Source organism: Podarcis bocagei (assembly GCF_964188305.1).
Source record: "Podarcis bocagei genome assembly, chromosome: 1".
Lineage (NCBI taxonomy): Eukaryota > Metazoa > Chordata > Lepidosauria > Squamata > Lacertidae > Podarcis > Podarcis bocagei.
In genome coordinates, this window is record NC_138125.1 from 14915385 (window position 1) to 15195671 (window position 280287).

The 280287-nt window shown below is 43.3% G+C and overlaps 6 protein-coding genes, 2 long non-coding RNA genes and 1 pseudogene across 29 annotated transcripts; 3 read left to right on the plus strand and 6 right to left on the minus strand.

Annotated features, from left to right (window-relative positions):
- The first annotated feature begins 14681 nt into the window (after window positions 1–14681).
- PPP1R13B (protein phosphatase 1 regulatory subunit 13B) lies at window positions 14682–82344 on the plus strand. 8 transcript variants are annotated; one of them, XM_081191429.1, is made up of 18 exons: window positions 14682–14748; window positions 38711–38858; window positions 40793–40912; window positions 43903–43967; window positions 62229–62330; window positions 63381–63555; window positions 65511–65707; window positions 67066–67230; window positions 67906–68086; window positions 69750–69905; window positions 73112–73278; window positions 73509–74010; window positions 75581–76338; window positions 77395–77532; window positions 77628–77761; window positions 77900–78066; window positions 79593–79792; window positions 81068–82344. In XM_081191429.1, exons 2-18 carry the CDS (start codon window positions 38711–38713, stop codon window positions 81107–81109), a joined length of 3417 nt encoding a protein of 1138 aa, XP_081047555.1. In that variant the 5' UTR covers window positions 14682–14748; the 3' UTR covers window positions 81110–82344. The 8 variants fall into 8 exon arrangements, with proteins under 8 accessions (XP_081047555.1, XP_081047554.1, XP_081047552.1 ...); XM_081191428.1 differs by lacking the exon at window positions 14682–14748 and adding an exon at window positions 14788–15068; XM_081191426.1 differs by lacking the exon at window positions 14682–14748 and adding an exon at window positions 15197–15301.
- A 194-nt stretch (window positions 82345–82538) lies between these two features.
- ZFYVE21 (zinc finger FYVE-type containing 21) lies at window positions 82539–99146 on the minus strand. Of its 2 annotated transcripts, XM_081194513.1 has the most exons (8): window positions 98945–99146; window positions 96374–96424; window positions 94783–94951; window positions 93627–93702; window positions 91721–91812; window positions 88265–88318; window positions 84053–84195; window positions 82539–83267 (listed from the first exon to the last, which is right to left on the minus strand). In XM_081194513.1, the coding sequence occupies exons 1-8, from the start codon at window positions 99074–99076 to the stop codon at window positions 83232–83234; spliced, it is 753 nt and encodes a 250-aa protein (XP_081050639.1). In that variant the 5' UTR covers window positions 99077–99146; the 3' UTR covers window positions 82539–83231. The 2 variants fall into 2 exon arrangements, with proteins under 2 accessions (XP_081050639.1, XP_081050640.1); XM_081194514.1 differs by lacking the exon at window positions 88265–88318 and having other exon boundaries at window positions 98945–99143.
- An 80-nt stretch (window positions 99147–99226) lies between these two features.
- On the plus strand, window positions 99227–115573 carry XRCC3 (X-ray repair cross complementing 3). 5 transcript variants are annotated; one of them, XM_081193837.1, is made up of 9 exons: window positions 99227–99577; window positions 103369–103500; window positions 103601–103695; window positions 104997–105134; window positions 105513–105725; window positions 106796–106950; window positions 111977–112189; window positions 113364–113413; window positions 114179–115573. In XM_081193837.1, exons 3-9 carry the CDS (start codon window positions 103641–103643, stop codon window positions 114420–114422), a joined length of 1068 nt encoding a protein of 355 aa, XP_081049963.1. In that variant the 5' UTR covers window positions 99227–99577; window positions 103369–103500; window positions 103601–103640; the 3' UTR covers window positions 114423–115573. The 5 variants fall into 5 exon arrangements, with proteins under 5 accessions (XP_081049963.1, XP_081049959.1, XP_081049961.1 ...); XM_081193833.1 differs by lacking the exon at window positions 103369–103500; XM_081193835.1 differs by lacking the exons at window positions 99227–99577; window positions 103369–103500 and adding an exon at window positions 102280–102382.
- A 6733-nt stretch (window positions 115574–122306) lies between these two features.
- KLC1 (kinesin light chain 1) lies at window positions 122307–160616 on the minus strand. 7 transcript variants are annotated; one of them, XM_081192488.1, is made up of 15 exons: window positions 146753–147014; window positions 146329–146559; window positions 145890–145968; window positions 144937–145162; window positions 144281–144368; window positions 143300–143401; window positions 142303–142476; window positions 141718–141817; window positions 139442–139491; window positions 139292–139359; window positions 137580–137688; window positions 136225–136359; window positions 130487–130617; window positions 125829–125895; window positions 122307–122913 (listed from the first exon to the last, which is right to left on the minus strand). In XM_081192488.1, the coding sequence occupies exons 1-15, from the start codon at window positions 147011–147013 to the stop codon at window positions 122848–122850; spliced, it is 1887 nt and encodes a 628-aa protein (XP_081048614.1). In that variant the 5' UTR covers window position 147014; the 3' UTR covers window positions 122307–122847. The 7 variants fall into 7 exon arrangements, with proteins under 7 accessions (XP_081048614.1, XP_081048613.1, XP_081048616.1 ...); XM_081192487.1 differs by having other exon boundaries at window positions 122308–122913; window positions 136198–136359; XM_081192485.1 differs by lacking the exon at window positions 122307–122913 and adding an exon at window positions 160389–160616 and having other exon boundaries at window positions 125432–125895; window positions 136198–136359.
- A 16892-nt stretch (window positions 160617–177508) lies between these two features.
- Window positions 177509–192308, minus strand: COA8 (cytochrome c oxidase assembly factor 8). The gene is made up of 4 exons (XM_081194786.1): window positions 191933–192308; window positions 181502–181565; window positions 179058–179148; window positions 177509–177849 (listed from the first exon to the last, which is right to left on the minus strand). The coding sequence occupies exons 1-4, from the start codon at window positions 192092–192094 to the stop codon at window positions 177744–177746; spliced, it is 423 nt and encodes a 140-aa protein (XP_081050912.1). The 5' UTR covers window positions 192095–192308; the 3' UTR covers window positions 177509–177743.
- LOC308587463 lies at window positions 182130–191921 on the minus strand. Its single transcript, XR_014008400.1, has 2 exons — window positions 191697–191921; window positions 182130–182331 (listed from the first exon to the last, which is right to left on the minus strand). It is a non-coding gene; the product is annotated as an uncharacterized lncRNA (long non-coding RNA).
- Window positions 192309–192424: 116 nt separating the features above from the next.
- On the plus strand, window positions 192425–196862 carry BAG5 (BAG cochaperone 5). Of its 3 annotated transcripts, none has more exons than XM_081193386.1 (2): window positions 192425–192592; window positions 195035–196862. In XM_081193386.1, exon 2 carries the CDS (start codon window positions 195063–195065, stop codon window positions 196413–196415), a length of 1353 nt encoding a protein of 450 aa, XP_081049512.1. In that variant the 5' UTR covers window positions 192425–192592; window positions 195035–195062; the 3' UTR covers window positions 196416–196862. The 3 variants fall into 3 exon arrangements, with proteins under 3 accessions (XP_081049512.1, XP_081049511.1, XP_081049513.1); XM_081193385.1 differs by lacking the exon at window positions 192425–192592 and adding an exon at window positions 193979–194154; XM_081193387.1 differs by lacking the exon at window positions 192425–192592 and adding an exon at window positions 194295–194313.
- A 21600-nt stretch (window positions 196863–218462) lies between these two features.
- LOC308582427 (small ribosomal subunit protein eS24 pseudogene) lies at window positions 218463–219005 on the minus strand (annotated as a pseudogene). Its single transcript has one exon. The product of its transcript is annotated as a small ribosomal subunit protein eS24 pseudogene (transcript).
- Window positions 219006–272281: 53276 nt separating this feature from the next.
- LOC308576184 lies at window positions 272282–274285 on the minus strand. Its single transcript, XR_014003134.1, has 2 exons — window positions 273395–274285; window positions 272282–273007 (listed from the first exon to the last, which is right to left on the minus strand). It is a non-coding gene; the product is annotated as an uncharacterized lncRNA (long non-coding RNA).
- Between the last annotated feature and the right edge of the window lie 6002 nt (window positions 274286–280287).

The following is a 280287-nucleotide window of genomic DNA, read 5'->3' on the forward strand; positions in this document are numbered from 1 at the left end:
CCAGAGAGGCTCGCCTGGCGCCATCGTTAGATTTATTTAGGTGCCAGGCAAAAACATTCCTCTTTACCCAGGCTTATGGTTATTAAATAATCTACGGCCTGGGAAAGTGTGGTGGAGAGGGCTGTTATTATGATGACTATTTTATTATTAGGCTGTCTGTCAGTATGCTTGTTATTAGGTTTTTATCACTGATGTTCTGTAATGTGTTTTTAACGTTGTACACCTGGGATCTTTTGATAAAGAGCAGTATATAACAACAACAACAACAACAACAACAACAACAACAACAACAACAACAACAACAACAACTTATTATTTATTATTTATACCCCAGCCACCCTGGGCAGCTTCCATCTAACAAAATATTAAAATACAGTAATCCAAAATTGAAATAAATTGAAATAATAATGATGATGATGATGTGGCCTGGTAAGAATCTTGGAGGCCACATAGGCCTGTAGGGCCACAGACAGCCACCTTGCTTGAAGCTCCCCACTTTTAATTTAATACTAAGTTTATGCCTGGATAGCTCAGTTGGCTAGAGCGTGGTGCTGATAGCGCCAAGGCGGCAGGTTCGATCCCTGTATGGGACAGCTGCAGGAGGCTGGACTACTAAATGATCCTCAGGGTCCCTTCCCACACTACAATTCTCTGATTCTCCATTATTACATAGCCACGGCAGAGGAGGGGAGGGGGAGTATAGGAGCCCGGGAAAGCTAGGAGTTCCCATAATAATAAACCGTCCTTTATTGTGACATCCAAGCATAGCCAACAAGTTCATAAAGCTCCCCGTTCCCACTAGAGAGACTTTACCTGCTATTTGGGAGTTGCTGGCTTAAGGTAACATAACAGTCTAGCAACATTTGAGAGTCCCAGCAGGCCCAAAGTTTGCTCTCGTTCCATGAGCATATTGTCTCAGAACAGATGCTCCTTGTTCCCTGAAACAACATATTCAGCTTGAAAAATGATGCTGAGTGGAGGATTGGTAGAAAACATGGCTTTGGTATTCTGTTAATCATTCCCTTAGGTCTCCACGAGCAATAAAGTTATTATGCACGTTTGGCTTTGCAAACAGGTTTGACCTTCAGCTGTTTGGCACTTAATGGCACCAGGTAAACCTTCACGCGAAAGAAATATATTTAACAAACCTCAGGTTCAAGCATTGTGTAATTATGGTGTGTGGAAGAAAATTAAATTGTTTATTTGCTTTGGTAGTTCCCTCCCCATCCCTTCATTTAGCACTTGAAGTGCTGCTACTGTGGTTGTGTAAGATGCTGAGCCAATGCACATTTTTGGTTTTCCTGGTGAAGTATACAATAAAAACCTCCTGATCTTTCAGCATTTTGTTAAAATGTCTTTGGACTGTTCTAACTGGGAGCGTTCCAATCTGCTGACTTCCCCTCTTCGCTAAAGTCAAGTGGATAAGGTAGTCTTAATTTTCTTTCCTAAGCTTCAGGGAGCATTTTGTGTGGCTGTTAAGAACTCCTCATTCCCTCAGGATGTAAAGCCATTATGTAAACAGATTGTGAAAAGGCTGTCTAATGAGCACTGATGAAGCCCCTCTCCTGTTCAGTGTGCTGTTAACCCCCGCATAGCTTTGGGGATAATCACTCTGCCACACGGCAGCTGGTGTGCTGGGTTACGTGGGGTTCCACTTTGTCACTTGTATTAATGGTTCATTATTATTTTTTGTTCAGTTGTTTAGTCGTGTCCGACTCTTCGTGACCCCATGGACCACAGCACGCCAGGCACTCCTGTCTTCCACTGCCTCCTGCAGTTTGGTCAAACTCATGCTGGTAGCTTCAAGAACACTATCCAACCATCTCATCCTCTGTCGTCCCCTTCTCCTTGTGCCCTCCATCTTTCCCAGCATCAGGGTTTTTTCCAGGGAGTCTTCTCTTCTCATGAGGTGGCCAAAGAATTGGAGTCTCAGCTTCAGGATCTGTCCTTCCAGTGAGCACTCAGGGCTGATTTCCTTAAGAATGGATAGGTTTGATCTTCTTGCAGTCCATGGGACTCTCAAGAGTCTCCTCCAGCACCATAATTCAAAAGCATCAATTCTTCAGCTATCAGCCTTCTTTATGGTCCAGCTCTCACTTCTATACATCACTACTGGGGAAAATGGTTGAATAGTGTTGTTTAATATCAGGGATGGAGAACCTGTGGCTTTCCAAATGAATCCAGCTCTCGCCTGCCCTACCCAGAATGGCCAGTGGTCAGGAGGAATGAGAAAACTTGCAGCCCAAAAACATCTAATCTGCAGGAAGAGATGACCTGGCCCTTTGTAGCATAGCATTGCAAGTATTCGGATAACACCCATAGCTAGATTTCTGCGACCAAACTGTCAAAAGCTGATGTTTCACTGCTGGACTAGTAGTATTTGGAACTGGAAACCACAATCAAGTGGATACAAGATGGTCAGCATAAGCTAAAGTTAGACACAAAGGAGGCAGTGCTCATCCCTAATCATTGGGGTGTGAGTTAATGATGAGTCAGCAATTGCTTTATCAATCCAGGGCTTCCTCTGAATCAGCATGTCATAAGTTTCATTTTCCAATTACAACAGGGCATGGCAACTGTAGAGTGTGGATCTTGTCATTGTTGTTCATCCCCTCGTAATCTTTATGACTATTTTAAGATGTCTCAAAACACAAGGATTTCCTGTCCAGGCCTAGAGCTGGGAGATAAGAGCATCGACAACCTTGTGTTGGTTTTAATCTTTAAAGCTCTTCACAGACTAGGATTAGCATACCTCATACAGTGTCAATATCATTCCTTCTCACTCTCTGAGATTTGATGGGCGAGGAGCCCTGCTCCAGGGCTCTACTGGAGAAGCGGCATCAGCAAGACCCAAGAGGAGGTTGTCCCAAAATTCAGCAATCAATTTTTGGAAGAAGTACACCAGCCCACCTTCCTTTTAACCAGCTCCAAAGCATACATTCTGCACGTAAGAAGCCCCAGCACGATCCTTGGCGCCCCCTATTAAGGGATCATGGCCAAGACAGCTAGGAAAGGTCTCTGCTTATGAGAACTGCTGCCACATAGGCGATCCTAGGCTGACAAGCCAATGATCTAACCTTGTAACTTCATATGTTGATATATGTTCACACCTGGAATGGAGTAGCCTCAGGCAGTTTGCAGAGGTTTCATAGGAAGCTGTCTTATAGGAAGTCATTGGTCCCTATTTCTCAGCACTGTGTACAGCAGAGGTGAGGCATTTTTGACCTTATAGCTGATGCTGAACTATAGCTTCCAGCATCTCCGGACATTGCCATACTTGCTGTGGCTGATGGGAGCTGTAGTTTAGCAATGTCTGGAGAGCCTAAAGTTCCCCAACTGTGGCCTACAGTGACAAGCAGTGGCTTCCCAGGATTTTAAGAAGCCATCTTTCTTAGCCCTACCTGGGATTGAGCAGTGGACTTTTTGTGTGCAAAGCAGATCCTCTGATACTGGGCCCTATATAGCCCTTCCCCTTGCAAATACCTTCTAGGATTTGTATTTCACAGCTGTACAGAAGTTACGGTTTCAAATAATTATTTCCAGTCCTTTCCCCACCTCCAAGCTCCTTTTGCAAGCACAGCCATATGCAAGCACTGCCTTCTGCGCAGTAGAACATGGAAATGTGTTTTTTCCTTTAAAACTCCCAACTCCGCTGATTTAAAGAAAAGCAGAATGGTACGCAATCTCTTTAGCAAGCTTCCAATCAGTCCGGCCCAGCTGTATAATCCGGCAGAAGGAGTTTATCTAAATTAAAGTCAAGTGGTGCTCTCTAAATTACATATTCTTTTAGGCTAACCAGTCATATCCTTCTTGAACACAAGCTGGTACTTTAAGCAGTTGTTCATTTAGGGCCCAGAAGACAAAAATAGAAAACAAGGATAAACACATCTATGGAAAGAGGGCCTATGTGCCAATTTTGATTAAATATTTTTCTCTGTTTGTCTGGTTCCGACAATTACAGGAAGCTGCCTTCTAGTGCAGAAGTGACACACCTGTGGTCTTCAGATGTTGTGGGACTTCCACCAGTCCAGCCATCATTGTCAATAGTTAGGGAGGATGTGGGAGCTGCAGTCCATCAAGGTCCAGAGGATCACAGGTTAGCCACATCTGGCTGAAATGTTTGCTTGAAAACTAGTCCCAGATGAAGTAAAAAATGGATGCCATGTGGTGAAGGTTTCAAAAGACAGGGAGCAGTAAGGAGGGGGGAAAGGATGCAGCCAGGCAACTTAAGAGACAGATTTGGCTTGATGGAGAAGTGCAACAGAGGAACGAATAGACCAAGAAAGGGAGGAGGGGGATTGAAGAGTAGCCAGGCAAATGGAAGCAATAAAAACAGTGACATTTGAAAGCATATAAAATCAAGACCCGCTGTTCTTCTCTGTTCCCTGCTGCACCTTAAAGAATTTTGTGTGGCTCCCAAGCCCTGAATTCCACCTTGCAGAACGAGTTGTGCAGAATGCTTGTTTCTCGACATCCATGCAGTGGAAGATAGTCTTGGTTGGTTGGCTGGCTTTTATTGTCCGTAAGTGCACAGTCCCCTGGATGGAGTCCAATTATTTTATGTGGTGCTTAACTGATTAATTCATCTCTTCTAAAGTGGGATTAGCCTATTTGTATTCCGTGCACCTGCTGAGATTTATATTGAATGAGTACCTTTTTTTCCTAGATTCCTAACTCAGTTAGGCTTGTTTTGGAAAATTCTTTTCAATTGCAACAGTGTTTTTGGCTTGCAGCCTAGGCCTGAAATCTTGCCTCCTTTTAAAATCAGCAAGAGTTTGCCAATTAACCTTAACAGGGGCAAGATTTTGCATTCAGTTTGCAGAGTTTGCTATCTCTCTTATTCACTTGTTAACTATTTTGAGGGTTGTGAGGTGCCTTTTCGCTCCCATTATTTCACATAAAAGGGGAGGAACAAGAGGAAAAAATGTGTTTATGTAACACCCCGTGATAACTCTTTGGCACACAGATCACCTACTACTGCGCATGCTGAACATTTCCAGGCTAAGGATCTTACAAGTCTGTAAATCTAACATAGGCATCCCCTTTGTTCTACGTTCATGCTTTCAACATTGCATGCCCAGGCCTACGCACACAATTGATGGTATTCATAAGAATTACATCCTATCACCAGTTAATCCAGGATGTTTAAAGTAGGGCAGTAGTTATAAGAAAGAGTTGTGGTTGATGCATTGCTCTACGGAAATATATGTTGTAAGGCAGGGGAAAACGGTTGCCCAGATACACTTCAGCATTTTATATTTGCACGCTTTCTCCCAGGAGGACACAATAGACCTGCAGATGTTGAGTCATTATGAACAATATAATAAAATAATAATAATAATAATAATAATAATAATAATAATAATAATAATAATACTGCGCTTCATCCGATGTTCTCAGGGCTGTTTGCAGCATAAAAACACAGAGTAAAACCACAAACAACAGTACTTAAGAAAAACATTAAGAAAAACAGAACAAACCCTTAATAACTCCAGTCCTACCTCATATATCTTCCATATATCCCTCTGGGCTCTTATGGTGAAACACAAGCAACAGCTGAAGATCATTCTCTCTTACCAACTAGTAGCCATCATGCTCTACCTTTACAACTAGTAATGCTTCTGAAGACCAGTTGTCTGAAACTGCAGAAGGGGAAGATGTTCCTGTGTTTTGGTTCCACTTGCAAGCTTCCCATAGGCACCTGGTTGGCCTCTGGACCAGATGGGCCTTTGGCCTGATCCAGCATGGCTCATATTAAGTTCTTATTTTCTCCCTGCCCTGCCAGACAACATGGCTCCTTCATTCTTCCTTCCAGCAGAGACTCATCAAGTAAGACTTAGTAAGCACAAACTTCGGCCAGTTTCTCCCTACCCTTTAGGCATGGTGAGTCCTACCAGCGCTGGCTGGTGCCCATTGGGGCTGGTAGGATGGAAAGCAAGGAGACCATCAGCAGGTGCAGCCAGAGCCAATGACAGGCAAAGCCAACTAATTCTAATTTTCTCCTCCCTGCTGAGTTTTATGAGCAGCAACATGTCCACACCATACATTTAAATGGCTCCCTCCAAAGAACCCTGGGAACTGTAGCTTGTTAAGGGTGCTGGGAATTGTGAGAAGTAAAGTACAGTTCTTGTGATTAAATGGGGAAGCCATACACTTTAAATGACCCATAGCAGAGGAAGTGACGCCCTTGGACTGCTTGTCCAAGATAAACGAGGCAGGTAAGCGAGAGCAAACTGAGGTTGATGAGGACAATGTTCCATTTGTCCAATGGGCCAGCCTCCACCGACTCATTCCACACTTCATCAGAAGTCTGGCTCTGCTCCCTGCTGCCATTCTATGTCAGAATGCATGACCTAACGGCAGTGACACAGAAACTATTATGATACCTGTGGGCGGCACCCATCTCTTTGGGCTTACTCAAGATACAGCTTTTGCAACACACTTTTTAAGGGAGATCCCAAGAACCAGAACTTACCTGTTGCTGGCCCATGGATGAGTCGGGGCGGCGGCAGGGGGGAAGGAGGAGGAATACAGATGTATCAACAATCACTATCCCAGGATAGACAGCATATTGAGGCTGCATATCCCCCCGCCGCCCCCACTGAGGCATCTCTGGTTTCTTCCCGCATTTGGAATGCGAATGACAGACATACTAATAGGTGAAATGCCAAAAGTCTTCTCATCCTTTTTTCTAAGGCACTGCATGAACACTGATTAAATGTGCATTCATCTATTGCTACTTGTGGGCTGCAGTCCGATATGCGTTCACCTGGAAGTAAACCCCACTCAGCTGAACAAAGCCAATTTCTGTGGACAGGATTGTACTTTTTAAAGGATAATGGCATTTAAAACGGTTGAAAACAATGCCTGTTTTAAGACATTGGTGATCTCTTCTACGAAACATGTCATCTCCTTCTGTGCCTTACTTTAAACTTAATTTCTTTTTGGTGCTCTCACTAGAAAGCTATGGGATGGAAAAGAAAACACTTCCTTTTATGAGTTTGTGGGGTGCGAGGCACCCTAAATTCCTGGGTCCGATAACAGTTAGAATTAATCAAGATTTGGGGAGTTGAACTGCAAGCAATGATCTCCCAGATCCAGTGGGGACTCAGGTTGGAAACAGCAAAGGCCAGTTTCCTGATGAGGTTCACCTGATGATGGCTGGTCCTTAATATAATAAAAGATGAGCCATCAGGGCATTCAGTACCAGGGTGACAATTCACAGGGTTAGCAGTGAGAAGGAAGAAGGAGAGGGGCAAGGAGAACTATGTTGGCTGGCTGTGACAGGCTATAACCAAGAGACAGAGAGCATGGCTGATTTCTCTGTTCTGAGAGCCAATCCTGCTGCAACTATAGAAGCCAGAGACCTTCTTGGAAAGACAATGCTCTGAACTCCCTCCATCTAGGCTCAGGTTGTACATATGTATAAATAAACCATACATCATAAAGACACCACAGTTTCTGCTGTTGGCAGTTGCAGACCCAAAATCTGGAACCAGATAAGGTATGTTTTCTTACGAATCAGTAATGCACTTAATTCCATGGGCACTTTAACTTTTCAATAAATCTAAACTTCTGCTTAGCATCCTATCTTATCCTTTCCTAGGCTTTTATTCTAGGTGTACCGGGACCATAACATTTTGGTCAGCACACATAACATATTGGATGGGTTCCAAATAATGACTTTCAGGTGCACCAGGGTTTTGGGTGTGACTAGCTGCTTTTTTTTTACATGTTTCATTTGAGTGGTGATACTCAAACACATATTACATAATATAGTTTCCTGTTTGCAGATTACAAGGTGAGGGGAATTTTCAGCAGACAAACAAACCATAGGGGAAGCTAGGAAGGTGCATTAAAACAGTCAGTCCATTCAACTCAGTTCTGTCCACACCAGGGTCTTCAAAAGTGGTTGATATTGGTCCCCTGGGGGTGAATGAAGACTTAGGGATCAAAAGGGCTTTGGGGGGGAAAGAACTTGGTGAGGTGTTGCTCCTCACCTTTGTTGTTGTTGTTTAGTCGTTTAGTCATGTCCGACTCTTCGTGACCCCATGGACCAGAGCACGCCAGGCACTCCTGTATTCCACTGCCTCCCGCAGTTTGGTCAAACTCATGCTGGTAGCTTCGAGAACACTGTCCAACCATCTCGTCCTCTGTCGTTACCTTCTCCTTGTGCCCTCAATCTTACCCAACACCAGAGTCTTTTCCAGGGAGTCTCCTCTTCTCATGAGGTGGCCAAAGTATTGGAGCCTCAGCTTCAGGATCTGTCCTTCCAGTGAGCACTCAGGGCTGATTTCTTTCAGAATGGATAGGTTTGATCTTCTTGCAGTCCATGGGACTCTCAAGAGTCTCCTCCAGCATCAATTCTTCGGCGATCAGCCTTCTTTATGGTCCAGCTCTCACTTCCATACATCACTACTGGGAAAACCATAGCTTTTACTATACGGACCTTTGTTGGCAAGGTGATGTCTCTGCTTTTTAAGATGCTGTCTAGGTTTGTCATTGGCACCTCACCTAAGGTAGTTCAAATATCTCAAGGGCTGACATGTTACCTTCGCTTGCTTTGGTGGCCGCTGTTCTGAAAACATGAAGCTCCTGAGGCACAACATGTTCACTTCCCATGTGCGAGGAGTGAGGCCCGATGGAGGATTCCCCCTTTGTATCCAGGCCACAGAAGTGAAGGTGAACAATGTAGATTTCAACCCGGAGCTCACAGCGCGGATGGTACCCAAAGTGGAACGAGCAGCTTTGGTAGAGGCAGCAGAGAGTTTGAGTCACCGATCAGATCTGTCCCCTGAGCCCATCCCTGACTTTGAGAGCAATGAGGATTTCCTTCAAAAAGTCCATCATGTGCTGATGGAGGCGGAAGTGGTGGAAGGTGTGCTGAAATGCCCAGATACTGGGTGTGAGTTTCCCATAACTAAAGGGATACATAACATGTTGCTGAGCGAAGAGGAGACATGAGCTGGTTTGTGTCAATGGAGCTTTGAGAAGCAAGCCTTGCGGGTGAGGGGGTGGGGTGGGATATGTTCCTGTGGAAAGCCCAGCACCCTTATTTTTCTGTTGGGGGAAGGAGATGCTCTGAATATAATATTGGGTTGCTTTTTTCGTGCATGTAAATAAATGCAAGTTCCTGGAAAAAAAATATCTCAAGGGCTATCACATGGAAGATGGAGCAAGCTTGTTTTCTGCTCCTCTGGAGGGTAGGACACAAACCAAAGGCTTCAAGTTACAAGAAAGAAGATCCTGAGGAAACATCAGGAAGAACTTTCTGACAGTAAGGGTTGTTTGACAGTGGAATGGACTCCCTTGGGAGGTTGTGGACTCTCCTTCATTGGAGGTTTTGAAGCAGAGGTTGGGTGGCATCTGTCATGGATGCCGTCGGGACGGAGATACAGGTCGATGAAGACAAGAACGAGTCGTCTTAAGAACAGCTTCTTCTCCAGAGCGATCTCGGCCCTGAATGGGAAGCCCGGACTTTGAAAGTCATCTAATCTCCCTTGCTGTATTATATTGTATTGTTTAATTAGTGTTTTTATGGAGCAGTCAAGTAATTTCGTTGTCCCCAAAGGGGGCAATGACAATAAAGATATTCTTATTATTCTTATTCTTAGTTGAGATTTCTGCATTGCAGGGGGGTGGACTAGATGGCTCTTGGGGTGCCTTCCAATTCTGCAATTTTGTGATTCTATGTTGGGAAAAGCTTTACCTCTTAAAACTCCAGCAATGCTAGGAAGTGATTAAAACTGCTGGAAGATACACGCAGCACGAAAATGGGAGCCAGAGCAGTACAATGTTTGTTTCCAGTGCATTCCTTCCTCCAAAGAATCCCGGGAACTGCAGTTTGTGAATTGTGTTGGGAACTGCAGCTCTGAGGGGCAGGGGTGCCAACTTGAATAAAATATGGGGGAGCTGGTAAGTTTGACCCCACAAAACCGATCACAAGACACACTGTTTGAATGGCAATGCCCATCAACTTTGGAGGGACCGGTCTCCTCAGATATTTTATGGAGTCCCTAGGAGTTGGCTCCTATGTTGAGGGGTGAAAACTACAGTTCCTGGGATTCTCTGAGAGAAGCTACTTGCTTTAAATGTATGGTGTGTACGCAGCCTAAGTGTGTCACAGAACCACAGAATTGTAGAGCTGGAAGGGACCCTGAGGATCATCTAGTCCAACCCCCTGAAATATGCAGCTGTCCCGACTGAGCTATCAATCCATTTAAAGTTATCCCGCGGGATGTCTGCTTATTGTCACAGAAAAACATTTCAGATTGGTTATTATTATTTAAAATACGAAATAAATAATAATAATAATAATAATAATAATAATAATAATAATAATAATAATAATAATTTATACCCCACTCATGTTTCCCCAGCCACTGTGGGCGGCTTCCAACAAAATATTAAAAATACTGTACCATAAAACATCAGACATTAAAAACTTCCCTAAAGAAGCCTTGTTTTATTTTCAAATCTTTATTTTTTTATTTTTTGCAATTCAGTGTTTGTGACTCAAAAGCCGCGCCCCCCGTATAAAAAGGATACCGACAACCACTTCCCACCCTCCCCCGTGTTAAAAACCGACCTTAGGTTAACGCCGCGTACTTGATCCCTATAAAAGCTTTCGCTTTGCTTTTTTTATATCGTCCTCCAGGCAGCCTGCGCAGAATTCTCGCCACCTCCCCATAACCTCGCCTTCAGGGAGCGCCGGGCGGAAGGGCTGGCCGGGGGCCCTCCCTGCTGCTTTTCGTAGTGCGGGGAAACGCGGCGACAGGAAACCCGGGGAAAGGGGCGTGGTCTCCGCTCTCAGCATTCCATGCATGCCTCGAGTCAGCGCAAGAGCCTGACACTGCTGGGAGAGCCCTTTGCAAAAATGGCTTTTGTCTGCTGCCCATAGGGAATAAGGCGGCGGTGAGGAGGAAAAGGAAGAACTTCTTTGCTCCAGCAACCCTATTTTTAAACCACCATTCTCTAGCTCGCCAGGAAAAGCAGCAAAAGAGAGAAAGCGCAAGGAAAATGTGTGTGTGTTTTTAAAATATATTTTTAACCACGCTCTATTTCACTAAGAAAAGCAGCAGGAGACAGCCAGCACAAGGGAGATATTTCCCCACCCGCTAAAATATTTTGAGCACTGCCTAGCCATTATAAATAGTAATAATGAGGAGCTGTCAGGATGCCACACCCTGGGAAATGGCTTCGACTTGCCAGCTAAACCAGGTGAGGGTAGCCATTGCAGTGGTGTAGCGTGGGGGGTGCAGGGGGACCGGCCGCACCGGGCGCAACATCTGGGGGTTAGGGTTAGGGGATGCAAATCCACGGGTTAGGGGGCGCAAATCCACGGGTTAGGGGGCGCAAATTACTTGCCTTGCCCCGGGTGCTGACAACCCACGCTACGCCACTGAGCCATTGGGTCTCAACCCCTCAATGAGTGAGGGACTTCCCTGCATGTGAAGATAGGCTTCGGTGGATTAAGTGGATGAGACCAATAGTGGGTCGAGCGGTCAAAAAGGTGCTTTCTGCATGTGCTGTAGATGGAAGCGAGGGGCAGATGAGGCTTGTCAACCTGGGAAGGTAGCCCATCTAGGAGAAGGAAAACTCTGATCCTAAACCTCCTCTGCCTTGCAGGATACCTTGGGGAGAAGAAAAGGCTCAGGAGTAAACTCTACACAAATCCGGAGTGGAGTCCCTAAGACAGTTGGATGGTGCCTTGTACACCTCCTTCCAGTAACTCCTGCAACCCAGCTGTTACGAAAAGTATTTCTCTGCTTTCCTTTGGGCCACACCTGTGAGCACACCCGCCGGGTTCCCCCTAACTTTGGGGGAGCCCAGTGTGTGTGTGTGTGATGTCACACAGTGGGAGAAGACCACCGGAGGGAGGGCCCAATGCAAGTGGGCCTGACAGTTCAGTTTTCCTGTATCTTGGCTTATGAGTGAGCAGCTTTAGTGACCCAAAGTGGTATTGGGGCCAAAAAGTGGTATGCAAATAAACCACGCCATACCATAAGAAGGGCCAAAGGGCTCTATCAACTCCTCTCTCGCTGCTCACATCACAGCAGACGGGTTAAAGAGCCTTTGTTTGTTGCAGCTTGGAAGAAAGCTGACAATACGACAATAATATTGTCTGAGAGGGTCTTCAGATAACGATCTTTTCTGCAGCAAATATGAGGCATTTTCAGGCTTAGATTTGGCCCCTGGACCTCTTCTACTTTGGGGCATGTGTTCTAGTTCATTCTATACACAACCAGAAACAGATTTCTTTCTCCTAAAGAATAAGGTGTAACCTGCAATGTGGGACACAAGAAATCCCCCTCCCTAAACAATGTCTTAAACAATGTCCTTGAGCATTATGAAGGCTCCTCAAAGGTTTCATATGCTGCCAAACTCCCAGCCAGCTTGGGCTCTATCACTCAGCTGCTCATATGCGGTTTCCTGCACCACCACATAATCCACTTCTAAAGTTTAGGCTTTCTATCAACCACTGCCAAAATCAAGGTCTATGAAAATAAGCAAATTATGCTATGCAACGGAAGGAGGAAACCACAGCGGAAACACAGACAAGCCTTTGATATATCAGGGTTGGGAGAAATAAGGAAGAACTGCAGAGGAAGTATGTATCTGATTCTAATTATGTTTATTCAGAATAAAGCCCTGCAGATCTCAATGGGGTTTACTTCCATACAAGAATCCTAAATGAAGTCAAAACAAGAACGAGACCCATTGAACCGAGTGGGTTTTGTGTGTGTGTGTGTGTATGTGGGGCGCGTTTTAGGATTCTAGATGGATCATGAAGCAACTCATTTGCAGGAAGCACAAGAAAAAGCAATCCAAAATAATAAATGTATGTAGATAAATTTTCTCTACCGGATTTCAGGCTTTGACTATCCTTACATGGGCAGATCTGGCCCAATTCAAAAGGCAGAACAGGTGAAGGCAGAACAGAAGGGCAGAGGTGACTGGCCTTCTTTTTTGAGTTGCAAGGGGCTATGATTTATCTAAAACAGGAGGCATTGAGGCGAGTGGTAGGGGTGGGAAAACTTTTCCCTTTCTGGGTAACATGCAGGGGGCAGGGAGGCATGGCCAGAGGCAAAAGTGGCTGCAGCAATATATGTAAACACTACCTTTGTGCAGTGGACTAAATTCTACACACATAACACGCCCTTCTATCCTTGCAGGCAAGCAAGAGGCATGAGAAGAGTTCAAGGACACATTGCAGGCAGGCAAAAACATTCAGGGAGGATGTGAAGCAAGTGAACCTGTGCTGGACCCTGCTTAGGTTTGCGAATGTCCTAGAAGTTTTATTGCAACATCCACAAACAGTGGCGTAGCGTGGGTTGTCAGCACCCGGGGCAAGGCAAGTAATTTGCGCCTCCTAACCCGTGGATTTGCGCCCCCTAACCCGTGGATTTGCGCCCCCTAACCCCCAGATGTTGCGCCCGGCGCCCCCTGCACCCCCACGCTACACCACTGTCCACAAACTGGGGGAGAGGGGAGTAGAAAGATGTCTCTCTACCCACGCAAAGCCACTTAACTAAAACAACACATTCCACCAGGGAAAACAAATGCACCAACTCCCAAAAAATTCAACATGGATAAGAAGGCTACCAATGGCCCCAATGGCTATGCTCTGCCCACCACAGCAATGCTTCCGAACACCAGTTGCCACAAAACACGGGAGATCTGCCCTTGCGCTCCAATCCTGCCTTTCCCCCAGGCGGCTGTTTGGGCCCCTGTGGTGTGCTGGGCTGGATGGGCCCCGCATTGGATTGATTCGATTTATTATACGTGTGCGCCGCTTTTCATCCAAAGCGGATTACCAAGGGTGCAAAATCGATCACATGACGTGACACCATAGCTGTCAACTTTTCCCTTTTCTTGCGAGGAATCCTATTCGGAATAAGGGAATTTCCCTTTAAAAAAGGGAGACGTTGACAGCTATGTGTGACACCCACAGAGAACCTGAATGGCAATGCCCATCGACTTGGGGGAGAGCTCTATTATTAGATGTGGGGTGCGAAGGGGCCTGGGCCCCTAGGAGTTGGCTCCTATGCAATCAACAACAGTAGCAAGACTGAACACTATACAGTGGTACCTCGGATTACGTACTTAATTCGTTCCGGAGGTCTGTACTTAACCTGAAACTGTTCTTAACCTGAAGCACCACTTTAGCTAATGGGGCCTCCCGCTGCCGCTGTGCAATTTCTGTTCTCATCCTGAAGCAAAGTTCTTGACCTGAAGCACTATTTCTGGGTTAGCGGTGTGTGTAACCTGAAGCGTCTGTAACCTGAAGCGTATGTAACCCGAGGTCCCACTGTAGAGTGTCGCAAACACAACACAAATCAGGTAGAATAATTAGCTAATCCCCATAATAATTTCATTCTAGAAAACACTGTTCACAAAGCAGGGCTTCTTCTTCTTACTGCCCAGCTGCCAGCAAGAGGCCCTAACAGGTGAGTGTGCCCGGCGGGGTGGGGCTGGAAAGCGACGGTGAAGAACAAATTGGAGGGGGGGGGACCCCGATCGCTTGCATTTGCTCCCCCGCGCGTCACGTGGAGACCAAATCCAGGCAGGCAGGCGCGCACCCGCCCCGCTCGCATTCCATCCCTCCTCCCTCCTCTCCCCCGCCCGCCGTCCTGCGCCGCGCCGCACCACGGCCAGCCCCGCCCCCTTTTCGCTCCCGCCTCGGCCAATGGGGATCCGCCGCCATTAACCCTTCCCGGGGCGGAGCAGGGCCGGAATTCTGTGTGTGTGGAGACTGAGGGAGGGGGAGGGAAAAAAACCTGAGGAGAAAAAGAGGCGGTGGCAGCAGTGGCGGCGGCAGACGCGGAGGAGGCCGCGGCTTGGATTCCGACGGCGACGGGAAGGGAAGCCGCCGCCGCCGCCGCCGCAACGACTGAGGAGAAAAGGAGCCCCCCGAAGAAGGCTGGCCCTCCGTCCGGCCCGGGTGGGCAGTGCAGCCGGCAGCAGGCCTCGTCCTCGCCTCCCCACCGCCGCGCGCCCGCTTCGCCCCTTTCCCTCAGAGCGGAGTCTCGGCTCGGGCCTCAGCGGCGGCGCCGGAGATGATGCCGGTGAGCGGCGGCGGGGCTGTGAGGGAGGCGGGCGGGCTTCTCTTCCTCTCTCGGGCGGGATAATCCTCCCGTCTGTCTGTCTGTCCCGGCGGAAAGGGCGGCCAAAGGCAGGCGGCTCTCGAGTAAAAAGAAAAAACTACCTCATGTGCTCCCGCCTCCTCGCCTTTCCTTCGATCCCGAGCGGGGAGATCTCAGGAACGGCTCCCTTCCTCCCTCGCCTATCCCAGGAAACGGTACAAAACGCACGCCAGGGAGGGATCCTGTCAACCCCTCTTTTCGCGATCGGAGCCAGGCTGAGAGGAGGATTTAAGCCGTAAAGGGGGAAACGAAAAAGCCTAATCCGTGATGATTATGGCTCGCACTGGGTTGTGGGGCCGGCGCTGTTTAAAATAAGGACAGGAAGGTTGATTTGTGTTTTTTTTGGTCGCCCTTTTGTGGGTTGATTGACGCTGTCATTGTTGTTGATGGAGGAGGAAGGGGGAGCGTAATCCAGGCGAAAGAACTGCGAGGTGTGTTTGCTTCCTGGCCTTATGGGTCGGGCATTGTTTTGTGTCAGCTCCTGCTGCCTCTGAATGGGCACCGCAGAAGCACCTAGAGGTAGCTGGAGGATAGAAGGGAATAAAAAGAGCACGAACAGGCTGCAATCCGATGCGCACTTGTGTGTAAGATCCACTGGGACTCGGAATACCTGCGCCTTAGTTTTCTTCCCCGCTTGCTTTTGAGTAAAGCCCCACCGAATACAGTCGGGTTTGATTATTTCCAAGGAAAGATGCATAAGGCCGGGCTGCGGAGTTCCCTGTTAACCCTTCTTTGCATCACTGCTATTTCTTTATTAAAAATGTGCGATCTGCCCCCCCCCCCGGGATATGCATCTATAGTTGCGGCTTGCGTTTTCCACTGCTCATCTCAGCATCAGTGAATATAGGCTTGCTTTGTTGCTCTGACTTTTATTGCAATGGCAGGATATTTTATTTTAAAATCGTTGTTTCTCCGATGGCCCGCTTTGTTGTAAATTTATTTCGATTCCTTGGTGAAATGCTTCATAATAATATGTGGTTTATTTATAGCTAGCTCTTAATGTTGATTAGTGAATTATTCATTTGTTCGATTCGGAAGATTATTTTGCCTCAATTGCTCCCCAGCGTTTAAAGAAAAGGAAACTTGGAGGAAATCTTCTAAAACGGAAATTCCAAAATAATTCACCCTCCTAAAACTAAATACTGCAGAGATTCCCACCCTTAATCATATGGAAGTGAGATAATGCTTGGATATGAGAAAATAGGAAAGAGTAAGCAATGAATTAGGATTTATTATTATTATTTCTTCATGCTGAGAAGAACACAGGAAGTCGTATCAAGGGGGTTTGTCTGTTGCAGTGGTAATGTGTGGCTTAAAATGCCCCTTTTGTCATACATTGTAAGACAAATACACATTCTCTCCCCTTTGTTGGAAATCTTAAAAAAAATCAGTCTGTTAAAATTGGCAAAAATATAGTCACTGGAATGAATGGATTTACAGAATTTGCTTATGATCTAGGCCTCTGAAGTGGAACACATATACATGCATGTAATCTTACTGACTTTAGCTGCAGTCCATTAAGCAGTTCCTTTGGAAGAGTATCTCCCATGACTTACTCGCCATATTCCAGTATCGGTGTTCTGGGGATTTCATCCCATGAGATGTAAACCACGATAGTGTGTGTAGTTCTTCTAGTATGCTCATGTAATAGCCTTTGTCAAGGCTGTAGCTTATGAATTTAAGATGATTGTATATGTTGTTAGGAGGGAGCTGTAAAACAGGCACAGTCAGTTTTACAGGCATAGCATGCAACCTGAAACATGGCTTGCATTTTCTGTCTCTGGATTGTATGTATTTTAATGCATAACTCTTAAAACAGTGTTTCCGTTATTATTTTGCTTTTTGTTTTAAGCTAGTGATTCATTAGTGCCTATATTTTGTATTCATTTTATTCTTATATTAAATATTCTTTTTTTGTCATATGAGACTGCAGTAACAGCAATGACTTTTGAATGTTACTTCATGTACCTTTCAGAAACATTTTAGTAGCAATGATCCCTCTGTAAATCTGATACAATTACTTCATACAATTACTGCATTTCCAGTTACATTTTGTTCAATCTAAGTACAGTACTAGATACCACCCTGGGGTCCTTTGGGAGGAAGAGTGGAATATTAAGTAAATTAAATAAATAAATGAAACAGGATTTGTTTTCCTTTCATGGCATGAAGTAGTAAAGTGATTTTCTTGATTTTTGTTTGATTTTGTATCTGTCATAATGCAGAAGATTATGCATAGAAAGAGTAAAATACTTATAGTGACTCTGAGTCCTGACCTTCAGCACCAGGATGCTCCTGTTCTTGGCTTCAGCATAAATTGCATATATACAGAAGTATGTCCAATTGCCTGATACCTCGCGTTGTGAATGAGGAGCTCAGTACAAGCAGAGTTACTTTGAATTGACCACAGCAGCTTTGAGTTTATGGCAGCTATCCACAAACCACTTAAAATAATTTAATCCTACTCAAGCCACGGTGGCTAAGCTTTATTAAGTGCGTACATTTATGTTCTGTAATAAAAAGGCCAGTATCATTGGGTATTGCAGTTGTTAGGGGTAATACACATATGCACTTAGGAGCCCCCTCAAAGTTGTGTTGTACCACATAGAAATTTGCATTGCTGCATTACTGGGTGGGGTGGGAGGATTAAAGGGTTGAACTGTACCTCCCCTCTCCTACTATTGCATCACAGACCCACAGACTCATTTCAGTGTGGTGGAGCAGCTTTTCCTTTCAAAGCTGGTTTACTACCAGCAGTCTGGCCAGCTGTAGCTTTCTCTAGCTTAGTCTCTCCCACCACCTTCAATCGCAGCATTTTCCCAGTTCCTTGCCCTTACAGACTTTAAGACTGGAGGATTCACATTGAGTGGGACAGGAAACTGGAAGAGTCTGGCAGGAGCAGAACTGTGATGTTTGAGAGCCAATGTGGTGTAATGGTTTGAGTGATGGACTATGATGTAGGAGACCAGGGTTCAAATTCCCACTCAGCCATGAAGCTCACTGGGTGACCTTGGACCAGTCACCATCTCTTAGCCTAACCTACCTCATAGGGCTGTTGTGTGGATGAAATGGAGAGGATGAGAACCATGTACATCACCTTGGGAGCGAAAGCTCACTTGGAAGATAAAGGTGGTATATAAATGTAATAAAAATGTTTAATGAAATGAAAACCTTAACAGGAGCTGTGATGGGTATGAGATTTTCAGAAGCAGGGAGCTCAGTTAAATCAAAAGTCCAATTCTGTCCCAGTCCTTTCTCACCTATGCTGTGACTGTGGCCATGTTGGAAAGCATTGGAGCTCTAAAAAACAATATATGGCTAAACCCAAAGAAATAAATGTAATTTTGTAGAATACTGTTTTGAAGTGATATTGGTAAAATTGATCAGAACTATATTGGTGAGGTCCTTGTAGTTGTGCTTTATTGATTTTTAATTTTTTTTAGCATATGGTAGATGAAATATAATAGTCAATTGCTACTCTAGCAGCATGCCAAGAATGGAATCTAGAAGGTGGAGTTATGCTGATGCAGGGTGGGGTTGTGATCAGTAGACTTGTGGGAGGAACTGAAGAGTCTGCAATTGGAGACACTGCTGAGTAGGGAAGACCTGCCTCTGGGCACAAACACTGGAGTTGTCAGGAGAGGGGCAATATTAGTTTACATCCAGTAGGACTATGAATGCTTTCCATTTGCTTAAATGGAGAAAATAAAGGGTTTGTTCCTATTACAGAAAAACAAAGAACTGGTGTTGGGGAAACCAGCACCTTTGGCACTATTCTCCAAAAGACTCCGCATTGGACATGCACCCACTGGTTATGTTGACAGGCATCCTAATAGAGTAAATAATTGTTTTTTTATGTATGCATATACATGTATTTTTAAAAACACTTCTCTGTGTTTGTCATGCCCCAGCATTACATTTTTGTCATGCTAGATTGTGACAAAGGAGAGCTGTTGGAACTCAGTATAGAATACACAAATCCACAGTGCCTTCCTTCCCCATTCCCTTTTATTATCTCTGTTTTTGCTCATTCCCCTTCACAATCCATCACTCCTCACTCCTCTGTCTCATTGCTTCTCCTCTTATGTGTGGGAAAGACCCTCTAAGGTAGCATCAGCTTATTTTAGGGCAAGATCCTGTATACCTGAAGGAGCATCTCCACCCTCATCATTCAGTCCGGACACTGAGATCCAGCACCGAGGGCCTTCTGGCGGTTCCCTCATTGCGAGAAGTGAGGTTACAGGGAATCAGGCAGAGGGCCTTCTCGGTAGTGGCGCCCGCCCTGTGGAACGCCTGCCCTTCAGATGTGAAGGAAATAAGCAGCTATCCTATCTTTAAAAGACATCTGAAGGCAGCCCTGTTTAGGGAAGTTTTTAATATTTAATGCTGTATTGTTTTTAATACTCTATTGGGAGCCACCCAGAGTGGCTGGGGAAACTCAGTCAGATGGGCAGGGTATAAATAATAAATTATTATTATTATTATTATTATTATTATTATTATTATTATTATTATTATTATTATTATTATTATTATTATTATTATTATTATTATTTAAGATAAGATCCTAAACAATATGGAACCATTGAGTTGGTGCCATGTTGTCCAATATACTGTCTTGAATTTGATATTACAGTATCTTAAATCAAAATAGAATTTTGCAACTGTAGGCAAAACATATCAAGGACTTGATCATGTGATCACTGCAGTAAGTTTGTTTACTACGAGTTGCTAGGGAGCATAAGTGGGCAAGCACTGTTGCATTCATGTCCTGCTTGTGAAGCCTTCCCAAAGGCTTCTGCATGGCTTCTGTGGGAACAGGATGCTGGGCTAGATGAACTAGCAGGACTCTTTTTATGTTCTTGCTATATAACAGTACCTGTTGAATTTCAGAGCACTAAATGTAATTCTTTTGGCCTTTCCAATATAATATGGTGGTGTTCATGAGAAACTTTTGGAAATCGTTTTTTGTTGTTAAAATAAAATTCCTATTGACAGTCTCAGCCATTTTCCCATATGTTGAGTAGAAAGCAGAAGCAATACTATTTTGGATTAAGTTTGCATTTCTATTTTACCCAACTCTTGGGAAACCCTAAAATCTATTATTCTAACCTACTTGGTTCTAGGGGATGTCCTTGAAAACAGTCTTTAGTTTTGAGGTCCAAATTTTAACAAGAATGTTCACAAGCTAGAGAAGATTTGGAAGGCATTAATATAATGGGTTTCAGATTGAATACACACCCGTAATAGAAGGCAGTGAACTGACTTCCTTTTGAACTGAGAGGGTTGGGGGTGGGGGGAGAATTACAAGACTGGTAAAAATAAAAGACACAAACACGTTAGTCAGAAACAGTGCTTTTTGAACTGAGGGGGTTGAGAAAAAGAATTACAAGGTACAAAAATGTTAGAAACAGTGGCATAATATAAGTCTAAACAAATTTGTTGCAGTAAGATAAGTAATATTTCTGAGCTATTACTTTTTCAAAATGACCCCTTTGACTGTAAGAGTGGCAGGACAATAAAGGTACGGTAATTGCTAAGGGAAGGTGTGAATGAGTATTCCTTCAAGAGGCCTGACATATTTTTTATCAGCCATATTCTGTGGATGGTAATTGATTTATGCTTTGGGGCAGTATTGCCTATTAGGCAGTATACTATGTATTTTGCCCTACCAAAACATGGATTCAGGTATCCAAGATTCTGGGGTTGTAATTATGCAAATACCTAGTAAGCCTAAATCTACAGCAGGGTGACACTTTTATTAGGACCAACTAAAATGGCAAAAAATAATGAGCCAGCTTTCAAGTTCTGCAGAGCTCTTTGTCAGACACAATATATTAAACAGTGTGTGTATATGTGTAAGTTGGGAGTGGTATAGTTGCTCCTCAAGTCTGCAATTTATAACTATCTTAAAGAGGATCCAAGGAGGAGTGTTGTAGGCATAATTGGATTAGACTCTGGAGATACAAGACAGCATGTAATGCTTCTATTTTGGGGCTTTCAAATAATTTAACCCTTTTTTGCCATTTGTAGTTGTAGGCGGCAGCTTACTTTTTGAAATTTTTTTTAAAGAAAGGTACTGATTTTTCTGTGGATTTAGAATATTTTATGTATTACTGTTAAGTTTATTTTATACTGTATTATCCTATTTTTTCTGCCTTTGAGAAGCTTTCTAAAAGCTTGGATATTAATTTATTACATAATAAAAATACGAAAGCAAGACAGAGACCTGTATTCATGAGGCAGAGAGTGAGATGGGGCCAGTGAAGATGTAATACCTCAGGTTGCATACGCTTCAGGTTACATACGCTTCAGGTTACAGACTCTGCTAACCCAGAAATATTACCTCAGGTTAAGAACTTTGCTTCAGGATGAGAACAGAAATCATGCTCCAGTGGCGCGGCGGCAGTTTGAGGCCCCATTAGCTAAAGTGGCGCTTCAGGTTAAGAACAGTTTCAGGTTCAGAATGGACCTCCGGAACGAATTAAGTACTTAACCCGAGGTACCACTGTACTACCAACGTCTTAAGCCTTGTTAGTAGATTGGAAGCAGGCTTCCTTCCCAAATACCTGTCCCTTACCAGCTTTAACCACAGTTAAGTGTGGGTCAGCACTGATATTCATGGTAACTAATGCAAACTAGAGTGGAACTAAACATTTCAAGGGCGACACTACATTTCATTTTCTAACCCATGTGCTTGTCTAACCCTGTGCTTGTCACATGAGTATAGTGGTGGGGACACTACCAGGGGGAAATTGGCAGGTCCAAGAGGAGGGGGAGAAAATAGACACTTGCATGTGCATATGAGGCATATTTTTTCACATATGCAGTGGCATTTTAATACATTTTCAGTCTTCTTCTGGGGAAAAAAGAATGGGTTAGCAGCAATGCCTTCCACGAGTCATACATGGAGTTACACAGTCTTAGGAATCTTTTTGTGATATCTTCAGTCATTGAAGCATAACTGTCTGTCTATAAGAAATAAAGGTAAAGTGTTTTGCTTGTGCAACCAGACATACCTTAGTTGCCTATAAATAAATATTTCACGAGCTGTTTCAAAGGTAGCAAGACTAAGCCCAAAGTTTCTTACCTGTCCAGTTAGTTAGGCACTTCAGAATAAAGTAATGGGAGTTACCTATTCAGTTCTACAATTTACTTCATGGTTCTGAAAGAAACATGAATGCACCAATAAAATAAGATGCAGCTCCATTGTGTCCCCATCTCATAAGAGCATAAGGGTAGCTAGATTATTTATTTATTAAAAATTATACCCTTCTTTTCATCACATAAGGGTGAAAAAGAAACTTAAACAATAAAATTATATAATACATTTTTGGAGTAAGAGTGGAAGTGACTAATTAGCTGTCAGAAGGCAAAAGTAGGTGCACAAACTGGAAATGGCTAATGATGGGTGTAATTACAAATGCATGAATCTTTGGCTTAATTAAGGCACCTGTTCATAACATAAATTAGGGATCCCTTCTATCGTGGGTGTATAGCAGGCTTCCTCAAACTCGGCCCTCCAGATGTTTTGAGACTACAGTTTCCATCATCCCTGACCACTGGTCCTGCTAGCTAGGGATCATGGGAGTTGTAGGCCAAAAAACATCTGAAGGGCCGAGTTTGAGGAAGCCTGGTGTAGAGAGCCAATATAGAACTAAACTTGATTATGTCCAGGCTCTGGAGTTAGCATTGTTAGGCAAAGAGCCTTTGATATGAGCTTCAGGGCACTGCACAAAAAGGGGTTGTCCAAACTAGGTAGTTAGACAAGATATCAGTTGGAAAGGAAGCATGATGCAAGATGGAGCCAAATGCAAGAAAGAGTAAGAAGCCAGATAAGAAAGCCTAAATTGTTGTCCAGATAAAGTCCTATCATAATCTGGAAGCATTTATAGCTAGGTGGTCATAAGTCAAATCAATGGACTATCTAAGGGGTGTAGCGATACTGGAGCCTGAAGGGAATAGTACTGCCCCATAGCTTTCCACTGTGCAGGCTTCAGTGGCCAATAATAATGGACATCAGCATGCAAAATCACAAGCTCCTGTTTGATCCCATGACCCCTTTCTGACCATAATTCCCCTTTTACTTGAGCAGAGCACTTGAGACTCATTCACATGTATTTATCCTGAGATGGCAAACCCTTATCTTGCTTCACTCTATAATTTGCTTATAGTATCAATGGATTACACAAGGACTTAAGTGAGTTGACATTGAAGAAGTGATATATAGAAGTTTTTGTCTTTTCTTAGTTTGCATAACTGACGAGGTATGCAACATGACCTCAGGTATGTAACGGTGGATGAAATTCAGGAAGCATATATAGTTGAAAATCTCCTATTCTGGCATGCAACAATTGCTGATTCACCGTAACAATCTTGAGTTAACAATCACTGAAATAACTTCAAGTATTCCTGTTTGTGTAAACAAGCCTTTAGTGATTGTGTCCTATGGTTAATTATCTAAGAATAATAATAAAAGGAGATTCAGAATTTATATGCTGCAGATTTACTGTATGTGAATTACGTACTTAAACGTAGTTTGAGGTGTAGCACCAATATATGAAATATTAGGTTTAAAATATCCTTCTCCATGGTCACCAGACCTCAGTTCTAATTCCATAGACTGTTTCAACCATGAGTGTGATAACTAGCGCTTGGACTCAAACCCAATAACATTTTTCATTTAAAATAAAAAAATTCCTTCCTGTAGCACCTTAAAGACCAACTAAGTTAGTTCTTGGTATAAGCTTTCGTGTGCATGCACACTTCTTCAGATACACTGAAACAGAAGTTGCCAGATCCTTCTATATATAGAGAAGGTGGGGAGGGGTATAACTCAGAAGGGTGGTGGGAATCGGAGATTGGCAGATAGCTGAGATGAGCCTGATGAGCCTGTTGACGACTCTTAACGACTGTAATAGGTCTTACAGGAAAAGGCAAGGGGTGGGAAGGTGAGAAATGGTTTAGTCATGTATAATGAGATAAGAATCCAATGTCTCTGTATAAGCTTTCGTGTGCATGCACACTTCTTCAGATACACTGAAACAGAAGTTGCCAGATCCTTCTATATATATATATATATATATATATATATATATATATATATATATATATATATTTAGTATGATTTGCTGCCATGCTGTGTTGAAGGCACTAGTGTAAGTGTCTTGAGCCATTGCTTAAATAAACCATGAAATCCATCTCAACATGTTTCTCTGAATGACTTAGAAGATTTGCAGCTTCATTTGCTCCTTTATATATCTGCTTTGCCTTTTTATTTTATGGCTATTTTGTAAGTGCAATTTTAGATTCCTTGATGCAGAAAAAGACTATAGTAGGGGATGAAATCTCTGTGGTGAGTGCATGTACATCTTTGTTAAAGAGAACTGTGTGCATACAAAGTATTTGTGCATGTATAATTTACTGGATTGGAAACCATAGGTGCAAATCCTGCACTTATTAACTGTGTAATCTTTTCTATCTATCTATCTATCTATCTATCTATCTATCTATCTAGTCTGAAGTAAGCACCACTGATTTCAGTGTAACTTACTTTTAGGTAAGTATAGTTGTAGTCTTAGACACACATTCTTAGACATATGCAGTCTATCCATACTTCTTTGGTTTGATTCAAGTTCAGAGTCTGATGTGCATTTAAATTAAAATTGCATTCTTGTGCTGGTTTTGTTTTTGTTTTTTTGTTTGCTGCATTGTGTATGACCAGAGTTGGATGAGGGCCAGTATGCTCTAGGCAAAGAAAATTAAAAAAATACTTGGTGGCTGACTTGGGTATTTGGACCACATCTTGTTTGCTACCATTTTGAGCAGAAAGCTGTTGTCATGACTATGTTTGGGGAAAAATTTGGGCTAGCATAAAGCCAGCTACCTTTGGTATATATCATGTGGTTCTACTTTCGGAAGTGAGAGGAAGCATTTTGTGGTTTTGTATCTTTCAGCCATCAACAGATCAATTAGTGTATCTTTCTAGAACTGCTTTCTAAATTTTATATGTTCTTATTTCCAAAACTTAATCTTAGCTGTACATTAACAGAGTAGTCCTATACATGTTTTTCTAGAAGTCCTATTGAATTCATTGGGACTTACTCCCATATAAAATGTGTACAGGATTACATCCTAACTAAATGCCTTTGCATTTCATGTTCCAAAGTGAGGAGAGAGTAGGAAAATAAAACTTTATTGCTTGCATAAAATAAGTAGAACTTGACATGAAGTAAAATGAAAGATGTGCTGTACTAATTATTTAGTCTTGTACTGTTTTTACTTATTTACAGTCTTGTACTGTTTTTATAAGGGTGGCACTGTGGGTTAAACCACAGAGCCTAGGACTTGCTGATCAGAAGGTCAGCGGTTCGAATCCCCGTGACGGGGTGAGCTCCTGTTGCTCGGTCCCAGCTCCTGCCCACCTAGCAGTTTGAAAGCACGTCAAAGTGCAAGTAGATAAATAGGTACCGCTCCGGCGGGAAGGTATACGGCATTTCCGTGTGCTGCTCTGGTTCGCCAGAAGCGGCTTAGTCATGCTGGCCACATGACCCGGAAGCTGTCTGCGGACAAACGCCGGCTCCTCGGCCTATAGAGCGAGATGAGCGCTGCAACCCCAGAGTCGGTCACAACTGGACCTAATGGCCAGGGGTCCCTTTACCTTTACCTTTACTGTTTTTATAGCACCACCCTCAGTGTAGATCTGGTTTTTGAGTGAGATCTATAGACATTGCAAGCCTATCCCACCACAAAAAACCCTACATTAAAGTGCTTCTAAATCGTTACATTTTTCAATCTCCGGCGGGCTAGGGACAAAGGTGAGAGCTGTTTCCTAGTTCTGCTGGATCTCTCAGCGGCGTTTGATACCATCGACCATAGCATCCTTCTGGACCGTCTTGAGGGGCTGGGAGCTGGGGGCACTGTTATACAGTGGTTCCGCTCCTTCCTCCTGGGCCGTGTTCAGAAAGTGGTGGTGGGGGATGAGTGTTCAGACCCCTGGGCTCTCACTTGTGGGGTGCCTCAGGGTTCTGTCCTCTCCCCCATGCTTTTCAACATTTACATGCGACCGCTGGGAGAGATCATCAGGAGGTTTGGGCTGGGTGTTCATCAGTATGCGGATGATACCCAGCTCTACCTCTCTTTTAAATCAGAACCAGTGAAGGCGGTGAAGGTCCTGTGTGAGTGTCTGGACGCGGTTGGAGGATGGATGGCGGCTAACAGATTGAGGTTGAATCCTGACAAGACAGAAGTACTGTTTTTGGGGGACAGGAGGCGGGCAGGTGTGGAGGATTCCCTGGTCCTGAATGGGGTAACTGTGCCCCTGAAGGACCAGGTGCGCAGCCTGGGAGTCATTTTGGACTCACAGCTGTCCATGGAGGCACAGGTCAAATCTGTGTCCAGGGCAGCTGTTTACCAGCTCCATCTGGTACGTAGGCTGAGACCCTATCTGCCTGCGGACTGTCTCGCCAGAGTGGTGCATGCTCTGGTTATCTCCCGCTTGGACTACTGCAATGCACTCTACGTGGGGCTACCTTTGAAGGTGACTCGGAAACTACAACTAATCCAGAATGCGGCAGCTAGACTGGTGACTGGGAGCGGCCGCCGAGACCATATAACACCGGTCTTGAAAGACCTGCATTGGCTCCCAGTACGTTTCCGAGCACAATTCAAAGTGTTGGTGCTGACCTTTAAAGCCCTAAACGGCCTCGGTCCAGTATACCTGAAGGAGCGTCTCCACCCCCATCATTCTGCCCGGACGCTGAGGTCCAGCGCCGAGGGCCTTCTGGCGGTTCCCTCATTGCGAGAAGCAAAGCTACAGGGAACCAGGCAGAGGGCCTTCTCGGTAGTGGCGCCCGCCCTTTGGAACGCCCTTCCAGCAGATGTCAAAGCGATAAACAACTACCTGACTTTCAGGAGACATCTTAAGGCAGCCGTGTTCAGGGAAGTTTTTAACGTGTGATATTTTATTGTATTTTTGGTTTTTATGGAAGCCGCCCAGAGTGGCTGGGGAGGCCCAGCCAGATGGGCGGGGTATAAATAATAAATTATTATTATTATTACTTAAGAAGGAGAAATGGATTTTTTCCCTAATTAGCCCTTGGGGTGAGCTGTTTCACCTATTTCATTTATGGTACTAAATGAATAATAGTATACTAGGCTGGGCAAATGTGGCTATCAGGCTTCGTAACTAATGTTTGCATCAAGGAATGAACTTGATTTTACTTGGTCCACATTTTTCTAAACTAATATCTAACTTTGGCTTAACGTGAACACACACAGCATGCTCAAGAGTCTCCGCTTTCCTCCTACCCACATTCCTGACCATGCTACACCAAGAGAAACAAACTATAAGCCTTAGTTTGTTGTGTTGTCTGAACCTGGACTTGTGGGTTGTTTCTCTCCTAACCACAAATGGTAGTCAATATATATTCTTATCCTTCCTGGTTGTGGTTTGTTTAGGGAAAAACAAACCATGAGTGCACAATACAACAAGGAAGGCCTTGTGGTTTGTTGCAAAGTGAGGACTTGGGCAACATGCACCAGTGTGTTGCTTATTCATGCTAAACCAGAGTTAAAGATTTATGGTTTAATGTGAAATGTGGGCACAGTCTAAATCTCTTGAGCAAAAGTAATCAAAAAAGTAACTGTAATTACTTTTATATTTTGTGTTAAAAAAAACCCTAACATCTTGAAAATCTAGCCAATTAAATATCAAAAGGAATTATGTGCTTTATGTAGTTGTAAGCAACAATTTTCCCTTTCAGCTGATCACTTTCAAGAATTCCAGTTTCCTAATAGTTTAATATTTTTGTGTTTTTTTGGCATATGTGCTGAAGTAAATTGCTGACCATTCTAAAAGTAATTACTTTGCCTATACACAGCATACATGAAGATTGCAGCTGTAAAACAAATTGTTCCTAAGTAGCTACATTGGTCAGAAGGACCATTACATATTATTATTATTATTATTATTATTATTATTATTATTATTATTATTAACAACAACAGACCAATTTCCCATTAATCCTAATCCTATGAAGTAGATTTTTAACAAGGTTTTGCAAATAGACCTCTTGGGGCAAGATATTATTAGATTGTCTTTGCCAAGTGAGTCTTTGGTTATGCTACATTTAAATCTAGGTTTCCCAGTTCTGTCCTCCTCTCTTCTTTAATGCATATTTGTAACTACTTGTTGGGTAGTATAAAGTGCTTGGAATGTACTTTTAGAATCAACAAAGGAGAGGGTCGACAACCTGTGCCAGCAACTTTTAAAATTCTACAGATTATGGATATGACTAGATAAGGAAGTATACTTATTGTGCTCTTTAGGCAACTTTCTATGGTCAAGCTGGCTTGTCTAAATAAATGGTAGATAGTATTTAACTTGATGTGGCAGCTTCTTCTTCTGGGTGATTAGCTCAAGAGGATTACCAGTTGCTGACATGAATTCTGCGATCTGAGGTGCTTTTTCTTCAGTATATAACAGTCCTGTAGTGATGGATCTAAATTTAGGAGCTTCTGTCCATGTTCCATAAAAAGTTTGATGCAGGTCATTTATATGGGGTTGATGTCATGCTAAAAGCAAACTGATACCATTTAATGGGTGCAGATGATGGAGGGGAGGCATTGTTTGAAATTGGAAGTAAGAAAGAGAGCTAATTTGTGCACCAAGTCACAGATTTCCTGACCCTTGTATAAATGCTTACCACTGTTGCTATTCCTTCGTCACTGCAAAAGGTTAGCATGTTTGATCATGGAGATACATTTGCACATGCTGCACAATAATGATTGCTGCTGAAAATAATTACTGCTGTTAATATCTATTGATTTTAATGTATGTATATATAATTGGTAGTGGGAACTGTCTTCTATATGGCAGGTAGTAAACAGACTAAATGCTACATTTCTAAAGAGGGGAAATCTAAGTTTCCCTACTTATGTAATAATCACTTCAAAGTTAGCCCGTCTTTTAAAATGCAACACTGCTTTAACAGAGGCAGCAGTTAGTACAACTACACACTTGATGAAGAGAGCTCCTCATGTAAGGTTACCTAATTAGGTGAAATTCAATCCACCATATCTACTTGCTGTCACAACTGTGCTCTGCCTTGTTTCATTAGGCTTTCTTATCTAGGCACGTCACTACCTCTTGTATTCATATAGCTGCACACCAGACCAGAATATCCATTTAAGTAGATTGTAGCACTGTAGCCTTTGCACAGAAACTGTTTTAGATTCCAGCTTTCACTTTTTAAGTTCATTTTTAAATCTCTTTGTGTGACTTTACACATGAGGAACATTCTAAGAATGATTGTTCAAAGCGTCTTAAACACATCAAAAGAGAACATTTGGCAACTGGGGAGGAGCGGCCTGAAACAGAGAAATGGGAAAATAGGCAAAATAATGAAAAAAAAGGTGAGAGCTTGTTAGCATAACTTATAGCTATATTATTGTGTTCTTGTTTTGTAGCATTCTTTTGTAGCATCCGTCCAATGATGCTGTCTTTGTACATGCACTTGTTTGGAAAGTTGTTTTGCTGGCATGTTTACATTATGTGTGTTTGAATTATTTTAAACAAAAGCAAATTTTAGAATTTGCTTTCAACCCTATTTTCTTGTTCTCCTAGCTTGTGTTATATTCCTAATAATAATATTAATAATAATAATAATAACAACCAGAAGTTTGTGAGAAACAGCTGTCCTGAGCATATATCTGTATATGTTTCTTTCTCCTATTTATAGTACCCTGTAAACAAAAGCATTTTGCTAATGATCAACCGCTTCAGTGAGCAGAACTGGTACTACTATAGGTGCCACATAATACCCGTTCTGCATTTGTAAGAACTCAGTTGCTGAGTGTGGTAGCACCTGTACTTTGGAACTCCCTGCCTATTGAGATCAAGCAGGCACCTTCACTGTACTCTTTTTGACACCTGCTAAAAACATTCTTGTATAGACAACAAGCCTACCAAGATGCTTAGAAAGCTGAGGTAATTTTAATCTGTTTTAGTATTTTAATTCGTGTATGTTTTAAAGAAGGGTTGTGAATTTTTCTCAATTGTTTTATCTTTTTGTAAATCACTTTGAGATTTTTTAATAAGCAAGTGGTGTATGAATGGTACAGGTAGTTCAGCCTTTTGCTACTGATTATAAAAAGATACTGCTGCCATTAGTCACATTATTAATATCTGTGAATAAATGTTTTTTTGGGAAATGCAATTTCCTGGTGCAGGGGATCTTTGTTTTTTGTACTGAAATTGGTGCTTATCTGGAGAATTCATAAGTGACCTGGCAGCTGTCTCCCAATCTTCTGATTTGTTTCATGCTGCTGTACGAATGACTGAGGGGGGGGCATATTTGTAAGTTGGAAAAGCAGTGCACCATGTTGCAGTGAACAAGAGACTGCATAGTTGTGAGATTGGAAAGGTTGGTTTGCGTAGTTTAACCTTGTAGCACTGATTTGGAAGGTCATGCCTTAGGCTGTTTTCATAAGTGACAGTTAGAACAGTTTTTGTATTTGTATTTTTTGGGAATAAAAAAACCTACGTTACCTAGAATACTCTTTCAATGTTAAAATGGCTGCCTTCATTTTTTTAATGCTTTATTAACAATCACAAGCGTTACATTTCAATGGGAAATACACTCTTTACATCACTTGTGAAAACACCCTTAAGGTCATTTCATTGTTTTGTGTAGTTGCTACTCATTTGCTGTGTGTGATTCATTTTACTCTTTTCATAGATTTATATAACTGAATCTTTATATCCCAAGTAGAGAAATGTGCCCCCAAATTGTGTGGGGAGACTTGCTTGGGTTTAACTGGAAAAACGTTATCCTTAGATTAGACTTGGGACTCAAATAAGATTTTAAACTTAGCCCCATTCCAAACAAAGGACCCACTGTGTTTAGGATGGGTCCTTTATCACTTATGGCAGCATACTGGGTGCACGTACTGCAAAAGATACAGTTCTTATTGATCATGACATCCTAGGATCTATGATAACTACATATTGTGTCTAAGATTCTGCACTGGTACCCGGCAACTTTGCAAGGATCAGCAGGATCACATGTTCCATAGATCTTGTGGCTTGGAAACTAATGTGGCAGTACTACTGGGCTAGGGTTGGGGAGGGTTTACTGATTTTGTTTGATACTCTGTTAGATATTTTTGTGTTTTTATATTGTAAATTGCCTTGTAATCCTCAGATGACAGGTGGTATAGAAATTTCAATAAATAAGTAATAAAATAAAATTAAGCCTCCCTGTTGTTTCCTGATAAATTTGGATAGTGAAAGGAAGTGGTGACTGTGTTGCGGAGGGCTGGCACTAAGCCGAGCCTAACTTTAGAGCAGGGGTGCCCAAACTTTTTTCAAAGAGGGCCAGATTTGACGAAGTGAACATGCGTGAGGGCTGGCCAAAGGTGTTGAGCTCTTTTTAGTATTGAAGTTGCTGAGCTTTTTTTTGGATTTTACCCCAGGACATATACTGACACGGGGGCCAGATTAAATCGACTGGAGGGCCGGATTAGGCCCCCGAAACGGACTTAGGACATGCCTGCTTTAGAGGTTGGCTTTTATTTTAGCCTGGGAAAGGGGGCATTCTGCTCCATACTTAGAAACAATGGCTAGTGGAAATGTGTATGGAAATATGACCATAAAATGGACTGGGAAGTGAGCAAGTGGCTTCAGTTTTCCTTCCCCCTCATGCTGCAATCCTACATGTACTGACCTGGGAGTAAGCCTCATTGAATGCAGTGGGATTTACTTTGGAATAGACATACATAGGATCCAGCTATAAGTTCCTCTTCTGTCTCCTTTCCCTCTTCCCTTTAGCTGTAACATGTAACCATGTTAAGTATATAGATTTTACACAGTAGATAGGTAGCCGTGTTGGTCTGCCATAGTCAAAATAAAAAAATTCCTTCCAGTAGCACCTTAAAGACCAACTAAGTTAGTTCTTGGTATGAGCTTTCGTGTGCATGCACACTTCTTCAGATTTTACACATTTCTTTTTATGGGTGCTAGGAATGTAAATAGATCTTTGCCAAAGGTGGCGATTGGTGTAATTAACTTCTGCTGGCACTAAGGTGCTGAAGCTTTCCTAAAGAGGAAGAGTAAAGCAGTACTTAGGTCCAGGATAACTTAGCTAACACTTCTGCCTCCTTCCTAGGATCTGAGGGAGAAACGGCATTTTACGTCTTGCCTGCCATGGAAGCATGCACGAGAGACAGACAGACAGAGAGCCTTCCCAGTGGCCACACCCAGATCCTAGAACATCCTGTGAAATATGGTTGGCCCCATCCCTTGCTGTTTGTTTAAGTCCTTTTTATTCCAATAGACTTTTTGTTGTGTGGGGGACAGTGCATTTTATCATTCAGTTGCTGGTCCTCTTCTTCAATGGATCATAGAATGATTTTTGTGATGGAATTTGCAATGGCAGGATGTAAGTATCGATAAACAGTCCCCCCCCCAAGTTAGATATTGCATGTTCCACAAACTCTAGTCTATTACCTTCCCTTCTCTCAGTTTTCCTGCAATACATAGTTCAGGTGGAGAAGATGAGCAGGCAGACATGCAGAACTGTGGAGAATATATAAATTGTTGTGGACCTTTTATAACTACTTCAAGTATCTTCTATTTTTGTAGCACTGCATTGGCTTCTGAGGCATCTTAATGTGTCCATAGCAACATGTAATTGTATCTTGCTGACAAAATGTTTAATATGTTAGGAATCAGTACATACTCATGAAGACGTGCATAAATTTTAAAATGCACACCACACTAGATCTATAATCATTTATCCATTCTGTCTGCTGTTGGAGGTAGGGAAGTGCCACTCCAGAGAATATAATTCATTGTTCACAGCTATGTAAAACTTAAACTTGCATAAAATAGATAAGTTGTCTATTTAAAATAAAATAAAATACTCCTATCTATAGACATGTTGAAAGGGACTGGTTTGATAGGCCAAGTCAGCCAGGCAGTGTTTCTGTAAGTTGTTAGACTTTGTAGAATAAGTGTAGCAGAGTGGAGGTAGAGATGGGCTTCATAGTCCATATTCTGCAAAGCAACTTAACTGCTGTTATGAGCAGAGGTTGTTAGATAGCTGAATGTTCCTGCCTCCATCACACACATCACCCTGGCATGGTCTTTCTATATAGTGGAGTAGGGTTGTTACTAATTTGTTTCTTGGAATCCTTGCCTGCCTTTTGCACAGGTGAAAACTTTGTTAACCATGAACCTTTATTTTATTTATATATTTAACAAAATAAATTAAGGAAGGGGTTTCAAAACTTTTAAAATTTGGTTATGTCTTGTTTATATTATCATCAAAAAAGTCAATAAAATTTATTACATAATATTCTAAAATGGAGGAGAAAAGTAAAATAAATCCTTTATATTCCAACTAGGAAAATGCCCACCAAATTGGATTTGTTTTGGAATGTATCCATGCAACCAGAATATAGGGTCAAACTCTGGATTCTTACATTTGATGTTGAATCTCCCTACAGTTGGGGCTCTCCACCAGCAAACCTGCACTGCCAGCATCAGCCTTCTAGACTGCAGAAGTCACAGAGTGGGAAGAAGCACCTTGAATATGGTTCAGTTTCATAATGAGGAGCAAGGCTAGTGGGGAGGAGCCTGTTAAAAGAAACCACACACATATCCCAGCTCAGCACCAGTAGGCTAATGAATGCTGTATCCAGTGCCTCATACAGTAAAATCCACACACTCCTTCTATCCTTCATTTTGTGAACAAAATGCAACAATGACCTCCCCCCGCCCAATCTAAATTAGAAAAATTCACCATGGCAATGAGAGCTGGCACAGGAGAGCCCAGGCTCCCTCTCTTGTCCTAGACTCTCAGCTAGCAAGACTTTACCCCAGAGATTGAAGCAAGTGATTTTGTAGGCAACATCAGAAAATCATTTTATTTAAAATGCAGCTATGGTTTTATACAGAGATGGTTTCTGTGATCAGAAATATATAAAGTTACAGTAGCTTTATTGTTCTATAAAAGGAAGTCTGGTTTTCATGTTTTTTTTCCTGGAAACATGAAGTCCATACACAATGTCTCATTTGCAAGCAATCCCGATAACCAGGAAATCTCTTAAAAGTTAACTGTCGAGTTGATTAAGCATTGTTTTTTAAAAGGTTCTTTCAGAATATGCAGGTTCCATTTTGATAGTTTGTTCATAGGGAATTCATTTTTCTGTGGATATTATAAAGAGGCTATTTGGATTGCTATGCACTGAAACATGAAAACCTAATTCTTTCCTATGTGAAGTCAGATAGGAAATAGGGAAATCATGTACTAAAGTTGAAGATAAAACAAAGTTTTTCTTTCCTCAAGTTCTAGAGGAATGCAGTGTTGTGGGTTTGAGGTTTTTTTTCCTTTTTAGATAAAGATGTGTTTTTCTTTGAAAATCTTAATGAAAATGGCAATCCCACTGAAACGTCTGAAGTATTGCTTGGGAACTTGTCTCTGATCCAAAGAAGTTAGTTTGGTATGCCTGAGGGCTTAGACACACCCAGGGGTATTTTTTACTCCCTCCACCCCCAGAGCAGCAAGGCCCCCTCCCCCTCCCTTGCTAGATCAGACTGCTTTTGAAAGGTTTCAGTGTTTGAAAGAAGCTTGTTATGTGACACAAGGAGGCTGATATTCAATAAACATCATCCCAAAGCTGCCTTGGACATGCAGAAGTAGTTCTGTGACTCTCTGGATTTTGGTCACTGTTTCCTTTTTTCTTCTTGGCAACAAAGCAGTTAATTTTCATTTCATTACTACTGGGAGAGTTACAAGAGAGAAGGTTTTCCTTCTGAAGCCAAGGTTTGTGTTCACTCTTTATTATTTGAAGAAAGCATATCATCCCTCAACAGCACTTTCCTTCCTGCTGCTTCTATATTTCCAATAGGCAAAGTTCTACTGGATTGTATTATGTGATACACATTAAAAGATGCAACTTTAACTTGTGCTTGATTACACCTTGTGTAGGTAAGACATGTTTTATTGTGTTAATTAGCTGAGGCCCAGTATAGTGTTGCATATATGAGCTGGAAGTTCAAGTTCAGCCATGAGGTGGCTTGGTAGCCTAAGGCAAGTTTGCTGCCCCACAGTCTCAGAACTCCATCTGTAATAAGGGGATAAAGTTGTTTTACCTTATAGGCTGTTCTAAATATTATTGATGACAGAGTCAATTGTACAGACATTAGTCTCTGCATAATGCAGCCCTTCCAGAACTGTACAGCTTCACATTGCAGGATTGTGTGTGTGCAGAGGATGGGGGATCATGTTTGAATGCTCCCCTTTGTAGCATTGTATTTATATGGTATGCCATCATGTCAAAGAGATGGTAAGGCTGAATGTTGGCTTTTGCCTTCCAGTTGACCCTGAGATGGTGAATGTGAAACAGTTTTGCTTTAAAAAAATGTTACATAACTATGTTATGCCCAGAATTAAAAGGGTCATGTGTGGTGTTCATGTGTGCACCAGGGCTCTTCTGCCAGTCCTTTCCTACTTCAATTCTTTGTACTCCATCAAAATCTGCTCTCAAAGCATTATTTGATATTGAGTGATGTGATACAGCGAAAAGGAAAAGGCCAGCATAGTGTAGTAGTTAGAGTACTGGACGAAGACCTGGGAAACCAGAATTCAAATCCCACTCGGCCATGAAGCTTATGGGTGACCTTGGACCAAGTCACTATCTCTCAGCCTAAAGTATCTCAAAGAGATGTGAGGATAAAATGGAGAGCGATAGAAGTGTGTATGCCACCTTGAGCTAAATAGAGAAAAGGTGTGATTTACATGCATTACAGACAACTCCCTGTTTGCTGGGGGAGAAATAAACTTAAATAAACATAAGACTGTATGGATCCCAGTCTAATATACTGCATGCAATGAATATATATTTGCAACACCTTTAACATGCCTTTTGTTATTATTTTATAAGCATGTCTTCCAAAAACATTTTCTGTAGGTATTGTATACCATGCATAATTTTACTTAAGAAAATAAAAACAATGGACAATTCTGAAGAATCCAAGCAAATGGTTTGGCACAGGATAACACAGTCCTTTTCTCCAGTTGTCCTGTGATCCTACCCCATGTGCCATGGGAACTGCTGTACCAAAGTCTTGTTTGACATTCTAGCATGGTGCAACTGTAGGCTTCTCATGCTCATGCTCATTTAGGAAAAATAAATCTTAGGCTGTGCACACATTACTGTTTATTCTGGCTCCAGTGTGCTCTCACTGCTGTTGTTTGAAGCCATGCGCACATGAAGTGAGCCACAATCCGTATCTATCCTGTAGTTTCTTGAGAAATATTGCTGTTTGATGCATTTCCCCTCAATCCAGCTTTTATCCAATTTGAAAACACAAGACGCACTCACTTTACAGTTAAGCTGAAGTGTGTACATTTGAGAGAGCCATTATACATATGCAGATGGCAGTTTTGTGAATGCGAGTTTGGGGTAGGGTGGGATGGCTGGGGTGGGGGGCTTGCAGACATTGGGAAACCAAGCAGGAAATGCACATTGGGTGAAGACATTCCCATTGCTTATCTGGCGTGTACAGCAATGTTCAAATGCAACTTGAAGCACAGCAGGGGAAAATGACCTTACTGTGTTTTAAACCACTAATGGAGACATAGCCTTATTTATGCATACAAATAAATTTGCCACTGTGAGAATATGTACTAGAATTAATAGCTTCTCAATGTCCGACTTCGCTACTAAGTAGATTTTTCATTAAGATCTAAAATTAGCTGTGGGCCTTAGCTCTGCTATTCTAACAACAAAAATTTAATTATTCACTTTGAAAGCAGTAGTTTTGACAAGGCACAGGCTTTCTTCCTAGTGAGTCATCTGCATAAAAACATGTTTGCCTAACATTTTAATGCTGCAGTAGCCTTAGTAGTATTTTTATCAATATGTTAAAACAAAAATTCTGCTGCTGGAATTATGTGATAAAAGTAGCTCTTAGATATTGGTTTACTTTAGACTTGTCCAGCCTGGTGTTCTTCATATGTTGTTGGACTCCCAACTCTCTTTGGTCCCAGCCAGCATGTACAATGGTGAGCTATCATGGATGCTTTATTCCAGAGCATTTGGGGCCACCAGGTTGGGGAAGACTGGTGTAGACCATGCCAACACAGCTCTGATATTTGTGGGGAAAAGAATGCACATCTCTTCCACAAAGTAAGTATGACCCCAAGAGCATCATTGAAGCTATCAAAGTGTCTGCTGATGCCTGCCCACATAAATTTGTGAAGCACAGTGACTCAGGTGGCACCCCTCATTAGCATGATCTGTGTTCAGGGGTTATTGGAGTTTCATTCCAAAACATCTGGAGGGCACAGAGTTCTAGAAGGCTGCTTAGCCCAAGTGGTACAACTTGTTAACTTTCTAATCTAGTGCAACTCGCCAAGGGATTCATAAGTCTGTTTTTGCTCACTGCCAGACACTACAAAAATGGGAGTTATCAATCATTTGGCAGGCAGGTGATGGGATCACTTGGCATGGTGGATCCCAAGAGGTGGCACTGTTTAACCCTACACTGCTTCTGATCCTATCTCCAGGATCTATTTCAGAGTATGACATTGGGTGGTTATCTTTTGCTCCCCTGGCAGTTGTGTTGTGGGGTGCTGCAGGGTACTGTCTTTACTCCAGTGCTATTTAACATCTACATGAAGCTGTTGGGAACCATTGGGAGTAATCTTTAGGAGATTTGGGGTGAGATGTCATCAGTATGCTGTATCAGGAGAGGCCATGCAAGTCCTAAACCAGTACCTAGACTTGGTGGTGGGCTGAATGAGGGCCCACAAATGGAGTCTGAATCCTGGCAGGATTCAAGAGCAGGGTTCATAGTCTGGGGCTACTCCCGGGTCCATGTCTAGCTCTCGAGGCCCAAGTAATCTCAGTGGCTAGAAGTACCTTTTACCAACTCCAGCTGTTTCTAAATCAGGATAGACTGACCACTGTTGGCCACATTGCTGCTGTGCACTTTGGTGGTACTGCCCCTGAGGTTGCCCAGAAGCTGCAGCCAGTGCAAGATGCAGCTGCTCAACTGCTCACTGTGGTAGAATATTACCATAATCATTTAGTTAGTTCAGCATTTGATTGATCATGTTATGCCACTGGTGAAAGTGTGGCACCTTTAAGACTAATTAATTCAGCCTCTAATCCTATCTGGGAGCCATCCTCATGGACTTTAGTGAGCGTTAGTTCTGAGCAATATATGATTATTGTGACATTAACCTCTCCTAAACCAAGGTTAGGCACTTTTTAGTTTATTTAGGCACTAAGGACTTCCACAACGACAATGTTTTTATGTCCACACTTTTGCAAGTGAGGAGGCAATGTTTTATATAAGTTTAAAGTTTAGCATGTTCAGCTATTGGGAGCTGGAAATCCTTGCAGATCTATGGCAAATCACTTGGAGATTTGTCAGTAGTTTCAACCCATCTGCCTATCCCTGGTGTGTTTATGATATTTTATGCAAATCAAAATCTGTGCCACTTTGAAAGATTGACTCTATATGGTGCCTTTTTTTTTCTTTTTTCCAGATGATATTAACTGTGTTCCTGAGTAACAATGAACAGATTCTGACTGAAGTGCCAATTACACCTGAAACAACCTGCCGAGATGTGGTGGAATTTTGCAAAGAACCTGGGGAAGGTAGTTGCCATCTTTCTGAAGTCTGGCGTGGAAATGGTAAGCAATCACTTGGTATCCTGAACTAGTGATTTTATGCTGAATGTTTACTTTTGAGAGGGCAGTAGCTCAATATTATGCCAGGCTTTATAATTTCATTCTTGTTTGAGACAATTGCAGCCTTTCTAATTTTCAACAGCTCTAGCACTATCAACCTTAGGGAAACATACTTACATACACATTTCCCCCTCAGGCTCAAAATGAAAAGGTATTTTCAGAATGCAGGGAGATGGCTGATAATATGAAAATGGTTAATTAATAAAAATAGGATTGTCAGACATGTCAATGTTGTGTTTTAATGCTGTGCTCCCCCACCCCGCCCAGCCATTATATTAACACTTGCCCTCTAAATTATCATTAGAAGAGGCATGGTATTCAAAATTAATTTAGTAGCACCTTTTGTAGCACCTTTAATTTAGTAGCATCTTTGTGAAGATGGTTTGTATATAACATGGACTTGCATGTACAGTAACTAAATGTGCGCATTTAGCCTTAAACCTATGGCTAACAAAATAGATGTGAAGAGTTCCTCGGAATGGGAGAAGTTGCCCACCCAGCTAATTCTGGCAGAAGATGAAAGTCTCATATAATTGCCTTAATTACTATAAATTAGCTCTGTATGGCACAATCCCCAGAAAATGGGTAAAGAGCAAATTAAAAATCAGTATACCTGGAGAGAGATTAGAGCAGACACTGAAGCAGTCAGAGAGCCAATGTTACAAAGAGCCTTACTTAACTAAGGTCCATTTAATATTGTTAAGGTGTGGGGAGAGGAAGGACTACATCAGGAACATGGGGGAGCTTAAAAGAGTCCTCTCCCCATTTGTTACATCAGCAGCCCAGAATGATGTTTAGCATTCCTCATGAAGTGTAAAGAAGCACTTCTGTCAAACCCGCTTAGTTGCCTTCTTTGGAAAAAGTGATTGGCAAAAGGTCTGTTAACCCAATGTACTTTGACTTTAGCAAACTTTTGACCTAATGGTATATTATACCCCTTTTCTTTTTGAAAGCTTAAGAAATGAAGTAGAAGGGTCTCCTCCCAGATGTTATCAGCCTCAGCCAGTATGGCCAATTGTTGGGGATGATGGGAATTGTAGTCCAGCAATATATGGAGATCACTACAATGGCTACCTCTTCAGATGGCAATAGAGTGAAGGAGAGATCATGCTCATTGGGACAGTAATAAATGGACTGGTATCATTCTGCAAAAGTCATTATTTGGCGTTGTTTAGTATCTTCAGCAGCTTATTTATTTCAGCAATTTATATACTGCTTCACACCTTAGTTTACATAAATGACTTGTATGAAGTAGTAATACAATACTATCTAGGCTAGTAGAACTTGTGATTTGTCATGGCAAACACTTGCCATGTACTGTAGCCTCGCCAAGAACATGATATCCTCTTGAGTTTTTTTGGCTCACAAGGCCTTGGCTAGAACAATGGTGATCTCCTTATATTCTGTTGGACTGTAACAGGGATAGCTAATGTGAAGCATGCCTGATGTTATGGACTACAGCTCCCATCAGTCCCAGCCTGCATGGTCAATGGTCAGGGATGGTGAGCATTAGAGTACAACAACATCTGAGGGGCACCATATTGGCTATCCCAGATGACAGAATTAGTTATATGCAAATGGCTTGGTGGTATGAAAACTATGCCCTTTAAAAACTCAGCTTTTGTAAGACGTGCAACTTTCTGAAAAATTATTCAAAACAATCTTATTCCTTGAAGATTCCCCCCTCAAAAAAGTTGGAAAAGCAAATGTTTGAGAAACTGAAATAAATTATTTGGACCCTACTAACGTGATTTAGAAAAAGTTATTAGGTGAGAGAAAAGTAAAATAAACTGTTAACATTTCATTTTATTTTCTTACTGCAAACAAATGTCCAGGAAGTTGCTTTGATAAGAAACATTTAATTTTTCTATATTTAGAAAGACACATCCCCTTTGATCACATGATGTATGACCATCTACAGAAGTGGGGACCCCGTAGGGAGGAGGTCAAGTTTTTTCTTCGACATGAAGAATCCCCAACAGAAAGTAGTGAACAAGGTGGGTATATTTTAAATTGTTCATTGGTGCCTCAGCAGCTCATCTTTATGTGACTCAGTTTTGTAAAGACAAGTAATATGATGACAAAATACTTGTGCTGTACTGTTGACTCTATAGTACAGATGGTTGAAGCTAAATAAAAGAATTTCTATAGGGCAAAGTGTCCCCTGCTCCCCACATATAGGCCTTTACCACAGCTGCCCAACTCTATCCAGCATTATTTTGCCCCCACTCTCCCCTTGTTTCTTCTTTTTCCTCTTCATTACCTCTCAAGTCCTTAAACATTTCTGTTTTGCTTTCTCTTCCTTCCACCTATCCACTCATTAAGCTCATGAATTGGAAGAACCTTTTGCCTCCAGACACTACAGCCATTCTTCCTTCTCCCCTTTCTGTTCCCAAGATGTGCCCCCAATAATAATCTCAGCTTTAATTCTTACAAGTAAGCTGCTAATTATCATGGTTACAGAGAAAATTTCAGAAACTGTTGGAAATTTAAAAAACCCAACCTACATGAATGACTTCAAAAATAATGTCAGGATTTTGTTGGAGCCTGACAAGGATGTGTAAAGTATTTGGGTTTGCAGACACCCAAAACCAATGTGCTTAATCTGTCTTTCTCTTGCTAGCTGAGTATGTTTCCTTACACATTTTCAAAAAACATACATTTTAAAATTGGGCAAAAAATGGGGTTTGGGCTCAGAAAAAGGCTTTTAAGTATAATGACATTATAGTAGGGACACATCAGGAATGGTTGACAAAAACAACAACAACAACAACAACAACAACAACAACAACAACAACAACAACAACAACAACTTTTTTTTTAATGGGCTATTTCGGGAAGGCACAAAATCCTCAGGGGCTGGGGACTGGATGCTGCATACAGGATACAGGCTATATGTTAGCCATTTCTGACCCTCCAGAGAAGATGCAAACATTCTCCCTTTGGGCATTACATCCGGTGAAAAAAACTATCACTCTTACGTACATGCTTGCCAGCACTTCTAACATTCAGAGCCACCTTTGGGTTCCTTCCTAAGGCTAATACCTGCTTCTTCCAACTTCTACATGTATGTATTTTTGCCTTTACAAGCATGTTGTACTTGGACTTTTCTGCAGTTGAGCTTTTAATCCCTATGTTCTCTTGCTACTTGCTCTTCTCTAAATTCCACATTCCTTCCACCCACCCCACCTCTTCTTCCAAAGTCATTACTAGGTCAGTCACTCCCAGTATTATTATAGAGTGAAAGCCTGTAGCTGCATCCCCAAGCAGCTTAGCTTCCAGTATGTAGCAGCAGCAGCCAATCAAGCCAGGCTTCATTCACATTCATAGTGGTGATAAAATTGGGTTCTGCCAAGCTTCACTATAAACAGGTTACACAAGCTAAGGTCGGTAGAAAATATATCAAATATATAAAGTTACCACTGAGCCCAATGCCTAGTGTACATTTTTCTCAAATGTCTAAGCAGCCTGCTTCCTGAGCTTATATAAAACATACCAACTATGTTCCTAAGTGCATAACATCTACTAAAAGAGACAATCCAAACATTCTAATCTGGAAGAGTATTCCTTTAGAAATTCATTTCAGATAATGGGTTTGTGATTATGGCTGTGTTCGGATGCAGTCCTAAACTCTGGTTTGTTTCACTCGACTATGGTATGTTTTACATCTGCCCCAACCAACTAACTATGGCTTGATCTGAAATCAGGGGAGCCAACTTGAATAAAATATGGGGGAAGGGCAGGTAAGTCCCACCCTTCATAATCAAGCACAAGATGTGGTGCATGCACACCACTTGAATGGCAATGTCCATTAATGGGGTGGGGCTGGCCCCCAAATGTTTTATTGGGGGGCTGAAGGGACCTCAGTCCCTAGGAGTTGGATCCTATGTCTGAAACTATGATTTGAAGTTGGCTTGTGAACCTTGACTTGGATTAACTGGTGGGCAAGGCCAGAGGCAAAAGCAGATGGAGCAGTGGGTGTAAATATTACCTTTGTACAGTAGGCTAGTTTCTACACACACTCGTACACCCCTCTGTCCTCAATCCAATCAGGCAAGGGACATTTTCAGAGTTCATTGACACATTCCAACCAGGAAAAAACACCCCAAATAAAAGCAAGGACTGCGAGAAGTATAACCCAGGGAGAGAGGGTGTGGTGCAGGAAAGTTCAGAGTGCCAAGCAGTGGCGCAGCGTGGGGGGTGCAGGGGGGGCCGGCCGCACCGGGCGCAACATCTGGGGGTTAGGGTTAGGGGGCGCAAATCCACGGGTTAGGGGGCGCAAATTACTTGCCTTGCCCCGGGTGCTGACAACCCACGCTACACCACTGGTGCCAAGTGGGCTGCATTGGACCTGAGGTTCGCCACTGCTACACTAGTTTCGCAGGAAAACATTGGTAATAATATCAAACCTTGCATCAGATACCCCAGATTTGCTTTCTTCCTTCATGGAGCAATACCAAGAGTGGTTGGCTGAGTTCTTACAAGTGAAGGGATGGGCAGACAATTCTTTGTGGGAACTAGTTAAAAGAGAGGAATGACTTTACCCTCCCTGGAACAGTAGCAGTGACAGTAGCAAGTGCTCTTTACACAAAATGGAATGTTGTTTCCTCCAGCAAAAGTGATGGTGAGTTTTCAAGGGGCAGGAACAGTGTTTGAAGTTTCCCAATCCTGTCTATCCCTTCTAAATTTCTCCACAAAGAAAGAGGATAATTACTTGATGGTTACACCACAGAAAAACTACTCTGATTATGTTGGTTTCAGCGGTCATTGTGTAGCTCTTAACTGAGCTTCAAATAGGGCTAGAAAAACAAACACCTGTCCCACCTGTTTCCAAAAGTTGGAAAACATTTACTCATAAATTGTTTTCATCAAATCAAAATAGGAGTTTTTGTTTTGAGAGAATGTTCTTTTAAAAAGTTAACTAAGCTTTAGGAAGCTGTTTCAGTAGAAGCAATGCATTTAAATGTTCTAACTGTATTCTTCCCAGGCCGTCAGACTCAAAACCAAAGGAACGGAATCAGTATACCTGGGGAGAAGCGTTCTGAAAATGGGGTATGTGGCCAATTGCAAAAACAAGATATTTTATGGTTTTTATTTTATTTTATTTTATTTTATTTGCATCTCCAAAATATTTATTTATACATTTTCAAATACTGCTATGTATTTCTGGCCGTAAATCTTTTATAACAATACTAAGGGGGGGGGACCACTTTATATTAGGAAATTGTACGAAGAACTTTGATCAGGACTGTTTGGCATCTGCTTATATTGAATTCCCTGTAGCCTTCAGTTTATAATACCTTGAAAATACTACATGTTTCTGCTGTATACCCAGAATGAAAAGACATGTAGCTGTCTCACACATTTACTCAGGAAGGCCTGCTGGATCAGACCAAAAGCCAGTCTAGTCTAGTTTAAGTAGTTTTGGCGGGGTGTGTGTGTGAAAAGGTCTCTCACTCTCTCCTCCAGAGATTCTTTTAATCTTTGTGAGACATTTGAAATTTAAGAATATTAGAGGTGGTGGTCTTACTTTAAAATGTGGGCAGTTCCCCCCTCCCTTTTCTTGTGTCCCCTCCCCGCAAGACTTGTTTGCTCCATCACATTCAAGGCACACATGCTTGGAAGTAAGTACCACTGAACAAAGTGGTAAGAGTTGTGTTATTAATCTTTAGTGGATTCTAGTGAAATATGGAAAGTAGCCCATTTGTATGGTTGGGCTAAATTGCACTGAAAAATAGGCAGACTAACATTGAATTATTTGAACAATGCCAGTCTAATACGCCTGTGCTCATTTTCTGGCAGGAAGGCAAAAGTGGATTTATAGGCTTAAGTAATTAATCATCTTACCATTTTGTAATTCATTAGGATTATTTATTGTTTTTGGAATGCTGAATATTTTGCTAGCACAAGAATAAATATAAAAAAGCCAGCCTGTGTATACATACCTGCTTTTATTCAACATGGATTTAAGACTAGATTATGAAGCCTCTCCATTCCAGTGGTTGTAAAGTTCTTAAAGATTGCCTCAGTCTGGGTTTCCAACCTTTTTAGGCCTGTAGGCACATTTGCATAGTTGAGTGAGTTCTGTGGCCGCCCCCGCTCCTAGATCACGCACACCCTGGAGCAAAAGAAAGAAAGTGTATGCACACAATTTCTCTTTTCTAATGGATCTAGGTAGAAGCCAGATCCAGAGGAAATAATCTGAGCCTTTAAAAGCAAATCGAGCTGAAATAGAAAGTGGAAAAAAGTCATTCTTCCAACTTTCTCCTTCAGCTGTATGCACATTTCAAGGAAGAAGAAGGTAACCACCACCACAACCTCCTGATTTAGGGAAGGGTGCCCAACCTTTTTTCAAAGAGGGCCAGATTTGCTGAAGTGAACATGCATGAGGGCCAACCAGAGTTGTTGAGCTTTCAATTTTACCTCAAAGTAACGGGCCAATTAAATCGACCAGTGGGCCAGATTAGGCCCCCAAAACAGACTGTGGACATGCCTGACCTGGGGCAAGTAAAGGGGTAGGCAGGGGAATTCAGGGACTTCATGAGCAGCAGGAGAAGACTTCAAGATTACCATTGTGCCCATGGGCACCACAGTGTAATAAAATTGTCTTCCCAGCCTGAAGGCCTGTAAAGATGGAGGCCTGCCTTTGAAGGATGTTCCAAATAGTCAGTGCATCGACTTAGAGAGCCCTACTTTTTATGTCCACCCACAGCACTGCTGATGTTGGAAGACAGCTGAACAGGGCCTTAGATATGGATCTCAGGAGTCAAGCAGAATATGATTCTTCATTTAGCCTAATCCTAGACCACAGAGGGTTTTAATATGTTAAAACAAAAAATAAAAAAACCTCACACTTTTAGTTATATACCAAACAGTTTGATTGTAGTTATTGTAGTTATTTGAATTGCTAGCCTGAAATTGCATTCTGGTTACCACGCTTTGAACAGCTGAAATTTCTGGACCATTTTCAAAGGGAAGCTCATATAGTATGCATTATAGTTATCTGCTATATATATAACACAAGAATGATTGAGGCCACCATATCCTAAAGTGTCAGAAGGTCAAGGCTCAATGATATAGCAGGAGTATTTTCAATATTCATATGCCAGGTTTGTAAGTGATGATTGGGATGGCTTTGTATACATTTTTTGGTGGTTTTTTATCATGGTTTTGCTTTACTCTTCCATCTTATTTTAACTAAACTGCTTTCATCACTTTAGAAAGGCAGCCTATTAATTTCCACACCACTGTTTATTTAAAAATAAATTCCAAGGTGGCTTGCAAAAATAAGAATAAGCCCATAAATATTTTTAATTAAATGGGATTTCCCACCTTGAAAGGAGTTTGCATTGTGTTTAGCTCATAGCTGCATGGATAAGTACCGTATTTTTCGCCCTATAGGACACACTTTTCCCCCTCCAAAAATGAAGGGAAAATGTGTGTGCGTCCTATGGGGCGAATGCAGGCACCGACCCCTCTCGCTCTCCAGGCTTCAGGAAGCTCTCAGCAAGCCTTGGGAGCCCGCGTCGGGCTCCCTAGGCTTGCGGATAGCAGACTGCATCTCGAAGCCTGGGGCGCGCTGCACAGCACGCCCCGGGCTTCGGTTCCCCGCCAGCCCCGCAAGCTCGGGGGACAGCGGGGAGGCGCAGCGCCACCATCCCGCTGTTCCCCGACCTGGTTTGGGCTTCAGGCAGATATCCGCAAGCAGTGGGAGCCCGGCGGGAAGTCGTGACGGTCTCCCAAGGCTTGCGGAGAGCTGTCTGTTCTGTGGGCTGGGGTCGGGGGAAGCTCGGGCCCCGCGCCTGGGGGGAAATAATTCCCCCCCCCTTTATTTCCCCCCTCCAAAACTAGGTGCGTCCTATGGGCTGGTGCGTCCTATAGGGTGAAAAGTACGGCACTCCTTTAGGTGGTAACACTAATACAGAAAAGTGATGCATCAGAAGAACAGGAATTTGACAGTCTTTCCTAATAATCTTCCTTTATTTAATAAACAGAGGCAGTGGCCTTCTGAAAGAGACAGAGAAGAAACACAGTAGCTTTTCGTCATTGCTGTTTGCAATGAATAACATTTCTGAATAACATTCTTTACTTACGGCAATTAAATACAAATACTGGCAGCATACAGGTTTAGGAGAGAATATATAATAATTGCCTGAAGAATTTGCACCCCGATAACTATACTGATATGATCACAGAAACAAACCTCTATCTATACCCACTTCTCACTATAAGTACGTAACAGAAAACAGTAGAAAATAAGGTGAATTGGGAAGTATAATTGTGAACAGAGAGAAAGTGAAGGATGAGATTGAAGTGGTGGATGGTGATTGAAAGACTGATTCATTAAATGCAAAGCATTCTAAGAAGGGCCCTCTTAATTCTTTTAATGAATCACTGGCCTTGTAGCCTTTCTGTAGGAAGAAATAGTTACGCTGATGTTGTTTTGATTTGTATCTACAGAGAACAATGACAAGATTAATTGTATCATCATTATTAGGATACGAATTCCTTCTGTAAAAATATAATTAGGTTCATGTACTAATAAAATCAAAAGGCTACATTTTCTGAGAGTGTTTGTGTCTTGATCATCCATTTTCTTTCATTGCTACAGCACAGGCTGATTAATCTTTATTTTGTTTCATTGTTTACTGAACCATTAGCATAAATTGTGGAATATGTGCAGTGCTGGAGGCCTTTCACAGAGCAATGACGCTCAGGTCAATTAACCATTAGTAAAAACATGCATAATCCTTTGAGTATTACATCTACATTGAACAGTGCAGTATAACATTTGCACAAAAAGTATCTTCCAAGAATTGAATTATGCATGCAATGTTAACAGTAAAGTGAAAACTGCTTTAAATATTATAGGTCGTTGCCTTCTACTGGGGACTGATTTTATAAGATCATTTTGATGGGAGCATGATGCAAGTTGAGTGAATATGATTTGAGGTTCCTATTTTTCCCCATCCCCTATCCCCTAGCACAGGGGTCTGCAACCCGTGGTTCCGGAGCCGCATGTGGCTCTTTTACATCTTTGCTGCGGCTCTGGGGCGGATACTAGTGAGGGGAGGAGGCGCATTGTGCGCCCCGACACTCCTCACTGTGGCGGGCGCTGTACTGGCTGTGACGTCGCATGGGGGCGGTGCGTGCGTTAGTCACGCAACGTCCCGACGTCACCTTCCCGCCCGCTGTCAGATCGTGGCTCCAGAGATATATTTGTTTTAAATGTCGCAATGGTTTTGCGGCTCCCAGTTGTTGTTTTTTCTTCGGAAACGGGTCCAAGTGGCTCTTTTTGTCTTAAAGGTTGCAGACCCCTGCCCTAGCACATGCTCATACAATTGCCTTGCTTTGCTCCTGGATTCCAATTCATTGCACTACTGCAAAGCTTTGGAACTGGTATGGAAAAGTGTGGCCATATAATGAAAACAGAATCTGACTCGCACTTGTAAATGTCTAGAGGTGTGGGAGAGAGAGAACTTGGACTGTATTTGTGCAAGTCACATCCCACCTAAGTATGGATAAATCAACCTATTTCTGGTCTATGTCACTTTTGTGACATACTTTCTGTCCTGTTTACCCATTAATCTGCAAATTTTAAAAATCTCCATGTAAGACACATTTTAGCAAGTATTTTTGGAAGTGTTTTCTCTCAGAATAGCATATACTTTTCTCGAAATATAGATTTTAATTCATTTTTATGATTATGTTTTTGCCAAAAGTTGCACCATAATACTTGTAGCATCATGGAATCCAATGGATAGCTGTTTTCCAATGTGTTAGTCCAAGTGGTGCAGACCCCACCCGCTAAAAATGGTCCAGTTTGCCTAGTAGTGTCAAAGTTCTCTCCAGCTCTTAGGCCAGATTTCTTAGCTAAAAAAAGAAAAGAAAAAAGGCAAAAGATGGAGAACCCATGGCTTTTCCATATCATACTGGACTTCGGTTCCCAGCTGCCGCAGCAGCATAACCAGCAGTTGGAGTTGGAGCCCAAACAATATCTGGAGGACCACAAGTCCTATCCTTGTTTATATGCTCTTAAGAGCTCAAGGTTTCTAACAAGAGAGATAAAACCAGAAATTGACTTTTAAAAGCATGTCATAAACCAGCACTGAAACAGCAGCAAGAAAGTAATAGACAGTAACCAAGGTGGCTACAACCAATTCAATAAAACAACTATTTACAAAACAATATCCTTCCTTAAAAAAGGTTATTCTTCAGGGGTTTTTTGTCCATTTTCTGCAATCATCAGAATCAAGTGAAAAAGCTTTTCCTGGACTGTTGTTGCTGAAGGCTGTGGGGGGAGGGGCTTCAGGCAGAGGGAGGCATAAATGCTCCTCTGCAAAAAGAAAAAGAAAATACCTTGATGTAGGAAAACAGTGCATTAGGGAGATGGATAAGCCCTTCTCCTTCACATTCTTATTTTCTGTGTGCAAGGATTCCCCCTTCCCAACCCGATGAACAATGTAACCATGTCACCCCTCATCCTAAAGCCATGAGGTCCAAGCAAAACATTTCCACTTGATTCTGCTGTTTGCATAAACTAGCTCTCAAGAGAGATTCTGAGGATTGAACCTTTTGCCCCGCACATAACAAAGCATGTTATGTACTGCCCATCCCTGTTCGGATGACATAAGCCTGCAAACAATATGCCTGTAACCCATCATTCAGATGGAAATGGTATAAACAGATGAAGTGTTTGTTTAAAAGCAGTGTGGAGGCATGGGGGAAGCGGTTTCTATTTTTAACATGTTGAAATGAAAGTATAGCTTCGGCTTCAGCGTTTGACACTCTGGGGACTTTGCAGACTACAAAACCTGATGTTTTCCTTTTCGTGTTGTATTCTTGCTAGTATTGAAGCCAGGTTCTGTATCGGGATACCATGTCACTGCTGCATAGTGGAACGGGGGATAACAGCATTCCTTTTCACTTATTAGCAGGAATTCACAGTGTTCAAACAATATAAAACAAAACAATCATCCCTCTGCTTCCACTGTTGAAGCTATGAGTGTTGGTCTTCTGTAGCCAAAAGAGTGCCAATCCATGCACAAAAGGAAGGTATCTTCAGGCTTTAGGGAACAGAATGGAGTACCTGGCATCCTGAACAGGAGTACTCCACACTGTACCTTTTTTGTTGTATATCCCACTTGCATAAATGTAAAATAAATAAATAAGCAATTGCTGTGTAGATATGTGTAGATCAGTAATTGCCATCCAAGTCAGTAGCAAACCTAGCAGATAGCAAAGTCTGCCACTGAACTCAACAAGGTTTGCATCTGTTGAAGCATGCATAGGACTGGGGTGTTGAACAGATGCCCTATATCTCCCTTGTTCCCAAGGGTTTCCCAGTCCTCAGTAGTGGATTTCAGGCCCTGTATACCCGAAGGAGCGTCTCCACCCCCATCATTCAGCCCAGACACTGATGTCCAGCTCTGAGGGCCTTCTGGAAGTGCCCTCATTGTGAGGAGTGAAGTTGCAGGGAACCAGTAGGAGAACTTTCTTGGTAGTGGCTCCCACCCTGTGGAACACCCTCTCGTCAGATGTCAAAAAGAGAAATAATTATATAACCTTCCATAGGCATCTGAAGGCAGCCCTCTATCAGAAAGGATTATGTCAGATGTTCCATTGTGTTTTTGTATATTCTGTTGGAAGCCACCCAGAGTGGCTGGTACAACTAAGTCAGATGGGTGAGGTACAAGTTGTTGTTGTTGTAGTTGTTGTTGTTACTACTACTACTACAATTTATTATTTCAGAGGGCTACAGAGAGGGAGGGCGAGGTGGGAAAGCCCCATTTTATAAACACAACTCTTTTCGGAGAAGTTAATATCAAAGCCGTTGGTTGTAAATGATGCAAGAATAGAAAACGCTTATCCAAATGATAATCACTTATAATTTTTATGTCCTTGAGATTAATTGGTAGTTAGTATGTGTAGTTGTTTAAGCAGATAAATTACTGAGATTTTTCCTGGCAATTTTAGTTTCATTTCTCTTTTGAAAACATGTTAGACCTTTTATTGCTTTGCTATGTTGCTGGAGGGTAAGACAGTCTCTTGAAAAAAATAAAATATACATCCATTCTTGTGGTACAGAACTACCGGTAAATGTGCTTTAACTACTAATCTATCCATCTTTCAGTACTATTCCATCTTTTTTTGCTAATACACCACCCCCCACGCATACATATACACCCCTGCTTACAAGTACAGCTACAAAATATCTATGTGGAACTCCATTTTGCTAGTTTGTAATCATTATTATCCTGCTTGGGTTTTTGTTTGCTTTTTTAGAGGACTAAAAGCATTCAACTATGAGTCATTCTGGGTGCTATAAAATCTACCAAAGCCTTTAAATTTGTTTTTCTCTTGTCCTTTGAAAGCATGAGCAATTGAATTTTATTATTTTGATTCAGGGTTGGGATGGGTGGGAAATTAATTTATTGAAACTGACTGGTGCTTTTGGCTCATTGCATCCCCTTGACTTTAATATTTTTGCTTGTGTGCTATGTTGTTAGCTGGTTCATGTGTTGTTCCATTTCCAGTCTGAAAAAAGTAGCACAGAGCATGTTATATTTATCTTGTACATCCTGCTTTGCCCAATAAGAGAGCAGGTGTCAGTGCACGCCAGTCAACATAGTACCCTGTTATCCTGAGCAGCAAAAACTGGTGTAGCATGTACAGGGGAGGCAGTCATGGCCTCCTACTTTGTTTTGACAAGCAGATTCACACAGTTAGTTAATATGACCAAAGAAAGACAGAGTTAAACCATTCTCTTCCAGACCAAATGAAAAGTGTTTGTATTTCGAATTTAAATCCATAGTCAGCTGCAAAAGGAGAACCTATTCAACATTCTTCAATGAATATGAAAAGTGCAATGCATCAAGCTGATTCGACCTGACAGCTGGCTTGATCTTGTCATGATTAAGTCTTTCACTGCTGGCAAAATCCACTAGCCTTTTCTGTTTGCTGATTGCTGATGACTGCAGAGAGACAGCTTTTCCTATTGATAAAGGATTGTGGGGGCAGGGCAGGGGCAGGGCAGGTTCTGTGCATGACAGAAAAAGCTACCAAACTTACCTGATAATGATTAATTTTTCACAAATTGGGAATGAGGGTTTACCTCCTGTAAGATTTGTGCCAAATTAGCTTATAGACAGCAGTTACTGTGTTTGGGAAATCCTGGGTAGGTATGGGTGGGGAGATGGAGTTGAAGCATGTTGAAAAAATGCAAGAGTTCACAGCTGATGGGCAATGCAGCAAAATAAAAGTTTGCTCTTTTGAAATTACATGGGGAAGTTGCCAGCAGGTAATTACTCTTCCTATTTTTTTCCTTTTTAAAGAAACTATTTCTTTTTCATGCTTGACACACTCTGATGTTTCCCACTGAATTTTAATGGTATAGAAACAAATTGTTTTAATAACCACAGTTAACTCTGAAAATGTTTGTTGAATTACAGGAGCTGGGGCATATTAGTTCCATGCAAGATGCAAATTGTAAAGTTTTGTGTCATTATTTGCTGAATTTCAGCTAAACTGTTGAAAAAGAGGATAGAGGAAAGGATTCAAGAGGGACATAGCAATGTTATGGTGCCTCATGGTAGCATATTCAGTCGTAAGGCTGTTTTCATGTCTTTGTTTTCCGAAATACCTTTATGGTTTTGATGTTTTGCATCCTCTCCATAAATATTTCCTTAACACAACTGTGTCAGGAAAACAAATTATAAAGTAGTAACTATGTTATTTAAGAATCATGTAATGAGTCTTAACATTAGTGGGCTAGAGCATATCAAAATAAGATGGCATGTTCTCTCACTTAATATCCAGAAAAATCCAGTTTCAGACGTTTCTATTTATAGAAATTGCGCCTGTTTGTATTGCTTGATGAGGCATTTCTATTACTCATATACTGCTTTTGAGTAAAGAATTATGGTAAACAAGTCAGAACATTTTGCCCTGCGTTTTTCAAGTTAGATAAATGGAGAATGAAAACCACATCTTTTTTTACCAGTTTTAATTCTTAGTACCTTTGTAAGTATCACTTTACACAGTGCTATAAACAACCCACCCCACTTTCTCTCTATAGCTGCTTTAGAATTAATTTGTAGAAACTGCTTTTAGCTGTTGGAACTGATTACTAGTGATACTTATTTGCTTGTGCAGTAGACAGTTGTCAGAGAGAGTTGTAGGGTACAGTATTTGTGTGTTGTATTGTATATGTTCCAGTGCCCCAGTAGCTATAGTTCCCCCCTAAAGAAGAGGAAAGACACTGCATTTACAGTTTGTAAATTTATTTATTTATATATTTTATGAAAGCTTCTTGATTGTAGAGAAAAACTCAAAGCATTTTACAAAAAAAAATAAAAGAATCGCTAAAAGAATTACAACCATAATTGAAAGCATATGAAAAGTTAAAACCAAAAAAGAAGAGACTAAAACATATTAAAACACATCCAAACTTTCTAAGCATCTGGGTAAGCTTGTCTAAATAAGAATGTCTTCAGCAGGCACTGAAAAGAATACAGTGAAGGCACCTGCCTGATATCAAGGCAGGGAGTTCAAAAGTGTCAGTGCTGCCACACTGAACAATCAAGTTCTTACAGATGTGGTTGAATTAGAAGTTGTAAATGATAGGATATCTGAAAGCTGGCATCTGAAGTCTTCTCAGTAGTCCTAAGCCTTGTTTCAGGAAGCTTTTGGGTTTTTTGTATGCTTGTTGGAAGCTGCCCAGAGTGACTGGGGCAACTCAGATGGGTGGGGTATGAGAAAGAAAAAAAAAATTATTAATGTAGACTGAGCTAAATGTGTCAGCGTTTGGTGGTGGGTGATGCTAATAGCATAGCAGCTCTATTAATTTCTGGGACTTACTTTATATGGGAAAATGTATATTTTACAGATAGAATCTGATAGACACAGAAATAGGATGATGATTTTCTGAAGAGTAAAGAGTCCCACTTTACTAGTACAAGTTAAATGATTGCATACTTTTTATAATATCATAGTAATGTTAAAAAAGTTTCCAATCTAGATATAAAGGGTTAACCTGTGTCAATAGTTCACTGGGTATATTATTATTATTTTTAATTCCAAAAACTGTGCTTGATTTATCTGAATTTGATCAGCCTGTTTCTTTCTATGAAGTTAAGCAAGGGGCACTGGCGTTATCATCGGTTTTCCAAATGGATTGTGCTGCTGGCATTTTCTGACCTAATTAAAAAGACAGAGCTGTGGATGAAACCATCAAGTGAACAATAACGCCATGTACATTGTGAGCAGATAGTGTTCTAGTTCCAGCAGAACTAGATATTCCTTCCATCTGATTCAAACATTGATAGCGCAGTCTGCTTGCTATAAGAACTGGCAGCTAGGTGATTACAAAATATGAAATTCTAGTTTTGACCTTGAAAAGGAATTCTTGCCCTGGTAGGGATCACCTTCTATCACTCTAAAGAGCAAGGCTTAGTTTATGCTAGGGTACAGTCTGTTTTGAGTGTTGGTATGTAGCCCCAGGAGCCGACTGATAAGTCATAGCAGAGCACAGTCAAAGTAAACATTGCGCAAAACACAGGGACTATGCAAATAGCTTCCATACTTTGGAGAGGAATACACTCCCATTTCCCCACGCTTGAGGCCCAGCAAATGTCTTGCCTTTTTAGTGGCTTAGATTTCATGAAGCCTTGATTCATTAGAGGAGGGGAAAGTGTTTCTCATTTCTGTAGAGCGGTTGGGGGCCTCCGTACAGCCCTTGGACTTCACCCTGGCCTAAGCCCCTCCATAGCTCTGATCTGTGCCCTCCTAAAGTGCTTTTGCTTGGCTGGCATGTGTCTTTGAACTGTGATAATGCCTTTTGCTTGCCTGGATGAATAATGGAGAGATGTGCGTGTAGAAACCTCTGACGTTTGTGTGGCTGGAATGTAACCTACTGTAAAAGGAACACCTACTGCTCTGCCCACTTTTGGCTCTGGCCTTGCCCCCCCCACCGTCATGCAACCGCTGAAAGATTGCACATCAGGCAGTGTAGTCATTGGACTAAAAAAAAGAGGCTCTTACCACCTATTAAACACTCTGGAACTTGGGAGCTGCCTTAATACTGAGTCAGATGATTTGGTCCACTTAACTTGGTATTGCCTGCGCTGACAACAGTGGCTCTCCAATGTTTCGGGAAGAAGCTTTTTCCATCCCTGCCTTGAGATGCCAAGGATTGAACCTGGTTCCTTTTGCATGCAAAGGTCTGCATCTCTAGCTCCTCTGAGCAGCATCAACCTTCAGGAACATTTTTTTGAGGTGTTTCAGAGATAGCATTTTGGATCCAAGCCAGACATTATTTTCTGCTGCTAGTAGAGCAGAAGCATAAAGAATTGAAAATGTTGGTGTAGGATGAAGCATCACCACCATGAATCTTTGAGGGTAGTCATGTGTTCTGTGTCTTTGAGGGTAGATTTATCTTTTCAGAAGTATGGGCTTGCATTTTGGTGCCTATGGCATTGTGTGGACATGCATAGATTCCCCGTTAAACTGTCATCTGAAAGTATACTTAAACGGCTTCCTTTTCCTTAGCGTAAGTTCACAAGGAAAATGTTTGGCAAATCCTTCCTCTTAAAGGCTGTGTGAGTAGCCATTATTTTCTTCCCTGTTCCTGAATTGATAAATAAGGAAGGATGATTCACATTGTCCCAGGCACTGACTGTTCTCCTACAGTTCTGGAGAACTGTGACACATTGTTTGTGCAAGGACATGCATCTAGTGTGTGGGCCAGGTGAATTCCCCCACATGGTATGCACTGTAGAAGGGTATTATTTCAGTATTTGTATCTGTACTTTATCAGGAGGGGTGCTGTAACTTGGCTTGCTGATATGAAATTATTCCTCTCGGAATGGTCACGTTCTGTCATACTGTACATCAACACCAACAAAGCTGCAGGGGAAAATGCAACCTGAAAGCTCTGAATGAGGAACTAAGAGTTAGCTCAGATTCACACTTTTTGTGGTACAGGTGTTTGCTGCATGTTCAGCAGTGTCTGGGAAGGCAAATGTTACAAAGTATGAAGTCGGATTATGTATTTACAAACCACATGTGTGCATGCCAGGGAATGCCTTTTTTGAACCCACTTCATTGTTATGTTGCTTGCTGCTCTAAACACTGACACCTGTTTGGCAAACATCTTTGACAAATAAAGTGTAAATCAGCCCTTAATGGTTGTTTTAGAAAATGAAGGTAATAAGATGAGTAAACACTCAGAAGCTTAGCAGACCCTTCCTCAACCTTGGGCCCCCAGATGTTGGTCCCCAGATGTCAGTCCCCCTCTTCCCTAGCCAGTATGGTCAGTGGTCAGAAATGGTAGATATTGTAGTGCAACAGCTCTGAGGAAAGCTGGGCTAAGCTGGGGCTAAGATACTAGGCTTAGTGACTGCATTATTATTTTAATAATATATTCAGTGGCTGTATTCTGAGCAGCCTTAGGAATTTTGTCTATGTGCGACAGTGGGGCAGGCATAAACACCAAATACTATTTTTACAAAAGGTTTTTGTTCATTGCTACCAAACTAGTGCCATTTTAGGTGCTCTGTTGCAGAGCGAGATTCCTCAGATTTCAACGAAGAAGAAATGTGTATAAGTCATCAGAATGTTAAGCCCGGAGTGAATTTATGGAATCTGTGGGAGTATATATCTTTTGCCGAAGGTCTTGTGTTTATTTTAAGTATATGTTTAAAAGTAGGAGGTGCATTTTTCCATTGGTGGGAGCAAGAAGGTTTTATGTCTTACATATGATAGGCTCAGGTTTGTTGTGAAAGGTGAGTGATGTCATTTCGAGATCTACTAATAGCTAGCGTGAGCACAGCAGGAAGTTAGTTACCAGAGAGAGCTCTGAAAGGCTAACGTCCAGAAACGTTTGGCACTCTTCTCACGGAACTTGATCTAACAAGAGAACTTCATATGGATTAGCAGGATTGCAAACTTTCCTGAACTTCATCTGCAATTTTGTTTGAACTTTAGCTGTGAATTATAATGAGTGAGATTAAAAGCAGGAACTTCAGTGATTAAGTAGAGCTTTCAAGAAAGAGCTGCTTGCTGGAGGGTTCTTCTATAACAGAGTTCTCCGATGTTCAGAGGCTTAGCTGCCCTTCTTTGGAGGCCTAAAATATTGGTTCTAAAAGTACAGTTCTGAAGAGGAATCTGGAATCTGGCTTGTTTTCCCTCAACCATCTTTTGCCATGTGGATGGAAAGGAAGCAGCTGAGAGTAAAACTACAGGTTTAAATCTTTGTTTGTTTTTCCTTTCCCCTTCTCTTCCCCAGTGCTAAATAGTCACTGTGAAAGGCACAGATGGTAAAGATTTGTGTCCAAAGTAAACACAGTAATGTTACAGAAAGTATGTTTGTAACTAATAGCCACTGTCCTGGTTTGTTATTTTGTTATCTTTTGTCAAGGGTGTGAAATTGCATTCTTTGGAGATAGTTTCATTGTCTGTAGCCACTTTCTATTGCGGACTATTTTACAGGATAAAGTTAATTCCATAGACATATACTGTGAAGTTACGTTTAGTCAAATGCCAATGGGTTTTAACGTGCTATCATTTTATATATAATGCAGGTTACATAATATTAATATGACATTGATTAACATGATATAACTTTTATTATATAACTTATTATGAAGAACAGGAGAGCAGTACTATAAGAATTTAAGATAATAACTTGATTGATTGAGTTCATTGTGAAAAATATACTTTGAAATGAGTCTAGCACTTAGATTATTCTTTTAAAAAATAGGATTGTGTTCATTTTGAAAGCCAACATTCTTAGCTTTCAGTGTACATAACCTGATGCTCTTCTGTATCTCATTTTTGTAAAATCCCATCAGTGCTCCCTAATGTGACAGTAACTGATGATCCTTACCAAAACCATAGTTTGTAGTCAGATGACATCAGGGCTCCACCAAGGCAAACAATGGAGCTCTGAGTGCGTCAGAGTCCTGTGGGTAGTGAAGCAGACCCTGCAGTGGAATGTGAATGTCAGATTTTGATAGCCTTCACAACCTGGTAGGAACAGATTGTTCTTTTGGCATCTCTCATAAGAATATCTTGATTTTTGTTGTTGGAATTTGTAAATGCTCCATGGGTTGCTTTTAGGGGAAAAAACCCCAGCAATGCACATTTCAAGTTCTGCTTATAACATAAATTTATATGTTACATGTAGTATTGAGGATCAACTGTGTGAGCTCTGTGTAAAATGATAACTGTAGGAATAATTGAAGGTAGAAAGCCTTCATTATACACAACTTAAAAATTGAATCAGACTGCAAGTGAGGTTTTCCTCACAAATTTTTCTCATTCTTACTGTTCTTGTGCTTCATCTTTTTGTGGGGGAAGAAATGTTTACTTCAGTTTTTAACCTTTATTTTGTTGCAGAATGGTTGCCTAAAGTTAGTCAACCACCAGTTTTTCAAACCATCTGCTGCTTATTTTTGTGTGAGGACTGTGTGTGTCCAGCTTTGTTAATTAGCTCACAAGAGTTGCTAGCCTTCAAAAATGTTCTCTAGCCTGCTGAGAGCCAGCAGAAGAGGGATGGAGGGGTCCGTCTCTCTTGCAATAGCCTGCTGCATTTCTGTGCTGAGAGAAGAGGAAAGGGCTTCCCTACTCTGGCAGTCCACTTGGTTTCTGTGTTCAGCGCAGTGGAGTGCAGTTTCATGAACTCCATGCCTGTGGAAATATGCCTTGGGGCAACCAGGGGGAGGGCCTCCTCTGTCACGTTACCCAGTTTATGGAACCATCTCCCCTGGCTTTAAAACAGGCACCAACCTTGTTGAGTTTTTTGCACCTCCTGAAAACACATTTATTAGTGTTTGGAATGTACCCTGGGAACTATTTGAGTTACAGACTGTATAGTTGCATTTTAATATGTATTTATTATACAGTTGTACCTTGGTTGTCAAACTTAATCCATTCGGGAGTCCATTAGACTCCCGGAACAGTTCGAAAACCAAGGTGCAGCTTCTGATTGGCTGCAGGAGCTTCCTGCACTCAATTAGAAGCCACATCGGATGTTCGGCTTCCAAAAAATGTTCGTAAACCAGAACACGTACTTCTGGGTTTGCTGTGTTTGGGAGCTGATTTGTTCGGGAGCCAAGCCGTTCGACAACCAAGGTACTTTTGTACTGTTTGAAATTTTTGTTTAATACATTGACATTTAAGGTTGTAAACTGCCTTGGGATTGATATGGAAGCTGGTATATAAACATTTTAAGAAGTAAAGTGAAAATAAAGCTACTAGTTTTGATTTGGGTATCAAGGCTGGATGAAATTTGTAAACTACTGCATAAGGTTTCATCTAAAATAATGTTTCCCAAACTTGGGTCTCTGGCTGTTTTTGGACTATAGTTCCCATCATCCATGACCACTGGTCCTGCTAGCTAGGGATTATGGAATTGTAGTCCAAAGCAGCTGGAGATCCAGGTTTGGGAAACACTGATCTAAAGACTAAGACAGCAATCCTAACCCCTACATCTGCTGATTGGAAGAGGTATTAAGATGGGGCAGAAGTGCCTTTCTTCCAGTACAGATGAACCACACGGGCAAAGGAGAGCCATAGTTATGTGTAAAATTCTGCAAACATAGATCTACCGCTGGCACTGTTTTCATATGCAGTAAGCCCTTAATCGGGACGCGGGTGGCGCTGTGGGTAAAACCTCAGTGCCTAGGACTTGCTGATCGCATGGTCGGCGGTTCGAATCCCCGCGGCGGGGTGCGCTCCCGTTGCTCGGTCCCAGTGCCTGCCAACCTAGCAGTTTGAAAGCAGCCCCGGGTGCAAGTAGATAAATAGGGACCGCTTACTAGCGGGAAGGTAAATGGCGTTTCCGTGTGCGGCTCTGGCTCGCCAGAGTAGCTTCGTCACGCTGGCCACGTGACCCGGAAGTGTCTGCGGACAGCGCTGGCTCCCGGCCTATAGAGTGAGATGAGCGCACAACCCTAGAGTCTGTCAAGACTGGCCCATACCGGCAGGGGTACCTTTACCTTTACCTTTAAGCCCTTAATCAGGGCATTCCGAAGGCAGGATGGAGGCAGCTGAATCCAAAGCCCTTCATTCATTCCCATGTGATGCCCCAGGATCAGGCCCTCATTTATTTATCACATTTATATCTCACCTTTCCTCCAAGGAACTCAGGGTGGTATACATGGTTTTCACCTCTCTATGATATAGTCACATAACAAGACTTGAAACTTTTTTGAATTGCTTGAGAATTGATATAGGAAAAACAGTAAAAATAAAAACACTCCCAATGCAAGACAAATAAAAAATAATAAAATGGTTCAGTTAATAAGCATAATATCCCACAGTGATCCCTCCAGCAAAGAGCCAAAGAACCCATTGGCTCCAACCTCTGGCAACAGAAGCATCTGAGCAGGAGGAGCAAGTAGCCAGCTTAGTGGAAAGAGCAAGTAGCCAGCTCAACTACCTTTGCAGTTACTTTCTCTCTGCATTTTGTGCTGCTTTTATGAGATGTGAAAGTCATTTCAGCAGACAGCAGCATGCCCTAAGCATAAGCTTCCATGCTGTAGTTGTAAAACATGAAGCAACCATATATTTATGTATACATGATTATGGGATACTAGTAGATTAAGGAGTTTTGAAAGTGATGGTTTGGGACTCCATTGATTTATGTAAGTCTTCCTCCCTCTCAGGGAAGATTTTGTTTTTCTGCATCAGTATCTCCATTTGAAAATCCTGCTCCTGGGTCACTGCTTGGAGGCATTTAAACTCCTGGACATTCTGGAACCAAGCACTGCTTTACTCTTGCTGGACACTACAGTGCCCACAGGTGGCCCATGATGGCACATTATTTTGGTCTCTGCTCCTCAGTCTTTGTTTTGCTTTATTGTGCTGCCTTAGTCTCTTCCATGCAAAGCAGTGCTCCACATTCAATAGTCAAACCGTCTTCTATTTTATAGAAAGCATATAGGAATGCAAACAGAATTCCATAATGTCATGTATTGTTCATATATGTAATTATATTTGTTTGTACACCACGTTTGTACTTTCGTTTTTACTTTATCCGCTCACTGTTTTCTTCCTTTTACATAGTTGAACTTTCATTTCCTTTTAGTGTGGATTTCTAGGAGGACGTTGGGGAACCAGTAAATAATTTACTAGCTTTTTATTGAAGAATGAGCTTTGTTTTGGTCCTCATTAGAAATTGCATTTGAAGTCCTGTTAAGTAGCAAAATGTTACTTAAAGAACAGCTTGCAAGGAAGCTCTTAGTAGCTGGGATGCTATTTGTGAAGGCCTTACTGGCCCTCTGGCAAAATTTGTTGGCTAAGATTTCCCACCTGAGCAGCTTTTGCTATTAAGTGTAAGAGTTTCTGTGTCCTTTCTAGGACTCTTAGGAGTGGAGTAGAGGAATTCTGGGATTGCAAAGACAGTATATATTGAACATTAATCTCTGGAGGACAAAATAGTCCATAAGAAGAGGAAATAACCTCTTAACATAAAGGAGAAAAAAGCACACACATTTAGGAAGAAAAACTGTGAGAAGCTGAATAGAGTTTGAAACAAATTATCCATTGGGAAATTTTAATATTTTCAGTACTTCCTAATGGCATATTATTTTTCTCTTTATAAAGCCAGTTCCTTAGCTGTTGTAGCCTGATCACATTGGGCTACCTTGGAGATGTGTTTACCTGCCCTCTAGATTTGTAAACACAGTTCTGCTATTCATCTCCCCCCTCTACACACACATTGAAGTAAATGGTAGGCTTTCATGTCAGTGGGGGAAAGGAAAGCATTGGACAGTGGTGGTTTTGTATCTTATTTGGATTACATTGCTTTATTATTTATTGTAAACCACCCAGAGAACTTTTTGTTATAGGGTGACTTACAAATGCTACAAATAAAACAGATTCTATGATTCCCACTCACCTCTACCCCCACCACCCATCAGCTGTAGTGTGGGCTGCATCAAGGAATTCCAGTGTTTCCTTCCCTTATCCCTCAAGGTGATGCCTATCATCATGTATTGGCAGAAAAGGTGGGATCAATCCTTCATGAGATTTTTCTGTTTCAAGGGTGGTAGGTTCATCATCTATGAAGGCATGCTTCAGTCTCTGCTGCAGCCCTGTAGTGCGGCACACCACGTTTGTCATACAAACTTATATTTTCAAGAATATGAAAGGGGGCAAAGGGCAGGCTGCTTTCCAAATTGTGTTAAGGACAGTTTATTGCAGAAAATGGTCAACTATTAATGTGTGGCAACTAAAATGTGAAAAAAAATTATGAGCATGCACATAGCGTAATGACAGAATAATGTTGCTTCTCTTTATTCTCTGCAGGTTGGAAACCCACGTGTTGAACTCACACTTTCAGAACTTCAGGATATGGCTGCCAGGCAACAGCAGCAGATTGAAAATCAGCAGCAAATGCTGGTTGCCAAGGTAAACTACACTTCCAGTAACAAGAGGAAGGAAAGAACAGAAAATGTGCTGTTTTCACAGAAGGCTCTAAATCCCAGTAGTACAGAAAATTTGCAAATTGAGAACAGATATGGCATTAATCCTGTGTGTGATGCCATGTTGCCTTAGATGTAGGTCTCAGGTCTAGGGTCACATAGTCCATCGGTGATTGAGGCTTTATGGTTATCAACAGAGGTCCACCTACTGACTTGAGCAGAGTCAAAATTTCAGTGCTAGTGTTCTTAACCCTTCTGAAATAAAGTCCTGTTCAGCATTTTGTTCAATACAGTGATTTGCCACCATAACCATGTTATAATAATCACTGTCATTTTGCTTTAAAATGGAAGAAACAATATCTACAAGGTGAAGTCTCTGTTGAGTTAGAGGACAGAAGTGAATTGAGAAGAGTTTAGGTTATACAGTAGTAGTTTAGTGTGGGTTTTTTGTTGTTTTTTGTTTTAAAAAAACCTCAGGAGAAAAAGGAAGCATTTCCCGTATTTGTTTAGTCCGTAGGCTGTCATTCTAAAGAAGTGGCATTTATCTTGCTCCAGATCTCCTTATCTTTGCCTGTTTGTAGTTTTCTGCTAGTCATTATTTCCTCTGGGAAATTATGTAATGGGGGGTTGGGGAGCCATTTTGCTGCAGGAGGAAGCGTGTTTGAGGAACAGGAAGTACAAGTTGCAGGAAACTTCACAGATGTGTTGGAATGAATGTTTCAGCTGGAGCTTGTTTTTGTGTAGATGAGAGATTGGATTTTGTAGCTTCAGAAATGAAAGGCCTGGTATCTCTTGGAGGATACAACTGGGAGGCACATAAAAACTTTACATTAATAGGTTCTTAAAAGATAAGTTCATGCTGTTGTTTAATATATTTGTTTCCAGACTGAAGAAATATGCAGGTAAGATTTTCCTAATTTAAACACTGGCTGACTCACACTGAGGTTTTGTTTTGTTTAGAAGTAATAGGCAAGTGACTGGTAATGCTTTTCTAAAAATAAGACAGCATGATTACATGTTCTACTTGTTTTGATAGGAACAACGTTTACGTTATCTCAAGCAGCAAGAGCGCCGTCAACAGCAGTCTGTGTCTGAGAGTGAAAAGCTTCAGAAACTTAAAGAACGAGTGGAAACCCAGGAGACAAAGCTGAAAAAAATCCGTGCCATGAGAGGGCAGGTGGATTACAGCAAGATTATGAACGGCAATTTGTGTACGAGTGGCTTCTTCCCATTTTTTTAAGCTCTTAGGTTCTTGGCCCAGAGGTTGACTGGGGGCCAGGGATAACAATATATTTGAGCTACTGCTGTCAGCCAGTTGTATGGGGAAACATTAACATGAGTCATTCAGAACATGGAGTCCTCTGGAAGCCATTTTCACTATTTTGAGTGCAGCTTTCCAGCTGCCATAATGAAGGGAACATGTTGCAGCCTAGTAAGCATCCTGCATTAGGCACACGAGCAGAAACATGCCATTCTGTAGCATTTCAGAATGTCTTTTCAGCATTCTCGGACTCTTGCGTTTGCTATTTTTTTATTTCATAAAATTTATACACTGCCTGGTTGTTTAAAAAAAACCCAAGCAGTTTGCAAAAGATAAAACAGCCCTACTTAAAAAAAAAACCATACAAAAGTTGAAATACTAAAACAGATTAATATCAGTCTGAAATCTTATTAATGTGAATTGCTTATATAATGTGCTGATTGTAAGGAACAGAAATTAATTGACCCCTCATATCTTAATGTTTCAGGGACTCTGGAATATTAACCAGGAAACCCATTGCATGAGGCATTCAATTGCGTCCCTGCAATTGGCTTGTGCTAGATCTGATCAGCAGAGCATTGCCTTGTGCTTTCTGCACTTCAAACTCCAGCAGCTGATTCGGGGGGTTGTGGACTGGGGAACATAATAGTCTAAAGTCCAATTTAGGCATGACCACTTAATAGCCTTATCCAGACAGAATCAACCACAGCACTTTCCTTTGCTGCCACCAGGGGTGCCAACTCGAATAAAATAGGGGGGATAGGTAAGCCCCACCCCACATAATTGATCAAATGATGTGGTGCATGCACATTTCAATGGCAATGCCCATCAACCTGGGGGAACATCCCCCTCAAATATTTTATTGTGGGGGCCAAAGCCCCCACGTCTCCTAGGAGTTGGTTCCTATGGCCCCCACCCCCAAATTATTTTGCTTATAAGCTTCATTCTGCAGCAGCTTGGAGAAAATATTTGAACAGCGTTGCTTATGGATGGATGGCGGCTAACAGATTGAGGTTGATTCCTGACAAGACAGAAGTACTGTTTTTGGGGGACAGGAGGCGGGCAGGTGTGGAGGATTCCCTGGTCCTGAATGGGGTAACTGTGCCCCTGAAGGACCAGGTGCGCAGCCTGGGAGTCATTTTGGACTCACAGCTGTCCATGGAGGCACAGGTCAAATCTGTGTCCAGGGCAGCTGTTTACCAGCTCCATCTGGTATGTAGGCTGAGACCCTATCTGCCTGCGGACTGTCTCGCCAGAGTGGTGCATGCTCTGGTTATCTCCCGCTTGGATTACTGCAATGCGCGCTACGTGGGGCTACCTTTGAAGGTGACTCGGAAACTACAACTAATCCAGAATGCGGCAGCTAGACTGGTGACTGGGGGCGGCCGCCGGGACCATATAACACTGGTCTTGAAAGACCTACATTGGCTCCCAGTACGTTTCCGAGCACAATTCAAAGTGTTGGTGCTGACCTTTAAAGCCCTAAACGGCCTCGGCCCAGTATACCTGAAGGAGCGTCTCCACCCCCATCAGTCTGCCCGGACGCTGAGGTCCAGCGCCGAGGGCCTTCTGGCGGTTCCCTCATTGCGAGAAGCAAAGCTACAGGGAACCAGGCAGAGGGCCTTCTCGGTAGTGGCGCCCGCCCTGTGGAACGCCCTTCCAGCAGATGTCAAAGCGATAAACAACTACCTGACATTCAGAAGACATCTTAAGGCAGCCCTGTTCAGGGAAGTTTTTAACGTGTGATATTTTACTGTATTTCTGTTTTCTATGGAAGCCGCCCAGTGTGGCTGGGGAGGCCCAGCCAGATGGGCGGGGTATAAATAATAAATTATTATTATTATTATGGCCTCATGCTCATTTCTCTTTCTATGTGTTTGCATTCATTCTGCATTTTAATTTCAGCCACTGAAATTGAACATATCAGTGCCATCTTCCAGGAAAAGCAACAAGAGCTACAAGCTGCAGTGCTAAAGGTGGACCAGCTTACTCAACAGCTAGAGGACCTGAGAAAAGGGAAGCTGAACGGGTTCCAGTCTTACAATGGACAGATGACAGGGCCTGCCGCTGTAGAATTAAAAAAATTATACCAAGAGCTACAGGTAAACAATCATGACATTCACTTTACATAGTGCCAATGAACAAAACTGGGGCTTTCTTCTATTTAAAGGTAAAGGTACCCCTGCCCGTACGGGCCAGTCGTGTCTGCCTCTAGTGCGCCCATCTCACTTAAGAGGCCAGGGGCCAGCGCTGTCCGGAGACACTTCCGGGTCACGTGGCCAGCGTGACGAAGCTGCTCTGGCGAGCCAGCACCAGCACAGCACACAGAAACGGCGTTTACCTTCCTGCCTTTTTTTAAAAAAAGCGGTACCTATTTATCTACTTGCACTTAGGGGTGCTTTCGAACTGCTAGGTGGGCAGGAGCTGGGACTGAAAGACAGGAGCTCACCCCGCCGCGGGGATTCGAACCGCCAACCATGCGATCGGCAAGTCCTAGGCACTGAGGTTTTACCCACAGCGCCACCCGCGTCCCAATTTCTTCTATTCTTCTATTTAGTGTCAGTTAAAATGCATCTCAATTAAAACATAGCAGTTACAAGGCACCAAGTAAAATTGTTTCAGGGCCATATCCAGGCTCCCAGTTGGTCATGCCTCCCCATTACCATTGAAAGCAATTGAATAAATATTTTCCTTTCATCCCTCTTCTAAGAAAGAAAAGCAGTATTACAATCAGGCATTTTAGTTGGTGTTTCATTCACATATTAAGCACTATATCTTCTTAGAAGTAAGTCTTTGTGAGTTCAGTGGGGCTTACTCCCAGCTAAATGTCTATAAGATGACATCCTTTATTTGGAAATGGACAAAATCCAGCAGCACGACTTTTATACTGGAAATCATATCCTAATCAAATTCCTTATAAATTAAGGAAGGTTTTATATTACTTCTTTTCTTTTCGGTGTTCTTTATATAGTTTTGATGTTTTACTTAGGCGCTGTTAATTGATTGCACGCCATATTTATTCATGACTGAACAGGTGCTTTCTGGGAAATGAAAATATGTCAGAGGGGGTTACAAAGAAGTATATAGATTTTAGTTTCTGTCCCTGAGCACAAGCCTTAGAAATCTATCTGAAAGAAATAAATTGGACTTACAAGCAAGTAGATGTATTTAGTCTTTAGGCATGTGTTAAACTACCTAGGCTTGACTCCAAAGAACTATACAATTAATATTGTATGCCCAATAGAGCTCTGGACTTGTTTTTTCTTATACAGCAGTTCCCCACTAAACCTCTTAAGTTTCAAAAGGCAGTTTGTTGTTTAGCCTATTCTGCTATTTAAATGAAAAATAATTCCAGAGGGCACACACAGGACATAGCTGTTTTTTCTACAGATTATTGAGTTTTTTTACCTTTAAAAACAACCCAAACTGAAGTAGTGATAATCACTCTGTTTATTTATAGATTCGTAACAGGCTTAATCAGGAACAGAACACCAAGCTTCAGCAGCAGAAAGAACTTCTGAATAAGCGTAACATGGAGGTTGCCATGATGGACAAGCGTATCAATGAGCTACGTGAGCGCTTATACAAGAAAAAAGTTGAGGCACGTCAAAAAGAAAACATCCCTGTAAGATAAACTATTAAAAGGGCCACATTTCAATACTTCTACAAAGCTCATCAAGCTTCATCAAGTTTCCATTTCCTCTAGCCCCATAGAAGTGAATAATGCATTACTTGTGTTTTGCCAAAATCTGCTGCGGTAATATGAGAGTATAAATTGAATGTGGGGTCATGTAGACGTGAGTTGAAATTTAGTGATAAAATATTAGTTCCTGCACAGGAGTACTTTGGTGGCCAGGATAGGAATGGTAGACTCTTTATTAACTTTTTCAAAATTGAGTTTGCTGAATTACATTGGCAGTAGAAACTTAATTTCCTAATAATCTCATGAGTTCCATATTATGCAGACTTTGCAGCTCTATGGCATGGAACCAAAAGGGAGAAGGGGATATATTATATGATGCTTTTTGGTGCCTTCTGAGATGAAATGCTTTCCACATTCCCAGTAGCTGGGAAAGAGAGATAATAAAACTGAAGCGGGACCGTTATTAACGTTGTTTATGAACATAAAAGAGAAAATGCCCCAGGGGTGAGGGAAGAGAGGAGGAAGGGCTAAGGGGTTTGAACCCCAGAGAAGTGCACTGCAATTCTTCTATAACTCTTCCTTTCAAAAAGATTCTGCAGATATGTAGACACATGCTGATATTGATGTTAACACACCTTTTGATTTGCCATTTTTTAGTTAAACCGGATAAATGGAACATCCTCTCCTCAATCGTCGTTGAATGCTTCAGGCAGAGTTGCAGCCGTGGGGCCCTACATTCAAGTTCCTAGCTCCAGCAGCTATGCTGTGCCAGTTGACCCAGTGAAACCACAGTCCCTCACTATTACTACTAGTGCAACTCACGGAAGATCGAAATCTGGTAAGCAGTTCACAAAAACACGTACATTGTTTTGTACAGTAGGAGGTGACAAAGGAGTTGCCTTTGGGGATGATCATCAGTCCCTTCCATAAGGTGGAAGGGATTAGGACCCCCAGAGCTCACTTTCATATTGAACAAACTCATTTGTTCAGTCATTTGACAAAAACACGAGTCAAGATGCTTTCTCCTTTGTCCCAAAGTTACTATTAAATGCCTCTCTGGTTTGCCAATATGATGATGTACCGTATGCAACTCCTACATTAAGTATGGCTGCGATTATAAGTTCATATTTAATTGCAAGAAGAACAATTCTGATGTGAGTATTGTGACAGAAGGGGAGTGTTCAGGAGAGCCTCTCATGTCCTTCCTTGCACAACTGCCTTGCGGAGTAGGACAGTAACCAACCAGTAACAGCTGCCACCTTTGAACTAACAGCTATCCCCCCGCCCCAGGTGGGAAGAAATCTGGGGTGCTCAAGGAAGTTCTAAGAGTCCTGAGATCCTAGGAACAGAGCCTCTTGTGTTTCCCAGATCCCTCACAGTTTACCCAAGGCATAAAGTGAGCTGAAAAGTTCTCCATCTCTCCCAGAGATCAGAGCAACTTACTGATCCTTAACAACCCCCATTCTGTTCTTATTTAGCATGAGCCCAAATGATCCGGGGTTGTGGGGGATGATTAGAATCCTTGAGCTTGGCAAATGCACCCACTCCAGATCTGCAACAGTCAAATTATATGAAGTTTTATTTCTAGTAGAAGAAGGAAAGAAGAAGGCAGTTGGACAAAACAAAATACTGAAAAAAAGGAACTCTGTGGCTCAAACCTGATTGATCCTAAGCGGCTTCACTTGCAACACAGTGCTCTGGCCCTAAAAGGGAATTTTCAGAGTGAGGGTATTCTAGAAACCTCACAAGGATCAGAGGAAGCTACTTTTTGCTGGTATAAATGGTCCCTAGGGTCCCCCATCTCATTGCTAGACAGCCTGTAATTTGTGGATTCAGAGGTTTGGCAGGCATTATTTTTGTGGAAAATGGAGAGCAACCAAGTTCTTGTTCAGGCTTAATGGAGGGCGAGAATTGCCCTGCCTCATGAAAACGGAGAGGCAAGAGACCATAAGTAGCATTTCAGGAGATGTAAAAACAGTATAACATGCATCTTCACACACATTTATGTAGATGGTTTCTGCAACTTGTAGATTCCTTTTCTGTGGGTTATCTTTGAAAACAAACAGTTGATACTTAACTAGTCAAAACAAGTCCTGCTTGCAGTTTCTGAACACAGATACGTCATTGGCTTTAGCCTTGTACAATATTTTGGATATCTGGCTAATTGGTTTTGTTTGGTTATGAGCCCTTGTCTCTAGCAGCCAAGTACAATATATGCAGAATGCACTTTAGTCATATAAATTACATATGCACTTCTTTTTAAAAAACTGACTTTTTCTCCCCTGCAGCTTAAGTTGAAAATTGTTTTCTACCCAGATTTTGTATGAGACACAATTTGAGGGCTCTTTCTTAATATGTTGAGTGTCATACTTTTATCTGTACATTTTCCTGTTCTCTTTTACGTTTTAATCTTTCTCTTGTCATTTATGTTGTAATTCTTTTCCACATCCTATTTTTTCCCCTTTTTCTTTTACTGTGTGACTGGATCTGGTCGTCTCCAGTAGATACAGACTATGGGTGTGTGAAAAAATCTCCAGGTCCCTGGAAGATTTCTGATTTAGACATTATAGTGGATCCTATTCTGTCACCTCCCTCTCTTCAGTCTGCTGTTCACAATATCATCCATTCAGCTTCAACTCTTTCTGAGATCCTGCACTGTGAGTCTGTAGAAGATCTTTGGCAAGCTAAGAAATCCCATTTTTAATATGGTCATCTGAGCTTTGGCACACAGATGCATATTAAACAGGAATTTTTAGAACTGTGTCTGTATATTGTCAATAGAAGCATGTGTGTGTGTTTCATTGTTTTCTGGGTATTTCGCAAGTGAACAAATCTAAAATGCTCTCCTTCATGTATCTAGAGAAAGCAGAATACTTAGCTAGCAAATAATTAACTATGCTGGTACCTTGAGTCAAGAAAGTTCACATAGGGTCACATTGTATATATTTTGACATAAGCAGGTACTGCTTTTTGTGTTCTCTAGTCTTGTTCTTAGGTGGTTTACTTTGTGGCTGTGGACAAGTTACTTGTTACCTGTACTCATGTACCTGGCAGTAAGTCCCATTGAACTCAGTGGGGCTTTTTTGAGTAAACATATACAAGCTCACAGGATGCGGGTGGTGCTGTGGTCTAAACCATTGAGCCTAGGGCTTGCCGAATCCCCATGATGGGGTGAGCTCCTGTTGCTCGGTCCCAGCTTCTGCCTACCTAGCAGTTCTAAAGCATGTCAAAGTGCAAGTAGATATATAGATACCACTCCGGCGAGAAGGTAAATGGCGTTTTCATGCGCCGCTCTGGTTTCGCCAGAAGCGGCATAGTCAAGCTGGCCACATGACCTGGAAAAACTGCCTGCAGACAAACGTCAGCTCCCTCGGCCAGTAAAGCGAGATGAGGGCTGCAACCCCAGAGTCGTTTGCGACTGGACTTAACTGTCAGGGGTCCTTTTTATACAGGCTCACATCATCAGTCTGCAATCCTAAACACACCTACTAATGAATAAATTCCATGGAACACAGTGGAACTTACTTATGAGTGCACAGATTCCACTGAAATTGAACTTTACTACCACTTAGTTTTCATCTTCTTAAAGCGGGGGGGGGGGGGGGGGGAGAAGGTCACTTTAACAGCCAGTCAACCGATGGGTAGTTACAGGAACTGACACTGGTAGTTACAAAAACTGCTGATTGTCACTGGGAGCAGACCATCAAAGGGACTCTCTTTGATTTTCAGTCAGCTGTTGAATTCTGAATAGTTTAACGAGTGAGTTGGCGGGGCAGTTTTGAAATAGAAACAGAAATAAAATGAAGTGTGCATGTTCCGCTGTGGACCCCAGGGTTCCAAGAATCATACAAATAATTTTGCATGCTCAAGGTGGCTTTGGTCTTGTTTTCTAGAACAGCAGACCCCCCCCATGCCACCCCCCATGCCATGCAGCAAGGCATGTTTTAAACCAAAGGCAATTTCAAAAGCAGTTTGTTATTTAGCATTGGGCAGTGTGTGTGTGTGTGTGTGTGTGTGTGTGTGAGAGAGAGAGAGAGAGAGAGAGAGAGAGAGAGAGAGAGAGAGATTATGGGGGGGGTGGGGACCAGACCTCTCAGGCACACTATTTCATGAAATAGCCTCTTAGAAAAAAATAGAGCGAGTTTTGTGCCAAATGTTTATTTTCAGATTAAATGCTTTATTTCTGCTTGCTACTAACTGTACCAAGTGTTTCAAATCAGGCCTCTTATCTCTGGTTATAACTTTTATTTTATTTTTAATTTTTTATTAAATTTTCCAACATACATTTATAGTATCCAATCTAAATTTATCACATATTTTCTCTTTTAGACTTCCTTCAACCTCTCTGACAATCATCCATTATTCAAATTTTTAAATACACATTTCCTAATTTTATATTGCATTTTATAAACCTTCACATTCTTAGTTTTCATCAATACAATAGTCCTCTATCATTTACAGAACTTCTTGAAATCCCACTAGTGTTATTTGCTCATCACATACACATTTCAGATAGTCTGCCCCAGTCTCTGGTTATAACTTTTATATAATACTGGGTTCTTGCTGTTCTTGAAATTATGAAAGTTGAGATGCACAAATTGGAAACGTTGTTACAAAAGAAGTTTTTTACGGCATGTATGAGAAAGAGCATTTTTTTGTTCTAAGAGTAACCATTACTTTAGACAAATTTCATTACAAGTTAATTCAGGAAGTTGGCATCCTCTTCAGGTGCTGTTTTGCTTCAAAAAATTTTTAAAAAACATTTTTTAGCTTCTGGGTTTGTGTCAAAGTATTCTGATATTCAAAGTCAATTTCTCGCTTGAAGAGGATACATGAAATGCATGGATACAAACCAGTACTTCCATAGCCACCATACTAGTTTCTGCTATCCCCATACAAAAATGGGAAAATAACACATGAGCGGCAGATCCATCTGGTTCCCAGTGCATTTGCTTGACTGCTGTGCTTATGAATATGGCATGCATTTGCTCAACTGGGGTGGGTTTTTTCATATAATCTATATCAAAATTCACTTTTAGAAAGTTTCTTCTTATTTTCCAGGTGGGCATGATGTCGGGGTGTGTTGGGGAGATAATATCTTCACTTGACTTTCTGATTCTTTGTACTACCCCAGATGATGCTAATAGGAGGTCATGGACAGTGTCAGATCTTGATGTTGGCCCTGAAGGCAGTTCTTCGTGGCATTCAGGAAACAAAAAACAGCAGTTTATGAACTGTATGTTGCAAACCACAATGCATTCTCAGTGATCTTAATTCTAATCAGAAATCAAAAGGCATCTTTAGATTAAGATAATGAATTATCTTTCAGCACAATACATCTGTAGAATTCAGTTTGAATTGAAATGGAATGTTTAGTGTTAATGTATTTTATTATAATTTTCCCATCCTGTGGGCTCAGACCAACTTACAGAAATGCATGGGTGATATCCAGTTGTGAGAATGTTTATTGTGCGGCCTTTTCTAGAGCCAGCAGAAATCTATGAATGTATCCCTAAAATAATGAAATCTCACTAAACTCAAAACAGTACTCAGAGCTCTAAACAGGTTACCAGTCACTTCTTTGGCCTTATGTATATAAGCTTGTGATTTAATATGCTTTATTGCATATATGCTTTATCGGTCTTGGCCACCTTCGGGACCTAGTACAGATAGGCTGGGTAGAAATTTAATAATAAAATACATTAATAAACATTATTTTAGATTAAACACATTTAACTAATTGTTGCCATCTCTTCTTAATCTGAATTATTCTGCACTATCTTCCATTCACAATTTCATATTCTCTTTATACAAATGTGCGGGCATCAGTAACCATTTAATAAACATTTTCCTTTGTTGCCAGCTAACGAGGGAACCTGGTCAGCAGTTAAGCAGAGTCCTGTTCCTGTGGTGAAGCCGCCCCAAATCTCCAATGCAGACTGGAAGGAATCAAGCATGGATGCTGGTTTAAAACAAGGAACGATATCAAGTCAGCCTTTGTCTTCTTCATTAGGAAGTACTGATAAGCTGGTGAGTTTTTACCACTTCTACCCCCATCCCCTTGCTGCATACAGTATCAAAAATTCATGGTGTTTTGCAGGTTTGTGTACAACATTTCTGTATGTGCTATGGGCCTCTCTGTCGAGATTTTGTGTACTTCATCCATCAGATACGTGTTAAAAAGGGATTTGTTTTCTATACAGGATAGAAGAACAGCCTTCTCAGCTTTTCAGACACTTCTTCTGTTTTCCCCTCCACAGGGTCTTGATATAGGGAAAGTACCACCTACGATCCCTGGAGCAAGTAAGCAATTGCCCCAGAACTATGGGACCTACCCAAGCTCCATTCCATTGGGAACAGGTTCTACCAATTCCCTTGAAAGGCGAAAAGATGGCAGCCTCCCAAGACCAGGGTCTACAGCAGCAAGCCGGCAAAGACCTGTTCCGTTACCACCAGCAAGCAGCGTTCATCAGCCAAGCTCCTCGCAACAAATACAGCAGAGAATATCTGTGCCTCCAAGCCCCACATATCAACCTTCTGGCGCCCCATTATTTCCAGGTGGCGATGGCAGGCCTGATCTCCCCTTAACTGTGGCCATCAGGCCTTTCTTAGCTGACAAAGGCTCAAGGCCCCAGTCTCCCAGGAAAGGGCCCCAAACCGTGAACTCCAGTTCCATCTATTCCATGTACCTTCAGCAAGCGACGCCACCAAAGAACTATCAACAGGCTGTATACAATACCCTGAACAAGTCCGTTAAAGCAGGTAGAATAATTTGATGTTGCATATCTCTTCTGTTTAAGAGCTGCTTGATACTTACAGGAGTTAAATTAGGTTTGATGTAAATTAGATCTTTGCTTTAAAAAAGTGCTGTTTCTTTCAAATGGTAGAAAAGAGCCTGGGCATTCTGCTAACCCAGGATTTCGTTACAAATGACTGTACATTACAGGTTTGCAGCATTGCATCTAATTGGGAGGCAGTAACTTTCAGAAGTGGGTTATGCTTTGCTACAAATCTAAAATTGGGGCTTGTGCTCTCCCTCTCTCTACATCGTGACTAGTCTGAGGTGCTGAACAATATTTGCTTCACTTTAAAGACAGTTGTTAAGGGGACTTATTTGAACTGGTTGGGGTGGAGCTGCAAAGCTAGATTCTCAGCATGTTTGTCACTGCTGCTTACCAAGAAGGAGAGGGGTGAGGCGTCAAAGTCAGCGCAGTGCATACACACTGGAGAGCTAATTCATTGTTCCCGCCAGTGCACCCATACTGCGCAGACCTCTCCCCTTTCCTTCTCTCTAATTGGCAGCGACATACCTGCTGGGGAAATAGTGATGTGATTCTGTCACACCTGATGAGCCACTTCTGCAACCATCTCAAGGATTACTTTAGGGGCCTGTTTTATTGAATGAGTTGTTTCCAACTAATCTCAACTCACTGAAATTAGTGAACCTGAGATAGCCCTGTTCATTAATTTCAGTGGGTCTACTCTGAGTAGGACTAACATCGACTACAACCCAATATTTACATGAGTGATTGGGGGGAGTGAAGTTTAACACTAGGTTTATTAGCATTTCCAGAAGAGACATGGATGTATTAATATAATGCTAAAAGACATAGGATTAAAACCCACTTGACCTGTCTAGTCACAATGTGAGAGGGAATATGATTGACCTCTGCAAACATTAGAGGGGGCTAGTGAAGGATTTATATTCTATGCATTTATGTTGAAAATTACTGTTGATAAGAAAACTAAGAAATGTCAACTCGCCACTAATAACTTCATGTTGGAAATGGATAAATGCAACAAAATGGTGAAATATCTTGTATTCTTTCTTGAAGCCACGGATGTCCTCAAGTATATTTGAGATATCATAACAGAATGTTGTTTTTCATTTCCCAGCAGTTTGCTGCCACTGTATCTCTAGCTTAGTGGGCACCTTTGGTGTGCTACTCCTTGTTCTCTTTTGCTTGCTATTTAAAGCACATCATATCTATATTTCATAAAGGGGCTGACTTGCAAGGAATGCTACACATTAGAGATGTTTAGGCTTTTTAGTGCTCTATGTCCTTCCTTTTTTAGATATCTATACTCAAGAACCATGACCTCCCTTCCAAATCTTCCCCACTTTTATGACTGCTTTATAACTGCATGAAAATGTCCAGAATTGTTAGAAAGATGAGTTGCTTTTAAGTAGTTTCCTCATGCATTTGAAGCTACAAAATTGACAACTGTCACCATTAATTTTTATATGATTTTTAAAACAACAAACAACACTTCTGAGAAGTTACTCCATGTTAATTTAGACCCATCCCTAACTGCTACTTTTTCTTCTCAGTTTATGGGAAGCCTGTTGTACAGTCCGGTTCGACTTCCCCTTCGCCGTTGCCATTCCTTCACAGCTCTTTGCCTGCCAATCCATCACAGCCTCAACCTCCCGAGTACAGTGAAAAAGATCAAGAACTGGAAAACACCCCACCCTCTGGTGATAACAGCAACGTAGAAAACATCCCTCGCCCCCTCAGCCCCACCAAGCTCACGCCCATCGTGCATTCGCCCCTTCGCTACCAAAGTGATGCCGATTTGGAAGCCCTTCGCAGGAAACTCGCCAATGCTCCCAGGCCCTTGAAGAAGCGGAGTTCCATCACTGAACCAGAAGGCCCCAGTGGACCAAACATTCAGAAGCTATTGTACCAGCGCTTTAATACCCTGGCCGGAGGAATAGAAGGTGCCCCTTTTTATCAGCCAAGCAACTCACAGGACTTCATAGGCACCTTGGCAGATGTTGACAATGGGAACACAAACACCAATGGCAATATTGAGGAGCCCGTAGCTGTGCCCCCGACAGCTCCTCTTCCTGATGAGCCTTCATCAGATGCCAATGATAACGAACTACCTTCTCCTGCAACTGAGGAGTTGATCAGCGAAGAAAACACAAATCAAATGCCCGAGACAACGGAGGATGATAACAACAACAACAACCCTGCTATAGCCCCTTCTATTGAGCGGCCACCTAGTCCAACCCCAGAGGCAGAATCCCCAGAAGAAGAGGAAATGCAGCCGCCACCTGCTCTTCCTCCTCCTCCACTTCCTGCGGTAAGATACTGCGCCAAAACCAGTGTGATCTGGGGGAGGGGGGGTGTAAGCAGTGCTATGCCACATTGTGGAATCTGCAAAACTTTGAATCCACTTTAGTTTGAGTGTGTACAGCAAGTCGAAACCCCCCCCCCCCAATACAACTTTCTTAGTATATTCTAATTTTTCCCCAAACAAATGGCCAATAAGTCTATCCTACGTCTTGGATGTAGGACAAAAGTGTTACATAGGGCAAGTCAGGCAAGTACAGAAGCAAGATTTGACTGTGCTGCAATATGTATTTTGGTGAAGTGCACTTTGATCCAGGTCTGAACAATTTGTGACCCACCAAGCTGAAAGCAGTGTAACAGTCACATTGTGACCTGCCAAGTTCTTGATAGCCTTGGTTTTGAATTCCCAGACAGGCAGACAAAACAAAAGGTTCATCGAGCTGCTGATGGGCTCCATTTAGCTTAAAGTTGTGCAGGCCTGTCTTTTAAGGCCTTGGTCCTCAGTCGGTGGGTTATGATCATGCCACCAGCACCAAACATTTATAAGTAAAAGGGAGAGAGCAGGGCATGTACAGTTAAAAGCTAGATCTTGGGTCTGAAAATATTAAAGACTATTGTCCTATGGGAATACACCAAGCGGGCTCCCTTTCAGTTACATTAGGAAAACAGTTACAGATAGGTAGCCGTGTTGATCTGCCATAGTCAAAATAAAAAAAAATCCTTCCAGTAGCACCTTAAAGACCAAGTAAGTTAGTTCTTGGTACATCTGTGTATCTGAAGAAGTGTGCATGCACACGAAAGCTCATACCAAGAACTAACTTAGTTGGTCTTTAAGGTGCTACTGGAAGGAATTTTTTTATTTTGATTAGGAAAACAAGTAGTGGTGATTATCTAGATTTTATGTGCATTAAAGAAAAGCTAGAGACAAAGTTGGGGCAGTTCTCATGTTTCTACTAGTTCCAGAAAACAAAAGTTTAAAACAGGATAAATTTCTCTATGATAGAATGCAGTTCAAAGTGTTCTGATACTGATGCATTTTGAAACTCAGGGTTGCCTTTTTACTCAGACCAAAAGGACCAACCTGAAGAAACCCAATTCGGAGAGAACTGGCCACAGCTTGAGGGTCAAGTTCAATCCCTTGGCTTTGCTGCTGGATGCCTCTTTGGAGGGAGAGTTTGACCTGGTGCAAAGGATCATATATGAGGTAAACTTGGAAATATTGTTACTCACCTACGTTACGTTTTGATGGTGGAAAATATTTAAGTTCATGCAGTCAGTCCTTGTTTTCCCCCAACTTAGGTGGATGACCCCAGCAAACCTAATGATGAAGGAATCACTCCTCTGCACAATGCAGTGTGTGCTGGCCATCATCACATAGTTAAGTTCCTGTTGGATTTTGGTGTCAATGTGAATGCAGCAGACAGTGATGGATGGTAAGAGACCAAGTGGAGCACACACTTCTGTTGGGTGCCAACAAAAGCTAGAAACCGGTTACTAGTGCAAATCCATCTTCACAGGAATGAGGGCACGTTTTGTCTCACCTGACATTGAGTCTTTTGCTTTGTTTTCAGGACTCCTTTGCACTGTGCTGCTTCTTGCAACAGTGTTCATCTCTGCAAGCTACTTGTTGAATCTGGAGCAGCAATTTTTGCTTCAACCATAAGTGACATAGAAACTGCGGCAGACAAGTGTGAGGAAATGGAAGAAGGTTATATTCAGTGTTCCCAGTTTCTGTATGGTAAGTTTCAGGTTTTGTAACTTGAGATTTCAGAACTTTGCTTGAATTTGTCATTCCTCACTTGTTCCAGGATCTAGAAGTATGGCATTGCTTATTTTACAATGAAAAGTGTGTATTCGATTTCGTGTGAAGATTTATGCAGCACCTTTCAGCCAGCTGATCCTCAAGGCAGCTTACAGCAGATTCCAAGTACACCAAAACAACAATAATGTTAGAATACCGACTGTTGTTGTGGAGAGGCAAATGAGGTATCAAATTAAGAATGTGTGACATACACCGTGTGGCTAGTTTGCTCACTAAATCAGATGATAAAGGGGTGGAAACAAAGGTAATACAGGTTGTATTCTTCATTGATTTGAGGAATTCTGTGTGCTGTTAGTGGGAACACTGTGTATGTGAGTGGGTAGAAGAGTGGAGAAGGCGTTAGACACAAACACATCTTCAAATGTTCCCATGTCTGGCTTTAGGAAATGACTGCCTTTCTCACCATGAGCTGTGACTCATATTTAGCCTGCTTTGGAGCAGAAACAGCTGTGCCACAAAAGGACAGTTAGAGCAGTTCTAGTAGGATCCAGAATGTAGCAGCCTACCTACGAAGGCCTTTCCCGGCTACAGAATGTCCAGAAACATGCACTTGCCATATTGAATAATAAAGGAAGGGATAATTATTTCCTGTTGACTGTGCTTAAGCGAGTGCAATGTAAATTACTGCTTGAGCTGCTGTAGCTTAAGCCAAGTCATAAAATTCAGCCACCAGAACGTGTTCACAACCATTCAGAGCTTTGTGCCTATTGGCTTTGCCAGTTTCCATTTCCCATGGGACATGTGTTTCTACAAACCTCGGACAAAATGACCAACCTCATATTAGTGCTAGTAGAGTGAGGTACTCAGAACAGATGTATAATGGGGTATAATAGGGACGCAAGTGGCACTGTGGTCTAAACCACTGAACCTCTTGGGCCTCCCAACCTTTCTTACCTTATAATGGAGTATAACACTTACTGGTGTAATCTCCTAGAACTAGTTGCAGGGTGCTTCTTTTGCCTTTCCCCATGACAAAACCACCTGTCTCTAGAAATCAGGCCTTATGACTGTGGTGGGATTTGATAAGAACCCTACACCGCCTCTGGTCCATGTCAATTTCACATGTGTGTATTTATGTCTGGTCCATTTTGTTTTCATAACTCTTCATATTTTATCCTGGTGTACACATTTTAAGTGTTTTATCCAAAAATATGCACTTAAAAATGACTGTTGGTACTTTCATTGAGTTGAGGATTGCATCACAGAATCTGGAGAAGTGTGAAATCTATCCATACATTAATCTGGAAGGTGCAAATTAGGGCAGTTTGCACAAAAATGAAGACCAAACAGAATTCTCCTCCCTCACTACAATTGTATTACACATTGTATTACGTTTCCACGCTGCATGAGAGCCCAGGGGCGCCATGATTGCAGTATCCATTTTCCAAATAGTGGTGATTGCTTATTCATGTTAGGTTAATGTAGTTGTTTCTTGGTCATAGGTGTGCAGGAGAAACTGGGAGTAATGAACAAAGGCATTGTGTATGCGTTGTGGGATTATGAAGCTCAGAACAACGATGAGTTGTCATTCCATGAAGGAGATGCAATTACCATTTTGAGGCGCAAAGATGACAATGAGACAGACTGGTGGTGGGCTCGTCTCAATGACAAGGAAGGCTATGTGCCTAAAAATCTCTTGGGGGTAAGTCTTGCACGCTCTTCCTAATTCCAGCACAATACAGTGCTTTTCAGAAATCCTCAATTAGGAATGATTAAGACAGGGGTACTGGTTTATTTGGAAGAAAGTCCTTCCTGAACTGTACCACTGCAGGTTCAAGTACAGACCAAGAACAGTAAAAAAAAAGGGGGGGGAGGAGCTGGTCATTTTAATCTCCCCAGGCAGAGTTGCAGACCTCAGAACAACTCTTTTTAAGGTGGTGAATCATGTGGAATGTATAGAATATGGGATAGTCAAACAGGGTTCATAGAGAAATTAAACTAATAAACTGGGGCTCAGCAGAAATTACCATACTTTTCTGCGTATAGGACTTTTTTTTACTCTAAAATAATGTTCAAAATCTGGGCTCGTCTTATACACAGATAGTATCTCCCCCCATTTTCTCCCCAAAAATATGCATGGGGGCATCTTGTAGATGGAAAAATACTGTAGTTTTCTTTGTTGAATTCCTCCCAGATTATTTATAATGTACATTGTGCTGTTACAAACTTTCTGTCAGCACAGCATTTCTCCTTGCTTGATGGAACAATCTCCCCTCCCCTGCTGTTCTGGTAACTCCTACACACCCCAATATTCTGTGTTGCTTCTGACACCCATAATTTCCAGTTACTAGTACAGTTCTCAAGAGTGCAGCTTTGTCTTCTAAAACACAATACCAAGCTGCAAGCCTCTATGAAAGGAGACAGGATGTTGAAACAGGATGCTCTTTGGGCCTTCCCTATACATGCCAAAGACTTACTTGTGGTGGGCCCAAGCACTCAACAAGCAAAAAGCAAGAAACCTCCATAGAGTGGGTATGGATCTGAATTGGAAGACAGTGGGCTTTTGGCCCTAAACAAATCTGAAAGCAAACTCAAATGATGGCAGTGGAATTTGCTTCCAAATTTGTGTGTTAAGTTCAGAATGCTACTATTAGTCCAAAGCTTGAAACAATGTGGAACAACCAGTCTTCAAGAGAATCATTTTCTAATACAAGGGTTTGAACAGTTAAAATTACTAATGTTCCCATTTAGAACTGATTATTGCTATTGTTGTAAATTGTGAAGCATCAGCCTAAAGCACCTTTTCAACAGCTCAGTTGAAAAGATTCTAGCAGAAATAAAGGGAAATGGAACTAATATGTATGATGCTGTCGAATTGTTCTGCTTAAAAGTTGCTTTTAATGCAGTGGTAGAGTTGTAAAAACTAATATGCTTTATAATTTGCTAAATAACAATTTTAAATCTTGTTTTATTGCAGTTATATCCAAGAATAAAACCTAGGCAACGAACTCTTGCCTGAAAACCATCATTTGGCAATACAGTATCTTGCTGGCAACTGGAAGTATACACTGGAAACATTTTCAATCACATTTCACCAGAAGTAAAGCTATACTTGTTTTAATTGGTGCTCTTGTTAAATTGATGGACAGCATTTGAGATTTCCGATCTGAAGTTTGTATGTGAGATCTGTTCCATGTTCACTCACCCAGTCATTGGGAGAGGTACTCAACACAGCCTACAGTATTTTGCCAATTGAATTAAAAGAACAAAACTTGTGCTAGATGTTAAAAACCTTTGCAAAACACAGGTATGCTGTCTGATCCATTCTAGTCCACAGTAACTGTCAAGGTCTTTATTAAAATTGTCAACTGATTGTTGAGTTTACTGTGTAAATCCTTGAAGAGCTTGGTAAGTTGGCATCTGGGAATTACCAACAGTCCTCTGGTATAAAAGGTGTTATTAACTAACAGTGAAGCATCAATGCTGAATGGATTTTTGCACATTTCTCAAAACCACGTTCCTTCACTTGATGTTTTTTCATGATATTCTGCTTACAGCACCACTTTAAACTGTCTCAAACACACCCACACTGAATTCCATCTTCTGGACAAACCTGCATTCATATTTAAGGGATCTGTATGTCTATATGAAAGAAAAGTGCAATAGTTGAGAAGGTAAGAGTCAGGTTATAAAAAAGCTAATAGGTTCCCTTTAAGGACCTTTAAATCTTATCTGTGAAAGTAGGGAGGGGGTCTGAAGGACTGAATAAAGGCTGAGCTGGCTATGTAGAGAGTGAAGGGAGAAAGAAGAGGACGTTTTGCTGTTTTGGCTGGGGCAGCATCTGTGGTTCTTGGCAGCCCGGCATCTTGTGCCAGGGTGAGTTATGCAATAACTTTATCCACTATCTAGTTTCGAGCAAAAAAAAGCACTTCACTGGAATATTAGTTGTACATTATTTTATATACAGAAGTCTATTTTGAACTTCCCATTATGTTGTAGCCATACGTGTTTTATAATTTCCTCCCTGTAAACTGTAGGCCATTTGGCTTTATTCATGTACACGGTGTGCATAATTTATATATCCATTGATGCAGTGCTGTAACTTGCTTTTACCACTGTTTAGCATTAATTGTATATATTGTGGTGATGAGAAGTGGAAGGGTATTGTAAAAGAATATTTGCTAAATGAATGTGAGTTAAAAGCCTATGATACACTGCTAATCCAGTGTGCACAATAAAACTACTGCTAAGGTATAGTTGTGTTTGTAGGTGTTTCTTAACCCAAAACATTTTTTAAAGAACATAATTTGTTACAAAGCCCCCTGACCCATTTATTGCACCTTTCTGAATGTACCTGCCTCTGCTTTCATGTCTACACAGTAACCAGTTTGAGCCCAGCATGAAACCTTGTGCAGTAGTCAACAGCAATACTACCACAGACAAGCTCATAGTGTTTAATCAGGCTTTATTAGCCAATGCTAGAATTACCACAAAAAGCATGAATATAAAACTTCAAAAATCAGTCTTGCTAGTAGCTTCATTCAAAAAGATTACACAGGACAAATTGTGGTATTTGGTAAATTGTATTTTACAAAAAAGAAAGTTTTTATCTCATGATACAAATCCCCCACAAGAAAGAGTAGCTTCTATAAAATGACATCTAAGGCAAATTTCCATAGATCATTTGGATATGAGGAGAAAAAGAACCTGAGATCTACACACCTGAAAAGCTATTATTCTCTGGAGCATCAAATAAAGTTTGTTTCCTTGTTTAAAAATGAATTACACTGTATACATAATTTGTACTACAAAAAAGTTGTGCTATATACTTAGCAGTAGTGCAGGTCACACTTCATTTTACATATTAAGTGCAGACAAGATTTAACAAAATATAAAGTCATAGATGCAAGGCTATATTTAAAGCATTAATAATCTGTTTACATATTGCACACTAAAGTGAATACTTATAGGTCAAATACTCACATTGTAATTGGCCAGTGCTCACATGATGAACCACGTCTGGGATAGGAAAGGGTGGGTGGGGGATCCCTATTACCAAATACTTATTACCGTGTTTCAACTAGCAAGTAGTAAGAAGCTTTTTCTTAGAGCTGATCTTTTCCCTCAAGTTGGAGAAGCTGTTATTGGTCCCGAGATTCATAAAGAAGTTTTGCTGCCTGCAATGAAAGGGAAAAAAGGGAAAATGCTGATAGCAAAGCAGTACTACTCAGCTTTCACTAGATGCTCATGTCTTTCTGGAACATCTACACAGGCTGAATTGAGTATTTATCAATGCATTAGAAAATGCAAAGATCAAGACAATCAGAAATAAGGGTATGTTATAACAGATTTCACAGTTGGGCAAAGGAACAATGAGCAGTTCTACAATATTTCTCCTAAGAGAAATGGTTTGAAGTTGTTTCGCTATTACATTCCTTTTAACAAAAACACACACCCTGCACCTTAAACACTCATTCACCTTTTGCTTTCAAGCACACGAACCAGTTTCCTACTGTTCTGTGTTGATCCCTCTACATCTAACCACATAGAGCAAGGGGGGGGGATCTGATGGGCAGGAGGACAGGTTTAATCCTGCAATAGCTACACACCCTGTTTCATGCAGCAAACAGGATTGTGCAGCCAAGGCAGCAGGGTCTAAATCTCCACTCATCAGCTGAGGGGCAAAGGGTAAAAGCCCTCTGTTCTTTGAAGCTGGAAGCGATGTTAAAAGAAGGGTGGGAGGAGCTTCAGAGAAGTTTGGCAAACTGCTCTCTGAAATGTCCCCCCCCCCCAATTATTTTAACATTGCTCCAAGCAAGGGATTTCGACATCATGCAACATGATGCCACCATGTGATTGTCAGGTTGATTGCCCCACTCCCTGATACTTGGACCACACGGAGCCAAAAAAATTCCCTGCTCATGACACACGAGGACAATGATCCAGCAGTTCAACTAGTTACCTTATGCATGGCTGCTAGCCAAGTAGCCGAAAGCTTTTTGTTGGAATTGAAGTCTTCACCAGCGGTAAATCTAAACTGCCTCAGTTCCTCCAACCCTGGTACCTTGTACTGAAGGAGCATACCTGTAGCGCGAGTATTGCCTCCTAAGGGAAAAAAGTAACCACTGAAAAGAAGGTTTAATCATTTTTCTAGTTCAAACAGAGTGGAGTGACTCCACTCGGCTGTAACGCAGGAGTGCTACAACCCATACAACTTTTGTCTAAACTTTTGTCTACCTTTTTGGTAAGGTAGCCAGGCTGAGTAGTGACATGGTAAAGACCACAAGCAAAAAAGCTTGTGGCTGAGCAGGTATGCCAGTCTCCTAGCTCTGAGTTACATACACTGTTATGTGGACTCTTGTTAACATGCTTAATGCTGAACAGAGAGGAATTGTGTATTTCCAATACCCCGTGTACACACTATACAGAACATTAGTTTGAGGAATGTGTGTTTGGTGAGTCTAAGAGTTTTGCACTAAACTGTGTTAGGCAAACAAACAGCCATCCTACCCCACAGCACCAATTGAAGTGCTGTATTTGCATACTAGGTGTCAGTATTCAGTGGAATGTTATTTGCCAAAGGTGACCAGAAGGAAGAAGGGCTGACTCCTGCTATATTAGAAGGAATGGAGGTTTGTAAGCATGGAGGGAGATGGTCACAGAGTGAAACAGTCCCATCCATGGACCACTGAATGCTTTCCCCAAAATTTCTGGCTTCAGAGGATTGGGATTCAAACAATCAAACGAGACAGTTCAGAAATGAAATTCCAGATTCACACCATCTTCCATCCTGCAGATTAGCAGACCTTCTGCAAATGGCACTAAAATGCAGAGCTGGCGCTGTACATAACAGACTAGGCCTAGTCTGCTCTGTATTTTGTATTCCAAAGGCAGTGCTACTTGAAAAAAGGAATTGGGGTGTGTGTGTAAAGGCTCTGGATTATAAAACACTGGCATCACCACCCTCTTCGCTCCCACTCTGTCAATTCTGCAATAAGTATTATACAAGTTGATCAAATGTATTAATTACAGATAGGTAGCCGTGTTGGTCTGCCATAGTCAAAATAAAAAAATTCCTTCCTGTAGCACCTTAAAGACCAACTAAGTTAGTTCTTGGTATAAGCTTTCGTGTGCATGCACACTTCTTCAGATACACTGAAAGGTTTCAGTGTATCTGAAGAAGTGTGCATGCACACGAAAGCTTATACCAAGAACTAACTTAGTTGGTCTTTAAGGTGCTACAGGAAGAAATGTATTAATGTACATATTTGGAATCCTGAGGTCTGATTTGTTTGTTTGTTTGCAACCCTGGGGCTTAAATCAGGATTCAGCTGAAGCTGGTGAATTCTTCCACCCACAGTATCATTCTATGGCTTGCTTTGTACCAGAAGAATTTCCACAAAGCAAAGGTCCTGTCCCAATGTAGGTATAGGGCAGAATAAATAGTAGTAGTAATAATAATAATAATAATAATAATAATAATAATAATAATAATAATAATAATGTCATGCTTCTTTGAATTTTGCTTGGATTAATTTATTCAGTTTCTGGGGTGGGGGGGTGGGGCGACATGCACAGTGCCGAGGCCTTGACTTGTTTAATATTGTTGCAAAAGGCAGAGAGAGTTTGACCTGATTCAACAGCAAGCAAAGCAAGCAAGCTCAGCAGCAGGTTACATAAGTCACATTGAACCAGAAAAGACAAAAGAGAGGGATGGGAGCAGCGAGCAGGGAGCAGATGGTCTTGCCACTGCCTGATTAACTCAGCAATGAGCAATGTTGTAGCAAGGAAACTTTTCCCATTCTGGAAAGTTATCAGTTGCTGTATTTTTCTGTGAAAAACTTTCCAGTTTCCATAAATGCTGTTTCATAACAAAAGTAGCAGCATCATACAATAGCAGTCAAGGACAAGTTTTTAAATTCTAATTAACTTTTTTTTCCCAGATGGCTACACTGAAGAAATAGCTACAGAGCCAATGCACAGCTTGATCATGCTAAGATGAATATACCTTGCAACTTTTTCCACTTAAAATTTAAACCGACTAGTATCCAATGTTGTTCAAACCCATCAAAGCATATTTAGGAGGAGATGGGAGAGAACTGCCAAAAATTGCCTCCCTCTACCATTCTGTTGATGGATTCCTTCCAGGAGCAGACACTATACCCATAGTAAGCCAAGTACATGCTACTGAATCATGATGTCTTTAAATATTTTAAGTATTCTAATAAAAATAAGTTCTTAAACAAAACTAAGTTTGAATCATTCTAAGTGTGCTTTATTGGATTACCCCCCCAAAAAAAAGTTCAAAAAAGCTTTGAAATATTTATATTTATAAATATTTATGTACAGCATATAAGATCACTGTAGTGGAGTTTTTAGTTCTCTTTACCACCCAAGTAAAATATGTTAAAACGGAATCCCCAATCAATTTAGGCACCAGGGAGGAAATGTAGGAACTCTTCCAGAATGGCAACATGACTCATGAGAAAAACTAGGAGGGCAGACATCTGGACCTGCAATACTCTCCACAAATCCACAAGGTTTGTCTGAGCACAAACAGCCGTTTGTGGAACAGCAGTTTAGTTTACATTTGGAGAGGACACACAATCATCCATGGATCAGAGTTCACTGCTTACTGTGCTTTCTGAATGACAGCAAGGAAGCTCTGCTGGTCTCAAGACTATTTTTCAAATAATATGAAACTGCAGCATTTTAAAACTTATTTGACACTTACTAGGGTGGGTACACGCAACCAGCTTCTAAATACCCCTGCATAAAAAACACAGCTATACTGATTCACTGCATTAAAAGTGATGCCTCTTAAACCAGCCTTCTTCAACCTGCTGCCCTCCAGATTTTTCTGGACTCCAACTTCCATTAGCCTCACCCAACACGGCCAATGTTCAGGGATGATGGAAGCTGTAGTCCAGAAACATCTGGAAGGCACCATGTTGGGGAAGGCGGGCCTAGAACATCCACTCCATCTGCTACTTCTCACATGCACGGTGGCAGCCATATGCAACAGGGCAACCATAATGGAGGCTTAGCTAAGGAGCCCACCACATCGCTCTCCTCCTCCACCCCCATCCAACAGAAGGCCATTGTTGAAACTATCTACAAGGCTTACAGTTGCAATGCATGTGTCCTTTGCAGGACTGTTGACATTTATCCAGGCCAGGCATATTGCGTGAAAGCGTTCCCCAGTATCCCTGCTTCTTTCCATCTCACTTGTAATTAAAGGACCCCTGACCATTAGGTCGAGTCGTGGCCAACTCTGGGGTTGCGGCGCTCATCTCGCTTTACTGGCCGAGGGAGCCGGTGTACAGCTTCTGGGTCATGTGGCCAGCATGACTAAGTCGCTTCTGGCAAACAAGAGCAGCGCACGGAAATGCCGTTTACCTTCCCGCTGGAGCGGTACCTATTTATCTACTTGCACTTTGACATGCTTTCGTACTGCTAGGTTGGCAGGAGCAGGGACCGAGCAACGGGAGCTCACCCCGTTGCGGGGATTCAAACCGCCGACCTTCTGATCGGCAAGTCCTAGGCTCTGTGGTTTAACCCACAGCACCACCCGCTGTAATTAGAGTTGTAATTACACAACTCTAAAACCTCCTTTCAGAGAGGTGTCATGGCCCCTTTAAAAAACAACAACAGGAAAAACAAATCTCTCCAATGGACATGAATAAGCAGGTACACACACAGCACTGGAAGAAAACCCTGCAAAAGGCACCTATTCCTAGTCATCTGGGAGGTCCAATGTGTGCTGATATACGAAGTACAGCCTCTGTGGTCCATTCCAGTGAGATTACAGAGGCAGTACCCTCTGTATGTACCCTATTCCATCATGTTCAAGTCAAGGCTGTTCCCATTTCTCTACCTTTCATTTCTTTGATGGAGTATCTCTCAGTCCAAACCTGGCTGTCAAAGGAGGAGGAGAATATGAACAGGTTGGCTGATAGCTGAGCCAGACATTTTTTTTAAAGAACAGGTTCAAGCTGGATATAAAAAGGGGACTTAACCTTCTCCAGAACATCAGACAATAGATGGATTTTAAATCGAGCACTAATCCCCCACCCTACCCAAGTACATTTGCCCTAAAGCCTGCAGCAGAAAACATGCATTGAACAGGAGCTACAAAAAGCATGCTTAGAAGAAACTGAGCTCCAGTGCTGACCTTCCATAATGTGTTCATTTTCCAAGAGGCTGGTGTAAGTATGAATGTCTTTTTCTACATCAAGGAGGCAGGCAAGCAGTGAGGAGAAAGATCAATCAAGAAAAATGAGTAAGAAAGTGTTCAGTTTTAAAAGGAAGATTTCATACACAGCCAAAGTATTAAAGGATTTGATTGCAGCTGGATTAAAACATTTGGAAGAAACATACAGGCCAGAGGTGTGCATAAATACAATCAATGTTACTGAAAGAAATACTGCTTGAATCACTAGTCCTTCATCTTACTATACTTTTGCTCCTTTGTCCCACACCTTCTGTTCTTTTTTCTGTGACTAAAACTATAAGAATGTAAAAGTTCAGCCAGGTCCCAAATGAATTTGACATGTCTCTGGGATAGTGACATTTTTCAGAGTTTGCCCTAACATAGCCATCTCATCACACACATCTAACAGATGGAGACAATGATGAGCAGCCTATTGTTTAGAGCAGCTGTGGACAACCTGTTTAGAGCAATATTCCCCAAGGAGTAATCTGCTAGGGGCATATTGGCAAGGAATTGGGCAACAGCCAAAAGTGAGCAGGTCCAAACCTCTCTCTCTTTCTCCCTGCCTCTTCCTTCATGCTAAGCAGGCTATACCATCTCCAATTTAAAGCTTATCAGAAAGCATTCATTTTTGTTACTAATGTTTACTCACTACATCAGCCCAAGATCCACCAAAACAGAAATATTTCATGAATAGCAGCACCATGAAATTTAGGTGCATTATGACCCACATATTTTTCATTAACATTGTCAGCACTGCTTTTTAGCAAGTTACCCAGTTGCTATTGGCAACTGGAAGCAGTTTCTAGGCATCCAAATGGTGACTCAGAGTTCCAAATTTGCAGCATATTCTTTTTAAAAACCCACTGGGCATGCTCAGTGCATTGTTTACTGAATAATCTTAAACCAGCAGTTTCACAACAAATTGCCTGCTTTGCATTTTGCAAAGCATTCCACTGTTTGTATTTCTTTTTTAAAAACACAGAGGAAGACCTAATAAAGTAAGATTTAAAATCATCAGACTGTCTGTGCTTTGTGAAATGTGGACTTGCATTTTTCTTCGTCTGGGGCCAAATAACGGGAAGCTTTGAAATGAATTCTAATTGGTTGTTTGAATTCTATGAGAGCTATGTAAGGGTGCTTTTATATATTTGGCAAGTAAAAACAAGAAGGCTTTACTAATGCTAAGAAATGATCTATACTGTCATATGGTGGGGGGGAGAGGAGAGAGAGAGAGAGAAGAGGAGAAGGTTATGATGTTCACTTCCAAGACTCTGCACAGTCTTGTAAACAGCTGTCAGTTTTGGCAAAAAAAGTGGTTATGTCATGTCTTTGGACAGTAAGAATCCAAGAATCAGATTCAGCAATGGAACAAAATGATACAACTGTGGCTGCATTTTTTAAATATGCTCTGCTCTTGTTTTTCATTAAGCAATTGCAAGGAAAAGAGATGATTCTAAAATTCATGTATGCATAAGCAGACAGGGTACTAAAACATTTATAGGACAATAACTTTAGTGAACTTATCTAGCGTGACAAATATCAGATCCTACACCTGGCAAACAATGCATGCATTTTAATACGCTCATTTCTCACAAATGGGAAAACCCAAAAACTAACAGTTGAATATATCTTGATGTGCAGGCAACTCACAAAGGTTGAAGAAAAGATCATCACCTCCAATCCTTCAGCATCTGTTGGCATTATATTAATCTGCAGTCATGAGGGCTAGAAACTTTTTTCCAGATTACATGGAAACTAAGTTGCTAGCAGCCTGTCACAGACTGCGAACAAATGCCCTATACAGTCATACATCGGGTTACAGCTGCTTCAGGTTGCGGACCACCGAAACCCGGAGGTACCGGAATGGATTACTTCTGGTTTTCAGCGGTCGCGCATGCGCAGAAGTGCCAAATCACAACCCGCGGGTTGCGAATGCTGCGGGTTGCGAATGTGCATCCTGCATGGATCACATTCGCAACCAGAGCATCCACTGTAGTCAACATGCTATCTGTGATGCTATAACTGCCTGCCATTGTGTTAACCATTGCCAGTCAGTTACACCTCATACTTTTTGCAGTAGGTGCTTCAAGATTATGATCTCCATTTACAACCTCGTCACAACACAGAGGTAAGTGCCTTCTGAAAAGAAGCAGTCAGTTCTTCTCCAGGCAGTGAAGCATCTAGAACTGGTGTGATGGCTCTAATTGCTTGGGGAACAAGAAAGCTGTTTCCTGTTCAGCTTATATGGGGGAAAGGTGAGTTAAAGGTTTTTTGGAATTTACATTTCATATACAGGACTGGGGAAAGTCCCAGAAGGTACAAAAAGTGAGGGAATGGAACTCAAAAGCAAGGGAGTTAAAGGAAAGTCGAGAACTAGACAAGGGAAGGACCCATTTAGAAGGTTAAAAATAGAAATAGGCTAGAGGAACTGAAAGCAAGAATGAGCTATGCCGAAACCTCTCTGAAGTCTATTGTGGGTAGAGAAAATGTGGAATTCTAGGAAGGGTTGTAAAGAGAAGGATGGCAAAAAGGAAGTGGGACAAAGTAGGCAGTAGCTTGAAAAATAAAGGGAGGGGAAAAATGGGTAATGGAGACATCTAGCCAATGAGAAAGGACTGCTTCTCTCCATCTGGACCTACCAGCTCCCTGCAATCATCGTCTGAGGCCTTTCTTTGTGTGCCTTCCCCATGAGAGGTCAGGAGGGTGGCAACACAAAAACAGCAGTAGCTCCCCATTTGTGGAACGCTCCCCCCAGGGAGGTTTGGCTGGCACCTTCATAATACCCAATGAAAACACTCCTCTTCAACCAGGCCTTTAAAATATGTTTGTGGGAGGGGGTGTGAGGAGATGAGGGTTTATTGGTTTGTGGTTTTGTTGTTCTTGTTCTTGTTTTTATCTTGTATTTTTATGCTGTGAACCACCCTGAGATCTATGGATAACGGGCAGTATACAAATTTAATAAATAAAAATTAATTAAGAAAAGAGAAAGTACGACTGAGACATGTACTATTAACAAGAACAAAGCAACGGAGGGAGCCAACAGTAAGCAGGGCTACTAGGTCTGGAATACAGACCTGGATAGGGGGATTCTGCTACTTGTAGCTTCTACTGTCAATGGAGCATTATGACCTGGCAACCCTAAGACAACAAAGGAAGTTAAAAAGCAGTGAACTATAGGGATCGACCCAAAATTCATATACTGATTTGGAATAAATAGCCAACTGTTTTTTGTCTGCACTTAAGCCAGAATTCTACTGAATTGGACATTGGTAAAATGACTGAGTTCCAAATGTACAAAAAGCACTGGGCTAGGCTTCCTGAATCAAGGTAACAGAGCAATATCCCTGTCTTCAGGGTAGGCCGAAACACTACCAGCTGCTGGTTAAACATCAGTTAATTCTGTACAAGATTTACCTCCAGGAGTAAATCCCTCAGTAAGTATCTGGACTGTGGAAATCTGTGCAATTTCAATTTCATAATGGCTCTCTCCATCCAGAAATAGGTATCTACACACAAAAGATGAGAACACCACCATATGTCAATCTGCAGGGCTCACAATACATACCAATCACACTGGTAAGAAGCACATGTTCTACTAATATAGATCCCTTGATTTTTTAGATAGGCGAAGCATGGCAAAGATAATTAGATTTAGGCACAACTGTTACTTAGGTGGTTATCCTGCACTACTTCAGTCTGCAAGTAGGGGGTCATGACTGAATGCTTCTTCATTTAAAAACTGCCTTGACACAAACACCCCCAAATATAGTAACTAGATGTCACTGAGAACAGCTCTAGTTTAGTAAACCAGCATGCCAGCAGAAGGCTATGTGCAGGAAATTTGTTTATATAGAACAGCAGTGAATTTTGCTGTCCCTTCCACCAGATTCCTTCCATCTCGTGTCCAGGTCCCTCTTGAAATGGTAGATAGTGCAGGAGGTGATTCTTCACATTCTATGAATTTAGGCTATTGAGGCAGTGAATTCTGCAGAGTAATTCTCAGAGTTCTACTGCATTCATGGTGCCCAAACAAGACATGTCTTGGAAGGACATTTTGAAATTCCTAAACCTATTATAAAAAATTCAAGCTGGAGTCCCTCTTTACCATCAAGGATTACCATCAGATCCTACCCTGGTTGTGTGGGTAGGGTAGCTGTCTAAGGTTGGTTTGCTGATTGCACTATTACCTTGTCTCTGACTGGCAAAAGAAGCACAGGACAGGCAAATTGCTATTTGGTTTTACATGGATATTTGCATTGCTGTGTTCCTCCTGCATTTTTCTGTGTGTCTTTGACCTACCAGAGCAACTTCTGGCCTGGAGTCTGTACAATGCAAGGCAATCTACTTCCTCAACACTGCAGTCCTATGGGTGATAGATGGCAGTATCTACCCATCTGCTAGATTGTCCTCCAGTAGAAATTACTTTCGGGTTAGGCCAACAACAGTGGGACTGTTCATGAGCTATAAAATTTTGGTTAATGGTCACTTCTGAAGTGTTTGCTCCTCTAGTTCACGGATAAGAGTAAAAATAGTGAGCGATCCATTAAAGCAGTGGTTCCCAACTGGCGGTTCATATAACCCACCCAGGGGATCCGTAGCACCATTTGCATAACAAAAACTACCAGAGAGTTATCAAAGAGGGGGTCCATGGCTTGACTTTTGCAAACAGGTGGCCCACAGTACTTAGGTAACTGGGAACCACTGCATTAGAGTATTAGGATATGGTACTGCACCCAGAATCCACAGCAAGAATGATGCATGGGAGTCACCAGAAAGATGCAGCCAAAGACACAAAAAGAAAGAATGGATGCTGTAGATATGTGGGAGATTGTGAAACTGCTTAGTTTTTTGTAATGAAAAGAGCTTGTAGATATCAATTAATCAGGTTGAATTACCAGATGGAGTTTCCTTCCCACCTCACTCCAAGGTTACTTTTGTACATTCAAAACTTTACACTGAAACTTATTTATCAGTGCCATACTGGTTCAAAACCAGTTTTTACTGATGCTTTCGGTTATGTGATGCATTACTTTGAAAACAATTTAAATGCCTACATTAGTTGCCCAGAGACAGCTGTTATTTGGATGGATTCAGAGATCACAGATTTACTGCTACTCAATATCAAATCAAACCCAAATGAAGTGTGCTGCAAGTTTCAGCAGCCCAAACTACTGGTTGTTATAACAGCTGGAATAGAGACTGGCAAAATCAATTCTTGGGAAGCAATAAGGATCTAGAATTGCAGCTTATGCAACAGCACTATGAAGAATAAGACTAACTGCCGAGCAAGTCCTAGTAGCCAATGAAGAACACTTCTCACCTCTGGTTGTTGGAAAGTCGACAAACCATCATCTCTGACTTTTCTGATGTCCCTGGAGTTACAAAGAATGTAGCACCTAGATATCCAGGAAACAGGGAGGGGGAAAAGGAAAATATGCACTTAATATGCCTAGAATTTATAATTAAGATAATGACCTTGAAAGATCTGGTTCTAAACCTGCCTATTGAGGTAGCTATGAATTCATGGTTTATTAAATATTCTCAGATCTACTTTAAGTGAAAAAGCAGTAACAGCATGTTCTATCATGATTAATGAAATATAATAATATATGATATGAAGTCATTTAGGAGTTTAAGCTACCATTCAGAAGAACTAGGACGTTTCTGACTACATTATGCTTAGGAAAATAGACCTTATTTTTGCACTTAAAAGAGTGACTTGCAGGTTACTATTCCAGTGTAAATTAATAAGAAGAAATCCCTTGTTCTCTTTATGCTGAATGCTCTTTAGCTATTAATCTAAATATTCTGAAAGAGCTGAAACAATGCTGCACAAATTGAAATCAAAGTTTTCTACATTGGATAGAGGTTTATTTTGCACGTTTACAATTTGGGCAAGAATTGTGTGCATTAGATACTGAAATGTGAATGATGTACAAAGGGACACTATTACATAAGAATCATCCTTCAAACTCACATGCAGAACATGCCATCCTTATTCACTGTGCTTGTTGCTGACTTTGTATGGTTTCCTGAATGTCAAATTAAGCTGAACACACAGAATAGGCATTAAAAAGTGTCAAAGAACATTTCTAAGAAAAATATTGACAGAGCAACATGGCCGTTTGCCACTATAAAAGGACTGAGATTTGCCATTTTCATGATCTGACACTGCAGACATATTCCCAAACTGAGAGAATGCATTTTTATCTAGCACCATATTTTTTTTAAAAGGTTGCCTTCTTTCTGATATTATAACCATTTATTTTTTAAAGCAGATTATTAATTGCCCAAAACAGACCTTTAAATACTGCCTTTTAGATAGTTAAGTACGAATTCTATAGAATCAAACAGCAAATCACACTGTCATTTATCATGCTAGATTTAATACAAAACTCCAAAGTCAACTCTAATTTCCCATGCCCAGCAAAAAAAGCAAAAATCTGGCCTATGGGCAGCCCATGCTTAGTACTTACCATTCATAAGAACTTTGAGCTGCTTGTCATAGAACTCTGCTTCTTTTTGAGAAATGAGAGCACATTCGGCGCACTGGCGCACAGGATCAACAAAGCACATACGAGGAAGAGGCACTTTCTTGCTGCAGCATTTGTCACAAAAGCACTTTCCGCATCTCCTGCAGTGGTGCTGGGGGAGGGCAAGGAGAAACAAAGGAAAACTGTATCAGCAAAGTCGGAGCTTTGTGTTAAAACCGATGGTTCTAGCATATGACTGAAACGCAGATGAGAGATAAATATAGCATGCAGTGTTTGAGGGATGGAGGGGATAGCCTCGAGATGCCTAGTTAAAGAGTCCCAGAATGATTGTCAGAATGAAAACTATGGAAAAGTTTATTTTGATCTAGGTGAATCAGGAATCGCTGCCTTTTCAGATTTATAATGCACAACAATAATTGCTTCCCCTCTTCTCGTCTACTTCATTGAAATTGTAGTTATCAAGAACATTAAAATGTTCTCCCTTTTCCCTGTTCTGATAAAGCATGCAACATTCAACATGCTTGAAGTGTTAACACTGTGAAATTCATGTTTAAGCACTCAACTTCACTGCAGGGGAAGAGCAGAAACCTGCAAACTATTGTCAAAATGTAATATGCTACAGTGTGTTCCCTATCTTAGTCTCTGAACATCCTATATAGCACTCTAAGTGAGTGGGCACTGGTTCCCAGGATGACTTAAAGTGAATAATTGTGTTTTTTTAAGTCTGAAAAAAAAGCTGAATATAGATGAAAGATGTGTCAAAGTTGCCCACTTCAAGATTTTAAAAATAACAAAAGATGGCAGCCTTGTGGCAATATTTACTAGTTACTTTGTAGTAAGGTAAAGCCCACATTTGTGTGTCATGCTAAGCCATAGTTTAATAAGACATCAAGACATTGCAATGTACCTCTGGTTCATGCCCCCCCCTTTCATTTCCCTACACAGCTGAGAGGTGGCATTCATAAATTTCTGTTTTGTTTGTTTGTTGTAGTCAACAGCTTTCCTCAGGAGACCCATTGTAATAAATGGACCCAAGTTAGTCAGTGGCTGCATTCTGAGTAGATGTTAGTTGAATACAACCCTTTGTCTCAACTGACAGTGGCTAACAGTCATTATAGTTTAACTGAAACAAACTATAGTGCTGACCACAGTTTGTCTAGCAGTTAAGGAGAAGTGGGATGATTCCAAACTTCTCCTGGTCATGAAAGAGGATGTTTTTTCTGGGAGTGGGAGAAGTGAACAAGTCCAAAGCTCACTGCAGCTCATTCAAGTTTTGCTAAACTATGGCAACTGACAATTGCTGTGGGTGAAATACGCACATAGGAAGGAGCTTCAATACAATTCATACTGCAGCAGCTCAAGGTGGACAAACTGTAACATAAAATTAAAGAGGGGCTTTTGTTACTAGCTATTATAAGTAAAGTGCTCAGGGGGAAACTACTCCTTTCCTCCCAAAAGCAGCCCAACTGTAACATTCATATGCCTAATTCTGGATCATGGCCAGTGACGGTGCCAATTTTACCTCAGAACAAGGTTTCATATTTTGGTGTATATTTTGCGTTTATCTTCTTACCTTTCTGGTTATGAAGTCAAACTTTGCATTGCACTGCATGCATCTGGGACACTAGAAGATAGTAATGGAAAATATGGGAAGACTTGCGCCCAAAACTAAAGGAATGCATTTAGTACTTCATCAACATATTTATATGCATTTACTTCTATTGTGTCCTAGTCTTGTCTGTAGAAAAACACACACAAGTTAGAACTGGAATTACTGAAAGGTATTTAAAGAATAACCTCACCTGCCCATTACTTTTCAAGTAGAAGATTTCATAGTACAACTAGGAAGGGGGCCCCAGGACCCTCCATATATTGTCGAACTACAACTCCCATCATCCCTGACAACTGGCCATGCTGGCTAGGGCTGATGGGACTTAGGAGTCCAACATCATCCTAAGGTTCATGTTCCCCACCCCTGCTTTAGAGCTGTATATACAGAATAGTCCATATGGTAGATTCAACTACACAAAGCAGACAAACTACAACAGGGAATATGCAAACCATCATGAAGTTTACCTGTGACTTCTCTTTCTAAGAGACCCCTCAATGGATACTGTTATTATCGATAAAAGATACTGAGAAACTGTGATTACCAATAAATTCATTTCACACATCCTTTTGTCTCATATAAACATGAAGTTCCTGGGGAACCTGATTCCTTTGTAAGCAAGATAAAAGCCAATTTTTCTGCTAACCAGGTGCAAAGGGTTCTCAAGGCTCAAAAAGCCATTTAAGCTTATGCATAACCTGACATTGTTATTGAACGTGGAACAGCATTCTCTCAGATTCAGCCATGTCTCATCTCACCTCAATACCCTCCTCTGAGGCCTACATTTGACCTGACTCCCTCACCAACATCCTTTATTATCTCTGTTGGGTATTCCCTCTTTGACTGCTTTACACATACCCAACCTTCCCGTTGCTCTGTCTCTTGATCCTCCCATGCTTTGCAGTTCCCTGATGCAACAGCTGCCTCAAAAGACTTGTCTGGTCTTCCACCACTTCTACCTACTTCTGAGACTCCACAGCTTCTACCTTCAGTCTTCCTCAGGCCTTGACTTGCTCATGAGTCAATAAATTATGACCACTCCTCCTACCTTTTTGCTGAAAAATGATTTAAGCTCCACTCATCCCCCATCTTGATTTACAGCAACTGTTTTCTCTCTGACCTTCCGCTAACACATCTCCTCCAGCTTGTCACCTCTCTCAGGAACTCCACAGCCAAAATAACCCGCTACTTAGCCTCTCCTTTAGATTCCTGTGCTAGCTTCTCATCAGCTCCCACACCCAGCACAAACTGCTGCTGATCCTTAACTCGGAGCGTGTAATTTCAGACTTGGTGCTTGGTGAGGAAGCAGCCAAATCCACACACATTAGCAGAATGAGGTGGCCGAAAAGAACAGGTCAGGTTACCACCAGAATAGAGTTCAGATTACAGGTGGGATTATTAGCTTCCGAATGCTCTTCCCCACTCGCCGCACTAACACACACAACAAAAATCCTCCCTGCAAAACAAAAAAAAGCTAGCACGTCAATTTCAAGCGGAGGAATGAGGAACTGATGACCCTCCAGACATCACTGAATGCCCAACTCCACCCACCCATGGCTGGGGTTCATGGGAGCTGCAGTCCAGCAAACCTTCTCTAAGGGACTCCTTGCCACTCCTTTCGGCACCTCCTAAAAACATTCTTGTCCAGACAAGACTACCCACATGCTTCGAAAGCCAAGGTCAAAATCTTCCCTATGCTTTTAAGCATGGATTTTTTCTAGATATATATATAGAGAAATTTCATGCTGAAAAGAATGTGCGTATGTACACACACACACACACACACACGAAAGTGCTCCCAGCTGCAGCATACACCTTGGCGCAAGGCGCTGGCTTTCTACTTGCAGGGAAGCTACCGTGATCATATTTCATAATTGGAAGGGACCGTAAGGGTCAGCTTGTTCAACCCCTCAGGAACGCTACTGTGATGTTCTGTATTAGGTCTTGATTATTATTATTATTATTATTATTATTATTATTGTGCCTCGTAAATTATGTTCTTAATGCTGTGCACCGCCCGGGGGTCTCTGGATACAAAGGGCGGTATATAAACCGAACAAATAAATGAGATATATATATATATATATATATATATATATATATATATATATATATATGCTTTCGTAGATTTTCACGGGTACAGGAATGCAGGTTTTGGTGTCTTCGGGTGTCTTCCCGTGTAAGAGTTGGGGTGTCTAGGCGACGTTTCGACCTCGTCGAAACGTCGCCTAGACACCCCAACTCTTACACGGGAAGACACCCGAAGACACCAAAACCTGCATATATATATATATATAAAAATATATATATATAAATATTCCGCGAAGGGCCCAACCGGGGAGGGGGCTGTCAGGGCGGGGTCCTCCTTCTCCAGCCGAGGCGGGGAAAGAGAGACCCTGAGGCGGGCGAGCCCAGTTTAGGGATGGTGGGGGTGTCTCCCCTCCCCCCGAGGCTCCTCAGGCGGGATTTCTGAGGGGAATCGCTATGGGGAGCGGCTGGAGCCTCGCCTTCCCCGCCCTGCGCTGCCTCCGTTACCTCCTTATCGGGCACCCACGGCGGCTCCTCCAGCCCGAAGGGGCTCACCGCCGAGCGGCTCTCGGGCACCATCCGGAGCCCGCTGGGAGAGCGGACCAGCTTCTTGGCGTCGAGGGCCTCCCGGCCCGACATCTTTCGCCTCACAGCCGCCGCCGCCGCTCGGCGACTCGCCCGAAAGCCACCAGCTCGTGGCAAGGCCGCCCCCGCCAATCCGCGCTGCTTGGGCAGAAGACGGGCGTCCAAGCCGCCCAATGAAACTCTTTCAAAAAGCCTTTCCGCCCCGCCCACCAACCTCGGCCTGTTGTTTTTCCCCGCCGCGGGGAGGCGCTGAGGGACGTCCCCGCCCGTCCGCCCGTCGACGGGACTCTTCTGAGCCAATCCCGTCGGCTCGTGAAGGCCAGTCGCGCGCGGAATGGGAGGGGAGAGCTCCAGCGCGTGCGCAGTTTGCAAGAGAACGTTTGCAGGAAACCGTACACTCTCCGCTCTTTCTGATTGGCTGCGAGGTCTCCGAAGCCTTCCCGGATTGGCTGGCGCGCAGCGCGGGCTACGATGGCCCGCTAAGGGGAGGTTTGCAGTTGCAATGCAGGTCCTGCTCTCTGGCGATGCGTGAGTGCGGCTGCAGCTGCAGTTGCGGTAGGTTGTTTCCGCGCGTTGCAACGTGGTTGTTCCTCAGGGACAATGGGGGAAAGCACACAATTTAAATCAAATTACAGGAATTGGTGGAGACGGCTCAATTGACTAGCAAACTCAGAGGAACCTCAAAGCGAAAATTTGCAGAAAAATGGGATGGTTATAGAAGATACAGTGGTGCCTCGCAAGACGAAATTAATTCGTTCCGCAAGTTTTTTCTTCTTGCGAGTTTTTCGTCTTGCGAAGCACGGTTTCCCATAGGAATGCATTGAAAATCAATGCGTTCCTATGGAAACCGCTTGCCAGGCTGGCGGTGCGGAGAAGGGCTTTTCTCCGCACCGCAAGCCTTCAGGACAGGTACGGGAACAGAGGGGAAGGGGCGCAGCGCTTCTCCTCTGTTCCCGGGGCTTGCGGTGGGAGGAGGGTTTTTCCTCCCCACCGCCAACATTCAGAACAGCATTCTGAATGTTGGCGGTGGGAAGGAAAACCCTCCTCCCACCGCAAGTCTTCAGGACAGCCATCCGAAGGCTGGCGCGGGGAGAAGGGCTTTCCTCCCCACCGCCAGCCTTCGGAGGAGCCTTCCGAAGGCTGGTGCGGGGAGAAGGGCTTTCCGCCCCACCGCCAGCCTTCAGAGGAGCCTTCCGAAGGCTGGCGCGGGGAGAAGGGCTTTTCTCCCCACCGCCAGCCTTCGGAGGAGCCTTCCGAAGGCTGGCGCGGGGAGAAGGGCTTTCCGCCCCACCGCCAGCCTTCGGAGGAGCCTTCCGAAGGCTGGCGCGGGGAGAAGGGCTTTCCGCCCCACCGCCAGCCTTCGGAGGAGCCTTCCGAAGGCTGGCGCGGGGAGAAGGGCTTTTCTCCCCACCGCCAGCCTTCAGAGGAGCCTTCCGAAGGCTGGCGCGGGGAGAAGGGCTTTCCGCCTCACCGCCAGCCTTCGGAGGAGCCTTCCGAAGGCTGGCGCAGGGAGAAGGGCTTTCCGCCCCACCGCCAGCCTTCGGAGGAGGTCCGAGGACAGTGGGGAAGAAGCGCTGCGCTTCCCCGCTGTCCCGGAGATTTCCCTATGGGCTTTCATCTTGCGAAGGAAGCCCATAGGGAAATTTGTTTTGCGAAGCGCCTCCAAAACGGAAAACCCTTTCGTCTAGCGGGTTTTCCGTCTTGCGAGGCGTTCGTCTTGCGGGGCACCACTGTATGTTCAAAAATGCAATAATAGTTTTGACTCCGTGCTAACGTTAGAGTGATAAAGGAACTAAAATGAGGTGGACAACAATTAAGGATTTATTATGTTTTCAGAATGTATTGGAAAATTTATATAGATATTGTTCTGTGTACGTTCGATTGTAAGATAAAATATATGCAAAGGGACGTGACAGGAAGTCAAAGTTGAAGAAAAGATTTTGTAAGATAAAAGGGGGGAAAATATTTACTTTCATTTTTATCATTGTGGGTGTGGGTGTCTGTACATATGTGTTTTTGTGTGGAATGTTTGGGAGGAAGTAAGACGGTAAAGAAAAAATGACAAACTAAATATTGATGTATGTAATTTTTATTTCTTAATTATATTTAGTGGTAGTATGGTTATATTGTTTTTTTGTAACAAAATCATTCAATAAAAATTATTTTTAAAAACATTAGTTGCAGAGGACCTTGGCTTCTGCTTGGGGGCCTTTGGAATTTTGCTCTCTTGCATGCCTGATCCGGCTGCAGTTGCTGCACATGCTGAAGAATCTCAGGAGGAGAAAACCCTCATTGGCTTCATTAGAACATGCAGAGGCTAGAGCAGGCACCCCCAAACTCGGCGCTCCAGAGGTTTTTGGGACTACAATTCCCATCATCCCCGACCACCGATCCTGTTAGCTAGGGATGATGGGAGTTGTAGTCCTAAAACATCTGGAGGGCCGAGTTTGGGGATGCCTGGGCTAGAGAGTGCTTAGGACCACAAATTTACTTGGAGGTGAGTCGGGTGGCTAATTTGAAACACTGAGAGCATGACACAAGAAGTATGCAACCCAATCCAAAGTTTATTCCTAGATATGCTTTTGTATATTTATTTTCTTATGCTTCTACCACAGGCAGGACATGAGCACAATAGCACTTTAATTGCTAGTGAGCCACAGCAACTGGGATTCAAAGAAACACCTTCTTTTTTATATATAAATTTTTTTTATTAGTTTTACAGTTTTTTATAAACAATACAAACAAATAAAAAGACAAACAAACATGTATAATTTCATATCCTTTTTTTTCATAAACCTCACTTCTCGGACTCCCCCAAACCTCCCCTTTCTGCATCCCAAATTTCAAAATTATTTCAGCAAATCCTAAATTTAATCTTATCAAATATATTCCTTCATTATTCTTTTCTTTAACTTAATCTTTTATCGCTGTAATCTCCTTATCTTTCTAAAAAACCTCAACATTTTAGCATTCATCAATTTTGTAATATTTCTTAAGATAGATTTTAAATTTCTTCCAATCTTCTTCCGCCGTCTCTTTCCCCTGATCACGGATTCTGCCAGTCATTTCAGCCAATGTCATATAGTCCATCACCTTCATCTGCCATTCTTCCAGAGTGGGTAGATCTTGTGTCTTCCAATACTTTGCGATGAGTATTCTTGCTGCTGTTGTAGCATACATAAAGAATGTTCTATCTTTCTTTGGCACCAATTGGCCGGCAATGCCCAAGAGAAAGGCCTCTGGTTTCTCAAAGAAACACCTTCTCCTATACTGGAGGAAATATAAGCACTGTGACTAGCAGATCAGATAACCTTAAACTCCCTGAATTCATCTAATCCTCTTTTGGAGGTATCAAAGTAGGTGACCCAGGTGACCTGTGGGTTACAGGTGGCACTGTGGGTTAAACCACAGAGCCTAGGACTTGCCGATCAGAAGGTCGGCAGTTCGAATCCCTGTGACGGGGTGAGCTCCCGTTTCTCGGTCCCAGCTCCTGCCAACCTAGCAGTTCGAAAGCACGTCAAAGTGCAAGTAGATAAATAGGAACCGCTCGGTAAACGGCGTTTCCGTGTGCTGCTCTGGTTCGCCAGAAGCGGCTTAGTCATGCTGGCCACATGTCTGCGGACAAACGCTGGCTCCCTCGGCCCATAGAGCGAGATGACCGCCGCAACCCCAGAGTCGGTCACGACTGGACCTAATGGTCAGGGGTCCCTTTACCTTTACCTTAAGAAGGTGACCATCAGAACATATTGTGGTAGCAAATTGCATCCTTTAAATATGTGCTGTGTGAAGAAGTCCTTCCTGGATGAAGGAGCTAAGAATTATTATTATTATTATTATTATTATTATTATTATTATTATTATTATATTATTATATATTATTATTATTATTATTATTATTATTATTATTATTATTATTATTAATGCCCCGCCCAACTGACTGGGTTGCCCCAGCCACTCTGGGAGGCTTCCAACACATATAAAAACATAATAAGATGTCAAATATTAAAAACTTCCTGATACAGAGCTGCCTTCAGATGTCTTCTAAATGTTGTGTAGTTCTTTATCTCCTTGACATCTGATGGGAGGGTGCTCCGCAGGGAGGGCACCGAGAAGACCCTTGGAGCTGGACTTCAGTGTCCAGGCTGAACAATTGGGGGTGGAGACGCTCCTACAGGACTGAGGCCATTTAGGGATTTAAAGGTCAGCACCAACACTTTGAACTGTACTGGGAGCCAGTGTTTGTTATGTGGTCCCGGCGGCTGCTCCCAGTCACCAGTCTAGCTGCCGCATTCTGGATTAGTTGTAGTTTCTGAGTCACCTTCAAGTTGGCATACTTGCGTCTCCAGGAGGTCTCTCCAGGCACTGGGCCAGACCCTGGCTTGCTTAACTTCATCAAGATAGTGACCTCATGTGCCTTCAGAGCATGCCCTGTGTACATGTGCATAGAAGCCAGCCTTGAAAGGAAAGAGGAAGTGATGGTCAGATCTGGGAGTGATGCGGTTATCATCACTCTTTCGGGAAGTAACTTTCTTACGTTTTCTCTTAGTCATATTATTTTCTTCTCCATGCTTGCCATAGCTACTGTGTTGCAGGATATTGGCTCAGCATTTGTGAAGAAATGGACTGGGAACAGCTTGACATGAACCCCAGAGTGATTGCAGCAATTAAGAAAGGTAATTTGGCTATTTACTCCTATTCTCTTATTTGCACATCGCACAATCACTGTACAGGCATAAAGAAAAGAGGGCTTTTTTGTTTTTAAAAAGTCTCTTGCTACATTTGACATAGGGGAAATGTCCTCAGACTAGATAGGTTGCTGTTGCTGCCACCAGGTAATTGCACATGCAGCCCAGACCTGTTAGAAATGTTCCACTCATTTTCCAATAGGATTTGCATCTAGGTAGATGTGTGTAGGATTACAGCTTTGCAACCCAAAACTTATTGAACTCAGTGGGATCAGGCATATATAGATCTGTATTTGGTTGTCTATAAATCAAACTTCCCCATCTTGGTGCCTTCCATACGTTGGTGGACTACAACTCCCCATCACCCCTCAGCATTAGCTGAGTTCGCTGGGGCTGATGGGAGTTGTAGTAAAGCTGCTGTAAAGGAACTCAGGTTGTTTTCTGAGGTTCAGCCCCATTGAATACTCTGAGACTTACCTCTGGGTAAACAGACACAGGATTGAGTTGTAACACTAGTTAATGTGTAGGGAAGGGTACCAAGAGGCGATAAATACGGAAACTTCATCTCAGAACAGTAATTGTCAGTGCAGCCGTATACCGTATTTTTCGCTCCATAAGGCGCACCAGACCATAAGGCGCACCTAGATTTTGGAAGAGGAAAACAAGAAAAAAATATTCTGAATCCCAGAAGCCAGAACAGCAAGAGGGATCTGGCTTCTGGGATAGCCTCTGGCTGTTCTGGCTTCTGGGATAGCTGCGTCAAGCCTCTTCAGGGCAGTGGGATGAAGGCTCCCCCTGCCCGGAAGAGGATGCGCACGGCTAAGGCAGAAGCCAGGACAGCAAGCGGGATCACTGCGCAGGCGAGGCGCTGCGCAGAGAGGGAGATCTGCGCAGCGCCCCTTCAGCAAAGTGGGAGGAGGAACAGAAGGAGCCCCTTCTGTTCCTCCCGCTTTGCAAGACAGGCGCGTCGCTGAAGAGGCGCTGCGCAGCTCTCCCTCTCTGCAAATCGCCGTTCGCTCCATAAGACTCACTCACATTTCCCCTTACTTTTTAGGAGGAAAAAGGTGTGTCTTATGGAGTGAAAAATATGGTAAATTTCTATTCAGAAGTAAGTAAGGCTGAGGAGTTCAACAAGTTTTTACTCCCAGGTTAGTATGTGTAGGACTGTAGCCTAAGGGCCTAAAATACAACACATGCCCAAGACCTGTACTCCGCTGCTGCTACTACATTTCATTTTTTTTAAAAAAAAAATCTAAGTAGGTTATGTTCAATCACTTTTCTCATTTCAGCAAAAATCAAATCTATCCAAGAGATTATGAACCTTTCAGGAGCAGATTTGCAAAGGCTGACGAATCTGTCCCGTACGGATGTACAGTACCTGCTAAGGGCCATTTCTGGTGCGTTAAGGAAAAACTCTGTACTTACAGGTAAATAGTTCTACTTTTTCATGATGTTTCTTTAAATGCACATTTAAAGAAATATCATGAGTTTGCAGCGTGGATATGAATGTATGGCTTTATCCAGTTATGCCCTTCCCCAATTGGGGGTTTTGAAAATGGAAGATTCTCTGATCTAGCAGATGTTAAGGGATCAACGTAAATTGTGATAACGTTCAGACCTGTTCAGGGAAGTTTTTAATATTCTGTTTTAATTTGTTGGAAGCTGTCCAGAGTGACTGGGAAAACCCAGCCAGGTGGGCAGGGTGTGTGTGTGTATTTATATAATTTTTTATTATGTTTGATATGGCTACACAGGGATTGGGGATGGAAATACCAGCTTTTTTCTTTCCTGAATCCTCCTTTTAGCTCTTCAGCTATTCCAGGACAGAAACCACAACACTTCCCAACACCAGAAGCTAAGCCTGGGCTGCCCGATTCTGGACAGCTTGCTGCAAGGCGGCATTCCCATTGCAGGAATCACCGAAATTGCTGGCGAAAGTTCTGCTGGGAAGACCCAGATTGGTTTGCAACTGAGCCTTTCTGTGCAATATCCGTACAAATACGGTGGACTGGAATCTGGTAAGAAACATACATTTCTGTACATGTGCTTGATGTGTCTAGTATCTGTAGGAGAGGTACTGCATGCTTGAAAAACCTGTGCCGAAATATCAGTTCTTCAACTGGCACATCTTAAGTTCTCCGATTTGTGATAATTGTGCACTACTTTTATTCTGCATAGTGTTTATTCTGGCTTTGCTTATCCTTTGGAAGAACAAAATACTCTGCATTGGGCTTCAGGTACATGCTATGTTATGGAGAGGGGCTTGAGGGTCCACTGAGGATTGCCAGCCCACTATGCAACATGACTTTTCCATTCTTGTTCAGATATACCGTATTTTTCTGTGTATAAGTCTAGGGGTTTTTTTAACCAAAAATTTAGGTTTACAGTTGGGGCTCGTCTTATACATGGGTAGTGCTGAAGGGTGTTTTCTTAATTTGGAGTCCCCCCCAAATAGGGGGCATCTTATACATAAAAAGGTAAAGGACCCCTGACAGTTAAGTCCAGTTGCGAACAACTCTGGGGTTGCAGCGCTCATCTTGCTTTACTGGCCGAGGGAGCTGACGTTTGTCCGCAGACAGTTTTTCCAGGTCATGTGGCCAGCATGACTAAGCCGCTTCTGGCGAAACCAGAGCAGTGCACGGAAACGCTGTTTACCTTCCCGCTGGAGAGGTACCTATTTATCTACTTGCACTTTGACGTGCTTTCAAACTGCTAGGTTGGCAGGAGCTGGGACCGAGCAACGGGAGCTCACCCGGCAGGGATTCAAACTGCCGACCTTCCGATCAGCAAGCTCTAGGCTCAGTGGTTTAGACCACAGCACCACCCATGTCCCTTGAGTTATACATGGGGCGTCTTATACACGGAAAAAATATGGTATTTTGTACCACTTGCTGTGCCCACAAAATGCAAGTCAACCAGCCTAACATTGAAACTTGTGACAGGTTGACATACCACTGCTTTTACAACAAAAGCGCTGTTTCCTCTGTGTGATTTATCCAATGAAAACCAACAGCCTTGGTATATCCTTCCACCCTGCTGCCATGATGGAAAGCCTGTCATTCCAGGAGTTCCCTTCTGTATTCTGCAGGTGCTGTTTACATTTGTACGGAAGACGTTTTCCCAAATAAGCGCTTGCAGCAACTGATTGAGCAGCAGCCCAAAGCGAGGGCTGACATTTCGCCCGATGTGGTGCAAAAAATAAAATTTGGAAGTGGCATTTTTGTTGAGCATGCCGCAGACCTGGTGAGTAGCAGAGCAAGTTTCTGGCTGGTAGGTTACATGGATCTAGGGTAGTTGAACCGAAATCTCATTGAAAGCAATGGGACAAGTTAACGTATTTTTTGCTCCATTGGACGCACCGGACCATAGGAGGGGGAGAACAGGGAAATTTTTTCCCCCTTGTTCTCCCCCTCTAAAACAAGGTGTGTTCAAGGTACATTCACCAGAGCTTGTGGGGCTGGCGGTGGGGGGAAGCGCTGCTTTCCCCCACCGCCAGCCTCAAAGATCCCTGAAGCCTTTGGACCGCAGCGCCCCGCTGCCCTGCAGAGGTTTGCGCGCAGCCGTCCCCAAGCTAGAGCAGCGAGACGGAGCCCTCCGTCTCGCTGTTCTGGCTTGGGAACAGCCTTGCTAGCTTCTGCAGGACAGCGGGGTGAAGGCACCCCGCTGCCCTGCAGAGGTTTGCGCGCAGCCGTCCCCAAGATAGAGCAGCGAGACGGAGCGCTCCGCAGTGCTCCGTCTTCCTGTTCTGGCTTTGGGCTTAGTGGCGCAGCCTGCATTCGCTCTATAAGGACGCACACACATTTCCCCTTAATTTTTGGAGGGGGAAATGTGCGTCCTATAGAACGAAAAATACGGTAGTTATGACACCTAAAGGACCTATCTCTGCTTTGTGCAAAACACATAGAGCAGTACCATTTGAAATCCCACAGCTGGTACCCAGTACTTCAGCACCTCAGTTGGGGTGATAATTCATGGGAAAGGCTGCAAAAATGCGAAGTCCTTGCTGGATGTAGAAATTAGTTTTTTGGGAACCTGAACTTTCATGGTTTATTGTTTTTCTTTCAAAAACAAAAGTTTCTAGACATTAGGGCTATGAAAAGGTACTTGAAAGTGTGTAGGTATTGCTGCTGAAATCTTTGAAGCTATGAAGTGATTGACTAAAGTTTTTGCTGCCCTACATATCTCCTTGTCTCTCGTTAGCACATTTAGAATATTATTTTAAAAAATAAAAATTGCACACAAACATGCATAATTTATGAAAGTAGCAGAATTTCACTAGTTTGTTTTTTTAAAAAAACAGAATCGGCACTGTTTTGAATTTAATTTTAAAGTTATGGATGTTATATTCTACCAGGGTGGATAAAAATCAATGATTTTAAAAAAAAAATTAAAAAATCGGATTTATTAAAATTTAAATCAGATTTTTTTCAATTTAAATTGGATTTTTAAAATAAAAAATGCTTTTAGAGGAAAAATCTTTCTAAAGATAGTTTTCTATTTAGCCCAAAGACTATTCATCCGGAAATAAGGATTTGTTTTAAGTTTTTCATGTGTGCTAAAACTCAGTCTAAATCACCCTCCCCCACAAAACCGTTTAACATCAGTTAACAAACATGGATACATATGCTATAATGTTATTGTTTTAGTTAAATAATTTGTTTAAATTGTTATTAATGATTATTTTTCTCCTTCCAATAAAGTACAGCAGAAAAGTTGTCCAAATATAAACAGTTAACTTATTAAACCTCACAATAATTTCATAATTATCTATGTAGTATATAGCCAAATCAGTAATTTTTGATATAACTGTAAAAACTACTCTGAAAACTTATTATTCAAAAAATGAAACCTTCATCTGGTTGTAAATATTAAGATTATACCAGCAAGAATGAGTCTTTCTGTAAAAAAATTTTTTTTAAACAAAGTCTTCCTGACTAGTTATTTAAATCAAGTCTTCCTGATTAGTTATTTAAATCAAGTCTTCCTGACTAGTGATTTAAATCGATTTGATTTAAATCAAATCCACCCTGGAGTCTCCCCAGTGCTACTTAGCTTGAAACTTATTAGTCTCTCTTCCTCTGACATCAGACCAATTAAGCCAAAAGCAGCCTGCTTAAGCATCCTGTGATAACAGACTATATTGTCCATTCAGAGCTGGACAATCTTGGCTGCTCATTGGCAGTGATTATGCATCTCTGCAGATCTGCTTGCCAGGGTCAAGGGTGCAGGAAAGCACCTTCCAACTGTGGACAGAACCACAGAGACTTGGGGCAGAAAGGGGAATTGAGCAAGAGGGAGCAATCCATTGCATCAAAGATGGCAGCGAGAGCAAGGGAGGTGCAGAATGAATTGTGCAGTATTGTACCGCGGCACGCCTAAAGCCCTGCACCACTATAAATGCCCAGAGTTTGTTTCCTGTTGTAGCTGTTTTGTTGCATCATCCTTCTTGTGAAGAGACGTCAGCCTTGTATAATCAGTTACTTGGCAGAAAACCAACATTCCCTCCAGCATGCTCATCATTCCCTCTTTGTAAGCACGACAAGGGGATCAATTTGGTTTTCCAATAGGGCACAGTGTTATCTTTTTGCCTAACCATGTTTGCTTGTTTTTCTTCCTTTTACAAAGTGCCACGATGCATTCTTATCTGCCACATTTTTTCGTATAAAAATCTGCCATGTGTGGATTTTTATTTTTAAAATATGTTCATGCTTAAGAGGCGTGAAATGCAGCAAGGGGAAACGTATTTGCTAAATGCTGCCCAGCGGCTGTGGAATAGCTTGGGCTATAAAATTAATGCTTTTTGAATTAGTTTAAAAACAAAACAAAACCTTGCTTCTGTTTTAGAATTCATTGCAGTGGGATACAAGTTCAGCTTCTGTTTACTTTCAGTGGGGCTTAGCCATGACTGATCTTGGCATCCCAAGTTTTTTAGGATCTTCAACTTAAATCCCTTTCAGCTCTATAGTTCTATTAAATCCTTGTTGACAGCCAGGAATGGGGAACCAATAGTGCTTCTAGTTGAGGTCCCTGTCCTGTTGAACTTCTGGTGCCATCTATAAACTTAAAAAATAAAATAAAAATCCAGCAGACATTTAAACCAAATCTGGTTTTTATCATTTAACTGGCTTTTATTTTCATTGTATTCAGGGTGGGGTTTTTTTTGTACACTGCTTAAGAGACAGTAGCAACTAAGCAGAATAATAATAATAATAATAATAATAATAATAATAATAATAATAATAATTTATTTATACCCCGCCCATCTGGCTGGGTCCCCCCAGCCACTCTGGGCGGCTTCCAACAAAACACTAAAATACAATAACCTATTAAACATTAAAAGCTTCCCTAAACAGGGCTGCCTTTAGATGTGCCTTTAAATGGTCAGAATGAAATGAAGAAATTAATACCAGCATTAAAAATGCTATAAGTCAGGTGTGGGGAGCCTCTGACCCCTCTAATCAGCCCCAGCAGCCAATGATGATGTGCATTTTAATGAAGGCCAAAGGTTTCCTGGCACCTACTTCAAATATATAGTGTGTGATCACAACAAAACAGGAAGCAATCCATTTGTGGAGCTCTCGTGATTTTAAATTGACTTTGGAGTGGGTCTGTTGCACTTTGCACCCAAAGGTTCTCGGCTCAGTCCCTGGAATTGGACCTTTGCTTGAGACGCTGCAGAAACGCTGCCGGTCTTAAGATTCAAGAGGAGACAGTTTCTGGCGGCATGGACCAGTAGTCTGACTTTCAGCTCCATTTGTTCAGTTTTCCAAATGCAAACAAAAAAATGAATTGTCTCATTCCTGGGCTATGTAAAAAGTTGCTTGATGTAACAAAGAGCAAGATTGTGTTGTATCAAATGCTATAGTCCAGCCACACACCGCAAGTTGTGGGACTCCCTTCCAGATACCATTGTATTGCCTCCTACGCGGACCACATATTGGGTGTAAGTAAGGTACAGTGGTGCCTCGCAAGACGAAATTAATTCGTTTCACGAGTTTTTTCGTCTAGTGAATTTTTCGTCTTGCGAAGCACGGTGTCGGAAAAGTTTTGGAAAAGCTTCAAAAATCACCAAAAACCTCAAAAAAGGCTACCACACCGCGTTCTATGAGTTGCTCCTCAAAGTCAAGTCACAACTGTATTAATGGTGTTAAGAAAAAGGAAACAAACTTGCAAGACGTTTTTGTCTTGCGAAGCAAGCCCATAGGGAAATTCGTCTTGCGAAGCAGCTCAAAACCGCAAAACCCTTTCGTCTAGCGAGTTTTTCGTCTTGCGAGGTATTCGTCTTGTGGGGCACCACTGTATATATATTTTAATTTTGTATTTTATTGGCATTTTCAAAATGATTCTATGGTTTTTGTTCTCTCCCCTATTGCTCTATTCTGCTCACATATCTGGTTATGATGTGATGCTAAAGGTACACCTTGCAATTGTGTGCTGCTATTTTTGGTACAGATTTGTTGGCAGTTCTGCGTTCCCACTGGCAGAATGGGCAGGATGCAAATATGAGGAAATAAATACGGTGTTTCAGTGGGGCTTACTCCAAAGTTAACGTGCACAGGTTTGCAGCATTACAGTTGCAAATTGCTGATTAGTGAGTTGCTATGCTAGCGTCTCAAGCAAATGCAGCCATCGAAATGCTAATGCTAATAGTAGTAGTAATAATAATAATAATTTATTATTTATACCCCGCCCATCTGGCTGGGTTTCCCCAGCCACTTGGGGCGCCTTCCAATAAAAAGATTAAAAATACATTAAAACATCAATCATTAAAAACTTCCCTAAACAGGGCTGCCTTCAGATGTCTTCTAAACATCAGATATTTATTTCTTTGACATCTGGTAGGAGGGCGTTCCACAGGGCGGGTGCCACTACCGAGAAGGCCCTCTGCCTGGTTCCCTGTAACTTGGCTTCTCGCAGTGAGGGATCCGCCAGGAGGCCCTTGGCGCTGGACCTCAGTGTCTGGGCTGAATGATGGGGGTGGAAACGCTCCTTCAGGTATACTGGGCCGAGGCCATTTAGGGCTTTAAAGGTCAGCACCAACACTTTAAATTGTGCTCGGAAACGTGCTGGGAGCCGATGTAGGTCTTTCAAGACCAGTGTTATGCAGTCTCAGTGGCCACTCCCAGTTACTAGTCTCTTAGGCTCAAGATGCTTCCAGCTATTAGCTGAAGGATAGCAGAACAGACCCAGTGAGGTTGCAAAGTACCCCTGCAACAGTGCAGGCCTTGGCCTCCTCAGTCTGATTTCTGAAGGTTCCTTATCATTGCAGGAGACTTTCCACGAGTGTATTACTAAGAGGATTAACTTGCTGGTCTCAAGGGGCATGGTTCGCCTGGTCGTGATCGATTCCATCGCTGCCTTATTCAGATGCGAGTTCGCCGCCAAGGATTCCGTCCTGAAAGCCAAATATTTGCAGATATTTGGAGCCAAACTTCACAAGCTAAGCAGCAAGTTCCGAGTCCCAGTGGTATGCATTAATCAGGTAAAGCTTAGAATTTATTTGATTTCACCATTGTGGGCATGGATTTCAATGGATCTAAATGTGCCCAATTGGATTTTGGCTTATCTGGCAGTTCTGGGAAATGTAAGCAGAGCTGATGCACTGAAGGGACAGTGAACCAGAATATTACATCAGATAAGAACATGATAACAGCATGCTGGACCAAGCCAATGATTTGGCCTAGCATCCTGTTCTCACAATGGCACAAGCGAGATAGGGGTGGAACAGGATGGCATGTATGTGTGAATGCAAAAAGCCCTTGGGCTTATTTATTGCATTCTCAAAAGTCTATTTCTTTTTTGGCTGGTCTTTTGGGAAATAGTGAGAGGTGGCAGTTTTTTCTTCTTCTCCATCAGCTGCTCAGCATGGAATATTTTGTGCATGTTATCCGAACTCACTTCCAGATGCGATTGCAGTTTTACGTCCACATAACTGGTTTTGAAATGGAATTGATCTTGCTTATCTGGAAGCAAGTCCTGCTGATCTTCACATTCCAATTCAAAAGTGTATTAAGTAGCCCCATCTAAAGATGCATCATGGTACATTGATTCCAATGGAAGTTGCCTCCAAATCAAAAAATTGCCCTTATGTTTCAGCTTTTTATCCAGATACTTCAAACTGGTATTGGGGAACAGAAACATTCGATCACAAAGGAGTCTCTCTCTCTCTCTCTCTCTCTCCCTTCTTGTGCAGACTAACTGAAGCTGCAGTCTCTCAGTATAAATGCAAGGGCTGAGTAGCTCAGTTGGTAAAGCATGAAATGTTTATTCTTGGGGTCCTGGGTTCTAGACTCACATTGGGCAAAAGATTCCTGCACTGCAGAGGGTTGGACTAGATGTCCCTCATGGCCCCTTTCAACGCTACAGTTCTGTAATTTGTAGTTCTAGTCCATCACTGCTTAGGTGCAGAACTTGCATTTAAACATTATTTACCTGGTAGCCATGGGCAACAAGGAATTGAATGCAGATAATAAAATGTTGATGTGGGCTTCTAGAGTCTTGTTGCCTTGTCTGCCACCACCACTCTTTCCCTTCTTTGTGGGGGAGGGAGAGAATTGTACAGCCTGTCCATAATCCTTTATTGCAAGGGGAGCATTTTCCTGCCTATTCCCCTCTTGGAAATCTTTTGCTTGCTCTCTCTTTTTTCCGCATTCTAGGTAAGTGACACAATGGATGAGAAAGGAGGTGCTGCTCAGAGTAGTCCTGGGTGAGTACAACACAACATGCATGCATGCAAACACACCCACCCACCCACTCAGCAAACACATTTGAAGAACAGACAAAGGGTAGTTCACCACTCTCCTAGCAGCAATGGATTTGACACACAAGTGGCAACATTGCACCAAGAGGCTCTGATTCCCCACAGCCCCCTTTGGTACATACTGAATGCATGGGGTGGGGTGGGGGTGGTCATCCAATTTGACATATTTTGTGCCCATGTATTGTATGGGGGTGGTGCTCAGTGCTCTGGTGCACTCAAAAAACCACTCAACACTTAACTGACATTAAGGCAGGGATAGAGAAACTGTGACCCTCCAGCAGCCCTAGCTAGGGCTGGAGTGGCCAGTGGTTAGGGGCAAAGGGAGCTCAAACACCACCAAAAGGGCCATAGGTTCCCTGTCACTGATTTAAGCCATCTGTTCCACAAGGCCAAGGCCCTAGCATAGCCCTATAATTCCTGCATTGCAGGGGGTTGGACTTACATGACCCTCGGGGTCCCTTCCAACTCTGCTATTCTATGATATGCCTCTGGGTCAACTCAAACTCTTAACTTGGGGAGGAGAGCCTGGTACCCTCCAGATATGTTGTTGAACTCCCATCAGCCTCACCCAGCATGGTCTTAGTAAGGGGTGATGAAATTAGTTGTCCAGCAATCTCTGGAGGTTCCCGATCCCCGACTTAACTGGCAAGTCTGCCCGTCTTAAACTTAGCAGGAAGTTTTGTTAAGACACAGGCTTTATTGTGTTTTCAGATGCGCCACCAAGAGAGTAGTTCCGGCACTTGGAATAACTTGGTCCAATCAGCTGTTGATGCGGCTGATGGCAAGCCGGAGGACAGACCAACCGCTGGCTGCCAATGATGCGCCACACCAGGGCAGAAGTGCGCTGCGGACGTTAAGGGTGGTTTTTGCTCCTCACCTGCCCCCGTCTTTTTGCTACTATGCAGTCAACTTGGAAGGTGTAAAAGGAATAAAGGAGACGCCACCGAATTTATGAAGAAAACTGTGAAGCTTCTTGTGTGCTGCAGATTTATTCATGCTACAGTACAATGGAATTTAGCTGCTGTAGTAAAATCGGCAGCGAACCATGGTTGCATCCAGACAGCATCCTTGGTTAAGCTGGGAAATGTAAACAAAACTAATTTTGGGAGGGAGAAATTTTTACTTTTAAAACTTTTAAAAGGGAATAATTTTTGGACAAGACCAGCCCAGTTTTAAAGCAATTGCAGAGTCAAGCATCTAACAAATAGCCTAAGTATTATCTGAATCCTCTGGAGGGTTAACTTGTTAAAATTTGTCGAGGCAAACACTGAGTAAGTATCTTATATTTATTGGTCCTAGGGTAAGAATATCCTTTCTCTAGAACCTGTGTGTGTGAATATTTACAGTTGGTTTCATCTATTAAGGCTGAACATAAGAGTTTGTATAAGACCAAGACACTACTTTAATCCAGTTTATCTTTGGAGCCCCTTTGGACGTTTCCTTGTATATTCCAAAGAACTATAATGAGTTTATTCTACAAAGCTTTGTCTTTTATGCCCTTTTTTTTAAAGAACAGGTTATTTAAAATTTGCTTTTAAAAGATAAACAGAAATATTAACTGCTTTTGTAACACTCTTAACATAAAAAGCCACGTTTGCAGAAGTCTTTTTCTTTCAATATTTTATTTTTACACTTTGAAAATGTCAAGGACGCTTTACATGTTAAACAGTTTCACAACGGACCACAGCTCTGTAACAGGTTTGAAAGAAAAAGATCAGGAATCATTTCGTGGAAATAAGCTATACATAAGAAGCAATATCTTTTGTTCTACGTTCTAAGGCTGCTTTCTATGGAGACGTGTATTTAGAGAACTAAACCGCCAAGTTGAAAGCACAGTAATTCTAGTTAAACATCCAGAATATTTTAGCATTAAGAGTTAATGGCTTAACTACTGACCTCTCATCTTCTACCGTGCAAGAATGGGATTCAGAATTTCAAATTTAAGCAGGACCTAGCCAAATCAGGTCTAGGTAGATCAACGTGCAAAACCCTTTACTCATTCTTCAATGATTTAAATTTATCTTGCAACAATTTTTTAAAAGTATATTTCTAATTTAAAGCTGAAATGCAAGTCTTAACTTATCCAGTTGAAAACTTCCTTTTTTTTTTAACAAAACAAAACATTGCTCCCTTGTCAACTCTTCACTGACCTTAATTGCCTCAGTGCTTTAAAGTGACATTCAGCTATGCCTGTTTGTTTAGATTAGGCATCCAAAAGGTAAGTGATCCAAATACTCCGCATTATTCAAACTGAGAAGATGGAATTTCATATTACAGTACAAGAAACACAGGTGTGCCATCAGAAACAACAACTTAAATGTCACGTCCTCTATCCTAATCTACAGCACCATTTAACCTGGAATGTCCTGACATTACACTATCCTCCCATTAGCCGCTGCTCTTGTCATCAAGTGTGGGAGAGCAAACCAAGCATATCATCTATATGTAAGGATTTTGGAAAAGCTGTTGGGGTGGGGGAGCTGTGCTCTTTGCTGTTTCTGGCAGCGGCCCTTTTGCTCCTTGTAATGTACAGACTGAGAACAAATGTGTCCTTGGTTTAGTATTTCCTGGGTCTCCCCGTCTCGAAATCACAAAATAAAGCCCAGTATTTGAAATCAAGAGCAGTATTTATGGGCTTTTCTGAAGTATGCATGAGGCCAAATTCTGTTATGCTTCCTTGCTTTATGAGAAGCGCACACGGCATATGACTTGAGCACAACAACATAGCAGCATTCAGGAATATATGTGCCCTAGTAAACAAATATGTACATTTCAACTTAACATTGTAAACCGTTTCAGTACAGCACTGCACTTTCCGTTTTCGGCTCTTATGTACAAAATAACCGTATTTCATATACCAAAGTCAGTTGAATCCTGTTAGTTTAAACTCCAAACAGCCCTCAGTTTTCCCAGCTTGATTATTTGCATCCAGCTCATTGCCCTCCATTATCCCTTAGTGTGTTCCAATTTGTCCATTGCCAAGCTACATTTTGCTGACATTGGCAGAAATAGTCCTATTGGCTTGTATTGTTTGTATACCTGACTGGGGCTTGCATTGAAATAACACTTGGGTCTTCTTCAGATTTAACCTTTGCTTCCATAGAATTGCTCTTGTAAAACTACACTTACGGGAAACCTTGTCCGATTAGTAATACACATGAGTTTTCTGGAGCAAGAGTTGATTTTTGCTGGCTCCTGCTTAAGGTACAGTCGCACAACCATACATAGTGGTGATCAAACAGCTTGCGTGTGTGTGTGTGTGAGAGAGAGAGAGAGAGAGGGAGTTATTCCCTAAGACATAGGCAAGCATGCTATCTAGAAGTTACCCCACTTAGAATTCCCTTTCAGGGAGTTTTGCACAAGAGTAGGTCCTGTGATATTAATAGGGCATCTTAAAGGAGTATAAGGGCAGAAAGCAAATAATATAAAGAAATGACCATATTTAATATTGTGAGTTGAACACCAACTTACATGTATTGTGCTAGGTGCTTTCACAACAGGTCGCTTGTGATAACCACCTGTTTGGTTCTAATTCTAAATTGCCAAACTTGGATTTTCATGGCCTTCATTTGCAAGAAATTGCAATTACGTGTACGCAAGGTATTATTCAGTGAAGTAATCTTACTGAGAAGAGGGCAAACAAAGTAGTGTTGCAACTTGACTTGCAATTCATGCTATATTGACTGCAGTGCTTGTTATAATTGCTTGGGGGAAAACATAAAGCTTCATAGTATTGTGTGCACTGGAAATGACAATTCAACAGGATTTCTAGGGGCGTGATTTAACCCAATTGGCATAAGTAATAGCTATCAAAGGAGAGAAAAACATTCATGTCGTGGTACAATAAGTTGTCACTCAAACTGCTTCTGCAGTGAATAGAGAGCTCTGATCTATAACGGGAGGTGTTTGCATATGTGCAAAGGATCACAGTTCCCATCAAGCATGCACTGAAGTTGCACAACTTCAAATGGAACATAGTCCTGCACCCAACACAAGAGCTCAGAAGAGGGAATGGAACATTTAATAGGGGCCTTGTGTGTGTTTTAACTGACAAGTTGTGCAAGTGAAAAGGCTGAACTGAAGTCTGTCTCTTCATGCACCATGGATTAAAGGGATGCACAATCTATCCATGGTGTGGCCAAAACTGTGATCTTAAGACTCCACGGAGGGCTGTTTTACACAGCAGCATGAGCCTGCCACAGGCTTTGGAAATGGCATAAGCTACAGAGCCTAGGACTTGCAGATCAGAAGGTTGGCGGTTTGAATCCCTGCAACGGGGTGAGCTCCCGTTGCTCGGTCCCTGCTCCTGCTAACCTAGCAGTTCAAAAGCACCTCAAAATGCAAGTAGATAAATAAGTACCGCTCTGGCGGGAAGGTAAACGGCGTTTCCGTGAGCTGCTTTGGTTCACCAGAAGCGGCTTAGTCATGCTGGCCACATGACCCGGAAGCTGTATGCCGGCTCCCTCAGCCAATAAAGCGAGATGAGCGCCGCAACCCCAGAGTCAGTCATGACTGGACCTAATGGCCAGGGGTCCCTTTACCATTACCTTACAGAGCAAGTGACTGAGTAAATCGCCCAATGACTCCTCTCCAATCTCTGACAATCTGCAGATGCATTCACAAGGCTGGCTAGCCCTGCTGCACAGCACAACTCCTGCAGATCCTAAAAGGCAGTTTTGGTTACGCTGGAATATTAGCCATTAGCATAGTCTTAAAGGGGAACTTCTACAGAATGCTGTCGTCGCTAAATTTGTGCGCACCTTTGCTTTCCCTGCTGTGCTTAGGCCTGTCTATAGGATCACTGCAGAAGACAGTGTTTCTCTCCACCTCTAGCCAACCACACATTATGTTTAATTCACCTCGAGTTTTACTTCTTAAAGCGCATGGCAAGTGTGTCATCAACTGTAATCGGATACCGACTGAAAAGTTAAAATGTGAATGGTTCCATCTGAAAACAAAAGCACCTCTGGAGTTGTGGGACAAATGTCATTCTCAACTATGTTAACAAGCACAAGCAAACCTCCCTGTGTATTTCTGCAACTTACCCTTCGCAAAAAAAGCCCCAAACAACTGGAGAGGATTGAGGAGATAGGCAGGAATGAAGGAAGGGTCTCTCCCCCCCCCCGCCAATTCCTCTGTAATGCATACACCAGCTTGTAAATATACAACAGACTGGCCATCATTAGCCTACAACAATTTCATTCTGAGGAATTATACATCTACAGTTTTAGTTTAATGTTACAACAGCATATTTTCTTCAGAGTCTAAAACTCTGTGGAGTGTTCCACATGTGTGAAATTTCTGCCTTGGTACCAAAAGGCCTAAACGTCTCGACTGCTATAGGAAAGCACAGGAACATTAGAAGCACCTGTGGCCTTCAGAGGCAGGAATGCCAAATGGCGACATCTTCAAGGAACAATGGGGGACAATTAATAGCCCAAGCATACTACATTTATAATAGTCCCAAGGTCTGTTGACAGTTAGGGATGGAGTGCTTGTACTAGATGAGAAGTACAATTAGCTTCTCATCACACCAACTTGCCAAAGCCAATTTCTATTATATGCAGGACCAGGGTGGTGAAGAATGGAAGAACCCCTATTACCAATGTAAAATTCTCTCAAAGTTCAGTGGTTTGCAACAATCTTTCCCAAAATTCTACCCATTTAGCGGCACTGGGTCTCAGGACATTACCACACAGCTATTGTCATTTAAAATTCAATGGATATACCTCAACACACAAACCTTGACAGATGCACTCTCTGTAGACAAGTCGCTTGCTTTTTTAAAAAAAGAATTCTTCAAAATAGGTAAGCACTTTTAGCAATATTAAATATCTTCAGCTCAATCTAATAAAACTGCTTTCCTCTTATCCTATGTCTAAATGATATTAAATTTGCCTGATTATTCCTACTGGCCAGAGAGCAACCTTTGCTACCATATAGCTGTGACTCACAAAGACTTTCTTTCTCTCCTTTCTGCCTTCAATTAATAGCTCTGCAAAATGGAGACAGACTTGAAAATTATACACATTTTATTAGACTGACTGTAAAACCAAAATGCTGAAGCATTTCCTCTTCCCAAGTTGGTCCCCTGAGAATAGACAGTGCATCACCCAAAAAGTATATCAGGCAATTAGATTATTAATAAACAAACAGCCTGCCAGTAGCAGCTATCCAGTACAACTTTGACATTATTAGTAGCAAATTTCCAACAAGGCCCCTATCCACAGCAGCTGCTTCACAGTGTAACTGTCCAATATGCTTCAGTTTCCTCCTGTTCCCATTCTGAGCAGTGGCAGAAGTTTGAAACTCAAGAGACAACAGTAACAATATTTCCATCTTGGAGAAAACAGGAGTGCTCTGAGTGACTGGAAAGACTCAAAAGGTGGTTGGCTTGTGTTCTTCCCTCTCAGTTTAAAAATAATTGCACCTCTTTCCACTGATTTTTAGGCCCAAGAAGGCCACAACTACCATACTGAAGTGCTGTCTTAGAGCTTCTCTATTCCACTAGTACTTTCTTCTACTTATTAAAGAACCTTGAAGCCCAATCACTAGTCAGACGTACTCTGCACATTCTGATAGCTGATGGTGCAAGGCTAACTGTACACAATCCTGGTTTTATACAGTGATAAACTTAATTCAGCTCTCAGTCATTCCATCAACATTATAAATAGTCCAACACACTGTCCCCTTAACAGCTTTTAAAACAGTACATCCCAAGGATACATTTGCACTCCTTTAGATTTCAGTACATTTTCATTGGGGTACATTTCCCCCTTGCTTTTGGAGGCTGCAACAGGGAGATCTGTAACACAGCTTTGTCAAATGACTGGACTCACCTGACGGGTGTATATCTGTGCCACCCAGGTGGGATTAGCATTGGCCACTAGCTTGAGGCAGGAATTTAGTCGCCTCCTAGGAACTTTTGTGGTTGGTGCTCCCGGAAGCGGCTTCAGTTTGCGGTTTTGCCAAGCTAAGAAAAAAGCCGTAACTAAGGATAGGTCTTAAAAAGCAGAGACATCACCTTGCCAACAAAGGTCCGTATAGTTAAAGCCATGGTTTTCCCAGTAGTGATGTATGGAAGTGAGAGCTGGACCATAAAGAAGGCTGATCGCTGAAGAATTGATGCTTTTGAATTATGGTGCTGGAGGAGACTGTTGAGAGTCCCATGGACTGCAAGAAGATCAAACCTCTCCATTCTGAAGGAAATCAGCCCCAAGTGCTCACTGGAAGGACAGATCCTGAAGCTGAGGCTCCAATACTTTGGCCACCTCATGAGAAGAGAAGACTCCCTGGAAAAGATCCTGATGCTGGGAAAGATGGAGGGCACAAGGAGAAGGGGATGACAGAGGACGAGGTGGTTGGACAGTGTTCTCTCAAAGCTACTAACATGAGTTTGACCAAACTGTGGGAGGCAGTGGAAGACAGGAGTGCCTGGCGTGCTCTGGTCCATGGGGTCACGAAGAGTCGGACACGACTAAACGACTAAACAACAACAACAAGGATAGTTCAGGGGTAAAGACAGTGCAATTATTAAGGTGGTGTGTGCCAATGATCTTCCTGAACTTCCCAGGCATGCCAGCCACACAGCAGGGCATGGGCCCTGGGTCCAAGATGCCATTACCTTTCTGGTGAGAGCAGTGGACCTATCTCCCATGTTGGCCTTCTGGACCCCGATGGGATGTTCAAAAGGTGATCGTGTGTCTAAGGTGGTAATGTATGTCTAAGAAAGATGGAGCACACACTGAAGTAGCTGCTGTCCAAAGGCCACCATGGTTGTGGTCCATTTTGAAGTGTGGTGTAGATGTTTTTGGACTGGCCCATGTAGGAGATATCCAGCGGTGGAGCATTTGCTGAAAAGGCTGCTGCGGCCGCTGTTTAATTGGAACTGTGTTGTGTTTTGGCACCCTGAACCTTTGGCTGTCATAGGCCATAGATATGGAAGCCTTAATCCACCTGGCGAGGGCAGGGGGAGAAGACTTCCTAGCTCAGATTCAAGGGGAGGAAGAAAGCGAGTAAGAAGTCGGTCTAAATAGATGAGTTTTGGCAACAGCTCTTAAGGCTCTGAATATACTCAAAGAGTGCCGTGCCCTCTCTGTGGAATGAGGGGGGTGGGCAACAGTTGGTAGGATGATCCCCTGATGCTCACAGAGAGTGAGTTTATATTTGGCACAAGACCACTCCATCACTGTGGAAGAAGCCTCTTCCTTACTATCCGAATCACCCTTCTCTCAGCATCACTCAGGCCACTCTTGCTGAGAAGTGGCCAAAGGAAGGGTAGAAGAGTTGTCTAAAAGACTGAGTAACTTCCCAATTCTGCATGAACTGTACAGTAGACCAGTTCTTATGCTGTTAACTTTGCAGAATGGTTTAATTAAACAATCAGTTAAAAACTTCCATTGGTCCAATCATCTATTCTGCGCATTTCGTCCAAGAATCCTTAGGTAACCATCAGCGTGCACACCAAGAAAGTCAGAGAGATAGAAAAACATGGAAGCCAATGAAATGTCAATGTGGCTGAGCTCCCAAGCAGGATCATAGGGGAAAACTCCATGGTGTGGGCTGCAGGATTAGGAGAAACAGGCCTTGAAAATATAAGCCTGAGAAAGATTCTAGAAACCAAGTACGCAATAAGCATTGAAGTGAAAGGCACAAAAAACAAGCCTTAAAGCAGGAAGTGGAGAGTGTATCTCCAGTGCTACTGCTTCAATCAATTGCAATGTAATTGTATCATTAAAATTCATTAACTTAAATGGTTTAATGTTCACAAGCACACACACCAAGCAATTAAATCACAAGGAAAGTAAACAACACGACATGGTTGTGGCTGGAACCGACCAGAATTACGAGAAGTCTTTGTAAGGCAGGGTGGAAGGGGTGCAGAAAGAAAAAGGAGCATTTTAAAAACTGAATCAAGGAAAGGTGATCTGATCACCAAAGAGGAGAAACTGAGCCAAAAAAGCAGGTGAGAGGAAATAGGAAAGAATGAACAAATTTGGGCCTTAAACAATACACCCCAGAGAGAATTACCAGAGGAAGGAACTTGAAAACTGAACCAACTTCTGGGAACACCCATGAAAAGTTTCCAGGAGGCAACTAAATTCCTGGTTTGAGCTACTGGGCAGTGCTAATCCCACTTGGGTCCAAGGAGTCAGCACAGGGTATCTAGCAACCATCTCTATATTTGACAAAGAAGCAAGTCTCTAGGGGCCTTTTTTTAATGTCACATTTTAAGAAGGCCTAGGAACAACAGTCCTCTCAACGACATCTCTAACCTAGATGGTTCTAGAAAGACCGTAACAGGGAACCCAAAAACTTTAAACCTCAGTGCTTTGTAATTCACAAGGGAATTTTGTTTAGCTAGCATCTGTCCCAGAACCTCAGTGGGCCAAATCAGTGTGACTGGCACTCAGAGCTCTTGAGTCTGTCAGACAATTAGTTCGTCCCTGCATGGGGAAAAAGAATGGAAAGAGTTTATGCACAGTTTAAAACAATCCCAACCATTTAAAATACAAACGCTGGAGAAAAACAAAAGAACAATGAATAATAAGAATCAAGAATAAGACCAAAGCAGACAAGTATTTTTCATTTACCATTAGTTTGAATTTTTTTAAAAACCAAGTTTCAAAGTGGTTTAATATATGAATAGGAAACTTTGCTCCAGTTTGGAATGGGAATAATTCTTACCATCTTTATCAGTGCCTGCGTTGTATTTCTAATCCAAGCAGGAATAGAAAGAGCTCTGAACATGAACAGTTAGCTCTCCCCACAAAGCTCTGGTTTGGACAAAATGCTAAGCCATGGTTTAGCATTCAGAGACACAAGCCCACTCCCCTCCCCTCCCCTCCCCTCCCCTCCAGTGCATCAATGTCCATTTTCAACCATGGTTTATCTGAACAAGCCAGGATCGGAAATTAAAAGTTTGGCTTATCGGGACAAACAGTAGAACACAGTTCGTTCTACTAATTCTAACACAGTTGGTTGAAAATAGATGCTTCCAATCTCATGGCCAGTCTGCCAAAGGCAGTGTGTCCATATGAGTGACAAGTCCTCTCCAAACTTCAAAACTGTTTCTTCCAGGAGCATGAGGAGGGGGCCGTAATAGAGCCCCCACTATATATGGTCTTTCGTGTCACAGCCCTTATGAATAAGCCACTTCCTAGCATGGGAGACAGATGCCTTGTAAGTGGTGAAATTCAGAGCAACCTTGGCCAACTTAATGTTGTACTCTGAAAGCAGTAGCAGCTGATGCTTCACCTTATCCAATACAATTTATTGCAATTTTCTGTGTGTATGTGCTGTGTCATGTACTTGACCCAGAAGGTGAAATATTTCTCCGACTGACAGCCATTAAAAAAAAAAAGTTTTCTACACAAATAATCTCTGTGTAAGAAGAATGCGTGTTTATTGGAAAATGTTAAGAGTAGCACAGATCTCATCCATGCCATGAGATCAGGTTGCCTCAGCGGTTAATTTCTCAAGGCAGGAATCCTCCCTATTACACCTCTCTCTGGTGTTGTATTAAAGATCTGGTGCTGATTAAAGAATTCAGAATAAAAACCTCTCAATTGCCATTTATTTTTTCATACGGTAAGATAATCCAAAGAACAGCGGAATTTCTTTTCCTCAAAGTATTTGGATTGTGTTTCATGGATTTATTTTTGGAACTTAATACAATAACATTTTGAACAACTGGAAATGCTACTTTACAGACTCGCTCCCTTTCCTTGGTGTAAACTTTTCGACAAATGCATCAGGTTAGTACTGAAGCAATCGCTACTTCTTCACACAAGTTAGTTGCAGTTATGTGTTAGTTAAGAGGCACAATACAGAACACTAGTAATTTCGGTGAAGGTGTTATATGAAATACAGGCTAGGATCTTGGCACATGAGAAGTGTATTTCATGCAAATGGTATGCAAGGGCTACTGTTTTGCAGCCTTGGCTTGCCCTAATGTCACCCCAGGATATTTTTTTCATCAGCAAGCACTCAGTAGGTGAACTTTTAAAAGTAACCCTTATTTATAAAAATTGCTGCCTAGTTTCTAAAGAGGCCTGTGTCAGCACAGTTTCTTTTGCATTCATTCAAGGAAGCAGTTGGTATTCCTAGCCATCTATAAATTGCTCTGGAAGCCATCTATCAAATTGCTCTGGAAGCCCAGCTTTTTCAGGTGAAGGCAAGGGCCTGCAGTAGAGAAGATGAAAACTGAAAAACCCTAATACCCAAATTGAATTCCGGCCACTGTCACTTAGAACTCATTTTAGTTCAACTGTGCAAGTCTCTGTCTATGCTCATTATCTGGAAAGCTCACAGCAACCATTGCTATTTGACATTTATTAAGCTGCAATAATGTCATGTATGCTGTTCGCAGGCCAACTTTTCAACACTATACAATGTGGAAGAATACAGCATGCAATTATTGTAACACGTCCAAAAAGGTGCTCATCTTTTCACAAAACTGAGAAAGGGAGATTGCATTCCTAAGCAGCCAAGAACAGTTTTCCCACCTGCTCTTGGTTTTCAAAGCTAGGGACAGGGATGTTATCCTGAAATGGACATTCTTGACTCTCTTGATAGCTCACAGCATGAAGTGAGCCACAGCGGCCTCTCAGCCAAGTGGGGCTCAAGCTTTCAAGAGCTCAATCAGCCTCTGTTAGCACTTTTAATATACTACAAGACAGGTGTGGCGTGTCCTGCCTACTCCCACTTGTGCAAGGGCATGTAGCTAACTTCTATGCCAGTATCAAGTCTCTGATCCCTTATTAAAAGCAGCTCCAGGTGGAGCAGATAAAAGTAGTTTAGGCCTGAAAAAATGTAAGCTTGTTCACCCTAATGGGACTTTTTCAGATTTTCCCAGGACATAAACAAGAAATTCATATCCATGGGATTTTCATGTGAGCAGAGCTAATAGATAAGAAGCATTCACTCAAGTGAATGCAATTCCCAAGTGTATCCCAAGTTTTACCATCTAGCCCACTGTTTTCCGTAAGGCCCAAGTATCTGGTGTTTCCACTAGCTGCTATGGGACTCTACAGGATGCTTATAGGAATATTTTTGAATTACTTACAATATCAGTACATGACAAGAGCCATTTACACATGCAAGCAGCTGTTTACAGAGTTGCCACTTTTTCTTTTTAAGGAGTTTGGCTCACATAGCAAAAAATGTGCAAAGCAGTTCATCACAGTGTACTGCCAAACATTGCGTCATATGGTCCAGTCTCTAAACAGCCGACTGAATGTTTGAAATCAGAACCAGGAATAATCCAAAACTGCTGCCATTTTAGTGACTGATCCAATTCTTCAATCCAAGCCCTGCCAGTACCATCTACTTGCATTAAGAATATGATAGGGCTTCTTACTTGAAAGTGATCTTCAGTTGCCTTGCCACCCATGTTAAGAACATTCAGTGAGCTGGCACGCTTCATGCTGGACAGTGAACATGCAAGGATAAACCAATCAGAAGGGCTGAAATGGAGCGCTTTGAACACATATGTATACAACAAGAATTTTACTGCAATGTAACTCCTAGTATCTTCTAAAAGATAACATTTGGCGCACATACATCTTCCTTAATCTAAAATATATCAAAGCTAAGACACCAAAAACATTCAGAAAACACTAGATGTCATTCCATCTGCAGAATGTCAGTTACTAAATTGGATCTTAATCTGAGAGGTGTCCAGTCTCTTAGAAAAAATAAAAATCAGTAAGCTACCCAAGATAAAGTTGTATAAGTAGCAATAGCAAACCCATCAAAAAGGAGCATTTAACCAGAGCCCTTGGTGGGCTTCTACATAATTAAGGCTTGGATATTCAAAGTTTTGGTATGATTTATAACTTTAATGGAGAATGGGATAGATAATACAATCTCTGTCTTGCCTGGATTGTGGGGTGAAACTTGTGCAAGGCAGTGAAAGCTCTGCTATTCTAACAATCATCAAATGAAGCTCTCAGTTTCAGAGGGTATTGTTAATACACTGCCACATCAACAACTAACAAATTTATAGCTGCAATATATGTATTACAAAAGTATGTGAAGTTATACCCATAGTGGTTCAAGGATTTTTTTAAAGAAGTTATCCAACATTTAACCATATTGCAATTTAAAGTGCCTCAAAAAATCTAGGTAGCGTTCATTGTAAGATGAGTAGCCACCACCTATATTGCAGAGCAATGCATGAGCAATTAATATTTCTCCATAACATTAGCTTCCAAATCTTTTTCACAATGCTGTATCAAAACGGTCACGCTAATTCCAAAATGCATTCCTTGCAGGCAGACCCTTAATGTGCAACTTTTACACAGAGTAGACTCACTGAAATTAATGGACACATTTAAATTGGTTTCGGTGATGTCAATGAGTCTATTATGAGTAAAAGTTGTATACTATTTCCTATGTGTAGAAGAAACTACCTGTCCCAATTCATAGCTCTAGGAAACAGGACTGCTCTCACTAGCCACTTTGTAAACTGCAGGACAGGGAACCTTGCTGAGAAACCTACACTGAAACCCCCTCGCACTTTTGCTAGAATATGGTGATCCAAATTATTTAGTCTCACAGACAAATTAGGAGAAGGGGACATGCTGATACAGGTTAATCGGAAGGCAACAGCCAGGCCTGACAAGCGTTTTACCCATCTGCACCAAACTGCAGGGTGTAAAAGCACTGTTCTCAAAGAGCAGCCCTCTGTGCCACATAATAGATTGTTTTGTTCTTAAAACTGAGACTCTTGCTAGCCAGGGAAGAAAAGGAGCTGCTTGTTCAAAGTGAAAATGGCTCAGGGTTCGTCTAAAAGTCCCAACAAGAGTGTACACAACACTGAAGTCAGTGGGATTTCTCATCCTTAAAAATTATGCAGACATTTGACTATAATAAATCTGTGACCTGGCAATCAAAATAAAGATTATGAATGAAGTTATACATGCTTGTATAGTTGGGCATAATCTTTACGGCTGCACCTACACAGTGTCAGTGCCACTATGATTTTATTTAAGCAAAAGTTTTTTTAAAAGCCTCCAAAAACTACAATGCACACGTTTTTTAAACGCAACACAAGTGTTAGCAACACAAAGAAGCAGCAAGCCATGCAGCGTTGACACCTGTGTTATTTATTTATATAAAATAATAATACAGTAAAGCGAAAAAACGTTAACTAAATATACATAACGCACCACATAGAGCATGAACACAAAACTCAAATTCTAAGCAAATAAAAAAATAAATAAAAAGTAAACATCCACAGATGCAATGCTGAAATGTTCAATAATGAACAAACAAAAATACAGTGTTTCATCATGTCCATGAATTGTCCCTATATAAATTTAGTAATTTTAGAACAAAAAGTTAACTAGCTATATGTGACCATTAAAAATTTGGCAAGTGCACTTGTACATTTTTCAAGTTTGAGGCAAGACTGAAGAGAACTGGTTTATTTATGATTTTCAGCATTTCCCTTTGCATTCGAATCTACAACTGGTTAATAGCACTAGTATTATTGCAGCACATCTGAAATCTCCTTCGAGAAGGTGTCACTGAGGTAGGAGTCTTGCTTGATTATATCACTACGCTCACGGAGAGTCTGGGCTTCCTTAAATGTTCAGAAGAACAGTAAACCAAAGGTTAACCATGAAGCAGGTTCCATCTTTCAGTTTTAGGGATTAGTAGTTAATCAGAAAATTATACCACCATATTGTGGGGATAGTAGTTAAAATTTGATGGAGTAATAGTTGATTACAGACATGAAGGTGCTGAGAGAGACTGCTTATCTGGCTCCTTCCTCAATTCAGCCCGACACCCCCCCCCCCCCACAAAAATATGGCTTAGATCCAAAGAACCACACAGTGAGTTCTCTGCACCTATGGACCTTGGTTGCTCATCAATAGCACCCTAAAAAGCATGAAGGCTCTTTAAAAGCCAGGTGTTTCAAAACCAGTTTATGTGATATGGTTGGGGGGGGGGGAATCAAAGTCAAAACTCCTTGCTGGGAGTGTTGAAATCATTATGCAATGGCTAAAATGGCTCTTTGTCTATACATGAGGACATCTGGAAAAGTAGGAAAGCTTCTGACTGCACACATGGGGCGGGGGATCTAAAACATTTAGCTAAAATTCTTCAGAGCAACACCAATATGTAACTGTTCAGAGTTCTATATATTTGTAGAGACTGGTAGAATACCACTTTCATTAGGACAAATCAATATTCACAATGAAGAATGCAAGACTAAGGTTACACACTGGATAATACACAATCTTGCCGTTCATGTTTTTCCCTATCTTTAATTGAAGATACTTAAAATAAAAACTAAGAAGTTTTGAAAAAAAAGAACTATCCCTTTGGGTGGTATGGAATTCTAGATGAAGCTTCTAAACTGTTTAATTATGTCCAAATACTTGAAGAACTTTCAGATGGATGAAACTGCATTCCTGAACTGTGGGGGGCTGGACTAGATGGCCCACGGGTTCCCTTTCAGCTCTGCAATTCTAGATTTATTTTCAAGATTTATTTTCCGTTGCTCCAGAGGATAGGACCGAAACAAAGAGCTTTAAATTACAAGTGGATTTGGGCTAAATATTATTTAGTTATTGAATTTGTATACTGCCCTTCATCCATAGATCTCAGGGCAGTTTACAATATAAAAATACAAGTTAAAAACACAAAATAATTAATAAAAACAAGAACAGAAACAAAACAATAAACTCCTCTCCTCCGTTAGGAGGGAAGCACTTTCTTACAAATAAGCAGTTCAATAGTGGGAAAGATTGTCTTGGAAAGAAGTGGACTCCCCTTCTTTAGAGGTCTTTAAGCCCCCTATCAGGGATGCTGCAACAATGGATTTCCTACACTAGCATGGGATTGAACTAGATTACTTTCCAGGATCCTTCCAACTCTAGGATTCTATGAACTTCCATAATGATCTGCAGACAAGTGCATAATAATATAATTCAACTCAAAACAACTATTTCCCCCTTTTTAGAGGAGCTCCTCCCAACGTGCAGAGTTCTGTGTAACACTAAATCTTGTACACTATATTATGAGCATTGGTTTGTACTAATCAAGTGGTCATTTTACAAGCCCAGCTGACGTCTTACAATAAAACTAACACTGCAACTTGCACAGCAGTGATAGTATTCAACTTCAGTGAATACAAGCATCAAAAATATCTTCAAGCCTAAAAAAAGGTTCCTGTTAATACTGACTAGTTCCCATTTAGAGAACAGTGGCTATTTACCTGCTACTGCAGTTCTTCTGAAATTAATCTCTGCACATACACAACATGGATAACAAAACTTGGATAGCTGACTGTTTTGCACAACAAATCCAGTCACATGATCCATGTATAAGTAAGTCTCAAGAGGAAGACTTATTGGTACTAGTGCCATTCATATTTCTGGTGTATGTCAAGGAGTGGCTGGTGTATTTTGCTTAATTTTCATTTCAACAATAATTTACACTTGTCTTCTATGCGGAAAGTAGAGTGGCTGATATTAGTATGTAAAAAATGTTGAATGAAAGTGCAAATATTTATCCAGTTAAGTAAACATGAAGCATTTCAATAACCTATCGCAATCACATTTATACACACACATTCATAAATGTATGTTAAGTTCTTCTGAACCAAATATGCCCTAACCCTGTTCTCAGAATTAATATACTCATATTTTATTGTTAAAGGGGAAACTGCTGAAATTCAGCGGAGTGCATCAATATTTTTCCTGTGTGGCAAGACAGAATAGGTAATTCTGGGGCAATTCTTTCTGGAGTTTACATAACATTGGAAGTTTTGCTTTTACAGAGCCATTGTTTACAATCAAATTGTTAAGTACAGAGAACAATCTTTCCAGCTGTTAGGGCTAACTTATAACAAGTGCTACAAACATCCTTTGTGTTACATTTCTGCGAGATCTGCCGTCAGATTTTATGCTGCAATTCACGCACGAGATACAGCAGAAAAAGCCATTATACAGCATGATGGGTACAGCACCAAGCGTTCCAGCACATCTAGAAATAAATAATTACCCGGGGTTCTTTGGTTCACTCTCTCGTGAACTTCCTCCCTTCAGCTTTCTAACCAACTTCTCACTGCTGCGTCTAATTGAAGCACGAAGTTTGCTAAAGGAGCCACTGCGTTTTAGAGATCCAGTACCATCCTGAAAAAAATGAGCACATTTAAAACTGCAAAAGCTTTGCCCTTCTGTCACAGTTCAGCAGTTGCTACAACTACAGTCCAATATTCTTACTTTGCTACCATTAAATGGTAAGAACAAAATTATATCGCTTAATTTCAAACAAAATTTAATGGCGTGTTTTTTAAATTTGCTGTCACCTTCTCTGGTGCTCTGAGATGAGCACCAGAAATCTAATGAAAAGCATTATTTGTATTTATCAAGCATTCTTCTAGACACAGTCCAATATTATCCCCCCTATGCAACCAGATTCATTGAGATGAGAAGTTACACAGCTCCACAACATCTCAATGAAACTTATTCAGGAGAAGGTCCTGAAGGATTGCGTACACTTCCTTAAAGAAACAAGAGATTAGAGAAAACTCCTAAATCCCTCACAGATAAAATACAAAATTAACAAATGTATATTAAAACCTTATGGACAGGTGCAGTTTCTTACAGGATATATAAAGTTTTTATTTGCAGGACCACCACACCACTCCATGCTAACCATGAACACAGTAAAAGACCACCACCAAGCAGCAGCATTACATGTTTAATGAATTCGTTCACTCTAACCTGGGCAATATGTAATAAACATGCATATAAACAAGAACAAAAGCATATGCAAGCATTAAGTTCCATAGTGAAGTTATTCTACTTTGTGTCCTTAACTGTGTTCCAGAAAGATAAAACGTGAATCTAGAGCTTGCTTCACATTACATTAGTTTATTTTATAGTACAGTATTTGGAGACAGCTTTTTTTTAATAGTTCTTATTTTTCCAGAAGTCAAGTTCGTATGGCCAAAGACCTATTATATTTATTGCTTGACAAAGAAATCCATGCGTACTTAACTGCAAGTTAACAGTGCCTTGCAGTTTCTAGAAAGCCTCCTTTCCTACAGTAGCTATGCAGAATTCAAAGTACTACACAGCAGACAGAAACAGGCATCAGTTGGAGTGAGTTTATTAGAAGTTAGAAAGACAAATACACAAAGTCACCCAACACCAAGATTAGTAGAGAAAAGCGTAACTGCTGAACTTTCACATGAAGACTAAACAGCACTGCTACTTTAGGATAAGCATAAGTGAAGACATCCAGAGTTCCATATTGATGTTAACCCATGTTATAGGTCTCTAAATACACTTTAAAGCACTGTGAGCACATGCCTTGCTTTTTTAAATAAAAAAACCCACCTGTATATTCTGTAAAGGTCACCATCATGCCATTTTAATAACACCTTGTGTGATAATTTAAACTACCTTTCATCATAGTGAAACAGCTACTTATCAAGTTCATTCTTAGTTTTGTTAATTCTCATCTGTTACACAGCAAATGGTTATTAACACCACATTTTGTAAGACTAGATACATATCTGGCAAAGCTAAACATGTACAGGAAAAAAAGAGGAACCCTTGCCCCGAAGAATGAGAGACACCAGCACTGAAGAAGTGGCCATTTTTACAAGAAGTGCAGCTCTGACAAGGATCTTAAGGGATTGCTAAATACACAGCAGTCAGTAGTGGAGAGAAGTTAGAGCTTGAAGATGCTGCACGCCCGCCATGCAGGAGACAGTGTAAGAATCAGAAAAGGCATCTAGGCCTGTCAGACAGAAACGGAGAGAGAAAAAACTGAATGAAACTGTTGTGGGGAGAAGTTCAACAGTTTTCCATTTTGAGCTTGTTAGTCTTAACAGTATTTCTAGGTCACCCGCTAATGTTGCGTACAAATTCTCAAAATCAGCAGAGACAACAGCTTAAAAAATTCATAGTATCCATAATGCAAAAGAAAGCCAATGGAGGACCGCAAACCTTCTGTTATCTTTTATTCTAGGTTCTATGTTGCACAGGACTTTGAACTTTTAAAGGAATTAATATATTTTCCTTAAATATATATAAAATCCTATTCCTGTGTTTAATAAAGGCAAGCAGATACATTACTTTAAATCAAAGGTGTATATTATGGCATGCGAGATTCCAATTTTAAAAACTACACAAGCCAAAATAAAAAGTGATGAAAAGAAATCAATTGGGACAAGGTGCATTAATTTAAGCTTTAACTTCTATGAAATAAGTGAGATGTGCCCACTCCAAAAGCACTATCAACCAACCCATATTACAAAGCTTTAGTGTTTCATTAGTGAGGATTTCCAAACCTCGTTCCTGGGAATGCTGGAGTTCCCTAGAATTTAGTAGGGGTTCTTTAATGAGATTAGAAACTGCAGACAAGCTCCCCTTAGTACTGAACGTATTCTGAGCTCACATGAAACAACAGTGAGATCTAATGGGACTGCCCAGTGCAAACATGTCACATAGTTATCTAGACTTTTAGAAGACATCTGAAGGCAGCCCTGTTTAGGGAAGCTTTTAATGTTTAACAGACCATTGTATTTTAATATTTTGTTGGAAGCCGCCCAGAGTGGCTGGGGAAACCCAGCCAGATGGGGAGGGTATAAATATTTTTTTTTAAATTTATGATGATGATGATGATGATGATGATGATGATGATGATGATGCACAGGTCTTCCTTAGTGGAGAAGATCTGCTGAAAAGTGCTTTCCTGGAGGTAAACAGTTTTTAAAACCCTTACACAACCATGCCAGTAAATGGACTGAGATGATTCGAGATCGTAAACCAATGAATGCTAATGAAGAAAAGAGAATCTATGGCAAGGATGCAAAGAGCCTTTTGCATGCAGCTGAGGCACTTCGACCCATACATGGAAGTTTCCATTCAGTGGCTATCAAACCACTAATGCTAATCATTAAATCACGGGCATCCAATATTGTGCCCTCCAGGCGTTGTGGGCTCCAACTCCCATAATCTCTGACCACCAGCCGTGTTGGCTGGGGATCCACAAAATCAGGAGGGCACCACATTGGCTACCCTTGCATGTAATAGCCGTAAGTGAAAAGCACCAAGTAGGCAAAATCAGCTTTGGCTTATGGCAAATGGGGTCACTGTACTTCAGTGGTTCTGTTCCTACCTGCAAAGTTTGTTTCAGGGAGTAGCACTGGGGAACTGCCCATCAGCCCCCTGGCACTTATGCTATGGGATGCCACAGGCTGCCAACCTGGCCCCTCCCATGCTGCTTAACATTGATATGAAGCTGTTGGAAGCTGGGGATTTGGAATGAAGTTTGATTAGCACATCCAAGTCAGGTGTGGCTTGCAATCCCAAGGCCAGCGTTTAAATGCTGCAGTAGACTGGATGACATTTAGATAACTTAAACGATCCTGGCAAGACAGAGTTCTTGTGGGTGAGTGCTTCATCTGGGGTGTAGGCCAGTTACCAGTTCTGGATGTGGTTACATTCTGGCTTGAAGAACAGGCACATAGATTGAAAGTACAACCTGGGTCATCATTGGAACTAGAGGCCCAAGTGGCCTCAGTACCTAGGAGTGCTTTTTACCATAAATGGTATACTAGTCATGCCTGAATAAGGACAGCATGGCCACAGCACTCTATGCTTTGGCAACCTCAACACTAGATTACTGCTATGTGCTCTATGTGGGACTGCCCTTTGCCTCAGTTCGGAAGCTACTGGGCTGTCATGAGCATTATGGAGAAAGAAAGGGTGGGATACAAAATGAGATAAAATATTAATAATAATTGTTAGATTACAGTGGTGCCCCGCAAGACGAATGCCTCGCAAGACGGAAAACTCGCTAGACGAAAGAGTTTTCCGTTTTGGAGGTGCTTCGCAAAACGAATTTCCTATGGGCTTGCTTCGCAAGACGACAATGTCTTGCGAGTTCCTGCTGGTTTTTTCCCCTCCCCCCCTTTTTCTAAGCCGCTAAGCTGCTTATCAGCTGATCCGATCAGCAGATAAGCCGCTAAAAGCCGCTAATAGCGCTAATCCGCTAATCCTTCAATGGGCTTGCTTCGCAAGACGAAAAAACCGCTAGACGAAGAGAATCACAGAACGGATTCTTTTCGTCTTGCGAGGCACCACTGTACTATCATGGTGAAGAAATGAGCAGAACTGAGCACCTGCAAAATTAGAAAAAGTAAGAATGCCAACATGAAATGAGGGAAATGTAAAAGAAAGAAAATCAACTTCAGTTTAGAACTTGAACATGAAAGTAACCAAAACGGAGTGAAAAAGTGGACATGCAAACCTAAATGAAATAGAAACCTGTTAATGCCACATTATTTTAAAGGTGGAACATTCCACTCTGGAAAAGTTTACTTTCTGAGTTTTATCAAATGTGAAGCATGTCACTGACCTAGAAATACTGTTTAGTTATTTTCTTGAATGCCCCTGTCAACCCCACACCTGCATGCTTTTTAATTAAAACACAAAATGGATGGGGGGAAATGCTTCCCTCACACTTGACAATTTGAAGGCATGCCAACTACAGAAGGAAAAAGGGAAGAGTACAGTACACAGTTCTAGTGCCAGGGGGACAAATTAAGGAAGTATTAAGGTGATAATATTTGTATTATATGCTGATTGACTGTCTTAGGACAACACACACCAAAGCCAATCTGAGAAACAGTGGAAAGAGAAACCTTTTTCTGCATCAAAAGAGCAAAAAAATATAGACAGCTACAGCAGCCTTTAGGATCCTAAAGCTCTGGCAAATGACAGAGTTATAGCTGACAAGTATTCCACTATGAAACAGAACCTACACACCACAAGACAAACTTAGAAAAACAATCACTACTGCAATCTGACTAAACGTGTACTGCATAACTAAACCACCACAAGGCTGACACTGGCAATTTACACCTCAGAGCACTCCATGTATGTGCCCAGTGCCCAATATAACCGAAATCAAAAGTAGTAACCATCTCAGTACTACCAAAATCTTGAACTGGTTTCACTTGTAAAAGACACCAAATAACAAGCAGGTTCACAGACACATGTTAAACAATGATGGAAAGTTTTAGAAAGGTTTTGTTATTGTAACCTGTGGCACACCTTCCACGTTAAGCAGTGGAACTAGACGTCGTGAGATAGGAAAGGTCTCACTTTAATCAAGGATCTGGCAGGCTTCCATAGGTAAATGGAAAGCAGCAATTTGTCATCAGCAGATGGGTAGATTTTATGTTTGCACCATCATGATGCCATGAAACAGCAAGAAACTTGCATCCAGAAACCTATGTTGTGTGTAGTTTTTGGTTTAATTCTCCATACCAATTCCATTTAATTGCACAGCAGTGCTTTCTAGTGAACCAGAGAAAAAGGAAATCTTCTGAAACAAAGGGGGGATATTTTTAAAAAAGGGGGGGGAGAGATAATAAAGTAAACAAATTGCCATCCTGTTGCATCCAGTATTAAAACAAACCACTGGTAAGGATTAGGTCCTATACATTAACCAGGACATTCAATCAGCATTCAAACACTTCTATCTATATCCAAATTTTAGTGAGTTTTTCTTAATTTAAGCTTAATTGGTCAGAACTTACCCTCAAAAGCAAGATCTTATTGCTTTTGCTTACATTAAAAACTACAGGTGCTTATGAGCAAAGAACAATCCTGAATACACAACAGAATGATAACTTAACTGCTATGCCAATCTAGGTTTGGTTTTTTTCTTACACTGTGTACTGTACTTACCCCATTCCATTCTACGCTCATACTCACTTCCTCTCCTCCGTCAGGGCCACTCTCATACTTTACCACGTCAACATTGAGGCTCTCGCGGCTTCGCCTTCTCTCTATACTTTCTGGGTCATTGAGCACTTCAGCAACTCTCTGTTTGTGAACATTATCAAGACCCTGTGAGCCAAGTAAAGGGGAAACAGACATTTTACTTTGCACCAAGTAGTTCAGTGCCATGAGTGAGAAGAGCAATTATCATCAAGTTACTATGGAATCTACAAAACATTACTGAATAAATAAGCACCCATTAGCTATATATGAAGCATAACCATGAAGCACATATTACAGAATTACAAAGGTAAGTTTGAAGAGAAAATATTGTTTGCTTATTATCTACACCAACAAATTAACGTTCTAGTAAAAGTAACATGCTTTGACTAATTTGTCTGAAGGTGATAATTTCACCAACAACCCACTATATTCTAACTAGGCTTGTCAATTCCGTTAACTTAGGCCAGGTTCAAGGGGCTGCATATGGAATTCTCTGCAAAACATTTGTGTTTTAGTTTCCCACCCTTCCACTGCAGCATACATGCACAGGTGCGCACACACAGTCCAAATATGTTCCTGAAGTTCAGGAGACCCTTTGAAACAGGACAAAGGGCTGCAGTTAGAAAGGAAACATTGTGAACCCCTCTCCTCAAGTGGAAGTGCTTTCTGCTGGCATGCGCAACTCCTTAGATCCTGGCCTTAACTTACTTCCCCAGTTTAAAAATCCTCCACTAAAGGCAGTTTCAGGATTTCTGTCCTTGTTCCTAGTAGCATCCTTTTTGATGTCAACCCAAACTGCACACGATACTGCAAATGTGGCCGTATCAAATATTTTATATAAAAGTTATTGTTACTCTCCACACATTTTCTTAAAAAGTGAGAATATTTTTTTTAACATAATATCATTAATGGGAACATTTTTTTAAAAAATCAGAGTAAAAGAATGAGTTATCTAGTTACGTATTTCTGAGTGTTCATACTAAACTTCAGGGTGGTACCCGCCCCCCATGGAAGTTGGGATTTCCCCTCCGGATTATTTTGCCAATATCTGCTTCTGAAAAACAATAAAGGCAGTGCAGACAATCTCCTAACCATGACATTTCCTCCTTTCTCATCTGCGTAAGTCCACCCTCATCTACAGTATGTTTTAACCAGGAGATAGCAGTGCCACAGGATCAGTGTTAAATCACGGTTTCCGCTGAAGCAGGCTTCCAAGCAGATGTACAAAAATAAATTCTAGACAGTTCAGATTCACTGTAGTTAAATTCAAATTCTTTGTAACAAAATACTAATAATTGTAGATTAACACTATCAGAAGTGAAACGCTTGATGAACAAAGCACTTGCCTGTTTACGGGACCTCATTGCTGCCTCTTCTAATGTTTCAGCAGCTTCAAACTTGCCCTGGCGTCTGTAAAGTGCTCCAAGATTCTTTAATGTAGTTGTAACTGTTGGACTACAAAATATGTGTTTAAGTTAGATTCCAACAGGAGACCATTGCTTCCCAAACTTGAAACAATTCTGTCTAATAGTACAGCAGAATATTCCATTAAAAGCCAATGCTCGTCATAAATTTATAATGGGCACTTACTGCTCACAAAGAGTTCTGAATAGGTCTGCAAATGCATAAGCAGTTATTTACTAGAAGGACATTTTGCCAGGGTACCATGTATTGCTGCAGCTATTGCTGTCCATTATATAACCAGGCTAGTTCTGAAGCAGTAACCTTGACAAAGACACAGATCACATATTCCTAGTGTCCTCCTTATCCAGTCCCAAAGGATTACAAAAAAATGCCTGCTATATAACACTTAAGTCTGATGCACGATTCTCTGATTCTTGTCTCTTGCTCTCTGAATGCAAGAGAGAACACCCTCACATATGCTACAATTTAAAAGGCTATTATATAGCACAGATAAATTAGCAGAAACAGAGGGACATTGCAGCAATGAAAGGACTAAGATTACTGAAACTGTGACAAGTGACAATTCTCTGCTGCCCCTTCCCACTCCCCGAAGGAGGACAAGTCCATCCATGCATCAATATACCTTTTAAAATATTATTTATTATTTTATTAAATTTGTATCTGTAGATCTCAGGGCAGTTCACACAATACACAGAATAAAAACAAGAACAAAAGGGAAGCAAAACCCTCGGGGGGTTGTGGACTCTCTTTCATTGGATGTTTTGAAGGAGAGGTTGGATGGCCATCTGTCATGGATGCTTTATCCCGAGTTTCCGGCATTTCAGGGAGTTGGAAGAGATTACCTTTGGGGTTCCCTTCCAACTCTACAATTCTATGATTCTATGAAAACAATAATCCCCCCTCCCCACCAACACATTTAAAAGGGTATAGGATGCTAATCAGCCATAGGCTCCAACCCAAAATAAATCCAAGACCCTGAGTCCATTCTGAAGTTGGGAAATGTAGAAATGGTGGGCTTAATTTGTAGCCAGTGATTTCAAACCACCACCTCTATAAAAGGACGGCCAGTAGGGTTTTTAGCAGCCACTGAGCATCTCTCCTGACATGTTAGGAAGCTCCAGCCTTCCAGCCAATACTGCACAATATTCCAGTCACTTTATGCTTCTGTTTCCAAATTTTATCTTTCTAGGTATTTACGCAAAGCCAAGTCTCTCTAGGTAGTATTGCAACACCAGTTTCTTTGGATGACTGTTTCAGTCACGATCAAGACATTTCTGGGCATTCTCCTAACACCCCCAGCGAATTTGGAGGGGTGGGAACCTTGTTGCACTGGCCAAAGTCCTTGTGCAAGCTTCCACTAGTGAGACCAGTTAACTGAATCTGGTTAATTGACCAGTTAATTGAATTAAAGTTATATTCAATTAACTTTTACTCAGAGTAGACTCATGTAAATTTATGACCACTAATTCTGCTGAGTCTACTGTGCATAAAAGTTAGTTGAATACAACCTTTATTAAGTTTCTCCATAAGGACATTTACAATTATCTTCACTATGGAGGTTTCCAGAATTCAACACACTGTCAACAACATTATTATTTTAACACTTTAAATGTTTTTAGGAAAATGTACCTACCTATCAACTTTGCAAGCTTTATACCAGCCTCCATATTCACCAAAAGTAGTGCCATCTTTTTGCTTTCCCTAAATTGCAAACAGTGTGTTAAATTGTTATCTTTAACGCTATAAGGACAAAAATAAATTTCTGCTTCAGGTATCATCTTACTTTGCATTCTTCTCTTTCTTCAGCATGCATCCAGATTGGTTTGTTTTCATCTATGTAAAAATAAGGTAAGGGATACTGTGTGAAATAAAATGACCACATTTGGCCAGACCAGCATTGTGAAAGAATGCTCACCAACACAATCCTATATCCACCTATGAGGGAGGAAGCCCCACTGAACTTAGTGAGGATTACTGCTCAGTAGACATGTATAGGATTGTGCTGTAAAGAAACATTATGGAAAGCTACAGAGATATCCACCCCCAATGTTCCCAGTTCTAGGACACTTTATTCACTGATCAGAAGCCAGTCACAGTGCTATTGTATATAAATGATGCAAACCTTGAGTTTATCAAATAAGCTAAACAGAGCAAAGGGTCATCTTATCACACTGTGACAGAACAAAGACATATTACAAGTAGATGTCATTTTTTTCACAGCCTAAGGATACGAAAAAAGAATACCTAGAAATCAGAGTTACAAAATGGTTGCAATTGCTCTTTCAAAGCAGCTTTGATGTTAACCGAACTGCAAGCAGTACATGCAAACAGAAGCTTAGTTGCCTACTAGAACATACGGAGACGTCACTTTTATCACAATGACAACTTTGACACTTCAAGCAAGCTGCTTACATAATTAATTCATCACAAGGAAGCCAGTGCTCTGCAACTACTGCTTGCAAACTATATTCTGCCAAGTGTATTAACAATCCAACCAATTCCTTAAATCGCCCAATTAAAATGTATGATTCTTCAAGTCAGTCTTTTGGGCATCATTATTATCAGGATAACCTAAAACCCTCTGAAGAATTCTGCCAAGATTTGTAAAAAAAAGTCTAGAGCCAAAGAGCAACTGTAAGCATGCCCAACAGGATTAGACTTTGCTTGGACTAAAGAGCCAAGTGCTCTCCCCACCTTCCCCCTAGGGCAGGCATAGGCAACCTCGGCCCTCCAGATGTTTTGGGACTACAACTCCCATCATCCCTAGCTAACAGTGAAGGGCCTCAGAAATAGAAATTCCAGCATGCTGTTATCAAAGTAAGTGTTACAAGACGGGCAAGACCATAAGCAAGCAGACAAACAAAGCAACTGTTACAAGACAGGGAAGGCCGTAGGAGGCAGACAAACAAAGAATGAGGAAATTAAGAAGTGTTAACCTTCAAAAGGAGAAACATGGAATGTTAGAGCCTGATTGGATAAGAATGTAAAGTCTCACTCTCTGTTGTTGTTGTTTTTTTGTATAGTCTATAAAAAGTGGGCGCACCCTGATTGGGGTGTGCAGACTGTGAGATTATCGCGCTGCACCTTTGCTTTGCATATGCATTTCAAATAAACCCTGTTATAACCTGCAAGGATGTTTGCCGCTTTGTGTGAATCTGTGCTCCAGGGACCCTATAGCAGATATGGAACAAGTCCAACAACAGGACCAGTGGTCAGGGATGATGGGAGTTGTAGTCCCAAAACATCTGGAGGGCTGAGGTTGCCTATGCCTGCCCTAGGGGCTCAGTTTGCATACCATATTAAACCATGGCTTAGCACTTGGTGCACAAGCTGGAATATGCGTGTGCTGGGATGAACCCAAAGAAAGCCTTGAGTTTGCATACTCCCTGCTCTTCTTCCCCCACTCCTGACCCACAGGTGGTAGGAGGAGGACGTCTGCAGAACTTAATTTCACTTTCAATATATCCTGGCTTATCCTTAACATACAAACTACAAGTTGTGGTTTAAAACAAAATCTACACAGTAAACAAGCAAGCTTCAGCCATGAGTTATGAATCTGGTTTGTTCAGAAACTGACCAGAGTTTGTTTCTAACCAAAATGTCTGGTTAATACTTTAACAAGAAGCAAGGATTTGTGAGAAATGAAATTATATTTTGCAGAAGTTCTTCTGCCAGCAGGGAAGGACAAGGAAAAGAGGGAGCTCAAGGCTTTGCTCAGGCTTTTGCCAGCTTCTGCTCATAGCATTAAACAATGATTTAGCATTACATGCTTACTCAATTTGTCATTATCAAAAACTGCTTGTGGAAATTCCTCTCAATTTTAAAGATGGTTTGCCATACAGCATGGGGGAGAAAACCTAGAGAAACAATGGCTAAACAACTTGTCAAAGCATTTCCTGTAACAATTTCTAAAATGATTTCTCAATATGTTCTGCCATTTTTTAAAAGCAGCAACAACCCGCGACCTCTTACAATTAACAAAGGACTTGAGTCTCTCCTATTCACAACCCCTAGTTACTCCAACATGAACTAACTTTCCTTCATAATACAAGCATTTACCATCCACAGAGCCAAATTCCCTTTCGTGGGCACGAGTAAGGATCTCTTTGTACAGCGTTTCTGCTTGCTTAAATTTGCCTTGTTTCAAGTAGCAGGATGCCTGAAAGAGATGACATGAGCACAGTCAGATTTGAAAGAAGTTCAGAAACATGATATCTGAAGGCAACTTGCTTAGCACATTACAAAGGGTTGGATTCAAATGTGTTTTTCTGCCTGCATAACAGTCATTGGAAGCTAACTTAAACCATTGGTCTTATCTAGCTCAATATTGTCTATGCTAATTGGGCAGCACTACAGAAGGTCTATGTTACATGTCACACTAGAACATGGTGTGAAAAAAGTGACACTAGATCCAAAGTTGTACTTCATCTGGGCAAGCAGAAGCGCAGTAATTGTAAGACACAGTATAATATATCACTGCTGAAAGTCTTCCTCTAGCACATGTGCAAGTCTTAGTGTGGCAGTCCTGGCACTAGGAACTATTTTCATTTTGCTCGGTGTTTTGGATCCAAGCCCATGTTTTCAGCAAATGAGAAATACAGTAGCTCACGTCTCATTATTATATATGCCACTGTGCAGACATACCAAATTATTCTTGGTTTTTGCTACGTTTGGATCATCCGGCCCCAGTTTTGTTTGGTAGATCTCAAGTGCCCGTTGATAGTAGTATTCCACTTCTTCATATTTACCCTGGTTCTGACATAGTAAGGCCAGATTATTTAACTGTTTGGCAACATCTGGATGGTCTTTTCCCAGTACCTAGAAATAAAGGAACACTAGGTTACCAGTGTATCACTTCCTTTTAAAATATAAACTTTTTTTAAAAAGCCGTCATTCATATTTACACTAGCATTGGCTCAACTAGACTCAAGCCCCTATTTATACTCCACCTCTGGAAAATTATATTAAACAAATTTAGCCAGAATTATTTAAATATTATATAGGGGTATGGGAAATATTCCAGATCACAACTTTCCAGTTATAAATCCTTCAAACCTCCACAAGAAACTTCACAAAGAACTTCTGCCTACACTATGGGAGGATTACTACTTTCCACACTAATTCCTTTCCTTTTCTGTCATTCACCCCACTTCTACATGTGCAGACTTCTGGAAAGTTAGGGTGCTCCCCAATGCCTACTTTTCATCTGTTTTGCATTCCAAATCATATGCACAAGGTAGATTTCCAAAACATATTGCTGTTTTTGAAGACAGAGAAATAGCATTCAAAGTCAATAGTATGTAGTGCAGGAAAAAGTGGCTCAGAACTGTGATGTGTGACAGCTGTCATGACACTACTGGAATAAAATATCCCATCTGAGATGTTGAGATGTTCCTTGATACCTGATCTCCCTGCCTCGTAACAAATATGGGGTTTCCTGTCTTTTGAGAGCAGGTTCTGACACATCTTTAAAATACAGTGAGTTGATTTCTAAAAACTTAATAGATCATTGCAATAAAATCCTAAATGTGCACAACTGTACGCACAATCTCTATTTTAACCAACACACACAGCCAATATCATGACAAGTCTGAGACTGAAAAAGCAGAAGTCAGCAAAAATAACAGTTGTTCTGAGCTACCTTCTCTCTGATTTCCAATGCTCTCTTGCATAATGGTTCAGCTTCCTTGTATTTTCCTCTTTTTCCATAAAGCACTGCAAGATTGTTTAAAGTTGCTGCAACCTGCAAAATGAGGACAAAAGCTTTGTAGGTCTACTAACATACCTGCTGAAATTATCTGGAGAAAAATTAAGCAGCTCCTAGAGCATTCATTTATTTGTAATTCAGATGTTTAAATACTTGTGAAACTAAGAAACATAAAATGTGTCTTAACTAGCACAGTGATGCCCAACCTTTGGTGGCCTACAAATAGTAGTAAATTGTTGTTGGATGGTACATATTTACTAGGTTGTTAAGTAGAACCAAGTAGTAAGATCCAGCAAGCATGGAATAAGTCATGCTAAAGGACTATATGTTTTGAAAGTACTGGCCCAGAGCTAAAACCTTAACTGGGACAAGCATGTGGACAATAGATTAGTTATAACATACTGGCTGGGAAGCACTGGGCTAGGAATATTAGGAAATGCACAATTTTGCTCGATGAAGCAGAATACTATATTCAAAAGATATATATTAGAAAGTGACATAGTTTCATATTATAGAAAGGACATCTGTAATTATCAATGGAGAGTATTTAATAAATGTCTTACACTGAACAAAAGTTTTTACTATTGCTCCAAAAAAGCAATCCAAAAACACATTTGAAATATTTCAGAATTTCAGGTAAATTCATCATGTAAATGATTCAGAATCAGACAAGTGTGCAAGAAAGTAATTTAAGTGGACCAATGTTGAAAGAGTTTTGTGCTTAATTATTAAAAGTGCAAGACATTATATTGAGAGTTACCTACCTGAATGAAGTTAACGATAAACCAGGGCTTAAAAACCTTCCTGTTGAGTTAATATTAAAATGAGTTTCAAAGGAAACCAAAAGGACTTGATACTACAAAGAAGGAAGAAACAAAAGAAGGAAGAAACAAAAGAACCATCTAATATACAAACCGCTGGATGATCTTTGCCCAAGGTCTTTTCACGAATAGCCAAAGCATCATTCAGTAAGTTTGCTGCATCTTTGTATTTATTCTGGTCCCTAAATTAGAGAAGTCATGATTAACAACCATATCTCATGAACATATTTTCTAAGAATTCAGTCAGGAAAATCAGCAAGAATTGGATTCAGTATCTTAAGTATATGAAACTGTCAGAATCCAGTGCAGATTCTGCTCTTTTCATGTCTCAACCCATGAAGTGCCTATTATTCAACAGAGTTACAGCACAGTGGCTAGGTACTAGAACAGACCATGCTGATAATCTGAGGCTGCCCTCTACATCTCTATAAAGAACAACAACTGCAGGATACTATGGACAGTATACCCAGTTCTCCTCCCAATCTAAGGTCATCAGATGCACCAACCAGCACCAAAACAAAATGCAGATTCAGTTCCCAAGCCACTAGCAGCAAACTACTGCTAAAGTAAGAATGTCCTCAGCCCAACTCAAAATATCTAGGAATATTATTCAAGTTGCATGACTGTCTCCCTAAAAAGGCTATGTCCTCAAACTAAAATACAACATTGTTACTCAAAACACCACCACAAGTACTGTATTTTAGTCTAGCTGTAACATCAAACACATTAGAAAACCGTTTAAATACCAACCTGTATACCAATGCAAGTATATTCAACATAGTGGCAACATCAGGATGATCATGACCTGATGTCTTCTCCAGGTCTTCAAGTGCTTGTTTACAGAGGGGTACAGCAACTTCATATCTGCCTTGGGAAGCATACTGAATGACAAGATTATGAAGGGTCCTTAATCTTGCTGGGATTTCATAGCCACCCTGCTGGGCAGCTGCTGCTGCACTGCTATGTGGTTGTTGAACTAGAAAGAAGAAAGCTGTATATTAAAATTAATATGTAACTGGCATGAATGAATTGAACTTCTTTAAGACTACACACTCAAATGTTTTAACTGTCAAAACTATGATTGAGTTCCATGAGGTTATTATACCTAATCATTCCACTCTTGTGGTTTTTTTTTTAAACACACACATTACTTTGAGCATACTCTGGCACATGTTTTGTTAGCAAGTTCTATTTCTTTTATTCATTACACTTGAAAGTCTCTGGCTTCCCAGGAGAATGAGATTGGATATAGCCAAACTCATGGAAAAGCAGGAAATCAAAAGTTCAGCCACCATGGTTGCTGATGCAAGTTTTTCCCCTGTCATCTAGCAAGCCAATGTAACCTGGGGAAAAGCCCAAACCTATAACCATGGGGGAGACTTGTTCCTTGCATGCTTAGCTTCAGAACTGGATCCTAGCCTCAGTATAATTTGAGAGCAAAGTATGATTTCCCCAGTTCAAACATGATAAACCGTGGTTATCACTAACTAGGAAAAAATCTTCACAATGAAGTACAATTTCTGATTGCCCATCAGAAGTTTCAAGTCTATCATTTTTATTGTTTCTGGCAAGTCAGCTGCCAGGCTTCAATACTGCAGCTACTCTTTTATGCTGTGCACTGTGCACTAATGACTTAAAGAAGCAGCTAAACTTCCACTAGTCCCCACTCACTCTGTATGATGTATAAAGTTACATTCACTTACTCCCTTGTCCTTGGTCATCTTCATCATTGGGGAATAAATCATCCAGTGGCTCTTTGGTAGAATCTGTGTCTTTATCCTCCTAGACAAATCCCAAGAAACAACAAGCAGTTAGAACCACTGAATCAATATGGATATGCGCATCATGCATATCCACAAATTGCAAAAGGCACCTTTTGTCTCACTACTGTCTCCCCACCCTACTTCTCAAACTAATACCATTACTGAAAAGTGTATCATCTACTAAGCATGATATTTAGAAGTGCAAAAAGAGAACTCTAAGTTTATGACCAGATGATCTTGAGAAAAGGGTAACAAAGGTGATCACAGGGCTGGACAACTCTCCTATGAGGAAAGGTCCCAACATTTATAGGGTAACGTTCCTCAGCAAACAGAAAAAAATTAGGAAGACTAAAATGTGTTTTAATGTGAAGCTACTTACTGAAGGAGATATATCATCATCGTATTTTTTTAACTGATTCATAAATTCTAGGTGCTTCTTTTCTTCTTCCAGCTGAGCCACTGACTGTTCACTCTTTTGTAATTTCTGCTGGGTATTGGCTAGCTCATCTCTTAGCCATTGGTTTTCCTGGCATAGCCTGCGAACCTGAGCTCGTAATTTCTGCTTCTCTGATTCCACCGCATTTAAGTGATTTGACAAGGCCATCATTACCTAGAAAGGACCAGAAATTACAAGTATTATTCCTCTTGTCTTACAATATTTGAACATATATGTGGGTTAGCATCAACTGCATCGCTGCTTTACAAATCCAACATTTGAGATTTTAATTGTTAACATTGTTAAAAAAACTGTATCAAAGCAAGATAACACTTTGACACCAGACTAAATAGAAATGGCTTTTCACCTGTGCTTCACTGAGTCCAAGTTCCAGCATTTCCAGAGACTTGCGAATCATGTTTGATTTTTCTTCCACCAAATTTGTTTCGTCATCTTTCTTCAAACACTTCAGTGTCTCCAGTAAACTCTGTAAGATGGAATTGTGCTCATTCTTCAAAGCTTCTAGCCCTTGAATCACTTGCTTAGTCTTTGAAATAATTTCATCTTGAGTGAGTTTCTCCAACTTGTCTTCTTTTAGATACACCATTGTGGACATGTTGTCATACATTCTAAGAAAACACAGAAATGGTAACTTTAGTTTAAAGCCAAGCAACATATTTTACAATTCTTATTGGTCTTAATTGAAAACTGATGCAGTAGACCAAAGCATGCCAAAATGGCATAAAACATATTGGTATACATACTCTAGATTTTGAATGTAGGTGTGTCTACAATAACTCCTGTGAAATTTCCTATTCAAAACAAACATTTTCCACAATACAATGCAGTGCTCCAATATTTTGTATCTTGTATACAGCTACAGACTTGTGCAATAAAATATTGTCAATACATTTGCAGTAAACATTACTATCACAAAAAGGCTATGCAGTCAACAATATTTTAATTTCTGAAAGGTTTGGGTAAGCTTTGCCGGCCAGCAAGATACATATATTTTAGTAGATGAGCCTCAGGGTCCCTTTCAAATCTACAATTATATAATTTATGAATTATGAGTTATGTAGCAGCCCATCAATAAATATTCACTGGGCAGCATACAATAAAACAGTATTAAAAATACAGGATATATAATTTAAATATTAAGACAGTACAAAAACTTCCTTACAATAGGGACAGCATAATTTACAATCCTTATTTTAAACAATATTAAAATATTATCCCTGGGCCATATTATTAATAATAATAAATAAATTAACAATATTCAACTAAGTCATCACACTAGTGGAAGCCAGTGCAATAGCTACAACATGCCCTCCCCAAATCTGCTCTGGAGAGTGAGCAGAATCCCCAGAACAGCAAGGGCAAGGAAGGAGAGACTGCTGTCAAGCAAGCAGAAACGCTTGAGCTGATGGACTGATCTCCCCAGCATTACACTGAATACGGCCCCATGGTCTCAAAGCTTTTGAATTCTGATATCCTTCCTACACACACACACGGACCAGAAAGCACTTAACACCTGTCTGTTTCAGTATTGATTTGTGTGAAATATCCATTTATTAATCCTGTTTTGCAGGCATACATTGTCACCCAAACCAAAGGGATGGGAAATTTTAAAAATGACAAGAATATTGAAATGGCTGAGTAAGGGAAACTAATGAAAGACAGGTAAAAGGGATTTTTCCTGTTATTTTATAATATAGCAAAGCAGTGCATTCAGCTCTAAAAGCTGCTGACAGAAGCACTTCTAAATGACTTCCATGGGCCAAAAGCAGTTTACTGCTCTCTCAATAACCTGTAGAGCCTGCTTGGGCACAATTCATTTAACCAGTTCTTCCATAGATTTACAATTTCAGAGAGTTATTCAAATTTCCATTGAAGACATGTTTAGGAGGGAGGGAACCCAGTAAGTATATGGTTATCAGGAGAAATAATAATAATCATGGACCATAAGGGATTATCTCAGAACAGTAAAGAAGAGCCAGCACCTTTATGCTCCTCCTCACTCAGGACAGAGGTAGATGAAACTATAGTCTCCTGCCCACATGCAAGATGAATCACATTAAAACAACTGAAGTAAACATTAAAGCAGCAGCTACCGCGTGGCTTCCAATGTTGTCCAATTCCCTGATGGAAGAAAGGGGAGAGGAGCAGTTTCTAACAATTCCCCCTGCTCCCCCTCCATAAATCTCATTTGGAGGACTGAAGGGACCCTGTGCAACAGAAATTATTTTGCATCAGCTACAGCAGGCTTCCTCAACCTTGGCCCTCCAGATGTTTTTGGCCTACAACTACCATGATCCCTAGCTAGCAGGACCAGTGGTCAGGGATGAGAATTGTAGTCTCAAAACATCTGGAGGGCCAAGGCTAAGGAAGCCTGAGCTAGAGCAAATATGGGGAACTTGTGGCTATCTATATGCAGTGTTCAAAACTCCCATTGTTCCAGGCGTATTTTGCAACAGGGAACTGCATTAGCGAGAGCAGTTTCGGAGCTCTGGGCACAGTACTGTGCCTAAGATTTCAGATTAAAACTGCAGAGTGGAAGGAAAGGAGGAACTTTTTCTGTCTCCCCACTTCCAGCTGCTCTCTGAAGACTGGAGAAGAGAACCTTTTAAGAATATTAGGGGGGTCAGCAGGGAAAGGACTAGACCATGTGAAAAATGAACATAATACTTCAGCTGCAGTTCATTCATTTTCAGCTTTGTATTCTTGTTATAAAAAGTGCGCCTAGACATTCCATTCTTGTGCCCATAACCTAGGTTTAAGGTGCCATTTAGCTGTCATATCTCAGTTTCTAACACTATATGTTGCTGAACAACAACTTCTATAATCCATTACTATTGACCATGCCAGCTTGAGTGATGGGAGTTGGAAGTCTAATGACGTCTGGAGGACCACTGACTCCCCACCCATGAGTTAGAATGGGTAGGATTGAGCTGTCCTTTCTCTGAATCTGAAAGCAATACCAAAATACTTAGTCACCTCCACAGATCTGAAAGCAAAAAGAAGAGTTGAGAGACTTGTCACACTTCCCTAATTTGCCAGGAACTGTTTCCTGAAAAAACAAAATTTCACACCGCACAGTCAGACACACATGACTCACTGGGAGGTGGGGTTGGGGTGAGAGACTGCAACTGAATTTTGAAAAAGGCACAGCAAAAACACAACAGCAATTTCCAACGTATTCAACACAGAATATATTCTAATTGTAAAGGACCACTCATTAGCAATTAACCAATTTTCTTTTCCCATTATGATACTAAACTTCAACTTGAATCACGAGTGCTATAGACAAGCACATTCACCATTCATAGCTAGTACATATCATGGCTTGGATCCAGATATGTCTTGCAAAAGCAAAAAGGGACTTCCACAAGGCAGGCTTATATTCTCCAAGTTTCCCTTCCCCACTGCAGCCTGTGCTGAATTAAAACCTATTCCAGAAGGTCCGTCAGGAATAGCTGTAATACGGGTAACTAAGGTAAAGGTAAAGGGACCCCTGACCATTAGGTCCAGTCATGGCCGACTCTGGGGTTGCGGCACTCATCTCGCTCTATAGGCCAAGGGAGCCGGCGTACAGCTTCCGGGTCATGTGGCCAGCATGACTAAGTCGCTTCTGGCAAACCAGAGCAGCGCACGGAAACGCCGTTTACCTTCCCGCCGGAGCGGTACCTATTTATCTACTTGCACTTTGACGTGCTTTCGAACTGCTAGGTTGGCAGGAGCAGGGACCGAGCAATAGGAGCTCACCCTGTCGCAGGGATTTGAACCGCCGACCTTCTGATCGGCAAGTCCTAGGCTCTGTGGTTTAACCCACAGTGCCACCCAATAAGGGTAACTATTAGTTGCCAATTCTCTGTTAAAGCAAATACCTCTGTACCACTCACAGAACTCCTTCCCTAGGGAGGCTAACCATGCACCCATTCTTCTTTTGGCACTGTAAGAAGATCTGCTTTTCTGAAGCCTTTTATGCTTCATGCTTTAACCTATTTTAAATGCACCTCTGTTCCTGGTTTGCTGTGTACTATTGATTTCATTGTTCTATGCATTTTATTGTGAATTGCCAGGGAGCAAATTGGTTGCATACAAATATGCAAAATATATCAGAAAATAAATCTAAACAACAGCCTTTGGGCCATAACATGTTTCCAAACACTGGGTGGAGCTTCTTATTCCTAAATCTGAGCATGTGCATACCTGTGACAGAGCTAGAAAAAGGTATGCAAAGTATTGTATCTTATTTCTCTTGTTCTTCAATGGTTCTACTTGGAGCACACCTTTACTTGAAGTAGGAAAATAATATTATGAATTTGGGGGGATGTTGCAGACTACCCATAATCCTAAATTTAGTAAAGGGGTAGAATTTATCTGATTTTGGAGTATGAAAGGAAGATACCAGTGAAAAATAAAGGCTGAGCTAGGTCTCCTGGTTCAGGAACTCACTGATACCAATGCCACTAAGATCACAAGGAGAAACAACCACCAGGCATTAAAAACCAATTGACCATGCATATGTTGTCCTTCCCCCAGTTGTGTGTTAGTTAGCAGAAGACAATACAGTATCAGAGTTGAGCTATTGGAGAGTTACAGCGCCTGCTGTGGCAGTAGAGACCGAAACGAAAAATACAGGATCTGTTGCAGCTGAGGCAGATGAAAGCGTTCGGTTGTGCTGACGCAAGTGTACCATGGTGTTTCTTCTTCTAACGGTCATTCCTCCTCAGGTCACTGCTGTGGATATACAACCTGTTTGTCTGCCTCCAGGCACTGTGGTCGTCTGCAAGGGATTCCCACACCACAGGATTAATGTTGCCAGCCTTCATGTCAAGTTTGCAGACATTTTTGTAATGAAGAGTTGGTCTAACAATGGGCCCGGTGCCTGAAGCAAGCTCTCCACAGAGCATGTCCTTGGGGATCCTGCCATCTTTTATTCTGTGGACATTACCAACCTAGCGTAGATGTTGCTGGGACAGGAGTGCAAACATGGTGAGAATGTGGGCTTGGGAGAGCACATCTTTGTTTAAGATGCTCTCCTGCCATGTGAATCCCAAAATCTTCCTGACATGTGTAGAAGACTACGGTTTTCACAAGGACTGATGCTGGCAATTGTCCCTTTAATGCCCCAGCATAAGGCCTAACATGCATGGACTTAGCTTTGTTTGCTGTTTGTAACCTGTCCCTTCCAGAGTTAATATGAATCTTTGTCAGCAGCACAGCGTTTATTCAGTAGAAATTAGCAAATGTCACAAGGCTTGTAAAGTATGATAAACAATGCACTAGCTGGAAGAATCAAAGGCTGGTTGTCTGTAACATATAAGCTGAGTTTCTCACACAACTGCTTTTAGTTTGAAGAACGTAGCTGCTTGGGATCTAGAGCAGTATTCCCTTTTCCTCCCAGGAATGCATAAAGAAGGTAAAGCCCAGTGACATATAACTCATATGTGTATTATGAACACATGAATTAGCCTTGTCAGCATAGTGAAACAATACATAATAGGGAGCCAGACAACCGGCAAAACCACAACTCAGCTGCTGAAACTAAGAAGAGGAACTTAAGAGATAGACCCAGAACTAACAGAGATGTTTCAACCCGGCTGTAAGATGCCATGCAGGCTATTGCTTGGTAGCCTTACGCTTAACTGTTTGTAGTCTTATGCCTTATTTAGTTTTGTGAGGGTTTAGTTAGCTTATTGTATAATTTATACAATTATTATGCTTTTTTCAGGCTAGCTATCACAAACCTTGTTTGTGATTTTACTTGCTGTACATGAATAAAATTGATAACAAGCACACTTTTGGGTGAAGACTGTCTCCAAATCCACAAAGAACATGAGTCTCCTCTATTTCATCAGCTACATGAGAATGGTACCAAGGCATCATGATCTGTGTACTTGAAGATTCCGAGAGATAGGAATCCTGATTCCCATCAAATCCCTCTGTTGTGCACTTTGATTTTCAGTTTTCTAGCTGTGGACTGGACAACAGTGTCTTGCTTTGTGTAGCTTGGGTCCAATTCCATAAATAAAATTGTCTACAATATCTTCTTTTGAATGACTTGCATGGCCGCACAGTTCTTCCATATGTTGCTATAATTTCACTCATAGGAGAACCACGTTGATTGTACACAACTATGAACTTCTGCAGCCTTGCTTCATTAACTAGCTTCAATTTACACGGTTTTAAGCTTTTGTTACCTCATTCCAAATCCAATCACTTTAAAGAAGAAAGCATGGCTTGTACATTCTCATTTCCTTCCTGAACCTTGAAGGCTGAATCTTCCCTTGCTTAAAAAGGCATCCAGTGAAGCAAAGAAATCCAGATACGGATTTGCACATGGTGATCATAAATGAGCTAGCTATCACACATCTATGTAGTACTTCAAACTACTCTTTGATTGCAAACCTACTTCCATCCAAACATTTGCTTTCAGAATTTCCTAGAAGAATGAGTAACATAGCCATGTCATAGGTGCACGTAATAATGTAATTTAGTGAAGTACATGACATTGCAAGGTAATAAATTAAGTCAATTATATATCTTCGTCTTGTTTCTGGTCAGTCACTGCCAGTTCAGACTCCACTAGCATACACATGGAAAGAAGGAACATTCCATCAACTCATGTGCAATCTTTGATAGATAGCTGTCGACTATGGATTCTACTTTTAAGTGAAAACTGTCAGTTTAAAACATGGTTGCATCTATGTGACCAAATCAGAGGTACTAATATCAGGGGATATACCTGTAACTCTTTTTTGTAGTGATACAGGAATTGTCACCTTAAATATACAGTATTTTCTTATTTTTCTTCTGACTGTTGCAAAAGATTACACCTTGTAATTGGCTGGTTTGAGATGTAATAGATTCTCACAGCAATGAAGTTGTCATAAGCTTTATTCCCCTTGTGGAACATATTCAACAGGAAATCAGCTGTAGGGGATGGTGCAGCTTTCTTGTAGCCATTGTCTCTTGAGACAGATGGATGCCAACAACCATGCTGAACAATGAGAGTTTGATGTATGCTTCAAAGGGATACAAACTTTCTTCCATCTTTCTTTGATCTTTATCATGAAGATAAACTGTGCACGATCCTTCCTCATGTTAGTTGCCGTTCAGCAGTAGTATCTTCCTCTTTGTGGCACCCCAGCTCTTCAAAATTTGGTTTTACTCAAAATGCTTGATCTTAGTAAATGACTTTCTGTCCAGCTTTGTCCAATAGATATGGGTTGGTAAATGCTAACATTTCTGTTAGATTACTTGCAGCATTAGCATTGCCTATCTGTTCCAATCTCATGTCAACAGCAGATCTTGGGATTTTTTTTTCCTTTTCAACATATGCACAGAGCTGCTTGCCAGGGTGAGGCTCTTACATTTTCAGCATGTTGTCTTGCAGTCAACACAGGCCATCTTGCATAGGTTGGCTGACTGAAGAAAAAGAACAAGCTGAACATCTGACCAAGGCAATGTACAAGTAGGCCATGTCTGTCAATGTGTTTGCTACAGGAAAATGTGTGAAAGAGGTAAATGAGTCAAATGCTGGTAAACTAGTATGATGCCATTTCACCATGCTCACCTGACTTAAGTTTTCCTTGATAATTCCACGTATGCACTGATGAAATGTCTTATATCATCAGTCAACTATTTCCTTCTGAAGGCATGTCTCAAACAGCCAAACTCCTCAGGTTATTTCAGAAGGACAAATGTTACACAGACTCATCTCTCAGCACTGGTAATTCCTACAGCACATATACTAGCAACATCATAAACGTTGCATCATACAATGTTGATTATTTCCACCAACTGTACTCATTGTGCACAGAATTAAACTATATCAGCATATTTATTTAAGTACAGTTTGTGTAGCTATTTAACAACACTATGGCCCAAATCCATCAGAACACAGAGTCATCAAAAGATGCATCCAGCCAATTTAATGGGGTCCAAATGAGCATGTCCACAGATGGGAATGCACATCTTTATCAATAGGGTGCATGCAATCCTGCTTCTACATGCAGCTCTCCTTTCTTGGAACAAGGTGTAAATGGCTGGTGCAATAAATGAAAAATACTTAACAGGTGCCATACATCTGTATCGCAATGAATCCAGTGAGCTGTCTATTGGGTGATATCCAACAGTCACTGAGATCAACAAAAATAAATTTGCAGCTAGTTTCAGTTGGACTTAGTGGAGATCACCCATTGTCAGCACAAATAACACTTTCAAGATTAAGAATTCCCATGTTCAGAGCTATTCCCCTTCAAGCAACCCTCCCCCCCCTGCCTTAAACAAATAATTCATCTTGAGTCAGTTATCAACATATCAACATGATATTTATTTTGTTGTTCAGCATAAAAAGTAGACATTTTTAGGTCAATGCCACTGAACACAATACTATAAAACCATAAGTATATAGAAATACTGACACTACCCTTGAAATACAGATTTTTTTAAAGCTGCAAGTGTACAGTTTTCCTTTACTCAAATCAAAACTATTGAATGTTCTTACTTTGGTAATATTATCATTATGGAATACTGAGAATTCATCAAGGGCAGATAATCACAGAGTGCCAGGGCAAGGTCATGAGCCACATGGATGGCAATTTGGAACACATATGAAGACTGATGGCAAAATAGTTTTATAGCCCTAAAGGTTAGTGAGGTAAGACAAAAAATCATGAGAATCGTTCAAATTCTCATAAAAACATTAAAACTGGCAGAGATGGACACTCCAAAGCAGACTGGAGGGCACAGGGGGCTGCAGAGGGAGAGGGATTTTTAATCACACAACTTTGGGTGCACCATATGAATCTAAAACAATTTCAAAACCTCTTACACACTTACTTCAGCTCAGAGATCATGACTTGCTGAATTCACAGTTTCCTGTCACAGTCAAACAAGAAACTATGATTTTAATCTTGGTTTACTAATCAGCATATGATAATTCCCTATGCTAGTTAGTAGTCAGTAATCTAACCTCCTCATTTCAATGTAACAGAAAACTATGGTTTAAATAAGCCATAATCTCTAAAGTAAAGTCAGTATATGAAGGAAGATTTCTTGCCATGTTGCGCTTATGCAATTTTATTGGACTAAATTATATTGGTAAAAAATATGTTTGAAAAAATGTATACAGGCAACATGATAAATTAGTCACTTCTCAGCAATACAAACACAAAGGTTAGTTTTACGCAAAATACTTCAGTAATTTCAGGTACCATACCTATTGATACCCCAATTATTTTGGAAACCAGATGCTGCGTTGAGTTACTCAACAAATGTTAGCGTATTGGAAAATAAAGTGAATGGCGGGAAAAAGCTGGCAAGTGTTTATTTTGTGCTGGGAATGTAAGCACTGAAGTAAAAAAGTACAAAATTTACTTCCTTGCATTTATGTATATAGCATAACAGAGGACAAGATGGTTGAATAGTGTTCTCGAAGCTACCAGCATGAGTTTGACCAAACTGCGGGAGGCAGTGGAAGACAGAAGTGCCTGGCGTGCTCTGGTCCATGGGGTCACAGAGTCGGATATGACTAAACAACAACAACAATATAGCATACTGAGTGTTAAAAGTGTTTCAAATATGCTGCAAATAATCTTTACAATAGCCTTGTGAGCATTGTCCCCCCCCCCCCCAGAAAAATAGGTGCCGGTACTAGCCATTAAGTTGTTACAATAAGTGCCACACTTTTTAGCAACAACAAAAAAGAGGTGCTGGTATTCCGTACCCTTGAGTACCCCCTGAAAAATAAGTGCTGCTTGTGAGATAGGACAGTATTATCCCAGTGAGGGATGAATAATTGCTAGCAGCAAGTTTATGGACAGAACCAGAAAAGCTCACAGTCCTTGCCGCTGCAATAGCTTCAAATTTTATCCATTACAATTTCATCTTTGATCTGAAAAAGCCTAGAATCCCTTATCTGTAGTGACAAGAGTTTATTTTCTAGAGATGACAGGAAAATTGCACTTAATACAACTACAGAGTAATAAAAAAAAATGGGGGGGATATTTCCAAATACTTTCTTCTCTGCATCAATGAATATTGCTATTAGAAAAGTTTGACAAAACAATCCATTCTTTCCTGCCTAATCTGTCATCTTAAAAAACCCATTCATCCCCCCCTCCAGGAATATCAATATATTTTGCATGTGCATCAGCAATAAGACATAGAAAATACAGTATGGTAATAAGGACAAACTTCCTCAGGGGATTTTCCTTCCTATGCTATTTTACATGCAAGTTTATGAGCAGTACATCCTGCAAAGAATAAATTAAATTGGAGGGCCTCCATTTCTTGAAGATTCCAAAAACTGAAGCTTAAACATTTGAAGCTTAGTTCCTATTATAAAGAAAACGACATATTTGAGCACCATAGCTCTTTCAGACAGCTTTTGTTTGATGTTGCCTCGTGCACTTGCTATTCTGAATGTTAAAAAGCCTAAAATGTATAGAAGCCATGTTGTCACACTAGACAGGGTTATACGTACTGAAAATTCAGAGTAAAAACATATTCTAAGCTAACTGTGCCTCAGAGGCAGAAAGGTGGAGACTGAAGAGAAGCTGCACTAATCCTCATGTCCAAAGGGAATTTAGCCTGCAGTAAAAAGCCAGAGACTGCATTAGAGGGTACAATGAAACATCCCAAGGGCACCCAACTGAGCAAAAGAAACCAACAGATACAGCACAAAGGAAGAGAGGCAGGTGAGCATTTTGCCAAAGCCTGATGGAAAACTCAGACACAAAGCTAACAGCAACTGATCCCTCCTTTAAAATAAAATCATATTACACTGATTTTTTAATATTATAACCCACTTCATCTTCCTTTAATGTTCAGTGTTCTTGTTCTGTGTTCTTATTTAATATTCAGAGGCTTCGTCTGAGGTTGCAAGTACTATTACTCTTATGCCAGTGACCTAGATTTCTCTTTTAACCTTTCCATTCTAAATCACGTCTGTTTTTTACTCTGCCTTAGTAAGAAGGCAAGCATGGACACTGTTAAGCAGCAGTGGACAGAAGGCAGAACGGAATTTACTGGTAGATCTTTGGCAAGAATTTCTGACTTCTAATTGTTTAACAACAGCAACAACAAATTGACTCTAAATTATACTGCTGAAATAAAGAAAGCATTGGATGACTAGGATTCTTCTGTGTCAGGATTGAGAATTCTGTTCAGTTCTAGTACTCAAGAGCAAATTCCTGGGATCAGATTTCTTTAAATGTATTTCTTTTACACCAGACTCCAGTAGGTGAGTCTCTGGGTTCTAATAAAAACACAATAGCTTCCTCAAGCCCGAATTCTGTCCCCACTTGCAATCAATTAATATTTCACAATTACTTCAGGTAATCCTTTACTTTATTTTACAACAGGACATGCATTTTTAAACAGTACATAATTTTAACAAAATCAAGGATGGAACAATTTTATTTTCATGATCACAAAAATATAGGTAAACATCTGGAACATTATATAAAAATGTTATTCAGTCTTGGACTTTTTAAAAATAAAAACAATAGATTTTGGCTCCTAAGCATTTCTGAATGAGCTGTGTTATTACCACACAATTCTCAGCTTCCTAAAATATAAAGTCATCTCAGAACAGTTTCCTGTTAAGCAATATGCTTGCTATAACTCAGTTGTGCTGCCTCATAGCACATTATAGCTCTGCCTAATGGATCTGTTTTAACTTTACTGTTGATGAATGCTGAATTTATTATTCCAGATGCATTTAAGTCCTATGACTAATGTCTTCCACCATGATGCAACCTAGTTTTCAAAATTCTTAGAAAAAGAACTTCTGTGAGATATTTAAAATCAAAAGTAAAATCAAAATATGTTCATGACATTTTAAAACAAATGGCTCTTTAGGAAAGATGAGAATACAATTCTGACATGTATGCAATAAGTAGATGGTTCAACTGTTTTCTATACAACTTAGCTCAGAAATGCATACTTATTCTATACACAGCACAATCCTATTCATGTCCACTCATAAGTATGAACCACTTAGTTCAACAGGGTTTACTACCAGTTATGTGAGTACAGTATTATAGGATGGTATCTTTCATTTGTTTATATTTCATTCTACTGTCATACTGAATTGTAAGCTCTACAAGATATTTTCTCCCATCAAGATACAAAAATGAAAACTACTTCCTAGATTTTTAAAAGTTTCCCTAGATCCTATACAAGTCATTTGGCAGATTTCCTGTTATTAATGAATATGGGCTGGTCCTGTTTGTTCAAAGGGCCTCTTACGCTTCAGTAGTTTACATGTAATTTTAGGTAGGGAAAATGAGGGCTAATTAGGCTAATTCAGTGGGGCCTACTTCTGAGTAGTAATGGTTAGGACTGTGGGTTTACTAATTGCAACCTGGTTTCAGTCATCCTGCTTCCATGCGTAAGTATTGCTTCAAAACAGTTTCAGAGTCCAAAATCTTGTAATCAATTGAAAAGAAAGCCAGGAGACAGCAAGCTGATGAGCCTGCCTTAACAGACTCAAAAGCATGCCCCACCCCCTCTCCTTTCCTTATTTCAATCAAAAACAAAAACCCAGAAGGATTGAGCCACCCTGCATCTAAAAATGCAACTGAGGTAACACATTTCCTCATCCCTAGATGCTACTGTCTAGCCCCCCGAAACTGTGAGACAAATGTGAAAAGGAAAGAGGGAGGGAGAAAGGTAGGAAAGGGGGTTGTCGCCTCTGTAAAGGAAGCACATCCCCTACATGCAGGCCGATCCCTTCCTCTCCTGCATCCTTTCCCCAGCTGCAGGTGGGGGAGAAAGGGAAGAGAGAGCGAGAGATTCGTGTTGGCTACTTGGCTCTTTGCAAATGATCCACGCCTGAACATCCATGGAATCCCAATGGGGGACCAAGGGACCAACCCGGGACTAATAGGAGCCTGGCTCTGCCTTTTGTTCTGGATGAGTAATTGATGGAAAAATGGGGTGGGGGGCCGCAAGAGAGAAAGAGCCTCCAAGGAAGGAAGACACACATCCGCACACTTCCTTCACACCCAGAGCTTAATAAATAAACAAATCTGGCTGCTACCAACCTCCTATTACTCCTTCCTCCGCCGGTGCATGTCCCTTTCCACCATCTTCTAGATCTGTACTGTATACAGTTTCAATTCTATCAATGCTCCAATTTGTTGTTGATGATGATTGGCGAGAGGGGCATGGTTTTTTGCTGTCCTTATATTTGCCTGTAAGCCGCCTTGAGCCCCATCAGGGGAAAATGAATATATAATAATGACAATAATAACCATATTTTGGAAGTACAGTGGTACCTCGGGTTAAGTACTTAATTCGTTCTGGAGGTCTGTTCTTAACCTGAAACTGTTCTTAACCTGAAGCACCACTTTAGCTAATGGGGCCTCCTGCTGCTGCTGTGCCACCAGAGCACAATTTCTGTTCTCATCCTGAAGCAAAGTTCTTAACCCGAGGTACTATTTCTGGGTTAGCGGAGTCTGTAACCTGAAGCGTATGTAACCTGAAGCGTCTGTAACCCGAGGTACCACTGTACTCCATTCAGCCCACCCACCCGGCGTTACACCCCTCCTGTAAGCTGCCCATAGTGAGGCTGGGGAAACCCAGCCACGATGGGGTATAAATATTATTATTATTATTATTATTATTATTATTATTATTATTATTATTATTATTATTATTATTATTATCCTCATTGGCTGCCACAACCCACCCACGCAGGATCTGGTCCTCCCTCCGCAGAGGCTGCCCATCTGCCTTAGGTGCTCGGGATCAGCATCACCTCACGCCTCCCCGGCCCCCCCCATTAGATCTAGCATCGCTCCCCACTATACACGGGACACGCATACACACACACCTTCCCATAAGTGGCGCCCTTTCCCGGCATCTCTGAGGGGCGGCGGGAGGGGGCGTAGGGAGGGGCGGCAGGCCGCTGGCTCCGGGGAGGGGGGGGGCTCGGAGGAGGCAGGCGGAGAGGGAACCAGGATGCCAGAAAAACGGCCACTCACCCCAGCTATGACCTCTCCGCCCAGGCCGGAGTAGCCGGCTGTCAGTCCCGGGGAGGAGGAGGAGGAGGCTGGTCTCTGCACAGCCGCCGACGCCACCGCGGCTGTTGCAGTTACAGCCGCCGCTGAAAGAGAGAGAGAGACAGAGGTAAGTCCTTCCCGGCTTCCCAAGGCTGACTGAGCGGCCTCAGCTCCGCCCCTCTCCTCACCGAAAATGGCGGCCCTCCCTCCCGGCCCACAAACCTCCGCGCGGCGGCAGCAATGATGTCAGTGCTGTCAGAGGGAAGGAGAGAGGCGCGCGCGCGAGGGCGGCCTTTCGCAGCTAGGCGCATGCGCCAAGCTGTGTTGGAGTGGAGAGGGGGCTGGCTTGCCCCTCCGGCCGCGCGCTGTTCGACCCGTTGTTTTGGCAGGACGGCGCGGCCCTCCGCCTTCGCCTCATGGGCGCCATGGAACGTTCTAGCGCCCAGTTTTATTGACGGCTGGGTTAGGTGGCCTGTGGAGCCCGCCTGATTAGGCAGCTGGAAAGACTGAAAAGTGAGGGAAATACAGTATAATGAAAAAAGCAGACACACATATTCAATATTTTTTTAAAAAAAATTGGGAATGGTCTGAAGCTCACATCAAAAAAGCTAAGATCATGGCCATTGGTCCCATCACCTCCTGGCAAATAGAAGGAGAAGAAATGGAGGCAGTGAGAGATTTTACTTTCTTGGGACCCATGATCACTGCAGATGGTGACAGCAGTCACAATATTAAAAGACGCCTGCTTCTTGGGAGAAAAGCGATGACAAACCTAAACAGCATCTTAAAAAGCAGAGACATCACCTTGCCAACAAAGGTCCATATAGTTAAAGTGATGGTTTTCCCAGTAGTGATGTATGGAAGTGAGACTGGACCATAAAGAAGGCTGATCGCCGAAGAATTGATGCTTTGGAATTATTGTGCTGGAGGAGACTCTGGAGAGTCCCATGGACTGCAAGAAGATCAAACGCATCCATTCTTAAGGAAATCAGCCCTGAGTGCTCACTGGAAGGACAGATCCTGAAGCTGAGGCTCCAATACTTTGGCCACCTCATGAGAAGAGAAGACTCCCTGGAAAAGACCCTGATGTTGGGAAAGATTGAGGGCAAAAAGAGAAGGGGACGACAGAGGACGAGATGGTTGGGTAGTGTTCTCGAAGCTACGAACATGAGTTTGCCCAAACTGCGGGAGGCAGTGGAAGACAGGAGTGCCTGGCGAAGAGTCGGACATGACTAAACGACTAAACAACAACAACAAAGATTGTTATAGAAAATTAGACATCACTGTCAAACAAAACAGACATTAAGCCAATGTATAGGGCCAGCCCAAGCATGAGGCAAGGCAAGGCAACTGCCTTGGGCGGCAAGATTCACAGGGGCATCAGATCCCAATGTAGAACTTTATTCTGCCATTTTCCTGATATTGATCTTCATTCGCCCCTTTTTCCCTGTTGCAGAGGGAGGCACCGTTTTGTGGTTCGCCTCAGGTGCCAGAATGTCTTGGGCCAGCCATGTGAATGTATTAAATAACACGTTTTAAGGGTTATACAAAATTCAACAAAATACAGTGCCTATCAAACAGATCTGGTGATACAATACGCAGTCCATATTACAATTATAAATCACTGTTGGACAAAAACAGATATAAAATAAAACCAAAATAAATAAGACAATAACTGGAACTATTTATAGCATAGACATAACGTAAGGGTTAAACAGGATGGGGTTGCAAAACATGGACCTTATTATACCAAAGGAAAGTAATTAAAATTATTCATATGCACTGAGTCACTATCAGCCGTATTCATTTGTAGGCAAATCAGACCAAACAGGTATGAAACTCACTTTATCTTTGTCCCCTAATGACTCTCAGCTTATTAGTTCATTTTTCCAGCAGGGCAATATCCCACACTTTAGTGTACCACTTAGTAAGACTGGCCCCCATCAAAACAAACATTCAAATCAGTCAGCCAATAACTCTTTCAATAAAATCAGTCAACACTGGGAGGAGGGAACCAAAATAGACCCAGAAGAGCAGGTTCAAACTCAAATATTTCAAATATTTTTATGGTTTCTTTCCTGACAAAAAAGAGGTAGGGGGGCTTACATAAGAATAATGTAAACCATCAAAAGTACCAGTTCAAAATTTAAAACATTAAAAATGATTTTAAAAGACCAGTTATTGCGTGGCTAGGAGGAAGCTCTCTTGAATTCAAAGGAACTTGTGAGTGGATTGCCCTAGAATTTTTCTGCATTCAAAGCCAGGAGGGAAGCTCTGCAATGCACTTAGAATTTTAATTTAGAAACAAATATACCTCCAGTCTAAGAAGTTTGGGGCACACTTCCCAATGGTGCAGACGACCTGTTTAACTGAGCATTCGTTCCGATCTGTTTGCAGGGAGATTAGACAAAGCTGGCTATTCAATGAGCATTCTGATTTGTTTGCAGGGAGGTTAGATGGTGTCCTTTCAAATCCAGAACAGAACCGTGTTCTGGACCAGCTACATTTATAAGCCAACTTCCATCTTTGATTGTTCCTATCTACCCTACATGCTTTTTGGGGTGACAAGTATATGGGAAAGTGGGCTTGCCCATGCCCTGCTATTAAATTATTGCTGGGATGACATTATGTATAATTTAATGTTGATTCATTGTATATGTTCATTATGTATTATGAACTATATGTATTATTTATTACTATGCATTGCTTATCATTATGCATTGTATTTTTTACAGTATGTTTAATTTTTTTGTATTGCATGGATATTAAGTTATTCATCAGGGGGTTTGGGCTGGGTGTTCACCAGTATGTGGATGATACCCAGCTCTACCTCTCTTTCAAATCAGAACCAGTGAAGGCGGTGAAGGTCCTGTGTGAGTGTCTGGAGGCGGTTGGAGGATGGATGGCGGCTAACAGATTGAGATTGAATCCTGACAAGACAGAAGTACTGTTTCTGGGGGACAGGAGGCGGGCAGCTGTGGAGGATTCCCTGGTCCTGAATGGGGTAACTGTGCCCCTGAAGGACCAGGTGCGCAGCCTGGGAGTCATTTTGGACTCACAGCTGTCCATGGAGGCACAGGTCAAATCCGTGTCCAGGGCAGCTGTTTACCAGCTCCATCTGGTACACAGGCTGAGACCCTATCTGCCTGTGGACTGCCTCGCCAGAGTGGTGCATGCTCTGGTTATCTCCCGCTTGGACTACTGCAATGCGCTCTACGTGGGGCTACCTTTGAAGGTGACCCGGAAACTACAACTAATCCAGAACGCGGCAGCCAGACTGGTGACTGGGAGCGGCTGCCGAGACCATATAACACCGATCTTGAAAGACCTACATTGGCTCCCAATACGTTTTCAAGCACAATTCAAAGTGTTGATCTTGACCTTTAAAGCCGTAAACGGCCTAAGTCCAGTATATCTAAAGGAGCGTCTCCATCCCCATCGTTCTGCCCGGACACTGAGGTCCAGCGCTGAGGGCCTTTTGGTGGTTCCCTCACTGCGAGAAGCCAAGTTACAGGGAACCAGGCAGAGGGCCTTCTCGTTAGTGGCGCCCTCCCTGTGGAACACCCTCCCACCAGATGTCAAAGAAAACAACAACTACCAGACTTTTAGCAGACATCTGAAGGCAGCCCTGTTTAGGAAAGCTTTTAATGTTTGATGTATTACAGTATTTTAATATTTTTTTGGAAGCCGCCCAAAGTGGCTGGGGAAGCCCAGCCAGATGGGCGGGGTATAAATAAATAAATAAATAAATAAATAAATAAATAAATAAATAAATAATTATCCATTGACATATATGGTTTATTGTGTTCCTTGCTGTAAACCTGTGGTCTTTTAGCAAAGGGCAGTATATACTGGTAATAAATAAATGAAAGTCATGTGTTGTCCTACACTTTCCAATGCATTTTCTCATCACTTTCCTTATTGGAGGTGAGGTTTGTTGCATATTACTGCTATTGTTTGTTTCTCCAAGTGGAGTAAGATAGGTCATGGGCGTGCACAGGATTTATGGTATGTTGGGGGTCCAGAACCTAACTATTTTTATTGTTTTACTTGATCTGGGGGGACAGCTGCCCCCCACCGGCTACGCCCATGAGCTAGGTCACAGTTGCTGAGGCAGGTGTACCGAAACATAGCATATACAGTATATTTGTTTACTGTCTCCACACCTTTCTTGCAGAATTATGTATAGAGGAACTGCTATCAATCGTACCTTTCAAGGACTGACAGCACCTCCCTAGCCTTGTAGATATAGGAGCAGGTCGAGAAATACTTGTTGCACTAGCAACGCCTGGTTTCCCGTTGTAGATTTAAATATCGTCAGACTACACCCTCTTCTAGAGTGACCTGATGATGGCTGAAAATAGGTCTTGATATAGGCAAAACTCCAGGACTTGCAAGATAATAAATACTATTTCTTAGGCTGTTTACTCCTGTTTACTTTGCATCCAATGCGCTCCTGCCACTGGTTTCTGAAGCCATGTACGCATAATGTTACCCACAACCCTCGTCTAACACAACTGATGTGCCGAGTGACATGCAAATGTGATTTGAAACATGGAGGTGGAAACCAGCCTCACTGCATTTTAAGCAGGTAATGTGTACAAACCAGCTGCAAACTCTTTTCCAGGAGCCCTGTCCTGTTTCCTGCCCAACACATCCAGAGAGAGACTCTTGTCAGTAAGAAAGAGATCTTTATTCAGGCAAGTTAACAGTACAGGCTCAGCAGCACACACAGCGCTCAGGAGTCATGATTCAGGAGTTCAAGAGGCAGCGGCGTAGCGTGGGTTGTCAGCACCCGGGGCAAGGCAAGTAATTTGCGCCCCCTAACCCGGGGCAAGGCAAGTAATTTGCGCCCCCTAACCCCTAACCTGCCACTGCTGCCAGCTGCTTCTTGCTGCTGCCTGGTCTGGTCTGGTCTGGTTCTCTCCCGCGCTCAGCGCTGCGCTGGGCGGCCGCTGCACTGTCCCTCCCCCAGATAGTCCCTCGCTCTCTCTCCGCACCGCACGCCTGGCACCCACTCCCTCCACAGTGGGCGGCGACCCAGCGGCTCGGATCGGAGTCGCACAGCCAGCACTGCAGTGAGAGAGAGTGAGTGAGCCAGGTAGGGGCAGAGAGCTCCGAGTGCGAGCATGCCCCCCCCAGATGTTGCGCCCAGTGCGGCCGGGCCCCCCTGCACCCCCCACGCTACGCCACTGTCAGGAGGGCAAGAAGTTCGGAACTTGACAGAAGCAACAAAGATGTCTCAACAAGTTTCCCTGCCCCTCCTCTAGCTTTTAAAGACAAGGTGTGCTACACTCACTTGTGAGATTCTCTTTCTTTATGGGAAGTTAAAGATTACAATCACTCCCTCTGTCAGGATGGGTGGGTCTGCTCCCATCTCCGAAGGTGGCACTTAGTTCTAGGGAAGAAGGCTGCATCCATCCTGTTCAAGCTCCAGTTCAGTCACTGCCATCTCCAGCCTATCCCCTTGGCTGACCAAAACCTTCCCCAGCCTTCACTGAGGTTCTCTGCTTTGCAGGAAGGTTGCAGGGGAGAGCTGGGACCCCTGTTCCCCCTCTGAAAGCAACTGAAGACCTCACCGCTCCTTCAATCCAGCTTCCCATCAACCATTCCCCTCTTTTGTTTCTTCCTCCTGCATCAGAGCCCATAAACCCAAGCCCATTCATCCAGGTCTTGCTAAACCATGGTTTGGCGTAGCATTCAGTGCAAAGTAGGCTGATACATTAGCTGTTATATTAGCTGCCAATCTAGCAGTTCGAAAGCAGGCCAGTGTAAGTAAATACATTGGTACCGCTGTGGTGGGAAGGTAAACAGGGTTTCTGTGTGCTCTGGTTTGTGTCACAGTGTTCCGTTGTGCCAGAAGCGGTTTAGTCATGCTGGCCACATGACCCAGAAAGCTGTCTGTGGAAAAACACTGGATCCCTCGGCCTGAAAGCGAGATGAGCGCCGCAAGCCCATAGTCACCATCTACTGGACTTAACCCTCCAGGGGTCCTTTACCTTTACATTATATTGTTTTGGGAGAGCTTGCTATTTTTTATATACTTTAACCCATCCATTTGGACTATAACACAATATATTTACTCAGCAGTGAAATGTCTTATTGTTATTTTTTGACTGGACCCTACACCAGCAACCTTTAGCATTCTTTCCAACCGTATTGTGTGCATTTTTTTTGCTAACCTTGAGTGTTGTTGAAGCTGAGCAGAGATATGCACTCACATGTTTGGAAGTTTGACATCCAGTTAAGACTTCCTCTTTGCCTTTTATTTACATTTAAAAATCTGTCCTTGGCTCCACACAAAGCTTCACAGTAGCATTGAGGTCACAACCCTGGGAACAGGAAAACAATATTTAGCCCACAAGAGAATTCCTGTTTGATAAAAATGATAAAGGAAGAGCTTATTTTCATAAAAGTAGAGGGTACTTTAAAAAAAAAATGAAAATTGGGGTTATACTGATGTGGAATAATTTGCACACTGAATTTATTTATTTGGAATTATGTCTTGTTCCATTCTAGGGCTTTTGTGAGTTCAGAAGAACATTTCAAAGCTGTGGGAGAGCCACGAGACCATCTATCTGTTCTATTTATCTATCTATCTATCTACAGTGGTACCCCGCAAGACGAACGCCTCGCAAGACGGAAAACCCGCTAGACGAAAGGGTTTTCCGTTTTGGAAGTGCTTCGCAAAACGAATTTCCCTATGGTCTTGCCTCGCAAGACGACAGCCCATAGGGAAATCTCCGGGACAGCGGGGAAGCGCAGCGCGTCTTCCCCACTGTCCTCGGACCTCCTCCCACCGCGCAGCATCGGAACGAAGCTCCGATGCCGGGCGGGGGGGGGGGAACGCCTCCTCCCACCGCGCGGCATCGGAACGAAGCTCCGATGCCGGGCGGGGGGGAACGCCTCCTCCCGCCGCGCGGCATCGGAACGAAGCTCCGATGCCGGGCGGGGGGGGGAACGCCTCCTCCCGCCGCGCGGCATCGGAACGAAGCTCCGATGCCGGGCGGGGGGGAACGCCTCCTCCCGCCGCGCGGCATCGGAACGAAGCTCCGATGCCGCGCGGCGGGGGGGAACGCCTCCTCCCGCCGCGCGGCATCGGAACGAAGCTCCGATGCCGGGCGGGGGGGGGGAACGCCTCCTCCCGCCGCGCGGCATCGGAACGAAGCTCCGATGCCGGGCGGGGGGGAACGCCTCCTCCCGCCGCGCGGCATCGGAACGAAGCTCCGATGCCGGGCGGGGGGGGACGCCTCCTCCCGCCGCGCGGCATCAGATGGCTTTCCTGAAGACTTGGGGTGGGAGGAGGGTTTTCCTTCCCACCGCCAACATTCAGAATGCTGTTCTGAACGTTGGCAGCGGGGAGGAAAAACCCTCCTCCCACGCAAGCCCCGGGAACAGAGGGAAAGCGCTGCGCGCCTTCCCCTCTGTTCCCGTACCTGTCCTGAAGGCTTGCGGTGCGGAGAAAAGCCCTTCTCCGCACCGCCAGCCTGGCAAGCGGTTTCCCTAGGAACGCATTAATTGATTTTCAATGCATTCCTATGGGAAACCGTGCTTCGCAAGACGAAAAACTCGCAAGAAGAAAAAACTTGCGGAACCAATTAATTTCGTCTTGCGAGGCACCACTGTATCTTGATCTGGCAGACAGATGATGTACTAAAGTGTTCTTTCATACCATAAAGGTCAAGGTAGAATGAAGGTGGTCTTGTAACATGCTTGATACAAGCTAATGGATATCAGCAGCACCTATAGACACATAGCTATATTATAGACACCAGGAAGGTCCTTCAGGCTCTCACTCTTTTCTTCTCTGCTCCCATCACATGTTCTGATTCCCTTCTGAGCTTCCTGGTAAATTTACAGATCTTGTTTTGTAGCAACATAAGGTTTAGAGTGTTCAGGAGGCACGGAAGAGAATTGGAGTATCCACGCATAAAGAGCACATTCCTGATAATTAAACCATGGCTGCATCTACATAGCTATAAAAAACACTGAAAATGCTCTGAGAAAAAAAAAAGTAAAGCTCACAATGAAAAATTTCATAGTTCTGATTTCAGCTCTACAGTGCCATCTGGGGCGCAAGTGTTATAACACATTTATAACGTGTACAGTCATACCTTGGGTTGAAGCTGTTTCAGGATGAATATTTTCGGGTTGCACTCTGCGGCGACCTGGAAGTAATGGAGCGTGTTACTTCCGGGTTTCGCCACTCGCGCATGCGCAGACGCTCAAAATGACATCACGTGCATGCACGGAAGCGGTGAAACGCGACACGCACAGATGTGCAGACGCGCAGTCGCGTCTTACGTTTACTTCAGGATGCGAACGGGGCTCCGGAACGGATCCCGTTCGTATCCAGAGGTACCACTGTATGTGTTTTACTAATGTAGCTGAATCCCATGGTTTGGGTCATTACACACACACGCACACACGCACACACACGCACACACACACACACACACACACATTGCAGTATTATAATAACTGTTCATATCAGTTGGCTTAAAAGAAATACATTTGTTTTTCACTTCAAAGTGAAATCTGTGCTGTTTTGTACCATAGCGTATCCATAGCTACTTGTGGGTAAACTGATATATTATTGATTTGGATTTTATACGTGGTGACAGCAGTAAAAGGGTTAGAGAAATTAATAAAAGGTTTCAGCGTAAAGTAAAGAAAACATCTAAGATATGTGAGACCACCTCCTTCAAAATAGGTAAATAATTTTGGAGGTGCAAGGTGGTTTGCCACAGCCACCATCTGTATACACACATACCACCCTTCCTCCTAGAAAACCCCAGGGGCAGCAAACAAGTGATACAACAATAAAAACATTTAAAACAATTAAGATCCTTTGAGGAGTCCTGCTTTGGACCAATATTTTTGTGGAACTGGTCAGCACTGAATCGGTGATTCTTACTGTGCAGTCAACGGCAGTAAGTAATCTGACTGATTAATCAACTAAACATTTGACTGGTAACCATGTTGTTTTTCTCCTTCATTTGCATATTATATATTTGGCAGCGAAAGCTCAGGATATTTTTTTTAACTGTGGAATTTCCACATCGTGTACTTTTAATTTTATTTGCCAAGGAGCTTTGTTTCAAGAGTAATATAGAAGTCCTGTCCTGCATGTAACAACAACAGTTTTAAAATAGGAAAGCAACTGGCTGCTTGTTTTTCTTTTCTACTGTCTTTAAAAATGTCATTTGCCCAGGGCATTGTTGGCCAATTGGTGCCAAAGAAGGATAGAACTTTTTTATGTATTGTATGCAACAACAGCAGCAAGAATACTCATCGCGAAATATTGGAAGACACAAGATTTACCCACCCGGGAAGAATGGCAGATGAAGTTGATGGACTATATGGAATTGGCGGAAATGACTGGCAGAATCCGAGACCAGGGAGAAGAGTCGGTGGAAGAAGACTGGAAAAAGTTTAAAGACTATTTACAGAAATACTGTAAAATTAATGAATGTTAGAAAAATGTTGGAATGAAGTTATGGCTTTAGTAGAAATGTTATAAGGAATTAAGTATAAATAGATTAATAGAGTATTAAAGGGAAAAATAAGGTTAGAATGTGTTAAGATAATTATAGGATAGAAAGCAGAGGAAGATGGAAAGGAATTGCTGAAACAATAGAAGTGGAATACAAAAAGGGAGGTGTGAGGTCATTGAAATAAGTGAATGAAAGATAAGATATTGAAATTGTTTGATGTGTTTTAAACTGTTTTTGTTTTGTTTTGTTAGTTTACTGTGTTAGTGTTATGTAGTGTTTTTGTATTGTATTGTATTGTTGGTTTTTTTTTTGTAGTGCTTAAATTGTTGGAAAAGTAATAAATATTATTTTCATAAAAATGTCATTTGCAGTCTTTAGTTATCACCTGCCAGCCAAAGGAAACTGGGAGTGTAACCTACAAGCAACATGAAGTCCACAAGGGACTTCTTTGCTGTTACCTTGGAAGGTCAACTTGGGATTGCTACAAACATGGAAGAAAAGCAGAAATGTACCCAGGGAAGAAAGATGACAAAAAATGCCTCTTTAGTTGAGAATTAAACAAGGAAGTCCTGTTTTCAGAGGGCATTGCTTTTTTCTTTTAAAATGTTGGATCAAAAAGTATTTAAGGATCAAACTGCATATGCAGTTAGGATACGGTTCAGTAGAAAATGCACAGTTAATTTTAGCAAACATTTAAAAACAAAACAACAAACAAACCTGGAGCCAAAATTTTTGGTAAGGATCCCTTGCAAACTTTATCCCCCTCTCAAAAAAATGGGGGAGGTAATCACACAGCTGAAAGAGGGTAGCCTCTTTAAATCACATGAACATGCCTCAGTATCCTTCACAGGTTCCTGAATAGACTCTTGCTACTTTCCATCTCTGCTTTTCGCACAGACTAGCTTGTCAGCAATCCTGCAGGGAGGTCTTGCTGACTCATTACCAGATTATGTGCCAGCAAAGCAGGTGAAGCCTCATCCCTCTGGGATGCTGACAAACATTGCAGGTGCATATGCCACTGCTTCTGAAGGAGATTCTTGTTACAGCAGCCATATCTCATCGCTATTATCAGTGGAGCTCCAATATTTCCTCTTTATGCATGCATAAAAATGCCAACTACACACTGGTGGAAATCTAGAGCAGGGCCCTCTAATACTTGTTTCTCTCCCTTTTGTCCTTTGTCATCATTGTAGTTATTTTTGTTTTTGTTCTCACATGACTTCAGCTGAGAGGCAAGAAGGTCACTGCCTTCAGCTGTGTACAGCCACATGCTGTTACGCAGAACGATGTAAGTAGACATTGCCTCCTCTCACAGCTAGGTAATTTAGGATGTGATCCAGCCCCATCTTCATGTTTAAAAGACAAGATCACAGAAGCTTCCACACCTACAAAACCTGCTGGCCATGAACCCAGTCTCTTTTAACCTCCCAACTAGATTACTGCAAAACACTTGACATGAGATTGGCTCTGAAGAGTTTGGAAGCTACAGCTGGTACAAAATGCAGTCTTCTGGATGTTGGTGGGGACCCAAAAAACCTGAACACATCAAATTTGTGCCTGTAGCACTGGCTACTAGTAGGATTTCTGGCCCAATTCATAGTGCTGGTCTTAATATTAAGAAGATTATGGAGCTGTCCCAACATGTCACCGGCCCATCACACACAGTAGGCATATGGACCTTGTTTTCTCAAGTAAGCAGGATTATCCTCCATCTGAAAGTGGATATCAGTCCCTTGTTGTGGTTAGATCACTTCCTGGCGGGGATTTATTAGGATGGTCCACCCTCAGAGGCTGATGGAAGCAATGGGTTTCCAGATGGCTCTGGTGGATCTTCTAGGTGATATGACTGGCACTCCTGTCAAAGCCCTGGCCAACTTCTGGAACATCCAAATAGCATGGGCCATTGACATTATCACTCCTGAGTGTCCTCTTCTGCTTTGTGGAGCCCATTTGACTCTCTGGTATACTCCAGAGTTTAGGGTGATAAGCTGGGAGAAGGCTCAAATGTGAATGGATGAAAACTCCAGTCGAATGCAATCAAACACAGGGGAGGACTGATAATCAAGCTTACCTAGTGGCAGTGAAAGGAACAAAGAAGGCATACTTCGTTGCCTCCACAGCATCCTCATTGTGCCATCCAGCAGAGCTATTCTGGGTGTTGTTGTTGTTTAGTCGTTTAGTCGTGTCCAACTCTTCGTGACCCCCTGGACCAGAGCACGCCAGGCACTCCTGTCTTCCACTGCCTCCCGCAGTTTGGTCAGACTCATGCTGGTAGCTTCAAGAACACTGTCCAACCATCTCGTCCTCTGCCGTCCCCTTCTCCCTGTGCCCTCCATCTTTCCCAACATCAGGGTCTTTTCCAGGGAGTCTTCTCTTCTCATGAAGTGGCCAAAGTATTGGTGTCTCAGCTTCAGGATCTGTCCTTCCAGTGAGCACTCAGGGCTGATTTCCTTAAGAATGGATATGTTTGATCTTCTTGCAGTCCATGGGACTCTCAAGAGTCTCCTCCAGCACCATAATTCAACAGCATCAATTCTTTGGCAATCAGCCTTCTTTATGGGCCAGCTCTCACTGTCTGGCCCAAAGGAGGTGATAGAACCAACAGTAAAATCGCTTGCATCGATCTGACTGGACCTTGGCTCCACTGTTAACAGCAGATGAAATCTGAGAGGTGTCCAGAGCACTGTCTAGTCCTGTTATGTTGGGTGAATTTCAGCTAGCAAGGCTCAAGGATGTGGACAAGATGCTTGGATCGGTCAGGGCAACCACTGTGCTCTGAACCCTTGCTCCTCTTGGCTTTTTTAGATAAAATAAAATAAAATACATTTAATCAAAAGGTACCCTTCAGCTTTGTCCACTGCCACAATACAACCTCTTTTGATATACTAACCATACTTACCATTACCCTCAAAATCAGTAAATATTGGTTCAAATGAGTTGGCAATCCAATAGGAACTCTATGGAAAATCTTGGGGTCAGGTAATTGCCAAGCTCTTAATATTATTTTTGTTGTTGCAATGCATGTTATGTGATACATTCAATTTATGATTAATGTTCTAATTTTACTAGAAATGTAGAATTTAGCCAGAGGTCAAAACATAAATGTATGCTAAGCAAACCAGAGTTTCAGGTAGCTGTTGGCTAATGGCTGCAACTGGTTATAAACTCAATATGGTAGAAATAATCTTTTGTGACTGCAGAGACAATGTAGTTCTCCTGGGCTTAATCTGCTTTAGGCCTAGTCTGTATGTAGGGTTTAGGCATGGAACTCTCCTCTTTTGTCATTTCGGGACTACATCAAGTATTTTTGCCGCTGCTGCCAGGCTAGCACAAACACACAAGGTAAGGTCAGAAAACGAGGACATTCTTTGTTAGAAAACAAGACTATATTGCAATGATACACAATTTAAAAGCGTTTCTAAACTGCCTAATATTTAAAATATCTAAGCAGTGCCCCCTCAGACCACATGAAAATTGCTAAGGGTCTTGATGGACCACTTAATGATTTTTTTCTGCCTGCTGTAGCAATTGTAACGCACTGTGCTAGATGCTGTATTTGCAGAAAAATGTTTTTATTAGTTTTAAAATTCTTATGGAACCACAGAGACAAGTAAACAATAACCAAAACTCAATAATATAGAAATATAGTGGGGTGGGAAGAGATATCTCTCAATCTGAAACTATATGAAATAAAATCCTACCATGCTGAATAGAAATGATCCAAAACTTCTTGTCCCTTAGAGACCCATTAACCTATGTGTTATTTTTTTCTGCAGTAGCTAAATTCTATATATACTGTATTGCACACATATACAATTGTGGTTTGTTCAGAAACATTGCTAAACTGCTAAATATTTAAAATTTCTAAGCAGTGGACCCCCCTCCTCTCCAATCACTTGAATATTGCTGGGTCCTGGCAAATTACTTAATGATTTTTCTGCCTGTTTTAGCAATCATAATTCACTGTGCTTGCTGTGGTATGATTTTTAATTGTATTTTTGTGGACAGGCTGCGGACCACCTGAATAAGGTTCAGACTACCGTTTTGGAACCCCTGGCCTAGGCAAAAAGATACAACTTTTAAAAGAAGTCTGAAGCAGCTGATGGATGATACTTCACATATGGCAAAGGGAGAGGCATTCCATACTTTTCTTTTACCTTTGATCATACAGTACAAGAAAAAGGGTTCTGAGATACCAAAATACGACACATAACCCAGGAGTGTCAACAATTAGAGGGCAGCAACATGAATACTAATACTGAAATGAACACTGTTAAAGTTGTTTGCACTATTAGTGCCTACAGGTAGCATGACACGTTCTCAGTGCAAGAGACTCAAGTTATAACCACATGCCGAGACAAATATATCATTGGCCATAAGTCAAATGTTTTCCACTACTGGCTTTGTGCTAAATACTTAATGCTTTTCTGCTAGGTGCCTGAAGAAACTTAAAAAAAAAAAAAAGGTGGTGGTGAAGGCATGAAAAACTGAAAACCTAACAATATATCCTGCTTATAATTATGCTAGGAAAGCTCATTTCACTTTTTTTACATTAACTAATATGCTCTGATTTATAAACACACAGTATCTAATATTGGAGCTGCATTCACACAGAGACATTCATGAGTCTTCAATCAGCCTCTTCATTCCCTTTCCTCCTCCTCTTTTATTCCACTGAAATGAATACCTCAGTGGAGAGATCCAATGAATAGTAGAAAATAAAAACATGATTGGAATGCAATAATCATTTCTTTATCACAGCAGAAACCATCTAGACTTACAAACAATCTGGCATTAGCAAAATAACTTGTTATATCGTTGCAAAGACTCGAAAGATAACATGGTGATAATTGGGTTTTTAAAAACGGAAGTATTTAAAAGCTCACTGGAAAGCAAATCTCTTGTTTTGGCAACCTCTGTGGACAGTCAATGGCAATGTTGCCTTTCACATTTGGTTTAGACAAAGGGGCTATTACTGCTACAGAGCAGGTGCAAATTTATTTTGAAAAATCCATAGGGAAGTCCATGTTTCTGAATGCTTTGATGTATGATTTATGATCAGCAATTATAATGCAGAGCCAATCATTTAACAGCAGGCTAGCTTATGTTTATGAAAAAATAATGACTTTCTTGCTATCATTTTCAGCTGAAGAATGATTGTTATAAATCAGTATGGTATTGATGAGTCACCATTCAAAGAGTATTACTTTAATAATATACATTTTTTTCTTCATGTTCTGCCACAAAGATAAAATATCTATCTTTCAAAGATTTACAAATGGGTAGAATCATTGGTGCACAGCAAGGCTGCAGTGGTCTGTATATACAAAACAGAACAGCAAACAACATATCCAATTGCCTAGAAAACTAGAGGGGAAAGGTTTTTAAGCCGGTTTTAGTATGATCAGGTGGTCAAAATGAACCACCAGAACACAGTTAAGCAACATAAGGCAAATTTCAGCAAAAAAGGAAAGGCACTGGGAGATCACAAACTGTGATCCCATAGCATGTTTATGGTTGCTAAATACTGGCTAGTGTGTATTTACTGTGGAGGAGTATGTATCTCTCTCAGTTCCACAGAAGTATCCTTGGGAATGTTCCTCTGAAGAACACAATTTTCCAAATATGAACAAATATTTTGTAAGTGAATTTTTGTTATGCAATTATATTTTTTCTGTATATGATTTAGCACTTTTACATCTTCACCTTTTATAGTTTCATTTGCCTTGAATGCTCATGGTTTACAAAGGAGATCCACCAATGTCTTTTTTTCTTTTCTTACAGGACCCCATGAATTATGACCCATTGGTTCAAATTTCTATCCTGAAATGAAGCCAAATATTGGGACAGAGAAAGTCAAGAGCCATTGTTCCAGGAATGAATAATTATTACTGAGGACAAATGTTACCATCATTCATGAGAATAGATGCAAATGAAGAAAACACAAAACGGTTTAAATGAAACCTTTTATTAAGTACAGGAGAAATTAATTCTGAAGTCTCCTCAAACACTTTGGTAATTCTCTAGAGTTTATGTAATTGGTCAATCTGAAAACTGAAAGCTAATTAAAATATATTCCTTATTTCAATTTTCTTATACTGTACACAAATCCATTTGATAATTGTTCATGTAATAGAAGAATCATCAGGATCCATCACTGATTTATTTCATCTTACTTCACAAGCACTATCTGCCTAACCTATGTAGTGGTGCTTACAATGTTACCATTCTTACACCCCTCCAAATTTATCTGATGGAAGCTGTTCTTATATAAACTAGGAAGAAAAGCACTTCGACTCTGAGCTCAGTGAGGCAGAAAAAAAATTCCCATGTAAGAGCATGTGTGTAGAAAGTGTGCTTCACGATGCTTTGGCAGCCAGCACCTGCACGAAAGTACAATACTATTTTGAGATTATTTAGTATGTCAACTATGTGGAAGGGAAAGAGCCTTGACCATGCTGAAGTAGCATGTATGTGGATCTTACTCCAAAAAAAAAAAAAAAAAAAAAAAAAGCTGTCTTCCTTTAAATTTATATCCTGAGGAATTAACATGTAGAGGAAACTCATTGTCATTTGAAAATGGAGGGAGTGCATGATGTGAGCTTCTCTGAAAAAACAAATTTGGTATATAGCCAAATCTGACTGAAGTCCTTTCATGTACTGAGAAGTGTGACTATTGCAGACTGAATGCTCCTTAAAACAAGAACATTTACGCTTTATATAAAAGCATAATCCTAGACACAGGATAATAAGCATGCAGTATAATTCTGGCTCAACACACGTTAAGCTAGAACAGACAACTGCTAAACAGAGATACACACATCATTTATGCTCAGCAGAGCAGTATGCGATCTGAAAGTAATTACCAATGTGAACTGATTTCTAGAAGCACTCTTACATTTCTGAGCATATACATTAATTCTCTCTCTTGACAGCAGGATAATTGGCAATTGGAACACAATGAAATAATTAATAATGAAACAACCAGCACAAGATAGTCCAAAACCATCAATGAGAGGTGCAGCAGTAAACAGACAATATATCCTAAAGCTGTTGGTGTGTCTAATTCCCAGGAGTGTTAAGAAGACTATTACAGTTGCTTTATTATAAAGAAGTAATTTGAAAAAGTGCCTACAAATATACTTTTAGAAAACACTTTAGAGCTAAATGAATTTAAGTATTGAATTTTTGCACTTGTTGTAATCATGTACTTTTGTCATAATATGTACAGTCAAACCTTGGATCCCAAACACCTCCGTTTTGGAACGTTTTGGCTCCTGAACGCCAAAAACCCGGAAGTAAATGCTCCGTTTTTCAGAAGCCGAATGCTCAAGGCGGCTTCCGCTTGAGTGCAGCAAGCTCCTGCAATCAATCAGAAGCTGTGCCTCAGTTGTTGAACATTTCGGAAGCTGAACAAGCTTCCAGAATGGATTACATTCGACAACCGAGGTTTGACTGTATAATTTAATCCCCCCATCCTGCCCAAGTTTACCTGAAGTATAGCTCACATGCTTTCCTTTTTCTTACTACAAAATAGTTGCTTGGGAACGTAAGTGCCAGCTTGTAGATCAAGATGGCAATGAAATAATGGAGCATACAAACATATTTTTCAAATCAGGAAGAAAGATTCCTTTATTTGGTGTAGTTCATCTCTCACCAAGGAAGCTTTTAACTACAGTTCTGCAGCATAAACAATGGTAGTTGGCTTTGTTGAAGTAGAATGGGAAGTGCTGTTCAACTTGCATTCATGTAGCTTCAAATATCTGATTTTAAGAAACAGCCATGGTTGATTCCAGTAATAATTAGGCCTTTCATCAAATATATACAGCACTGTGACCTACTAGCTTTCAGCTTCACTCTTTTTCAATCCAAATCTCTTGCAAGCTTTCTCAAATGCCACTTGTCCCATGAGAAATGTGATGGTAAAATTTCGTTTATACCAATCTCTAAATTTCAGAACCAAGGAAACAAAGCAACATAAAACACAATTAGCCATCTTGAAATTATTACTGACAGTAAAAGATGTAAGATTTTGAGTTGACTTAATCGGTGCTTTTTCTTTCCTTGCCAATTAAAGCAAAATTACTTTAAGTTTTTAAAGTGCTTATTCAGATGCCCTACTTCATAATCCATGTGTGATAATGCATGGCTCCAGGCAAGTATCTACATATTGCAGATAGACTTTTAAAGAAACTTGATGACTAATTATATCTGTAGTTACATAAGCTATAATAATGTGATACCAATGCAGTGAGGAAAGAATTAGCTTAAGGGACATCCCAGTTATTTCTGTTTAAAGGATTATTGTACACTTATGTGTAAAAACTAAACCAAAAAATATTTATCAAAGACTTGACCCAGCATATCAAAACCATTGACCTAAGTAAACACCAGGAAAAGATGAATATCTTTTTAATGATGGAATAAACATTTATAATGAAGTGAATCTATGCACATCTACTCAGTAGTAAGTACCATTAAGTTCAATGGTACTTGCTCCCAGGGAAGTGAGTATAAGTCTGCAGACTAATATTGTGTTAATATGCCTTAGAAAGTTGCTTGGTTACCTGATTAACATTCAATGTTATTCCCCTCCTTCCCAGATTCCTTTCTTTGTAAGCATATTTGTTTTATTAAATTGTGAATTTGTAGAGAAGATTATGCACTATAAATTGCTGTATGATGCCTAGCATAACAGTAGGAAAAGCATAAATAATTAATTATGGTAAAGCAAAGATTCTGACTCTTAATGGAATAGCAAAATGGGGAATCAGGTGGCAGCAAAGAAACACGATCTGTGTGGTTCAGAAAAGGTTTTGCTAAAAAATGTGTTTTTTTAGCAAAAAGGGGTTTTTTTTAGAAGAAGAAGAAGAAGAGTTTGGATTTGATATCCCGCCTTTCACTCCCCTTCAGGAGTCTCAAAGCGGCTAACAATCTCCTTTCCCTTCCTCCCCCACAACAAACACTCTGTGAGGTGAGTGGGGCTGAGAGACTTCAAAGAAGTGTGACTGGCCCAAGGTCACCCAGCAGCTGCATGTGGAGGAGCGGAGACGCGAACCCGGTTACCCAGATTACGTGACTACCGCTCTTAACCACTACACCACACTGGCTCTTAGATAAAGAGACACAATTGTTCCAGGAATCATATTCTCACCTGTTATAATAGAAATGTTTTTTAAAGTTTTTACTTAAAAAGGCTTTGTAAAATTCAGCCATTTCTTCTGCAGACAATGTTATTTTCTGGCCTGAAAGAAAAAAAATCACAACACCTAAGTCAGAATGTTTTAATCATCATACCAGTACAAACATTTAAACATAAATCCCTTGCAAAAACTGAACTTGACTTTTCAAACACTCAGACTGTAGTCTTAAGTTTTGCTATGGACTTCTTCATTTGTCTTCCATAAATCACAAACTCTTAGCTTACTTTCCTATATGTAATCAATGAATAATAGTGACTTTCTTTATGGGATTTTTGAGAGTGCAGTATTAAAGGCAGCATTTTTTTTTCCTTCTTAGAAACTGAAAAGCTGCAGATTCATAGCATGACCTGGAATTCAGGTGTAACCTCTCTAGGCTTCTGCCATAAACTATAAGATTCTCATTACACTCTTCTCTGAGTTCTCTCTCTGTTTTGTAAATTACCGTATTTTTCGCACCATAGGGCGCACCGGACCATAGGGCGCACCCAGTTTTTAGGGGGGGAATTCAAGAAAAAAAATCTTTTCCCCCCCCGCAGCCCCAAAGAGCAGCGTACAGGCTGCACACAACCTCTCCCTGCCGGAGGGGTTGCGTGCAGCTATGGATCAAGCCAAGGCAGCGAGCGGGATGGATCCCGCTCGCTGTTTTGGCTTCCCCTTTAGCCCCGTGCAGCCTCTCCTTGGCGGAGGGGCTGCACAGGGCTTTCCTGGCTTTACTGGGAGGTGGGGGATTCCCTCACCTCTCCCCAAAGCCCGCAGAAGCCGTGCAAACCCTTTAAAGAGATCACGGCTTCTCCTGGCTTTCCTGGGAGGCGGGGGGATTCCCCCGCCTCCCGCAAAACCGGCAGAAGCCACGCGCCTTTTAAAAGGGCTGCACGGCTTCTCCTGGCTTTCCTGGGAGGCGGGGGGATTCCCCCGCCTCCCGCAAAACCGGCAGAAGCCACGCGCCTTTTAAAAGGGCTGCACGGCTTCTCCTGGCTTTCCTGGGAGGCGGGGGGATTCCCCCGCCTCCCGCAAAACCAGGCTCCCCCCCAGCCTTCTAACCAAGTCGGGGGACAGCGGCAAAGGCGCGCTGCACCCCTGCCGCTGTCCCCCGAGTTTGCGGGGCTGGCGACGGGGAGGAGCAGGCTTCTCTCCCCGCCAGCCTTCTAGACAAGTCGGGGGACAGCGGCAAAGGCGCACTGCGCCTCTCCCGCTGTCTCCCGAGTTTGCGGGGCTGGCGACGGGGAGGAGCAGGCTTCTCCCCCCGCCAGCCTTCTAGCCAAGTCGGGGGACAGCGGCAAAGGCGCGCTGCGCCCCTGCCGCTGTCCCCCGAGTTTGCGGGGCTGGCGACGGGGAGGAGCAGGCTTCTCCCCCCGCCAGCCTTCTAGCCAAGTCGGGGGACAGCGGCAAAGGCGCGCTGCGCCCCTGCCGCTGTCCCCCGAGTTTGCGGGGCTGGCGACGGGGAGGAGCAGGCTTCTCCCCCCGCCAGCCTTCTAGCCAAGTCGGGGGACAGCGGCAAAGGCGCGCTGCGCCCCTGCCGCTGTCCCCCGAGTTTGCGGGGCTGGCGACGGGGAGGAGCAGGCTTCTCCCCCCGCCAGCCTTCTAGCCAAGTCGGGGGACAGCGGCAAAGGCGCGCTGCGCCCCTGCCGCTGTCCCCCGAGTTTGCGGGGCTGGCGACGGGGAGGAGCAGGCTTCTCCCCCCGCCAGCCTTCTAGCCAAGTCGGGGGACAGCGGCAAAGGCGCGCTGCGCCCCTGCCGCTGTCCCCCGAGTTTGCGGGGCTGGCGACGGGGAGGAGCAGGCTTCTCCCCCCGCCAGCCTTCTAGACAAGTCGGGGGACAGCGGCAAAGGCGCGCTGCGCCTCTCCCGCTGTCTCCCGAGTTTGCGGGGCTGGCGACGGGGAGGAGCAGGCTTCTCCCCCCGCCAGCCTTCTAGACAAGTCGGGGGACAGAGGCAAAGGCGCGCTGCGCCTCTCCCGCTGTCTCCCGAGTTTGCGGGGCTGGCGAGGGGGAGGAGCAGGCTCCCCCCCCGCCAGCCTTCTAACCAAGTCGGGGGACAGCGGGAAGGGCGCACTGCGCCTCTCCCGCTGTCCCCCGAGCTTGTGGGGCTGGCGGTGGGGCTCTCCTGAAGCCTGGAGAGCGAGAGGGGTCCGACCCCTCTCGCTCTCCAGGCTTCAGCGAAAGCCTGCATTCGCACCATAGGACGCACACACATTTCCCCTTCATTTTTGGAGGGGAAAAAGTGCGTCCTATAGTGCGAAAAATACGGTAAGTGCCAAGGAGTAACACCCTTATACAGAAAGACAAAGTTTGCTTAAGAAATAATTATTATTTATGCTAGATTAGAACATTTTCTAAAATGTAAATCAGAATCCTCCCCATAAGAAAGTGCTGTGAAATGTAGAAACAACCATCTAACCTTTTTCATCTCTCAGTTGTAGACCTTTGGATTTCAATTTGGAACAGACAAATTCTTCTTTTTCCTGAAACAGTATCAGGAAATTTTAGAATATAAGGTTTTTGGCATCTTAGTTTGCTTATTTCACCTCAGCAATAACTGCTACCAAGTTTTAATGATCCCTGATCCCACTCCGTCAAATATATTAACTGGCTGACTAGACGATCTTCTGCAAACAATTTATGGATTATTTTACAAATAAGCAATCTGTAATGCAGGAAAATTACTGGGGTAACTTCTTACTGGCCTAGTTATCTATTTGGTTTGACCTGCACACTTGGGAAAGGGTCATACAGCAGTACATTCAGTTCTCTGTCCTTTCCATCTGTAACAGGAGAGGCTGAATTCGTTCCTGCAGGCAGTGATTCTTACCAGAGTGACATCATAAAATATATTATTTGGGGCATTTATGTATTAAAAATTATTCTTCTGATTCTATTTTATTCTTAATAACTATGGGGTGCAAAGATCAGGCCTCATACAATAAGGCAACAGCAAAAAAATATGTTAGATGCCTCTCAGCAATTCTCCCTGCAAACTTTTAAGGACTCCCAGCACCACCAAGTGGTTTTACACTTCCTCTGCATGCTTACCTTTCTAAATGATATATTCTGGTCTGCCCAGAACTGTTGATTCCAAACCTGAGTTTCCTGTCTAAGCTCTCTAAGTCTTCGTTCCAGTGGGGATTCGTGTTTGGATATATAAAATATTACTGGTCGGAGGTTCGAACATCGATCAGGAGGACCAATCCAATCGTGGCAAGAGTGTGAAGGAGGGCAAAAACTTGCAGCCTTAAAAAAAGAGGTGTTTTTTTTAATAGTACGTTTTTCTCCCCATACAAAGGCACCACAAACTTTTTCAATTTTATCTGAAAACCTAAGGTACCCAAGACACTAAAAGTTAAGAAGTGAGCATTAACAGGTCTCCAGATCACATTTGTTCCAGTTCACATTGGGAGAAAAATCTAACTATGATATCAGAGATAATTTATGTGGCCCATAACCTTGTATTTCCTAGCCTATCTTTGTAGCCAAAAGGACTAACATTGTGTTTAAAATTAACAAATTAAAGCAGAGGTACTCACAATGATGATTTGCACCCAGCACCAATTTCTGCATTTGCACAATACAGGATTCTAATAAACGGCATATGCATCGTAACTGAAGAACATAAACTGAAATTAAGCCTATGTTTTCAGTATTTCACTTGGTAGTACCGTATTTTTCGCTCTATAACACGCACCCGACCATAACACGCACGTAGTTTTTAGAGGAGGAAAATTCGTATGCATGCCACCTGTAGGCATTTCCTCCATAACACACACAGACATTTCCCCTTACTTTCTAGGAGGAAAAAAGTGAGTGTTATGGTGCAAAAAATACGGTAAATCCATTTTAAATGAATAGGCCTTACTTCCAAGTAAACTTGGCTAGGAACATCATGCAAGAATACTGTATAATATCCACTGTGTCTACCTACTAAAACCTACAATCTGCCATATTTCTAAAAAAAAGGAAAGACGATAAGTAACAGTATGCAACTACAGTATTCAAATCAGCATAGCCTGCCAGTTCGTTATCATTTTGGAATACAGCTCTTATGTGTTGATAGTTCCCATCCCAATCAGACTTTGAGATACCATCATATGCAAATATGTTAAAAGAATCACAGTAGTAGCATTCAGGCACCTGCTTTTATAAATTATTTTTAAAAGCAGAGACGGGAGGGGGGAGTGCTGCTGCAGCTCACAGATGCTCTGCCCACAGCAACCCAGAGCACATCGCTCCCAGCTGTGCAGTGTGTGTGTGTGTGTGTCTGTTGGGTTTTTTTACATACATTTGCTTGAACACAACACAACATACATTTATTTAAGTTCTACTTATGTTCAAGCAATTTCAAGCAGAAGTCCTCTGCAGACCTACCCTGTACAACACAGGGAAAGTAGGGAAATGAGGAGGGTGCAATGTGTTGATGATGCTGGGGGCAGGGGCTTGCTAATCCAGGCCCTAAGCCCTTCTGGCTGTCCTGTCCATGGGGATGTAGCCATCTCTGTAGTGGTGTCCTGACTACAGAATCCTCCCCACCTACAGGTGCAGTCAACCTGTAAATTGACAGGCTTCTGGTGCCAAACTGAAATGTACTTATTCTTCCAAACTTTAAGTGGTGCCAATTAGACAGGCCAAGGTTTTGGAATTTGGGAAATATTACGTCTATTGATAAATTGTATCTGTATTTGATGCTAATTTTTGTCCTTATGTTTCATTGTTAGTATGTGTCAGAGCTGCTTCCAGATCCTAGCTCACAGAGGATCACGCTAGCCAGCGTTCACTTTATAAAAGTCTTTATTGAGTTACAGTTTCCATTCTCAAGCTGCTGCGTGCAGCTCTACGTCTTATGGCTTAGACCGGCGAAGCTCCGTCTGAGTCTCCGCCCCCTGTGCACCAGCTTACTAACCTAGCCTTACTCCACCTTTTCCGCCTGACCGTTCTTCTCTGGGTCCCTCTGCCCCCCGTGGTCTCTTCCTTCCGGGATTCTTCTGACGCTGACCCCCCGGACCCTCCTGTCTCCTTGCGCCGGGCTTTAGGACCTGGCTCCCTTTCCGGGCTGCTTACTGCGCCACCTTCCTGTGCATTTGAACTTGGCGCGCGCGCCCAACCTTCCACTTTCCGCCTGACTGTTTCTTCGCTCCCCGATGGAGGTGTGGCCACTCCTGACTCGTGCCCTCCCTCCTGTTGCGAGCTGCTAGCGCTTGATACCTGGCGCCCTTCTTCTCCCCTGCTCTCTGTTGGTGACGCTGGTCCCGATTTCCAACTGCTCCCCTCTGAGCCCCCTCTGGACCCTTCTTCCTGGGGTGTCCCCCTAGGTTCCCCCCTTGCGCTGGCCACTGGTGCTCCTTTCTGTGAATCTTCTGATTCACTGGAAAGACTCGGAGATCTCGGGTCGTCGTCATCACTCATCTTTTCTTCTGCCTCCTCCCCCTCGCTCTCTGTTTCCTCCCTTGCCCTCGCCTCTGCTCCTGAACCCCTGACATCCATCCCCCCCTCGAAGCCCCCCCTTCCCCCCCTCCTTCCGGTGCGGGAGCTGGGTGCTGCCGTGTCATGGGGACGAATGTCGGATACAGTTCGCTTCCCGTGGCGGGCCTCCAACTGAAGGCTTCCGGTTCTTCCTCCCTGCTCTCGTCGACAACGGTCACCTCCGCTTCCATCTCTGTGCCGCCGTGCTCGAAACCCGGGTCGTCCCCGAACACGTCCCTGTCCGTCTCTTCGTCGGTCCCTCCTGGGGGCGTTGCTCGCCCGGGACCCTCCAGCCACTTCCTGAGCCACTGCTCCTCTGGTCTATCGTCCCACCAATACGAGGGTTCTGAGGCAGATCCCGAGGGTGACCCCTCCGGGGAACGGGCTTCTCGTGTCGGTTCCTCGTCCGAGTCGAACCCCTGGAACGTGCTGGCTGAAAGCGTGGGTGTGAAAAGCCAGTCGTCGAAAAAGTCTGCTGGCATGGGTCTATGTGGGAAGAGGGCATGAAACTCGTCTTTGAGCAGAGGTTCCTCCAAAGCGTAGCCCGGCACCCAGCTGTTGGCACTGGCTGGGGTGCCCTCCTTGGTGAGAAGGTATTCTACCCCCTCTTCCCCCCATCTGGAGTCCAAAATCTCTGTGACTTCGTTGATGGGCTCCTCCTGTGCCACTCCACCTTGCTCGGTTCCCTCTCGGAGTGGACTCGGTGCCGTTCCTGGTTCCTGAAATCTGTGAGGTGACTTGTAGGGAGTGAGCACCGATCTGTGGAACACCGGATGCATCCTGGAGCCCTCCGGAAGCGCCAGCCTGAAAGCCACCGGGTTGACCTGCTCTTCGACTTGGTAGGGCCCCAGTTGTTTATGCCCTAGTTTCTTCTTCGCTAACGACCTGGCCGGCACTGCGTGGGCTGCCAACCAGACCCAGTCTCCCACATGGATCTCTTCGCCAACCCTCCTGTGTTTGTCCGCTTGTACCTTGTATGCGTGTTTAGCCAGCTCCAGGTGCCGCCGAAGCTGATCGTGGACCTCCTGCAACTCCGACGCGAACGCATCCGCTGTCTGCGGCTCCCCCTCCCCCATTCTTTCCAGTCCCGGGAAAGTTCTGGGGTGCCTTCCGTTGTTGGCGAAGAACGGTGTCACCCCCGTGGACACGTGCTTCGTGTTGTTGTAGGCGAACTCGGCGAGAGGCAGGTAATCCACCCACGTTGCGGGCTGTTGATTAGCATAACATCTCAGGTACTGCTGCATGATGGCATTGACCCGCTCCGCTTGCCCGTTGGTCTGCGGGTGTCTAGCCGAAGCCAGGTTGATCTTGACGTTCAAGAAGCCCATCAGCTTCTGCCAGAAGTTCGAGATGAACTGCCGCCCCCGGTCGGACAGTATAGACCGCGGCAGACCGTGAACCTTGAACACGTGATCTATGAACAGTTTGGCGGTTTGTTCCGCCGTGGCCACCTTCGCACACGGGATGAAATGTGCCATCTTGGAGAACAAGTCCACCACCACCAGCACTGCCGTCTTGCCCCTCGAGCTGGGCAGATCCGTGACAAAGTCCAGGGCCACTCTCTCCCACGGTTCGAACGGGGTTTGCAGCGGTTCCAGCAGTCCCGCCGGCGGTCTGTGTACTGGTTTGGCCCTCTGGCAGGTGTCGCACCTCGCCACGTAGTCCGCGACCTCCCATCTCATTCTGGGCCACCAGAAGTCCCTGGCGACTAATTCCATCGTCTTCTCTGTGCCAAAGTGCCCGGCAGTGGGTGCGTCGTGCAACTGCTGCAGTACCTTGGCGCGAAGATCGTCCCCCGGCACGTAGATGGCCCCTTTACGGAGGAGTAATCCATCGCGAACCTGGAACTCGCCGGTCGCCGCCGTGCCCCTTTGCGCCTCTGCCATCTTGGCTCGCGCGAAGGAGTCGTCCTGCAACACTCTCCTCACCGCATCCAGGTCAACTGTAGCCGAAGCGCACGCCCACATCGTCGGTGCGAAGATGTGCATGGCAGCCGCTGGCGTCGCCTCCTCCAGATACTGTGGTTTACGGGATAGGGCATCCGCCATGACATTGGTGTCCCCCGGAACATACTCAATTCGGAAGTCGAAGTTTGCAAAGAATTCGGCCCAACGTATCTGCCTCTGGTTCAGGAACTGCGCCGTGCGCCAGTGCTCCAGATTCTTGTGGTCCGTGCAGACCTGCACCGTGTGCTTGGCGCCGATCAGGAAGTGCCTCCACGCCTTGAATGCTGCATGAATGGCAAGCAACCCCCTGTCCCAGATGGTGTAGTTCTGTTCAGACTTGCTGAGCTTCCTGGAGTAAAACGCTCCCGGCCTCCAAGCCCCCTGCGGGTCTTGCTGCAACAGGACTGCTCCCACGGCTCTGTCTTATGCGTCCGTCTCCACCCTCATTGGCCTGCTTGGGTTGACATGCAACAGCTGCTCTTCCGACGCGAAGAGACGCTTGAGTGCCTGAAAGGACTGCTCCGCCTGTTCCGTCCAGATGAACTTCTTTTTCTTGGAACTGAGCGTGTCCGTGATGGCCGCTGTTTGCATAGCGAACCCCTTGATAAACTTGCGATAGAAGTTCGCAAAGCCAACAAACCGCTGGACCTCCTTCCGGTTGCGCGGGCTCTTCCAGTCCAACACTGCACGAACCTTGGCGCTGTCCATGGCGAGCCCCTTGTCTGACAACCTGTAGCCCAGGAAATCCACCTCCGTCACGTCGAACTGGCACTTTTCCAGCTTGGCGTAAAGCCTATGCTGCTGTAGTCTGCTCAGCACTTCCTTGACGTGTCTGTCGTGATCCTGCTGCGATTCAGAAAATATCAGGATGTCATCCAAGAAGCAGACACACGTCTTGTAGAGGAGCCCCGCCAGCACGTGATGCATGAAAGCTTGAAAACAGTGGGAGCCATTTTGCAATCCAAAAGGCATAACTCTGTATTCGTAGGTGCCCAGGGGCGTGAACATGGCTGTCTTCCACTCATCACCCTCCCGCATGCGAATGAGGTTGTACGCCCCACGCAGGTCCAACTTGGTGAACACCTTGCGTACCGTCGCGAGGAGGTCGTCGATCCTGGGCATGGGGAAGTCCGATGGCTTGGTCACACTGTTCAAGATCCGATAGTCCACTACAAGTCTTTTTTGGGGCGTGTCCTTCTTCTTAACAAAGAATACAGGACTGCCCCCCACTGCCTTGGACTCTCGGATGAAACCGCGCTCCAAATTATGATCTATGAACTCTTTGAGTTCCTGTAGTTCGTCCTCCGACATGGAATACAGCTTCCCTTTGGGCAGCGCCGCCCCTGGCAGTAGGTCAATCTTGCAGTCATATGATCTGTGGGGGGGGTAGCTTGTCCGCCTCCTTCTCGCAGAAGACCTCTAAAAATCCCGCGTATTTGTGGGGGATTGCTTGCAGCGTCCCCAGCTGCAGCCGCGCTTCCTCCTCCTCTCCCTCCTGCCGGGGCAGAATGCAGTGTTCAGCGCAGTATGAGGAGCCAAAGACTAGCTGCCGCTGGTACCAAGCCAACGTCGGACTGTGTCTGTCCAGCCAACTCATGCCCAAGACAATAGGCGTGTCCGACAGTCTGGTGACATTAAAACTGATGATTTCCCTGTGATTTCCAAGTCGCATCACCATTGGAGGCGTTTGCTTCACCACCTGCCCCCCTAGCAGCTCCCTGCCATCCACCATGACGACCTGCAGGGGCAGCGTGGCAGGCAGCAGCTGTATAGCGTGTTTATCGACAAAGTCCTGCCCTATGAAGTCCGCATTGCTTCCTGAGTCAACGGTGATTGGCACGTCTAGAGTGAGGCCATTGGGTAGCTGAAGCGATGCAGTGAGCTGCACTACTGGTTTGGGCGGGAGGGGGTCTGTGGGCTGCAAAATCTCTGGGGACTGCTTCACTGACTCGTCTGGCTGGGCCCCAGTGCCTCTGTCTCCAGCCAGACTCCGTCGTTTCCCTGCTGTGCGTCTCCGTGCTGAGTAGCTGCAGTCACCGTCGCAGAGGCTGCATTGAGCTTGTGGATCCTCTGGGGACACTCTTTCGCCATGTGCTGCGGACTTTCGCAGATGTAACACTTCCTGTTCCCTCTAGGAGGCTTCGCTTTGACTGCTCCCGGTGCTGTGGCTCTGGTTGCTGACTGAGCCCTGGCACCGCCAACCTCCATCGGTTCCGCTCCCCCTCCTGGCGGAGGCGTGGATTGCGCACGCACAGCTTCCCTGGGAACAAAGGAGAAGCCTCTCGCTGGTTTGCGCCCTCCAGGCCCTTCGTCCCTGCTCCATGGACGCTCCTCCAGCCGCACCCCCACCGCCAGTGCCCTCTGAACGACCTCCTGCGTGGTCCTGGGTCTCTCCCCCCTTGCAATTTCGTCTTTAACCGCACTGTTCAATCCTTACCAAAATAGGTCTCTGACTGGAGCTGAATCTCTGTCCCATTCCAGGGCACTGACCAATGCAAAAAAGCGGGCATGGTACTGTCTTACGCTGGCCCTCCCTTGCTTCAGCCCATGTACCTCCTTCCGGGCAAGATCCACGTCTATGCTTGACAAAAAGCACCCATCCATCGCTTTAATAAAGGCATCCGCGGTTTGGAGCGCCGGATCCTTATCTCTCCACAAATTGCGCAGCCATGCTTTAGCATCTCCATGCAAATGGGACATGATAAATCCCACCTTCTCTTGCTCATCTCTAAAGTCTTTATCCAGCAGTTGCAGTGCACACTGTACATCTGCTCTAAAGTTGGGGTACTGTTGTAAATTCCCATCGAAGTGAGAGACTAGACCGCCTGTTCTTCTCCCCAACCCAATCCCCTCCGGTTTGGGTGTCAGTTGCCCTTGCTTCGTAAGCACTTCCAACCTGACCTGGAGATCCCTGTAGGCGGCAGCTGCGTCCTTCTCTCTTTTCCTGGATGCAAGTATCTCGGCATTCAGTCGTGTCACTGCTTCTCTGAGTTCTCCTATCTGCTGTTCGGCCGTCATATTGTCTGCCGTTCGTGAGCTGGGTCGTAGGCACCCGCCTTCTCTCCTGTCCGCGAGGCTGTAGATGCCCACAACAGGAGACGGAGCTTACTGTCAGAGCTGCTTCCAGATCCTAGCTCACAGAGGATCACGCTAGCCAGCGTTCACTTTATAAAAGTCTTTATTGAGTTACAGTTTCCATTCTCAAGCTGCTGCGTGCAGCTCTACGTCTTATGGCTTAGACCGGCGAAGCTCCGTCTGAGTCTCCGCCCCCTGTGCACCAGCTTACTAACCTAGCCTTACTCCACCTTTTCCGCCTGACCGTTCTTCTCTGGGTCCCTCTGCCCCCCGTGGTCTCTTCCTTCCGGGATTCTTCTGACGCTGACCCCCCGGACCCTCCTGTCTCCTTGCGCCGGGCTTTAGGACCTGGCTCCCTTTCCGGGCTGCTTACTGCGCCAACTTCCTGTGCATTTGAACTTGGCGCGCGCGCCCAACCTTCCACTTTCCGCCTGACCGTTTCTTCGCTCCCCGATGGAGGTGTGGCCACTCCTGACTCGTGCCCTCCCTCCTGTTGCGAGCTGCCAGCGCTTGATACCTGGCGCCCTTCTTCTCCCCTGCTCTCTGTTGGTGACGCTGGTCCCGATTTCCAACTGCTCCCCTCTGAGCCCCCTCTGGACCCTTCTTCCTGGGGTGTCCCCCTAGGTTCCCCCCTTGCGCTGGCCACTGGTGCTCCTTTCTGTGAATCTTCTGATTCACTGGAAAGACTCGGAGATCTCGGGTCGTCGTCATCACTCATCTTTTCTTCTGCCTCCTCCCCCTCGCTCTCTGTTTCCTCCCTTGCCCTCGCCTCTGCTCCTGAACCCCTGACAGTATGCATTTTTATCTGTATTTTACTGATTTGTTTGTGAACTGCCCAGGGATTCATTTGAATGAAGGACTACTGTATTTAGAAGTGTGACAAACTAAAACTGGGAAACACTAAGTGCACAAGCAGCACTGGATTCAGCTAACAGTTATTTGTGCTTATTTTGTCTCCTATAAGTAAGACAAAAAGCAGTTATCACCCATCATCTGGAAGCCACTGATGGCATTGGCTAAACTGCTGCTGTGATGTCATGGAATGCTCACAAACATGCTAACTGATTTTGAAGGAAATGGTGATAGAATGTTAATAATAAAGTGGAAGAGTGGGTTGTCTGGGCCCTGGGGAAATGGTTCAAGGAGCATCTAGCAGTTTCTCAAACCTGAGTTCCTAGCTCTTGTTGACCTATAACTCCCATCATCCCTAGCTAGAACCAGTGGACAGGGATGATGGGAGTTGTAGTCCAGCAACAGCCGGGCACCCATGTTTGAGAAACACTGGAAGAGGTAGCTCAAGGAAACATGTACCTGTAGAGCATGAGACTCTTAAATTTGTTGTGGGTTGAAGCCCTACATGGGGTAAAAATATTCCTGCACGGCAAGGGGTTAGAATAGATGACCCTTATGGGGTCTGTGAAATCCTTCCCCATTTTATCTTCATAATCTTGGGTCAACCACTACACCAGATTTTCCTAACCTTAAACCCTCCAGGTGTCTTGAACTCCTCCCACTGCATGCAAAAAGTCCCACGTTTAATGTCTAGCAACTGCAGGTAGGGCCATGTAAGACTCCGGCTTGAAGCCCTGAAGTGATGCCCACTGCAGTGACCCAATGGTTCAAAGCAGCTTCCCACATCCCCATCCCTCAGCCTGACCTGCTTCACAGTTGTTATGAAGACAAAATGGGGATGGAAAGGTGTAGTGGTTTGCTGGTCTTAAACTGGGAAGGGGCAGGGCAAGATCCAGGTTCAAATTCCTGCTCCGGCCACAAAGCTCACCAGGTGAGCTTGAGCCAGTTACTTCCCCTGCAGCCTCACCTACCTCACTGGGCTGTTGTGAGGATACCATGGGGGGGGGGGGAGAGAAGAGAACCAAGCAGGCTGCCTTGAACTCACTGTGGGAAAAGCAGAATATAGGCTGTAATGAAAAGACACATCAGTTCGGAACTCCTTGAATAGTGGGATATAAATAGCCAGTTTGAGTCCCCTTCAGGTGAAACAGTGGGTATGAATAAATATAATAAATAATAATAAAAGAAGAAATGATATGGAAAAAATAAGCGTTAGTTTGGAAAGCCGAGGCCTGAGTTTGAAACAAATACAAGCAGCAATAACCTCACCCAAAGTTTCCTCGGAAGTAAGGCTCGCTGTGCTGAACAGGGCTTACTCCCGAGTAAATGTGCTTAGGACGCACCACCGACTTTGGTCGCATAGCTGTCAACTTTTCCTTTTTCTTGCGAGGAATCCTATTCGGAATAATAAAAAAGGGAAAAGTTGACAGCCATGCTGGTGTCTCTGAGGGGAAACCCCCGCCATACTTTCCCTCGCCTCCAATCACCCCCACAGCCCCCATTACCCGGCTTTCGTGGGGCGGAGATACACCCCCGGCCTCAGGCCCTCCTCCGCCGCGAGGGGAACCCCCGGCGGACGAGGAGGAAAAACGGACGCAAGATGCGCGTGAAGCCGCCGCCGCCGCCGGGCGGCTGAGGGAAACTCGGCTCTTCACAGCCGCCGCCATCTTTCGGCGCACGACCGACGCATGCGCACGTCGACCCCTTCCACCCGGTCGCCGGGCAGATAACCGGCGCGCGCAAGGTCCGCTCCAACCCTCGATAACAGGCAACGGTCGACTTCTCCCTTTCCGCTTTACGGCAGGGCGTCGCGAACGCCGAACGTCGCGATCCCTCTCCAGCCTCAACAAATAGCCGTAGGGCGGGGAAGGCGGAGAGAGAGAAAAAAAAAGGACGAGGGCGCATGCGCGCACGCGCCAAGAGAGGCTCAGGTTAGTCCCCGCCTCAGGTTAAGGCAGGCTAAGCTGAGGGAAAGGAGGAGGAGAAGGAGAGTGTGAGGCGACGGTGGGTTGGCCGGCGGAGTCCGGAGACGGCGGGGCTGAAAGGAGCCTGGTAGCTGTGGGATGGCCGGCGTGGCACGGCTGGCGCAGAGGGAGCGAGCCGGGAGCCGCCTCGCTGCGCCTCCCCGGCGCCCCTGAAGGAGAGGCGATGCGCTGACCAGAAAGGTGAGGGGCCGGGTGGGCGAGGGGCTAAGAGGCCTGTTGTTGTTTATTATGAGTATCCCCTGAGGAAGGCAGAACAAGGCGAAGCTAAAATAAAAATGGAGCGCCCCCCCCGACAACCTCACGCCCTTGGTTGCGGGTTCAGAGAGACTCGTGACAAGTGGTCGTGGGAACCCGGTGCGAGGCACTCGGTGTTCAGCGCGGCGGCTGGGAGGTCTTTGCTCCGCTTGCGTGTTGAGGGAGAGATAATTCACCAGAAGACGGGAAGCCATTCTAGGGGGGCTGGAATAGGGAGGCGAGTAAGTGCGGGCTTTAAAACAGCCGTTTTAAACGTGTGAGAGGTAAGTGGGAGGGAGATATTGCAGCCAGGGTGGCAGGAGAAGGGCTTTCACCTGATAAGAAAGAGGGGCAGGGCTCGTGCCACCTTCATGTTCACAACAACCCGTGTCTACTGGAAGTTGTCATTATTTATTAAACTTCTATACCACTGGGCGGTTTGCAAAAACACACACACCAAAGTGCATAGTGACAAGTTGCTCCAGTTGGTGAGGAGGATAGTAATCCTTACCTCTCGCTTTCGCACATTGGCTTCCTTCCAGACGTAGACGCTGCTGCGTAGGGTTGTAGATCTCATATTGCCTGGTTTAAAAACAAATAAAAAGTGAAAAGTTCCAGGCCTGGTCCTATTGGGGCAACTTGGGAAGGGCCCGACCTGGGTAGGGGAGGGTCTCGGGACGCAGAGCGGCCGTGACGCGCCTCTTTTGCTCTCCCGGTAATTTCACCCTCTTGCCAAAGCGGATTATACGCAGGAGAGGTTGGTCGGTAGGCGCAATGGTTTGATCCTAGGGAACGATCGCTTTGGGCAGGTGGGGAGAGGCCGACCCTACCTACTTGCGGGGACGGGCAGAGGAGTTGTTGTTGTTGTTTAGGGGGATTCAGAGCTGCCTGGGCCACGTTGCGCGGATTGGAAACCGCGGCGTGGGCATCATGGCACGCGCGGGCGCATTTGGACACCGGTTGTAGGATTGCATGGCGGGGAGAGGAAGTGGGGAGCAGCTGGGTGGCGTCTCTGTAGCGGGGGCAAGGCATAGTAGGGCTGGGTGAGTGGCTACACCCTGTAGGGGAGAGGGAATCCCCCTGTGGGGCGGGAAAGGGATCTTATGGATTTTAAAGTTGTTGGGAGAGGGAGATGCCAGCCTAGGCCTGGCAAAACGCGGCGAGGGGAATTTCCCTTCCTTTCTCCCCACCCCCCCCCTTCCTCCATCGAGCTCCTTCTGGCTGCTGAAGCTGCTTCCCGTTTTCCTGGCGCCACCCTCCGGCTTTGAGCCGCTCCCGGAGAAGCGACTCGGCTGCCCCAGGCGGAATTAGAGTGTCCGGCATTGTGAAGTCACTGGGGACCGAGGGCGGCGAGGGAGGCTGCCCGCGAGCTCCGCCTGGGGGGAAGCGGCCCGAGCTCGGGGCTGATTCCCGGCTTCCTTCCTGCAGGAATGTAGGGTTGATATAGGGGGCGGGGGATCAAGCTCTGTGCACGGGGACTCGCTTCCCCCAAGGGGCTTCTCGCTGGGGTGAGAACGGGGCGGGCGCCGCTGGCTTTGTGTGTATGTGGGGTGGTGGGTGGGGCAGGGAGGGGGAGCTCCCGGGTGGGAGGGCGGCTGCAGCAAGAGGCAGATGAACTGGAGTCAAGGCCATATAGGCAGGGAGGGAATTGGGAAGATCCCAAGGAGGTATTCAGATGTTGCCTGGCCAAAGGTCTGCTTGCTGTGGTTTGAAATGTTGAGAGGGCACAGCTGCCTTATTGCTGGGGGCGTTGGAGACAGGAAAGTGCAAGTGTAGTACTGACTGTACTGCCTATATTATCATGTATCTCATTACTAGTCTGACCAGGGCAAGTGAAGATGAGCGGTATCTTCTTTTCCTTGTTTAGCTGCTGCCTTTTTCTGGCACCAGAAGAGTAATGTTTGGGAAGCAGATGGCACTATCATCTTTCATTTTCTTCCTCAGTGCATCAGCTACTTTGTTCTGCCTCGCCTGTGATGTCTAATGACGAAAGAAAACTCTCTTCTTGGTGTGCATATGATGGGGGGGCAGGAGAGGCTCATGAAACATACTGTTTACTGCTTTAGTTAAAATGCGCAGGATCAAGCCGTTAGTGTGTGACAGTAAACAAAATTCTAGGAGATACCCTTTTAAAATATTTTTTTGAAAAGATCCAGAGATGTCATGCTTTTTAAACTGTCATTTCATGAAACTCAATGGGACATACATAGGGTAAGTCCTCTTTTGTTTGTGGACAGGTATTTCCAAGACTAGATGTTGGTAAAAAGTGAAATGTTAGGTCTTTGTAGAATTAGAGCAGAAAAGTTGAATTTTCAAAATATTGACTAACAAGCAGACATGTATTTCAAGCATCAGTTATATCTGATTGTATCTTTGCATTATTTCTAGCTCTGTTGGAACTGGATGAAGAAAAAGTATGGATATGGGTAACCAACATCCTTCCATTAAGAGGCTACAAGAAATACAGAAAGAAGTCAAAGAGTTTGAGTCACAAGTAATATCCTTCAGTGGTCTGTCTAGTGACAGAGCTTACAAGAAACTAGAGAGAGTTTTGACTAAACAACTTTTTGAAATCGATTCTGTGGATGCTGAAGGCAGAGGTGATGTTCAGCAAGCCAGGAAGAGGGCTGCCCAGGAAACTGAAAGACTGCTTAAGGAACTGGAGCAGAATGCAAACCACCCCCAAAGGTTGGAGATTGAATCCCTGTTTAATGAAGCACAATCATTGGTGGAACAAGAAATCACAGCTTTTTACAAAGGAGGCAATTGTGTAACTGAGGAATTTGAAGAAGGTATTCAAGATATCATCTTTAGGCTCACTCAGGTGAAAACTGGAGGGAAACTCTCTCTACGGAAAGCCAGGTATCGCACTCTGACCAAAGTGTGTGCTGTTCAAGAAATTATAGACAGTTGTACAAAGCAGCAGCCTTCACTGCCATTGTCCAGTGATGCACATCCTTCTGTCTCTAAGATTAATTCTGTCATGGTTGATGTGAACAAAGCGAAAGGGACCCTTATTGCTGTTTTAATGGGAGTAAATAACAATGAGACCTGTAGACATTTATCTTGCGTGCTCACTGGCCTGATTGCTGATCTGGATGCCTTAGATGTATGTGGCCGTCCAGAAATAAGGAACTACCGTAAAGAAGTTGTGGAGGAGATCAATAAATTGCAGAAATACCTGGATCTTGAAGAAGAAGCTGATGCCACTTCTGCTTATGACTTGGCACAAAACAGATGCATTATAAAAATTGAGGAAATCCGCAAAAAGATGAAAGAGATTCATGCTTCTCTTTTAAAAGTAGAGAGAGCTTCAGATTTATACCTGAAGTCAAAAGCAGAACTGCAAGGGTTAATTGCACAGTTGGATGAAGTGAGTCCAGGCAAAAATCCTTGTATCCGAGAAGCCAGGAGGAGAGCAGTGATAGAAGTACAAACCCTCATAACATATATTGACTTAAAGGAGGCACTTGTCAAGCGACAAATGTTTGCAGAGCAAACAGAAGCAGAACCCGCATCACATAAAGCTGTTTGGAATATTCTTGGAAATGTGTCCCAGATTCAGCAAGAGGTGCTGTCTTTCGATGGAAACAGAACTGATAAGAACTACATGAGACTAGAGGAGCTCCTCACCAAACAACTTCTAGCACTTGATGCTATAGACCCACAAGGGGATGAGCACTCAAAAGCAGCCAGGAAGCAGGCAGTGAAGCTTGCGCAGAATATTCTTTACTACTTAGACATGAAAACAGATGAATGGGAATATTAAATAACAGAGGTCTTGTGCTGGACATTGCTTTCTCTCTTGCACTTTACGTCGACCAATCTCCCATAGACGACACAAGACCAAAAGTTTATTTGCTCATCACTTACAGGCCAAGTAAATGTTGGACTGAGCTATGCTGCAGCTGTCTTGTGTTGTCGCAGTCGGGCAATGACAGCAATCATGCCATTTGTGTTAGTTTTGGTCACAGCCATCTTTCCCCCATGATTTGTGATGAAGTGTTGCAGAACTGCCAAACCATCCTGTATAGAATTCTTCTACACAGTGAGAGAATGCTATCTGTCCAACATGTTTTGTTTAAGGAGTCAAAGTGAAACTGATGGAGAGAAGACAAAGAGCTAATGTCTGTTAGCCATAAACCACCTTAGATGTCACATTTTTCTGCCACTGCCCAGTTACAGTCCAAAGGATTAAATGCAAATTGGTCATGGCCTTTTTTGTATGTGCATTTGATTTAGTTTCGCTGATCTCTTGCCTAAGGTTTGGCTTATTACATACAGTGATTAATAGTTAGGGCCTAATATAGGACTGTGTGTAGTAACAGTTTTTGCACTTAGGCATAAACTGCAGGCTGCATTTTGAAGCAATGTACTGATTCATATAGGCGTAGGTTGTTTGCAGTTACACTATGACTAGTCATTCTGAAAGCAGTTTTCTGTTTTTAAACCAGGGCTGACAGCATTGGCTGGAAAAAATTCTATATGTATGTTGTTGAAAAACCAATAAAATATAGCTTTTGAAGAATTAAGCTGAATTCTTCAATAGTCAAGAGACACCTCCCTTCACCCCTCCCCCCCAAAAACCTGGACTCTTTAATGGTTGTAGAACTACTTTAGCCAAATTTTGTGATGTCTAAAATAACTTGCTTCCTGACACACTGGGCAGCTTCTAAATGACTCCTTTGCATTTTTCTGGTTTGAATGAAATTATTACAGCTTTTGGCATGATAAAAAATGAAGTAAGTGCTTTTACACATGAATTTGGCCGGAAACCATTAGTATTCGTCACAGTTTCATGTGTTGCTGATACGCTCCAAATCCTTCTGGACTTAGTTCCTTTCAGTTATTTTGGTGAGCTATGATAGTATCCTTAGCTATGTGTGATGGCAAGATGTTAGTACTTATATGCCTTAGATGTGTGTGGTCTGCTATACTTATATAGTTTTGAATCTTTCAGGCAGTTGGAATGGCAAACACTTCGAAGTGTTTCTATTTTTGATTGAAGCATAGTTGTCTATTGTGTTAGCTGTATTGATTTAGTTGCATGTATTGTATCATTTGGTAATTGCTATGTGTTTCTTTCTCCTCCGCCCCCGCCCCATTAACCCAATGAATTCCCTGAATCCTTAGAGGAGCCTTACAACTTAGTAACTGTCAGATCTTATTATGTCTGACCATATTCCTAAATAAATTGAACTCATGTTCAGTGTAGATTGTATGCTATCCTGTTAGTGGTTTTGGGAAGAAGAAACCAGCATCAATCAAAGTATTTGTAGAGTGCATTCTTAGTGGCATGCAGAAATCAGCAGTAGATAGAAATAAGTTGTAAAAGAAGTAACCAGAGTTTCTCAGATAGCTCCTGTAAACAAAATTGCTGACTTATGGAAGATTATTTCTTTGAAATGGCTTATAAATGTAGATCTTGGATTTGTAAATAGAGTTTCAATATGCAATTAAAAGAAGCAAGGCTATCCTTAGGAGACGTGCCTTTTTAAGCGACACTTGAATTTACAGCACCTTATAGCTACGACTAGCTGGCTTCATGCTGCTTCCCAGTGAAGTAGTCTACCCTTCAGACTGCTTCTACCCATCAGCTCTAATATGGATAAAAAATATTCTGCCACATTTGCAGGACAAGAAGCTTGTTCAAAGCTTGGTGTTACCTCTTTGTGTTTATAGGCACTTGCTTAGCAAATTTTTGTCAAGGAAATTTATGGATTCAGTTTCAGTCTAGGTTAAATAGAACCCAATGCTAAACAATAGATTTGTTGGATCCTTCGCCATGAATGTCTTTCCTTTGCCCTTTTCTGCTTTTTTCCAGTTTGAGTCCTTAATGAATTGGTTAGCATCTATAACTAAAAGTAGTTCACTTTCAGTAGGTTCTTTTAGCCATAAAGGTTTTGAACCTAAGTGGTGTGCATATAGAGTTCCCATGTGCCTTGGATTCCCCAAATCACTTTATTTTCAAAACATGCATGTTTCCCCTATTCCCCTTTGCATACACTGCTGCCCTGACTTCAAATTCATTGATGAAGCTATTGTTTATATGAGAACTTCAGATGTACAGAACTCATTGTTTAAGGAGCTCCTAGATTCGGCTTCAGATGGAATGTTTACTTCAGGAGGTGACAACTAAACAATGCTTATTAATGTTTCAGTAACAGATTCATGGTACTTATTTTTTCCTAGTGATTTCATCTTTCATTATTTTTTTTGTAAACATACTTAAATGTTCATATATTACCTGCCAGGGGAATGCTGCTCTTTAACTATAGACTCCCATTATTTATACCCATTCAAGATTTGCTTCTCATAGTTATGTAGCATGTCATAGGTGCTGATTTAATAGAAAATCGTATGATGAAGACATATTCCAAAAGCTCAACGCCCCTGGTTTTCTTTTTAAAGAAGAATGCCTATTTCATGAGTTTCAATGTACAGCATTTAAACTTATGTTAAGATCTTTGGTACAATATAATTAATCAGTTTATGCATGAATTAAAATAGTGAACTAAACAAGCTAAACCAAAAAGTCTGTTAATGTGGATTGTAAGAAATCCTTGTTTTGTGCTTTGAAGAATGTACTTTTTGTATTCAATATGCAACCAGGCTAGGAAATATGCTTCTTTCCATTTCAGTGGGCTAAAGATGTTTCCTGCTTTTGAATTACTCAGTACTGGACCAACTCAGTCTGCATTTTTAAAAGAATTAAAATCTTTTCTGTATGGAGTGCCATGACATTGTAGCAAAATAAGCATAGTGATGTGATTTTGCTGAATCTTTAAACATCATGATACTATTTTTTTTTCCAGATTATGATTGTATTGCTTTAGGAAAAGGGTTGATCCAAGCAGCCTTGTTCTGATATATTTGCCAGCAACCATGATCAGTTATCTTTCCTCTGATCTGTTGACTTTAACTCTTCTTTTGCTGTGATCAACAAACTCTTGAAATGAGTCCCTGCACTTAAGCAGCTTCTAGGTCCCAGCACTTGGTGGTACAGATTGTGCTTTTGTTCCTCATTTTTCTTAAAATTTAATTGACATGTTAGACTTTGTATAAATACAGTACTGCTTTTCAGAAAGTGTATTGACTTCATTTTTATGTACAGTATAGAATTGTTTTGGTGTGTACAAATTCATCAGATATTCCTAATAAAGCATTTTTATGCTTTTCTTCTTGATAATTCATTTCAAGATCAAACTCTTTTCCTTCTTTTGATAATGGACTTTCCATATAACAGTGAAAGAATGACACTTTTCTTCTGTACTTAGCAAACTGGTCTAGGTGTATGTTTAAAATGAAGATTTGCCTTTCCCACCTTTTGATAAAGAATGGAAATGTAACATCACTAACAGTGGCATATAATAGAACACCACAGCTTAGTGAAAACATTTAGGCACCTTATCTTTAGGCTCTGGTTAGCAGTTTTCTAAAAGGTCTGAATCTAATAAACAGAACTGGGAAATATTTTATCATCTATATAGTATAGCCCCTTTAAATGTAGCAAGTGCTAAATGCTCCTATTCTACCTTTAAGTGAAAGCAAGTCTTGCTGATTTCAGTGGAGCGAACCCTCCAATAAAGTACACATAGAATTGCAGTGTTAGCCAAATTGCATGCTTATATGAGAAGAATCTGCTGGATCAGGCCAGTAGCCCATCTAGTCCAGCATCCTGTTTCACAGTGGCCAGCCAAATACCTATGGGAAACCTGCAAGCAGGACCTGAGGCCAACAGCACTCTCCCATCCTGTGGTTTCATGCTCTGCTTAAATGTGTGTAGCTGAATGCCCTCCCTACACAGTGATCTGGTATGAGAAGTAGAAGCAGGGAGACACGGGAGAGAGAGGATGAAGTACCGCCTCTTTCAGCTGCTTCTCTTTAAATTGTCCCTACAAGATGTTTTTTTGCAGCAGGTGCTTCATGTTTCATTAACATAATTTGCATGTAATTAGTATTTTGGATTTAGACCTGCCTTTTTCTGTTTAATTGCTTCAGGTAGAGGGAGGCAGTCTCCTCCGACAGCAGACATTCAATGTCATTAAGGCATGGCAATTGTTGTTGTTTTTTTTGGTAGGATTCTTTCTTTGCGGAGGGTGCCATTTGGATTTCCTGCTTCAGGTGCGAAAATACATTTGGCCACCCCATTTTCAGATTAGAAAACTAGATTTCGACTTGCAGATTAGTATGTTTATAAAGAGAACAAATAGAGATAGACCTCTCAGGGCATGAGCTAGTCATCGTGTCATACATATTGGGAAGAATGTTTCCTTAGGAGCAGTCTTCCATAGAAAGTTAATTTTCCTGTGCTTGGCAACACTTATCTTGATGACACATCCTATTAACTGGAAACCCTAATCTCAAATGTGAGAGGACTGGCTATGTTTGTTCTGTGAGATGAATGCCCCCTGTGTGTGTTCATTGGCCATCGTTTCCTTCCAGGGTTGAATGGGGGTCTGAAAACAGATTCTGGGGCCAAGCATTGATTCAAAGTAGACCTTGCAACTTTCTCTGGACTGTCAAGTATTGAATACTGCTGTGTCCAATATAGAAAGCTAATTTGATTGCTACTGTGATAACTTTAATAGATTCCCCTCTAGCCCTACTTTCTGAGCAGTTCCTCTGGGGAAAAAACTTTAAAATATAATAGGAGCACAGTGGTAATTAGAATACTTCTGTTCCAGTTTTGTCAGACAAGCTTCTGTCTTGGAGGAGCTCCCTAAAAACCTGCCTTTCAAGAAACTTAATCAGAAAAGGTATCAAGAGAACAAGAAATAACTCACAGCGATTTATTAAGGTTTGCCCTACATTTCTGTCTTAATTATTTACAGCCTCATCTGCCAAGTGCAAAACCTAAGAAGAAAGGTTAGCTGCTTAGCATGCAGCTTGTTTTTAATGCTAGTTTATATTGATGTTTCTTGACAAGGGAGAGTTTCATATTCTATTAACGTGGTGAGCAGCTGGCTGTTCAGAATGAGCTGGAACTTGTGAGCAAAATGGAAGAAGCGAAAACATGGTACAGTGGTACCTCGGTTTATGAACTTAATCCTTTCCGGAAGTCTGTTCTTGAACCAAAGCCATTCTTAAACTGAGGTGCACTTTCCCTAATGAGGCCTCTCACCGCTGGTGCCCTTCCACCGTTCGGCTTCCGTTCGTAGACCAAGGTAAAGTTCGCTAACCAGAACACTACTTCTGGTTTTGCGGAGTTCGTAAACTGAATAGTTCGTAAACAGGGCTGTTCTTAAACCGAGATTCCACTGTATGCTGAAGCAACATGGGGTGTCTAGTAGGAAGTAGTGCCTCAAGGGATATTTGTTGAATCTCTACTTTTTTTTAACCTACCCCAGACTGGAAACCATTGAAAATGCCTCCGCACCTGGTCTAAAAGATCATGATAGGACACAGGGCAGTAGAGGAGTCTGCTCTGCCATTTAGCTGGAAAAGTTAGCAAGACAGACGTATCCCCTGCGATTGAGAGAAGAGAGAAAAAGTATGTATGTTTACTAGGCAGTGTTCTCTGGTGAGCAGCCCTCACCATAGTAAAGGCAGCTGAATTCTGCTCTTGCTGAAACCTGAATAATATCCCAATAGCAAGATCCTAGCCTAACCTTAACACCATGCCTCTTATTAAACTACACGCACAATGACTGTCTTCTGTTGACAGGTGTGTCGCTTGTAATAATGTTTCTTCTGCTAAGTACCAGTCTAGTTCATAGGGGGGGAAAGTGTTCTCTGTTTCATTTCCTGACACTGCCTGTAGCAATTTCTTTATAACATAGTATGAAGAGTCCTCTGGCATGTGTCAGCTCAATTAGCAGATTCTGGTTTGTTCTCTGTTGTTTTCTTTTAAAGGTGGAGTCATCCCTAATTCCTGTTGGGTTTGATTTTCTCTTTATTCCAAAGGGAATATTATCTAGTTGTAGCTGCATGGTTAGGACAGCAAGCCTGAGTTACTGGGTGTGGTTGCATTGAGTGCCATTGTGTTTATACCTAAGACTAACACAATGAATGTAAATTTACTTGGATGTGGAAGTCATAAGGTAGGGAACCAAAATGATCTTGGTCCACCCTTCTGTTCCAGTTCAGCATCACCTGCCCATGTGTATACTCCCATAATTCTGGGCAGGATATGGCACAGGTATATGATTTAATATTGCCTCAAGAGAAGCGCAACTCAGGCACCTAGACTGTGTTCTACAAACTGGCAATGACTGCAATGGTGCAGAAAAGCCCTTAGCTATCCATCTGTAAAATGGTTATAATATGAATGGCATATTTTGTAGATGATCAGATTGCATTCCACTCTGCTTTTACCATGTTACTTGCTTCTACAGTGGTACCTCTGGTTATGAACTTAATTCGTTCCGGAGGTCCGTTCTTAACCTGAAACCATTCTTACCCTGAGGTACTACTTTAGCTAATGGGGCCTCCTGCCGCCGCCGTGTGATTTCTGTTCTCATCCTGGGGCAAAGTTCTTAACCCGAGGTACTACTACTGGGTTAGCGGAGTCTGTAACCCAAAGTGCTTATAACCCGAGGTACCACTGTATTTATTTCTGTGCCACCCTTCAGTATAGATATCTTAGGGCAGCTCACACTACATAACCAGCGACAGACAAGCTTTAGAAAAAAACCTGAAATGGTCAATAAAGCTAGCAGCAAAAAATAGTAATTGCAGTTTAATTTAGAAACCCTTGGGAAAGAAAGATGGGAACATTTTGTCCTTGGCAGTTGCTGTACGATGGATATTCATTAAAAAATGCCTGCTGAGTTATTGCATCTCATCTCTCTGTAGATTACCACCCAAATTCTTGCCCTTAGCCTGGCTCTTGATACCAGATGTGAGCCAGGATGGGAGAGCAGAAAGGTAAGAAAGGGGGGAGGGCGTCCTCTCATCTGCCCATCATTTTTGACATCCATACCATGTGAATGGGACAGACATTCCATATCAAATTCTAGATTTTTCTTGTGATTGCTGCTTGCTTTTGTGATACCAATAAGCTGAAACAATATATTGCCTACCTACAACTACCCTAGAAGAAAGGATTAATTTCTCTGCCTCCCCAAACAGTGAAGGCATTGGCTGCCTTACTGTCTCGTATTTTGCATTCCGGTGGTGTGGAATTCAGAAAAGGTACTCTTGCCCAGGCTGGGGAGACGTTTTTATCCTTATGTGGATGTGACTGCTTTCTGCACAACAATATGTCTCACTGTATGTTGTTGCGCTTGTCCCATTTTTCCAAACTCTTCTTTCTCACGGGAAATGCTCTATTTATGGAGCTCACGGATCCTGTTTCGACTGAAAGCATCAGTTGCTGTTGTCGTCTCATTGAAGAGTGGCAGCCTGACTTTGAAGTAACAATATCTCTGCTTTGCTTATTGGCTATACCCCCCAAAAGTCCTGATCTATGCAAATAAGATAATTTATAAATAAACCTCAAATGTTTCTTCGACTTCATTCCTCAAGGAGATTTTAAACACCCTCTTAAATAAAATTCCCAAGCATGTTCTGGACTGCTGTAGCATTCTTCAGCTGAGTCATGTGTTATTAATACAAAGCGTGTAACCAGCCACTAGTCTGTGGCTGCAATCCTAGCTTACCTACCTCGATATCAGTGGTCTGTGTTTTGTAGGATGGTGCATAGTGTTCTCTTTGCTAACCACTGCCAACAGGAATAAGTACTGCTTTGGGGGTCTCTGCCTAAGTGGGCAGTAAAATGCTGCTGGCAGGAGCAGTAAGTAATAGAAATATCCCAAAATTTTGCCTTTTGGGGTGGGATGCCAGAGGCTTTGGTTCTGCTGGACCCTAAACCCTGTGGATCTTCTATAAAATGCAATCCTCTGACTACCGCGAGGCTCTCAGTCTGGAGCTGGCATATAGCAAAAGGGGAAGAAAAGGAAAGAACACACACACACACACCTTCTTTGCATGACTTTCTGAGTGGTATGAGAGAAGCAAATACTCTTGTTCTAGGTAACCAGCTACTGTGTGGTTTGGAGGTGGGGTGGGAAGAGAGAATGATAAGAGATTGCTGCTTGGGTTGAGGCTATTTGAAGCCGTGGAATTAACCAAGGGTAACCAGATAAACCAGACAGGGATGTGGGTGGCACTGTGGGTTATACCACAGAGCCTAGGACTTGCCGATCAGAAGGTCGGCGGTTCGAATCCCCACGACGGGGTGAGTTCCCGTTGTTCGGTCCCAGTTCCTGCCAACCTAGCAGTTCGAAAGCACATCAAAGTGCAAGTAGGTAAATAGGTGGGAAGGTAAACGGCGTTTCTGTGCACTGCTCTGGTTCGCCAGAAGCGGCTTAGTCATGCTGGCCACATGACCCGGAAGCTGTATGCCGGCTCCCTCAGCCAATAAAGCGAGATGAGTGCTGCAACCCCAGAGTCGGCCACTACTGGACCTAACGGTCAGGGGTCCCTTTACCTTTAACCAGATAAAGGGAATTGTAGATCCTCTGCCCCTTAAAAGTTGTTGCAGACCAGGACATTTTGGCAGGTGCAGCTTCCCCTGCAGGGGCAAGGTAATCTGCAGCTGCAAAAATCCCCCATTAAAATTATAGGGCCCTTGACTTTCTTTTTATCTGGCCCCCTTATAGAGGCATGACCTTGCAGTGAAGAGGCAGCTTTCGTAGAGAGATGGCAGCAATCGAAGGTCAGGAATCTAACCTGTGAAAGGCAGCACCATTTACACCTTGCCATCTTCCATGGATAAGCATTAGGACTTTCTACGGTGCTGTGCCTCAAGCCAGAGAGTGAGTGCAGTGCAGAAAGGAACTTGCAAAGCTGGTTGGGCTACATAAGCCTTTCCTAATGCAAAGCCCTCCAGATGTGTTGAACCACAACAGCCATGCTAGCCAAGGCCGAAAGCAGTTGCAGACAAAACATTAGGGTGACACCAGATTGGGTAAGGCTAGCCTACACAAACAAGCCTACACACACATGAATGAATGAAAAACAACTGCTTCATTTGCTATATATATGATCATGAGAGAACAATGCCATCATAAATGGCTATAATCTACCCAAGTGCAACTGAAATGACTGCAAAATTCAGTTCTAGTAGGGGCTGCCGCCACTAACCCCTCCTCCCTCTGCATTTGGCCAACCCCCTCACACTCACCCAAACTGCCCCTCCAACTCCTAGCTCTCCCCATGTCCCTCACAGCTCACCCCAAGCCCCACCACCATTTTAAGGGAGGTGGGAAGCACTTCAGAGAGTGGTTGATTGATGTGCCCCTCTTCCGTTAAACAGCTCACATGGCCCATGTACCACCCACACTGTTCACTTGCCTACCTGCCGTCACGTTAGAGTTGGGACGGCCACCTATCGGTGGCCGTACGAACTGCATCATGATGACAGCCTTGCAGTTTTATGTAAATAGGAAGAAAATAAAACTACTGGGTGTGTTTGAAACACTGGTGAATGGAGGTAATGTTTTAAGAAGACAAGGTGTAAAGTTGTTCAGTCTTATAGGCTATAGCAAAGGCTGGAGAACTGTAATTTAAACAAATATGGGGGACACTTTTTTGAGGATGAAATATTGGGATGGGCCACAAGTTCTAGTAGTATGAGAGTAGAAAAAATGTCCATATTTCCATCTTCTCCATGTGCTTTATAATTTTACAAAGCTCTGTTTGTTCCACTACCACTTTAGTGTTTATTGCACACATTTATTTTTAAAAAGTTATACAGAAGCCAGAATCTAACATGGGGTACAGAAACCAGAAAGAGGTCCAGCCATATTTCCCCAAAGAAGCCGCTATGCCCAGCAAGCATTTTTGCTCTAACCTGCGGCAGTAGGAGGAAACAAACATGTACTAGTTTTTCAGCTTCTCTGAGCTTTTTGCTAGCTAGTCAGCATGAACATCTGGCAACTGAAACCAGCAGGAGCTGTTCTCTGTAGAAACATCTGTTCAAGTATTTTAACACTGATCTTTTATTATAATTTCTCTGTCTTCTGAACCTGGGAAGGAAGAATTGTCCCTTCCAACTCTACAGTTCTATGATTCTATGATTCTATGAATTGTTGTGGGGAATGAAGTTGAAGGGGAGCAGAGCAATATCCTTGCTTTAACAGTAATTCCCAAACTCTGGGCTGGGGGAACACTAGTGGGGAAAAGACTGTGCTGTCTGAAAAATAATATATTATTCACCTCTATTGTACTGCACTTGTAGCAATAAAGTCCTTAGCTGAGGTGGTGTGATGTGGACATTAATTGCACGAATGCTGTGAACTTGCCCATTTATGGTTATGTAAATAGTAGCTTCAGGGAAGCCGCAGCCGCCTTTGAACCATAGGAGTGGGGTAAATTTTCTCTTTCTGCCAATTCCCTGTTAGTGCCAATGCAGGCTTCCCTGCAAAAGTGAGATTTGGCTTCGGAGAGAGGATTACTGCAGCTAATGTTGCATCTACTTTGGCCCTCAGACCATTCAGTTGTTAAGGAAAATTACAGGATGGTTAGCATCTCACATGGGATAGTTAAGGACTGGGGTGATGTCCAAGGAGGCAGGGAAGCCTAAGGGACAGAGTCTAGAAGCAGGAGGCAGAAGGGGGAGGGGGATACAGAGCAGGCAATGGACTTGAGCAAGAAGAACCTAGAGGAATAGTATGTGAACAATGCTGATTTGAGGAAAAAGAACTGAGCTCATAGGAAGCTGCCTTATGCTGAGCCAGTCTATGGGTTCCATCTAGGTTAGTATTGCTTATTCCAGGGTTTCCCAACCATGGGTCTCCAGCTGTTTTTTTGGACTACAGTTCCCATCATCTCTGGCTACTGGCCCTGCTAGCTAGGGATGATGGGAGTTGTAGTCCAAAAACAGCTGGAGACCCACGTTTGATAAACCCTGGTCTGTATTGAGTGCCAGCAGCCCAGGTTTCCAGAGGGAATCTCTTCCACACTACGCTATCCAGCATAGAGCCTATTACACCCTGGCCCAAAGGAGGTGGCAGAACCAATGCTAGTTTGCTGTGACTTTGTTTGCAAAGCATTTAGGTGCTGAAATCACTTGCATCTGTCAGAACCTTCACTCCATTGTTACTGCAGATGAGTCTCAATAGGTGTTCTCGAAGCTTCTCATTTTGGGAGAAAAACAACCATCAACACCTCCCCCCCCCACCCTGCAAAAGCTAATGCTAATCTAGGCTGCATCAGCAGAAATATAGTGTCCAGATCAAGTGAAATTACCACTCTATTCTGCCTTGGTCAGACCACACCAGGAATACTGTGTCCAATTCCAGGCACCACAATTTAAGAAGGATGTTGGCAAGCTGAAACGGGTGCAGAGGAGGGCAGACAAGATGATCAGTGGTCTGGAAACTAAGCCTTACCAAGGAGTGCTTAGTTGAAGGAGCTGGGTAGGTTTAGCCTGGAAAAAAGGAGTCTAAGAGGAGATATGAGAGCCATCTTCAAATATCTCTAGGGCTGTCACACGGAAGAGGGAACAACCTTGATTTCTCCTGCTCTGGAGGGTAGGACTCGAATCAATGGCTTCAAGTTACAAGAAAGGAGATTCCAATTCAACATCAGGAAAAAGTTTTCTGGTGGTAAGACCTGCTCGACAGTGGAATGGTCTCTTTTGGGAGGTTGTGGGCTCTCCTTCCTTGGAGGTTCTTAAGCAGAGGTTGGATGGCTGTTTGTCATAGATGCTTTAGCTGAGATTCCTGCATTGCAGGGGGTTGGACTAGATGACCCGTGGGTCCCAATTATACAATTCCATGATTCTATGATCAGGGCGGAATGGATTCTTTCAATATGAATTGAGGCTTTGGCGAAAACAGTATATGCTTCCTTTTTAAAGACTTAGACTCCCTGGCACCTGACCACACACCTTCAAATCCAGACAGGTTTGCCTTCGCCTTTAATCTTCTGAGTCAAATAACACACGCTGTCTCTTCATACTACCCTGGGCTATAATCATATTCCGGAGTTTTTAAAAGTCAGAATCAGTCAGGATCATACTGAGACTCTTCCAGAAAAGCATAAACTAGGCCAGACAGTTGCTCATGACATCTAAGGAGTGTGTTTAGTTTAGGAGCTTTGTGCATTTGGGCACAACAGTGGACGTTTAGGATCAGTTTTCATTCTCCAAGATGGGCTGCCTTCTCAGGTTGATGAGCCCGATCTGCCCCTCGTTTAAAGACAAATCCACCACTGATACAACATTATTGCACCAATGCCATGTTGCAAAATGCAGCTGCGCGAAAACGCTAGTCTGGAAGGGCCCACAGAAAAAAGCCACAGTTAGAATGGAATAAAATGGGATATTAGAATATTAGAGCAGTTATGCTGGAAAAGAAGAGTTGTCTCTGGAGAAGGAAATTTAACAGTGGCCAGTGGGAAGTATTTTTGGTGCCTTGAATAAAGGAGTCAAAGATAACTCCATGGTTTTGCACTGGGAGAGAACCAAGAATAGAAGTATTACCCAGCGCGAGAGAGAAAAAATAGTGCAGAAGGAGAACAAACCAACAGTTTTGGATACGGTAAGCTTAAGGTGAGTGGGAAACCTACAGCAAGGAAGAGTTGCAAGACAACCATCTTTATATGAGAGGGGAAGATGAAAGTCAATCAGAAGAAGAAAAGCTGAGCTGCAGGTCATCGGCATAAAAGGGACAGCAGCCGTTAAAAGAACAAATTATTGTGTTTTACTTTTAACTGCTTGACATGTTGTAAGCTGTCTGGGGTGCATCTGACATCATTGGCAGCTACGTTTGCCAGTTTCTGCCTGCTTGTCAGTGAAGTCAGATTTGGCAATCTGCGTGTTTGTCTGCTGCGAAAATAAAATATCACTCTGTCACCCGACGGAACAAAGGGGTTACTTTGGAGCAGGGAGGACTGGCAACCTTATCACCCTTGCTGTGGCGCATTCATCAAAGGTGTGTGTGTGTGTGTGTATGACACCTTTCATCAGACGAGATGTCGAGGTGGTAGACAAGCTTAAAAATGAAGCGTATAGTGGCACACAAAATAAAAGCAACAGGTAAAAATCTGCAAGCTGGCTAATTAAACTAGCTGGGTAAATAAAAATGTCCGGCACCTAAAGGATAATGTTTTTGCCAGGGAAGATCTCTTTGCAGGGGCATTCCATAGCTAGCATGCCTCTGCTTAGCTAATGTTCATCTCAATGCAGATGGATGAGACTTATAGAACTGTAGAGTTGGAAGGGACCCTGCGGATCATGTAGCTGAAACTCCCTGCAACACAAGAATATGCAGCTGCCCCATATGGGAATCAAACTTGCGATTTTGGTATTATCAGCACCATGCTTTCTAGCCAACTGAGCTATGGGTGGTCCTAGAGACCTACGGGCTTGTGGAGACCTTAAAGCAGGTGCAGGGCAGCGGCGGAGCAAGCTGGTCGGGTGCCTGGGGTTGCGAGTGCGCCCTGTGCCCGGGTCGAGGCCAGCTGCCCACAGGGGCACCGCAGGGCCTCCGAGGAGTCTGCCTGCTTCCTCCCACTCAGCCACCCTACAGCTGAGGGGGAGGCAACGGGCGGACCGTTTGGGGCAGCATGGAGCCTGCGGGTGCTCAAGCCACTGCGTCACTCCCAGGAGAGACGCGTGGCACGGGCGCGCTGCATGCCCTGCTGTGAGTGCCGCTGAAGGAACAGGTTACCCAAACCTGACTGTGCAGTCACCCGAACTGGGCCCCAAATTTCCCCAATTCTTTCTCCAAGGAATCATTAGCTAAAATCCACTAGCTTGAGCTGTATAAACACAAACTTAGCTGCATAAACAGAGCCTTCCCCTTTATCAGTCCGTGACGCTTAATGGATGACCTTGACAGTTCCAAAGTGGAGACGGGACGGCAGAGCTGGGGTTTATCTTATCTTGACACACTGACGCACAGACTCTTCAAGACAGAGTCTGTCAGCCCCCACGGCTGGAGATAGAGACGGCGTCAAGGGAAACTCCTATAGCTGAGTGACCCTTCTTACCCCAAGATAAGGAATACAGGAACAGGAACATCCTTTTATGGTCAGGAGTACAGAAAGGAACATCCTTTTATGGTCAAGAGTACAGAAACAGGAACATCTGTTTATGGCCATGGATGTCAAACTTACGTGTATAAGCTGACGTAGCTGGATTCCTGGGGAGGGGGCAAGGGGATCAGAAAGGATATATATACTATGTGAAATCTCTCCTTCTTTGGGCTTGCTGTGAACTGACCACACAAGTGCCTTTCTGGTGCTCCGAAGAGCAGAAATAAAGAACTCTTTCTCTAAACCAACCTTGGCGTCTTTTGACTCCTTCCTCCCTCTCTGGGAGCAACGCTCACCCAACCAATTGGTAAAGTCCAAAAAGGCTACATTTCATTGTAGAAAGAAAGAACCCAGTTCGGGTGACTGCAGTCAGGTTTGGGTAACCTGTTCCTTCACCGCCCACCATTTTGTCACCCCCCTCAGTGGGGACACCCAGGGCAGCCCACACCCGCTGCACCCCCTTTGCTACGCCACTGGTGCAGGGAACGCTTTTCATTTGGGGAGCCACATTTCATTCCAGGCAGCTTTCCAGGGGCTACATCCCATGTGTTGTTGTAAACAAAATCTGCCCCTCTTCCTTATGGGGTATCCAAGAGCCCATATAGAGTCCTTAAGTGGGTTCCCTATCAGTAGGAGAAAATTACAAAGGCCAACCAGAGAATATTGAGAAGCAAAGCAGCTAGTAAGCCTGATCTTTGTTAAAGCTGTTGCAACAGGGTGCTCCCCTCACACTCAGGAGGATGGAGGAGGACCCAGAACAAAGGTGTGCCTGCCCTTATAGAGACATTTTAAATTCCCTGCCCTGGAGCTCAAGACCACCCCTCCATACATCATACATACATCACAGAAGGGGTGTAACCCAAGACCACCCCCCACAAACATCACAGAAAAGGCGGTCTATAACAGGAATGTGAATGTTGTTTTACCTGTCTGCCCGGTTATCTGATAATGCCTTACCTGATTGCCTTTCCTGGTAGTCTGCCCATTGCTTTGATATTGTGATTACCCAATTCCTGAGACAATGCGAAGGTTCCCTCACCCCCTCCCTCCTTGCAGAGAAAACATTTGGTCAGTTTGGGAGTCAAAATGGTTTCAGGACGGTCTTCCTGTGCGGCTCCAGACATGTGGTCCGCAAATCTATGTACGTGCCTGGTTGGTACATTCATGAACATTTATTATATATATAAGACTTTAATTTTTTTATTACAGTGTGCGCAGCAGGGCCAGAGGCAGAAGGGAGCTGAGTGATGAATTTACCTTTTGTACAGTAGGCTTCTTTCCACACACGCATCCCAACGCCCACCTGCCATCAAGGCAAACGGGGCATTGCCAGATCTCAAGGACACACTGCAGCTGAGCAAAAACACCAAAGAAGGACGCAAAACAGGATCCCTGCTGAAGGAAAGGCTTGCAGGGTTGCATTGTGGACTCTCCTCCCTTGCAGGTTTTTAAGCAGAGGTTGGATGGCCGTTTGTCATGGATGCTTTAGCTGAGATTCCTGCATTGCAGGGGGTTGGACTACATGACCCTTGGGGTCCCTTCCAACTCTACAATTCTACGATTTGGCCGCTTGGTCTCAGGTTGCCCACTCTTGCCTTAAAGTACAAGCAGGTTGAAGTGGGAGCAGGTGCTTGAGCTCCAAGCCGTTTTAGGTCCCTTAAATTAGGACCAGAAGTTAACAGGTAGCCAGTGAAGGCTTTCTGTTTGTTTATTTTAGAACTGGTGTAAAACGAGTCATGCCAGTTGGAGTTGTAGCAGCTGTGTTTTGTGCTAATTGAGGCTTCTGAGCTGTATTCAGAGGCAGCTGCTGTGTAATACGTTGCATTAAACCAACCGAGGTCACTGTGGCTGGAAAATGGATGAAGTAAAGTTTTTCTCCTAACTTGGGATCATCGAATGCAGCCTAATGTTGGAAAATTCTGGACAGACCAAAGGAAGTATTTGTTCACACAGGGCATCGCTGAACTGTGGAGTTTCCTCTTACAAGCCGTAGTAAAGGTAAAGGTACCCCTGACCATTAGGTCCAGTCGCGGATGACTCTGGGGTTGCACGCTCATCTCGCTTTACTGGCCGAGGGAGCTGGCGTTTGTCCGCAGACAAACATGTGGCCAGCATGACTAAGCCGCTTCTGGCGAACCACAGCAGCACATGGAAACGCCGTTTACTTTCCCGCTGGAGCGGTACCTATTTATCTACTTGCACTTTGATGTGCTTTCGAACTGCTAGGTGGGAGCTCACTCCGTCACGGGGATTCGAACCGCCGACCTTCTGATCGGCAAGCCCTAGGCTCTGTGGTTTACACCACAGCGCCACCTGCATCCCTACAAGCTGTAGCTACTGTTCTCAGATTACTGTTAAAGTGAACTACCACAAGATTTGTGAATGAAGAGCGGTGTACAAATTTAATAAATGAGTAAAATTAAAGGCCCTAGCCACTGTCATGGGGCAACTTGAGGTATTTCAGCACCTGAATAACAATAACAATGAAACAACAACAATATTTGTACCCCGCCAATCTGACTGGGTTGCCCCAGCACTCTGGGCGGCTTCTAGCATACACAAAAACATAATAAAGCAAAAACCTCCAGGTGTCTTCTAAAGGTTGTATAGTTACTTATCTCCTTGAGATCCAATGGGAGGGCATTACACTGGGTGGGTGCCACTACCGAGAAGGCCCTCTGCCTCATTCCCTGTAACTTCACTTCTCGCAGTGAGGGAATCAGCAAAAGGCCCTCGGACTCAGTGTCTGGGCTGGACGATGGAGGTGGACATGCTCCTTCAGGTTCGAGGCTGTTTAGGGCTTTAAAGGTCAGCACCAACACTTTGAATTGTGCTCAGAAATGGACTGGGAGCCAATGTAGCTCTTTCAGGACCTGTGTTATAGGGTCCCGGCAGCCACTCCCATTACCACTCCCATGATGGGGTTGCAAACTGTGTAAGGAATCACAGGATCATAGAATTTCCAGATCCCACCCTCCCACCCTGCAGTGGGGCTTTGCATCGGTTCTTCCCTTGAGGAGAAGCTGGTGCAAAGCCCTGTTACACCACTGGGGGGGAGGGAAGATCTGTCCCCACCCAGAGGCAAAGTTGGGTGGCAGAACACCTCACCTCTTCCCAACTTGGCAGGGGGGAGGTGTTCTGCAGATCTTTGCCACCAGTCCCTCTCTGTCCCTAGAAGCTGGGCAGTGGAATGAGGGTGATGCCGTCTGAGGCAGCCACTTCACCCCCCGCCTCATGGGCTCTGCAGTCAGGGCAAAAAGGTGGCAATCCTTTCAGAAAGGTCAAGGTAAAGGTAAAGGGACCCCTGACCATTAGGTCCAGTCGTGGCCGACTCTGGGGTTGTGGCGCTCATCTCGCTTTATTGGCCGAGGGAGCCAGTATACAGCTTCCGGGTCATGTGGCCAGCATGACTAAGCCACTTCTGGCGAACCAGAGCAGTGCACGGAAACGCCGTTTACCTTCCCGCCGGAGTGGTACCTATTTATCTACTTGCACTTTGACGTGCTTTCCAACTGCTAGGTTGGCAGGAGCAAGGACCGAGCAACAGGAGCTCACACCGTTGTGGGGATTCGAACCGCCAACCTTCTGATCATCAAGTCCTAGGCTCTGTAGTTTAACCCACAACGCCACCTGCGTCCCATCAAGCCTTTCCTAGCCTGGCTTTATTTCCGAAATCTTTATAACCATGCAGCTCAATGTGCGTGACAGCAGGCTATTCCACCGAGGGTGATGTTTCATGCCCTCCTGTATCTGCCTAAATTAAAGCCTTTTCTTTTTCCCAAGAGTAAAGTGATGTTATGTCAGGGATCAAGGACAGCCATTGCAACTTCAGTATGGAAACGCCTCTCAAGTCTGCCACCAGATGGCAATCTCTGCCTGTGGTTGCACTGAGGTCTTCAAAGAGTGTGAATAAATTCTGAATGAAACAGATTCGGGTGGGATCAGTGGCGTAGCGTGGGTTGTCAGCACCCGGGGCAAGGCAAGTAATTTGCGCCCCCTAACCCGTGGATTTGCGCCCCCTAACCCGTGGATTTGCGCCCCCTAACCCTAACCCCCAGATGTTGCGCCCGGTGCGGACGGCCCCCCCTGCACCCCCCACGCTACGCCACTGGGTGGGATAGGCTCTCTTTGGCTCTTAGGACTCTCCCCCTCGACAGCCAGACCCTTACCAGCCCTGCTTCACACCCTCTTTGAGAGGGTTTCGTCTTCATTCTTACCTGGCTGGAATGCGTCCTTGCACTCCAATAATGCTCCTTGGATGAAGGATAAGAGAGGGATGCACAAGTGCCTATAGATTATTATCCCTAATAATCCTGCTCTCAAGTGTCACAGCAAATGTTTTGTGCGCGCTCACTCTTCATGGTGGCCAGAAATGGCTGCATCCCAGCTGTGGCTGGATGGTTTCGTGGGAGCCGATTGAAACTAAATCCTTCAAAGACAGAGGTCCTATGGCTAGGTCGGGATAGCATGGGGATGAGGGACCAACTCCCTTCTCTTGCGGGGGCCCAATTAGTGCCATTACCTTCCGTTAAGAGTTTGGGTGTAATCCTTGACGCCTCCCTTTCCATGGAGGCGCAAGTCACAGCAACAGCCAAGGCGACATTTTTCCACCTTCGCCGCATCAAGCAGTTGGTCCCTTACCTTTCCCGCCCCGACCTGGCCACAGTGATCCATGCGACAGTCATCTCCAGGCTTGACTACTGTAACTCGCTCTACGCGGGGCTGCCCTTGAAGCTGTCCCAGAAACTCCAGCGGGTACAGAATGCTGCAGCGAGGCTCCTCACAGGGTCTCTGCCATGGGAGCATATTCATCCAGTGCTTTTCAAGCTGCACTGGCTCCCGGTGGAGTACAGGGTCAGATTTAAGGTGCTGCTTTTGACCTTTAAAGCCCTTCACGGCCTAGGACCCTCGTACCTACGGGACCGCCTCGCCTGGTATGCCCCACGGAGAGCCTCAAGGTCCATAAATAACAACACCCTAGTGGTCCCAGGCCCTAAGGAAGTTAGATTGGCTTCAACCAGAGCCAGGGCCTTTTCAGCACTGGCCCCAACTTGGTGGAACGCTCTGTCTCATGAGACCAGGGCCCTGCAGGATCTGATCTCTTTCCGCAGGGCCTGTAAGACAGAGTTGTTCCGCCTGGCCTTTGGATTGGAGCCAATTTGATTCCCTCTGCCCCCTTTTTCTTTTTTCTTTTCCTTCTCCTGCAATGAGGCTCCATTTTAATATTTTAATGTTCCATTATTTTAATGTTGTATTTTATTTTTGTTTTTAAGTTGTAATCACTCATCTTGTTTTTATTATTGCTTGTAAGCCGCTCTGAGCCCGGCCTTGGCTGGGGAGGGCGGGGTATAAATAAAAAATTATTATTATTATTATTACTTCATTCCTTGCAAATATTCTGCCTCTCAGGGCCAGGCACAGCAGACTCTGGTTATTTGCAAAAAAGAAGAAGACCCCAAACCCTCCAAAATTAACTCTGTTACCCATATATTGTCTCTCTCTAGGGGGAACAAAGCTGATGCATTGATGCTATTTGTATTGGTAGCTGGAAATTGCTACAATTTAGGGGTTGCCAACATGGTGCTTAGAAGGGACGTGGGTGGCGCTGTGGGTTAAACCACAGAGCCTAGGACTTGCCGATCAGAAGGTCAGCGGTTCGAATCCCCACGACGGGGTGAGCTCCCGTTGCTCGGTCCCTGCTCCTGCCAACCTAGCAGTTCGAAAGCACATCAAAGTGCAAGTAGATAAATAGGTACTGCTCTGGCGGGAAGGTAAACGGCGTTTCTGTGCACTGCTCTGGTTCACCAGAAGTGGCTTAGTCATGCTGGCCACATAACCCGGAAGTTGTACGCTGGCTCCCTCAGCCAATAAAGCGAGATGAGTGCCGCAACCCCAGAGTCGGTCACGACTGGACCTAATGGTCAGGGGTCCCTTTACCTTTACCTTTAACATGGTGCTTGCAGGTGCACTTGGGTGTGGGATGATGCCCATTACAGTTTCTCCAGTTTGTAAATGTGCCCAGTGGCCGAGAAAGGTTGGTGACCCTTTGGAGCCCATACTTGGGAGTAGAAAATACTGCTATAGCCCCAGCACAGGAAAATATAATAGCTGGCTTTCATAAAGCCTCACTCGTCACCATCAGCTACTACTCTATGTGTCCATAATCTCACATTCAGGGTGCTTTCAGACAACCTGTTTATTGATCATCCGGATTTGTCAGCAGGGAGATTAGATTATGTTGGCTATTTAATGAGCATCCCTTATGATTTGTTTGTGTGGAAGATAGATGGTGCTGCATCAAAGCAAATCAATGCAGGGAGCATTTGTGAAATGGCTATATGTTGGGATCTTATTCCTGGGAAATGATTCTCTTCCCCACTAGAAGTAGCAAAAATACAATGGCTCATTCTGAAGCAGCCCCACTTTTCAAGATCAGCTATCTGTACTTCATCTCATTTTCCACTTCAGCGGAGAACAGAAGAGCGGAGAACAAAACCACATAGTGTCCCTTCTGTCACTCTCTAGAGAAAAACTGCTATGCATCGTGATAGCGTACCTAGAACACTGTCTACCTTTGTGGTCCAGCGCATAGGAAAATGAAATGTTCCCCACCTTGTGAACAAAACAATGTGGTGCTCTTCTGCTACCCTCCTGGCTAGCCAGATATTGTGAAACGCCAGCACCTCATCAATAGAGTCTCTCCAACTCAGGCATAACAAATCATGACTGCTGGTTTTGGGAAGCCTTGCTCTTTACAATCCACTACTAAAAAAAATCAACTCATTTTTCACTTCCTTTTTTTATATATAATTTTTATTAGTTTTTTTTAACATATCATTTTCAACAGTAATTAAACATACTTTTACATCTTATTCAAATTTTTGACTTCCATCAATCCTGTCTGAAAATTTTCCAATCTAATCTCTCAGTATGCATTTCTTATCTTCCCTATTACATTTCAAACTCATAACCAATATCTCTATCTTTTTCTACTTTGTAAAACTTCGCATATTTCTCCTTACAAAACTTATTGTAGTCCTACTAGCATAATTTGTTGATTACAGTTGCTCTTCAAATAATTCATATACTTCTTCCAATCTTCTGTAAATCTCTGGTCCCACAGGTTTCGAATCCTTCCTGTCATTTTGTCCAATTCTGCATAGTCCATTAATTTCGTCTGCCATTCTTCTTTCGTCGGAATTTCTTCTTGTTTCCATTTCTGGGCTAACAATACTCTTGCTCACTTCTGGGTGGGTAAAATAACATTGGGTTAGTTAGCACTAAGGCGAATGTTCCATCAGTCAGTGCAAGGAATTCTTAATGTGCAGTGGGATGGTCTCCCCCTCTGCTTCTCTGGCATGCCCCCCAAACCTGTTCTGGGGTTTCTCCACCGCAACCTTCTGGTCTGGAGGAGATGGGATACCACAGGGGACCCACAGACAGGAGGAGAGGGGGGGGGGATTCTGTTCTGCTAGCACAAGTAGCTGTGGGATAGCTCCATTGGTTGGAGCATGCTGATGATGATGCCAAGGTTACAGGTTTCATCCTCGTAAGGGACAGCTGCAAATCCCTGCATTGCAGGGGAGTTGAACTATCAGATGACTCCCAGGGTCCCTTCCAACTCTATGATTCTAAGTATTTAGTTGAATGGCACCCATGGCACTTGATGGTGCATACTGCATGGATTGTGAAAAATGGCCACATCTCAGGATCTCACACTTGGAACACGAAAGTGTGGCTTCAAGAAAGTCCAAGCACAGCAAAAAAAAAATACTTGTCTTTCAAATCTACATATCTATCTCTACCTCTCTATTTAACATGACAAGTATTTTTTTTTTTTTTTTAGTTTTCACAGAATTTATTTGACTGGAATGCAACACAACAGTACAATCTCCATATATTTTCTGCAAGGATAATTTAATTTCTGTTAAAATCCACTGCTGGCTCACTTCTTGCCAGCCCCAACGTTTGCTTTAGCTGTTCCTCTGACTTTCTTCATTCCGTTCTTACGTTCTTTACGCTGTTTCCTTGAAGTCTTTTTCTTTTCATACAAACCATGCCTGGCTAGTCTGTGCTTTGGTTCATTTTTCTTTGCATAGTCAAGGGAATCGTCGATCATGCCAAAGCCTGTTGTCTTCCCACCTCCAAAATGAGTCCCGAAGCCAAAGATGAAAATGACACCTGGGGTTGTCTTGTACATTTTGGCCAACTTCTCAGGAATTTCAGTTTTGGGAACAGTGGTCTTTCTGGGATGAAGAACATCTAGCACCATCTGCTTACGCTGAAGCAGCCTGTTGGTCATGAAATTCCTTGTTCGGATGGTGACCGTGTCGTTCATCTTGGCGGCGTCGCCTGCAAAAGGAAGTATTTTATAAACCTATGCTACCCAGCTAACATGTTCCCTAGTCAATTTTTATTATTATTATCTTTGAGCCACCTGGAAGCCTGTTTCGCTTATTTGGATGGGCCATATCGCCACTTCCTTGTATGATAAGAGTACTAGGTGCTCTTCAAACCCCTTGGTTCCCCCACTTCTTTCTAAAGGGAAGCAGCTTAGAAAAATTCTCCACAGAGATGCCATTCATGAAAATATGAGGGGGTGGAGTGGTTTTTGGTTTTGTTTTTTTTGCTAAGTGATAGCTCCAGTTCCTCTCTCTGAGACATTTCCTGGGAATACAGGCCATTAAGCAACCCCTCTGTTGGAATTGCCATAGCAACCCTCACACAATGCCAGTGTCCTGCTCCCCCCCACCCCCCACAGAAAGAAACCCACCCCAGACTCTTGTTTCTGAGCTGACAGCTGTGATTCGAATGCTCCTTGAACCGAATCTTTGCATGTGGAGCTGGCTTTACAAAATAAAAAGAGAAACAAATGCTTATAATCAGGGCTTGACTGATTTCTTTCATTCATGCTTGAGAAGGGAGTGTAAGAGGTTTTTAACACAGCACCCTACTCTGCCCGTCGTAGGGCAAATTGTCAGTGATGACCAAAAAAACAGAAGAAGCAAGGTTGGATTCTGCCATCATAATCTAGACTGATGCACCGAAAAAACACAGGATGCAATGGGATTTGGTTTCCTAAATCTCAGCTATTACTCTCTTTTTTTAAAGCCAGTTTCTAGTCCTTTGGCTAATGAAAATGTGATTGAAAGTGTTTGGCCGTGCTTGCTGAAAAGTACAAGAGGTGACTAAATCAGTTTTCAGGGGTTCTGGCTGTTCAAAGCTCTGCAAAGCTTTGCTGGAGATTAGCAAAAACAGTAATAAATTCTGCAAAACAGTTTAAAAATTAGAACGAATTATGAAAAATTTGCACTGGTTGCAGAAGGCTACTTTTAGGAACATATGATGCTGTCTTATACCAGATCATACTTTTTCGTTCGTTATATAGCTACCCCACCTTTTCTGCAATGAACACAAGACAATTTGCATGGTCCCTCCCACTTTCGTCTTCACAGCAACCCTCTGTGGTAGGCTAGGTTGGGTGAAAACAAAGCTCCAAATCACCCAGTAAGCTGAGCACGAATGTAAGCTTGGCTCTCCCCAGCCCTAGCCTGACATGACAGCATTGTTTATGCAGCTCTCCTGAGTCTTGAGCAGTAAGCACAGGCCTTTCTTGTCACCTTCTGAGCGGCTGAGCCTTGAATATTCTACAAGCAATACAGGTGTTCCACCACACCTCTGTTGTTGTTAAAGGCCTGTCTGGAGCTTCAAGCCCTCCACCTGCCACCTGGAGGAAGCCAGGAGCACCTGGAGACTTCAGGCCAGACCTGGAGTCCGGCAACCATAGTGATGAATGGAAAATGGGAAGCTTGAACTACCTTAGAATTATGGATGAAGGGTGGTATACAATTTTTAACGATGTTGATGAAAAGCGGATTGGAGTGTCCCAAAAAAGCTTCAAGCAGAGCCTGGATTATAATATCTTTCAATGATCCAAAAACAAAACAAAACAAGCAAACAAGCAAACAAACAAACGAGAGGGGGAAACATGCAAATAGTATTGTGTATTTTGCACGTGACCAAACTTTGATACAAGTATTTTCTGCATTTCAGTGAAAGAAGAGGATAGTACAGAAATATGTATCTAGAAAGAACTCTGTGGCTTCTTCCGCTCTCACTTTCGGTGGATAATAATTAGCAGTTCTGCGGGTGCCCTTGTTAGGCTGGTGTTTAATATCCTTAAAAGGAAATTTCCCCCCTTTCTGCTGATTTTACATCTGGCGACACTCCCTGCCTCTTTGAGACCCAGCGCTCTAAAATAGAACAGTGTTAATTTTTAGACTCTTGGGTGGAAGTACAAGTTGCGGTTCCACTTAGGGGCCTTTGGTTTGCAGTGTCAGACCCTTCAAGGCCTTTCCATATGTGTCGTGGAGAATTCAGTTTGGTAACCCTCTACTAACCTGAATGAGAGCCACAATCTATAGCTCACAATGGAGTAGGCTAAGGAAATGCCTGACATGGTGTGGTGTAGTAGTTAGAGCATTGGATTAAGACCCGGGAGACCAGCGGTCAAATCCCAACCGAGTCATGAAGCTCCTGGGCAATCTTGAGCCAGTCACTGGCCCAGATCCATGCCACACATTTAAAATGCATTCACAGCACATGACTTTCTTTTAAAAAAAAATAAATTATTGAAAATTTCAACATAACAATTTATCAAAAACATATCGTCCTCGTCCCCCCCCTCTAATTTTCCCTCCCCCCTCCCTAAAAGAACCTCCCCTCCCCCCCTCCTGGACTTACCTCAGTTCTTCTCTCTTGTTTTTAAGTACATGTTAATTTCTGCATATAGTGGTACCTCAGGTTAAGTACTTAATTCGTTCAGGAGGTCCGTTCTTAACCTGAAACTGTTCTTAACCTGAAGCACCACTTTAGCTAATGGGGCCTCCCACTGCCGCCGCGCCGCTGGAGCATGATTTCTGTTCTCATCCTGAAGCAAAGTTCTTAACCCGAGCTACTATTTCTGGGCTAGCGGAGTCTGTAACCTGAAGCGTATGTAACCCGAGGTACCACTGTATTATCAAATTGTAATGATCCTCAATTTATCTGTCTATATGTTACCAATAATAAATTTGTGTTTGCTTATTCAAAACCTGCCAAGGAGATCAGTTGACTTTCTACCAGAAGAAGAGTGACTAGTGGGGTGCCACAGGGTTCTGTCTTGGGCCCGGTCTTATTCAACATCTTTATCAACGACTTGGATGATGGACTCAAGGGCATCCTGATCAAATTTGCAGATGACACCAAACTGGGAGGGGTGGCTAACACCCCAGAGGACAGGATCACACTTCAAAACGACCTTGACAGATTAGAGAACTGGGCCAAAACAAACAAGATGAATTTTAACAGGGAGAAATGTAAAGTATTGCACTTGGGCAAAAAAAATGAGAGGCACAAATACAAGATGGGTGACACCTGGCTTGAGAGCAGTACATGTGAAAAGGATCTAGGAGTCTTGGTTGACCACAAACTTGACATGAGCCAACAGTGTGACGCGGCAGCTAAAAAAGCCAATGCAATCCTGGGCTGCATCAATAGGAGTATAGCATCTAGATCAAGGGAAGTAATAGTGCCACTGTATTCTGCTCTGGTCAGACCTCACCTGGAGTACTGTGTCCAGTTCTGGGCACCACAATTCAAGAAGGACACTGACAAACTGGAACGTGTCCAGAGGAGGGCAACCAAAATGGTCAAAGGCCTGGAAATGATGCCTTATGAGGAATGGCTAAGGGAGCTGGGCATGTTTAGCCTGGAGAAGAGGAGGTTAAGGGGTGATATGATAGCCATGTTCAAATATATAAAAGGATGTCACATAGAGGAGGGAGAAAGGTTGTTTTCTGCTGCTCCAGAGAAGCGGACACGGAGCAATGGATCCAAACTACAAGAAAGAAGATTCCACCTAAACATTAGGAAGAACTTCCTGACAGTAAGAGCTGTTTGACAGTGGAATTTGCTGCCAAGGAGTGTGGTGGAGTCTCCTCCTTTGGAGGTCTTTAAGCAGAGGCTTGACAACCATATGTCAGGAGTGCTCTGATGGTGTTTCCTGCTTGGCAGGGGGTTGGACTCGATGGCCCTTGTGGTCTCTTCCAACTCTATGATTCTATGATTCTAAAACTAGAAGAAAGTGAGGTGGCTGGCTCATAGAATCTGAGGGGGACTTGCTCAGATATGGTAGTTAAGGCCGGCCCACCCATGAAGTGGGTTGAAGCGGCTGCCTCAGGTGGCAGAATCATGCAGGGCGGTGCCCCCACAGGAGTCCCGCCCACCCCTGCTGCCTGGCTCAGGGTTGCACGGCTGAGGTGGCAGCTTCTTCCAGTGAGATCTCGTGAGAGTTCTAGCGAGATTTCACCATAAGCTACTGCTACACGACTCCAGCAAGCAAGGCTTAGGCAGGGGGTGGGTTGGCAGCAGCAGGGTGGTAGTGGCACCTTCCTGTTTCGTCTCAGGCAGCCAAACAGGACGGGCCATCCCTGGTAGTGGTAGCCACATCACCAAAAAAAGAGGAGACCGCCTCTCCCCGTATGAACCAATCTGGTCCCTGTAATCCTCATCTGAGGCCTTTCTTTGTCAGTCTCCTCCACGAGAAGTCTGGAGGGTGGCAACACGAGAACAGGGCCTTCTCTGCAGTGGCTCCCCATTTGTGGAACGCTCTCCCCAGGGAAGCTCACCTGACACCTTCATTTTGTATTTTTATGTTGTGAACTGCCCTGGGATCTTCAGATGAAGGGCAGTATACACATTTTATAAATAATAATAATTCTAACAGAGAAGACGATCCTCTATATTGCCTTACATTTGACCACCCTCACTCACGGGGGGCCCTTAATTTGGGCCTGTGTTTGCATAGACCCTTGGACTTCTAAGAAGACTGTTTATTGTATCAGTGAAGAGGATTAAGAGAGTCACCAGAATCTAAAGTCCTCATAAGTGTCACAATAGTTGTTGACATACAACCTTCCATGTGCCTTCCTTTCATTTCACTCATAACAGGGAAGAGGTTTAATGATGTAAGAGATAAGCCTTCATAACACATATGCACCTTTGCATTTATATATGGGTCCCCCAATGTGGTGCTTCTGGGCACCTCTATGCCCCCAGACATCCCTCTTGGTGCTAGTCAAGATCTTCTCTCCCCACACCCCCCACTTTAAAACAAATACTATTGCAGGCCAGATACTTCACACAGCAGTAAAAAGCCAGAAATGAGGGGTGAGGCAAACATCTCTAGGGAGAGAATTTCACAGTCTAGGGATGGCCGCAGGCTGGCAGGCTGTTTTTCTGTTTTTTTTTGGGGGGGGGAGGGTGTTTCCTGCTGTTTTGTCTCTATCTTTGTTTTTTTTTTGGGGGGGGGTGTATTTTTTTGCATCACCGGGTTCTCTTCTGAGAAAATGGTATCTTGTGGTGCCTGCAGCAGTTTCTGAGATTCTCACATCCTCCCCCGCCCCCCGCTATTGAACAGATTGAACTGGTGTGTGTGTGTGTGTGTGTGTGTGTGTGTGAACATTTTGCTTATCACCACCAGCAAGCACCCACCCACACAATTTGCCTTGGTGGGAATTCAGTGTGACTTGGAGGCACCCCAATTTAAAGATGAGGCAAGAAGGCCTCATTCACTTTCAGCAGGGAGAAGGAGGCAAAAAAATCCCTTCAATTCTGTTTCCTTCCACACCAAAACTTCCTGTGACAAAGCAGTTTTTCAGTCCTACGTGCGTAGCTTGGCAAACAGGAGCCTGCGAGGGAGAAGGACGGCACTTGAGAGAGCCACTCCTTTTATTTTTCTTTGCATCTCTGACTTGCAGCTTCCAGCTTTCCCTTGCCTAAAACCCCGAGGTTTCCCTCCACCAACACAGGCCTACATCTTCCACACTTCGGACGTTGCTTATTTGTAGCAAAAAGCAGGGCAGTTTGTTTATTTACTTTGGACTACTTCTGGCTTTGCTAAGGGCCAGTTTCATTGTTCAGTTGCCCCATTCAAAGGCCGGGGAATATAAAGAGGCCTTTTTCCCTTCCTCCTCCTCCTCCTCCTCTCTCCCCCCGCCACTTGGTTTTCTCCTGCAAGGGGTCATTTTTATTCAAGTGCCATGAATGATGTGAGCAGGGTACCAATGGCAGACAAAGAACTGCATCCAGAGCTGGCCAAGCGTACAGCGGCCTTTTTGTTGACAAAGATGGGAGATGTAACCTCAGAGGCTGGACACAATGGCCAAGCCTGACAGAAGAAGCCTGAGACTTGGCTTGGCTCCGCTTTCCAGGAGCTGAGGAACCATTCTGAAACATAAATCATGTCTGCTCCTACCAAGAGCCTTTCTAAGGTATATAAAAGGCTCCCAACTTTGCCACTCAAGTGGCATGACGTCAGGGAATAATTTTTAAATGCCCAAAGGAGCAGGAGACACAGGCATTGAGGAGACAGGTGGTGTTAGGGGCTCTTGGGGCAGAGGGATTTGCTGTTGTTAATGATGATGATTTCTTTGCTGTTCAGCTCGGGTCCTTTAAACGCATTCACTGGTGTCCCATTGCAATATTTAAGTTTGGCCAAGAATGCCCACTTCGATAGGTGGTCCTTTTGTCAGATTTTGCCAAAGAATTCTGGGAGCTGCAGTTTGTTAGAGGCATTGAGGGTTATGGGGAGGCCCCTGTTTTCCTCATTTTCCATGTTGCATAAAGTCTGGTTTTTGTGGGGTGGGGGAGCAGGGTCGTTGTGCAAGAGCTCCAAACCGCGCAACCTGAATTTTCTGGTATATGACTGAACCCCGCCCCAAAATGGTGACAATTTGGAAGTGCCCCCAATTTAACCTTGGCGAGCAAGCTGCTTTTGCTTAGAAAACTCATTCTTTCATTTCTGTCCTTTTGAGAACGTTAAGCGGCAGAACATTCAAGCAAAGGCAACTGGGAAAGACACATTTTCCGATGTGATTAATGGGACAGGTCAGAGGCCAAAAAGAGCTCGAGTGAAACAGAAATGTGTTTATGCCTTAGAGATGATAGGTACCTTGTTTTTCCTCCGAGGACCCACTTACTTTTGAAAGCCCTCCATCTCTTTTGCTTAACCTTTCAGTTTCCTTATCTACTGCTTTCTCCTAGATAAAAATGCCCTTCCAACCTCAAAGAGCTTTTGAAATCACTGGGACAGATCCAATCTTGACTTATCACTATTCTTGTCAATAAAGAACACACCAGCATTCTAAAGTAATTCACATGTGTAACATCACTTTTAAAATGGCATATATGCAGCAAAACATTTATTTTTCCACTTTATGTGCCCTCTGTTTATTTGAAAAGTACAGCCTCTGTTATGCTCCCATGTTTTGTACCACTGATTGTGTTTTCAGAGTCCCAGGGAGTTCAGTGGGAAGCAAGCACAATTAAATTCAGTCTATGCTTTTAGTATTGTTTTTACCATTTTAGCATTGCTTCATTAGCATGGAGTGGAAGTGACCCGAGGGGAAGGTAAAGTAAGGTAAAAAGGTAAAGGACCTCTGGACAATTAAGTCCAGTTGAATTCGACTTTGGGGTATAGCGCTCATCCCCGCTTTCAGGCCGAGGGAGCCTGCGTTTGTCTGCAGACAGCTTTTCTGGGTCATGTGGCCAGCATGACTAAACCACTTTTGGCACAACAGGACACCATGACGAGTGCCAGAGCGCATGGAAATGCCATTTACCTTCCCACCACAGTGGTACCTATTTATCTACTTGAGCTGGTATGCTTTCGAACTGCTAGGTTGGCAGGAGCTGGGGCAGAGCAACTGGAGTTCACCCCGTTGCATGGATTTGAACTGCCAATGTTGCAATCAGCCAGCCCAAGAGGCTTGGTGGGTTAGATCACAGTGCCACCACTGCAGTAATGGCAGTTGCTCTGTGGTCAAGTCAGTGGGGAAGGCAATTTGGCCATCATGGCTCCTTTTAACTTCAGAAGAAGAAACTGCTAAAAAAAATGCAACATGCTTTTGAATCCCAGTTGCTGGGAATCTCAGGTGAGCTTCCTGGAGCACCTGGTTGGCTACTCCATGAAACACGATGATGTAATAGATAGACTTTGGATCTGATCCAGGAGATCTACTTTCAAGTTCTTTTGAACTTCTATTCTTTTCTCATTAATAGATTTCTGCTGCTGTTTATCTCGCCTATAGATTTTTAAGTCGGAGCCAGCTAAGAGACAGGGGGCCAGCAATTATGAGGGTTTGCACACCTTTGCTACTAATTGCTTTTCTCCCTCTCGACAAATGCAGTAAAGGGAAGATGAGCTTCTGCTGCTGCTATTTCTCCAAATTGGCCATGAATCATGAAGCTCTCTTCCTCGTTAATCAGCTCGCCAAGCAACCCCTGGAGAGGAGATCACAGAATCTAATCACACTAGAACACTTGCACTTATAGAGCTAGAGAAGTAATGGAAAGGGTGCCTCAGAAACCAGTCACATGAGCTGCTTTTACAGTGGTACCTTGGGTTAAGAACCTAATTCGTTCCGGAGGTCCGTTCTTAACCTGAAACTGTTCTTAACCTGAAGCACCACTTTAGCTAATGGGGCCTCCCGCTGCCGCTGCGCTGCCGCCACGCAATTTCTGTTCTCATCCTGAAGCAAAGTTCTTAACCTGAGGTACTATTTCTGGGTTAGCGGAGTCTGTAACCTGAAGCGTCTTTAACCCGAGGTACCACTGTATAAGGGTAGGGGAAGAAGAGGGAGGGTGGGGTGGGGAAACTTATATTCTTATTTATAGTGTACATGTTGGGTTTTGTGTCACTTTCAACTGGATAGGTTCTCTTTCTATTGACTTGTTGCATTTCCTTGGTAGCAAGAGGGATTTGGGGGGGGCAGGGTGTTGATCTCATCTGATACATATCCCCATTTTATTCCCTCACATCCTTCAGCTGGGAAGCTGTCCAGCACAATCTAAGCCAGAAAAACACATCCTTTTTAAAGAGGCCTGAACCAGCTAGGGAGCTGTCCAGCAGGACCTGAGTTTTCAGGGCCTGGCAAGTGAGCTGTCCACACAGTGCTGTTGCACCAGCAACAAACAGGCAGAGACAATGGAGTCTTGGAGTGGTTTCGGCTGGCCTGCCTTTTCCAGAAGCACAGCAGCCCCTGATTCTGAGCACATGGTTAATACTTGCCTCCTCCCTCTGAGTAAAGTTGAGGTACGGGAGATCTCAGGCTGCCAAATGGTCTCCGGGCAGCTTCCGAGTCAGAATATAAATAATAATAAAGGTAAAGGGACCCCTGACCATTAGGTCCAGTCGCGGACGACTCTGGGGTTGCGACGCTCATCTCGCTTTATTGGCCCAGGGAGCCGGCGTACAGCTTCCGGGTCATGTGGCCAGCATGACTAAGCCGCTTCTGGCAAACCAGAGCAGTGCACGGAAATGCCGTTTACCTTCCCGCCGGAGTGGTACCTATTTATCTACTTGCACTTTGACGTGCTTTTGAACTGCTAGGTTGGCAGGAGCAGGGACCGAGCAACGAGAGCTCACTCCGTTGCGGGGATTTGAACCACCGACCTTCTGATCGGCAAGCCCTAGGCTCTGTGGTTTAGACCACAGCGCCACCCACGTCCCTATAAATAATAATAGCAAACATTTAAAAAGTAATCTAAACAATGAAAAATGCAAACCAAACAGCAGTGAAAACGTAAGTGTAAAAAACATCCATATTAACAAGACATTGCGAATTGCTAGTCAGTTATCAGACATGGGGAGCCGGCAAGTCAATTTCATTAGTTTTTTAGTGTTTTTTTGCAGTTCCTGCAGAGCCAACTCATTAACCCGCCAGTAATTCATCAATGTTCCGAAAACCCAGCCAGCATGGTAGCTTTTCCATTAGCATATGAAGAAATGCAGCACATGCCCTCCTTTGAGGCTGGACATTGTATCTTAGCCAATGTCATGCAGCAAGTGTCAGAGGGGCTCAGCCATAGTTTACTAGGTGATCTCGAGCCGTTTGCTGTCTCTCATGGTTGCTACAAGGATGAAGTGGGAAAGCCCACCTTGTATGCTACCCTGAGCTCCTCAGAGGCAGGGCAAGATAAAAATGCAATAAATCATATGCAAGTGATATGCAGGGACCTGTTGATACTTCATATGGGGTACTTAAATCTTGGGAGCTCGCTCTGCTGTGAAACGGAAACTTGTGGATCTAGATGGTACCTGATACTAGCTAAAAGCAGGATCACGGGGGAAGGTGCGGCACTCGAAACAAGGTAAAGTCAAAGATGCAAAGGTGCAACCAGGAGAGCATTCCTGATATTTCTTTTGCAGCTGTGACTTTACCTTTCTTGTGCCTGATGTCCTATGATGTCAGGGGATTGGCAGATGGGCACACAGAGGGGCTGTCCACTTTCAGATCTATTCCACTGAGCAAAAGTGGTTCTCCACCCCTAACCTAGAGAAATGTCTGGAGCGCTTAAAAGCTGCAGCACTGCTGAAACTAAATAGGAGTAGGTCTGCATAGAAACTTGAGTGGAAGACCTGTGGGCAATGCATGTAGAAGTGGGATATAAGCACATTAAATACATTTTTAAAAAAAATAATAATAATGGGTGGGCTTGGCCACTTTTCCACCGGAGCTATTTTTCAGAAAGAACAAAATTCAAGTATGTTTCGCACCAGGGTTTCCCAAACTTGGGTCTCCAGCTGTTTTCGGACTACAAGTCCCATCATCCTTGACCACTGTTTCTGCTAGCTAGAGATGGTGGGAACTCTTGGTGCCTTTAATAAACTACGATTCCTAGCATTCTTGGGGGAAGCCATGTCTGTTTAAAGTGGTATTGTTGTTGTTTAGTTGTGTCCGACTCTTCGTGACCCCATGGACCAGAGCACGCAGACACTCCTGTCTTCCACTGCCTCCCCCAGTTTGGTCAAACTCATCCTGGTAGCTTCGAGAACACTGTCCAACCATCTCGTCCTCTGTCGTCCCCTTCTATTTGTGCCCTCAATCTTTTCCAGCATCAGGGTCTTTTCCAGGGAGTCTTCTCTTCTCATGAGGTGACCAAAGTATTGGAGCCTCAGCTACACAATCTGTCCTTCCAGTGAGCACTCAGGGCTGATTTTCTTAAGAATTTCCCCTTCATGGATCACTGCCTTGCCGAGGCGAAGGGGCTTGAATAACTCAGAGAAGCTATGAGCTATGCCGTGCAGGGCCACCCAAGATGGACAGGTCATAGTGGAGAGTTTTGACCAAACGTGATCCACCTGGAGCAGGAACCAGCACGCCACTCCAGTATCCCTGCCAAGAAAACTCCATGGACAAAGCCAACAGGCATATAAAAGTGGTATTATAGAACATTAAATGTATAGTGCAAATATGGCCCATCTGAATTTCTCCTTCCTAAGAGGCTGTTTTCAAGAAACTATGTAAGTAACACTTAGAAGCCTTCCTAATCCAAACTGGATTAGGGAAAGGATTTTCCTCTTAAGAGTGATGACTATTAGCCACCAGTGCCCTGTTTTCCTCACTCTGTATTCAGTCAGTAAAATAATTACACGATGTGACCAGATCCTCATTAATTTACTGTAGTAGCCTTGTAATTTGATGGCCTCTTTAGTTTGCCCATTGATACAGAAAACGCTTTGATGACTGCCCATCCTTCACTAAAGGCGGCGACTAAGGCCAAGAGAGATTTGGGGTGGGAGTAAGTGTGAGGCAGGGAGCAGCAGCAATTTGATCCCTTCCATGGCTCTGGCCCAAAGAGGCAGACCTGATTTGGAAGCTATTCATTCATTCATTCATTTTCGATGTTTGCAATTTGCCCTTCACCCAAAGGTCCCAGGCTGGCACACAGTAAACATGATAAGCCATTGTTAACAGTAAACAAATTTAAAAAGCAATTCAACGTCCATAATATTCGGCCACAGTCACAAATAAAAGTCCCCAGACAGCAGAAAACAAAATACTGTATAAGCATTCTTTGAGTGTTTCCAGATGACCTGTTTATTGAGTACTCATCCAAATTTGTTTGCATGGTGATCAGATGACGCTGGCTGGTTAACGAGCATTCATTCTGATTTGCGAGCAGGTGGGTTAGGTGTCATTGCTTCAAAGCAAGTATTAACCCAAACTTCCCAGTGCTTTTTCTCATCCCTTTCCTTATGGGATAAAGTTTGATCTTTGTGGAGGATTGTTGTGGAATACGTCCCCATCAGCTATGACTGCACAACCTGACTTTGCTGCAGTGATTGAATCCCACCCCAATTTGGAAGCGTCCTCAGTTCGCCATGCTCTTTATCCTTCTTAATTTATGTCCTGCCCATCCTCCCAAAGGAGCCCAGGGTGGCAAACAGCATGTGATAAAACAGTAAAAACAACAACAACAACAACAACAACAACAACAACTCTTTAGTACAATTCCTGCACAGATGCAGACTGGGAAGGAAGAAGAAGAAGAGTTTTCACTTTATCACTACCCGAAGGAGTCTCAAAGTGGCTAACACTCTCCTTTCCCTTCCTCCCCCACAACAAACACTCTGTGAGGTGAGTGGGGCTGAGAGACTTCAGAGAAGTGTGGCTGGCCCAAGGTCACCCAGCAGCTGCATGTGGAGGAGCGGAGACGCGAACCCGGTTCCCCAGATTACGAGTCCACTGCTCTTAACCACTACACCACACTGGCTCTACTGAAAAGGTTTCTTGGAAGAGGACACTTGTCAAGCAGGCACCAAAAAGACAACAGAGATGGCACCACTCTAAAATTCATGGGGAGAGGATTCCAAAGGGCAGGTGCCACCACACTAAAGGCCCAATACTGATAAGATGGTATCTGCAGGAGGCCCTCACCTATGGAGCTCAGTGATCAATTTGTGAATATAGGAGGCAAGATGAGCCTTTGCCAAAATAAAACCAATGTAGGGGCATGACACACCTCAGAGGGGAGACTATTCCAAAGTTGTGGGGCCACAACTGAGAAAGCTCTGCCCCAGATCCCTACATTTCTCTTTTCACGAGGAAGGTTGTGTCAATACGGTTTCTTGTGCTGATCTTAATAATAATAATAATAATAATAATAATAATAATAATAATAATAATTTATTATTTGTACCCCGCCCATCTGGCTGGGTTTCCCCAGCCACTCTGGGCGGCTTCCATAGAAACCAAAAATACAGTAAAATATCAGAGATTAAAAACTTCCCTGAACAGGGCTGCCTTAAGATGTCTTCTAAATGTCAGGTAGTTATTTATCGCTTTGACATCTGATGGGAGGGTGTTCCACAGGGCGGGCGCCACTACCGAGAAGGCCCTCTGCCAGGTTCCCTGTAGCTTTGCTTCTCGCAATGAGGGAACCACCAGAAGGCCCTCGGCGCTGGACCTCAGCGTCCGGGCAGAACGATGGGGGTGGAGACGCTCCTTCAGGTATACAAATCTGGTTTCTTCTGGCTTCTCTTGTCAGCCCTGCTGATATCACAGTCCATCCCAGGAACAACTAGCTAGTCAGCAGTTACACACTTAACATGGTGCTGGCTAAGGCCCTGTCTGCACTGTGCATTTAAAGCAGTATCAGACCACTTTAAACAGTTGTGGCTTCTCCCATAGAATATTGGGAACTGTAGTTTGTTAAGGGTGCTGAGAGTTGTTAGGAGACCCTATTCACCTATGATTTGGGCAACCCACCAAAAACAGACCAGCGAAGACCGAGTATGCTCTTTGGTAGAGAAGGCTGAGTGTTGTGGGGAGGGAAGAATTGGCTGGCATCCTGTACAGAACCACTTCACACCGCAACATTCTCTTGTTGGTTCCACTTATATTCCTGATCCCTGGAATGAGGACTGTCTGAAATATACGCTTCGGGTTGGCTTTGCTACCATCTGTTGCCACAATCAAGGCAATTTCCTTAGGGAACGAGAGGGAGGAGAAAGCTATTTCCATTATCCCACAAAATAAAATACTCACAATTGACTCCCATGTTGCAAAAGAGCCTACGATGGATTATTAACTGGGATATTTTCTGGTTTTGTGACCCAGGCACATTTTATACATTAGTCCTCCAAAGTGTCTTCCCAAAGGGTCATTTGATCTTCCAGAAATAATGATGGGGATGGGGAAAGGGGGAGGGGATGGGACCAGACGGCGCTCACATCCAGCGCGCCTACAGCGCTGAGAACGATTCTTGCCTCACAAAAGGATTGACGGGATCAGACAGGTGTCAGTTGAAGGCTACAAAAGCAGAGGGGAGGCATCTGACTAAGTCACCCCCCAGCTGCTCTCGTCCCTCTGGAAGAATGTTTAATGAGCTGCAATCTGTTAAACTGCTCCAAGGTATCCTTAGCAACCGGGCTATTCACCCATTATGTGCTCCTGGCCCTGTGTGTCAACCCACAGAATGAGTTGAATAAGGGCAGAGGGGGGAACAAAGCAAGGGAGTTATTCAGGCTGTTACTGACTCAGCCAAAGCAGGCAGTCCTGTGGCCCATCTTAATTATACCCTCCGCAGCTTGAACAATAACAAGTAAACAATCCCACCCTTCCCATTGGGGAGAAGGATGGGCCTCTGCTTTGCAGAGCATCACCAGGCAGTACTAAGCAAGTCCCTTCTGCTGTTCTTCCAACACACAACCTGCTTTATGATTTGGCCGTCCTTATACTTGTTTGTGAAGAAGGCAGCAAGGTACTTGCTTTGTGAGCGATGGGCTGGAGCTGACGGCTTGGTTGGCTGTTGCACTGAAGAACTGAGCTGAACTTAAACCTGTTGAAGCTGAGCGTTGGGAAATTCGGGACAAATAAAAGAAAGGGCTTCTTCACACAGCACAACGCACTCCCCCAGGAGGTGGTGATGGCCAACCATTTGGATGGCTTTAAAAGAGGATCAGATAAATTTGTGAAGGAAAAAGGCTGTCAGCGTCTACTCGGCATGATGGCTATACTCTGCCTTCAAGGTCAGAGGCAGCAACTAGTGACTGGAAACTGAGGGGAGAACGTGCTCTTGGATCTGGTCTTGTTTGCGGGCTTCCCACAGGAACCTGCTTAGCCATGGGGAGGACAGGATGATGGACTAGAGGGGTCACTGGCCTGATCCAACAAACCTTTCTGATGTTCTTAAACCTGCCCTGATGCCATCATGAGCACAAATTGTTGTTGTTTAGTCGTTTAGTCATGTCCGACTCTTCGTGACCCCATGGACCAGAGGACGCCAGGCACTCCTGTCTTCCACTGCCTCCCGCAGTTTGGTCAAACTCATGCTGGTAGCTTCGAGAACACTGTCCAACCATCTCGTCCTCTGTCATCCCCTTCTCCTTGTGCCCTCCATCTTTCCCAACATCAGGGTATTTTCCAGGGAGTTTTCTCTTCTCATGAGGTGGCCAAAGTATTGGAGCCTCAGCTTCGGGATCTGTCCTTCCAGTGAGCACTCAGGGCTGATTTCCTTAAGAATGGAGAGGTTTGATCTTCTTGCAGTCCATGGGACTCTCAAGAGTCTCCTCCAGCACCATAATTCAAAAGCATCAATTCTCCGGCGATCAGCCTTCTTTATGGTCCAGCTCTCACTTCCATACATCACTATTGGGAAAACCATAGCTTTTACTATACGGACCTTTGTTGGCAAGGTAATGTCTCTCAAGGTGATGTCTCATGAGCACAAATAAACACACATAAAAAGACACCTTGAAGGGTCCCTAATAAAAATCTTTGTTGTGCAGTTGAGCATTCCAGTGTGCCCAGTGGCCAGATGGTGATGGCAACCCACGATCTCAGGTCCCAGGTTCAAGACTTCCCATAATCTCCGTCACTCTGAAATTCTCACTTCCAGGATGGGAATCCGAGCCAATGAAGAATACATCTATTTGACTTGAAACTGGATAATTTTCTGATGGAAATCCACCACTGAAAATATGTTTGCTGAAGCACTTATTCTGTTTACCCGATGTTTTCATTTGAGTCGGATTTAAGAGGCAATGCACAGGATCTCATAAACTTCCTTTCTTTCGCAGTGTCTTCTGTTTACACAGAAATGCAGACCTTTTGGCTGCAGAAGAGCCAAGCGCATTATTGATGGCTCCACATTCTGTAAATAGTTTATATGGGCTCATTTCATGATTACAAAAAGATTGTCCTGTTTTCAACCCAAACAGATACTGAAGAAGCTCCCATGAGGGTTAAACTGTGATGGCAAATGCAGCCAGTCTTCCATCTGCTGAGCAGGATTATAATTCATCCTGCAGCAAAACAGAGAAGAAGAATGAGTCAGTTAAGCACTGGGATATTTTATTCTTAATGAAAACTTTCTCATTTAAAAAAAAAAAAAGCCAAATAGAGAAACCTGTATAGCCCAATCCAATGCATGCTTACTTGGAAACAATTCCTAATGAATTTACAAGGACTTACATCTATAGGGGCTTACTCCCATATTTATTTCCCGAAGTGATCAGTAGATTTAGGAATGCAGTCGGTTGATATTACTTATTACTTATTGCTAAGTGCTAGGGTTGGTTGTCATCCGTCTATCTTGAGAGACAATGGACAGTGCAAGTAGATAAATAGGTACCACTGCAGCGGGAAGGTGAAAGCTGTTTCCGTGTGCTCTGGCTTCCATCACGGTGTTCCATTGCGCCAGAAGCGGTTTAGTCATACTGGCCACATGACCCAGAAAGCTGTCTGTGGACAAACACTGGCTCCCTCGGCCTGAAAACAAGATGAGTGCCGCACACGATAGTCATCTTTGACTGAACTTAACCGTCCTTTCCCTTTCCCTTTACTAATGTGATTACTATTTACAGTCGTACCTCGGCTCCTGAATGCCTTGGGATTCGAACGTTCCAGTTCCCGGACGATCAAAAACCAGAAGTGAGTGTTCTGGTTTTTGAACATTCTTTTGAAAGTCAAACGTCCGACGGGGCTTCCGCAGCTTCTGATTGGCTGCAGGAGCCATGCTTTGGTTTCCGAATGTTTCAGAAGTCAAACAGACTTCCGGAACGGATTCTGTTTGACCTCCGAGGTACGACTGTACTTTATTTCTTCCCCTTACTTAAAGTGACTTTAGCTACATTGAGCCTTTAGAAGTGGGAAGCATTAAAAAACCCACCCCAGCTAATAATGTCTTGTGAGCTATTCCTTCAGAGAATATTACTTCAAAGAAATGCTCCCTGACTTGATGGTGAGATGAAAAACCTTTTGTGATCCAAGAGTGTGAACCACTTCTGCTCACAGCAGGGGGCAGTGCTATATGTTAAGTGGATTAATAGTATTTCAGACATTTTGATTGCAAGAAATGTGTATAAACCACAAAGCCAAGCACAGAAACCTAAGATAGTTCAATTCACACTCCTTTTTCCCCCACTGCTTCAAAAACAACAGCGCTCAGTAAGTACGTGTTCGTCATCAGCAGTGCTGTTCTTCTTTTTAAAAAAATGCCGCAATTTTAGGTCTTAGGCATGTGGGCATGTGACTGATAATGAAATTCTGCTTAACTTTACCAAGTATACCTATCAATTTTCCTCCCCCAAAAGTTCATGTTGACTTCCGATATGCAGCAGAGACACCCAGGTTTTGCTACAGGACACTAGAAACAGATTGTTTTCACACTGTTATGGTGGATTCCTCAAAGGATCCTAGGAATTGTAGTTTGGTGACTGTGCTGGTAATTTCCTCTCAGGGTACATATAGAGGGTAAATACAATGAACTGTAGAATTGGAAGGGACCGCCCCCCAGTGTCATCTACTCCAACCCACTCCCCCTGCAGTGCGGGAACCACAGCTAATGAATTCCTAAGATGGCCATCCAGCCTCTGTTTAAAAACCTCCAATGAAGGAGCGTCCACCACCTTCATGGGAGTCCATTCCACTGCTGAACAGCTCTTACCAGACAGCTCTAACACCAAACAACACTTACCAAACACCATATATTTAAATTGGAAAAGTCTTACCACTTTATAAGTTATAGTTATAATAATAATAATAATAATAATAATAATAATAATAATAATAGTAATAATAATAGTAATTTATTGTCTTTGTCCATGGAGTTTTCTTGGCAGGGATACTGGAGTGGCTTGCCGGTTCCTGCTCCAGGTGGATCACGTTTGGTCAAAACTCTCCGCTTTGACCTGTCCATCTTGGGTGGCCCTGCACGGCATAGCTCATAGCTTCTCTGAGTTATTCAAGCCCCTTCGCCACGGCAAGGCAGTGATCCATGAAGGGGTGACAGCAGTCACAAAATTAAAAGACGTCTGCTTCTTGGGAGAAAGGTGATGGCAAACCTAGACAGCATCTTAAAAAGCAGAGACATCACCTTGCCAACAAAGGTCCGTATAGTTAAAGCTATGGTTTTCCCAGTAGTGATGTATGGAAGTGAGAGCTGGACCATAAAGAAGGCTGATTGCCGAAGAATTGATGCTTTTGAATTATGGTGCTGGAGGAGACTCTTGAGAGTCCCATGGACTACAAGAAGATCAAACCTATCCATTCTTAAGGAAATCAGCCCTGAGTGCTCACTGGAAGGACAGATCGTGAAGCTAAGGCTCCAAAATTTTGGCCACCTCATGAGAAGAGAAGACTCCCTGGAAAAGACCCTGATGTTGGGAAAGATTGAGGGCACAAGAATAAGGGGTGGTGTTCTCGAAGCCACAAACATGAGTCTGACCAAACTGCGGGAGGCAGTGGAAGACAGGCGTGCCTGGCGTGCTCTGGTCCATGGGGTCACGAAGAGTTGGACACGACTAAACAACAACAACAACACTAATTTATTATTTATACCCCGCCCATCTGGCTTGGTTTCCCCAGCCATTCTGGGCGGCTTCCAGCAGAACACTAAAATACAATAACCTATTAAACATTAAAAGCTTCCCTAAACAGGGCTGCCTTCAGATGTCTTCTACAAGTTCGGTAGTTGTTTTTCTCTTTGACATCTGGTGGGAGGGCGTTCCACAGGGTGGGTGCCACTACTGAGAAGGCCCTTTGCCTGGTTCCCTGTAACTTGGCTTCTCGCAGTGAGGGAATAGCCAGAAAGCCCTTGGAGCTGGACCTCAGTGTCTGGGCAGAACAATGGAGGTGGAGACGCTCCTTCAGATATACTGGACCGAGGCTGTTTAGGGCTTTAAAGGTCAGCACCAACACTTTGAATTGTGCTTTAAAACGTACTGGGAGCCAGTGTAGGTCTTTCAAGACCGGTGTTATATGGTCTCGGCGGCCGCTCCCAGTCACCAGTCTATCTGCCACATTCTGGATTAGTTGTAGTTTCTGGGTCCTCTTCAAAGGTAGCCCCACATAGAGCGCATTGCAGATAACCAGAGCATGCACCACTCTGGTGAGACAGTCTGCGGGCAGATAGGGTCTCACCCTGCGTACCAGATGGAGCTGATAAACAGCTGCCCTGGACACAGAATTGACCTGCGCCTCCATTCTGTGAGTCCAGAATGACTCCCAGGCTGTGCACCTGGTCCTTCTGGGGGCACAATTCCCCCATTCAGGACCAGGGAATCCTCCACACCTGCCCGCCTCCTGTCCCCCCAAAACAGTACTTCTGTCTTGTCAGGATTCAACCTCAATCTGTTATCCGCCATCCATCCCCCAAGTTGTCTATCTCACCCAATTTTTACCACGGCAATATATATGGATGGGGTGGCGGCGTGGGATCAAACTTCCTTTCATTATACCGAATTAGGCCATTGGCCATTCTAGCTTCTAGCACCAAGTGGCAGAAGCTTTCCGGGATTTCTGACCGGGATTTATCTCCCAGACCTAACTTGAGATGCCAGGAGTTGACCCCGAGACCTTCTGCATGCAATACAGATGCTCTTATCACTGAGATATGTAGCCCTTCCTCTTCATTAATGCAGACAACTAAGTGGTTAGTAAGATGACAATACTGGGCTGAAGTAAAAAAGATAAAGCACTGGTGATATGGACTGAGTGCCTGCAAAGACAGTCTGTCTTCAGCTGAAGCAGTTCTCCTATTTGCTCAGACCAATAATAATAATAATAAGAAATTTTTATTTATACCCCGCCCTTCCCGGTTCAGGGCGGCTAACCACAAATTTAAAGCACTTAATTGATGCAACAAAAAGCAGCATAAAATACAGTATAAAACATGAATAACAATAAATTAAGAATTCAAAAATCAATTTAGGTGGGAAATCCATCCAATAAGCATTAGATGATCACCAGGGCTAGCTGGCTAAATTAGTCCTATTTGGGCCAGCGAGGAGACGAGGGGAGAATCAGCTGTGGGATCCCAGAGCGGGTAATCTTCATAAAAAGGGGAGGGGAGGGGAAGAAGGGGAATAAAAGATCAGACTAAGTTAAATTGAAAGGTGGAATAGCTCTGTCTTACAGTCCCTGCGGAAGGAAGTTAAATCCTGCAGGGCCCTGGTCTCATGGGACAGAGCATTCCACCAGGTCGGAGCCATGACTGAGAAGGCCCTGGCCCTGGTGGTGGATAATCTGACTTCCTTAGGGCCCGGGACCTCTAAACTATGATTATTCACGGCCTTAAGGTCCTCTGCGGGGCATACCAGGAGAGGCGGTCCCGTAAATAAGCAAGCCTGACCAGGAAACCTTTATAGGGCGAAGGCCTAGGCTGTCACAGAAGCTGGTGTGTTGATTGACAAGGGTCTAGCTGTGATGGGAGTATACTCTTTGTGCTGACAGTGGGGAAGAAAGCCTTTGTCGGTGAATCGGGGCTTCCAAGGGGATGAACATCTACTGACGTGACGTGTGGGAAATATAACTAGCTTAACCTAGGGCAGCGCTTCTCAAACTTAGGTCTCTGGCTGTTGTTCGACTACAACTCCCATCACCCCTAGCTAGTGGGACCAATGGCCAGTGACTATGGGAGTTGTAGTCCAACAACAGCTCGATACCCACGGGTGAGAAACACTGAACTAGAGCTAGCCAATATGGCGCCCTCTAGAGGTTGTTGGGCTACAACTCCCATAATCTCTTAATGATTGACCATACTGGCTGATGGGAGTTGTAGCCCAACTGCCTCTAGGGGGCACCTGCTTAGCTGTTGGTGACATTAGCAGGACACCATGAGCATGAAGAGAGGTCCTGAAGAACACAGTCGAGGAGGAAGTGAAACTAGACACTACTACGGGCTTGAGATGTTGCTTAAGATCTAAATATAGCTGTAGCCAAAGGACATGTTGCTGAAGTTTTGAGAACTCGTTGACTGGAATCCTTAGCACGTTCTGCTGAACTTCCTCTAGGGCCTGGATTGGCTTACTGGCATCACTACATTCTTTTGATGATTTCAGGATAGCACAGGGAGCAGCGGGGAACCTCCAGGCTGTGGGTCTAAGTAGGCCTGGCTGGGGTCCTGCAATGACCCACAAGGCTCTTTTCCCTAAACCACACCCACCTGTCTAACACCTAACATCAGGTGTTGGCTGCAGAAGACAAATGGGAGCCTAAAGAGCACTCCCAATACTTGCTTGGTGCGTGGGGCTCACAGACAACACCAGTCAACTGATGAGGGATGACAGTGAGTCCATTTCAAGGTGTGCTTTCAGTGCCAATCAGGTCATCAGCACTGATAGCGAGCCCTTTGAAGGTGTGCATTTGGGGGACAGTTTGTATCTTCCACTACAGATGTTAAGCCATTGCTGGATCCAGCCCATGGGTTGAGAAAAGGTTGCCTTGCCTGGCGTAGGGAGCGGCTTGCATCTCTGTACAGTATACTGGCTTTGCTGAAAATAGCACAAAAGAAACAGCTAGCAGAGGGGTATTTTGCTTTCTCTTGGTTTCTCATTTTTCAATTTTCAATTCAGCTCTCCACATTTCCCCATCAATTTGTAATTTTAAAAAATCCACATGAAAATCCTTCAGAATTTTAGTGCATTTCTCCTTTCATAGACATTTGTATGCAATTTTGCTTAATATGCACATTTCTGCAATGCAATTTCCCCTAATATAATACATTTTCCTATACAGCCTTCAATAATAAATGCATTTTTACGGATGCTTTACCCTAGTATAGGCATTTGCATACAAATTATTTGGCTGGAGTACTGCATTGCAAAAGTGTGAATTTTAAAGCATGGTTATGTTTCAATTCAGACATTGTTTTAGAAAGTGTGAATGATGAGATAGATTTGCCTTTAATTGTGAACGGAATTGAATTTCTCCCCCATCTCTACGTCTAAGCAATAACGATCCAAAGCAGTTCACTCCAGCTTTGTTGATTCAAGTCAAGGTGTCACCTAAACTTTTAACAAGGACTCCCTGCTTGGTCAATTCCAATGTGGTTTGAATTAAGTTGTGGGTGAACATATCAGATGACACAGCGATTCTTCAAACAGCTCTTGTTTATTCACAGGCCAGGACAGAACTGAACTGAAGGGTTCAGTCAGCCTGCTTATATAGAGCTCCAGTACAACGTAAATGTAACAATTTTCTAAAACTATCCAATCACTGAACGTCACTTTCAATCCCCGTTACAGATAGGTAGCCGTGTTGGTCTGCCATAGTCAAAATAAAAAATTTCCTTCCAGTAGCAATTCAGCAACTCATTACCAAACTTAAAACCATGGAGAAACCTGGTCTGAACAAAGACATTGGATTCTTATCTCATTATACATGACTAAGCCATTTCTCACCTTCTCACCCCTTGCCTTTTCCTGTAAGACCTATTACAGTCGTTAAGAGTCGTCAACAGGCTCATCTCAGCTATCTGCCAATCTCCCATTCCCACCACCCTTCTGAGTAATACCCCTCCCCACCTTCTCACTATATAGAAGGATCTGGCAACTTCTGTTTCAGTGTATCCGAAGAAGTGTGCATGCACACGAAAGCTCATACCAAGAACTAACTTAGTTGGTCTTTAAGGTGCTACTGGAAGGAATTTTTTTATTTTGACTTTCAATCCCTTATTTGCATAACTATCTACAGTATCCCCCTGCTGGCCCAGGGTGAGAACTTCAGTACATAACAGTTTGTCTCTTCCACCAGTGAAGCTCTTGTGAGTCTCCAGGCTTCAGCCACTGAGGCTGAAAGGGAAAAAGTTGAGGTCTCACTTTTACCTGAAGACTGGGGTGAGTGAGGCTGGCCATCCCTTTTACCAGAGATATTAAGTGTATGCAATAAGAAATCAATAATTATCCCATGTTTTTGGGCTGGAGCTTTCTGAGCTGACAAAGTCTCAGGCATCTTGATTATCCTTGTCGAGAAATATATTGTACTGGGCCTTTGTGAGTACTTTTAGCAGTCAAATAAATCTGAGTTGTATCTTTTTCTTTTTATAGCCCGGATTCTTGTTCCTGTTTACACTGCCTGGTTAAACCCTTTCGACCAGAATGGGGAACTTGTGGTCTCCAAAATCTCATTGTCCTCCAGCTCCCATCAGCCTCAGCATGGTCAGTGATCAGGGATTATGGGAGTCAGAGTCCAGAAACTGGGCTGGATCATTTGTTAGACTGTCAAGCTTTTTATAGTTCCACCTCTTACATGTCTGCTGGTATATATCAACCGTAGTGTTCTCATAAACTCCTTGAAAATCCAAAGGGAAATCTCAGACAAATCATCCTGAAACAATTTACTTGCACAGGAAGCAAAGGAAAACGTTGCAGGGCTGAACCCAAAATTATTTAACCAGGATGACTTTTCAGACCAGATATAAAGATAGCAGGGAAGGAGAATGAAACACCAAAAATGGAAACGTGAAGATCACACTCAGAAAAAGATACTGCAGGAAAAATTATTCCTCACAGCTAGGTCATCTTTCTTGAAATGGGACAATTGCCAGAGGGACTTGAGAGAACATTGCTAGCTATTCTGAAGGGAAACTGTGTGTAACTTTCCCCCCTACTGGATAATAATTGCTGATAAAAGATATGACTGGTGCGAGGCTTTCATTCCAAGCAGAGACTTTTGGTCCAACATAGTCAAAACTTACAATACTATTAATCCACTTATTATTATTATTATTAACACAATATCAATGGCATTTACACATAAGATAATTAAAATCAGTTAGAGATGCAAATGCAACAAATACATTTAAAATAAGACTATAACCATAACAAGTAGACACTCTTGATATAGAACAGAGAATCATAGAATCATAGAGTTGGAATAGACCACAAGGGCCATCGAGTCCAACCCCCTGCCAAGCAGGAAACACCATCAGAGCACTCCTGACATATGGTTGTCAAGCCTCTGCTTAAAGACCTCCAAAGTAGGAGACTCCACCACACTCCTTGGCAGCAAATTCCACTGTCGAACAGCTCTTACTGTCAGGAAGTTCTTCCTAATGTTTAGGTGGAATCTTCTTTCTTGTAGTTTGGATCCATTGCTCCGTGTCCGCTTCTCTGGAGCAGCAGAAAACAACCTTTCTCCCTCCTCTATGTGACATCCTTTTATATATTTGAACATGGCTATCATATCACCCCTTAACCTCCTCTTCTCCAGGCTAAACAGAGAAAGCCTATCAGAACAAAAATGTCTTCAACTGCTTCCAGAAAGTGCAGATGCTGGGAACCTGTATATATCTCGACAGGAATGCTATTCCACAGAGCTGGGGCAGCCACACACACAGCCCTGCTCTGAAATCTTTGGCGCTTGCAAGATAAACACATTTAAAAGGCCACAGATTGCTTAATCAGTCAAAGCCCTGGTTATAGAGGAACATTTTCACCTGGCTTCTAAAGATGTATAATGAAGGCGCCAGGTGAGCCTTCCTGGGGAGAACATTCCAGAAATGGGGAGCCACTGCAGAAAAGGCCTGTTCTCATGTTGTCGCCCACCAGACCTCTCATGGAAGAGGAGCACAAAGAAGGGCCTCCATTGATGGTAGCAGGGCCTGGATTGGTTCCCATGGAGAGAGGCGGTCCTGATCCATTTAAGGCTTTATAGGTCAAAACCAGCACTTTGAACTGGGCCTGGAAACTAATTGGCAGCCAGTGCAGTCAGGCCAGAATTGGTGTACAGTGGTGCCTTGCAAGACGAAAAGAATCCGTTCTGAGAGTCTCTTCGTCTAGCGGTTTTTTCGTCTTGCGAAGCAAGCCCATTGACGGATTAGCGGATTAGCGCTATTAGCGCTATTAGCGGTTTATCGGCTTATCGGATCAGCTGATAAGCGGCTTAGCGGCTTAGAAAAGGGGGGGGGGAGGAAAAAAACCCTGCAGGAACTCGCAAGACATTTTCGTCTTGCAAAGCAAGCCCATAGGAGATTCGTTTTGCGAAGCACCTCCAAAACGGAAAACTCTTTCGTCTAGCGAGTTTTCTGTCTTGCGAGGCATTTGTCTTGCGGGGCACCACTGTAATATACTCAAACCATCTTGTGAGCAACCTGGCTGCCCAACTCTGCACCCTCTGAAGTTTCTAAACCGACTTCAGAGGCAGCCCCATGTATAGCACATTGCAGTAATCTAACCTAGAGATTACCAGAGCATAGACAACAATAGTTAGGCTATCTCTGGGCCACCAGCCGAAGCTGACAGAAGGCACCCAGGGCTACGGAGGCCACCTGAGCCTCAAGCAACAGCAAAGGATTCAGAAGTACCCTCAAGCTACAAGATCAAACTCACAGATCTAGTCAGAGTTTATTTTCCAAAACCTGCTTCCATTCGCTTTTTATTCTTCATGCCTTTGTTTCCCCACAACACAGCAGAAGAGCAACTGAAACAAAGAAGCCTCTGAAATAAAAGTTTCCTTTTGATTAGGACATTTCAAAGCCAGGCAGAGACTGGAATTGGGCTTGAAATGAAAATTGATTTTCTGTTTCACACAGAGCTGCTCCAACACGTACGACACTGGAGAAGTTGAACGGGGTCAGCCTGGCACAAGTCTCCAATACAGCAGCAGCGGCAGCAGAAGAAAAATAAGCTTCATTCTGCACACAAACCCTTTGCAACCAGGAAGCTAGATTTATATCAGGCAGCTCTAAGAATCCTCAGGTTTGGAAGGGTGGAAACATTTAACCTCCATGCCCAGCCAGGACTTGCACCAAAGGTAGGGGGCATTGTAAAGAACATGGTTCCCTCACTGCGAGAAGCCAAGTTACAGGGAACCAGGTAGGGGGCCTTCTCGGTAGTGGCACCCGCCCTGTGGAATGCCCTCCCATCAGATGTCAAAGAGTACAACAACTACCAGACTTTTAGAAGACATCTGAAGGCAGCCGTGTTTAGGGAAGCTTTTAATGTTTGATGCATTCCTGTATTTTAATATTTTGTTGGAAGCTGCCCAGAGTGGCTGGGGAAGCCCAGCCAGATGGGCAGGGTATAAAATAATAATAATAATAATAATAATAATAATAATAATAATAATAATAATAATAATTACATGTATGGTGAAGCCAAAATCATTTGCACAGGACTGACCAGGGGCTCCATTTCCTAGGCGCCAAGACATTTTGGGGGCCCCCAATATTTTGGGGGAGGGGGCCAGGGACCCCCAATGTTCAAAAGGGGTGGAGGAGGCCAATCACAGTGCCAAGCAAGACTTCAGTGGCCGGCTCCTCCTCCTTCTTCCGTGGAGGGGAAGGAGTGGGAAAGGAGTTATCTAATACTCAACAGTAGGGATGTCAGAGAGTTCTGACCATAACGAAAACAGGAGCAGAAATTGCCGATGTTCATAGATTTGCCACATGTCCAGAACAGAAACCAGCCCAGCAATTATAGTTGGTATTCGTGGTTGTTGTTGCTTCGAGTGTGCAAACAATATGGAATTCCACACACCCTTCAAATTGTGTTTTCTGTGCATTGAAATGAACGGAGTGGAATAACGTAATAACAATGTAATTAGATCATTTATGTAATTCTCATAATTTACATTAATTATGTAAGTGATGTAAGTGACGTACTCTTGCCGTAGCAGAGAGTGAAACAAATAATGCAGTTTTGGGAGGAAGACAATTTGCAGTGGAACAGAGGTGCTGTTGCAAGCGATGAATACGAGAGGAACTAGAAAATGATGCTGCCTTTTTTCATCCCTACCCAAAAGTGATCTTACCAAAGCAAGGCTTGTTCTGTTTTGGCCTTGCAGGAAAGAAAAGGAAAACACACACACTAAGATTGCCCTTGGGATAATGAACAGATACGGCTGATGAATCCAATATGCTGCTGTCATCCCTGTTGTTATGGTATTAGTGTCTTATTAGTGTTTTATTATCTTGTTTTCTATTGGCTGGCTGTGTTTTAAATTGATTTCAATTGTTTTATGATTGGGATGAGCTGCCTTGTGCACTGGCTCGAGCCAAGAATGCAGAATAAAAGCTGGAAAATAAATTAAAATAAATGACAGTTTATCCTATAATGAGGCATCTTCGCTGCATCACGTAATATTGCTGGTGCACCTTCAATGAGGGCAGCAGTTTGGTGTAGAAGAAGAGAAGAGTTTGGATTTGATATCCCGCCTTTCACTCCCCTTAAGGAGTCTCAAAGCGGCTAACATTCTCCTTTCCCTTCCTCCCCCACAACAAACACTCTGTGAGGTGAGTGGGGCTGAGAGACTTCACAGAAGTGTGACTGGCCCAAGGTCACCCAGCAGCTGCATGTGGAGAAGCGGAGACACGAACCCGGTTTCCCAGATTACATGACTACCGTTCTTAACCACTACACCACACTGGCTTTTGTACACAAAAATCTCATGCATCTCCTCAGCTTGGGGGAAGCTTGGGGGAAAGAGAACATTGGTACCTCAGGTTACGTACTTAATTTGTTCCGGAGGTCCGTACTTAACCTGAAACTGTTCTTAACCCGAAGCACCACTTTAGCTAATGGGGCCTCCCGCTGCCGCCGCACTGCTGCTGCACGATTTCTGTTCTCATCCTGAAGCAAAGTTCTTAACTTGAAGCACTATTTCTGGGTTAGCAGAGTCTGTAACCTGAAGCGTATGTAACCTGAAGCGTGTGTAACCTGAGGTACCACTGTACTTGAAACTCAAGAGCAATGAGCAGATGGAGGGGGGTGGGAATTCTGGAATACGGAGGTTTCCACTATGGCACGCATGCCAGTCACTATCACCAAGCTATGGCCCTCCCCTCTAAATAGGATCTCTGTTTGTAAGCCTGTTTGGTACCTGTCCCCAGAGTATGGTTCAAAGATGCTAAAAGCCACCACCTTGCTGGAGCTAAACCTGCCTGGGTCTGGCCAACCACGCATTTCTGCCATCTTGGTTTCCCTATCCAAGGAAAGGAAAGATAGGTAGATGTCTAAGAAAAGATATTTACACTTATTTGCTAAATTTGTACCCCACCCTTCCACCCAAAGAAGCCCAATAAAACAAGTGTTTGAAAAGGCCTTTGTGCAATTGTGCGTCTTTTGTCGGTTGCTTTTAAATAGCAAGGAAGTTTGTGCTTTGGCACTTAAAGCTGAATTACGGGATCAGGCTGCCGAAAAGGACCTTTGTCTTACTTTGCTCAGTTTCTTTGACTTGATCCTCCCAGATCAAGCAGTACCAAAGCTTGGGGCAGTGTGTGTGTGTGTGTGTGTGTGTGTGTGTGTGTGTGAATGAGGATAACAGGAAGTATATTACACAAAAAGTAGAACAATGAATTGCAAAGCCCTCACTAAGGACCATGGGCTTACAGTACTGTGCGCTTACAGTACACAGAGCTACTACACCTGGCAAACACGCTGTTCTGATAAATGAAGGGCATTGCCTGAAGTGCTGAGGTAGTGTCTGAAAAAGCAACTGGCTTTCAGAAGTCTTGCAGTCACCTCACGAAACCTTCTGTGCCACATAGACAACATTTCTCACTGCTTTCTCGTTGGGCTTTGCAGCCGGTTTGTTACAACGACAGAAACTGCGTACCTTTACACAGAAACTGCACTGTACCTTTAATCCTAAACTGATGCAGAACGGAATGTCTCCATTTTCTGAGGAATGTTGGAGGCATAGGAACCAACTCCTAGGGGCTGAGGGGTCTTCGGCTCCCCCAATAAAATTTTAAGGGGGCTACCCCCCCCCAAGTTGATGAACATCACCATTCAAATGGTGTCTGTGCCTCCAATATTGTGTGATTGATTATGCGGGGCGGAGCTTACCTCCCCCCCCCCCAATATTTATTCAAGTTGGCACCCCTGGTTGGAGGAAATCACATTTCAAAGCACTCCCCGCCAACCAATAATTCTGGGAACTGTAGTTTACTCCTCTCAGAGCTACAATTCTCAGCACCCTTAGCTAACTGCAGTTCCAAGGATTCTTTGAGGGTGAGGAAATATGCTTTAAACCATGGGTAGGCAAACTAAGACCCGGGGGCCGGATCCGGCCCAATTGCCTTCTAGATCTGGCCTGCGGACGGTCCGGGAATCAGCGTGTTTTTACATGAGTAGAATGTGTGCTTTTATTTAAAATGCATCTCTGGGTTATTTGTGGGGCATAGGAATTTGTTCATATTTCCCCCCCAAAGTAAAGTCCGGCCCCCTACAAGGTCTGAGGGACAGTGGACCGGGCCCCTGCTGAAAAAGTTTGCTGACCCCTGTTTTAAACATATGGTATGCCAGCGCATTTCACTGCAGTGGATGTGGCAGTATAGCTGACTCATATTACTTTTTGCCACGAGGAAGAAAATATGGGAAGTGAAACAATAGATCTTATGGCAATTCACGAGAAAAGTGTGACTGTAAATAAACTTCTGTGGGAGAAGCAAGTCATAGGCCACATTGAAGGAGGACTCATTTACTGCTCTAATCCACCTCGCTTTGACTAAAACAGCCTGATATTGTGTTTTTATTCTACTTAGAAGAAGCCCTATTTCTGAATCCAGCAATTTTATTTTGTTTAGTCCGTAGGAGCTCAAAGGGTGTAATAGGCTAAACTGCATATGAAAATGGAAAGCAATTGACAGACTTAAGCTGAGAATTCATTCCATTCCTATTGCTATTGTTTCTATTTCTGTTTTATGTCTGCAGGCAGGGCTTGACTCTGTTTTATCTTTGTCATAGTCACTTAATTATAGTGCTCAGTGGATTTTATGGGCTTTGTAAAATAGCAACCATCCTAATATCTGGGACAATGTATAATTGATTAACCAGATTGGTTTTAAAAGCTTATAAAGGAAAATGGTGCCCATAATTCATTGAGCACTAGAATGAAAACAATAACTTTTAATACTAGCATTGATGAAATCTGCAGGTCGGAATCACTGTCTTATTTTCCCATACATGAATTGGGATATTTCTAACAGAATACAGTGGTACCTCAGGTTACAGGTGCTCCAGGTTACAGACGCTTCAGGTTACAGACTCCCCTAACCAAGAAATAGTACCTCGGGTTAAGAACTTTGCTTCAGGATGAGAACAGAAATTGTGCAGCGGCAGTGTGAGGTCCCATTAGCTAAAGTGGTGCCTCAGGTTAAGAACAGACCTCCAGAATGAATTAAGTTCTTAACCTGAGGTACCACTGTACTTCTGAGAAGAAGATTGGTGCAGCCAATGTATGCATTATCTAAAAATGAAGGCAATAGGCTTCAGCGCTATTGTTTTTAGCAATTTGTAAGTTTAATCAGCTGATTAATCAGTTCATTGGCTAAAACCCACGACTGAATTAGTGGCCCATGTATGCTTAATTTGATTCTACCATCCCTATAAATATATATTAATGAAAAGAGCAGCCCAAGAGACTTGGACATCCCATTTATTTATCTGAAACATCTCAAGCCCAGGCAGGGACTTAACGAGGGCTATGGGGTTACAGCACATTCTTTCTGCAAAGCCCTTGAGATCTGAATGGGGAGGGCAGGGGCGGCTGAGGGCAACAAGAAGATGTTCGCGTATTTCCCTCCATCCATTCCCCGGCTAAGCATGCACAGGGAGGGAGCTGCATTAGTCAGCCTATTTTTAATTAATTAAAACTTAAATACCACTCTTTGACCAAAGGTCTCTGAGCAGATGGGGTTGCTGAGCAGCAGTTGTCCCTTCAGAGGTGCAGCCGAGAACCCCATCTTCGAGCCAGCTGGACTTGGGAATGGCATTATTAATTCCGACTCCTCCTGCGCTGCGGAAATGCACATGTAGATCTCCGGCAATGATACTGCGGGCCGTTTATTTGGCTTGCAGAGTGGAAAATGCCACCTTTTTCTAGGATTAAGAGGCAGAGGCAAGTCTCTTTGCTGGTTGGAGGAGGAGACTAATGAAAACAAAAGCAGGTCTATAATACCCACCAATAACATGCGTTGCCTTTTCCCATGAGGATTAGATTTTTATACTTGGGACAGTCTGTTCCTGCATGTCTGACATACTTTGTCCTTTTCTGAAACAGCATTTACTGCAAGCATAGGCATAGCTTGGGAGCAGAAAGGAATAACGGCTGAATTGCTGGTGTAAAAATCGTCTGATCCAAGTGAGGCACATTTAAGGCCAGTTACTTCAAGCGAGAGTGACCGTGGAATCTTGCCCACAGTGCAATCTTGCGCTGAATGGGACTTAAAAGGTAAAGGGGCCCCTGACCATCAGGTCCAGTCGTGACCGACTCTGGGGTTGCGGCGCTCATCTCTCTTTATTGACCAAGAGAGCCGACGTACAGCTTCCGGGTCATGTGGCCAGCATGACTAAGCTGCTTCTGGCAAACCAGAGCAGCGCACGGAAACGCCGTTTACCTTCCTGCTGGAGCAGTACCTATTTATCTACTTGCACTTTGATGTGCTTTCAAACTGCTAGGTTGGCAGGAACAGGGAGCTCACCCCGTCGCGGGGATTTGAACCGCCGACCTTCTGATCGGCAAGTCCTAGGCTCTGTGGTTTAACCCACAGCACCACCTTCCCAGGTAAATGTATGGATACAATGACAGCTTTGAAGACCTCTTTAATTCTCTTCCACTGAAATAAATGTAACTTCCGTGTGCCAAATTTGGGCTGGATTGCCACTGTTGAAAGCTAGCCAGCCAGCCAACCAACCAAAGTGTTTCGGGACAATAGATGAAAGATTTGTAGGAAACCCTCAAGAGGTTTTCTAGTGCATCCATCAGTGAAGTACTGGATAACTTGTGGTACTCCAGATGTACTCCAATTCCGATCAACCCAGCCTGTATGGCCAATTGTCAGGGATGATGGGAGTTGTGGTCCGGCAACATATGGAATGCCACAGGTTAGCCACCGCTGCCCTAGTAAGTTTTGTTTTGTTTTGTTTATTGAATTTGTAATTTCCCGTTCTTCTGTGAGATGCTTTGAAAGACCTATAGAACGTAGGAGTCAATCATTCTGACCTGTTTTGCACCCAGCTGCTTAGCTTATGCTGAGCAGGCTTGGTGTCAGGGCCTGGCACTGTTGGTTTGCTCTGGCAGGGGCCCCTGATGCTTACTAGGGATGGCTGAGAAATTCAATTCAGTTAGCATTTAAAGGCGAACCTATCTAACCCACGCTTTTCGAAGCAGTGCATGAGCCAAAAACACCAGGCGTTCTTTGAACTTCGGTTCAGATAATACAGTGGTACCTTGGGTTACATACGCTTCAGATTACATATGCTTCAGGTTGCAGACTCTGCTAACCCAGAAATAGTGCTTCAGGTTAAGAACTTTGCTTCAGGATGAGAACAGAAATTGTGCTCCGGTGGCGTGGCAGCAGCGGAAGGCCCCATTAGCTAAAGTGGTGCTTCAGGTTAAGAACAGTTTCAGGTTAAGAACGGACCTCTGGAACAAATTAAGTACTTAACCCGAGGTATCACTGTATTTAAAGGTGAACCTCCCTAATCCACACTTTCTGAAACATGTCTGTCCTTTGAAGTTTCTGTTATGTACTGAAGTTCTCACCCTGGGCCAGCAGGGGGATACTGTAGATAGTTATGCAAATAAGGTATCAAAAGTGATGTTCAGTGATTCGATAGTTTTAGAAAATTGTTACAGTTACGTTGTACTGGAGCTCTATATAAGCAGGCTGACTGAACCCTTCAGTTCAGTTCTGTTCTGGCCTCTGAATAAACAAGAGCTGTTTGAAGAATCGCTGTGTCGTCTGATATGTTCACCCACAACTTAACAGTTTGCACTTCTCTTTCCAGCTATGTAACGTGCACAGAAAATGCTTAAATTAGGAGAAAGCATGTCTGAAGAACACACATCTTTTGCAAGGCTTCCACTGATGAGGTTTGCTAGCTGAATCCGGCCCCATGTGTACAATGGGAGAACCCGAACTGAAGTTTGGACATGTTTCATTCCATAAAAATTGCTGAGGCCCACAGAGTGGGGCAGGGTATGAATGTGTATTCATGTATGTGAATGAATTTAAGGGGAGGAAAACCATAGTGTGCTTCTATGCATTCAGATCCAAAACAGATATAAGCACCTGAGCCAGTGAACAATGGCTGCTGCCCACACATTGCTCGATCTCTTGTTGCTTCTCCAAGGACGAGGGACTCAAGTGGATCTTACTTCGGCCATTTTGTAATATGAATGAAAAACCTACACCAACCCAAATGCCTTTTCCTCTACATTCTGGTCCATATTAGCCTGGCTGGGTAAGGTCCATAGAGCACATGTAGAAAGGCTAAGATTCAGTTCCTGCCATCTCCAGCTAATAACTCTCTATCTCCTGGGTTGCGGAGCTAGAAAGTTGCTGCAAGACAGGGGATTCAGCTACTTTAGTCAAAAAACAGTGTTTTAAACGCATTATAAACATGCAACACCAGATGGTGCTGTAGAGCACAAAACTTTTCTATGTGATTTTACAGAGGTTCCCCCCTGCTTTTGTTATAATGATTTACAGTGGTACCTCAGGTTACATACGCTTCAGGTTACAGACTCCACTAACCCAGAAATACTGCTTCAGGTTAAGAACTTTGCTTCAGGATGAGAACAGAAATCATGCTCCGGCGGTGCAGCGGCAGCAGGAGGCTTCAGGTTAAGAACAGTTTCAGGTTAAGAATGGAGCTCCGGAACTAATTAAGTACTTAACCCGATGTACCACTGTAATTTATGACTTATTTATAGCGTTTTTTTTCCTGTGTGTAGATCCACCCCACTTCCTATAACACAGCTCCATATGATCAGCCACTAGCATAAAGCACTCAGAACCTCAAAGGCAATTTAGTACACTTGATAACCTCGCAAATATGTGTTTGCTTTGGCCGCGGCTAACACACTGCATTAACTCCCTTTGTTATCCCTCATGGACCTCAGCTTTTATCCACATACACAAACGCGTTTCATTCTTCTGCCTCTATATCAAAACAGCATGAATCAGGTTGTGAATCAACTCTTCCCACTCATGTCAGGAGGTACTGAATTGAAATCTCAAGCAGCCTTGCTCAGGAGGGGAGATCTGAATCATGATGTGAATAAACTCCTCTTCATTCTCCAGTGAAGATGAGCTGAGAGCTCCTGTAAAAGCATCTCGAGTCAGCCAGGAAAAAGTAGGGCCAAGAAAAAACTGCTCTGCACCAAATGTTCAGCCTAGAGATGAAGCCAGCACCTGCATAGATTTTTGCACCTATAGGATGCACAGTTGCTCATGTACTTTAATAATAATAATAATAATAATAATAATAATAATAATAATAATAATAATTTATTTATACCCTGCCCATCTGGCAGCCACTCTGCGCGGCTTCCAACAAAACACTAAAATACAACAACCTATTAAACATTAAAAGCTTCCCTAAAGAGGGCTGCCTTCAGATGTCTTCTAAAAGTTTGGTAGTTATTTTTCTCTTTGACATCTGGTGGGAGGGTGTTCCACAGGGAAGGCGCCACTACTGAGAAGGCCCTCTGCCTGGTTCCCTGTAACTTGGCTTCTCGCAGTGAGGGAACCGCCAGAAGGCCCTCAGTGCTGGATCTCAGTGTCCAGGCAGAACGATGGAGGTGGAGACGCTCCTTCAGGTATACTGGACTGAGGCCTTTTACGGCTTTAAAGGTCAGCACCAACACTTTGAATTGTGCTCAGAAACGTACCGGGAGCAAATGTAGGTCTTTCAAGACCGGTGTTATACGGTCTTGAAGTCCAAGGAGGGGAATGTCCTTTTAATCTACAATCTCTCATTAGATTGCGGAAGAGGCTAAAGCTCGATGCTAGAGCACATGTTTTGTAAGCATAAGATTACGGATCCAGTCCCTGCCAGGTCTCATGCAGCAGATTTTTTGCCAGGCAGCTTCCACACATAGGGCACTTTCTCTGAAATCAACATCTTTTGTATTTTCCAGAGAACCAAGAAGATTGCAGAGAGTCTGGATGACATCGCTGCCAAATGGCTACATATCAATCTTTTCTGTTGTCCTCCTGTCTTTTTAAAGAATTGGTTTGCAGCGTATTTTTCCTGCACCACCCTTTCCAAGTGCTATTGAAGTTCCACCTATATTTCCTGCTTGTAGCTCCTTCTTTGCACGCTCTGCAATGTGACCTCTTTCCTCATTACTTTTAAGAGCCAAAATCTTATTCCTCCTGCCTTACTCTCTTTAACTTCCTGATCCTTTGAATTGCATCAGCTTTCTCTTTATTTCCAGGCACAGTTCAAAGCACTTGTTATTACCTCAAAATCTTGAATTGGCCTGAGCCCAGGACCATCTTCCCATCTCATGAAACTGTCCACCCTCTACAATCTTGTTCCATGACCCTTTGCCTTCTGAGGCTCAACTGGCCAGGACACATTTGCCATAGGAACATAGGAAATTTCCTTTACACCGAGTCAGACTTTTGGATTGAGTACTGGCAGCTGCTGACTTCACAGTAGCAGTAATCCCTGCATTTCCACCTCCATCATTCAGCCCGGACGCTGACGTCCTGCTCCGAGGGCCTTCTGGCAGTTCCCTCATTGCGAGAAGTGAAATTACAGGGAGCCAGGCAGAGGGCCTTCTCAGTAGTGACACCCACCCTGTGGAATGCCCTCCCAATAGATGTCAAGGAACTAAACAACTATATGTCTTATTATAGTTTTATATTTGTTGGAAGCTGCCCAGAGTGGCTGGAACAACCCAGTCAGAAGGGCAGGGTATAAATAATAAATTCTTTTTATTTATATGCTCTCTGGCTTTCTATTGCATCACATCATTTGCTGTACAAAATACACCAACCAATGTGGGATTCCTGGGGCCTCTTTTTCTACAGAGAGTATTAACTATCTTTAAGGAACCTGCTGTAGGGAGGCATCTCTTTTCTCATCCTTGCTCCTTAAATCCATCACGGTTTCAGTGACTGCAGTAATTAATGGGTGACTGTATTCTGTGGTGTGCTTTTCCATGTGTCTTAAATCTTTCATTATTCTGTCTGACATTAATAGTGTTCTCCAGTTGATGCCTTTAAGATTCCGGCGATATTTATTGTCATCTGATAATGTGGTTGACAGGAGGCATTATTTTCCCTTGAAATTGTTCAGTGGAATCTGTTGCTAAGTGCTGGTCTACACATTGTGCAGAATTTGGTGGCAAACTGGTGGAGTTTTGGACTGTACTACTTCATGTAGAATTCATCATGCGAAAGCCTGAGAGCTGGACCATAAAGAAGGTTGATGGCCGAAGAATTGATGCTTTTGAATTATGGTGCTGGAGGAGACTCTTGAGAGTCCCGTGGACTGCAAGAAGATCAGACCTATCCATTCTTAAGGACATCAGCCCTGAGTGCTCACTGGAAGGACAGATCCTGAAGCTGAGGCTCCAATACTTTGGCCACCTCATGAGAAGAGAAGACTCCCTGGAAAAGACCCTGATGTTGGGAAAGATGGAGGGCACAAGGAGAAGGGGACGACAGAGGACGAGATGGTTGGATAGTGTTCTCGAAGCTACCAGCATGAGTTTGACCAAACTGCGGGAGGCAGTGGAAGACAGGAGTGCCTGGCGTGCTCTGGTCCATGGGGTCACGAAGAGTCGGACACGACTAAACAACTAAACAACAACTTCAGACAGTAGGCAGGTAGGGTCTGACTCTTTTAAAAAAACAACAACGCTCCCCTACATAAAAAGAACACATTTCAGCTGGACATTCTTGCCATGCAAGCTAAATCCCCTCTTCTGTGCAAGTATTAATGGTACAGCATCCTGCCCTATTTGCATCTAGTCACCCCAGACACTGCTACCAATTGAGCTGCCACCAAAAACACAGTTGTTCTTGTTACATTTAGAGTCCACTTTTCCTCCAAGGAGCTCAAGTTGGTGTAAACAATTCTCCCTCTCCCCATTTTATCCACACCGTAACTCTATGAGGTAGGCTTGGCGGAGAGATGGTGAGGCCCAAGGTCAAATAATAATAATAATAATAATAATAATAATAATAATAATAATAATAATAATAATAGATAGATAGATAGGTAGGTAGCTAGCCGTGTTGGTCTGCCATAGTCAAAATAAAAAAATTCCTTCCAGTAGCACCTTAAAGACCAACTAAGTTAGTTCTTACCAAGAACTAACTTAGTTGGTCTTTAAGGTGCTACTGGAAGGAATTTTTTAAATAATAATAATAATAATAATGGCCCACCCATCTGGCTGGGTTTCCCCAGCCACTCTGGGCAGCTTCCTGCACATATAAAAACTAATTAAAATGACAGTGAGCTTCATGGCCGAGTGGGCATTTGAACCCTGGACTCCCAAGTCCTAGTCCAGCCCTCTAACCACCACACCACACTGGCTGTGGTGACAACACCTCTTTGTCCATGGAATGTCCATGGAATGCAGGGGGTGATGCTGGTAATGCAATCCTGTTTTCCTCCTTAGGGTTAGAGACAATATGCCTCTAGATGCTAGTTGGTTGGAATTACAGGTGGGCCTTCAGGTGTCTTCTAAAAGTCAGATCGTTGTTCAGTTGCTTGAAAACTAACGGGAAGGTGTTTCACAGAGCAGACACAACGACTGAGCAGGCCCTCTGCCTGGCTTCCTGTTATTTTACTTCTTGCAGTGAGGAAACTGCCAGAAGGCCCTCGGACCTGGACTTCAGTGTCCGGGCTGAACGATGGAGGTGGAAATTCAGGAATTACTGGTACTGTCAAGACAGCAGTTGCCAGTACAGTGGTACCTCGGGCTAAGACCTTAATTCGTTCTGGAGGTCTGTTTTTAACCTGAAACTGTTCTTAACCTGAGGTACCACTTTAGCTAATGGGCCTCCTGCTGCTGCTGCGCTGCTGCTGTGCTATTTCTGTTCTCATCCTGAAGCAAAGTTCTTAACCCGAGGTACTATTTCTGGGTTAGTGGAGTCTGTAACCTGAAGCGTCTGTAACCTGAAGCGTCTGTAACCTGAGGTACCACTGTACTCAGCCAAATGGTCCAATTGTCTGATTCGGTGTAAAGCAATTTCCTATGTTCCTATGTTAATTGCGTCCTGGCCAGTTGAGCCTCAGAAGGCAAAGGGATATGGATTGTAAGAGGGTGGACAGTTTCACGAGAGGGAAAGATGGTCCATAGGCTTTCTGCATGCATCTGATTGGCCAGGCTGCTGGCCTAGATGGGCTATTGGCCATTGGGGCTGTTCTGCTGACATCCTCAATGGGACCCACGCCTTCTGTTCTTGTTTCAGTCATCCGAATTGCAGTGCTTGGCACCTGCTAATGTAAGGTGATTTCATTGATTTATTATGATCAACAGACCAAAAACATCTAGTAGAGTTACTTCTTCACATACGGCAGAGATAAACTATGGAACTTGCTGCTGCAGGAGGCAGTGATGGCCGCCACCTAGATAGCTTCAAAAGAGGGTTAGACTACTACTACTACTTCTACTACTACTCAGTGGCGTAGCGTGGGGGGTGCAGGGGGGGCCAGCCGCACCGGGCACAACATCTGGGGGTTAGGGTTAGGGGGTGCAAATCCACTGGTTAGGGGGTGCAAATCCACGGGTTAGGGGGCGCAAATTACTTGCCTTGCCCTGCGTGCTGACAACCCACACTATGCCACTGCTACTACTAATAATAAATTTTATTTATACCCCACCCTCCCCGGCCAGAGCTGGACTCAGGGCAGCTAACACCAATAAAATCACAGTAAAAGCATAATAGGGGGGAAAGAGGGGGGGCAATTTAAAATACAGGTTAAAAAGCAATTTAAAATGCAGCCTCATTTTAAAATAGCCAATAAATCAAGACCATAACAGGAGGGAAACATAAGGGTCAGACCAAGTCCAAACCAAAGGCCAGGCGGAACAGCTCTGTCTTGCAAACCCTACGGAAAGATATCAAGTCCCGCAGGGCCCTAATCTTTTGTGAAAGAGCGTTCCACCATGTCGGGGCCAGTGCAGAAAAGGCCCTGGCCCTAGTTGAAACCAATCTAACCTCCTTGAGGCTTGGGACCTCCAAAGTGTTGTTATTTGTGGACCAGGGCACACCAGGAGAGGTGGTCCCGTAGGTACGTGAGTCCTAGGCTGCATAGGGCTTTAAAGGTCAAAACCAGCACCTGAAACCTGACCCTGTGCTCCACCGGGAGCAGTGCAGTTGGTAAATCATGGAGGAGAGGGCTATCAGTGGCTACTGGCCTTGGTGACTATGCTCTGTCTCCATGTTTAGAGCAGCGATGCTTCTGAATTGCTGGAAACCACAGGAGGGGAATATGCCCTTGTGTTTGTATTCTGCTTGCTGGTTTCCCACAGGCAACTGTTTGGCCACTGTGAGAACAGGTTGCTGGACTAGCTGGGCCATTGGCCTGATCCAGTAGCCTCTTATGTTCTCATTTCCCTTTGGCAACTGCTCTGAGGGCTCCCCTTCCCCCACCTCTGTTCTTCCAATCGTCAGATCTTCATTCTGAGCCACTTTAATTCCCCCCACCTCTCTCTCGCTCCCAGCTGTGTCCTTGAGCTCTCTTGAGACGGCAGTCCTAATGCCACTTACATTAACAATAATTTATCTCCAGGCTTCTCTCCATGGGATTTCTCTCCACTGAACTCTGAAGACTGACACCAAGGCATGAAACTCTCATTTCCAGAGGAGGCAGTCATCCAACTTTGGGAAGTCTGTTGTTGTTGTTGTTTAGTTGTTTAGTTGTGTCTGACTCTTTGTGACCCCATGGACCAGAGCACGCCAGGCCCTCCTGTCTTCCACTGCCTCCCGCAGTTTGGTCAAACTCATGCTGGTAGCTTCGAGAACACTCTCCAGCCATCTCGTCCTCTGTCGTCCCCTTCTCCTTGTGCCCTCCATCTTTCCCAACATCAGGGTCTTTTCCAGAGAGTCTTCTCTTCCCATGAGGTGGCCAAAGTATTGGAGCCTCAGCTTCAGGATCTGTCCTTCCAGTGAGCACTCAGGGCTGATTTCCTTAAGAATGGATAGGTTTCATCTTCTTGCAGTCCATGGGACTCTCAAGAGTCTCCTCCAGCACCATAATTCAAAAGCATCAATTCTTCAGCAATCAGCCTTCTTTATGGTCCAGCTCTCACTTCCATACATCACCACTGGGAAAACCATAGCTTGAACTATATGTACCTTTGTTGGCAAGGTGATGTCTCTGCTTTTTAAGATGCTGTCTAGGTTTGTCATTGCTTTTCTCCCAAGAAGCAGGCCTCTAGGCTCCACCAAATGCAGAAAAATGGACACAAGATCTCCTTCAACTAGCGGGGGAAATTCATAATCTATGTTAAACAGGCAAGCTTCCAAGAGATTTGGAGTGCATTTTGGGAACTCTTTGACGAGTGATACCCTGAGCAGGAGGCACAACACAGGGACTGAAACATCTCCAACATAATGTTTGTTAATCTGGGGCCCAGCACAGCATCAGAATTAATTTTTCCTAACCCTTATTTAAGCAAGCGAACTTGAGGACATCAGATATGATGCCAAATGGCTGAATATCAGAAATGAAAGCACCCTAATGACAAAGGGAACGGGGCGCAGATTGAGAGAGGGCGGAAATTAAGGTGCTATACTCTTCATTATAATAATGAGAAAACTCTAAAAAGCTGTTTGGCAGTGGGGCAGTGACAGGGGCTGGAGCGAGGTGTAGGTCAGTGATAAAAAACAACAACACCGCATCAATGAAGTTAACTCTTTATTCAAAGAAACCAAAACAGCACAGGCTAGTGATCCCAGCAACTCTTCCTGGTAGGTCTTGCCCCAGTGAGGCAATTGCAAGGATGGAATGTCCCACAGTCCCCTCCTCTGCAGGGTTTCTCTCTCTCCAAGCAATCAGAGACTGTGTCTGTGCACAACCAATCTCTCCTCTGCCCTCTTCATTTCTCTGCATGTTCTAGGAGATCACAGTGGGTAGGAGAGCAGGTTGCAGCAGGAGGGGAAGACTCCCTGGCCTCTTCAGAAGCTCTGTGTCTCCCGGCTCCCTCCTCTCCAGCCTCTGAATCAGGACTGCTCTCTGCCCCAGCTTCTCCCTGCTCACCAAACCCTGTTGCCTCTTCATCTTCTGACAGCTCCTCCTCCTTGTCTGCTCCTTCTGACCACTCATTGTCCTCCTACCACCAGTTCCCTGGTTCTGAGCCTTCTTTGCTTGGGGGTTCCCTTGGGGGTTCCCCAGCTGGCTCCTCCCACCACTCTTCTGCATTCAGCCAATCCCATAGCAGACAGACTCCCACAAGAAGTGGTGGGCTCTCCTTCCTTGGAGGTTTATAAGCAGAGGTTGGGTGGCCATCTGTCATGGATGATTTAGTTGAAATATCTACATTGCAGTACAAAACCGGGTCAAACATATGTTGGAAATGTAAAGAAAAAGAAGGGACTTTTTATCATATGTGGTGGGAATGTAGAGAAGTTAAAAAAAAAGGGAAATGATATACAATGAATTGAAAAAATGTTTAAAATTACATTTGTAAAAAAAACCCAGAAGCATTTCTGCTAGGGATTGTAGGACAAGACCTGCCAAGAAAAACAAATACCGTATTTTTTGCACCATAACACTCACTTTTTTCCTCCTAGAAAGTAAGGGGAAATGTCTGTGCGTGTTATGGAGGGAATGCCTACGGGTGGCATGCCTACGGATTTTCCTCCTCTAAAAACTATGTGCGTGTTATGGTCGGGTACGTGTTATAGAGCGAAAAATACGGTAACTTATTTATGCAGGCTACAACAGCGGCAAGAGTCTTGATAGCACAAGGATGGAAGAACAAGGAAATCCCAATGAAAGAACAGTGGCAAGAAAAATTGATGAGTTATGCAGAGTTGGCTAAATTGACATACAAACTGTGGGACAAGGATAACTGTGACTTTAAGGAAGAATGAGAGCTTTTTACAAATTATCCAAAAAGACAACTGGACTCCTTGGCAGGTTTTGAATAGACATACACAAATTTATTGGTTGATAACATGGTAGATAGATAATGTAAGAATATGTATAATTTTGTAACATGCAGAAAGTAATATGTGCAGAGAAATCAGAGAGAGGAGCTGAGGGAAGTCTCTGGGGGGGAGGGTTTGATGGGGGTGGGAAATGAATATGATATGTTTTGATATTTTGTTATGTGGAAATTGCTAATAAAAACATTTTTTTAAAAAAGAAATACCTACATTGCAGGGGGGTTGGACTAGATGACCCCCAGGGACCCTCCCAACTCTAAAATCCTACAATTCAATAGGTAAGAAGAAGAAAACAGCAACAGGTTTGTAGTCATCCTTGTTTTTTACATCGCTCTTCGAGGATATTCCTTTAAAAGCACCACCCGTGAATAGGACTGGGGGGAAATGACAGTCTTATGCTTCCTCAGAGACAATGAAGAAAGAACCGAGATGGGGTTTAAAAGGATTAGACAAAAACAGCATTTGCATTGTATTAGTCAGTTTAGAAAAGACAATGGTTATTGATCCTTCACCCTCAAGGGAATAGATGTCTCTTGCCAGCTGGAGCCAGGAAGCCAAGCCACCTCCCAGAGACATAGCGTAACGCAATTACACATGGCTTCCTCCAGAGCATCTGCTGGTTAGATGATACCCTGGCAGTGAGATGGGCCACTGATCCACTAAAAAAAGTGACAATTACACAGGTCTCAGGTTGCAGCTGAGGATGCCATCTGTAGCTGGTTTTATATTCAGATAAACTCGGGTCAGCTGCGGCTAATGGGAGCGAGCAGGTTGAAGCTGAGCAAAAAACGTGCGCCGTTCATTTATTTCTTATGTTTCCTTCTTAGCATCACCTAGTTTCTGGGCCTGAACCAATCCACCAGGATATGCCAGCTGTCAGAATCACTTCCTGCCAAAAAGAGGGATGAGGCAAAACAGATTGCAGCGAGGCAAAGGCAGCAGGGAGTAGGGGGAGGAGATTGTGCAGGTCTCAGGTGGTGGAGGTATCTTACAGTTGTGAGGTGGGAGAGGGCACTTGCCTGTGGCTTCTTCTCATCCTGGCTTGAGAAACGCTTAGATGGAGGAACCACATGGCTGAGATCAACAGCAAGTTGCTGTTTAGCCAAAGATTGCTCAGCAGGGATGCCAAGCAACATACGGAGCTGGAACTATGCCCCTGGCTCTGCCATCGGGATTGTAAATGTGGATCTGGACTTGTTGTCTTCCTATGCCTGCATCCCAGCTTCTATAGCTAAACATTATTACAGGGATGAGGAACCTCAAGCCTAAGGATCAATTATGGCCCTCAGAGCCTAGGACTTGCCGATCAGAAGGTCAGCGGTTCGAATCTCCATGACGGGGTGAATTCCCGTTGCTCGGTCCCAGTTCCTGCCCACCTAGCAGTTCGAAAGCACGTCAAAGTGCAAGTAGATAAATAGGTACCACTCTGGCGGGAAGGTAAATGGCGTTTCCGTGCGCTGCTCTGGTTCGCCAGAAGTGGCTTAGTCATGCTGGCCACATGACCTGGAAGCTGTATGCCGGCTCCCTGGGCCAATAAAGCGAGATGAGCGCCGCAACCCCAGATTCGGCCATGACTGGATCTAATGGTCAGGGGTCCCTTTACCTTTACCTAGGGACTGCAAGAAGATCAAACCGATCCATTCTTAAGGAAATCAGCCCTGAGTGCTCACTGGAAGGACAGATCCTGAAGCTGAAGCTCCAATACTTTGTCCACCTCATGAGAGAGAAGACTCCCTCAAGGAGAAGGGGACAACAGAGGACGAGGTGGTTGGACTGTGTTCTCGAAGCTACCAGCATGAGTTTGACCAAACTGCGGGAGGCAGTGGAAGACAGGAGTGCCTAGCGTGCTCTGGTCCATGGGGTCACGAAGAGTCGGACACGACTAAATGACTAAACAAAAACAATGGTTCTCCATCTCACCCTGTGGGCTTTCCTCTGACCACATACCCCTCACCCTGATTCCTAAAGTGCCATGGGGTGTGAGCAGGCAGCCTGCATAAAGAGGGACAGGACTTTGCCCAAGGTTTAGTGGCTAGTTTGGTTGCTCTAGACTCTGAGAATCCAGTTCAAGTCTCAAGAGTCCCTGATACCAGCTCTTTCCACTGTTGCGGCAAAAATAATATCCTGCAGTAGCTGGTAGGCGACATAGCAAGTCAATGGAGCTGTTCCGCTTGATTCCAAATTAAGACATTGTTCGCTGTCATTCCAGTGTGATGATATGAACCGCAGACGCTAGCACTTTGATTTATGTTTATTGAGTGTGTGCCTCCAACTTAATTTCCTAAAGTTAAAATTTAATGAAGCATAACAGCCAAATAATTTTTTTATGTCCTGAAACCTCATGCAGTCAGCACGTTCCCTTCTTCCTCCACCGCCAACACATATTTCGTGGCTTCTTTCATTAAGATCCATTTTTCATGCAAAGTAATAAATGGAAGAGACAAAGAGAAATCAATCCCATCAATCAATGCCTCGCTACCAGTGTCTTACTACGGTATATGTTCAGTTGTTTAGTGATCATCACGGTGATATGTAGCAATCTAGGGGTAGATCTACACACAGGAAAAACACATGCTATAAATAAGTCATGAATTAAATCATTATAACAAAAGAAGAAGAAAAAGCCCTATGTAAAATCACATAGAAAAGTGTTGTGCTCTACAGCGCCATCTGGTGTTGCATATTTATAACACATTTGAAATGCTGTTTTTTGACAAATGTAGCTGAGTAGGAGTATTTATTTACTCTACCTCTGTATGACTGTTCATCTAACAGGACCATAAGGTGATAAATCCTTGCCTCCACTGAAATCACACACTGGAAGTCAGGCATAGTGGGGTTGGCCATATTTTACAACACAAGATCCAATGCCCATAGTCATGGGCTTGGTCCAGTTGGTCCAGATCTCACAGGAAGGAGCTCCTTCCTCCAGTCTTTCTCATGGCAGAGGAAGATTGGAATGTTACCCTTTTAATTATCAACTAACTAACCACAGTTCCCTGTGATGCCGGAAGTCAAGGAACTGTAATTTGCTTAGTGAGCAAGTCAGGAACTGAAGCCACACTTTCACTCTGGTTTGTTCCCTAGCAGCCCCATGTTTGGCAACTGTGCAAGGGGACCCTGCACACCTACCAGTATCTGTAAGGAAAATGCAAGACCTTTTGCCATACAAAATGAGACCTTTTGGTGCCTGGGGCAAGATGTGCCGTTGATACTTCCCCCCACCCCAAATCTGGGCTCACGCCCTGGTGGGGTGGGAGGAGCATGCTACCTGAGGTGGGTTGCCTCACGTTATCTCATTGGTGCACCAGCCATGCTAGGGCAGTAAGTCAGCTTAGGCGCTGCAGAACAGAACACATGACACACCTTTCTAGATACTGTATTTTTCGCTCCATAAGACACACTTTTTTCTTCCTAAAATGTAAGGGGAAATGTCTGTGCGAATGTGTGGTCCCTGGAGCCAAATTGCCCAGGGGCGAAAAGCAGATCATGCTTTTTTTTCTTAAAGAAGGAAGTGTGTGCTGAAGGGAAGCAGCTGATCGGCAAGCGATCAGGGAGGGAGATAAGGGACGCAAGAGATAAAGGAGGCTGCCTGGGAGGGGGGAGGCAAAAGCCCATGGATCCTCATGATTTTTGCATTGGGTCACGCCAAATTCACCATCAGATCACATAGCATGTCCATGGCTACAGCCTACACCACAAAAATCATACATCCACTGTTTCGTTCAGAATATTTCTTTTCTTGTTTTCCTCCTCTAAAAACTAGGTGTGTCTTATGGAGCGAAAAATACGGTACTTTCGCCTTTCAGAATTTGCTGCCTGAGGCAGCTACCTCAGTCTGCTTCAAGGTAGGGCCAGCCCAGCCTGGAAGGTTGCTCAGAAAAGGTGGCCACTGGATTGGAAAAGGCTCCCCATCACTGAACTAGACTTAGCAGCTCAACTGAAGCATTTCATGGCTGAGCACAGCCTTGAACCAAAGCCTTCACCTTTCGTTCCATTGCTCTGCCTCTTTGCTGTGTGAATAACAGCCCTGACCATGGTCGTTGCAAAGCAGGGAACGTCTGACCTGCCACATGGACTCCAATTCCCATCAAGCAGCATGGCAATTGATGGGAGCTGTAGTTCCTCATTCCTGCTGCAAAGAATACAGAGAATGGGTGCAGACGTGACTGCAAGCCTCTCAACTGATTCTGCTGTTCCCATAACTACGCTATTTGTGCTGTCTGATGCTGTTAGCAAGAAGAGTCACGCTTGACTGTGGCTTCTCCACCCATGAGTAGGAGAAATTGCAACTTGGCAGAAAGACCGGAAATCCAGAATTTGTGGTGCAGAGTCCTTGCTCTAGAGAAAACTATTATTTCTTAATAGCATAGGCATGAGAGAATCTTAGCACTGCTATAGTGTGTGTGTGTGTGTGTGTGTGTGTGTGTGTGTGTGTGTGTGTGTGTGTTTGTAAAATGGCTGCCTTTAGTTACTTTAAGAACCTGGTTGCCATAGTAACCCTGGTGCCCCAGGATCCAGCTCCTAATTTGTAAGTGGGATGAGCCCCTGAGGCAAAGCGAGTGTGATGGTTGCCTACAGATCAGAGGATAATAGCAGAGAGTGGAGGTTGCTGTGCTTGTTCCACAGGAACGCTCGTCTCTGGGGACTCGCTTGGTGGAAGGATTGCAGTACCAATGTTTTCTGCATTTACACCTCAAGCGATTTGATTGCTTACCTCGCATTCCCTGCAGAGATGACGGTGGGATATGACATTTTCTCGTTGGCGGCGGTGGGGGAGGGGGAAACCCCAGGCATGTTTTTCTGGAAAGAGATATGCTTGACTCTATGAAAATAACTATGCACTATTGACATTGTGCGAAGAGGCAACTGCTCCTGCTAGCACGGCTTTCAGGGTGAGCAAACCATTTAGGGCAGTGGTTCTCAACCTGTGGATCCCCAGATGTTGTTGGACTACAGCTCCCATCATCCCTGAGCTCTGGCCTTGCTAGCTAGGGTTGATGGGAGTTGTAGTCCAACAACATCTGGGGACCCACAGGTTGAGAAAGGCTGATTTAGGGGATGTGAACAGGGGAGGCTGGTTCATTAGAGAAAATAGGGCACTGCCCCACCAACCTCAATTTACCCCCAGTCCAGTGGCGTAGCGTGGGGGGTGCAGGGGGGGCCGGCCGGACCGGGCGCAACATCTGCGGGTTAGGGTTAGGGGGCACAAATCCACGGGTTAGGGGGCGCAAATCCACGGGTTACGGGGCGCAAATTACTTGCCTTGCCCCGGGTGCTGACAACCCACGCTACACCACTGCCCCAGTCAGTCCCCACCTGTCTCCTGTCTAACATACAACCAATCCAGTGGGTAGCACTGCCTGCCAGCCTCCTCCTCCTTACTCTCAATGTTGCCAATTAGCCGAATGGTGGCAAAAACTAGATCTGGGTCCACCTGCCTCTGGATCCGCCCACTGTTAGCTTCTGGCCTGCCAATTCCATTGGGCACCAGTCACCGTTGGCTCTGAAGACATTAACTTCAAATATATAACCTTCTGTCGCCACAGTCCTCCCTTTAATTTTCCCACCCACCCTCAGCATTTAGCACCACATGACCAGGCGGCCGCCATTTTAATCTCCCCACATTGTCCCCAAGCTAGCATTACTCTGAGGCATGGTCGGAAGCGTTTCTCCCAGTGAGGGAAAGGTAGCCTGTGAATGCGATTCAAAACATGTCCAACTTAGAATGAGAACTACCGTGTTATGCGAATCTAATGCGCTGTCGAATCTGACATGCACCCTGATTTTCACAGCGTCATTTGGCTAAAAAAAGGGTGTGCATTAAATACGGCAATACCATAGCTACAATATTCCATATTTAGGATGAAGCTTAATAATAATAATAATAATAATAATAATAATAATAATAATAATAATAATAATAATAATAATAATTTATTTATACCCCGCCCATCTGGCTGAGTTTCCCCAGCCACTCTGGGCAGCTCCCAATCAAGTGTTAAAAACAGTACAGCGTTAAATATTAAAAACTTCCCTGAACAGGGCTGCCTTCAGATGTCTTTTAAAGAGAAGATAGCTGCTTATTTCCTTCACATCTGAAGGGAGGGCGTTCCACAGGGTGGGCGCTTGTCCTCTTTGTCCTCTTTTTTCCCAGCTGATGGTATTTCTTGTCTGAAGAAAGAATCTGTGGGGGGATTTCACCAGGACTGTCTGATTAAACCGTCTGGATTCATGCTCAAGATAGTGTTCAGAATTCAATTGTTCTCCTAGTGTTCTTCTTCAATTTGTCACTGAAGAAGACATTTTAGTCAAAATGCATTGACTATTGGCTATGGAAGATATCTGGTTCACAGTAGCGGATGGTGTAATGCGATGATAATGTGCACCTGTTCTCCTGTCAGGCATGTTTCCATTGCTTGCAGAAGCGGAAGAGGCCATTAGGTTGGCGTGGTGCAAATGCACTGGCAGAGCGTATCTGGTGCTTGCACTGTGCCGACCTTGCCCCTGCTTTGCTCCTACCCCTCAACCTCCTGCTAAGCCGCAGCAATGGGAAGTCAGGTGAGCGCTGCCACCCTACTGTCCTCTACAGCTGGTTCATGCATAGTGTATATGCCACTACCACATCCTAACTGATGAATATATTGACATGCATTGAGTCTACCAATGTGCATTGTTGCAGGCAGACATTATTGATTTTTGCGGCTATGGCATTCATTTTACGAAGCTATCATTTTAAGCTGAACCTTTTAAGTTGTATGCTTTATGCATCAAATAAATTTGTATTCCACTCACAGGTCACCTTGGCTCCTTTGTATTCATATATACAAAGCAAACATATACTCTTGCTTTGGCTATGAACCTCCAGTGGGGCATGCTATTTTATTTCCCTATGGTGCCCTAAAGTGTCACTACATCCAGGGCACTAAAATGGCAGCTTCCAGGCACTGCTCACAGGAGCAACACGATCACCAAGTAAATCCAAATGGGGGTGGCACAGGCAAGGGAGGGGGCCCAGTGCCAGCCCCTGTCCCTGCCCCCCAAACCTGGAATTGACATGGTCAACAGATCTACTATTTACAGTCTTAACTATGGGTCGTAACAACGTTAGCTTATATACAAAACACAGGCAATAAAACACTTAACTAGCTTTGCAACGGTCTATCACATGAATTTGTAGATGCGATAGATTAGTCCTGACAGGTCTGGTGCAAGGACAAAGTGAACAACCTTTTCAATCACTGACCTTTCCTTTTTTCTGAATTCAATTCTCTGTTTATGCGACAGAAAGCAAAAACTAACAACCCATCTTTGTGGACTTGTAGTCCATTAAGTATGATTGTTGTTGATGCATTTTTCTGGCCCATTACAATCCCTCCACAGTATTTGAATATTCAGGGAATGAAAGTTTTCAAAATCTACTTGCTGTTTACTACAGAGGTTTGCCGTGAATTGTTTTGCCTTCCTCTTCTGAGGTTTTATAGTCAGGAGGCAAAGCCCATTGGCTTGCTCCTTTCATATATGGTAATGGTTGTTTTTTCGTCTAGAACTGCTGACCAGTTAATATTTTCATTTCATTTATTTCAGATTTGTCCTGTTCCATTTCTTCAACGTAATATTAGGTTACCAATGGAAGCTTTTGTGTTGAAATGTTTCTGCCACATATTGAAATACACTGCAGAGGATTCAACCTATTATGATTGCATTATTGGAGTGTTATGGTAATCATTTCATTGCAATAAAGAATATATGATTGCATTATTGCAGTGTTATGGTAATCATTTCATTGTAATAAAGAATATATATATATATATCCCTTAATACTGATTTTGGTTGCTGGAGGGTTTTTTGTTTTGAGAATGACCGCTGCTAGCCCCATTGTTTGCAAGAATTTGGAAGAAGCTCATTGAATAACTGCATTTAGAGTTCCCCTAAATGTGAGACAGGTGGCTCAAAATGGAGATAAGGAATATTTACAGCTACTTCATAAAGGCAAAGAGAATAACAGCCACAAGGGATGACTAGATTAGCTCTAAGGGGAATTGGGGAGGTAGAGACAGCAGGTGCAGTCCATATGGGACCTGGCATCAAGGGAGCACTTGACTAGTGTTTGCACATTGCCTTGTGGATTACATCTCCTGCTTCTTTCTTATCAAAAAATGAAGGCGGAAAGATTAAGTTGAGATCAGTGTGTGCAAGTACACTCCTTCCACCCACAAAGCTGAAACAGGAGCATTGCTGTGATTGTTAATCATCCCTTGCGGAGGACTCTCACATGATCGCAGCTTCCCTAGCCTGCCTTAATGCACAAACACCTGATCAATAAGCCAGCATATTGCCTGACTCTTAGTCCCTCATTGCTCAGTGCTACCACCATTATGGAGAAACGAGCCCTCCAGGGGCGCACAAATGTCACCTGCACATGGCTGTGACGCACGGTCTTTTCCTTGGCGCGCATGCAAGAAGCATTTCCTCCCAGTTAGGAGGCAACATTCAAAGGCTTCATATCATTTTCGTTTAATCTGTTGGCCCGTGAGCTGCTGTGCTTGCTTCTCGACGAATTTTGGCCAGACCGCAATGCTTTGCACTGACTGGGGGGAAATAGAAGATTCCTCTAAATTAAAGGCGGAAATGCTTAATCCACACTTTTTGAAACGCAGCGAATCCTTCGAAACTCACACTTCTCTGAATTGCACAATTGTGCAACATTTGCAAAAATGCACGCACCAGGGTAAACTGTGCATAAGAATGTGTGTTATTAGTGAAAACGACATCAAGAAATGTATTAGAATAGGAGAAATTGCATGCAAGAACATGGTCATTAGGAGAATTTTGCACTAAAAGGCTGATGAATTTTCATGAGGACTGTGTGTGTGTGTGTGTGTGTGTGTGTGTGTGTAGACACACCAAATAAAATAAATAAACTGATGTGGAAATGTGGACAGAACAATACTGGGATGATGATGATAATAATAATAATAATAATAATAATAATAATAATAATAATACCCCACCCATCAGGCTGGGCCACTCTGGGCAGTTTACAGCATATATAAAAACATAGTAAAATATCAGGCATTAAAAACTGCCTTCAGATGTCATCTAAAAGTTGTGTAGTTCTTTATCTCCTTGACATCTGAAGGGAGGGTGTTCCACAGAGCGTGTGCCACTACACAGAAGGCCCTGAGAAACTGAAACTATAAAGAAACTAGACGAAGGTAATAGAATCAAAAGAAGTGTGGAGTTGGATGAAGCCCCCAAGTGTCATCCAGTCTGACCCTCTGCAATTCAGGAATCCCAGTACCGGCACCTTTTAAAAAGAATAAAAATAATAAACACTGAGCCTAAAGACACCACAGTCCCTGCTGTGTCTTACTGTCCAAAAGGAAAGACAGACCCTGGTAAACATGCCTGGTGTCCCTGGAATCTCAAACTGCTCAGAGGTTGGGGTGGCATGTAACAATATTCTTCCTCAGAAGGGGAGTTGCAACTTCCCAACAATCCCTTTTCCTCCAGTGAATGGCTTTTAATACAACGCAGGATTGGCTCTGTGGTCTAGGGAAGCTTTTAATGTTTAACAGACTATTGTATTTTAATATTTTGTTGGAAGCCGCCCAGAATGGTTAGGGAAACCTGCCAGATGGGCAGGGTATAAATATATTATTATTATTATTATTATTATTATTATTATTATTATTATTATTATTATTAACCACTGAGCCTCTTGGGCTTGCCAATTAGAAGATTACAAGAAAGAAGATTCCACCTAAACATTAGGAAGAACTTCCTGACAGTAAGAGCTGTTTGACAGTGGAATTTGCTGCCAAGGAGTGTGGTGGAGTCTCCTTCTTTGGAGGTCTTTAAGCAGAGGCTTGACAACCATATATCAGGAGTGCTCTGATGGTGTTTCCTGCTTGGCAGGGGGTTGGACTCGATGGCCCTTGTGGTCTCTTCCAACTCTATGATTCTATGATTCTATGATTCTAAGGTCAGCGGTTTGAATCCCTGCGATGGGGTGAGCTCCTGTTGCTCTGTCCCAGCTCCTGCCAGCCAAGCAGTTCAAAAGCACACCAGTGCAAGTAGATAAATAGGTACCTCTGTGGTGGGAAGATAAATGGCATTTCCGTGCACTCTGGCTTCCGTCATGGTTTCCCATTGCGCCAGAAGAGGTTTAGTCATACTGGCCACATGACTCGGAAAGCTGTCTGTGGACAAACGGTGGCTCCCTCAGCCTGAAAAGTGAGATGAGCGCTGTAACCCCATAGTCGCCTTTGACTGGACTTAATCATCATGGGGCCCTTTATCTTTCACCCACTATGTTTGGATCCAAACATGTGTTGTTTGGACAGTACAGCTGAAGGTGCACTGACTTCTGCTTGTATCTGCCATGAGGATGGAGAAGGGACTAGAACAGGCTGTTGCTTGTAGGGATGAAATATTCCTAGGCAGAAGCACCTAGGTATCCCAGAGCCCTAATTTCTCTGTTCCATTTTATAAGCTCTGAAAGAACATGACTCTATCACAGTTTGCCTTGCCTGTGCATCATTCACAAACATAGCTAATTTATTGTAAATAAATAAATAAATAAAATAATTCATTTATTGTTTATTTATTGTGGCCATTGGTTCTGAGATTTACAAGACATTTCTACTGGGTTTTGAATGTGGCCTTGTTTTCTTTAAATTTCCATTGATGCCAAAAAGAATATTTTCAGAACCACAATGGAAATTTATCTTGAGCTACAAGGGCCCCACAAAACTGGTCAGCGTGCTTATTAATGTGACTGACAAGTGTGACAATCAGTATATCAGGAACTGTGACACATCCCTTCTCATACCTTGACCCCCAACCCAAGCCATGAGAACAGAAAAGAGCACAGTTCACACTATCAAAAATGCCGAGACTTCATTTATTGCTTCCTTGTTTCTGAACCAGAATGAGACATTGGAGGCATGACTCTGGATGTTTTAACTCAAGAATTGCTAACCTGGTGCCCTCCTCATGCTTTGGGCAACAATCCCCATCAGCTTCAGATGAAAATTGTCATCCAAAGCATCTGGAAGACCAAGCTGGAGACCCCTATTTCCCTCACAGAGGTGCAATTCCCAGAGTTCCCAGGGAAGATGAATTGATTCTTAAACCTGTCTGAGAATTTTAGCTCTGTGAGGGGAATCAAGGGTCTCCTGACAACTGTCACCATCTTATGCAAACTACAGCCCCCAGAATGCTTTGTGTGAAGCCACGACTGTTTAAAGGGTGATGGTACTGCTTTAAAGGTATAATGCAATTTATTTATGTATGCTACAGCAGTGGCAAGAGTCTTGATAGCACAAGGATGGACGAATGAGGAAACCCCGACAAAAGAACAGTGGCAAGAGAAATTGATGAACTATGCAGAACTGGCGAAACTGACATACAAATCGCGAGATAAGGACAACTGTGACTTTAAAGAAGAATGGGAACTTTTTACAAATTATTTAAAAAGAAAAAAAAATGAACTGGACTCCTTGGCAGGTTTTGAATAAACGTACACAAATTCATTGAGGGTTAATATAGTAGACAGATAATAAAAGGATATATACAATTTTACAGTATCCAGAGAATAACATGAGTTGAGAAATCAGAGAGAGGAGCTGAGGGAAGTCTTGGGGGGAGGGTTATTTGGGGAGAGGGGAGGGAAAAAAGGGGGGAAATAATGAAGATGATTTGTTTTGATAATTTGAAATGTTGAAATTGTTAACATTTTTTTAAAAAATAAAATAAAATAAATGTATAATGTAGATGGGGCCTTTGTTTGTGTAAAATATTTCTGCTTTCCCTTTGCACACACCCCACACACAATATGCAACCGTCGTACGATATCAGAAGGTTGCAGTGTCCATAATATCTCTACCAATCTGTTGCCTGCACTGAAAGTGACCTTTCCCTCTGTAGCAATACACACCAGGTGTATTATCTGCATACAGTCCCTTTGTACACTCTAAAGCAAATGACTGACGTTCAGACTTCTTTTGAATATGGGTGTTTCCAAGCAAAGGCTAAGCAAACGTCCTTCCTTTATTACCCTTGCCTAGCTCTACAACGCCCTTGAATTTGTAACCTTCCAATGTTTATTCCTGAGGTCTTACTGATGTTCTTGGTCAGCTACTGAATTTTCGGAGTATATATAAATGGCCTACTTTTTTTGCACTGGCTTTACTCGGCCAAAAGTATTAGCTTTAATGGGACTGTCCTCTGAGAGGACGCTCTATGATCACAATGTATGGCTGGAGAGGTGGAAGGTGCCAGTTGGGGAACCCCAAGAGAAGAAGGCTCAGAGTGTCGCAAATTCTTCACGGCGCTTTAGCAGAAATGCTCAGAGTTCCAGGTTCTTCAGTGCAGTATATTTATTGTGAGCTATATATACAAATCCCCTTCATGGATCACTGCCTTGCCATGGCGAAGGGGCTTGAATAACTCAGAGAAGCTATGAACTGCAGTATTTTTCGCCCTATAGGACGCACCGGCCCATAGGACGCACCTAGATTTTTTTTGGGGGGGGAATAAAGAAAAAAAAATTATTTCCCCCCCCCAGGCGTGGGGCTGGGGCGGGGGAAGCCCGAGCTTCCCCCTCCCCCAGCCCCCAGAACGGGACCCAGAGCCATGCCGTCTCACCATCAATCCCCCCCGCCAGCCTTCTAACCAAGTCGGGGGACAGTGGGAAAGGCGCGCTCTGGTCCATGGGATCATGAAGAGTCGGACACGACTAAACGACTAACATATACAACAAACATATACAAGAACAAACATATACAAATATCTACAGGCTATAATACACAAGCAGTTCATACAGTCAAGCAAAGTACCTGACTGCACCTTAAGGCAAATAGGAAGACCTCTAACTCTCTCTCTTTGACCACACTCCTCTACACCACCACCTTTACTGCTGGACAGGTTTCCCTTTTAAACCAATGACAGCCAATCAACTGTCAGCACATTACTGCTGAGTCGTTCTGACCCAGCACTTCCATAGAAAGCATTGCAGGCTGATTGCATCAGCTAGCAAACTCAAGCTTGCAGACTTACTATCTCACACAGCATTCTGTGATCCTGACACAGAGCAAGGGGATTGATGGTGAGACGGCAAGAAGTGGTCAGAGGCAGAAGAGGGAGAAGACTAGGACAAAAGTGGTGTTGGAAGCTGAAGAGGTAACAGGGTTTAGTGAGCAGGAAGAGGCTGTGGCAGAGAGCAGTCCAGAAGCAGAGGCAGAAGCAGAGACTGGAAAGGAGGGAAACCAAAAGACAGAGATGAGGCAGGCTGCTGAAGAAGCCAGGGAGTCTCCCCCTCCTGCTGCAACCAGCTCCCCTCTCCCGTGGTCTCAGAACCAGGAGACCTATGAAGAGGGTGGAGCAAAGCCAGTCACAGTGACAAAGTCTCAGATTGCTTGGGAAGGACCCAGGGGAGGAGGAAGCTTAGGGAACTGTGGGAAGGCAGGGACCTTCAGTCCTCCCAACTGCCTCATTGGGCAAGGTCTACCAGGAAGAGTTGCTGTGCTCACTCTAATCAGGAGTAGAGGGATGGTTAAGGGTTCTTCCAGATGGGCTTAACTGCAAATAGGTGACTGAGATATTGCAAAGAAGACATTGGCAATATTTCTTTTCTTTACGTATCTGATTTTCTCCAGGAAAGGTAAATCTGTATTTAACGGGGAGGGAGGCATTTGTTGCCAACAGTGTTGTATTGACGCTGCAAAAAGCTTGCCTGCATGAGGAGCACCAGTCTCACGATAAGCAAACATCTGGGTGTCTCTATTTCCCCTTAATTGCCAAGTTCCTAGCATGAACCTTTGACCCTCTTATGCACAATTTCCTGAGCAAAAGGTCCTTTTGAACTCTTAACGTCCTTGTGCACTTTTGACCCTTCTTGGCAGGAGAGCCAAAAGGCAATCATTTTACAACCCAAGTTTTACAGACAAACACAAAATGGCTACAAATACCTATTCCTTCACATCATGTTTACTCAGATATATGCACACAAGGAGGGATTGGTTTCTTATGACATACAATCCAACATTTCTCTTATGAAAACAGGAATATTCTAAAAAATTATTATTATTATTATTATTATTATTATTATTATTATTATTATTATTATTATTATTATTCACCACCCAGAACAGTGAAATAGATAATGCATTCTGCCAAAATCTTTGGGAGGGGGAAAACCTTTTAAGTCAGTTTCTGCTAAAATGAGAGAAAATAGTTTTAAAACAATTCACAGGTGGAATGCCACAGGTTGAGCTCCCATTCAAGTCCTTTGTCAGCAGTTAGGTTCATATATCCAAATGTGGTGACAATTAAAACCAGTACCAATTATTTTGGAAATTAGTCTTTGAAGAAGTTCGTTACATTACACAACAGGTGATATAACCTGATCTGAGGCTAACTTTATTAAATCTGTGTAGAGATGATCAAAATAATTTATTGCTTAAGGACCCACTAATCCTTTTTAATGTCTGCGGCTAGAAATATAATTGTGCAATATTGGAAAACAGCCACTAACTTAACTCTAGAGGCATGGTGGAATAGAATATGCAGAAACTAATGAAACAATTTAGGGAGCTCAGGAACACAAAGGCAAAGATGATTTGGAAACTTTATGGTACGTGTCTATTCAGTACAGCACCTGCTACCATGGCTCACTCTGGGACAAGATGGAGAATAGAAGACCCTTAACTCCTATAATCAACTCTAACTATTGTACAAACTTGCTTAATGTTTAACTGTATCGTTTGCTTTGTACATGCATGGAATGCTTCAGGGAGGGTATATGGGGATTATTTGTTAGATGTGTTTTCTGAAACTGAATTTTTTTTTAAAAAAAGAATAAACCTAGAATCTTTTTAAAAATAAAACTAAATACATAAGTTTTCTTTAAAAAAAAACAAAACCAGAAAACTCCATTCCATACAAATGTTTTGGACTGCAGGTTCTTTTACTGCACTGTTTCATTTCAGATAATAAAATATGATGAATTTTAGGTAGAACATTTCAAACATTCGTTTTCTCAGAGGCATTTGACTGCAGAAAAAGGAAAGGTGGAAGGCACAGGCTTTTTAATTGCTGCTTTTATTGACTGTTCCCTTTGGTAATTTCACCTTCTTTAAGGCTGTTTTAAGGCTGTTTCGTCTTTTTTTTAGTGTTTAATTGTTCTTTTTTTGTGAGTGGACCAGAACTGTAGGAGAGACAGTTAAATAAATAAAATGTGCTGATTGTTAATTAATCAGCTACATCTGAAGCATCCTCCAACTCTGATTCTAACCTACATCAAGCTACCTGAATAATACGTGACAGGAAAAGTGAAGCTGTGAAATCTAGTCTAGTTTAATGGACCAAAAATCCAAGCATCGTTTGGGTAAATTCCTCCTTAAAGGTCACCACTTTCTCTAAAGAATACCTTATTTCCCTGCCCAATCACTGAGGACTTGGGGGGGGGGGGTCACTGTTAATGGTTCCCTATGGTTCGGATGCACAGCTTGGATACAGCAGGAGTCATAAATTTTCTGGGCCCAATTTTGTGCAACTTTATTCCAGGTGAGGTCAGACAAGCCCCATCCCTGTTGAAGTTCTAGCACCTACTGAAGACATCTTTTCAACCCTGCAAGCCCTTTAATTGAAGTCTGGTTTTATTGTCTTAAGGGACCCGGGTGGCACTGTGGTGTAAACCACTGAGCCTAGGACTTGCCGATCGGAAGGTCGGCGGTTTGAATCCACGCGACGGGGTGAACTCCCATCGCTCTGTCCCTGCTCCTGCTAACCTAGCAGTTCAAAAGCACATCAAGGTGCAAGTCGATAAATAGGTACCACTCCGGCAGGAAGGTAAACGGCGTTTCCGTGCACCGCTCCGGTTTGCCAGAAGCGGCTTAGTCATGCTGGCCACATGACCCGGAAGCTGTACACCAGCTCCCTCGGCCAATAAAGCGAGATGAGCGCCGCAATCCCAGAGTCATTCATGACTGGACTTAATGATTAGGGGTCCTTTACCTTTATTGTCTTAAGATTTATTTATTTATTACTTTTCTGTGTTTTGTTTCTTGTACACTGTTTAGAGATGACTGTACGTAAGCGGTGTGCGATTTCTTAGTTTACAAAAATATGTGCATGGTCTCTTTTAAAGTGTTTTCTACAGATCAGTTTCATGTGTTGTGAGACGTTAAGTGTTGCATACAGTGTTAGGTCAAGAAGAAAAGAGGGGGAAAGAAGGGGAGGGGGCATGGTGAGGAGGGTGGGGTCGTGCGACAATGCTTATATTCTTCTACTTAGTGTATGTGTGGGGTTTTCTGCCAGTGTCACTTGTGTGGGTTCCTTCTCTTACTATTTGCTTGTTGTATTTCTCTGGTGGTGAGAGAGGTTGCGGGTGGCCTAGGGTGTGGTTGGTTGTCTTTGATTGGCAGTAGTGAGATTTGGTTTTGTGTGTGAGTGGGGTGGTGGTGTTTGGATCAGATTAGCCAGATTTGATTCGTAAATTGCTGGAGGATTCTTGTTGTCGCCTTGTTGGGCTGTGTATGCGATAAAGGGGAGCCATACCGGAGTGAAGGTGTCTTCTTCTATTTGTCCCTATGTCAGTTTCAGTTTTTTTTGGTTAGTTTTTCTAATAAGGCTGTTTCCCATACCATTTGGTACCATTGGCCCGTGCTTACTCCTGACAGGTCTCTCCAGAGTCTGGCTATGATGCTCCTGGCTGCTGAGATAAATTGCTTAAATAAATAAAGGTGCAGAAAGTTCTGCCTCCGCTGTTCCACCTACACTGTTGTGCGCCTCTGAGCAACAGTTTCAGGAAACCACAAGTAGATAAGAGTGCTTTTGTGCTCATCGGCTCCTGCTTTTCAGCTTCCTGGCTGGTCACAGTGAGAACAAGATGCTGGATTAAGATGGACCATTGGCCTGAACCAGCAACTCTCTTCTTACATTTATTTCATAGAATCACAGCATTGGAAGGGGGACCCTGAGGATCATCTAGTCCAGGCTTTCCCAAACTTGGGTCTCCAGCTGTTTTGGGACTACAGTTCCCATCATCCCTGACTGCTGGTCCTGCTAGCTAGGGATGATGGGAGTTGTAGTCCAACAACTGCTAAGAAACCCAAGTTTGGGAAACTCTGATCTAGTTCAACTCCCTGTAATGCAGGAATTTGCAGCTGTCCCTTAGGGGGATCGAACCTGCAGCCTTGGCATTATATTACTGCTTGATTGTAATGAAGCTTGTTTTTAGCTTTTAATGATTTTGTTCAGTTTCATGTTTTTTATATTGCTGCAAACTGCTGTGATATATTTTTAACGATGCAGTGCCATACAAATATTTTTAATAAGTAAATAAATAAATAAATAAAACCTCTAAGCAGTTTACGAGAAATACAGTGGTGCCCCGCAAGACGAATGCCTCGCAAGACGGAAAACCCGCTAGACGAAAGGGTTTTCTGTTTTGGAGGCGCTTCGCAAAAAGGAATTTCCCTATGGGCTTCCTTCGCAAGACAAAAGCCCATAGGGAAATCTCCGGGACAGCGGGGAAGCGCAGCGCTTCTTCCCCACTGTCCTCGGACCTCCTCCGAAGGCTGGCGGTGGGGCGGAAAGCCCTTCTCCCCGCGCCAGCCTTTGGAAGGCTCCTCCGAAGGCTGGCGGTGGGGCGGAAAGCCCTTCTCCCCGCGCCAGCCTCCGGAAGGCTCCTCCGAAGGCTGGTGGTGGGGTGGAAAGCCCTTCTCCCCGCGCCAGCCTTCGGAAGGCTCCTCTGAAGGCTGGCGGTGGGGCGGAAAGCCCTTCTCCCCACGCCAGCCTTTGGAAGGCTGCTCCGAAGGCTGGCGGTGGGGCGGAAAGCCCTTCTCCCCACGCCAGCCTTCGGATGGCTGTCCTGAAGACTTGCGGTGGGAGGAGGGTTTTCCTTCCCACCGCCAACATTCAGAATGCTGTTCTGAATGTTGGCGGTGGGGAGGAAAAACCCTCCTCCCACCGCAAGCCCTGGGAACAGAGGAGAAGCGCTGCGCCCCTTCCCCTCTGTTCCCGTACCTGTCCTGAAGGCTTGCGGTGGGGAGAAAAGCCCTTCTCCGCACCGCCAGCCTGGCAAGCGGTTTCCATAGGAACGCATTAATTGATTTTCAATGCATTCCTATGGGAAACCGTGCTTCACAAGACGAAAAACTCGCAAGAAGAAAAAACTTGTGGAACGAATTAATTTCGTCTTGCGAGGCACCACTGTATTAAAATGATTTCATCGTCATCAGCCTCTCTTGATTCAGGTTGCCTGGAGAACTATAGCTGAGTGTCACTAGCATTCTGGTGGTACCTTGCCGCCAAAACTCCTGATGATTGTTCCAGCTGCTTCACACAGCTATTAAATAGCATCAGGAACTGAATAGCACCCTGCAGCACCCCAGGGAGATGACACTGTAACATCCACAGGCGTGTATGTCTCATACCTGTGAAGCTCTTTATAATTTGGCAGTGCCAGTCTTCCTCTGGGAGGAATTGCTTGTCTCCTTGTATAAATCATTCACAGCATACAACAAATTGCTTCACATCCAGGTCCTAGAGGTGATTAATCACAGGTTGTCAGCTCTTGCTGTTCATCACCTTGCAAAATTAAAAGACTACTCTTTTCGTCCTAGGTAGGCCATGGCAGGCCTGGAAAACAATCAATATATACTGGGTATATATGGAATAAATTTATAAGTGGAAGCATTGCTTTAAAATGAAAACAGGGAGGGAATTGGCTGCTTGGAAGGAATGTCTTTTCACTCACCTGCCTCTCCAGTTTGGGCATGTGAAGTCCTGAATTGATCCTGATTCATATGCAACAGATAGGAAGAGCAGAGTGTCACCAGCATAATGTTTTTATTTATTTTTGATGGTACAGATGATATGTTTTGAGAACATAATTGTTGCAACAGTAAACAACAAATACCCTGTCCTAATAAAATTACAGGTTTTTTTGTCATGCTATGTAATACAGGCATGTCCAACGGGTAGATCGTGATCACTGGATGTCTGCGGTTGATCTCTGGTAGATCATCGGCTCCCCCCAAAGAAGCTGAACAACTGTGTCTCCCCTTAAAAAAAGCTCAAAATTTTACCTCCCCCCTGAAAAAACTCAACTTTGACCCCCCCCAAAGGGGGTAGATTGCAGTCTCTTGGGAGTTGGCCACCCCTGTAATAAAAGTTTCATTTGATCACTCTAAATCGTGCCACGTGAAGCTGAGGCTCCAATACTTTGGCCACCTCATGAGAAGAGAAGACTCCCTGGAAAAGACCCTGATTCTGGGAAAGATGGAGGGCACAAGGAGAAGGGGACGACAGAGGACGAGATGGTGGGACAGTGTTCTCGATGCTACCAACATTGAATTTGACCAAACTGCAGGAGGCGGTAGAAGACAGGAGTGCCTGGGGTGCTCTGGTCCATGGGGTCACAAAGAGTCGGACATGACTAAACGACTAAACAACAACAACAACAACAACAACAAAACATTGGTGTCATGTTGATGGCATCCCACTCCCAGATATGAAGATAAGAAGTACTGGTGATAAAATGGTGCCCTATGGTACGCCATAGTGTAGACATCAGGGGGCTGATGAACACTCACTCAATGTAGATATGATCAGAATTATCATAGTGTTTCCAATACTTCTATCACAGAATTGCTCCAGATTAC

Bases quoted from the DNA above. Each gene is read 5' to 3' on its own strand.
- PPP1R13B (XM_081191424.1), top strand. From the start codon at position 29,436: ATGAGGAACATTCTAAGAATGATTGTTCAAAGCGTCTTAAACACATCA. The intron at 77,762-77,899 runs GTAAGAGACCAA...CTTTGTTTTCAG, and splicing joins GCAGCAGACAGTGATGGATG to GACTCCTTTGCACTGTGCTG. The intron at 79,793-81,067 runs GTAAGTCTTGCA...GTTTTATTGCAG, and splicing joins TGCCTAAAAATCTCTTGGGG to TTATATCCAAGAATAAAACC.
- XRCC3 (XM_081193837.1), top strand. From the start codon at position 103,641: ATGGACTGGGAACAGCTTGACATGAACCCCAGAGTGATTGCAGCAATT. The intron at 103,696-104,996 runs GTAATTTGGCTA...TTCTCATTTCAG, and splicing joins GATTGCAGCAATTAAGAAAG to CAAAAATCAAATCTATCCAA. The intron at 113,414-114,178 runs GTGAGTACAACA...TTGTGTTTTCAG, and splicing joins GCTGCTCAGAGTAGTCCTGG to ATGCGCCACCAAGAGAGTAG.
- KLC1 (XM_081192485.1), bottom strand. From the start codon at position 147,013: ATGTATGACAACATGTCCACAATGGTGTATCTAAAAGAAGACAAGTTG. The intron at 142,477-143,299 runs GTAGCTCAGAAC...CTTTATTTCTAG, and splicing joins CATTGGAAATCAGAGAGAAG to GTACTGGGAAAAGACCATCC. The intron at 139,492-141,717 runs GTAAATGCTTGT...ATTTTTACATAG, and splicing joins GGAATTTGGCTCTGTGGATG to ATGAAAACAAACCAATCTGG.
- COA8 (XM_081194786.1), bottom strand. From the start codon at position 192,094: ATGGCGGCGGCTGTGAAGAGCCGAGTTTCCCTCAGCCGCCCGGCGGCG. The intron at 179,149-181,501 runs GTTAGATGGTTG...TTTTTCTTTCAG, and splicing joins ACAACTGAGAGATGAAAAAG to GCCAGAAAATAACATTGTCT. The intron at 177,850-179,057 runs GTGAGAATATGA...TCTGAAATTTAG, and splicing joins AAACATTTCTATTATAACAG to AGATTGGTATAAACGAAATT.
- ZFYVE21 (XM_081194513.1), bottom strand. From the start codon at position 99,076: ATGTCGGGCCGGGAGGCCCTCGACGCCAAGAAGCTGGTCCGCTCTCCC. The intron at 91,813-93,626 runs GTGAGAAGTGTT...TTTTGTGTGTAG, and splicing joins CGACTTTCCAACAACCAGAG to ATACCTATTTCTGGATGGAG. The intron at 88,319-91,720 runs GTAAATCTTGTA...TCCTTGATGTAG, and splicing joins TGAGGGATTTACTCCTGGAG to AAAAAGACATTCATACTTAC.
- BAG5 (XM_081193386.1), top strand. From the start codon at position 195,063: ATGGATATGGGTAACCAACATCCTTCCATTAAGAGGCTACAAGAAATA.